Source organism: Mustela nivalis (genome assembly GCF_964662115.1).
Source record: "Mustela nivalis genome assembly, chromosome: 2".
Taxonomy (NCBI): domain Eukaryota; kingdom Metazoa; phylum Chordata; class Mammalia; order Carnivora; family Mustelidae; genus Mustela; species Mustela nivalis.
The window spans coordinates 78,381,402-78,669,759 of record NC_139021.1 but is presented as its reverse complement, the minus strand read 5'-3'; the positions used below and the strand labels follow the sequence as shown (position 1 = coordinate 78,669,759).

Genomic DNA, 288,358 nt, shown 5'->3' with positions numbered 1-288,358 from the left:
ATTAATTCATAATATGACAAAAGGTATTTTTTAACAGATAAAGAAACTAAAACTCAGAGAATTAAGTGGTTTAGCCATGACCCCACAGCTAACAAATGGAAGAATTAAAATCTGAACCAAGTCCAACCAGCTGTACAGCCAAAGCTTTTTCTATAACCCTCTCCCACCTCTCACTCAGAGCCAAGCTTTAGCCACTATTGTAGCAAAAAGCCCATTCAAAATCTCATTAGTTATTCATCCTTTCACGTTTGCAACCAGCTCTCAATGGGATATGAATTAAGTGCCTACTTAGCAACCTAAAATGCTACCCATCAAAGACAAAAAGCGTTCAAGATGTTTTACATTAAATATTTCTATTTCATAAAGAGTTTGTGTAATGAGGAGGAACCAGGGGCGCTAATGAAATACACAAAGCAATAAACATTTCTAATGCTAATGGAGCACAGCATGTTTACATTGTGATTGGAACCCCATTGATCAGACTTCACCGAATATTGTTTTTAGCATAATTATCAGTGGTGGAAGAGAAAGTGTAGCTTGGTTCTGAGTACATGTCAAGCACTAAACACTAAGCACTTGACTGGGCCTTAATTACTTAAGAGGCCGTAACATACAACATTGTAACTTGATATTCCTACCTTGACAAAGGAGATAACAGAAAAATAGACTAAAACTTCAAAGTAAGAGAGTTCGGTGAAACACAATGATTATCAAACAGTAAGAATTGCTGAAAGTTGTCCTCTCCAAAAGTCTGATGGAAACCTTTCTCTCATTAAACATATTATTATTATTAACATTTAATGTTGAAAGTATAATAGAGTAGATTGAGTATAATGGTTTTGTCACTAAGTTTTTATCTTGATCAGATTATTCAACCTCTCTTTGCCTCAGTCTCCTTATCAAAGAAATGGGAACACTAATTGTACCAAACCAAGAGGGTGATGGGATGATTAAGTTCATATAGATAATGTACTTAAACTAGAACAGTCAGCTCACCTAGAATGCTTGTTTTGGAAATGCAAATTTGTTCTAATGCAAGTGGTTTGTGAGGAACAATTTGAGCACGACAAGACTTTCCTGCTGCTTATGCAGTTTTGTCTGTGCGCAATACAAGACTAACACAGAAAACTACAACCGGTAAACTGAGCTGTACAGAGAATACACTAAATGCACACATGTGCACCCATCAGGCATCCACAGCTACATTAGTTTGCCACGCATCAGCAGCCAAGCCATCCTCATCTGATGTGACAACGGTCCATCAGATTTCAAGGAACCTTCCTCCCATCCCTTCACAGTAACTCACAAGCTGCAGCAAACATCAGACTTTTCCAAGTTAAGAATGCCACACTTATTTTAGCACTTCTTAATCTCTGAAATGTGTAAAACACCACCACCTTATTACATTCCTTTGTTTTTTTTTTTTTTTAATGTGTCCCTAATGAAGTTTTTGAGTGTTGTGCCCTGAAGCTCATTTTCTCCATGAGCCCTGTGAGGGTCACTGCCAATTTTGCACAGCACATTGGTCTTTAAGAACATGTGTGTCACCTTTATAGCAAAACTGACTTTACCTTGCATGTAATAAACTCTCAAATAATGTAATTATCATGGTGGTAATTATAAGAAACTGACATTTAGTGTGTATGACCTGGATATTTTTTTAGATCATTTTATGTTTGAGTTAATTTGATTATTATCATTAGTAGTTTGATTACTATTATATTATTAGTAGTAATAGTTATTATTATATTCCAGGAGTGGTCTTTATGTCTTGCACATTCGTGAGATTGCCCAAAGCATGTAAAACAATAAAAGAATAGTCCATCACTTAAGGATTTCAAATGTATTGCAAGTCTTAGGGAATTGACCATATCCCTTTGGGACCAAAGATAAAAATAAGACCTGCTGATAACCAGTAGGTGACTCTAGGTATTTGACTTCAGGGTAGTTTGGTTCTAGACAACTATATGTATTCTAGACTGGTTTTCAATAAGCCTCTTTAGCCAATGACCACATAGATGGGGTGGGGTGGGCGGGGGTGGAGGTTGATCATTTATATTTCAGATACAAGAGAAGTAGGGAAGTAATCATTAAGTATACCAGAGGAGCTGAGGTTATGGGAAGAAAACAAGAAGATCATTTGAGATTTGAATTTTTACACACTTTCTGTCCTACTTCTTAGGCACTTTCAAAACCCAAGTCACATGTGAGCAGCCTTCAAAGACACAAATACCAAGTACTGACTTTCTTTCAGGAGGTCCATTAGTACTGCAAGTATATCACTCTCCATAAGCTTTAATGACTTGAATGTGTCCTCTCATTCAACCATTCATTCATTGAGGCAGCATTTATTTTAAAGAATTTTTTTTAAAGATTTTATTTATTTATTTGACAGACAGAGATCACAAGTGGGCAGAGAGATAGTCAGAGAGAGAGGAGGAAGCAGGCTCCCCGCTGAGCAGAGAGCCCGATGTGGGACTCGATCCCAGGACCCTGAGATCATGACCTGAGCTGAAGGCAGAGGCTTAACCCACTGAGCCACTCAGGTGCCCTGAGGCAGCATTTATTGATTAACTATTCGATGGTAGATTCTGTCTAAAGGCTTGGGATACCCACACTCAGAATGCCTCTAGTAATGACCTTGAGAAACAGTCCTTACAAATCATGGTATGACCAGTGGGGAAGATCCCAGAGATGAGGAGCTTGTAGGTTTCCCACAGAGCCATCAGCAGAGAAAGACCAGTCTACAGAAGCTCCCACTGCAAATCAAAGGACAACTGTGTGTGCCCTCATTGTGAAAAGAACCAGCATACACACATATTATACATTGATGAAGTTGACAAGAGTAGCATTCCCCTCTATGAAAGACAAAAATATGATACTATAAAAATACCAACTCACAGGGGTGCCTGGGTGGCTCAGTGGGTTAAAGCCCCTGCCTTCAGCTCAGGTCATGATCTCAGGGTCCTGAGATTGAGCCCTGCATTGGGCTCTCTGCTCAGCAGGGAGCCTGCTTCCCCCTCTCTCTGCCTGCCTCTCTGCTTACTTGTGATCTCTCTCTCTCTCTGTTTCAAATGAATAAATAAAATCTTTTAAAAAAATCAACTCACAATTACAAAAAATATGAAGATTATTAAAAATTATAATTATGCAAATGTAAATTTGATCATTGTAAATTTGCTTCATGATCACGATTCTTAAGTTGCTTTTCAAATCCAGTCTGTAGCTAAAATCATTCCCATTTCACCCAACCTGTTACTTTTCTTATGTTCTTGACTACCAATAGGGAAGCTACCATCGGTACAATACAGAAAGCACATAATCAACCTGCATTACTTTCCTTCTTACAAATGCACTATTCCTCTCTAATTCAATCCTGTTAATCCCTTTTCCAAGCATGTCTGTCAATCCCTACTTTCCGTCTCATTCCCACAGCTACTGTCATGGTTCAAAGCTCTGCCAGCTTTCACCTGGACACTCCTGTCCTCTCTCTCTCCTCATTTGCTCATCTTCCGTATCAATGGTGAGGGTAACATCCTTAAAAATTCCCTCGGATGCCCTGCCACTTATAGTATATAATATCTCCTTTCTTTAGTATGGAGTACAAGGCCCTTAAAAGCTGGCCAAATCTTACCATCTAGCTTCATTTAAACTTAGCAATTAGTTCAAAAGTCTAACCACACAAAACTTATCATGAACTATAAATACTCGCAGTTGTTTTCAATAAAAGAACAGTCCATCACTTAAGGATACTATTTTGCATAATGTTTCTTCTTTGACTCCCTATTCTTGAATGGATTTGAGGATGGAAAAGCGGATAGGTACACAGGTAAAGGAAGACTCCCATCAGTGGGGATATGTGACTCTTTTCCTAGGCTAGGAACTGACTGCAAACCTATCTTATTTATCTGTCATTGCCTTGCTAGTGTCTAGAAGTTTCCCAGCCTATGGTTTCCCGGCAGCTCAATAAATTTATAAACTGATGACTTTAAGGCACAGCTTCTCTTGCTACAGAGTTACAAAGTAGAGCAAAGACAAAGACTTATGGCCCCAGAGAATCTAACTCTCCTGGGAAGGCTCCTCATTCGATGGCGAGATTTCCACTAAAAAAGACATCGAGAAATCTCTTTTGCCCATTTCAAACGTCTTTCATAATTTTTGACAGACAGAAGAGCCTTTGCAGATCCCTCCATTTTAAAGGCAGAGTTGAGGGGCACCTGGGTGGATCAGTCATTTAGGCGTCTGACTCTTGATTTTGGCTCAGGTCATGATCTCAGGGTCCCTGCTAGGCCGGGAGCCTGTTTAAAATTCTCTCTCCCTCTTCCCCTGCCCCTCCTCTCTCTCTCTCTCTATCTCTCTCTCTCTCAAAAAAAAAAAAAAAAAAAAAAAAAAAAATACTGCAAAAGACAAATTTAGAGAGGTCATAACATTTAACCCCTGCCCCAAGCTTACACCCTCAGTGTCTCAGGTCTCAGGTCTCTTGATAATGCTTGACTTTTTTTTTTTACCACAAAGTTGTATTTTATTCATATAACTTCTTACAAAGGACATTTTATACGCTTGGGAGGCCAAAAATTACAACTGCTTTTCCCACAAGACAACTGCCAAATTATCACACTCTTGGGTCTTAATGATATAGTAACATTACACCACTTTTAGAAAATAAAAGGCAATTTGGGGACACCTGAGTGGCTCAGTCAGTCAAGAATCCAACCCTTGATTTTGGCTCAGGTCAAAAGGCTTGACATTCGTTCCGCTTTCTGTAATAATGCCTTTTGGCATTTCTCTGTATCAGGAAACTCTCAACCTAGAACTCAAGCAAGCTTCTTTTCTTTTTTCCCACTGGTGCCCCCTAGGTTTCCAAGTTTCTCAGACAACACTTTCTTGGAATCTCTTTGCAAAGGCCGTAGAGGTAAGAATTCCTTTGTAATTCATGGAGTCATCCCAGATACTCAAAACACAATGAAAAATCCAAATACTTCCAGCAGCCTCTCTATTATTTTCACCATTGATTTTTCGGGATAGACTCATGTATCTCTAACAGCTGCAGAGCTGAGTATTATCATACTACAACGAAGTCTTCTTCTTAGAAGTACAGAAGTACTTTTGAGTACTTCTTAACACTCATCCCAAGTGAAAAAATTGTATGTTATTTCTGTCAGGAAAGAAAAAAAATCCTAGCTCATGTTGTGACCCAGAAAAGTAATCTCTCGTGGTAAAATGAACTTAGGAGAACAGTGCTAGGGAACAGTCATATGACGACTTAAATGCTATTCTAAATTATCAACATAATTCTGCAGATTGAATATGTATGATGCAAAATCCCATTCAGAATACCCAAAACAGTGACTGTAGTCTGCATGAAAAACTAAAATAATGGCCCCAGATCAGTTGTATCTTCGGAAGAATTCTTTTAAATGAATTAACAATGGTTTTAAACTACAGGAGAGGGTCAGCACCAAGAATCATCGTTTTTAAAAGCTCCACCAATTAATATCAATATACAGCTGGGATAAAAATCACCGGGCTAGAGCAAACCTTCACAAAACCAACCCACAAGTGTCTCCAGTTTCTCCAGAGATACCACGAAAATCTAAGAAGTTATTTAAATAAATTCGATGCTAAACCTATTAACAGACCTTAGAAAACCGTATCTTACACCAGAGTAGGGGAAGGGAAAGGGCTGGAGCAGCAATGAGCACATTCTGAGCACCAAGTATGAATCAAATTCTATGAGATTTATTGCTTCTTTAATCCTCATGACAACTTTGCGATGTATACAGATGAGGAAACTGAGGCTCAGAGAATTAATTTAACTTTGCCAACATGACAGAAGCAACTAGCAGTGAAATTAGAACATGGATGTACAGGGGCACCTGGGTGGCTCAGTAGGTTAGGTGTCTGCCTTCCGCTCAGGTCATGATCCCAGGGCCCTGAGGATCGAGTCCCACATGGGCTCCCTGCTCAGCAGAGAGCCTGCTTCTCCTCTGCCTGCCTCTCACCTTGCTTCTGTGTGCATGCTTTCTCTCTCTCTCTCTCTCTTTCTTTCTCTCTCTGATAAATAAATAAATAAATAAATCATTTTTTTAAATAAATAATATCTTTTTAAAAATATATGTGCTCACAATTTGCTAGCTTCAGAGATTGGTGTTGCTTTCTTACTCCAGTAATAGAATATTGTAACTCCAGAAATACATGGATAATTAATAAATAGCTGCTGCTTAATTGTTGAAAAGCTCAAATCTGTTTTTTCAAAAATGCATTTGACCTTCAAAATGCATCAGGTACTGATAGATACAGTTGAGTAGCTGGGTGCTAGCTAATTAGACCTTGTCATTTCCCCCTGCATCTACTGTGGTTGACTCTCTGCACCTTGAATGCCACTTACTCTCAAAACTCCCATGCACTCCATACGTGATCTATCTCCATTGGGTTGAATCAGCCACTTCTAGAACTCCTGCAACACCAAATAATTTCTGATCCCCAGATATAATGCCACCTGTTTCCTATTATGTGTACTGCATAGGGTGCTTCCTCCACCCACAGGGAGAGCACCTCTTGTTCCTTCTTCTGTTCCCCACCCTTCAACCCTCCTTATCCCCTCTCCCTGCAAAACTCTACTCAACATCTTTCTCCCTGCAAAGGCTTCCCAAACTCTCACACTTTGCAAAAGCAGGTGTCATCCCCAAAGCATTTGCACCATAATTATCACTTACATGCCTTTCTCTAGCACTTGAGTACAAGTTCTCAAAAGTCAGTGGTTACATTTTATTAGTCTTTGAATCTCGAAGACCTACTAAGAGGCTAGATCCTCACATTAAATGTTTGTTGACCAACACACATGACAAGATTTTAATTTTTTTTCAACCACCTATAGCATGCTTTGGAAACTCCACAATTTAAAATGAAAATTCTGGGTCTTAGCAAATACTTGGTTTCGTATGGTACATACTCTGAAAGTCAGTCTTATTTTCACATGGCATCTCTGAGCCACAATACACCTAAATGAATTCTTTTTTATGAAAAGCTTCATAAGTTTTTAATTTACATTTTAAAACTGTATATATTTTACATCTTATACCATTGATTTTGGTCCTCCTTGGGAATCGCCCCAACAGGAATAAGTTTCTCCTCTATAACAAAAACCTGATGCAAACCTGGCGTTCTTGACTCACTAGCACACCCAGACCCATCTATATTTGGATTTGATGGAAACCTTGTGCATTGTGAAGACCATGAGGAAATGGCCCCTGTCATACTACCAAACTTCCTAAGAAGAAGAAGAAACTTTTGTTTCTTGGCTACATGAAAATAGAGGTCTGTGTTTCTTGTATCTGCTGAGAAGAAACTTTTGTTTCCTTGGCTACCAAGAATATCCAGGCATGTCTCCTTTCCCAAAACACTGAAATGCAATTCCTCCTCTCTTGTTTATTGTTTGTTCGTTTTTGCCTTTTCAAAACCACTTTGGTGCTAACTGATCGTTTGAAGGGACCAAAGCAGCACACCTGAGCAAGAAACATGGATTTTGATAGCATACGTTGAAACGGAATTCCTTAATTCCATAAGGATATAGCCAATGGATGGGCATCATTGGATAAGACCCTAACTAAAGCTCCCAAGGAGATATCTAAACACATTGTAGTTGGGAATGATGTAGTATCAGTAAATTAGATATAGTTATCGATGTAATAGCCAAATCCTGGAATAAAAAATTTAAGAAAGCTTCTCTTAGAAATCAAAAGATACAATTATAAGAAAAATAACAAGAGGGCCTACTTTATATATTTACTAAGCTTCAAAAATCATGATATAAAATTATGATTATAAAATTTGATGCAGCTTAGCAAATTTATAGTTTCAAGAAAGATTTAGTTAAATTCAGTAGCTTGCAGATATGTTACAAAAGAAAAACAGAGATTTGTATCTCTGGGGACTCATGCATTGGGAAATCATGCCCCATCACTGAATTGCCCTTTATAAGAATACAAAAATCTTAAAATCCCTTTTTTTTACTTACTCTTATATTAATGTTTATATAGTCTCAGTGAATTTTGTGAAAGTACCTCTGTTGAAAATCAAATGTAAGTGAAACATTAGGAGCTCAAGATAATATAAGAGAGGAAACTTTCAACAAAGACTGAAAAAGTCAATCCGTTTAGAACCAACCCAGCACAAAGATCATCATTTAACAAAAAAATAAGTGACGGACGTCTGAAATGTATACCCATTGTCAAGAGAAGCATTTCTCACCTTATGTGTAAAGATCTTAGGTTTGTCGAAACAAAGGTTTTATTTTATTTTTTTTTTAAAGATTTTATTTATTTATTTGACAGACAGAGATGGTAAGTAGGCAGAGAGGCAGGCAGAGAGAGAGAGGAGGAAGCAGGCTCCCCGCTGAGCAGAGAGCCCGATGCGGGGCTCGATCCCAGGACCCTGGGATCATGACCCGAGCCGAAGGCAGCGGCTTAACCACTGAGCCACCCAGGGGCCCCGAAACAAAGGTTTTAATACATGGTCCCAGAACAGCAGTATCAGCTTTACCTGAGAAATAGTGAGAAGAGCAAATTTTGTGGGCTCCACACCAGACTGGGCAGGTGGGGATGTAGCCTAGCGATAATGTTTAACAAGTCCTCCAGGCTAGAGTTAGAGAACCAGCGATCCAGACCTGTGCTGTCCAATAAGATCGTTACTAGCTACATGTTGCTGTTGGATATTTGAGATGTGGCGATGGGCTGCCTTGAGGAAAATACTCACTGGATTTCAGAAACACCACAAAAAATGAACAAGAGGTTTCATTCATGGTTTCTATACTGATTATATGCTTAAATAATAATGATTTGGATATACCATGTTAAACAATGTATATTATTAAAATCAATGTAATCGGTATTTTTAAAAAAGAATCTGACTAAAAGAAAATTTAAAATTCCACAAGTTGCATTGTATTTCTAAGAGACAACACTGCTGGAGACCAAATTTCTAAAAAGTGTAACAATGGCTCCACAAAATTCCTATAAAAAATTCTATAATCTCTGCTTGAATGTTTCCAATGGCAAGGAACCCACAAATTAGCACTTTCATATCCAAATAGCACTTTCCTGTATTGAATCGACATCTGCTTTGCTGTAACTTCCTGGAGTTTTTTGGTTTGTTTTCCCTTTATCCTGGCTCTGACCTCTTAAACCACAGAGAAGAAGGATAACCCTTTCCTTCATGACATTTCTGTAATACTGTATAACTTGAATCATTGTCAACAATGTATCTTATCATTACCAGGTGGAAAATATCTCCAGTGCAATACACTCTGTCTTCCCCTGGGCTGAACATATCCCAAGCAGTCTCCCTCACCCCCAAACCCCACCATCATTTGTCCATATAATGCATGATTTCAAGTTTCTACTGTCCCCGTTACTCCACACTAAATATTCTTCTCCTTGGTAATATCTCTTATGTAGGAAAAATATGTCCCAAATCTTTGGAAATGGGCCAAACATATCTGGTATCCTTTCAGTAGAGCTCAGAGAGTTGTTAGCAGACCCTCTGGGGTTATCTAATTCTATAGGGGTGCGCTTTTCTGATTGCCTTCGATTGACAATTGATGCAGCTACTTTACAAATCCTTCAGGATAGACCTTAAGTTGTAGAAAATGGGTAACAATTAAAACGTCCGCCCATAGCAATGCAAATGATTTCTGTTCCTGCCAATGCAAATGGTTTTTGTCTGGCAGAGGACATAAATCTCTCATTTTAAGTAGATTTTAATTAATGAGTTAAATGAAGTACTTGACACCTGTTCATTTTATTTTTGTGATTTTACCTTTCAGAAAATGGATACTTTCACACTTCTGACATGGGCTTCCCAGAACACAGTAAATGTGTTGTGAGTACAGGGCACACCCCTATGCCTGTCAGGTTACCGCTCCAGAGCTCTCAAATAGCCTACTGACACCGAGTCTATGGTGAAACAGAACACTTAACTGCTTTTCTTCACAGATGATACTCCAGCCAAGTTTCCCCTCTTCTGTACATTTTGTTTTATAACTCAAATGCTAGACTTTTTTTTTTTTTACATTATGTCTTTTAAATTTAATGTTGAGAATTTGAGCACATTATCCCAGCCCAAGGATACCACCGTCACTTCATAGATCTCTTGACCAAGGTGCAAAACACATGTCAAAACCACTCAGAAATCAGGGAGGCTTTGGGTAATCAAGACAGAACTCCACGGTTAGGATGAGAGAGATGGAGGAAAAAGGTTTCTCTTTAGAAGCAAGTTTAAGCTGAGGCTGAGAGGCAGGTTCGGGGGTGCCTGAAGCTCATACGGTCTGGGAGGGTGGGTATCTTCCTCAGGAAAATATATAGTGCAAAATTGTCTACCTTTCTTTAAAATTACTGTCTTCAAAAACATATAAAATTAAGTCTAGAAGACTGTTGGAGCCTCTCCAAAGCAAGGAAACCCCAGAAAACTGAGGGACCCTGAGCCCAAGCTTCTTTTCTGAAGATCAGCTAGCTTGCTGGCCTAGAGAAAGTCCTCTGTACCTCGTGCTGATTTTATGCATTTGTCACAAGTTTTAGATCATTCATGTCTGTGGTTGCCTACCTCTTTTCAAAGATATGTATAAGACTCTGTGCACCTAATTTTTTCTTTTAAGAATCACTTAAAAATTATTCTGAACTTATTTTGTTTTCCCTTCTAAATGTCTCATAGATAGTGGTTCCCTAGTGCCTGATGTTTACTTGGGTTTTTCCTCCAGAGTAAAACCACAGGGAAATGCGTCTCAGATTGACAGGGAGGTGAAATTGAGGTGAAATATATCAAAACAAGATGTCTTACTATTATAATTAAAACAAAACAAAACAAAACACTCATTGGAATTTTCAAAAGGAAACATTCAGGGCTCTCCAAGGAGGCCAGTAGCAACATCCTAGTTCTCTTGGAAGTCAGTTCCCATGCAACTTTGCTGGTAGTGATGAGTCAGCAAACCCAAACTCCTCACCTGGTCCTATTTTCACCTTCCAATTCAACATTTATAAACACGTTTAAATAAACATCCAAGGAACCTGAAAGTAAAGACACAAAAAGGAGACCAGGAGGGCCCCTGGGTGGCTCAGTCAGTTAAGTATTTGACTCTGGATTTCAGCCCAGGTCATGATCTCAGCATCATGGTCTCTGGGTCATGAGATGAAGCCAGCATCAGGCCCATTCTGGACCTGGAGCCTGCTTGAGATCTTGAGATTCTTTCTCTCCCTCTGTGCACCGTCGCTCCTCCCCAGCTCACCCACTCATGGACTTTCTCTATCTCTTTCAAACAAAAAGGAAAAAGGCAGAAACCAGAGAGATTCGGTGAGGGTAAAAGATACCCACAGAAAAGAAGTTCTGTGTGCTTCAGTGCTCACTGAGTCCCATTTTTTCAGCAATAGGAGGGAAAATCTCCTCCCACAGCCCCTTTTCACCTGCTGCGGCCCCATCTCTTCTTCACCAACGTTCCCTTTTTATGGGTAGGTTGCTTCGTAAGAGCTAGAATGTGATGCTGCAGATCTCTCTCTTCCTGTTGTTTTCCCAGGGGTTGAAAGAAGAAAATAGTCTTACTGTTAGGCCTCTGTGTGCTGATGATGATTTGGGTAGGATGTTATCATTGCTGTAGGGTGAGTGAAAGGGCATGTGATCTCCCCATGCCTAAATCTGTGTTTCAGCTCAGCCCACTTCTGGAACATATCATGACTCAGATGAGCCCCAGTTCCAGTTCCGGTCCCCAGCCTCATACAAAGAAAGTGGCCGGTATAAGTCCACAGAATTATAATGCCATGAAGGTTTAATGATCAAAGCATGTGTTCACTAATAGTAGAATTTGGAAGGTCCTTCCCCTTTGCTCCCCCTGTACATGATAGCCTGGTAGCATTTAGAACCAAAGTCCACCTTCACCACTTGTTAGTTGTGTAATCTTGAAAGATAACTTAAACTTTCTAAGCCTCAGTTTCCCCATCTGTCAAATGCTGTAAAATAGGGATAATGGCAACATTTCCTTTATATTTGATTATGGAGATAATATGTTTAAAGAGTTTAGTGCACTATGCGGTATGCCCTGGGTGCTTAGGAAAAGGTTAAGGGTTCTCCTAACATTTGTCACTTGTCATTTTTTTTAAATAGTGGCTTTTTAACAGTTACATTGAAATATAATTTATGTAACATTAAACGTACTTGTTTAAACTGTGCAGCTCAATGGTATTTAGTATGCCTGTGCAAACATCACCATCATCTAAGTAGCAAACGTTCTTATCCTCTCGAAAAGAAATCTATTAGCAGTCTGTCCCATTTCCTTCTCCTGGAAGAACCTCCTGTAGAGTGTTGGATACAGGTGGAACCTCCTTGTCTTGTCCCCCGTCTTAAGGGGAAAGTATTCAGTCTTTCACCATTTCGTGTGATCCTGGTTGACCGTTTTTCGCAGCTTCTCTTTATCAGTGGGAGGAAGTTCCCTTCTATTCCTAGTGTACTGAGTGTCCGTCAGGAAATGGTAGGATTTTGTCACGTATCAATACAACATATTATTAATTGTATTGATTTTTCTGATGATAAACCAACCTTGCACTCCTGCAATAAATCCTACTTTCTCGTGGTCAAAATCATTTTTATACGTGGCTGGATTTGGTTTGCTGGGTTTTTGCTGAATATTCAAAGATAAGAATGTGTGTCTTAATTAGGTCCCAATAGCTGGGTGCATCACACATGTTGTAGTGTGTGTCCAGAGGAACACAAACTAGAAGTCACACCCTGCTGTTAGAAAAGGATACAAGGGCCAAGCTTACTTAGAGCAGAAATTCTCCCTGGAATAATTCCATGAGAGCAATCTGCATTATCAGAACTACCAGGCACCACTTTCAAACCTGATATAAATAATGCAAAAATGTATTTAGTAAATGAAAAAAATATATAGACAGCTATATACAGTGGGCTTTCTGTGAATATTAACTGATGGTATTAAATAATGTAAAGAGAAAATGCATAAGAAATAGAGATGTCTAGGCTTTAAGAAAGATTAAGAAATAGAAATAGTGGTGAATCAAACACCTATTCATTCATTTTAAAAGCATTTGTTGATCACCTGCTTGTGCCAGACTCTGAAGGGATAACAGAAAGACCAAGATGCAGACTTTGTTCCCAAGGGCCCATCATGTAGTATGGAAGACTGACTGAAAAACAAATAATGACATTGCAGAGTAGTTAAGTCCAGAGTTGAATATATGCAAGGCTCAGGGGCATCCCAGAAGAGAGTAAAGAAATACTGGGTGAGATCTGGAGAAATGAGTCAAGCATGCCTTGGTAATTAGTCCATAAGTTAATTATTTAAAGAAGCTCTAGAAGTTCTTGACTATGTGACACTGAGCTTTAGAAAAGCATACTTAAACAATGTTTATATGGCACTTAATTGCTAAGTGCCAGTTACTGTTACAAGCATTCTGCAATTATTAATTCAATTACAATCCAATGGGGTAGTAATAGTATCATTCCCATTTTACAGATGAGAAAGTTGAGTCTCTGAGAGGTTAAGAAAGTTGTATGATTCATATTGTTCAATGGTGAACCTAAGCATTCTAGCTTCAGTTTCCATGCTTTTACTGCTATGGTGTGCTGCTATAATAACTTGAGTTTTTAATCTAATATGTTTCCCAGGAAGTATTTCTAAAATTAGCTCCCTAGCAATCTTGTTAAAAAGCATACTCAGATTGAGTAGGTCCCAGTTTGCGGTCTGATATTCTGCATGTCTCACAAGCTCCCAGATGATACCTATGCTGGTCTTCCAAGAGAATAAGATCTGCTGTAGTTTTTGTTTTTGTTTTTAACATCTTATTTATTTATTTGACAGAGAGAGAGAGTGCTCGCACAAGCAGGGGGAGCAGTAGAGGGAGAGGGAGAATCAGGCTCTCCATGGAGTAGGGAGCCTGACTCGGAGCTTAATTCCAGGATCCTGGGGTCATGACCTGAGCCAAAAACAGGCAACACTTAACTGACTGAGCCACCGAGGCGCCACTGTAGTCGTTTTTTGTTTTTAATAGAATATATTCATTCATAAATTTGTTTCTCCATGTCCACTCCTATGCTTGTGGGAAAATTATGTGCCGACTTCACATCACCAGCAAGAATACCTTGGGCTCCAACAAACAGCCTGTAGCACGTGCATGTTATGTGTTCAAGTACGTGAATGGAGCAAGCTAGTCAACTGAAGGAAAGATCCCTGAGCCAGACAAAGTCAGGAGGTCAAGGACATAGGGGCAGAATCAGAAGAAGTAGGAAGAAGGAAAGAAGTCTGGGAGCAGATACCAAAGCTCTTGTGAAAGTTCTGATGTGTGGGTGTTTCTATATGCATGTCTATATCCCCTTCTGGGTTTTAATTCTAAAACAGATAAACCATGCCTAGCCCTTATAATCCAAGCATTCATTGTATACCCACATGCCCTAAGTCTACTGGCAACTATTGCTATTGATGACATCTGTGAGATGAGATCATGGTACCTGTGCATCACCACCGGGTACATATTCATCTCATCTACACAGATTACAGCGACTTCCATCACAAGTTCCTTTGACTAACAAAACTGACTTTTCCATGACACCTCATTTATTCTACAACAGCCATTCTTCCAAAGTTGCATAAATGATTCTACAGTACCCTCATGTCACCTAGTAAATAGGCAATTTCTCTTTTCTTGGAATAATTCAAATTTATCCCCAATCATGGACTACAGACGACTTCTGAAGGCTGTGCATGGGGGATGTCTTACTTCTTTTGAGGAATCTGAGTCATGGACCACTCTCTAAGAACCCAGTATATTCCCATGGGTTATTTTACAACTCATGGTAGGTTCCCAAAATTTAAATGAGAGAAAACAGTTCTAGCTAAAGAAATCATTTTGATTTGATTTGATTTATTTTTTAAAGATTTTATTTTTGTGTTTATTTGAGAGAGAGAGAGAGCGAGAGAGGACACAATTTGGGGGGAAGGGGAAAGGGAGAAGCAGGCTTCCCACTGAACAGGGAACCCAATTCAGGACTCAATCTCAAGACCCTGGGATCATGACCTGAACCAAAGGCAGATGCTTAACCAACTGAGCCACACAGGTGCCCCAAGAAATCATAAAAATGATTGCTTTACATTTCTGCCAAGTGATACCGCCATGCTGTTGGTGAGGTTCACAGAAAGCTCACAAAAACCAGGTGCTATTTTGCATATGTTAATTTCCTCATGCCCAAGCACCCGGTGGGACTGTGCTCCGGGTACTCCTGATTGTTTGGCACTCTTGAAACTGCCAACCAGCTCTAGTCCTTACAGATAAAGGACGCGTGCTCTCTGGTGCACAGTAACGGTTACTGCCATCCAGTTTGTGTTTGGGTAAGCAAAGACACAGAGGTGAAGCAAAGCGCCCGAGGTTGCACAGATGGTAACTGTGCGACCCGGAACCTCAGGCTAGGACGGTGAGATCCAGAGCCAAGCCCTAAGCCATCAAGTTTTGTTGACTCTCGAGAGTGAACAAAACCAGAGATGGGTCCTTATCAAAAAGAGAAATTGTGGCCTCACAGATAGGTAAACCGTGCCTTAAAGCCAACAAAGTAAAACGTGTAACGAGTCAGCCAAAGGTTTTACTATAAAGCTACAGGAAAGGGAGACTGTGCTTTTCAAATGCAGTAAGAGCAAGAGCACCACAGGCCTGGCCTCTGCCTCTGCCCCGAAGGAAGGGAATCGGAAGGGCTAGAGTCTCCCATGGAAAAAAGCACAAGGTGTCCCATTGCTGGAAAGCAGCTCCGGAAGGAATGGCAGGGGGTGTGTTGAGGAGTCCAGAGGCAGCCTTCCCACGGAAAGTAGGAGCTGTAGGAGTCTGAGGGCTCAGCCCCTGAGTAAGGCAAGGACTGCCCGGGAGGAATTCACCAGCATGAAGCACCCCCCTCCCTGTGGCCATTTCCCTCAAAAACTTGTTTAAACTCCTACCCTCCTTCGGAACTATAGGCGTCTGGTTACTTTGTTCGATGGCAGTCAGACGTAGGGTTTTTGCTTTAGTCAGCTTTGGTCAGCGGGAGGTCGGGAAGCCAATCCATGAACCCTGCAAGGGGACAAAAACGGCGCTTGTGTTAGCTATCGATTGCTGATTCATGGATTACTCTAAAATTCAGGAGCTTAAGAAAACTTCCCATCTCGTGGCTTCCACGGGTTAGGGATCTGGGCACAGCCTGGATGCCCCCTCTGGTTCTCGCAAGGCTGTGTCAGGGATGGCCCAAGGCTGCCGTCATCTCAGGGCTCCACAGGGGCAGGACCTGCTTCCAGCCTCCGTCCCTGCTCCCTGCTGGTCCTTGTCCGCATGGACCTCTTCACAGGGTAACTCACAACATGGCTGCTGGTTTCTCTGAGAGAAAGGGAGAGCCAAGATGAATCCAGAGTCTTTTTATGACTTAATCTCGTCAGAAGCATCCCATCAACCTCTGCCGCACTCTGTTTGCTAGAAAGGAGTCACCCACGTGCAGGGAGGGGATAACAAGGAGGTCATGAGTACCCCTGGGGCTGCGTTAGAGGCCAAAGCAGGACAGAGATTGTGAGAGATTTGATTAGGGAAGTGTCCTATCTAAGCATAAGATCATGATTTATAATACACTGTTCTCTGCCTATCTAAGGACAAGAAGCCGACCATATTATACAAATCTAGGAGAATGTAGTGGCCGCTGTCCTCCCTTTTGTCTGAGTTCTCCACATCCTCAGCAATTTCCTTCCTTGCTGTAGCACTTGACCTTCAGAGTCCCAGGACTGGTGACCCATCACTAGTTGGACTGCCAGTATTTGGGACACGCACGTATATAGGGTAGTCATTTATCTACCATATTGGGACACTTGGAGAGGAGAGGATACTGTTTCTAATTATATGGGGACAACAGGGAGATCAGAATGACTAGCCATCTCCTCTAAGACCAAGGAAGTGCTTTAGGGGGTGCCTCCCCCTTCCGCTCTCCTTACCCTGCCCCATCCTTCTCTCCTTCATTCACTCCTCACTGTATCTCTCCATACCACTGATTTTAAAGGTGAGCTGGGGTGTGCCTGGGTGGCTCAGTCTGTTAAACGTCTGCCTTCCCCTCCGGTTGTGATCCTGGGGTCCCCGCATCAGACTCCCTGCTCAGCGGGGAGTCTGTTTCTCCCTCTGCCTGCCACTCTGCCACTGTGCGCTCTCTGACTCTCTCTCAAGTAAGCAAAAAAGATTTATGTGTATGTGTATGTAAAATAAATAAATAAAAGTGAGCTGGAAACAGAAGCATCATCCACGAGCAGCACTGCTGACTGTTGTTCCTCTGGTTTGTAAGGCATGTGGCTCTCAGTGCTCCTGGAAATCTTTCTCTCCAGCTGCCTTTGAAGATGAGAGAGGAGCCCACACAGTGCTCCCTGCCAGGGGGGTTTCCAAGCACCACTCTGTCCTTTCACTGTTGTGTTTATCTGACACTTTGGCCACTTCTGGGCGTGTCCTCCTTCCCAGTGCCAGTACCTCAGGGAGCGTGTATGTGTGTGTGTCTACCTGTGGGTATGTACATGTGTAGAAGGGGTGCATCTCTATGTGTGGTGTGTGTGCATGACTGTGTGTATGATCTGTGTGCGAGCATGGGTGTGGTGTGTGCATGTGAGACTCTGTGTGTGTGTCTGTGTATGTATGTCTGTGTGTACATAGAGTGTTCCTGGTCAGAATATCAGAAATTGGAAAGTAAGAGTAATGCTGTCAGTATTGCTGAGTTGATTTTCTTTTTTTTTTTTTTTTAAGATTTTTTTTTTTTTTTTTTTTTTTTTTTTTAGAGGGAGAGAGAGTGAGGGCGAGGGGCAAAGGGAGAGGAGAGAGTCTTAAGCAAACTCCCCGCTGAATGCAGAGCCCCATACGGGACTCAATCCCAGGACCCTGAAATCACAACAGCCTGAGATCAGGACCTGAGCAGAAACTGAGAGTCGGGTGCTTAACCCATTGTGCCACCCAGGCTCCCCGATCTTCATTTTCATAAAGCATTTCTTAGACATCTTTTTGAACAGAGTATCTATTAGCTAATGTACCATCATTTTCTGATATTTTTTATTTTATCTTATTTTAAGATTTTATTCATTTATTTGACAGAGAGAGAGAGAGAGAAAGCAAGGGGAGTAGCAGGCAGAGGCAGGAAGCTCTCCATCTAGCAAGGAGTCCAACGAGGGACTAGATCCCAGGACCCCAGATCATGACCTGAGCTAAAGGCAGATGTTTAACCAACTGAGCCATGCAGGTGTCCCTCTGGTATTTTTTAAATGATGCAGTTAGAGGTTAATCTATTATTAAAAACACATACTCTGGTATTTACCCCTAACCTGGGAAAGGAACTTTGTTTCTAAAATTGAATATAAAAATGAGGAGCCATTGACATCACTTACCCAATATGACCAAGTCTTATCCCTCTTTAAGGAAACAATTTTTTCCAAATTCTTTAAACTATCACCAGTGGATAGACATTAGCCAGATTATTTTGGGAACTATATCCATCATATTTGAATTATTCATTAAAATAATATTAATTCCCATATATTGTTACTCTCCCATATTTCTTAATAAATATCCTTTAACTCATTCTAAGGAAGAATGTACATGAACAGAAGAATATTTTCTTAAAACTGAAAAAGAAATTTCTTATGATCCTAATAGCAATCATTTCTGGATCATTAACTCAAGAGCAATCCAAATTGAAATTAACAATTACAGTTTCTAATGATCTGGAGAAACCATATGTCTTTTTAACTGTTCAGTTGTTCAGGACAAATGAGCACAAAAGTGTTTTTTCCTTTTTCTCCACTCATCCAAATTGAATTGGCAACAAATATGAAATCATTTTCCAGAGCTATTACAGAGTGCACATACAGTATTATCAACCATAGTCTAGACTGCTATTAGTTTTGTAGCAAAGAAATATTTCTATCATATGGTCCTTATCAAGAAAATTAAACAGAAGGATTGATAACTGGTGGATAATATTCTCTCGTAAGCTAGCTTTTAAATGGGTCACATTGTTCTCCATTGCATCGGAAACAGAAAATAGATGCTCCATCAGCAATGTTTGTGAAAAATAGCACATTATCTGAAACTGACTGGTAGGGTAGGGGGACAATGTATTTCTTTATAAATTGAGCCTCCGGCAGAACCATAAAGTTTTTAAATCTGACAGGGGCTTTACAGCTCATCCATTCCAAGGCCCTCATTTTCTATCTAAGGAAAATGTCACCCAGAAATATTAAGGGACCAAAGTAAAATGACTATTTAGTATCAGAATTATCCCTGTTTCATCCTAATTCGTTGTATATAATTTTTTTTTTCTGAATGAAGACAGAATGGAGAAAAAGAGTTTTTCCTTGGATTATCTTCTGTCATAAACATCCTTTCAGATTCTATAGAGTTTACCCTGATGCTTCTTCACTGTAATGAAAGTTGAAACGGAAGAACAAAGCAGAGAAACCATTTTTCCTGTAAATAAAATGGAAGCAGCTCTTTCTCCCCCTCTTGGCTAACAGGACATGGCCTCTGCTATGGTATCGGGGCCTGTTCCCCGGCCCAACATGTGCTACCACAATTGTCCCTTCTACAAGAACCCAAGAGGAACACTGCCCTCCCCTTCAGCCACTTCAGTCTCCCTGCAGTCAGATGTTGAGGGATGGAGAAAGGAATCAGGAGAGGCTTTTGCTCTCCCTGCTCCAGAAGGGCCTGTTCCTCCGGAACTGCTGACCCCGGAACCAAGGGGACAGTCACGCCCAGTTTTAGACTGGCTTTAGGCCAGCTTACAAGAGCAGCTTTTGACCACGATCGAAGACTCCGGGTGCCAGACTGCCTCTGAACTTTTAGGCTGCGTCCCCGTTTACGAAATACATCACAGGTGATATTTCATGGATTTGGGGCCTGAAGGGGGCTGAGAAAGTGAAGCTTTGTGTCCCGAACACATGAAATCAGGTTCCAATTTAGAACAACCTTTTTCCTGTCTCTGGCTTGCTGCTAAGAGCCATTTTGAAAAACAAGAAAATGAACAGCTGGAAGGCTAAGCAATTATTATTTTTTTTTCTTTCCTACATACTTGGTCTCCTGCATCTCACTCAGCTCAAGGACATACAGGGAGACTCTGGGCTCTGCTAAATTAGTAGCTAGTGGAAGTCCCTTGATAAATTAAAAAGAAATGAATTAATATTAGTGCTTTGTAAGGTGAGGCTCGAAGCACCTCTTTGGCAGAGATAACTCGGGGTGACCCAGTTACGATTATAATGAAACCGCTGAACAGCATGCTATTCCCGACAGAATTTCAAAACTTCGAAGCCTGCGCAGTAACAGTAACCCATAAATAAACAATCGCTGGCATCCACGGGGCCCAAAATGTCTGGCACACTCTTTGCAAAGCTATTTACAAACAACATCTCTGTCATCCTCCGTACAGCCCTGAGAGAGGGGTTCGGTACCAGCCTCCTGTTTAGAGATGCTGAAGAGGAAGCTTGGGTAGGTGAACTTGACAGAGGTCACACAGCCTTGAAATCATGGCATCGGGCTTTAAATCTATGCCGTATGACTCCGAACCCACACTTTCAATGGTCACTCCAGAACTGTGATAAGGAAGACATTTCTCAAGTTGTGAGGTGTTTGAGCACTTTGAATGCCCACAAAATTACTTAAAGACCAGAGTCAAAAGACTTACAATGGTTTTTGCAAAAAGGCCCACTCCTAGGTAGGAGAGACAGTAGAAAATCCTATGCAGGCCCAGAGAGGATGATCTTGGGAAGGTCACTGAGGAGAGAAGGAAGCAAGTATAACACTCTGTTTTGTCGTTCACGGGGGAAAGCATGGCGTGAACTTTTCCTTCCCCCAACGAGCCTTGATGCCAAGTAAATAAGTAAAACAAAATAAACTCCCACAACAAGCTCTTATCCCATTTCAACATCATTATTCTTGTCCTTGAAAATGTAAGAAATGATGAAGAAAGAATTGCAAAGGGGAAGTCTCTGGGCCTCCCTCTCCAGAGTTCAGAATACGTGCCTGGGCATGGAAAATCTACACTCTGGCTTTGGATCTTTTCACTGGAGTGAAGAAGTCTGGGTCTTTCGCTCGGGAGAATGTTCCAAAGATATTATGCAGCTGGGAGAAGAGTGAACAAATGTTAGGAACAAATAGCAACCTTAAATTGAAATGAACCCAATTTTAACTTAGGGGGGGAAAAATCACCTTTTTTACTTGCCTGAAAAGTCCTGTTTTAAAGAAGAGTAACAGCCTTTTCTCCAGATTGTGTCATTCGTGTTGTTTAATCTTGGTTTTATGCATCTGAGTAATTCTAAGACTTAGTGTTATTTTATGTAAATAGTTTCTAAACTTGAATAAAATAGGGTTTCATTGTGGCCAAGAGGACAGAACTCCCCACAGGCCATTCATTTGAAGTATTCCCCAGTTCCATGTTCCTCCACAGAACGGCCGTTCAACATAAGCAGCAATGTTTGGGCTAAAACCTTTTGCCAGTTCTTGTACCAAATCCTGGCAGCTTATTACAAATTACAAAAACCAGAACACCACAGGTAGATATTTTACACGTTTCTAATTTATTGAATGTTGGATATGCCAGTTGTCAGTTTGCCACAATTTCTTATTTTTACTGAGAAGTTACAGCAGTACACACTGGATTACAGATTGCGTTCTGGTGATCCCTTTGTTAAAGGAAAAGCTACAACATCGGAAACGTACACTGTATTCATTGGTGTACCTTCTTTTCAACCATACGTTGTTGCTTTTGCTGGCTTAAGAGAGGCCAAATGCCTGCAGAGTTCAGTCTCAACTACATACACAGTCTGGTCATCGTCCAGAACGTTTAACTCATGAATAAACAGCGCCCGATCTGTGCTTTATAGGAACGGAGCTGGCCTTAGACAACAATAGTATTCTTTCATTTCCAAAAGCACTTGACAGATTGGAAAGGTTTATTAATAAATACAGTTTGACCCAAATGAAACAAAAGTTGTATCAACTTAAACCCATTACGGGAGAAATTGCAGAGGGATAAGGCAGCAAGTACACACTGAGCGCCTTCTGCGGGTCAGGTGCTCTTCAAATGATTGGGACTCTGGATACAGTGGCTTTCAAGACATTTCCGGAAAGATCACCCTTCCTGGAGTTTACAGTCTCGCTGAGGGCTGGTGGGGGATGGGGGTGGGGCTGGGGGATGATTAGGCCCTCAGTGACAGGGATCTGTGTTAAGTGTTATCATCCGAGAAGCACAGGCCCGCAGAAGCTGGGCGCCTCGCAGGGAAGGGGAGGAGAAGGGAAGAGGAGGGAAAGGCAGACCCTACCTCAGCTTGTCATGTGGAGAAGGACATACACATGTACTAAATAGGTTTTGGATGTAGGAGTGATCTTAGCAAGGAGAGACTGACCGCAGTTGTGGGGATCAAAGAAGCCTTCTTCAAGGAACTGATATTCGAATCCGGGATGACAGGGAAGGATTTCCAACAGAACAAAGACTTGGAAGCATTAAGACACAGAGAGCATTTAGGGACAGTGGGAGGCACACAGAGAGCAGAGAGCATGCTGAGAAGGAGAAACTGACAAGGCAGGTAGGTAAGATTTCACATGAGTATTGGAACCCCAGGAAATGCGAAGCTAATAAGTTTTCCCTTAAGCGAAGATGTAAGTTCCCAACACGACTTAACCTCAATTTTAAGCCATTAATTCGATATGAGAAAAATTGATTATTTTGCTCCTGAAATCTCTAACATCAGAGGTCTCCCAAAGGCACAATTAGTATTTGGAAAATGCCTGAAGCAATTCCCGTTCTCTTTAATGTTCTTTTTGCCGTTGGATTATTTATTAGGCATTCAGAGAGTTCATTTGTTCTCTTCCAGCTGCCTGAGGTAAAAGAATGTAGGCACCTCTTCTGCCATTAGCTTACAGTGTTACAAGACAACCATTTTCTAGCACAGAAAACAGGAAGACTTTGTCATGTGTTGTAGCAACGTCATACCCTAGGAGGTCAGTGTAAGATGTTATCTTTCTAAGGCAACAATGTAGAGACTTTTGGGGCTGTGGGTGATTTTAATAAATTCAAAATACACGGCAAGGCAAAGTTTGACAAATCTTAAAACCCACAGCAGGTTTATCCCAAATAAGCAGGCTTTATTCAGTTGCTGAAACTGTAGATAATTCCTTAACTGGTTCAAGGATTACTTTTCTCAGTTGAAGTGACTCTGCTGTCAAGAATAGATTTCTCAAAAGCTAGGCTTTTAGATATTCCCCATCTTGACAGATTATGGATGTTACAAATACATGTTCTTATGTTTTCCTAGTTACAGAATTGATCTTATATATTTGGCCAATGGCTTCTCTGAAAGATTACACTCTTTTTCTCTCTCTAAAACACATCGGTCTTTTAAAGTATATCCTATAAGATTTTAACCCATTATTATGAGATACTGTGAATTGATAATATCAATGCTTTTGAGTTTTCCCACAATAATTGAGTTAATTTGATTTAAAAGATGGGGGAAGTTAGTGTCTGGGTAGGTCCATCGGTTAAAAGCATCCGACTCTTGATTTCAGCTCAGGTCAAGACCTCACAGTCATGAGATTGAGCCCAGAGTCTGGCCCCATGCTGAGGACAGAGCCTTCTTGAGAGCCTCTCTATCCCTCTGCCCCACCCCTCCACCTCCCCGCCCTAGTGTGCATGTGTGTTCTCAATCTCTCTCTCTCTCTCTCTCTCTCACACACACACACACACAAAGATGGGGGTAGTGGAGTTTTAAAGAAAATCGCCTTCTCCTTCATTGCACTTTGTATGAGCCCTGTACTTTTCCTAATAGATTTCCTAAATACGAGATTTCTGTGATGTTGTTTTAGCATTATTAAAACTGACTTGAAAATAAGTGCATTATTCAGTCAACTTATCAACTGTCTAAAGACTAACCAAAAAAATTTTAAGTCATAATCATGTTTCTACTAGAACTGGAACTGGATTTGTCCAGTTTAGCAGCTCAACAGGGAAAAGCTTTAAGAGTTCTTTGTATTATGGCAATATGGCCAAGGTGAACAATCTCTCGGTCTTTTCAAGAGGCCATCATGAGAATGAATCTGCAACCCCCTTGACATAGACAGAAGCCAGCAGCTGGAAGGGCACCAAGGCAGGGCTCCGAAGAAGAAGGAAGTTCCTGGCGTTCTTCTCTGAAGCTGGGAGTTGACACGGGCTAAGAAGCATCACTGGTTTCCCGGGTCACGGTAGGGGGCAGTCTGTGCTGTCTGGCTCACGCCCACTCGACATGGTGACGGCATTCATGGGTTCACCATGTTAGCACCAGGGTGATTCATAATCGCGGTTGGCCGATAGAAACTTGCCGGATCATTCTGTCTGCTCTGGGGTTGAGTGATTTTTCTATGGCTCCTCTCACGTGGATAATAATATGGGGTACAAAGGTCTTCACATTCGGCCCCACTCCATACTTACATCTACCTGCATCTCCAATCATCCAGTCTTCTTCCTTCCACTGACCAGCCAGCCAAGCCATTCAGGATGTCCCATGATTCTCATTATTTCCTAACCATGGGCCGCTTCTCAGTCATTATCAAGTGGGTGACCAAGAGCACTATCCATTGGGAGGCTCTTCCCTCTCCACACTCTACCAAGGCCCCCTCTGAGGGAACCTGCAGCGTGGTTGTCATCCCTTTACAGTTTGCACCTATATAACAAGCTCACGCTGTATAAAGCAAGCTTAGGTCTTTTCTTCCAGCTGTGGATCCCCTAGAGAGCCATAAGATTAGCAGAGGACAAGAGCCATGGACATGTTGGGACCGGGACACCTGCTCACACCATTTGCTTATGTCCAGTAGTGCTATTCATGCTCATTTCTGGATGTACCCAATTCACCACCTGCTACAGTGTGTTGATGCTGGGCCAGTCTGACCTCATGATTTCTGAGGCCTGCCCGTGATGAACAGATCCAGCTCAATGGTCACTTGGGGCTCCTTGGTCATTCATTCTCTCTCTACCTAAACCTCAGCTGCAGCATCTTCTTCCTAGAAACATTGACAAAGGCAAGGGAAGCAAGGCAAAAATGAGCTCTTGGGACTTCATCAAGATTAAAATGTTTTGCACAGTGAAGGAAAAAGTCAACAAAACCAAAAGACAACAGACAGAATGGGAGAAGATATTTTTAAATGACATATCAGATAAAGGGTGAGTATCCAAAATCTATAAAGAACTTCTCAAACTCAACATCAAAAGAACAAATAATCCAGTCAAGATATGGGCAGAAGGCATGAACAGATATTTCTGCTAAGAAGACATCCAAATGGCCAATAGACACGTGAAAAAGTGCTCAACATCACTCAGGATCAAGGAAATACAAGTCAAAATCACATTCTGACATCAGTCAGAATGGCTAAAATTAACCAGTCAGGAATTGACAGGTTTTGGTGAGGATGCAGAGAAAGGGGAACCCTCCTACACGATTGGTGGGAATGCAAGCTGGTGCAGCCACTCTGGAAAACAGCATGAAGGTTCCTCAAAAAGTTAAAAATAGAGCTACCCTATGACCCAGCAATTGCACTACTGGGTATTTACCCTAAAGATAAAAATGTGGTGATCCAAAGGGGTACATGTACCCCAATGTTTATAGAGCAGTGTCCATAATAACCAAACTATGTTTGAAAAAGCCTAGATGTCCATCATTAGATGAATGGGTAAAGAAGATGTGGTATATATACACAACGGAATACTATACATTTATAAAAAAAAAAAAATTTGCCATTTGCAACGACGTGGATAGAACTAGAGGGTATTATGCTGAGCGAAATAAGTCAATCAGAGAAAGATAATTATCATATGATCTCATTGATATGAGGAATTTGAAAGACAAGACAGAGGATCATAGGGGAAGGAAGGGGGAAATGAGCCAAGATGAAACCAGATTGGGAGACAAACCATAAAATACTCTTAATCTCGGGAAACAAACTGAGGGTTGTTGGAGGGGAGGGGGGTTGAAGGGGTGGGGTGGCTGGATTATGGACATTGGGGAGGGTATGTGCTATGGTGAGTGCTATGAATTGTGTAAGACTGTAAGATGATTCACAGACCTGTACCCCTGAAAGAAAGAATACATTATATGTTAACTAAGGGGGAAAAAAACCATATCATTCTATGCTACAGACACAATGGCATTACTCCAGAACTCTGGGAACTACTTTATTATTATTTTTTTTTAATTTCTTTTTAGTGTAGCAGAATTCATTGTTTATGCACCACACCCAGTGCTCCATGCAATACGTGCCCTCCTTCATACCTACCACCAGGCTCACCCACCCACCCACCCACCACCCCTTCAAAACCCTCAGTTTGTTTCTCAGAAGCCACAGTTTCTTATGGTTCATCGCCTCCTCCAATTTCCCCCAACTCCCTTCTCCTCTCTATCTCCCCATGTCCTCCATGCTATTTGTTATGCTCCACAAATAAGTGAAGCCATATGATAATTGGCTCTCTCTGCTTGACTTATTTCACTCAGCATAATCTCCTCCAGTCCTGTCCCTGTTGCTACAAAAGTTGGGTATTCATCCTTTCTGATGGAGGCATAATACTCCATAGTGTATATGGACCACATCTTCCTTATCCATTCGTCCGTTGAAGGGCATCTTGGTTCTTTCCACAGTTTGGCAACTATGGCCATTGCTGCTATGAACACTGGGGTACAGATGGCCCTTCTTTTCACTACATCTGTATCTTTGGGGTAAATACCCAGTAGTGCAATTGTAGGGTCATAGGGTAACTCTATTTTTAATTTCTTAAGGAATGGCCACACTGTTTTCCAAAGTGACTGCACCAACTTGCATTCCCATCAACAGTGTAAGAGGGTGGGGAACTACTTTTTGATTCTCCCTTGAGGAGAAGGCCAATAGTCATCTTTACCCACTACCGATACCTCCAAAACCTACTGCAGAGGCCATTCCTACTCTAGCCTTATTCACAGCTGGTGGGTAATGTTTTGCTCCACTCAGTCTTAGAGTTGGAACAATATTCCCAGCTGTGGAATACACTACTTCTAGAACCCAAAGAAGCCCTATAGGTATTGGGATTCCTTCTTTGTGGTAGAAAGAGCAAGATGCAGTTCTTTGGAGAAGGAGTCCTGTCTCATCCCTAACCACCAGATCCCTAAGCATTTTACACATATGGCAATCACTCAGTCTGCTGTCTTCCTGGAAGTGCATGCCAGCATCTCTACATTCCCTTTTAGGACTGGCTGTTTTCAGGAAATATTCAGAAACTCTTGTCTTTCCTCCATGCCGATGGTTTTCAAATTGTAGAGTGCACCAGAATACGTTTGAATCCTTACCAAAATTTTCAAACCCTACCCATGAGTTTCTGATTCCAGATGTATCTGCATGAGCCCAGAAATCTGCATTTTGAGAAAATACCACCCCTATCCCCTCATGCTTCTGATAGACCTCGGGAAGCTCTGCTCCGTGCCTTTGAATGTGCAGTTCACTCTGCTGGGATGCTTCCCTCCTTTCTCCACCTGCTAACTCCCCCTCATTCTATAAGACTCAGCTCCAACAGAAGTCACCTCTTTTGTGAAGCTATTCCTAACTCTCCCCAGGTTGCAGTTAGTCCATGAAGGTAACACAGCAATTTTCATGCCTCTTTTAATTTCTGTAGTTATTTACGTGAAGTCTTGTGTTCTCACAAGGCTGTGCACTTCTTCAGCACAAAGATTTTCATGCACCTTTTATGTCCAACAGCTATCCCGATGCCAGGAACATGGTAGGCACACCCCACCTATTTCTTGGATTGATGAGTGTGTGAATTCTGGGGATGTAAGCAGGACAATTGTAACGGTGAGTTGGTTCATTTCCACATTATAAACAGTTGCCTATCAACATTCATCTCTAATTTCCTCAGTAAATGACTAATATATGTTTTCTCCAGAAACCTCATCATATGCTTTCCTTAATCCCTTTATGAAGCTGTAAGACAATGCCCTGATCCCTTAAGGACCAACATTTGGTGGGCACTCAAAGAGCTCTAAAGAGAGCGTAGCTTTTTCCTAGACAGTTCCAGGAAAATTTTCCTATGAGTTTCCAATCCATTTCATAGTGAATTCTGTTGCTAATTAATTGTGAAGTTGCTTGACCTGACCCATTTTTAAACTGCTGCAAGTTCAGTCCTCTGAGGATCCATGTTTTTAATAAACCACAGCATGACTGGGAAATACATCTCTGCTCCACCTTTGCCCTGTGCAATTCTGCAAAGATGAATTTCCTTCAGCCCAAGCCAGATCAAGTTATTGATGATGGTGGTGATGGTATGAATGCACTTTGCAAATGCCATAATCCATTTTAGAAAACAACACAATGCCAACATGTTAATGGAACTCTGCATGGTGAATGCTTTTGGTGTTGAAAGAATGAATCAAATAAAACAGAGCAACATTTGATACAACTTGAGAAATTAGATGAGTTCTTCTGGAGCAACCTAAGAAGCTAAGAACCTCTGACCAGAGTCTTGGTCCTGTGTGGTATTTACTACCTTCCTGGATCTTAGCTACTGCATTGTCCTAGGTTCACTCAGCAAACATTAAAAGGCACATTCTATTTTACGTCACTAAACTACTTTCTCTTATTGAAGAAGAACCCTGATAATTTAATCCATTTGAGAAGCCTTTAGTACATTGAAATAAAATAACAAAATCAAAATATATATACAACAAAATCAAAATATATATTGAGCTGTTTCTGTACAATATAACCAACTATCTTAAAAGAATAAAGCTAATTATTTTTAATTATCGAGTTTACCCCTCCAAAAGTACATTTGAATATATACTGCTTATTACCAAAAGGATAAAGTAAAATTTTCTTCTTAATAAAAAGACATTAAATAACTTAAAATGTAATACGTAATCTAAATTATTTAGATATGTAATCTAAAATCATACTAGAAAAGCTCCTCCTTATTTGAATAGTCTCGTCAAACTTTCCTTGCTTTTTATGAGTATAAACTTGTAACTAAAAAGAAATTTGGGGGCACCTGGGTAGCTCAGTGGGTTAAACCTCTGCCTTGGGCTCATGTCATGATCTCAGGGTCCTGGGATTGAGCCCCACATCGGGCTCTCTGCTCAGTGGGGAGCCTGCTTCCCCCTTTCTCTCTGCCTCTCTCTCTGCCTGCCTCTCTGCCTACTTGTGATCACTCTCTCTGTGTCAAATAAATAAAATATTTTTAAAAAATAAATAAATAAATAAAAATTAAAAAGAAATTTGAATTCTAAAAGAACAGGGACTGTTGTAATAGGACTAGAGGAACAGGTACATTTATTGTATTTATCAACTGCTGAACTTCTATATGTTCCAACAGTGAGTAGGATTGTAGCAAACTTATTCCTAGTTCAGAAAGAAAACAATCGGCTATGGAAACATTTCCAATATATTCAAGCAGAAATTTGCTGAAAGGAACCATGAAGGATTTTTTTAACAACACAAGAAAATAACCAGTGATTTTAATACTTACCAAATCTTTACAGTTTCTAAACTTTGCTCCTGTAATAGTAGGAGAATGGATGGAGTATATAAAACTATAAGTTTAGAAAGAATGAATCTTCCACTAACCACTTGGTGATTTACATTGGCAGTTTGTCAAATTAACCAATAATCCCTTGAGCTCAATAAAAACAACCCCATTACAGAGATAAATTCTTTGACTCATGGTTTTGACATTTTTCACCTTCTTACCACCAAAATGAGTATACCTCTTTAAAAACATAGACATAGACATAGCAATGGCAGTGAAGCACACATTAGAAATTAATTACTTTTTTGTTAAGGGCATCTGCTTTGTGGACCTACTTTATTTTTATTTTTTTTTAAAGATTTTATTTATTTATTTGACAGAGAACACAAGTAGGCAGAGAGGCAGGCAGAGAGAGAGAGGGGGAGAAGCAGGCTCTGCACTGAGCAGAGAGCCCGATGCGGGGCTCGATCCCAGGGTCCTGGGATCATGACCTGGGCCAAAGGCAAAGGCTTTAACCTTCTGAGCCACCCCGGCGCCCCTGTGGACCTACTTTAAAATTAAAATATTCCTAGGAGGAGTAACATACGTTGTTAATAACTTACTGAAAAATTGTCTATCCCATCCTTCTCTGTGACCCAGGTTGCAAGAAAGGAAGTGAGAAGGAGAGAAATGAAGTAAGTATACAAGAAGGGGAAGTAGTAGCCTTGAAGACAAACAGTCCTACCGTCCATTGTTGCCAGCTCCAACAACCAGCATTTGGGGTGCTTGCCAATGCTTAAGTGAGTTTCAGTTGCAAGCATAGTTCTAGAGTAAATACCATTCATTGCTATCATCAGCTACTCAGAAGACAAAGGAAGGACCAGATTCTTGCCTTTCTGACAAATTTGGGCATGATGCACTAATAGCAGACAATAAAAATTTGCTTTTTTTTTTTTTTAAGATTTTTAGTTATTTATTTATTTGACGGACAGAGATCACAAACAGGCAGAGAAGCAGGCAGAGAGAGAGGAAGGAAAGCAGGCTCCCTGCCAAGCAGAGAGCCCGATGTGGGGCTCAATCTCAGGATCCTGGGATTATGACCCGAGCTAAAGGCAGAGGCTTTAACCCACTTGGTGAAACGGAAGAACGCTCTTGCTCTCTGCCATCTGATTTGTTCATACCCCAAAAGGAAATTATTTATTGCTACATGTCAACAGCACATATCCTGTCCCAGGGATGGAGCAATAATTTCTCTCTAAGCAGAAAGATTGATGTAGTGATGATGGTGATGGTGGAGGTTTTCTTGAGGCACAAGGGTCACAAGTTAGTCCATGATATTGTACACTGATGACACAATAGTTATCTATGAAAATAGATCCGGACAGCTGCAGATACAGTCCTTCTGTTGTAAATGCTTTTATCGCATCACTGAGGAGAGTTTACCCAATGGAGCTCTGCCCTACAGCAATGACACCTGCAAAAGTTACTTTTCTAAAAAGTGTTCCAAGCTCTAGATGAGTATTTAGGGGGAGTTTTGCCAGCTAAAGGAGCAGTGGCAGGCTTTGAGTAGAAAATCAGTATAAAGTGTCCCAAAGTCACTATCCCATTTCAGGCCAAGTCAAGTACATACCTTAAGTCAAAATGGTCAGAAATTTGCTGTGGGAAAGCAACGGCCACCAGACAGAGTTCCCACATACACCATTTAATCTGGTTCTAACGTATCCTTGTTGTTCCTCCATTAATGCTTAGAAGATTCAGAAGGTAGTGATTTTTCTTTTAAAACACTGTCCTTGAAGTATATTTCTCTAAGCCTCACCCTTCCAGTCCCCCATACCACCAGTATGTTTGCTGGCATGGGGAAAATTCAGCTAAAGAGTAAAAGATGTTTGGATCTTAACCAGTATTTACACTGCCACGGAGGGTGAGTCTTTCAGAGGACCCAAAAATGTGCATGGTGTTGATCTATGAATTTCATTTCTAATAATTTCTCCAAAGAAAATAACGAGAGATTTGTGTGAGGATTTAGGTACAAAGATTCTTATTGTAGGTTGTTTTATAACATAAAAATAAGAAAAACCTGAATATTCAGCTACAGAAAATCTTTAAATAATCTGTCATGGACCCAAACACTAGAATATTTTGCTATCATTTAATAGCATGAACTATACCCAATCAGATGGAAAAATATTCGTAGTATGATATTACGTGAAAAAGCCTGGAAGAGCAACATTTTGAATTATATAATCTATAAGGGAGAAAACATTGGAAGCACTGAGTGGGATTATATGTGAATAATGGACTAACCAATACCTTTTAAAATCTTCTCTTTGCTTTTCTTTATTTTCCAAATAATCTACAAGTATGTGTGTAAATTTCTCTTTTGTGAATACACACACTTGTAGATTATTTGGAAAATATAGAAGAGCAAAGAGAGGATTATAAAAGACATATATATATATATATATATATATATAAAATTTTGTGAATATATATATATAATTTTTATGACTATATATATATATTCACAAAAGAGAAATTTCCAAAACAATGAAGTTACTTTAGAAGTGTAGATGCCAATGGTTGGTTAGAAGCTCAGAGCTTTGGGAGAGGGAAGCTGTGTGTGTCATAGATATGTTACAAATATGTGCGTATGTCAACTTTGTAACATAGTAGGTGGAAATGTGTGTGGTTCCTACTTCTATGTTAACAAATTACGATGCTTCAATTCTCTTCAGTGGTTGAGAACAGATTTTTTGGAGGAAAATGTTGGATGAGTACTTAATGTTACTCGTGGGTTGAAGCAAAAAGCTAAGGAATAAAATGTTGGCCCAGTAGTAAAATGTAGGCAATAACATAATATAATAGCATAATAAAACTTCCTGCAGGTGCTCTGCTCAGAATTTCTGGGAATAAGAACAAAGGTTGACAATTCCTTTAACCCTATATAGGGACTGACTTTTCCTCTGTCCCCAGCATCCTGTTGCCCACTCTTCCAGGAGCTAGAGGCACTCATGCCCTGTGGGCTCAGGAAAGTGGGTGACATGGCTTCTGAGAAGTTCAGAATACCAGTACTCCTCTTTTAGGAAGCGCCGGCCCAAAGTGCTTTGCGCCAGTGCAGGTAGGACTTGAAGCACTTCAAACTCAGAAGTGGAAGAAATGTTCCTCAGAATGCAAATGGCTGAAGTAGATAATATAAACAACAGGAGACAATGGGAAGGAGCCAAAAAATAATTTTAAACTAGGTTTGGGGAGCAGCAAAGCACTAAAGTCATTAAACTTCACAAAGGGAGTTGAGGGAAATTGGAAGGGGAGATGAACCGTGAGAGACTATGGACTCTGAAAAACAATCTGAGGGGTTTGAAGTGGTGGGGCGTGGGAGGTTGGGGGAACCAGGTAGTGGGTATTGGAGAGGGCACGATTGCATGGAGCACTGGGTGTGGTGCAAAAACAATGAATACTGTTATGCTGAAAATAAATTAAAAAAAAAAAAAAAACTTCACCAAGCTAGGGGCGCTTGGGGGATTCAGTCGATTAAGTGTTTGCCTTGGGGTCAGGTGATGATCTCAGGATCCTGGGATGGAGCCCTGAGTCAGCCTCCCTGCTCGGTGGGAGTCTGCTTCTTTCTCTCACCCTCCCTCTAGGGGACAGCTCCTGCTCTCTCTCTCTTATCAAATAAATAAATAAAATCTTTAAATAAACAAACTCCACTAGTCGAACCCCATCTATGTTACTTATATAAAGAAAGCCCTGAGGCATATGACCCAAGTCCTCAGCTTTCTCATTTGTGATACAGAGACATCAACTGATGTTCCTATTCACGGGAGTTATGCTCTCTTAAGTTGTTATACACAGTGAGTTCGTGAACACTGTCACTGAACCATTGTCCCCATAGGAAATACAGGGTTAGGTTCCTGTGAAATTCTGGTCACAGTATTTTTGTCCACTTGTCAACACATAGGCTTGTTTTATATGTGTTTGTTTAAAGACAGCTTGCTTAATATTGACTCATTAACATGGACTTCACAGCCTATAACCCACGCCTGAACAAAGCTTATCTAACACATCCATTTTCTCTGCAAGGCACGACATAGCCTTCTTCTTCTTAGGAATATTGGACAGCATGTCAGCACTTTGCGTGGGGGCCATTTTAAAACAAGGAAATGTCCATCATAAAACACAAAAATACAGGGAAAAAAAAAAAAACAGTGCTCACTAGACCGCAAAAAGGACATTTACAAATACCAGTTGTTTCAAAGCGATACTTAACTACAGTGTGAGAACTGAAACAAGAAAGGAGCGCCTCCCCTTGTCCAGCCTCACCTGGGAACGTGTGCATCAAGCAACTCAAATTTTTGTCTGCCCTGCACGTGTGCATGTCCATCAGTAGCAGCAAAAACAAATTTTAGCAAGTCGGTGAATTTCAAGCCCCACCCACTGAGGATCAATGGTAATAACAGTACCTACTTCGGCAAGTTATTGTAGAGGTAAATGAAATATTTCATGTCAGGCACTTAACACAACATTTGATACATGTATACGAAATATGTGCTGGAAAAAATGACTTTTTTGTGTGTGTATGTGAAATATTTGAAGCTGCTCTTATGGTATTAAGCATCTAACTGTGCATATTCCCATATACTGTAAGAGAATATTCTAGAAAGAAGACTACAAAACAACTTAATGTTAAAATTACCTAATAAACTGGTACTTTTTTTTGTCATGACTTTTCTCAAATGCACTTAAAAAAAAACCACTTAAAATAATACCATCTATATGTTTTCTGTAACAGGTTTGTTGTGTTATAATTAAGACCTCTAGGAGACCTGGAAGTGAAGAAATGGGGAACAAATTAATTGTTTTGCAAATAAAAAACTACCCTGATATAATTAACCCTTCCTCAGTAGTAAATAGCGCTATTTCCTCAATAAAACATTAATAAGGCTCGGTAAAGGATGCTCCAGTGTAATTTTTTTAAACTGGAAGAACCACCTTGTTTGGCATTTATTTCTACTTGTTTGTAATAATAAACACAAGGGATCCTTTTTATTTGGCATAGAATTTCCTTGCCGGAAAGTAAATATTTGATGATTATGTAAGGAGCTGTAAACAATTTCCTGAGAGATCTTCTAGGAAGTTTACCCGCTTAGCCGAATGGATTGAGAAGATTTAGAAGCTAACTCTGCAGGGCACCTGGGTGGCTCAGTCGGTTAAGTGTCTTCCTTTGGCTCAGGACTAGTTCCTGGGGTTCTGGGATTGAGCCACTCATCGGCGGGGGAGTGGGGGGGTGGGGGAGGGGCTACTCAGCAAGGAATCTGCTTCTCCCTCTCTCTCCCCCACTGCCCCTCCCCCCTTACACCTGCTCCTGCTCTCATGCTCTTTCCAAATAAATAAATAAAATCTTTTTTAAAAAAGTGAGAGAGCGAGAGAGAGACTTTAACCTTCCTTCCAAATGTGGCCAGGTGGGCATTTTCTTCAAATTAATTCCTCACGACTCTACAGCACTTGAACTTTTTTGTCCTTAGGGCCTGCAGCTCAAAACTTTGCCGAGCCTTTTCCTGCTGCTGTCATTACCTCTGGTATTGTACTGCCCTATCTCTCGTTTCCGGCACTTCTCCCTCAGTCGTCTCAACTTCCAGACCTGCTCCTCCCGCATACCTTACTCTGTTGATGGGATCCCCATTTTTGCAGTTGCCCAGGCTTGGATTCACCATTTCTTCTACTTCCTTGCCACATGCCAGGGCCATCCAGTGACTTCATCCCGAGGGGACCAGTTTGCCAATCCCATTGCCTTTTTCTTACTTGAGTCCCTCAATCTTATCACCTGAGCCAAGGCGATTGCTTTGAAACCACCCTTCTGTGGTCTCCTACCCCAAACCATTCTACCCACAGCTATCAAGTTCATGTTCATAAAGGACTATCTTATTATCACACCCCTTAGCACCCATAAGATAAAATGCTAACTCTCCTTTGCTTAGCAGAAAGAACCTTCAAGGCCTACTGTGACTCCCCCTTGCAGCCACAGTTCCCACGATTGCCTTCCAGGAAGCCTGGACCAGGCCCAGACTTCTCTTGCAGCAAGCTGTCCTTTCACCCAGAAATCCCACCTTTGGTCCTCTCCTGCTACGTACCTTCTTCTTACGGTTCCCTTCCCTGATCTCTTGGGTACTCTACGGCTGAAAGTTATGTCAGGCTACCTCAAATGCCACTTCTTCCCTGACACCTTGCTTAAGTCAGACCACACAGTCACCTGCCTCCTGAGGTCCCAGACCTGGCTCTAAACCACACTATAACCTTGCTTCGGTGTAATGCAGGTATTTGAGGGTAAGATTCTTCAGTGAGTGAATGGAGGTTTTTGTCTACATTTTGGGAGGGAAATGGAAACTGAAACATTCAAAAGGAATGACCAAATATATCCCAAGAGTGTTGTCAAGAGGGCTTTGTTTTGGAGTAATCACCTTCAAATTGTCCACAGACAATTTGAGGCACCAGAGGGGTGCCTCATCCTACAGACCAGCCAAGTCTCTTAGTTTGAGCAAAAAGTTTGTATTCCTTGCAGCACGTAAGGAAACAGAGAGTTCTTATAGTACTATCTCCTTTTGAGACTAGTGCAGGACAATTTTATTTAGTGGGCTGGCAGGCAGGGGCCAGGGGCTTGACACATTAAGAAACTGATACATATTTTGCTCCTTAGGCACTTCTGTTCCACTGGGCATGCCTAGCATATCAACAGGCTAGAGCATAGGTTGTACATTCCCCCAAAACGATGGAAAAACCCACCCATAGAAAGAAATCTTAGTGTTATCAGAGCTAAAGGTAACTTTATGGTGACTCAGGGGGCTTCTGCCCAGGTCCTCAGCTCTAGTTTAGCTCAAACAGGCTTGTGCAAGGGGACCTCCCATGGAATACCTGCCATGTGTCTCCTTGGTGGGTTCTGCTTGTTCTGCAGACACATTCTTCCCCCACTTCTGTCCCTTCCCCCTCTTTCCTTTGGTGATAGCTTTCAGCCCTCTGATCTGAGTAACTCCCCATTAATTAGGTCCTAGCTAACAAAACACAACCTTTATTATTTTTCTTCAAGCAATCATTTGGTGTAAGGGAACACAAGAACAATGCGCTCCCCCCCCTTTTGATATATTTTATTTATTGATTTGAGAGAGAGGGGGAGAGAGTGTGTGTGTGAGTGAGAGAGAGAACAAGCAGGGTGAAGGGCAGAGGGAGAAGCAGACTCCCCCTGAGTGGGACTCGATCCCTGGACTCCAGGATCATGACCTGAGCCAAAGGCAGTCGCTTAACCTACTGAGTCACAAAGGTGCCCTAACAAAGTCCCTTTTAGAGGGCATTTCTCTAATCCATAGGAGGGGGCTCCATCCTTATCTGATATTTTAGATAAAATAGAAGACTGTTTTGGCCCTGAAAACACAGTTACAAAGCTGCAGGATTTCTGATGAAAGGGCTCGTGGTTAAGTACTTGATGTGGTAAAGAGACCATCTCCGTTCCTGGAGGGAACCAATGACCTGGTGTACAGTGAGGTGGGCGTGTGATTACAGAAGAACTGAAACTCCCGTTGCTTTCTACAAGGAGACATTCTATTAAAAAAGGACAAGATGGGGAAAGAATTTAAATAGAAAGCAATGTGATTGCGAGGTTGCTGGGGTCAGAACGTTTGTGTCCTCATAAATTCGTATGTTAAAATCCTAACCCCCCAAGGCGATATAGTATTAGTAAGTGGAGACTTTCTGAGGTGCTTTTGAAGGGTGGAGCCCTGAGAATGGGATTAGCCCCCTGTAAAAGAGGCTCCAGAGAGACCCCTTAGCCCTTCCACCAGGTGAGGACACAGCCAGGAGACACCAGGTGTGGACCAGAAAGAGGGCCTTCACCAGAAAACGTGGGAGCTCTCAGACCTCCCGCCTCCAGAACTGTAAGAAATGGATGTTTGTTGTTTATAAGCCTCCTAGTCTATGCTATTTTGTTATAAGAGCCCACAGACCAAGACAGAGGTGTTTTTCCATTTTTAGCTATTGGCTTCTGGGAAAGAATCACGCTCGGATATAGAACAAGCTGTATAAGAGAAAGCTTTTACACGTACCAATTACTAGGCTGTGGAAATTAATTCTCCTCATTGTTTTAAATATACCTCTCAGATACAGATCTAGATATAAAGACCACAATGGCAGTGGTCCTTATCTGGGGGATAGTGGAATCACTGTTTTTGTCTGGCTGTGGTTTTTCACTCTTTCGTAATAAACGCTGTTAATCTCTAGAACAGTGGCTTCTTGATCTTGGCGGCATCACATAATCACCTCAGAAGCATTTCTTTAAAGGTCTAAGCCCCAGGGGCGCCTGGGTGGCTCAGTGGGTTAAGCCGCTGACTTCAGCTCAGGTCATGATCTCAGGGTCCTGGGATCGAGTCCTGCATCAGGCTCTCTGCTCAGTGGGGAGCCTGCTTCCTCCTCTCTCTGCCTGCCTCTCTGCCTACTTGTGATCTCTCTCTGTCAAATAAATAAATAAAATCTTAAAAAAAAAAAAAAAAGGTCTAAGCCCCATTCCCCAGGAATTCTGGTTAGTCTGTGGTGGGACCCAAGTGTCCGTGTCCTTTGAATGTCCTCTAATGAGGAGCCTGGTTGAAGACCCTGCCTAGGAGTCCTTTCCTCCTCCATCTCACCCCTTCACTCTATCAAATGAAGGAAGATGGGTCAGATGTTAGAGATAGAAACAAGGGGGGTAAAAGAGCAAATCTGAGCAAATCTGCTCTCCGCTCTCTTCTGGCAGGTGCAGTGGTTTCTTGTTCCACTGAAATGGAAATTCCCAGACTTACATGTGTACAGTGGGGCAAGTCAGGCTGCAAACTGTGCCTTCTTCCAGCCCAGTCGCAGTAACCCGCATTGGGGAAATCTGCCCTCCAAGGAATTTGACCCAGATCTTGCTGTTCTGCCTGCACATTTGGAGCTAAAGGCCAACGAGAAAGAATATAATTCTTTCCAGTTTGAGGTGTCTGTTATTCTCCAGAGGTAGGTTTTTCTCAGTAGCCTCAGGGGAAGATGAGACAGCCGGATCAACAAAGGATTCTGAAATTGGTGTTCCTTAACTGAAGATAGGTCTCCCCACTCTCCAAAAGGTTGCCTTATGCCACTTGGCTTTTATGAAGGACGCACATTCATACCTTCTCTCACTAACCCAGAGAACTTTGAAGATTTTCACTTTCACAAAGTGGTAGTTGCTTCTTCCCTTACGTCATTTTGGTTTATGAAAATTTCATAGGACCCTCATTTACAAATAGCTGGTGGTGGCGGGGGCAGTCCTGTACCATCTCGTATCAACCCAGCGAAACCTTGACTTTTCACACACGTGTTTTGCTTATGTAATAACAGATAATTTCAGGTAAAAGAAAATGACTTCTTATTTCAGTTACCAGCAAATAACCCAGGGGGAAATCAGCCATTCCCTGGCTACTGATGGTCCTAAAGTTATACTCATTTCACTGGGTAGTTTTTCTATTAGATAGAGTTCATGGAGATAGTATCTGAAGGAAAATGGTGGAGGAGATAAAGAGAAGTTTCAGTAATGTTGGTAGAATCTGGGCTAATGACGCGACAAGCGTGAAGGATGGAAGAAAACAAGGGTAGGAAACTGTGCTTTCTTCAAAAGAATTTTAAAATATGGAGAAAGGGACCCTCTGCAGAGTAATTATCACAGAGAAGAAAACTCCAGGCCCTTTGGTGGCAAATGACTCTATGGAATGTGAAGCCTGTTACCTAAACACTAAGCCAAAAATTGCCTAGTTCTCTTTCAATACTAAGGGCCAAATGTACTCTCCCAAAATCTAAAGGGTTATGTGAGGTTTGTTTGTTTAGAATTTTGAATCGCGAAAAATTGCTTAAAATAAGTGGACCATCAGCCTGAATTTGAGAATATTCCTATATTCCAAATGTCTAATGAATATCTTTGACTGGTATATATGTCACTTATGTGACTTCTTTCTACCATTTATAGTCTTCAGGTTAATCCATTTTCCTTCATATAATTTGTCAGAAATCCTTTGGATTTTTTTATGTTCAGTAAGAATAATGAAAGTAATGTTACCATTTATTAGACATTTATATACTTCTTAAATACTTTCCAGATACTATTTCATATGCTCTTAAAAGAGTTTTGTAAAGCAGGTGCTATTCTCTCCATTTTGAAGATGAAAGTCAAGTTAATCAGTGACATAACCAGACCTGTGTGTCTCTAATAAACAAATATGGATCTTGGGGCACCTGGGTGGCTCAGTCGGTTAACTCTCCGTCTTCAGTTCAGGTCCTAATCTCAGCGTCCTGGGATCAAGCCCCATGTCAGGCTTTCTTCTCAGTGGGGAGTCTGCTTCTCCCTCTCCTGCTGCCCTTCCCCCAGCTTGTGTGCTCTCTCTTTCTCTGAAATAAATAGTTAAAGTCTTTAAAAAAATATATGGATCTTATTAATTGCAGTAGCCAAAGTCTCTGGATTAAATTAATCAATATAATCTTTCCTAACATAATAGAATCAGAATCTACAGAAAAACTGGAAAGTAGCCCAGAATTTCCCCAATAAATAAAAAATTGATAGAATATTGGCAAAATCATTTTAATTGCTTTTGAAAAGACCACTGAGAACCCTGGAGAAAAAAATAATCTTCCCTAGTGTTGCACACAAAATAACGTATGTTAGATATAGACAACTTTTAGTTTTCCCAATGACCCTATGAGATAAATAGATCAGAGACTCCAGAGAGGTTGAATAAACTTGCCCAAAGTCACAGAGCTATTCACTGTGGGAGTTTGAATTCAAATCTACAACTATGGAACTCTCTTATTTGAGTCATTAACTTCTATAATGGCTCCCCAATAGTTAATGACAGAGCAAGTATTGGAATCAGGGGAAAGAGCATGTTACTATAAAATCGGGGTCTTCTTCATGGAAAAGATGAAATATTGAGGGAAACAACATTTCTCTTTTCTAAACCCAGTCACACAGAGTAGCCTTGTGGGTCTGGCAGAGTCATACTCTGAGATTCACCAAAGTCAACTGCCCTATAAAATACAGGACATCAAATGAATAAGATGGAAGGGAAGACGGAAGGGAAGAAACTCAATGCTCAGTAGATTTCATCATTTTCTTCCTAAACCTAAGACCCAAAGTTTAACATAGTAAACTCGTTAAAAAAAAAAAAAAAAAGGAGGCAGAAACTTCAGGCCTTCAAGGAAGGGCAGCCTTATCTCCACATGCATCCACAGTAGAAAAGAGTCAGAGAAGCTTAAAGAAAAGGGTGTTGTTGTAATTTGATATTGTTATTTTTGTTGGGTGGTTGTTGTTACTATTTTTAAAACACTCTATGCAATGAAAAAAGTAATGATTAACTATATAGACAAAATACAAGGCACTCTGTTTCTCATCAGTTTCTGTTTTAAAAATATAGGTTCCATCCCAAATGAGGCTTTTGTACAATTCTAGGTAGAATCATGTGAATGCACCCTGAGAAGCAAGGATCAGAGGAAGCAGACTTTGTTGTCAACCCCTGAACGTCTGAATTTTCACAGTGAACAACTTGGATGTGATTCAAAGGAAGTTCATGGTGTTGAGAGAACATAGTTCTGTAATAATGCAGGAGAGCCCTAAGAACCAGCTTCTCTAAGAGCTTATCTCCCTTTTGATGCAAGGTTAAATGAAGAGTTGATGAAATTCTGTGACTCAGGACACGGAAAAAAAAGAAAAAAATTCAGTCTTGGCAGTTCTTCCCGTTTCCTTCTAAACTAAATTAGCTGCTCTTCTGGGTGTAATCATTTTGTTTTAATCTTGGAATTTAAAAAAAAACCCTAATTGTATATAGTAAAAACAAAGACTTTAGACAGATGTCTGTGCTCTGTGCTTGGTGGGTGATTTTTATATGTATTTATTTTCAACCCACTGCTCTGAATTTAGGCATTCCATCTAACTTCACTATATTGCAAATGCTCTAAAACAGAAGAGCAGAGAAATAACACAAGCTGCCCCTGATTCAGAATCCTCTTCGAAAAGTGAAAGGAAGCATACAGAATCATTTGGTAAGTAGAGATGAAAAATGATGATTTCCTTTACCTGCAAGATGCGACGTATCCTCCAAAAATGGAAGTATAACTAACTTGACTAGCTTGAAAATGTTACAGATAGCCTCTACCAAATCTCCATTGCCCCAACTCCAAGGCTGAGTTAATGTCTTGACTTCAATACTAAGTACAAAAAAGTGGGGAGGACTTATTTATTTGGGTGTGTGGACAAAGGGTCAAAGAGAAATTACCCCTTCCCTAACCTCCTCATACTGGTCTTCCAAGTGAAGGAGTTTGATAGAGACTTAGTCCTCAGGATGGACTAACTGAAAACACATGGGAAGTTTGTTGGCTCGTTCTCTCCTCTTGAGCTGTGGTGCCTGACCAGGGAGACGTATTTAGTCAATTGGCTTGTTCCTTTTGGGGAAGTTTTGGTGTCTGATTGAATCACAGATAAAATGTGAGCAAGTCAGTTATGCAAGAATAAGCCCCTCTTCTGGTCTCCTTCATAACCTTTTTTTCAGTGCACGTTCCCAACTCCTGTCCATTAGGGCAAGACTAGCTTTCCACTGGTCTTTATTTCCAAGGAGGAAAGCTTTCCTGTATACTTGGGAGGAAAAGATTTGGCAATGGGGGAACTCAAAATATTCCTTAGCCACTGCAGCAGCATCTGTAATCCACTGTACCCTTTTCAGCCAAAGCGCACTTGCTTAATAAGACCTGTGCCTCTCTTTTTCATTGTCAGGGAGAAAATGTAACAGTAATATCTGCTGGAAATCTTTGTACACAGGCTGACAATTGCTGCAGCTTTTTCTTCTCAGCTCACGAGCTTAGATAACAATTAACAGAATTTTTACATCTGTTTGTCGAGAACTTTTGCCAAAACATCATGATTCCTTTTAGTGATCTTATTAATCAATTTATAACTCAGGCTGGAGCTTCATTGTGTCCAGTGTATTTTTTTTTTTAAGATTTTATTTATTTGTTTGATGGAGAGAGACACAGAGAGAGAGGGAACACAAGCCAGAGAAGAGGGAGAAGGAGAAGCAGTCTTCCCGATGAGCAGGGAACCCAACTCCCAGGACCCTGGGACCATGAACCAAACCAAAAACAGACATCTAAAGGCCGAATCACCCAGGTGCCCCTGAGTCCAATGTATTTTGCACTTATAACACAACATAAAGTATCTCTTAAGTCTGCCAGGTTCTGTTTGTCTCCAAACCAGTTATTTATTTTTGTTACGACCTGAGATCTAATAAACAATGGGATATAATAATCAGAATGTTTTGTTAGCCCCAGTGGAGAGGAAGATGTGTAGGTTTTCAGGACTATAAGAAAGCTGGACTAGCATAATGCTATGGTGAGAGATACTCATTTCATTTACGCCTGAGTTTTGTAAACAAAGAAACCCTCCTGAGTTGAGAACAACTTCTATCTATGATAGTTGGTGATTAAGAGTAAGGGAGGGGCGCCTGGGTGGCTCAGTGGGTTAAAGCCTCTGCCTTCAGCTCCCGTCATGATCTCAGGGTCCTGGGATCAAGCCCTGCATGGGGCTCTCTGCTCAGTGGGGAGCCTGCCTCTCTGCCTATTTATGATCTCTCTCTGTCAAATAAATAAATAAAATCTTAAAAAAAAAAAAAAAAAAGAGTAAGGAAGAGCTGAAGTAGGGATGAATTTCAGAGTAAAATGTGTTCCGGGAGTGTGGGAATGGGTTGGGAATACATGAGAGATGTCATCAATCACTAAGATGCTATCACAGTGGGCAAAAATCAAGGACATGATACTTTCTAAGTCACTCTGGGGTTTTAGAGACGTCTCAGTTTGATTGAGTGTGAATATGTCTTTCTGTACTCTCAATTTCTTTTTTTTTTTTTTAATTTATCTATTCATGAGAAACAGAGAGGCCGAGGCAGAGGGAGAAGTAGTCTCCCCACAGAGCAGGGAGTCTGATAGGGGACTCGATCACTCGATCAGAGGACCCTGGGATCATAGCGGGAGCTGAAGGGGACACTGAACCGACTGAGCCACCCAGGCACCCCTGCACTCTCAATTCTTAAAGAAAATTGAATGTCACATTCTTCTAACTATTGCTTCTTGGGAAATTATTGCTATTTTTCCCATTTAAGAACCAATAGATAATGCGTGTTGAAAAACCTGTACAAAATCTTGACCAACACTGTTCCAGGCCGCTCTTCATTTCCTCCCTTCTCTTATCTCTCCTCTGACAATCACTTCTCAAGTTCCTTTCATTGCTATGTTTGAGTCAATCATGAAGAAGGTTGTGTATTTTATGCTTTATTTTGATACGTTAATGCTATTTCTGAAACAGAAGTGACTCAGTGAAAGAGAAAAATTCACAGCCCAAACAACAGGAGTATCCAAACAAGTACAATAAGTGACAAAAACTATAGAGTTGATCTTAGGAATTTTCTTTTGCTGTCTAATCCTGAGAGGAAAATTAATCACCTTTAAAAAAAATTATTTGCTTATTTGAGAAAGAGTGAAAGAGAGAGAGCACAAGAGGTGAGAGGGTCAGAGAGAGAAGCAGCCTCCCCCACTGAGCAGGGAGTCTCACTCAGGGCTTGATCCTGGGACTCTGGGATCATTAACTGAGCTGAAAGCAGATTTTTAACCGACTGAGCCACCTAGGCACCCCATTTCACTTTTATGTGCCTCATTTGTCCATTTGTAAAAATCTTGTAGTATTTGTGTGTGTGTTTCTGTTTTTTTAAAGTCATACTAAACAGGATTATATATTTAGTATTTGCCATTTACAATGAACTTAATGGTGCAGAAACATCTGGCGAGGTTAGAGTACTTATTCTCCCAATAAAGACATGAGCAAACTGGGGTTATAAAGATCCATAATATAAATTTAAAGCAAATGTGTCTGGGGTGCCTGGGTGGTCAGTCGCTAGGTGTCTGCCTTTGGCTCAGGTCGTGATCCCAGGGTCCTGGGATCGAGACCCACATGGGGCTCCCTGCTCAGGGGAAGCCTGCTTCTCCCTCTCCCACTTCCCCTGCTTGTGTTCCCTCTCTCACTGTCTCTCTGTCAAACAAATAAATAAAATCTTCAAAAAATAAGTAAACAAAGCAAATGTGTCTGCATGCTAGATTACAGAATACAATAATTATTACAAGTATAGAATTATAAGCTAAACTTACATCCCCTGACAAATTTTTCTCTTTACAGAAGACAAATGGGGAAAAAAAATTAAGTGATCTGCCCAACTACCATCAACTTATCATTTGTATTTGGTTTTCTCCCATTTTCATGCTACAACTCATAGCTAAACTCATACCAAGGTGTACTCTCTATCTTCCCTCCCCATGAAGTCCCTCAGTTTCCAGTAACCTGACTTACACCTTCACCATTGTACTGGACTGCATGCTGAGTCAATCCCGTCCTTCAGAAAAGAACCTGCGAGACACTGATCTTTCCAGGGACTATTCCTTGAACCCCCAGACTGGTAGAACCAAGATCTCATTCTGAGGCTACCCACCTCTGAAGGGGAGATGAGCTCAAAGCCCCTGTGACAGATAATGGAAATTCCCTCTCCCACCTCAGGGATCCCTGCAAAGCCCCTGCAAAGTCCAGGAGTGTTTTTGTTCTAGTCAACTCCACTGTTAAGTTCTTGGAGCCACTACAGTGGCTCATCTTAGGGAATGCCTCAATGAGCTGTGCTGCTCAGAACTATGTTCTCCACTCAGACGTGGCACTGAGATTTCTTCCTCAATAGCCAAGAAATACCACCTCACTCAAAACATTTGTGTGATTGGCAGTTTGGAAAGACAGAGGGATTTATTGGCTACTTCTGACAACAGCTTAGTATCTGCTGTCGCACTGTCTCATGGCAAGGCCTCCTGTCTTCTTCCTTTCCTCCCTTCTCCAAGCCATCAGCTCAGCTAACAAGTGTGGCTAGCCACTCCCCCACTGGAAAATTCGACTTGCTTTTCTGTTTCCTTAGCTCCTTTCTCCACCGCCCCCACTCCCAAGATTTTATTTATATATTTTAGAAAGAGAGACAGACATCATGAGCAGGAAGGGCAGAGGGAGAGGGGGAGAGAGAATGCCAAGCAGACTCAAGCCCCATGCATGGCTCTATCCAAAGACCCTGAGATTAAGACCTGAGCTGACACCAAGAGTCAGATGTATAACTGACAACCATCCCGGGGTCCCTGTTTCCTTGGCTTCTGCTAAGACATGCCCTCTTCCCAAACCATCCCTCACCTTCCACTTAAAGACAGTTCTCTCCCTAAGAGAAACTCTAGCTCTTGTTATAAAGAAATATATGCTCCTCAACATTTCACCAGGTTAAATCTATGGGCTAAGAGCAAGCAGACGCTCTGACCCCAGCACAGCATTTCTGGCATCTGTACTTCGTTCAACGAGGGTCCTCGCCTTTTCAAACCTCGAACAGCCATCCCAGAAGAGCATTAAGAGCCTTCTGGGTCCCTTGCCAGGGTGCCGTTTACTGTGTCACCAGAGCGTCCCTATGGTGACAACCTCTCCCTTGCCTCGATTTCTCTTCTGACCCTTTGATTCAACAATCCCGGGATCTACTTCCAGGCAGACACTTCCGGTTCCTGCTAGTACCTGTTACTAGACACTGCTGCTCTTTGGGCAAATAATTCCTCACCTCCCGCAGCAGGACCTGAGCAACCATCGTCAGGATAGGCTGAGCTTCAACGCTAAATACTGACTGATGTCCAAGAGGGGAAGGTAGAGGCAATCTTAAGGAGGGTATGCATTGTTTTTAAAATGCCTGCCCCATTTAAGGCTTTTGCTGAGGAATGTGACTGGGTCTATCTCCCAACATGAGGCCGTGGGCAGGAAAGTTCAGGAGACTCTAGCCAGACACCCTGCCTCAGATTTCACAGGCTCATCCCTTCCCTATCAGCACCTTGACCTTGGTGTAGGCAACCTGTCTCAGCTGAGAATTAAGTCATTTGCAGTGCAATCCTGTGCCTGACCTTGAGCTTTCTCTGCCTGCGGATGAAGATAAATGAGACTAGGGCTTGGGTGTGGTGGCACAGAAGCTCCCTCATTCTCACATTTCCCTGTAAAAACTGAGATTAACCTGAGCCCGCCATTTTCTTTCTTCATGCATCAATAGTGTCCAGCAATAGCTACGCAACTCCATTGTCTTAAGAGCTCAAAAATCATTAGCTTATTCATTTCAAATTCAAAGTTTTCCTTGAAAGTTAGGGTTTCCAAAGCTTGATTCTTCTGTTGTTCTGTTGATATAATGCTGTATCATAGAAACAAAAATAAGAAAGAGAAATATAAGGTATGATATGGTATGCAAAAAAGAAAGTCCCCAAATCTCTGGGTGTAAACATAAATGATTCTTTAGCTCTTAATTTAATTTAATTTTTTTTTTAAGTAGGCCCCATTCACAGTGTGGAGCCCAGTGCAGGCCTGAACTCACAACCTGAGATCAAGACCTGAGCTGAGATCAAGATGCTTAACTGACTGAGCCACCCAGCCACTCTGATTTAACTTTTAATTTTAAATCAAGCCATTTTCTTTGAGTAAATTCATAGTCCAATTATAACTAATTATGGAATAGATCCTGTCTGAAATACCATGGGCAATTTCTTTTTCTTAAGGTTTTATTTTTTATTTTATTTTATTTATTTGACAGAGAGAGACAGAGACAGAGGGAACACAAACAGGGGGAGTGGGAGAGGGAGAAGCAGGCCTCCAGCTAAACAGGTAGCCGAATGTAGGCCTCGATCCCAGAACCCTGGGATCATGAACTGAGTCAAAGGCAGATGCTTAACAACAGCCACCAAGGCACCCCTCAGGGGCACGACTTCCTATATGTTTTGTTAGCAGTAAATGAACAGAATGATCTTAGTTAATATTCTTAGTTCTATATTTTAAATGGAACAATAGAGCCACGGAAAATATAAACCATTATATAAACCTACAGAAAAAAAGAATATTTTTTGTTAAATATTGACAGATTTGTGCCTGAATATTCCATTCCATATATTTAAAAGTATTTTGTTCTAGGGCATCTGGGTGGTTCAGTGAGTTAAAGCCTCTGCCTTTGACTCAGGTCATGATCTCGGGGTCCTGGGATCCAGCCCTGCATCAGGCTCTCTGCTCAGCGGGGAGCCTGCTTCCTCCTCTCTCTGCCTGCCTCTCTGCCTACTTGTGATCTTTGTCAAATGAATGAATAAAATCTTAAAAAAAAAAAAAAAATCAAATCCCAAAATGTGTGCAATGGGAATTCCAGAAAGAGAGACAAGAGAGAGGAGGAAAAGGAGTATTTGAAACAATAATGGTCAGATGTTTCCCAAATTTGATGAAAAACATGAATCTACACATCCAGCAAGCTCAGTGAACTCCAAGTAGAATGAAAATAACAATAACAGGGTGCCTGGGTGGCTCAGTGGGTTAAGCTGCTGCTGCTCAGGTCATGATCTCAGGGTCCTGGGATCGAGTCCCGCATCGGGCTCTCTGCTCAACAGGGAGCCTGCTTCCTCCTCTCTCTCTCTCTGCCTGCCTCTCTGCCTACTTGTAATCTCTCTCTGTCAAAAAAATAAATAAAATCTTAAAAAAAAGAAAAAGAAAAAGAAAATAACAATAACAAGGAATTAATTTTGTTGGGGATTTATTGTTTAACTTTGTAACTGTGTGAATAAATTTCAAACTTAAGATGATTTTCTTCTAAGAAATTCTTACTTGTTATTACGTGTTTAATCGAATTACTTGTTTATTTTTGTCTTTACTATGTCACTCCATGAGGAAAGATTATATTCTGGTAGTGTGCTGGGACGGGGAGGCTGCAGCAGATGAGATCAGTCTAATGTCTAAACTCCAACACCATGGTGTGGAGGGATGGGGCGAGGAATAGGAAAACAGGCCATTTGCAATATCCATGTTATTAAAAGTGCAAATGAAAATAAATGAAAGCATTAATGTGTGTGCATATGGAATAAAAATCTGAGTTAAATTCAGCCTAAAGTTGAATATTTAAAATATTCTGTAAGTAAGATCATGGACCACGTCTCATTTGCTTAGCAATGTTTTCTGTCAAGCTTCAAGTCACGGCCCAGAAGTCTAATATTTTATTAAAGTTTTAGAAGACCCTTTATTAGGGGAAGACCCAACATTAGGGGAAATAAATTTTAAAAAACACAAAATTAGGAATTTTTATATTGCAAAACTGTTTTGAAAAGGGTTCATAAATCTTACATGTTGTATGACACAAGCAGAAAGCAAAAAGTCATAAACTGCCTTGAAAAGTTGTGATTCAAAATGAGGATCATTCAAATCAAAAGTCGATATTCGCAAATTACAGAGAATATTTACAGAAACTGAGTAATTAACTTTTAGCTTTTGCTAATTTATCTGGACTTTTCTTTCACCAAAAAATTGAAAGATGTGGAGAATATTGTAGAAAATATTTTTTCCTTTTTTTTTTTTTACTTAAAAAAACATATCCAACTTATTAAAAACTTAAAAGAATAGTATAAAGACTCCTGTACACCCTCTCTTGGGCTTCCCCAATGGTGAATGTTTCTATATTTGTTTTCTCATTCTGTCTGTCTCTCTCTCTCTCATACACATATATATATTTTTTTGAACTGAGAAGAAATTGCAAATGTGACTCTAAATATTTTGGTGGATATTTCCTAAAATATAAAGACACTGTTCTACATAATCACAGCCCCACCATATATATAATGAAATTAACAATGATATATTTCAGGACCCATTCATATTTTGTCAAACTATACAATTCCATTTGTAGAAAAAAATTCTACAAGTTCAAGATCAAATCCAGGATCATGTGCTGCCTTTAACCGTGAACTCTTCAGAATCCTGCAGTTTAAAACAGTTCTTCCACCTTTTTTTTTTAAGATTTTATTTATTTATTTGAGAGAGAGAAAAAGAGAGAGCATGAGAGGAGAGAGGTCAGCAAGAAGAACAGACTCCCTGGTAAGCAGAGAGCCTGATGTGGGAATAAATCCTGGGATTCCAGGATCGTGACCTGAGCTGAAGTCAGTCGCTTAACCAACTGAGCCACCCAGGTACCCCTTCTTCTACCTTTCTTTGACTTCCTTGAACTTGACATAATTTGGTGATAACTTGACAGTTATTTTCTGTAATATTCCTTAATTTTGATTAATATAATGAAATACAATTTTTTCTAAAAATTAGCAGACAGAAATTTCAAACTATTATAAAAGAATCAGCACTGTATGCCCTGTATCTCACCTCAGCACTGCAGTTTAAACAAGAAAGAGAAGAATAAGGAAGGTGAAAGAAAATTAAATCAATAAGAAAATCTTCAGAACAAGAAAAATAGGGGCACCTAGGTGGCTTAAGCCTCTGCCTTCAGCTCAGGTCATGACCTTAGGTTCCTGGGATTGAGACCCACATGGGGGAGGGGGGTGTCTGTGCTCAGCAGGGAGCCTGCTTCCCCCTCTCTCTCTGCCTGCTACTCTGCCTACTTATGATCTGTCTCTCTCTGTCAAATAAATAAATAAAATGCTAAAAAAAAAAACAAACAAGAAAAATAACTTCTTATAGCTACATTTTATTTAAGCCATAATAATCTCATAAATGTTAAATCTTAGATCTAATCTGCTAAAAAATATAGTATTTATGCATAAATAGGGCACTCTAATAAATAGTTCAATGTAGCTAGGTATCCAATGTCTCTTTCTAGACTTGAAATTCTGGCTTCAGCTTTGTAATTTGTATAGCCTAAAACAATTGCAAAACCAAACTATGAATGTCTCTCACCCAATTTCCCCATAGCAAGGTTCTCACTTTATTAGAACCCATCCCTTTTACTTCCTTGTTGTCTGATTTTCAGCTGGTGTCTTAGCAGTTTAACCGTTGAGCATCTGTTTTTTCATGATTGTAGTGTCATTCTGTTATTTGTTTTGTCACTTATTTCTCAATAAACGTAATTTGGTCAACAAGTAAACTTCTCTCCCATGAGCATTCATCATCATAAAAATTATCTTCTGGGTGAAATTTTCCATTATGTATTTATAGCAACAGACTACAAATTGTTGAGAATTATATACATAAAATCTAGTAATGCCTTTGCATCAATGACATCATCACATTTCCCTCATATAGCCATTAACATTTTATTGTTTATTATACAGCGATTTGGGGCACCTGGGTGGCTCAGTTGGTTGAGCATCGGACTCAGTTTCGACTCAGGTCATGATCCCAGAGTTGTGCGATCAAGCTGCACAGTGCCCCATACTGAGCAAGAAGTCTGCCTGAGATTTTCTCTTCCCTCTCCCTCTGCCCCTGCTGTCTGTACTCTCTCTCTAAAATAAGTAATCAAATCAATAGTGCATTACTACTTTCAGCGATAGAGTTCAATGATTCATCAGTTGCATACAACACCCAGTGCCCATTCCATCATATGCCTTACTTAATGCTCATCACCCAATTACCCCATCCCCCAACCCACCTCGCCTCCAGCAACCCTCAATTTGTTTCCTATAGTTGGGAGTTTCTTATGATTTGTCTCCCTCTCTGATTTCATCTTATTTTATTTTTCCCTCCCTTGCCCTATGATCCTCTGTTTTGTTCCTTAAATTCTACATGAGTGAATTTACATGATAAATACCTTTCTCTGATTGACTTATTTCACTTAGCATAATACCCTCTAGTTCCATCGTTAGAAATAGTAAGATTTCATTTTTTTGATTGCTGAGTAATATTCCATTGTGTGTATAAATAAGTAAATATTTTAAAATGAGTAAATAAAGGGTGCTGGGTGGCTCATTTGGTTAATCATCTGCCTTCAGCTCAGGTCATGATCCCAGAGTCCTGAGATTGAGCCCCACATGAAGCTCCCTGCTCAGTGGGGAGCCTGCTTCTCACTCTCTGGCTCCCCCATGCCCCCTGCTTGTGCTCACTCTCTCTCTCTCTCAAATAAATAAATAAAATCTTTAAAATAAATATATGAAATAAGTAAATAAAAATAAAAGTATACAGTGATTTGATCAACCTTGCAAATGATTGATTAGGTTCTCATTTTTTTTTCATGAATCCTGTGGTTTCTGATCTATGACTCATTGATTCAACTCACCAAGATTTTGTAAAAATCTTTAAGGTATTAGCTCTGAATCACATGGAGTTTTTACAAATTGGAATAATATTTTAATTAACCTGAAGGATATAGGCTTAGTTCCTTGGAATTTCCCTTGTAACTGATACATATTCTTCTTTTTTTCTATACAAATTTATCATGCAGCTCCATATACCCAAAAGATGGAATAATAAAGCAGAAAATAATTTTTAAGGTAATTTTATCCAACACTCTTATTGTCTTATTTGGAAGGTAATTGGGAGGAGCACAGAGAAACTAAATGTCCAGCGTTCAGGTCTCCAAACTCACTAAACTACATGCAAAGGGACCTGCCTTCTTCATAAAGATGATGTCTTTTCCAAATACGAAACAAAACAAAACAAAAAGCTGGCACAGAATATGATCTGTATGAGTTTGACAGAACACGGAAGCACCCTCTATATGGGAAGGCTGAACTCTTCACTGTGAATACAGTTTAGAGAGGACTGAGATGATAGCCAATTGTAATAGACATCACAGCCGATCAGGCTCATACACAGATGAGCTGCCCATCTAACAACTTCAGTCTTCTATCACTAACAACCTTCTATCACCTCAGTCTTCAATATGTAAGAAATATTTCATGAACATCCATTTGAAAGGTTAGCAAATGATTACAGGACCCACATGTTTCCATCCAACCCTGTGGTATTTGAAAACATTTCTTGTACTAGGGGACAAAAATAGAAATGAGAAACAGTTTTCACTAGCCATTTTAAAAATTATTTTGTTTTATTATTTTATTTATTTATTTGAGAGAGAGAGAGCATGGGAATGGTGCAGAGGGAGAAAGAATCCCAAGCAGACTTCACCGATGTGGGGCTTGATCTCACTACACTGAGATCATGACCTGAGCTGAAACCAAGAGTTGGACATTTAACCAACTGCATCACCCAGGTGCCCTGCCATTTAAGAAATTCTAATCAAACCTTCCATAGTCCTTAACCAAATAAACAAATCCAATGTGAACTTTAAACTTGTCTGAGAATTTAAAACACAAGGAAACGAAATGGGAGACAGAACAGAATAGGGATATAAGTATAACATAGAATAACCAGAAAAGAAGTGGAAATCTTAACTAACTTGCTGCAACTGCAATTGGTTCCATTAACATTTACTAACAGATGAGACTTGCCTTTGTTAAACTGATATGAATAGACTGTTACAGGGCGCCTGGGTGGCTCAGTGGGTTAAGCCACTGCCTTCGGCTCAGGTCATGATCTCAGGGTCCTGGGATCGAGTCCCGCATCGGGCTCTCTGCTCAGCAGGGAGCCTGCTTCCTCCTCTCTCTCTCTCTGCCTGCCTCTCCATCTACTTGTGATCTCTCTCTGTCAAATAAATAAATAAAATTAAAAAAAAAAAAAGATTATTTATTTAAAAAAAAAAAAAAAGAATAGACTGTTACATTGTCACACATACATGATACACAGAGGAAGCAAAGTCATAATTTGCTTATATGAAGAGTTACATCAACATCATGGTGGAAAAAGGTGTCCTTCATTTTTGCCCCCCAAAACAACAAAAATTTGGCACCTGTGAAAAAAGTTGTCTTTGAGGTCATTATGGGATCCAGCACCATATGCTAAGGAATCAAGGAGAAGTCTTCCCAACCAGTGCATCAGTCAATAGGCAGACAGACATTGGTCCTAGCTGTGGGACCTAGAGCAGCATATGAACAAGTTTCAGCCCTCTTGGCTATGGTGCAGAAGCTCCTAGAAACCACTGACTTAGATAATTACCCATGTACAAGAGAGCCTTTGTGGAAGTCCAGGTTTATAGAGAAGTGTCAGCACACTGCTGCAGCAAAAAAATAAACAGTTCCTCTACCTTCAAGTTGACAGTGAAGACTGGAGGAGATGACTACTACTTCATAGGTGAAGATAACAATGCAAAATTTGAAGAAACAGGAAAAATCAAAGTAACATGCCACTATCAGATCACAATAAGCTTCCTATAACCAGATGCAAACCCATGAAGATCTCTGGCTTACCAGATAAATAATTCAAAATAGTTATTTTAAGGAAATTCAATAAGTTGCAAGAAAACAAACGCAATTCAGTAAAATCAGGAAAACAACAGAGTTGCAATGAGAAGCTTAACAAAGAGATAAAAATCACAAAAACAGAACCAAACAAATTCTGGAGCTGAAGAATACAATGCATGAAATGAAAAAATGGAATAGTAAGCATCAGCAGCTTGATTAAGCAGATAAAAGAACTCGTGAGCTTGAAGACAGGGACTTCAAAATTATCCAGGAAGAAAAGAACAAAGAAATAAGAATGAAGAAAGCCTCTGTGATCTATGGGAAACCATCAGAGATACCAATTTATAGATCATTGGAGTTCCAGAAAGAGAAGAGAGAAAGGGAGAGCAGAAAGTTTATTTAAAGATATAATGCCTGAAAACTTCCCAAATCTGGGGAGAAATTTGGATATCCAAGTTCATAAAGCTCAGAGGTCATCAAACAAAATCACATCAAAGTGATTCTCTCTAAAACACATAATAAAACCATCAAACATCAGGGGCAGCTGGTTGGTTTCAAGTCAGGTCATGATCTCAAGGTTGTGGGATCAAGCCTCACAGTGGGCTCTGTGCTCAATGCAGAATCTGAAGTAGAAACTTTGCAAACCAGAGAAAATGGGATGATATATTCGACTGCTGAAATGTCAACCAAGAATTCTCTCTGATTCTTCAGATTCTCTCTCCCTCTCCCTCTCACTCACTCTCTCTCTCACAAGTAAATAAATAAAATCTTTTAAAAAGTCCATCAGGGGTGCCTGGCTCAGGTCATGATCCCTAGGTGCTGGGATGAAACCCTGTGTCAGGCTCCCTGCTCAGTGGGGAGCCTACTTCTCCCTCTCCCACTCCCTCTGCTTGTGTTCCCTCCCCTTTTATCTCTGTCTCTGTCAGATGCATAAATAAAATCTTCTTTAAAAATCCATCAAAAATCAAAGACAAAGAGAATCTTAAAAGCTTTAGGAGAAAAAAAAAATGGAACCTCTTTACAAGGAGCCGCCAGAAGTCTATCAGTGAATTTCCCAGCAGAAACTTTGCAAACCCGAGAAAATGGGATGATATATTCAACTGCTGATATGTCAGCCAAGAATTCTTAACCTGGTAAAGCTGTCCTTCAGAAATTAAAGAGAGATGAAGACTTTCCCAGACAGATAAAAGCTGAGGAAATGTATCTCCTCTAGACCTGCCTTACCAGAAACTCTATAAAATGTTCTTCAAGTTAAATGAAAAGATACTAATTAGTAATGTGAAAACATATAAAAATATACAACATAAAGGATATAGTTAAAGGATATATTTAAATTTAAAATGTTCTAATACTATATTATGGTTAATGTTAATCACTGAACTCTAATAAAAAAGTGCACAATAATATTAAATATTAATATTTAATTATTAATAATAATGTTAAAAATAACTATAGGGGCACCTGGGTGGATCAGTCATTAGGCATCTGCCTTTGAATGGGTCGTGATCCTGGGGTCCTGGGATCAAGCCCCACGTTGGACTCCCTGCTTGGCAGGAAGCCTGCTTCTCCCTCTCCCTCCCCCTGCTTGTGTTACCTCTCTCTTGTGTCTCTCTCTGTCAAATAAACAAATAAATAATCTTAAATAAAAATAACTATAGCTGTGAGGTGCCTGGATGCCTCAGTCAGTTAAGTATCTGACTCTTGGTTTTGGCATGATCTCAAAGTCATGAGATTGAGCCTTGTGTCAGATTCTGAGCTGGCCATGGGGTCTGCTTGGGGTTATCTCTCTGCCCCTCCCTCACCTCCCCACCCTGGCTCACATGTTCTCTCCTTCTCTAAAAAACAAAAACAAAAACAAAAAAACTATAGGTGTAATAATTTGTCAGTGAGTACAGAGGCAAATTCTGACATCAAAAGCATAAAAGAGAGGCAATAAAAAGGTATAGTTTTGAGGCGTCTGGGTGGCTCAGTGGGTTAAGCCTCTGCCTTTGGCTCAGGTCTTGATCTCAGGGTCCTGGGATGGAGCCCCACACTGGGCTCTCTGCTAAGCAGGGAGCCTGCTTCCCCCACCCCCTGCCTGTTGCTCTGCCTACTTGTGACCTCTCTCTCTCTGTTAAATAAAATCTTTTTTTTTTTAAGTGTAGTTTTTGTATGCAATGAAAGTTATCACTATAAAATACACTGTTATCTGTTAGATGTTTCAAGTAAACTTTATGGTAAAAACAAAGCAGAAACCTATAGTAGATTCACAAAAAGGTGAAGAGAGGAAATCAAAGCATCCACTATGGAAACTCATCAATTAACAAAGGAAGGCAGCAAGGGAAAAGGAAAGGAACAACAGAACTACAAAACAGCCAGAAAACAGGGATATGGCACAAGCATGTACTTAACCTATCAATAGTTATTCTAAATGTGGATACATTGAACTCTTCAATCAAAAGAGTTAAGATTTTTTAGTTTATCCCATAAACTGGCTAGATTAAAGGGACAAAACCAAACTATATGCTACCATTTTCAGCTTTAAGGACACAGAGAACCCCCAAGTAAGAGAAGGAAGAAGATATTCCATGCAAACGAGAACCAAAAGAAAGCAGGGGTAGTTATATTTATATTGGACAAAGAGGCTTTAGGCCAAAACAGTGACAAGACAAAAATAAGGCCATTATATAACAACAAAGGAGTCAATTCATTAAGAGGATATTACAATCATAAGTATTTATGCACCTAATATTGGAACATCTAAATATATTAAGCAAATACTAACAAATGTAAAGGAAGAAAAAGACAACAAAACAATAATAGTAAGGGACTTTAATACCCACTTTCAGTAATGGATAGATCATTCAGACAAAATCAACAAAGAAAAATATATATCATATTTTTGACCAAATGGACCTAACATTTGACATATACAGAACATTCCTTCCAAAGTCAGTAGAATACACATGTTTCATAAGTTTACAAGGAACATTCTCCAGATAGATCATCTTATAGTTCACAAACAAGTCTTAGCAAATTTAAGAAGATTGAAATCATGCCAACTAACTTTTCCAGTCACAGTGGTATGAAACTGGAAATCAATAATGGGAAAAAAGCTGGAAAATTCACAAATAAGTTGAAAAACACACTACTCCTCAGCAAACGATGGGTCAAAGAAGAAATCAAAAGGGAAATTAAAAACAAACAAAAATTGTAACATAATATACCAAAACCTGTGGAACACTGCAAAAACAGTTCTAAGAGGGAAATCTGTAACAAAGCCTAAATTAAGAAAAAAGAAAGATCTCAAATAAGCAATCTACTCTTACACCTCAAGGAACTAGATGAAGAAGAACAAAGCCCAAAGTTAGCAGAAAGAAAGGAATAACGAAGATTAAAGCAGAAATAAATTAAATAGACTAGAAAAACAATAGAAAAGAGCAATAAAACTTTGAAAGCTCATTTTTGAAAAGATAAAATTGGGAGACCTTTAGCTAAAGAAAGAAGAGAGAGAACTCAAAAACAGAAATGAAAAAAGATACATTACAATTGTTACCACAGAAATATAAAGGATCATAGAGATTACTAGGAACAATTATATGCCAACGAACTGGACAACCTAGAAGAAATAGGTAAATATCTAGAAACATGGAACCTACAAAAACTGAATCATAAAGAAATAAAAAAAACTGAGAAGACCAATAATGAGTAAAAAGATTGAATGAATCATTGAAAACGTCCCAAAAAGAAACCCATGACCAGATGACTTCCTGGATGAATTCTACAAAATATTTAGAGAATAATTACTACCAGTCCTTCTCAAACTCTTCCAAAAAGTGGAAGAGGAGAGGACACAAGCTCATTTTATGAGGCAGCATTAGTCTGATACCAAAACCAGATAAGGAGACTACACAAAAAGGAAACTTTAGGCCAATATATTTGATGAATATATAAACATATAAATATATATATTTATAAATATAAATATAGAAATATAATATTAATATAAATATATAAATATTTATATATTCATCAAACATATTGGCCTAAAGAATATATATAAATATCTATTCAAAAACTATCAATAAAATATTAGCAAACTAAAACAGCACATTAAAAGAATCATGCACCATGATCAGGTGGAATTTATCCCTATGAACGAGAGTGGTTCAAAATATGCAAATCAATAAATAACATCTCAACAGATGCAAAAAAATAAATTGACAAAGTACAAGGTCCTCTCATGATAAAAACATGAGCAAATTGAGTATGGAATGAACACAACTCAACATAAAAAAAAGGTATATAAGACACACCCACAGCTAGCTTCATGCTTAATGGTGAAAGTTTAAATGCTTTTCCTCCAAGATCATGGACAAGACAAAGGTGCCTACTCTCTCCACTTCCATTCCCAGAGCAATTAAGATAAAAAGAAGAGAGAGAAAAAAAGACATCCAAATTGGAAAAAAAGAAGTAAAATTGTTTTTTATGGCAGATGATGTGATTATATATCTATATTCCTAAAGATTTCACCAAAAACTGTTAGAACTAATCAAGGAATTCAGTAAATCTGTAGGATACAAAACCTACATATAGAAATCAGTTTGTTTCTAATCACTAAGTACAAAATATCTGAAATAAAAGTAAAAAAAAGTCTCATTCACCACAACTTCAAAAACAATAACATACTTATGTATAAAGGAGGCAAAAGATCTGTACACTGAAAACTATAGGTCTTTGGTGCAACAAATTATAGAGGTCATAAACAAATGGAATTCTATCCCATGTTCTGTATTGGAAGAACTAATATTTTTAAATTGGTCATACCACCCAAAGCCATCTATAGATTCAACATGATTCCCATCAAAATTCCTATGGCATTTTTCACAAAAATAGAACAATCCAAAAATTTGCATATAACCACAAAAGACTCCAAATAGCCAAAACAGTCCTAAGCAAGAAGAATAAAAACCAGAGGCATCACATTTCTTGATTTCAAACTATACTACAAAGCTATAGAAATCAAAACCACATGGTAATGCCATTAAAATAGACATAGAGACTAATAGAACTGAATCAAGAGACATAAATCCACATACATACAGTCAACTAATATTTGACAAGACAGCCAAGAATACTCAGTGAAGAAAGGATAGTCTCCTCAAAAAAGGGTTTTGGGGAAATTGGATAATCACATGCAGAATGAAACTGGACCCCTGTCTTATAGCACTTTCAAAAATTAACTCAAAATGAATTAAAGACTTAAAACCTAAAATAGTAAGACTCCTAGAAGAAAACCCAGGGGGAAAGCTCCTTGACATTAGTCTTGGCAATGATTTTTTTGATTTCACACTAAAAGCAAATGGTCAAGGGGCACCTGGGTGGCTCAGTGGGTTAAGCCTCTGCCTTCGGCTCAGGTCATGATCTCAGGGTCCTGGGATTGATCCCCGCATCGGGCTCTCTGCTCAGCAGGGAGCCTGTTTTCCTTCCTCTCTCTCTGCCTGCCGCTCTGCCTACTTATGATCTCTCTCTGTCATACAAATAAATAAAATATTTTTTTAAATAAATAAATAAAAGCAAAGGGCCAAAAGCAAAAATAACCATGTGGGAGTACATCAAACTAAAAAGCTTCTGTATATCAACAAAATGAAAAAGTAACCTATGGAGTGATTTGTATATCATGTATCTGATGAGATATCAGTATTCAAAATACATAAGGAATTCATACAACTCAATAGCAAAAAAAAAAAAAAAAAAATCTGGTTTTTAAAATGGGCAGAAAACTGAACTGACATGTTTCCAAAGACATTATTCAGATGGCCAACAGGTACCTGAAAAGGTGCTTAACATCACTCATTATCAGGGAAATGCAAATCAAAACCAGGGTGAGATATCAGCACTCATCTGTTAGAATGGCTGTCATCAAAAAGACAAGAGATTACAAGGAAAGGTTGGCAAGGATGTAACCAAAAGGGAACCCTTGTACACTGTTGGTGGGAATGTAAATTGTACAGACACTGTGAAACAAAATGGAGTTTCCTCAAAAAATTTAAAAGTACTACCGTATGATTCTTCAGTCCCATTTCTACATATATATCCAAAGGAAATCAAAACAAGGTCTTGAAAAAATATCTTCACTCCCATGTTTAATTCAGCATTATTCATAATAGCCAAGATATGGAACAACCTAAGTGTCTCTCAACAGATGAATGGATAAAGAAGATGTGATTGTGATGTGTCACATTATGATATTATATTGTAATGTAATATATAATGGACTATATTATTCAGCTATGAGAAGGAAGGAAATCCTACCATTTGTGACATGGCTGGACCTTGATGATATTAGACAAAGTAAGATAAATCAGGGGAAGAAAAGACTCTACAATATCACTTACATGTAGAGTCTAAAAATACTGAACTCATGGAAACAGAAAGTAGAATGGTGGGTACCAGTGGTTGAGGGGTAGAAGAAATGGAGAGATGTTGGTCAAAGTGTACAAACCTTCATTTATAAGATGAACGAGTCCTAGGGATCTAATGTATAGCATGGTGCTTGTAGCTAATAATTATATATTGAAAGTTTTTAAAAGAGTAAATCTTGAAGAGTCTCACCTGCAAAAAAAAAAAATGTAATTATATGGTATGCTGGAGATGTTAGCTGATGCTATGGTAGTAACAGTTGTTTTGCAATATATAAGTTTATCAAATCAACACATACATCTTAAACTTACACAATGTTAAACTTACACAATGTTAATAAAGCTAGAAAATAAACAATTCATTTAGCAATTTCACATTCAGTTAATATTTCTTGATCACTTCGTATTACTGATCATTCTACTAGATGTTTTTGTGTGTGGTCTTATTTAATCCTCATAATCATTTAAAGAAATACGATTTCTTTTGTGTGTACAAACCATCATCCTGGTTGCTGCAGAAGTTAGGAGTCAGGAGTAGGAAAAGTGATGAAGATGAATAAACATTTCCACATGAACCCTCACGTACATTTGACTTGGTTAACCATTTATTGGTGCATAACTGAATTCACTTAAAAGTGACTTGAAAACAACAGTAGTCCCTTATTATCTCTCACAATGTCCATGCATCAGGAAATCAGGCAGGGCAAGGTGGATGTGTCTAGCCCTTCTCTACAATGCCTGTGGCCTCAGATGGAAAACTCAAAGTCTGGGGGCTGACATCATCTGAAGATTTATTCATATACACCTGGTAGTGGATGCTGGTCGTGGGTCACAGATCTAGCTGAGTCCTAGGCTTCCTTACATCACAGCTCTGGATTCTGAAGTAAGCATCAGGGAGGAGGCAGAAGAAGAGGAACTCTCTTCTTTCTGTGACCCAACCTCAGAAGTCACATGGGATCACGGTCACAAACCCCGCCCTGATTCAAGAAGAGGGACTATGACCCCCAGCAACCCCATCTCGGGGTGGGAGTGTCAATCCTTCCGTTAAGAAGAATCAGTGGGATGGGATAAATACATAGATGCAGCCACAAATGAGAAATGCAATTTCCCATAGCCTTAAACTTTGTTAAAGACTTTAGGGTAAGCTTTGGAGTTAATCAACACCAAGAAACAGACGCCATACAGGAACTCCATGGGTCGCCAGAGACAGGAAGTATCAGAGATGATTTCTGACCAACGATGAAGGCAGACTTCATAGAAGAAGCAACATTTGAATTTTATCTTGACTGGGCAGGATTTTGCTTTGTTTATTCACTGAGTGCCTACTTGGTGTATGGATGGTAACGTGCGAAGTGGAGAATGCAATGGAAAATTCTACTACCAAAAGCACAAAGCTGAAGGCAATCTCTAGAGAGGGGTTCAGGACTTCCACAGTGGTGAACTATTCACTTGCTTCTGTTCTCTCACTGCCATGTTCTTTTGATGAGGGAGCAGGAGGCTGGCTGAGGACAAAGCAAAACCTGGCACCTTGCACCCCCTCTCCAACCACTCCCTTCGGTTATATGTGTGACATTCCTCAGGCACCCCTGACTGCCCTAAAAGAAAAACAAATAGTTTACTTGTAGAGATCACAATCCTGCAAGACAAGAGTCTCCCTTGGTTTACCAATCTTAACAATAGCACAATTTCCAGAGCCAAATAACTCAGTTCCTCAAGCCCTAAATAAAGTTAAATTTCTCCTAAACCCAAATCTCACTAACAAGGACACTTGATAGGAGAAATGTGAAACTTTATCTCTAGATCTCCAAGATAGTGTCGAGAATCATTCCCAAGCATATGGCCCACTGATATTCATCTAAAGGGTCTTACAAGAAGATTTTTACTACTAGTAATAAATAACCTTTCTCCCAACAATAGCTAGCCCCTCAAGGTCCTGGAGACCTTGCTTCCAAAATTCCTTTGAGACTAACACCACCCGCTTTGTTCTCACCTACCCAACTCCTGTGTATATAACCAGCCACTCCTCAGTATAAGGGGGCAGCAGCAGCTCTTTCTGCCCCCGGGTCCTGTCCCCGTGCTTTAATAAACCACCATTTTGCACCAAAGATGTCTCAAGAATTCTTTCTTGGTTATCAGCTCCGGACCTCACCCCACTGAACCTGACCTAGGTTCTAGAACTTCATCACTTTCTGCTGTTGTTGGAAGCTCACAGCGGTACAGAGATCATAAATCCTACTTTTCTGGTTTCCCTTTAGTCTCCGCTCCAACAGAGAGCAGACCATGGAAGATATGGCACTAAGGAATTTGGGGACCAAGCTAGAAACTATTCCATATTTCTTTTTTTTTTTTAAGTTTCCTTTATTTAAGTAATCTCTATACCCAATGTAGGGCTCGAACTCACAACCCCAAGATCAAGAGTCTCACACTTTACCAGTTGAGCGAACCAGGCATCCCTGTTCTATATTTCTAAAGGAAAAAATTATATAAAACACTGAAAGGAATGAAATAACCTTTTTGTAGACATTGAGTTGCCAGCTTTTAAATCTTTAAGGAAATCAAGTTTCATGTGATGTGTGAACTCAACACTTTAAAATACATCCAAGCATGGGGCGCCTGGGTGGCTCAGTGGGTTAAAGCCTCTGCCTTCCGCTCAACTCATGATCCCAGGGTTCTGGGATCATGCCCGACATCGGGCTCTCTGCTCAGCGGGGATCCTGCTTCCTCCTCTCTCTCTGCCTGCCACTCTGCCTACTTGTGATCTCTGCCTGTCCAATAAATAAATAAAATCTTTAAAATAAAATAAAATATATCCAAGCAAATATCTTTATAATTTCCATTTTGTTTTATTTCGATCTCTCCTATTTCTTAGCTCTCCCTATCCATGTCCTATTTCTTAGCTCTCCCTATCCATGTGATGCAATAGTAATCAAAAGCTTTTACTTGTTGATGAAGAAATGCACAGAAAAATCTAAATGACATTTTTAGTAATTAACAGCTGGACCAAAGAAATTAGAAATGTCAAAGCCATGACTGCAATTTTTTAAATCCCGTGAATTATTCTGTCCCTCGGCAAGTGAAACTTTCAAACAATACTAGGACATTGCTTTTTAAAAATAGCTCCAAGTCTTGTATTTTACTACAGAACAACTTCCTAAAGTAGGATATGCCCCACATTTGTACCTCAGCAGTTCAGGAAAATACTCACTGTTTTTAAACCCATACATATAAAAAACTGACTTTGGAAACTCAGTGTATAATTCCAAGCCTCTCCTCTGACAATGAAACACTGACCATGAATCAACCATGATTTCTTTCCTCAGATACACAAAATAAGCTTCTAACTTTAGACTTATCTTGAAAGTAGATGATCCAATACCTTTACAGTGAAGAACTTTGAAGATTTTACTTCTAATAGAGGATCAAGGCGTGGTTATTTAAGAACATAGTGATTTCAAAAGGCTAGGAGTTTCACAGGGTAAGGACATTAATTTTCTAGGTTGGAGAATAATTTTTTAACGCAGAGTTGGAATGATCCTAAACTCCCACTTCTCCCTTCTGAAGCTCTTTAGAACTGGCTCAGAGATAAAGTCCAAATACAATAGTATTTAGATCAACAGACCATCAGGTTTAGGCAAATTCAGAGGCCGCCCCACTGTGCGCAAAACCTTAGATAGTCTGTCTGTTATCTCCCCTCTGCTTCTAAAGCTGCATTCTGTGATTCACAGCAAAGCTGCAAAGTACAGAATGATTACTAGGTGTGGTCTGAGAAGCCCAGGGAGCCACATATTTATTCATATGGTGATCTCTGGGGTAAAAACACACTCCCAAAGGAATAAGAACCTAAGAATATAAGGATATAGTATAAGGATATATCAAAATAGGGCACCTGGGTGGCTCAGTCAGTTAAGCATCTGACTCTTGATTTCAGCTCCGGTCATGATCTCAAGGTCGTGAGATGGAGCCCTGAGTTGGGCTCCATGCTCAGCTTAAAGTCTGCTTGAGATTCTCTCCTTCTGCCCCTCCCCCTGCTCACACTCTCTTTGTCTCTAAAATAAATAAAATCTAGGGTTGCCTGGGTGGCTCAGTTGGTTAAGCATCTGCCGTCAGCTCAGGTCAGGGTCCTGGAATCAAGCCTCAGGTAGGGTTCCCTGCAGCGGAAAACCTGCCTCTCCCTCTCCCTCTGCCCTTCACTTGTGCAGATGCACAGTCTCTCTCTCTCTCTCTGCCGCTCAAATAAATAAATAAAAACTCTAAATTTTTTTTTAATAAATAAAATATATCAAAATAATGTCAGGATCTACAATAAAACTGGCTCATAAGAACCCCAAAATATGAGAAGTAAGGATGAACCAGCAACAGTGATAAGACCTACTTCGTGTCTGCACTTATGTGGGAGGAAATAGAAAGAGGAAAATGGGGCGTCTGAGAGTCCTGAGAACAAGGGAATCCAAAATCACCAACAGTTCACGAATTCTCATGCGCAGGGGAGAGCAAGGTAACCTGTGGAAAGGTCAGCATGCGCTGACGTGCTCTCCATTCTTGGAATTCTCAAAACTTGAAATCCTGAGCTCACTTCTAGAGCAAACTTCTCACTAAGGAAAAACTGGCGACAATCTAGGTAGCAGGATATCAGAGCATGTTTCCGGGTAAACATGCGGAAAGAGCAGAGGAACTAGAGCTCAGAAAATAGGCCATGTTTTAATCATTTTATCAAAAAACAGCAGACAGAGGAGCTTCTGAGTTATGAAGTTAGAAAACATATTCTGGCCCACCCCTGCCCCTTAAAAGTAAGTATAAAACCTTCTCTCTGCCCACCCTTCTCTCTCTCTTGCTCTAAAAAAAATTTTTTTAATAAAAAATAAAAATAACTAAAATAAGTAACTTAACTGCAGAAAGTAATAAAGAAGAACATAAATCAGAATTAGGAAAACTTGGAAATAAAGTGACTGGAAAAAAGGAATATTTGAAAAAGGCGATGGAACTAAAAAAAACCACATTTATTTATTTGTTTACAAAAAATTTCAAAAGAAAGATAGATCATGCAAATATTTATTTTTAAGGATTCTATTTATTTATTTGTCACAGAGAGAGGGAGGGAGAGAGAGAGAGAGCAGCAGGCAGAGGGAGAAGCAGTCTCCCCGCTGAGCAAGCAGCCTGGTGAGGGACTCGATCCCAGAACCCAGGGATCATGACCTGAGTCAAAGGCAGACACTTAACTGAGTCACCCAGGCACCCCAAGAGCAAATATGTTTAAAACAAAAAATGTAATTTTTGAGGGCAAAAGTAAGACCCATTATACTTATAAGGAGTCCCCAAAGAAATAAGTAATGGATAATAACAAATACATATGAAGTTTAAATGAATTTTCCTGAATTAAAAAAGACTTCAGCCTGCCTTGGGTACTTGAGAAAATTGGCCCACAACTGTCAGTACTGACATATATTCCAGGAACACAGTCTTCAAAAGGGAAAAAAAAGAACCTTTGGGCATTCAGCAAAAATAATAAGTCACTAATAAAGTCAATTGTCATCTCACTTTTTAGAAGTAACACCATATGCCAGAAGACAGTTGAATGATAGTTTAAGATATGCAAAAAAAGAAAGTGCAAACCAAGGTTTTTTGTATTCCACTAAATTGATCTTCAGGGTTTGTTTGTTTTTTTTTAAGACTTATTGTTTGATTGATTGATTTAGTTGAGAGAGAGAGAGCCCGAACAGGGGGAGAAGGAGAGAAGCAGACTCCCCATTGAGCGCAGAGCCCAAGGCGGGGGCTCGATCTCACGATCCTGAGATCAGGTGCCTGCATGGCTCAGTGGGTTAAAGCCTCTGCCTTCAGCTCAGGTCATGATCTCAGGGCTCTGGGATCGAGCCCCACATTGGGCTCTCTGCTCAACAGGGAGTCTGCTTCCCTTCTTTTTCTCTGCCTGCCTCTCTGCCTACTTGTGATCTCTGTCAAATAAATAAATAAAATCTTAAAAAAAAAAAAAAAAAAAAAAAAGATCCTGAGATCATGACCAGAGCTGAAATCAAGAGTCAAACACTTGACCCATTGAGCCACCCAGGCACCCCCTGCCTCAAGTTCAAGAACCATATACTAATGGCTTTAAATTCCAGGAATATGGTTTAGAGAAATCCTCCTTAAGAATTTATTAAATGATGAGCTTCAGACAACCAAAATGGAAAAGATATACTGATGTAATACTCAACAATGGTGAGACAAAATAGAATTTATAATACAGTCTGATTATGATAGACTCCGGGATCACGACCTGAGCCGAAGGCAGATGCTTCACCAACTGAGCCACCAGGGTCCCACTAAGTGTTTTTATATTTAGGTTAAAGGCAACCATGAGAACAAAAAGTACAAATCTTCTAAAAAGCGTATTCATTTATACATTAAAAAAAGAACAACATTTTAGTGGTCCCCAAAGACTGAAGGATAAAACGGGGTAGAGGGATTATAAATTCTCTTTTGAAGATACCTTGTTTTGTAGATTTGACTTTGGAACCATATAAATATCTTATATACTCTTAAAGCAAAATTAAAATTCTAAAAAGCAGTTTCTGGAGTTCCATTTCTGTGATGAAAACATGAGGACCTCTCCATGGACCAAATTCTCAGTGAAACAAGAAAACGTCTTGAAAATTATTTTTTTAATTTTTAAATTTCTGTGAATTTCCTAAGGACATACTACAAGTGAATCATAATTTAGTCAAGAGAATCTACTAAAACTTGCAGGAAAAATAAGAATGTGCACTTGGGCTATAACCCACCCATCCCCAGCCCTCTGCCAGCTAAGTTTGACAGAAACTCCACTCTGAGCAGATGTGGCCAGGAAGATAGGTCTCCCTTCCTCTAAGACTCCCAACCAAGGCTTAGAGTGTCTCACCAGGAGAGGCAATCTGCCAGCATTTCTCATTCCTACCAACAATAGTATGAAGAAGCTACATTCGTGGTGAGAACAGCTAAGAAGTCAGGGCTCCCTGCATCCACCCAGTCCGCACCCATTGGGCAGAGGCTGACTCCCAGTCATAGCCTGCCAAGAATATTATAGCTCTGACCACCTTCACCCTAGCTCATTTGTAGGGAAGGATGCTTCGGGGAAATTCACAGCTGCAAAGGCATACATTAAAACCAGAAGAAAGATCTTCAATCCACAACTTCACCTTTCACCTCAAGTCACTAGCACAGGAAGAGAACACTGAGCACAAAGCAAGCAAAAGAAAGGGAAAAAGAGTTAGTGTGAAACTAACAAAACAGTTTAAGAACAAAAAATCAATAAAACCAAACGTTGGTTCTTTGAAAAGATCAAAAATACTGGCATTACTTTACCTAGATTTAGTAAGAAAGAAAGAAGTTTCAAACTATTAAAAACATAAAAAAGGAAATATCGCCTCCAATACATAAATAAAAAGAATTTAAAGGGATACTATGAACAACTGTAAGCCAACAAATCAGATAACATACACGAAATGAATATATTCTAGGAGAAATGCAGACTACTAAAACCGACTCGAAAGAAATAGAAAATCTGAATAGATCCATAATAAGTATAGAAATTGATTTAGTAATCAAAAAAACTTCTCATAATAAAAAGCCTAGGGCTAAATGGCTTCACTGATGAATTCTACCAAATATTTAAAGAACTTGTACGAATTCTTTGCAAACACCTCCAAAGAATAGAAGAGGGAAGAAACACTTGCCAGCACATTTTGCATAATCATATATCTGATAAAAGACTTGTTTCCAGAACACATAAAACTCAGTAAGTTTCCAGAAAACTTTAAGCTCAATTGAAAAAAAAAGGCAACCTAATTTAAAATTGGGCAAAGTGTCTGAAAAACATTTCTAAAAGAAGATATACACATGATCAATAAGCCCATAAAAAGATGCTCAACATTACTAGCCATCAGGGAAATGCAAATCAAAAACAAAATTAGACACCATTTCACACGTACTGGAATAGCTATAATGGAAAAGACAGACAAAGTGTTGGCAAGGATGTGGCGAAATTGAAACCCTCGTATGTTGCTGGTGAGAATGTGAAAGATGCAGACACTTTGGAAAACAATCAGACAGTTCCTCAAAATGTTAAGCATGGAGTTGTCACGTGACCTGGCAGTTCCACTCCTGGTATGTACTGGAGAGACATGAAAACATATGTCCACACAAAAACTTGCACACAGACGAAATAGACAATAAATAATTACCCAGCATAATTAAGTGAAACATACTTCAACATGCTGAACTATAATAGAAACTATAACTTGTAAGATTTGATCACTGGAAAACATCCACAGCCTGAACTCACTGCCAGAGTACCAGAGTATCAGTCTCTCTATCTAGATATATTTATGTATTTTTTACCGTCTCAAACTGAGGTTTGATTCAGGATCCATGAGTCAGTATTTTCAATACAGAAAACAGGTACAGCTTTGGCAAAATAGACAGTAAAAGGACTTGCAGCTTTGGTCTTCAGGGAAACTCGTGAGGGATCCTTTGACTAAAGTTAAGCCAGAACCAGTCATTTCCTGTCCAAAGTACAATAATCAGGAAGTCAAAAATCATAGTCTGTAATTAAACTTCTCAGTGGCTTCCTTACGATATTCATGTGCGCATGCACGGTGTGACCTTTTTGAGGTTCCAAGCAGAACTTCTTGAATATCTGACTAGCCAATGTGTAAAAAGCAATTCTGAAGATTTTAACCGGAGGAGCAGCTTCATATCCAGAAATAATGAGCAACACGGAGCTGCTGGCTTTGCAAGGGCGGAAGTATGAGGCTTGGCTGGCCGAGGTCAAGAGTCAGGTCCTGACCGGGCGCAGGGACAACCCGGCGGCACCCTCAGCCTCCAGCCCTCCAGCTAGCCGCCCCCCCCACCACACAGCAGCAGCAGCAACAGATCTCGAAATGAGGAGAGCAGAAGAGCCCCCTCAGGGAACATCAGGACACAGAACATCATCTACACAGAGTTTGGTGATGATTTTGAGAAGTTCTCATCCCCCCATCCCCAGCATAGGTCACTGTGTGGCAATCTACCACTTCGAAGGGGTCAGCAAGGTTACACTCCCCATAGCCTAGGACAAAGACCTCAGTCTCACTGAGGAGGACAAAGGAGGCACTGGACCCTGGGGCAGGCCGGACCAGGGAAGTGAGGGCTAGGTGCCCACCATCCTGTCTCCTTGTCTCACTCACCTGAACCCTCCAGAGGCAGGAAGAGAAGAGCTGTCGGCTGCTGCCTGTGGGTCATGGGGAGCCCCAGGACCTGTGCACCTTATTTCTGCCCCTGTGGCTTCAGCTGAGACCTGGGTTCCGCTTCCCCCCAAATGGACCTGCTGTGCCTCTACCATCTGTGTATGTAGTCAGGTTCCATATCTTTTCTTCCTGCCACTGGGCTAGGCTGTATAGTTTTATATTTTATATAAATATATATATAATATGTAATAATATGACTTGATAATACATAACAAAGTATTTAATATTAATTTTTAAATATAATAATAATAAACTTCATGGATATGTTTTCACTAATATCTGTATCTATTTAAATCATGCAGTGTTCCCAGAGTCATGATGTTTCAGAAGAGGCCTCAATTTGGAGGGACGCAGAAGGCAGGAAGCCAAGGGAGAAAGTGTTGGGATAAAGAGAGCACATTGCTCTGCATACCACCAATGGAAAAGCTCCATTGATGTCTACTTTGTGCATTAGGGTTCCGAGTAAGATTTCTTTTGAAGAAAACATTTCCTTGCTTTAAAAAGAGAAAGTCCAGGGCACCCAGGTGGCTCAGTCAGTTCAGCATCAGACTCTTGATCTCAGCTCAGGTCTTGATCTCAGGCCGTCTGTTGAGCTCCGTGCTGGGCTTGGAATCCACTTTAAAAAAGAAAGCAAGGAGATGGTCAACAGGCACATGAAAATGTGCTCCATATCACTCGGCATCAGGGAAATACAAATCAAAATCGTCACCAAACTCTGTGTAGATAATAAGCTACAATGAGATATTACCTCACACCAGTCAGAATGGCTAAAATGAACAAGTCAGGAAATGACAGATGCTGGCGAGGATGGGGAGAAAGGGGAACCCTCCTACACTGTTGGTGGGAATGCAAGCTGGTGCAACCACTCTGGAAAACAGCATGGAGGTTCCTCAAAATGTTGAAAATAGAACTACCCTATGACCCAGCAATAGCACTACTTGGTATTTACTTGAAAGATACAAACGTGGTGATCCCAAGAGGCACATGAACCCGAATGTTTATAGCAGCAATGTCCACAATAGCCAAACTATAGAAAGAACCTAGATGTCCATCAACAGATGAATGGATCAAGAAGATGTGGTATATATACACAATGGAATACTATGCAGCCATCAAAAGAAATGAAATCTTGCCATTTGTGACGACATGGAAGGAACTAGAGTGTATCATGCTTAGGGAAATAAGTCAAGCGGAGAAAGACAACTATCATATGATCTCCCTGATATGAGGAAGTGGAGATGCAACATGGGGGGTTAAGGGGGTAAGAGAAGAATCAATGAAACAAGATGGGATTGGGAAGGAGCCAAACCATAAGTGACTCTTTTTTTTTTTTTTTTAAGATTTTATTTATTTATTTGACAGAGAGAAATCACAAGTAGATGGAGAGGCAGGCAGAGAGAGAGGGAAGCAAGCTCCCTGCTGAGCAGAGAGCCCGATGTGGGACTCCATCCCAGGACCCTGAGATCATGACCCGAGCCGAAGGCAGCGGCTTAACCCACTGAGCCACCCAGGCGCCCCATAAGTGACTCTTAATCTCACAAAACAAACTGAGGGTTGCTGGGGGGAGGGGTTGGGAGAAGGGGGTGGGGTTATGGACACTGGGGAGGGTATGTGCTATGGTGAGTGCTGTAAAGTGTGTAAACCTGGCGATTCACAGACCTGTACCCCTGGGGATAAAAATATATGTTTATTAAAAAAAATAAAAATTAAAAATAAAGAAGAAAGAAAAGAAAGCAAGGAATAAAGTCCAGAAACCACTAGCCTAAAGAATGGATATATTTTCAGTATAGTAGAGATAATAAGAAATTTGTAGTTAGTGGTGTTGGAAAGGCAGCTCTAGAACTACTGCCTATACTTCCCTGTTGATTTAATTCTATTCTCTCAAAGCCATTCTGGTACCTATGGCTTAATAGAACACCCTCCTCGTCTTACATGATTCAGTAAGCACACAGAACGCAAACATAGAATCCTATGATTCCTATAGCAGATTTAGGATTCCGGTTTATGTAACTATTGTGTACTCCAGAAATACCTAAGATGCTATCTCCGTGTGTACTTTGTTCCTTTTGATTCTAGATTTAGGCGGTCCCTTTTAGTTTCCTATGCCTGTTAATAATAGAAAATGCAGTATGACAGGCTGTCTTCTTTTTTTTTTTTTAAGATTTTATTTATTTATTTGGCAGACAGAAATCACAAGTAGGCAGAGAGAGAGGAGGAAGCAGGCTCCCCGCTAAGCAGAGAGCCCGATACAGGGCTCGATTCCAGGACCCTGGGATCATGATCTGAGCCGAAGGCAGAGACTTTAACCCACTGAGCCACCCAGGCGCCCCCAGGCTGTCTTCTTGACTGTAGTATTATTGCATGGAGAAATGATCTCAGCTTCTCCCAGGTCCCTAATGGACCAAACACTAGAGTAACTCTATCTCTCCATCAACCCTCTGGCCTCCTCCATGGACCAAAGCTTCTGACTAGCTAATTTCAATCTAAAAGTTGTGTCTCCTAATTCTGGCCTTGAATGTGTCCTGGAATACGTGTCAGTCTTTCTGGGCCCCCATGGGCACATGCATGGTCTTCCACTGAGTCTTTCTCTGACCCCCTGCCACATCCCGTAACCATAACACCAGGTCTCCACATTTCGGCACCAGGTTCCATGTCCTGTTGGTGAGACAGGCCTCAATGCCTGATAGACCCCTACAGCATCTCTCACTTATTGCCAGCTTCATTTCTCAACTCTGTAGTCTTCACAAGTCTGAAAAAAATTGTACACAGGCTGAGAACTTTAGTCAGCCATAGAGACTTTTCTCAAGATTTCACAGGAGAAATGGAAGAGAAAGATCAGCCCCACACTGCCAAGAAAAAGACTTTAAAACTCTTCATTGAACAGGTCAGTCTCCAAGGTTCAGGCCTCCTCACCTCATCATCCTGGCTTCATTCCCCAACCTCAGCTGCCCCCCAACTTTGGACATAGAGAAAATCATCCTTGCCCAGTCTCCACTTTCTGCCTTCAGACATAATCTTCACAATTTTTAGCACGCAGAGGGCTTTCTGGAACCCAGGATCAACCTCCCCCCTTGTCTCCCCTAAACTGTGGGATTATAAATTCTTGTTTAAGTCAGCCTCTGGGATAGGATTTGGAATTGAATCCCAGCATTATATTTTGAGGGATGTCATTTGAATACTGATGCATCTAAACCCCATGTAGCAATAAGTTACAAATGCATTATAATTAATGGGTTTGTACTACATCAGGTCCATTAATGTTTTCTTTTTAAAGAAAGACTTACAATGGGTACCTGCAGAGAATTCCTGACAAATGCCAACTATAAAAGAAGTGTTAACTGTGCAGTTAACAGATGAAATTTTAGAGATAATACATTACTAACATCCCACTGATATGCTTTTTGTCTTTAAATAACACACAATAGTTTCCATTTTTTAAATAATAATGACACTCTAGAATACTTCCACTATTACAGTCAGAGGATTGAAATAAACCCACAAAGGTGCTAAATGACCATATCCCTTTACTTTCAGGTGGCTTATCACTTGAACTGATATCAGGTACATTCCAGAACCTTCCAAAGGTAAAAGTCCCACAGAGTCATCGCATTAGCTCTGTTGTCATTTGAGTAAAGACTCTTGTGGCCTTTCCAGAGAGAAAGCCTGGCTTCCCTGAACTCCCAGCAGTGTTGGCAACCTGAGGAGGAATGCCTCAGACTTTGAACACTCTACACTCTGTGTCAGAAGAATGAGTAACTGGACAAGACCACATCACCAGAGCTTTAGGTGTCAAGAGAGTAAAAATAAAACCATAAGCATTAAATACTAATGACAACTTAATTGCTTTCTCTGAAAAGGAGAACCATTTGAGACTATTAGGAAGCAAGTGAAATAATAATTCAGCAAGAACTTTCATTATGTTAGATTCATTAAGTTAGATGTTAAAAGTATCTAGCAGATGTGCCCAACCTCTGCCCATTGTCCTCTACAGCTAAAATATGCCAAAGTCCTTTACAGGACATCTGGGACTCATTCACAAATGATTATAAATAAACAGAGGCCTTTTCTGAACAGTCGGCCTTAAGGACTCTCAACAACTTGGGTATCACACTGGATAATAAATCGGCAAATTGGCTTACAAAAAATGAAAGCCGAAAATAGGACTGGCCACATATTGAGAAACATTGTGGTCAGTGTATTTGGCCAACATCAGCCCTATGCAGCAGGGCCAGAAGGACATCCCTCTTAGCGCTTGGGAACATGCAGCCCCATGTGGCTTTGATCTACGGTTCAGATCCATCCCCAGAGATGGGGTTATATCCCATAGTTAAAGCTTCAAAGGGAAACTCGAGTCTTCTGTCAGGGAGAACGGATAGAGGAGCTCAAGCTCTTACGTGCAGAGAGATCTATGTCTGTTCTGAGGTGGGTACTTGGTCAGACTTCTGGAATTATCTGAGTCTCAGGGGCAAGGGGCTGAAAGCAGAAAAGGCAAAAGGCAGTGTGGCCCCGGGTCTCCATGGTGCCTTGGGAGCATTCTTGTGGGACCAACCAACAAACATAAAGCTAAGTGTGTGGGCTTGGGATGGGGGTGTGGGGAGCCGCTCAGGGAATCCAGGCAGTGATACAGGTGACTTTAGGAAGTACCCAGGGAACCAAACGCACTGCAACGTGAGTAGGGAGGCCCTCCTCAGTCTCTCAGGCAGCGAGGCCTGGGGCTTGGGTTCCCATAGAGGTGGCCCGTTACAGAACAACCTAGGAAACAGTTACCTGCCACCAGGGCAGGTAAAGGATACTCTTAGGGGTGCCTGGGTGGCTCGGTCGGTTAAGCATCTGTCTTTGGATCAGGTCATGATCCCAGGGTCCTGGGATCAAGACCCTGCTCAGCAGGGAGTCTGCTTCTCCCTCTCCCACCACCCCCCCCCCCACTTCTCTTTTGGCCTCTCTCTCTTTCTTTTTCTCTCTCAAATAAATAAATAAAATCTTTTTTTTTTTTTTTTAATGAAACTCTTCTTCAGAAGAAGCACAGCTCAGAAGGAAAGGTGGGGCTCCGTACAGAGGCTGGAAAGACATCTTCATGCTTGGGCTACTGTTAGCGTTTGTGTGGGATCCTACAGCGTTGTCAGTAGGGGCAAAAAATAGTCATGAGGTCTCAGAAGCAAGAGGTCTCAGAAAAAGCAAGGAAAGTGAAGGAATGGGGAAGAAGGTAGGGAGTTGAGGGAGTGAGCATTATTATCAGTGAAATCGAGGTTGAGAATCATTAGCAGAAATAAGGCCAAATTGTGTCGCTCTCGCCAGCAAGAACGACCCGGTGACACGGAGTGACAAGCTTTATTGTTCTCCCCTTACCCGGATCTTTATCCCTATTTGTATCCCCTCTCCTCCCTTCAGCAGACTGTACACGTGAAAGGAAGCCTGATCAACGCTTAGCATGATAAAAAGCACGCAGTGTCCTCGGGCTACCTGTTCTGGGCACAGCCAATCATCTTTCAGGTGGTGCACGGGTCCTCTGTCTGGCCGCAGGCGCAAGCGTCATGTTGCCTATTATGTGCGGAGCTGCCCCGGACAAAATTGAGGACGACCTTCCGTGGCATACAACTTCTAGTCTCCTCAGGTCTAGGTTTTTAAACCAGATGGTAAAAATTCTGTTCTGTTCTCATGAGACATCTTCTCTCCTCCAGTGCCAGGCTGTCTCCCCCTCCCCTCCATTGGCCCATGTCCCACATGGGGAAAGAGGCACGCTTTCCTCTACATATTCTGTCATGGCCCCTCTTGGACATGAAACAGTCTGATGGGCCGGTTCGCCTGTGCTGATTCCCATAGCAAATCTCTGTTACCTCAGACCCACCTGATCTTTGACAAAGATCACCCGAAAATACAAGAGTTTAATTCTCAGGGATAAGTCCAAATTATGGCATTTCAGTCTCTGTAGCAGACTGGATTTCCCTCAAAGTTCATCGTGAATTACTTCATTGGCAACCTCACTTTTTTTCCCCTTGGGCCAGCTCAGTTTGGGGTTTAAAATAAATTTGTGCAAGGACACATGGGTGGCACAGTCGGTTGAGGGTCTGCCTTCTGAACAGGTCATGATCTCAGGGTCCTGGGATCGAGACCCTTGTCGAGCTCCCTGCTCAAAGGGGAACCTGCTCCTCTCTCCATCTGCTGCTCCCCTAGCTTGTGCTCTCTCTCTCTCTCTCTCTCTCTCTTTGACAAATAAATAAATAAAATCTTTAAAATAAATAAATAATTCTGTGCAAACAGCGAGTATGTGTCTACCCTTGACTCCTCCCATCTGCCATGATAGAAAGCCCGGACCCCACTTATTTCTAGAAGGTTGGGTTTTTTTGTTTGCTTTTGTTTTTGTTTTTTACTGAGGAGGAAGGGTCGCTCTTATGCTCTCTGCTCTCACCCACACCTGTCATTTTTTTTTTAATTTTTAATTTTTTATAAACATATATTTTTATCCCCAGGGGTCCAGGTCTGTGAATCACCAGGTTTACACACTTCACAGCACTCACCATAGCACATACCCTCCCCAATGTCCATAATCCCACCCCCTTCTCCCAAAACCCCTCCCCTCAGCAACCCTCAGTTTGTTTTGTGAGATTAAGAGTCACTTATGGTTTGTCTCCCTCCCAATTCCATCTTGTTTCATTGATTCTTCTTCTACCCACTTAAGCCCCCATGTTGCACACCTGTCATTTTATTGTGCTCCTACTCCTGTCCCTTTTTGTGAGGGTCCCAGTCTGCTCTGTGCCAAGCTGTTCAAGGTCCCACCCACTGCCAGGAACGGAGTCACCTCCTGCCACTGAGGTTACACCCTGTGCACATTTTAACTGGTTCTAAACAAACAAGGAAGAAAAGTAATTAGTTCTGTGTTATTTCTTTATTTGTACTGACTCTAGTTCCAAAGGATTTAAAGTCCAAAAATATATATAATGAAAAACGTAACAAGTAGAGACTAAGTTTATAGAAACATAATGATAAGAAGATAAAAAGAAAGCTACTGGTGGTGCCTGGGTGGCTTAGTCAGTTAAGCATGGGACTGTTGGTTTCAGTTCAGGTCATGACCTGGCCCAGATGCAGCCTGGCACCGGGCTCCCCGCTGAGCGTAGAGCCTGCTTGGGACTCTCTGCCTTCTTCTCCCTATGTCCCTCCCTCCCACTTGCACACGTGCACTTTCTCTCTCACTCTTTCTAAATAAATAAATTTTTAAAGAACTGTTTTTGAGATTAGTGGGTAAAACACATGCCATAAAATCATGTACGCACACTTGAGGTAGCCTGAAAATTTGACTCTGAACTTTCTAACAGCCACTAAAAAGGGAATCATACACAAAATCCTTTTAATTTTCAGTATCTGAAATCCAAGACAAATATCTCCTATCAAGAGATCTTTATAAGACCCTGTTTATCATTAATACCCTGGTACCGACTGAGCCACCCAGGCGCCCCCTTCATCAGTACTCTTCAAGCAAACACAAGAATACGCCTGACGTCATCTGTAGTATTCCTTCAAGGCGTATCTATGGCACGTTATACAAACTGGGTTCAGAAAAGTAATTTCAGTGTAGGAAAACTGAAACAATGTGGTTTAGGTTTGGTGCAGAAATAAAAGTGAGAGTACCTAGGAAGCAGACCAATTAAAAGCCAAACACATAGACTTCTAGAGTCAGCTGAGTGAAGGTTTTAATGAAAACTGAGTCACCCAAAGAAGGTTGTATGTGACATAGAAAACCACCAGTCCTGCACAGAGGCAAGGTGAGAACACAGGCAAGATTTTCTGCTTCAAGACGCAGAAAAACGAGCAGTTAAGTCTCAAAGCTCTGTTATTTAAAATGTGAAAACAATCATCTTTGTATGGAAAACTTCATGAATAATCTCAGTAAAAACAAACAAACATAACCCTGATTGAAACGCCAACCAAGTATCCAATTTCAAGCAGGGTATCTACTTATCAACCCCCTCCCCAAGATAATTTCCTGAATTGACCCTGACATAATTGCCTGGATTTACCTGTTTCATAGGGCTCTTCACTATCAGCGAGTTGCAGGCTGAGAGAGTCTAGTAAAAACTAAGAGACTATTGTTTCCGAAGTCCTTCTTTCTGAAAGTATTTGCAAAGGACAGCCAATTAAGGTCACTCTTTGTTCATTGAACTAAAACATGTGATCTGCTTCTAATAAAATGCTAATATTTATTTTCATACCCTCAGGATGGGAATTTTATTGAGTCCTTTTCAACTGGGGTATGCTCAACTGAAAAGTAAACATTTCCTCCTATGCAAACTTTGAAAAAAAAAAAATGTAAACCCCTTCCAAACCCAACGAAAAAAAAGTCTGTACTTTTTTTTTTTAAAGGGGCACATTGATCATTCAAATGTAGAATTTTCATATTAAAAATTATGATACTAAATCTCACTAAAAGGTGCTAGTCAGATACTGTGGTTTGACTTTGAATTTAAGGAAACAAAAGTACTGACCGGTTCCAGAGCAAAGGGCTATTTATTTATTTACAACAGCTTCAGCAAACAAGAATGTTTCTTTTTGGAAACATTGGAAGAGCATTTGGAAACAATGGAGGAGCTCAGGGTCATGACAATTAAACACATCTTCTCAATTTCATCTAATCAGTGATCCAAGGTCAGGGATGTGATGAGGACCTATGTGGGTTTTCACCTTTCGTCAAGGAACTTGCTCAACTGTCTGGGGAGAAACTATGACAGTTTTCTATTATTTGGCCTACTTACCATCGTCTATACCGATTCTGACATAACCCCATCAAACCAAAACCTCATTTTGTTGATAGAGATCGGAAGGAAAAACAAAAAGGTAGCGTCTACAGTAAAAATTGCACGGCGGGATTAACAGAGAACACTGGTGTGTGGGAATGCATAGGGAAAGTGGTTAAAATACCAAATAGAAGTTGGCAAGATGAAATTCATACTTCCAGCAGTTATTTAAGCAACAACAAGGAAAACAAACAAACAAACACAGTAAAATCTCACTATTAGGAAATCTTTGGTTCCTATCAGCAGCATATCTCAACCTGAGCTACCATATTTGTTAGTGGGAATACATAACCGAAAATACCTATTGCAAGCTAGGCCAGACAGCCGAGGTCTGCTGTTTCCGTGAAGACCTTCTTCCTCTTGGTGATTATGCAAAAGATGGTCTTCAAAATGGGGTAACATGAAGTTAAAAAGGATCGTGAACTTTATGAGTCATTTCGTAAACTAAATCATACTCCAGTTAATGGGCTCTTAGGTTTTCTTTTAAAAACATTTCAAGAATGTTCTAAAAACTTTCCATTTGGCAATAGTGGTACCTCAAAAGGAAAAGCACATTCTCTTATATACGGATTGCTCTTGTGGTCCTACTGAGTCCTGGAATCCATGTTGGAGTCGAGTTAACTAATTTTAGAGGTGACATCTTTTGGGATCTCTCATAGTTTGCATGATTCCTAAGTCATTAGTCAAAAAAAAAAAAAAGTAGTAGTCCAAGGTTTGTGGCAGGAAATCTGCATGTAACACCCAGCCAACTTGACTACACAGATATTATGGGTCAGGTCCTGGAGATCCAAAGATGAGTCCCCTGCCCTCAGATGCCTTCAGAGCTAGCTTGGAGACAGACACTAACCATATTTAGTGGCAATTATAAGACAGTGTTGCATGCTTCTTGTAATCAACCCAATCCTGTCTCTTGTGAACAACAGTTAGAGAACAAATGCAGTTAAATAGGGATGTCCTAGAAATGATGCACAGAAATAGACTTAACATGGTTTCCGTAAATAAAACTGAGGACATTGAGAGCAAGATGCTGAATCTGGAGTTTCCTAGAAAAAGGGTGAAAATTTGTGCTTTAGTCTTTGGCACAACCAGTTATCAATCAATTTCACACACGATCTAGAGATTGTGTTAAGGGGTTAGACCAACAATTTCCACCATAGGTTGAGTGCCAGGTACACTTGAAATGTGAGTGCTGACCAAATTAAGATGTCATTTAAATGTAAAATATATGCCAGTTTTCAAAAACAATATGAAACAAAGAATGTTTCTCATTATCAATTGCTTTTAGTAGATAACATGTTGAAATGATACCTTTTTGGGTATATTGGTTAAATACAATATATTGTTCAAATTAATTTCATTTACTTGTTGCTTTTTTTAACAAAGCCACTAAAAATGTATTAATTTAATATATGGTTCATCTTATATTTTTATTGGACCACACTAGCTTAGATTCTTGAACCAGAGAAAACGGAGTTCAAATTCACGCATTACTATCTGTGTTGCCTTCAGCAAGTTACTCAGTCTCTCTAGCCACTTGCCACATAACAGATACTGTTTGAATTAGTAGGGATATCTAAAATAATTTTTTTAATTAGTTAATTTTTTAAAGATTTTATTTATTTATTTGACAGACAGAGATCACAAGTAGAAAGAGAGGCAGGCAGAGAGAGGAGGAAGCAGGCTCCCTGCTGAACAAAGAGCCTGATGTGGGGCTCCATCTCAAGACCCTGAGATCATGACCCAAGCCGAAGGCAGAGGCTTTAACCCACTGAGCCACACAGGTGCCCCATAGCACTTACTTTTTAAAAATACTTATTAAGTCTTCCTTGCTTTGCGTATTGGTTAATGACTGTGTAGTATTATTAACTATGCCACCAAGTAGTATATTATTGTTGCATTTAAAATTTTTGTTTTCCTCAAGTTTTTTGGCTTTCTGCTCCTCCTTTTCCTCCTCGTTTCTCCTTTTTTTTTTTTTTAAGATTTTATTTATTTATTTGACAAAGAGACAAAGAAAGCACAAGCAGGGGGAATGGCAGACAGAGGGAGAAGGAGAAGCAGGCTCCCCACTGAGTAGGGAGTCCAACAAGGGACCTGATCCCAGAACCCTAGAATCATGACCTGAGCCGTAGGCAGACACTTTACTGTCCGAGCTACCTAGGTGCCCCCTCCTTGTTTTTCTGTTTCTCTTTCTTCTTTGCATTACTTGCTTTTATCAAATCCTTACTTCTCCAATATCTCAAGAATCCAGCAAATCTTTTTTAAGATCCCATTTTTCCAGATATCTTCCTCTTTGACCCTCAGTCTAAATTTAATGCTCTCCAGATCTGCTCCTTACGGCAACCGAGAACTACACTTTATTATTCCTTCCTTTTTAAAAAATATTTATTTAAATTCAATTTAATTAACATATTCTGTAATATTGGTTTCAGAGGTAATATTCAGTGATTCATCAGTTGCATACAACACCCAGTGCTCACTTCATCTCTTGCCCTCCTTAATGCCCATCACCATCACCTAGTTTCCCCATCTGTCCACCCACGTCCTCTCCAGCAACCTTCAGTTTGTTTCCTATGGTTAAGAGTCTCTCATGGTTTGTCTCCCTCTCTGTTTTCCTCTTATTTGATTTATAAATTTTTCCTTCCTATGCTTTTTTTCTTCCTGGTTTTTGCCCCGTTTGGTTAGACTATACCCTCTAAGTAACTTCCTTAAAAACTTTATGTAACAGACAGACTTTCAAAATCCTTTCATGTCTGAAAATGCATTCTACCCTCATTCTCAACTGATAGCTTTCCTAGGTATAAAGCATGAGATTGAAATTATTTATCTCATAATTTTGAAAGCATAGTCCATTATTTGCTGGTCATCCTGAGCTGCCGAAGGGACACTCAAATGACTGCCTGATTATTGTTCTTCTGTAACAAATCCTTTGTTTTTTTTCTGTCTCCTCTCTGTAAATTTTTAATGTTTGCTTTTGTGTATTTTCTGAAATTTTACAGGGCCAAGTTGAGATGAGCCTGTTACCTAGTCAGTGTTCTGAGCAACTGGAATCATTCGGCTCCGGGAACTCTTTTGTTTATTATTATTATTTTTTCTTGAATTAGTTCCTATCATTCTTTTTTTTTTTTTTTTTTTTTTTTCTGTTCTGTGTTCTGAAATTCCTGTTGGTCAAAATCTCAGATACCTTGGGTAGATCTTCTAGGTCTTTTTCCTTTTCATTCATATTTATCATCTCTTAACCTTTATGTTGTACTTCTTAAAAGAAAGAGTGAAAGGACAGAGAGCTGGTCTTAGTCTGGAGGACCACCAATGCCAGAACTGCTGTGGGGAAGAAATGCTTATTCTCTCTGCTCTGGCTTTGAATATGTTCAATTTGTTTACAATAACATGTTTTAGTTTGTTTAGATGTGAACTACTGACCATGAGGTGTTTTAAATACAGGTTTGAGTGGAGGTAGAATCTTTCTAAACAGATTTTCAATAAACCTTCTTGGTTTCAGCCCAGTGAATCATTCTTGCCTTCCATCAAAATTGATATACCTGAATCCCAAACTCACCCAGCATCCTACATATGCTAGAATGTCATTTACTCTACCCTGCAATCCCTCAGCCACTTTCTGCCATCCAGAAATTTGTTTAAATTTCTCCCTTCTGGGACGCCCGGGTGGCTCAGTTGGTTAAGCAGCTGCCTTTGGCTCAGGTGATGATCCCAGCATCCTGGGTTCGAGTCCCACATCAGGCTCCTTGCTCGGTGGGGAGCCTGCTTCTCCCTCTGCCTTTGCCTGCCATTCTGTCTGCCTGTGCTCTCTCTCTCCCCTTCTCTCTCTCTGATAAATAAATAAAATCTTAAAAAAAACCAAAAATTTCTCCCTTCTTTGCTCTTGATCAACTCCTGCTCTTTTTGATTTTGTAATTAATACCTTTAAGACTTTAACTATAATTTCAATAGGGTTCTTAAGAGGAGAAAAAATAAATGAGTATGACCAACCACTCATTTTGAACCAGAATTTTGCAACTCATTTTAGAATCAGACACATCTTATTTGTCTTGCACATCAGGCAATAGATTTCTTTTTTATTTACTGCTCTCAAAAAGCATCATCTTGGAGTTTGCTAAATCTCTTTGAAAAAAAAAATAATAAAGAGAAACTTCCTGAATGAATTTTTAGAAAAATAAAGATTAGTAGGCACTAATGGGTGACCAACAGCACCAGGAAGGCCAAAAGAATGGGAGTATAAAAATCCTGCTGATTTATTTTTCCATTTTAATTAATTAGTTTGTCCAATGAATAAACATTTATTAATTACTTAGTGTTTCGGTGTTCTTTAGGTATTGCTATAAATTAATACACACACACTGCCCTTTCATGAGCCAGAGTCTAATAAAAGGGTATAATGCCTAATTTTTTAAAAGATTTTAATTATTTATTTGATAGAGAGGGAGAGAGAGCACAAGCAGGGAAATGGCAGGCAGAGAAAGAGGGAGAACCAGACTCCCCACTAAGCAGGGAGCCCAAAGTAGGGCTCGATCCCAGGACCCTGGGATCATGACCTGAGCTGAAGGAAGATGCTTAACTGACTGGGCCACACGGGCGACCCCATGATGCCCATTCTTACATCATATGATGACTTACAGCTATAATAAAAGTTAAAGAATGACCCCTGTTTGCCAGAAAATCCTAAATAATTTATTAATTATTAAGTAGTTATTGTATTTTCCCACAACTGTGTAAGATATTGGCCATGATTTCTACCAGGAGGATTTACCATCCATCAGTGAAAGAGATTCATCTATTCAGATCTTTGGCTTTGGAGTCACACAGACCTGAATTTTCACCCAAAATTTTCCACTACTCACTAACTTTGTAAACTTACAGAAGTTGTTTTGCCTCTCTGAGACTCATTTTTCTCTTTTGTAATATGAGTAATGAAACTATAGTAAAAGTTCCCTCAACCAACTTCCATTTAAACAACTCTCCAGATTCATGAAGACCCTTCTTTCTCCTTAAGACGTATGGACTGTTGCTCAGTCACGCTGAAAAAACACAGTTCACAGGCTATGCAAAATGACGTCCCTCCAAGTTATACCTACCAAGATACACTTACTTTTTTAATATATTGATGCTGATTTTAGTTATTTTAGTCACAAAAAAATAAAAAATGTTGTTACTAGTGAAATATGAAGGCAACAAGGAAAAGCAGATAACTTTTAAAAACACTATCAAATTAATCAATTTTTCAAAATTTTATATATATATATATATGATGAAGTTGGAAAAAGTAGTATGGGGAAGTTGTAACAATGTAGAGAGATTCTATATTCAAGATGTTTTGCAGGTGCAGTTACACCCTGGACAATTTGGTTGTCATACATAAGGCTATAGGTGTAGTTTATGCCGAAAGCCTAAGGATGTTTTAATCAATGGACTTATAATCAAAGGTAAATCCTCGGCCTTATGGATGACAGGTAAATAAAGTGTTACATGTTTAGGATTAAAATAAAATTTTCTGGAGTGATGGGGTGGGTTAATTAGAGCAGGTACAGCATTTATTACCGTATCTGGCACATAGACATTCCATAAGCAGTAGGCATTATTGTTGGTAGCTAAGGACATGGGTTATTTTATTTGACAAAATATTCATTAAGAGTCCACTGTGTTCCAGACCTTGAGCATACAATGGTGAGCAAAACAAACACAAAACCAATAAGAAAGCCCTGGACACTGCCTTTATGAATCATAGAAGGAGAGCATCTATTTGATGGAATCATCACACAAAGCTGTAATCTCAGTGTAAGAGAAGGAAGAATGCAGCAGAGGACCTGGTCTGTGTTGAGGGTCACCAGGAAGTTTCTGCAGCATGAATCAGACCTAGCCAGATGAGGAAAGAGCAGAACTCCAGGCAGAGAGAACAACATGTTCAGATATGCTGAGGCAGGACAGAGCTTCGCCGAGTGAAGAAACTGAAGGGCCAATGTAGCCACTATTCAGAAAAAGAGAGCATGGCATTGGAATACGCTGAAGAGATCGGCAAGGTCAAATCTAGCAGGTCTTTGTGGGCCATGCTAAGAATTTGGGGCATTAGCATAATGCAGTGCCAATTCAGAGCTTACAATCTACTTGAAGATCAAATTGCATAAAACATCTCCATTCCCTTTGAAATCCTGTGTTAGTTAGCTGCTGCAAGAAATCAACATCAAAATTTCAGTAGTCTGATGCCAACTGAAATTGATCTCTTGCCGAGTAGTAGCCGTCGACAGACATTCCTGGCTGGGGGGAGGCGTTTCTCCACCCAGTGATTCAGGGACTCAAGCTCTTTCCATCTTAGGACTCGACAATCCCGCCGGAACTCATCAGCCTTTGTGTTCAGCCGACATAAAGGAGAGAAAAGCCAAGAATACGTACACCCATTTACTGAACAGCTGACTTACATCACTTCCACTGAAATTCCATTGTTGAGAGCTAGCCAATGAGCACATCAGGTAAACAGAGGAAAGAAGATCAGCCGCTCCCCAGGGATAGCTGCTTTCTGTGGTAGAGGAGGACCATCTGTAGTGCCCAATTCTGCCACAAACCACTTAACAGAAATTAACATGTTTGCCAAGTAAGTTTTCCCTTTTATCTTAGACAATCTCTCTTACCCTGGGTGCCTGGGTGGCTCAGTCAGTTAAGCATCTGCCTTCAGCTCAGTTCATGATCCTGGAGGCCCCAGATGGAGTTTCAGGTCAGGCTCCCTGCTCAGTCTGCTTCTCCCTCTGCCCTCACACCACTCTCATGCTCACCCTATCTCTCTCTCACTCTTTCTCTCTCTCAAATAAATAAATAAAATCTAAAAAAAAAGAAAAAAAGAAAACCTCCCTTTCCCCTATTTCAGTACAATATGAGTTAGTGTTCAGTAATTCGTGTGGCTATTTTAAAAGGCAAAACAAATATTAGATTATTCTTTTTAATGTGATGTACCATAATAAATGTTCATGTACTTGGAGGGTCTACTAAGTCTCAAAACATAGTAGCTATCATTTTTGCTAGACATATTTAGGTGGTCTGGTTTCTTCTAATTTTTTATATTCTACCACTAATGAAAATGTTTACTGTGTCCAACTAACATCACTCCTGGTTATTACCAAATGAGGGATGGTGTCCGTAGTACTTCTTCCTTCAGCTATACCAAGAATACTTTAAAAACTTCAACCAATGCTCAGCAAACCCCACATATATACACAACTACAATCTCTACTAAAAAAAAAAAAGTAAATTTTAAATCCGTTGTCATGTATCTTTTCCTCTATCAGTTTGTCACCTAATTTTGAATAGATAAGAGGAAAAAAACAAAAAGTGTCCATAAAATCTTTTTTAGATCCTCTCATCCTAAGCCCTCACCTGAAGAGGTTCAGATCTACAGTTTCTTTCTTCCTTCAAATAGGTTTTGCTGGGTTTGCATTGTATTTGGTTCATACTCATAGAAATAATTAAATCTAGCACATGCCATATTTTTCTTTTGTAGAATAAGATATGACTCTTGGATATAAAAAAAGTTTAGGCAACAAAAGAAAAAAATGGTAAGTTGGATTTAGTCAAATTAAAAACTTTTGTGCATCAGAATCGCTACCAACAGACTGAAAAAGCAGCATGCAATGGGAGAAAATACTTGCAAATCATATATGTCTGGTAAAGGGTTAATATCCAGAATATATGAAGAACTACAACTCAACAACAAAGCAAACCAATTAAAAAATGGGCCAAAGACTTAATAGACATTTCTCCAAGAAGATACACAAATGGCTTGTAAGTGCATGAAAAGGTGCTCAACATCCCTAATCATGAGGGAAATGCAAATCAAAATCACAAAATACCACTTTATTTACAGTAAGATGGCAGTTATCAAAACAAAACAAAACAGAAAACAGGTGTTGAGGGCGCCTGGGTGGCTCAGTGGGTTGAGCCGCTGCCTTCGGCTCAGGTCATGATCCCAGAGTCCTGGGATCGAGTCCCGCATCGAGCTCTCTGCTCAGCAGGGAGCCTGCTTCCTCCTCTCTCTCTCTGCCTGCCTCTCTGCCTACTTGTAACCTCTCTCTGTCAAATAAATAAATAAAAATCTTAAAAAAAAAAAAAAAAAAAAAAGAAAACAGGTGTTGATAAGATGGAGAAACTGGAAACCCCACACACTACTGATAGGAATGTAAAATGGTGCAACTATATGGAAAACAGTATGTGGTTGGTTCCTCAGAAAAGTAGAGGTAGAATTATCATGTGATCTAGCAATTCCACTTGTAAAAACACAAAAGAATGGAAATCAGCGGGGCTCAAACCGGTATTTGTATATGCGTGTTCATAGCATTATTCACAAGAGCCAAAAGGTAGAAGCCACCCAAGTGTCTACCAGTAGATGAATAGATAAAATGTGATATATACATACAACTGAATATTTTTAAAAGCTTTATTTATTTGAGAGAGAGAGCAAGTGGGGGAAGGGAGAGAGGGAGAGACTCCTCAAGCAGACTCCTTGCTGGGCACAGAGCCAGACTCAGGCTCCATCTCAGGACCCTGAGATAGTGACCTGAGCCAAAGCCAAGAGTCAGACGCTCAACTGACTGAGTCAACCAGGTGCCCCCCGCAATGGAATATTTAATCAGTCTTTAAAAGGGATGAAATGCTGATACCTACAATGACATGAATGAATCTTGAAGACATTATGATATGAAATTTCCCTGTCACGAAAGGAAAAATAGCAGATAGTTCCACCTATATGAGGTACCTAGAGTGGTCCAATTCATAAATACAGAACGTAGAATGGTAGTTACCAGGGGCGGACAGGAGGGGAAATGGGCACTTCCACCAAGTTCCTGTACGAGAACAGAATTTCAGTTTGGGAAGATAAAAAATTCTGGAAACGGATGGTGGTCATCAGGGTACTGCCATGTAACTGTAGTCATTGCATAAAACTTTTACTTAGAAGTGGTTAAATAGAGGGGGCACCTAGGTGGCGCAGTCATTTAAGTGTCCAACTCCTGGTTTCAGCTCAGGTTTTAATCTCAGCATCCTGGCATCAAGCCCCCCGTTGGGGTCTACACTCAGAGGGGGGTCTGCTTGAAATTCTTTCCCTCTCCCCCTCTGCTCCTCCCCCCACTTATGCACTCTCACTCTCTCAAATAAATATATAAAACTTTTTTTTTAAAGTGGTTAAAATGGGAGGGAAGGAAGGAAGAAAGAAGGGAGGGAGGAGTGAAAGGGGAGTGAAAGGAAAGACATGGTACCTGGGACAAGATTCAGTGAAAGCCATGGTCCCATACAGAACCTGACGTCCTAGATGATGATGTCCCCTTTGCTACAAAGGGCCAAAGCTTTCAGTGGAAGACCTTGGATCCCCTTATTCACCAATAACATGAACTTGTTTTGTTGTTCAAGCATTAGAGCTGAGCACAGGGTATCTGGAGAATTTCCTAACCACCCACCCACATGCTGAAGCTTGAGTTGGTTTGTAAAAACAGTTAAGTAGAGTTCACACCAGTGTCCTTTGTATGTTTTTTTATCTTTCCGTCCAAAAAAAGATAAATAGTATATAATATTTAATTTAGCATTTAAGTTAAGCTATATATATATATAGCTTATATATATATACACACACATTAAGGTAAAGGGTATATAGTACTATTTTGACTTAATATTCAAGTCTGGTCTATATTCTTATTCCCAGCACAGTTATTGAATCCAAGAAGAAGAAGGGAAAGGAGAAGAAGAAGAAAAGACAAAGCCATGGATATACCAGATGTTAAAGTGAGTCACAGTTCGCTGCACACCACGTAGAAAGAAGTCTGTAGCATTAACTGTCCGTGTGTGGCTTGCAGACCTAAGAAGTTTCCACTGTAATCCATTTCTTATTGACTTGAAGTCCAGCCCGCTTTGTACTCTTCCACAGTGGAATAATACTTGCGCCTCCCATGTATGTCCTTTCTGCTAGTTGCAGCTGTTTTTCTACTACTAATTTATTTGCGTCATTAATACACTGGTTTGTTCTGTCTTGACAGCCTGGGGCAGTGGTACTAAAGGTACACATTTTTAAGTCAAATACACAGGCCTTTTGAAAATGAATCATGTAAGATTCCTTTCTTTTCAGACTCTCTTGAAATCAGATAATAGAGAGTCTGGGGACCATCCACTTGAGCCCCCCCCAAAATGTTTTATAGCCAGCAGTGATCTATGTAAACTTTAATGCCCTTTAAGATCATCTGCCTCTATGTGGGTTAACTGAATTTAAATTAGAAAGGAAGGAAGGGAATGGAAGAGGGAAATAAATAAATAAATAAATAAATAACGGAAGAAGGGGGCGAAGAAAGAAAGAAAGATGTCTGTCTCGCAGTCAGCTGATTCTTCTTAGAATGCCTCTGAGTTGAATGTGTGTGTGCTCATGTTTCAGCAATAAAGGGTGTGACCCTCAAAAATACATTGACCAGGTAGAGCTATCTCTACTCTCTCTCTACTATCAGCTGTTCATAAAATGTCTTTGATCTTTGCTGAGACTATGTTGCTAAACCAGCCAGACTTCAGGATTAAGAACACCTAATCTGTGGAGCCAATCTAAAATTCACAATGATCCTGATTAAGCACCAGTGAGTTAAATTGGGTATGCAGAGGCCTTTTTTTTTTTTAAATAAAGTACATTTGCTCAGAGTGATGCTGCCAACAGGATTTTACGCGTTGTGCAGGTCTCCCTTTTGCAACTCTGCCAAGTAAACTGGCCAAATCCCTTCAGTCCATTCCAGAACCTCACTAGGAACACCAGTATGAATTAATAGAAAGTCTGAATTACATGATCATTTGTAAACAGCAAGTCCTTAATTACCATCAAGAATTTGAAAAACAAAAACAAAACAAACAAACAAAAAAACACCACTAATGGCGAACCAGGTATGGGCTAGGAAGAACATTGATCACTTGTCGTGGAAAAGTTGACACCCAGCATGTTCAAAGGGACACTCTTCGGGAACGAGGTGGCCTGAGTCCTCATCTCTATTCATTCTGTATGGGCTTGTACAGGTCAGTTGAACTTTTTACTCTACTCTTTTCTCATTTTTCTAAAGATTTTATTTATTTGGGAGAGTGAGAGAGTACACGAGCAGGGGTAGGTGAGCAGAGGGAGAAGGAGGAGCAGGTGCCTCGCTGAGCAGTGGGCTTTATGTGGGGTTTGATCCCAGGACCCTGAGATCATGACCTAAGATGAACTGTCCGGGCAACCCCCTCTCTTTTCTCATTTTTAAAATAAAGGGCATATGCTAATAATCTCTATATCCTTTTTGGCTCCCAAATTCTAATTTTACATCTCTAAATCATTTAAAGTAACACATTGTCTCTGCATAAACTAATCTTGCTAAACTGATTCCAACGTAATTTTGGTTGACTTAAGTAGGTTAAACATCCCCACGTTAGAAGGTCTGAATCATGGCCTCCCTATTAATTTTCTCATAAATAGCACAGAAGTAAGTTGCAACCCAGTTTTGCCAGCAAAATCTAAATTAGTTGAATTTAAATTGGTGAAGTGTGGGTATGTGTTAGATTAAAACCCAGTATCGACTAATCGTGCATGTTCTTTCTTGGGTCATTTCCTCTTTCTCAGCACGATCTGCCTGGGAAATGGTAAACCGCCCCCAGCTTCCACAGACATGCCCGACTCCTGATAGTCTGACTGCAGACAGTCTCTCTCTTGAGCTCCAAACTCATATTTAATAATAATCTTCGCCACTCACGGAGCTCCTGTTACAAGTCGTTTTAACAACATGGTTTCTGCCGTGGCAGTTCCTCTGTAGGACAGACCTTGTTACCTCCCTTCTCGATGAAGATATCAAGGCTCAGAGAGGCCTTGTAGCCGATCAGAGTCACACAGTTGGTCGCTTTCAAAGTCATGTTTCGAATCCACATCTTGTCACCTCCGAAATCCATGCCTCTAACTATTTTACTAGAATGAACAATCTAGATTGGAAATGCAAGATATTAAATGAAACGTTCTGGATGAAAATTTTCCATTTTCATAGAGAGGGGCAGGTTGGCAGGAAAGGCACTCGTGGCGAGTGGACAGCTCTGAAATCTGAGGTCGAGAGCAGAGGAAGGAGGAGCTGTAAAGGCAGGTCTGGGCCACACTGGGAAAGCTTCCGCAGTCCAGGAGAAGGACCTCAGGCGTCTACAGAGCAACATCGGTCAGCATAAGGATTCAGGACTGAGCAAGGAGTAGTGTCTATCATCAGTTCTATTTTAGCAGAAACATTCTGGAAACAACTTTAAGAATAGTGTAGAAAGAAATAGAGATGAGAGACAGAAAGGTGATTGAGGAAGCTCTTGTACTAGCCCAGAGAGAGAAGATCCGGCCTGAATTAGGAGAGAAACAGAAGGAAGGCATAAAAAGGGGTGCAGAACTTGGCACACCAGTAAATTGTGGAAGTGGACCCCAAAGCAACTCTGATTTGTGTTTACCTTGCTACCCAGCAGACTACGTGTGCCTTGATGGTACCCCTGTAGCAAAGCCTACTATCTCCACAGAGTCACTATCCTGGATCGTACCAGACCCAAAACACACTAAAATAGAATGTCTGGATCCTATTGAATTGTTTCTGGGTCTTTTCTCTTTTTTTAAGAAGAAAGACCCCATCATACATGACTTCCTGTCATCAAATGTCTGGGTCTAGGGGTAGGAAAGAAAAGGAGTACAGGAAACGGAACGACACCTTGGGAGGGTCCTGATGCGTATCTAAGTCCGTGACCCGTGGAAATGATGACATGGCCTAGGCTAGCGGGAGCTCAGGTCTCACTCACTCCAGAGCCTAACCTCAGCTCCTGGCTCCATGTGTAAGAACCAAATGTCGCCCAAATTCCGTATTTCTAAATTTCTCACAACCCAGTTCAGGCAACCTCTGCCTGTTACTTAAATTCTTAGAGACAACTCTTAACTGGTCTTTCCACATCCCCCCTGATCCCTGCCCCAGACCACTGTCAACACCACAACCCCAGACTTCCTAAAACCTAATAGGACCATCTCACTCTTCTGCCCCATGCCCAAAGACTCCATGGCCAAAGTCCTTCCAATGGCCTTAAGGCCCTGCTGACCCTGCTGACCGAGCAGCCCGCAGTCACTGACCTCAGCTCCTGTTCCTTCCCCTCCCTTGGCTCCAGCTTCACTGGCCTCCTTGTTCCTCAGACCCACCAGTCCCCCCCTAACGCAACCCCTTTGCGCTGTTTTCTTCCTTCTTCCCCCAGACATCTGTGAGCCCAGCTCCCGTATCTCACTTGGGGTTTTGTCCAAATGTAGCCTCCCTAGTGAGTCATACCCTGGGCCACCTTACGGAAAATTGCAAACCTCCCCACTACCCTGCCTCATGCCCATATGTCTCCGCAACACACTTACACTGTTTTATTTTACTCTGAGGCATTACTATAAGTTAACATGCTATTGTGGGTTGAATTATATCTCCCCAAAAGATGTTGAAGTTTTAATCCCCAGTATGTGGATTGTGGATGTAACTTTTTGGGAAAAGAGTCATTGCAGATGACTGAGTTAAGCTGAGGTCTTTAGGGTGGGCCCAACTCCAGGGCAGCTGGTGTCCTTATTCAAAGGGGAAATTTGGACCCAGACACACAGGGAGAATGCCATACGCAGACGAAGGCCGAGATTGGGATGCTACTGCTTGCTACAAGCCCTCCCAGCCCTAGAAACTGGGGAAGAGGCCTAGAACCAACTCTGCCAAAACCTTGGTGTTGAACTTCTGTCCTCTGGCGTGCTGAGACAAAACCTTTGTTGTCTAGACCACCCAGAGTGTGGTACATGGTTAAGGCAGGCCAGACAAACTAATACTACATAATCTCCTGCTTTTTTGTATTTATGACCTGTCTTCACCCCCAAAAGTAAACTTCCCAAGCAGGGATCTGTTGATGTATCTTCTCTATCCTGTCTCTAACAGTAAGTGAGTGAATTAACAAGTGTGCCCCTGTCCACGCTTCTAGAATTTTCTCCCACCTCTTTCCAAGATGAAATCCTTCTGACCTCCACCCCAAACACCGTAGACTTTGACACCGTCTTAACTCTGCTGATGCTGTTTTCCTCTCCCCAGGCTGCCCGACTGCCCCTTCTCCACCCCTTAACATCTCCTTATCAGTGAAGACATACCCCATGTCACCCTTTCAGTGACGGATGCCCTCTGCTCCTCTCTTCTGCTTTAATATTCACGTGGTTGTGCCTCTCTGCCTGTAAACTGTGACCCCTCTGAGTTCTGGAATCCTATCCTATTAATCTTCCCATCCCCAGAACCTGGCCCAGGGACGGGCACACCAGAGGTGCTTAAGAAATGTTTGCTAGATTGAATTAAATCTGTATCCCGCAGCTTTTGCTCTCGCTGCCCTTGCCTAGACTGCTAGCCACAGCAGGGTCCAAGAGGATTAGACAGGATTTTGCAGAGCAGAACTCAGATTAGAGCGGCGGAGCGCTACGGGGCTGCGGGTCTCCGCAGACCCTTTGTCTCCGCGCAATCTCGTGAGAGCCTCTTAAATTGGAACCGTCGGCGATGTTGTACCCGAACCACTCAGCGGAGCCCCGGGAGACGTTTGCCAGAATTCCCAGCAACACAAACAACTCAATCAAAGGAGAAGGTGTGCGAATCCTCTTCCTTTTTATAAACTAGAGCAAGCATCCTGTTGGGGGGGGGGGGGGAGACGGTTCTTTGAGACAGTACTTCCCAGGTAGGCAGGAAGATACGGGCTTTGATTGCAGGTAATGGGCTCGTCTGTTTTCCTGGCTGCCCCGAGGTCTTTCCAGCGGGCGGGCACTGTAAAGGCCACGCGTGTCCACTCGTCTTTGCGGAGAGGGTGAATGGGAGCCAGCTCCAGAAATGAAGGGTCTGTTTGGGGTGGCCATCGCTCATTTAACCTGTTTGTATACTCGGGGGAGGATAGTCCGAAAGGGCTAGGATAGGCTCCGCCCCGCCCCCCTTCAAACTCAGTGGATCTCAGATATCAAATACGCATTCTGAGGAATCACTGTTGCTTCTCAGAAGGTTCTCTGGCCGTCTGTTTTCTTAAAGGCGCTCGTTCTCATGGTCTTATGGTCGTTGCCGAAACGGCAGCATGGACCCCGGGAGATGTCGGAAACTTCAGAGAGCCTTGTTGAAGGCAGGTACCATTGTGGTTAGGATTACCTTCACATTCGTGAGAAGAGCTGATTTCCTCGCCCTAACGATGTGCATTTGACAGTAACACGTTTTCAAGTGTCCTGCTAATTGTGATCACGTGGGTCATTCCGCTGTGGGCCCAAGCTCCGTGCCTTTGCAGGGCCAAGCCCTGTGCTCCTCTCAAATGCCTCAAAACAAGGGAGCGCCTCTTTTTCACGTTCAGCATAAAGCTGGTTAAAGAACGACTTATTAAGCTTCTCCATTATTCCCAGCAAAGCATAATAAACTTTGTGATTATGACCAAAGAGTTGCACTCGTATTGTTAATAATTCAACTTAGCCCTGCCCTTTGTCCCCTTAAATTCATTAGGGGCAATGTCTTGATCATAGTTAGTACCCTGACCCCATAATACTGTGAGCCCTTGTTGTTGCTGTTATTATTACTGGCAATGGAGAAGCTCTCATCCAGTGAGACTAGTAGTTTTGTTTTGTTTTTTAAGGTTTTATTTATTTATTTGACAGAGAGGCACAGCAACAGAGGGAACACAAGCCACGGGAGTCGGAGAGGGAGATGCAGGCTTCCCGCTGAGCAGGGATCCCGATGCGGGGCTCCATCTCAGGACCCTGGGATCATGACCTGAGCCGAAGGCAGACGCCCAGTGACAGAGCCACACGGGTGCCCCAAGACTAGTAGTTTTTAACATTTTGGTGGTTACATTCACCTTTTAGGGTAAGGAATGTCACATGCCCTCTCTCCAGAAAAATTCACATTTCACACACTCCTTTATGTGTAATTTCAGGAGGTGTAAAAAGTAAATGGGCCCTCTAAAGCAGGAGTCAGTAGATTTTTTCTGTAAAGGCCAGAGAGTAAATATTTTGGACTTGTCAGATCGAGAGGCAAAATAAGGGATATTAGGTGGATATAGTTGTCCTCCCACCCCTGTCTGTGTGGCATAAGTTCCAAGACCCCAGTGGTTGCCTGAAATCACAGATAGGTTTGGTACTACCCTATATTATAGGGTACCAAACCCTATAATACTGTTTTTACCTATACTGACACATCTCTGATAGTTTAATTCATCAATTAGGCACAGACTATGGGAGGATTATAACAATGTAATAAAAGTCCTAGGAATGTGGTCTCTCTCTCTCTCTCTCACCACATATAAGTGTCCTGTACCCACCCTTCTCGTGGTGAAGAGAGATGATAAAATGTCTGCATGAGGAGATGAAGTCAGGGTAGTGATGTAAGTGTTGTGACACAGCATTCAGCCGCTCCAGACCTTCTGACCATATCTGGGATGGAGGGTCATCTGTTTCCTGACCACCGTTGGCTGTGGGTAACCAAAAACCATGGGAAAGCCAAACCACGGATAAGGAGTGGGACTACCTGTGCTTAGATTACGGAGAGAAAATAAATTCTTGCAGATTTTAATTGGTAAAATCCAAACTAATAATTGAGTGTGGTTTTGTGTTTTTTGTAATGCAAGTCCCTTAATGAGAAGAAAGGCACTTAGCAAGGGACAGGAGAAAAATCTATCACTTAATCGTGGCTCAAAGTTAGCATTCCCTATCATCAGAACAATCGAAAATGTTCATCTGTAAAAACCATCCTTAGGGTCGCCTGGGTGGCTCAGTCGGTTAAGCGTCTGCGTTTGGCTCTGGTCATGATCCTGGAGGCCCCAGACGGAGCCACACATCAGGCTCCCTGCTCCGTGGGGAGCCTGCTTCTCAACGTCTCCCTTTGCCTCTCCCCCTGCTTATGTGCACTCTAAATTTCTCTCGCAAATAAATAAATAACATTTAAAAAAAAAAAAAGTCCTTATTTTGAGGACGGTAAAAACTCAGACAGTGGGCTGAATATGACCTGGGCCATAGTTTGCTAACCCCTGCTTTAACGTTCACCCAAATTAAGAGACCCAGGTCCAGACTATTTCCAGGAAGCGCTGCTGGGGGTGCACATAGGCAGGGCCGGGACCAGCAAGCCTATTCGTGGTTCTCATCCGTCCGTGGTAGCAAGAGACAAGCTTACCCGGTGGTCTCACCTGGAGCCAGCAAGGATTCCCCGCGCAGAGCTCCCATGGCTGGGCTGGCTGGCAGCTGAACTGGGGTCGCAATCCTACTTCCCAGAGCTGCAACCAAGACGGTGTGGCATAATAAATTCTATTAACCTACATTCTGTGACCTCGATAAAACTTTCTCAACAATCAGCAAGAATAACAATGCCGATGAAAAGAAATTCCTTTGCCCAGTGTTTGAAAATTGAAATGTAAAAAAGCACATCAGTGGATAAGGCTTTTTAATGAATAAAATTATTTTCTTAATCTACAGTTATCTTTCAATCAATACTCACTCCCAGAAACTCGGAAAAAACACCATCCTGCCAATTTAAAAGAGCTCAGAATAAATCATAATAAACTAATCAAGAGGCAGTGTTCAACCAAACTGATTATGCAGAAATTTTAGCCTTGAACTCGCACAGTTAATCTTTTTCTACGAAAAACATTGCGTAGTAACAGTCAATCACAAGAGAAATGTAATTCTATATAATGTTTCCAGGCCTATAATGTCTGGAAAGCTTAGGCCACTAAGAAGAGCCATAAATGCATTTCATTGTCGGGTTAGAACCCATCGTTTCCTTTCAATAATGGTTAAATAAATAAATAAATCCATAGATAAATGCAGCTCCCTTGGCTGGCTCCTGCCCAGGGGCCTGAGCTGAGCTGCAAACTTGATGCAAGTTCTCCACCTAGTGGATGCTTCAAGATATGCGATAAAATAAAAACCGCCTGTACTTGGGTATATTATCCTAACAGGCACAGAGACTCGATATGCGGAGAGAAGTGGAGAGCTTCTGTATAGCATCTGAGACGTTCCTCTTCCTTGGGTTATATTTTTCCTCTTCCTTTTGTGTCTGTCTCTTCCCATCTCGGGCCGGGTTCCCCAGGGATGACTCACAGATACTTGAATGCGGGAACTTACCTGGGGAGGACTCTCGGGGACGACACTCATACAGGAATGAAGGGAGCAGAACGGGACGGTGGGGGCAGTTGGTCTGCGACTCTGGTGCCACAGAGTCCGACATGCCCCACCTGCCCCAGGAGGCCGTTGGAGGGCTGGTGACATGCCTGAGCTCAGCCCGGCAGCCTTGGCATGTGGGAACCACACACTGGACCAACACATTGCTTCCAGTCCTGCTATTCTAGGTACTCCATCTGCAAGTCCCTGTGGCCAGCCCTGGGTGACCAGGGATGAAACTGGTTGACTCCAGCTAAGTGAGCCATTCCCTGTGTGTTTAGTGTCCCGTGGATCGTGGGGAGTGTAAAGGAGTTGGTCCAAAGGAAGAAGTAATGGCATTAGAGGTTACATCTGGGAGATGGCAGAACCAGCTGAGAATCAAAAGACCTTTTTCACTTGGCTTCCATGCTTTGTGCTGTCTGATTTTCCACCTACCTCTACTCCTTCCTTTGGTCCCTCCTGTCCTGGACCTCTAAGTGTTGGGGTGACCCAGAACCCCGTCCCAGAACCAATTCTCTTTCCTTTCCACACAGATGTCACTCAGTCTCAGGGCTTTAGGGATCTTCTCTGTGTTCCAAGTCCCAGATTTGAATCTCCAGCCCAGACCTCCCTGTCCTAACTTCTTCCCCAGCTGCTTGTTCATTGCCGGACTCTGAGTGACTGAAAGGCATTTCAGGCTCAACGGCTGGACCCCCTCACTTGGTTGCCCCCAGCTGAGCTCCTGCCAATCCCAGTCTTCCACATCTCAGAAATGTCAGCTTCAGGTTTTCAAGTTGCTCTAGCCAAAAATCTGTGGGGTCATCCTGGACGTGTCTTTTCCTCTCAACCCCTCGATCAATCCATATACAAATCCTGTCAGGAATATTCCTGTAACACGTCCAGAATCCAACCACTTTCAGTGCTTCTGCCACAACCACTGTGGCTCAAACCTGTCTTCCCGTCACGTCTGAACACATCTTGTCTGTCTCTGCCTTTGTTCCTTCCCTTTATTCTTCACACACCAGCCAGCAGCAGGATGTTGGACAGAAGTCGAGCCGTGTGGCTTCTCTGCTTTAAGCCCTTCGTCGGTTCCCCCTCATGCTCAGGGTAAAAACTAAGGTCATCATCTGGACCTTTGATGCTCTGCACAACCTGGCCTCTTTGCTCTTTGAACACTTGCCCTTCCTCCTTCCTGGAATTCTCCTTCCCAGGAGTCTGCATGGCTCCCACTTCCCCCTTCCTAAAGTTCTTTTTCCCAGAACTCCACATGGTTCCCACTTCCCCCTTCCCCCTTCCTGGCGTTCTCCTTCCCAGAATTCTATGGTTCCCACTTCCCCCTTCCCCCTTCCTGGTGTTCTTCCCAGAACTCCACATGGTTCCTCCTTCCCCCTTCCCCCTTCCTGGCATTCTCCTTCCCAGAATTCTACGTGGTTCCCACTTCCCCCTTCCCCCTTCCTAGAGTTCTCCTTCCCAGAAGTTTGCACTGTTCCCTCCCTGCCTCTTCCAGGTCTTTATTCAAACGTCACCTTTTCAGAAACATCTTCCCTATAACTTCTAATTTAAAACGGAAAAACCAATTCCACTTGTTCTTGTCTCTAGTGGGTTCAGGGGTGGCTCCCCAAAAGATACAGGTACCCCCTAACTGCCAGAGTCTGTGATTGTGCCCTTATTTGGAAGAGAGTCTTTGCAGATGTAATCAAATTATGGATCTTGAAATGAGATCATCTTGGATCCCCTGGGTGGACTCTAAACCCAATATAAGCTTCCATATAAGAGACAAAAGACCCAGAAGAGGGGAAAGCCATGGGAAGCTCTATCGCTACCCTATATAAAATTCATTGATCGTATTTATTGGCTTTCTATCCTAGTAATCTAGAAGCTATGAGAAGGCAGAAGGTTTTACTCAGTTGTGTTCACTGCTGTATTATTTGAGTCTAAGACAGTGCCTGGTTCCAGTGCCTGGTTCCAGTGCCTGGTTAGTGGTTAGTGTTCCATGAATATTCGTAATTTGGAAAACAAAGAGATTAATAAATTAATGAGTGATGTCATTCTTGATCATTGTGCCTGACTGAAAAGAATGATGGATCTATTGATAAAAACAGGAGTCAAAGAAAGAAATCATAATTAGAACTGAGAGGGGGTTAGCTAGACAAGTTCAGTGTAGGATGTGTTTGGTTTGACGTGACAAACTACAGGTAGAAACGTGATGTACACACGGTCCCAACTTACGGTGGCGCAGCTTATGAGTTTTAGACTTTATAATGGTGTAGAAGTGAAATGCATTCAGTAGAAATCGTACTTGTAATGTTGAATTAGGAACATTTCCCCAGCTAGCAATACACGGGACGATTTCTCTCGTGATGCTGAGTGGTGACAGCGTCAGCAGCTCCCAGTCAGCTGCGTGATCACAGGGTCAACAAGCAATGCACCGTCAGCCACTCCATATCCCTACACCCATTCCGGTTCTCACTGGTAGTACAGTATTCAACACACTATGTGAGGTAGACAATGCTACGAGAAAATGGGCTTTGTGTTGGGTGATTTCGCCTGATTGTAGGCTAATGGAAGTGGTCTGAGCATGTTTCAGGTAGGCCGGGCTAAGGTATGAGGTTTGAGATATTATATGTATTAAAAGCATTTTCAATTTAATGAAATTTTCAACTTATGATGGGTTTCTCGGGACATAGCTCCCCATTGTGAGTGGAAGAAGATCTGTATATGTTTTCATTAATTTAGAACTTACTTATTCAGCCAGTTCCAAAAGAATTTTGGAAGACTTTTTCTATTTAATAATTAATGGGACTCCTGGGGGGCTCAGTTGGTTATGTGTCTGCCGTCAGCTCAGGTCAGGATCCCCGGTCCTGGGATCGAGGCCCGTGTGTGTCTCTCTGCTCAGTGAGCAGTCTTTTTCTCCCTCTCCCTTGGCACCTCCCCTGCTACTTGTGCTCTCTTTCTCTCTCAAAAAATAAAATAAAATCTTGAGACACCTGGGTGGCTCAGTCATTAAGGATCTGCCTCCAGCTCAGGTCATGATCCCAGGGTCCTGGGATCAAGTCCCACGTCGGGCTCCCTGGTTGGGGCAAGCCTACTTCTCCCTCTCCCTTTGCCTGCCATTCCCCCTGCTGTGCTCTTTCTCTCTGTCAAATAAATAAATAAAATCTTTAAAAAAAAAAAACAATAAAAATTTTAAAAATAAGTAAATAAAATCTTTTTTATTTTTTATTTTTATTTTTATTTTTTTTTAAGATTTTATTTATTTATTTGACAGAGAGAGATCACAAGTAGGCAGAGAGTCAGGCAGAGAGAGGGGGAAGCAGGATCCCCGTGGAGCAGAGAGCCCGATGCGGGGCTCGATCCCAGGACCCTAGATCATGACCTGAGCCAAAGGCAGCAGCTCAACCCACTGAGCCACCCAGGCGCCCCAGTAAATAAAATCTTTAAATAAAAACAATGAGATAGCTACTAAGACATAATAAAACAAAACCAGAAGAAAATGGATAATCATTTGGGACGCAGAACTGATATGTGGTTGAAATGTCATTGGTGAAGACAGGTAGATTAGTGATTCAATGTCAAATATGAGCACTTCCAATCCTATTTTAGCTAGCCTCTCTTGCACCAGATGTTTTATTATATAAATTCATATAATATATTCATATTATATATTCACATAATGATGGGTTGATTTTACCTCTCCTATTTTCCCCTTTCTGTATATGGAGGCAATATTAGCGGTCAGGAAAGCAGCCAAGATTCAAATGGTTTTTAAGAAGGATAAGGGAAGAGCAGTGGCTCCAGAAAATGCCAGAGATTCAGAGTAGAAGCTGAAGTTGCTTGGCCGCAGTGAGCACCAGCGTCAGGGCTCACGTAACTCCCTAAAGAGCTGAAGGAGGCTCTCTGAGGAGCCAGAGCACATTCTGGAAAACACCGGACCCTGTGTGGGGAAGACGTGCTGTTCCAATCCCAGCCAGCTTTCCTTCCCCACGCTTCCCTGCTCTCCATTGAATGAGGCCTTTCCCCTGGTGGAGATATTTTCCAAATGTTCTTCCCTGCTCCCTTTGCTTGGTGGAAAGAAAGAAAGAGAGAAAGAAAGGAAGGAAGGAAGGGAGGAAGGAAGGGGGAGAGAGGGAGGCAGGAAGAAAGAAAGGAGAATGGGGTGCCTGGGGGGCTCAGTGGGTTAAAGCTACTCTGCCTTTGGCTCAGGTCATGGTCTCAGGGTCCTGGGATCAAGCCCCGCATCGAGCTCTCTGCTCCGTGGAGAGCCTGCTTCCTCCTCTCTCTGCCTGCCTCTCTGCCTGCTTGTGATCTCTCTCTGTCAAATAAATAAATAAAATCTTAAAAAAAAAAAAGAAAGAAAGAAAGAAAGGAGAAGCTCCTTATAATTGTTCATAGACATATTAAAAGTAGAATAGATGTCTTATCTCTACACCTCCCTTTGAAATGTTTAGGACATCTTTGTCCTTTCAAAGGACAAAATGTCAAATACATATTGGAGTCAGATTTCTTTGTTTATTTTGCAAAGTTTCCAGAGGCTTGGGAATAGCCTTGCCGAGGCCAAAGGGCTCAAGCTGTTCAGCATTTGGTCCTTAGGCTTTTAGAGAGGCGGGTCCTGTGGCCTCGTAGGAGGCACTGCAGGCAGGGCGGGGGGAGAGGGGGACACCTTGGTCCCCTCACACCGATCTTGCCCATCTCACCACCCAGCAGGAGGCCGGCTGGGCGCCCACCGCCCTCCCTCCGTGTCATTAGGCAGCTCCCAGCGGAGCCCCAGTGTACTTTCGAACACATCAAAGTTGAAAAAATGCTCATGAAATCTGAGAAAATATTAGCTTCATGGATGAAATCTGCATTTAATGGACCTTGAGTGACGAGATGAAGCGTATATACAAGTATATATATTTATTTATTTCTGTTTGCCAGTTTATTAAAGGGTCTGAATCAGCAGTCAGATGAAAAGGTAAGGTTCTGAACAGAGGAACTCTGGTCCTCATGGAGGTTGGGGCTTGGATCCGTGGCACGCGGGAGAGGTCTGGCTCTTCAAGCATAGAAGCTCTTTTAAAAAAAAAAAAAGGGAAAAAGAAGAAGAAGAAGCAAGATGAAGTATATTTTCTGGCTATAGTTGGACTATATTTATTTCCCAATGCTTTAACATTTTGAAGTCTTTTTCTTTTTCTTTTCTACTTTTTTTTTAAAAGATTTTTTTAAAATTTATTTGACAGAGAGAGAGTGAGACAGCACAAGCAGGGGGAGCAGCAGGCAGAGGGAGAGGGAGACGCAGGCTCTATACCAGGACCCTGGGATCATGACCTGAGCCAAAGGCAGAGGCTTAACCACCTGAGCCACTCAGGCGCCCCTCTTTTCTACTTTTGAGTTCATTTTAATTCCAAAGGTAAAACAAACGAGCAAACCTGAATTATTCTAAAATGTTGTATTTTTCACCGTGAGTGCTAGATGAGATGTGCACATGTCACATGGCCTTAGGCTGGTTTGCTGTTGCTAACATCTCCTTTATGTCAAGGACCCTTAAATTATTTACATAAAATATCTGGGACCTGTTGTGGAAGAAAGGTGACTTTTTTTTTAAATTTTAAGATTTTTATTTATTTATTTGACAGACAGATGTAGGCAAAGAGTAGGCAAAGAGGCAGGCAGAGAGAGAGGAGGAAGCAGGCTCCCGACTGAGCAGAGAGCCCAATGCGGGGCTCAATCCCAGGACCCTGGGATCATGACCTGAGCCGAAGGCAGAGGCTTCAACTCACTGAGCTACCCAGGTGCCCCAGAAAGGTGACTTTTGACGTCACAAAATGTTTATAGCTTAAAGTACTCAGTGTAGACTGCTGCTCAATCTGTGCCCCCTGGAAAAATAGGAGGCATTATTTTGTTATATAAGGAGCCACAGACCAGGTGAGAAGTAAGATGATCTTGGGATTGAATTGTAGGGACAGTTTTTCCACCAGAAGGTGATAAAAAGAAATGAATATAGATCTCCCTATATAATACAGATAGAGGTATTTCTTTTTTCTAAGGAAAAAAAAAAAAAAAAAATATATATATATATATATATATATATATATACACACATATGTGAGTGTGTGTGTGTGTGTGTGTGCATATAAAGCCTGATTTCTCAGACCATATTTTTAAAAATAAATTGTAGTTTTATTATGATATATGTTCTCCCTGCACACAGGTCAGAGTTTGGGGCGTTCTTTCTGGTAAGCATTAAGCTTTCAGTCCAGTAGAAAACAGAACTGTGAATTGATTTCAGCAAATCTTTTTTGAATAAGAGTTACATGCAAGGCAGGGAGAAAAGCATCCTCAGAGCTCTCCCCTACAACCCCACAGTCTAGTGGCCATACTGGGGTGCTCACGTTGTCATTAATCTGGACCTTCAGGCTCTGAGTTTCTTCCTTCTGCGCATTTGCTAGACTATACCACTTCACACAGTGGTATTAATGGGTGATAGTGAATGTGTTGTCTCTTCAAGGGCATTTGCCCTTTTGATAATTAGTTGAACTCAACTGGCAGCAGCATAGGAATCCCCCGGCCGTCTGGTAAGCATGCGCTGGGACATTGCTAGCCCCTGTTCGAGGCCTTCCTCCCTAACTCCAGTACTGAATCTGAAAGAATGTTGTGATTTTGAGTAAGGATATAGACTCCTCCGGAATCAATTTCCAGGGGACGGTCACTTACTAAACCTTCAATCTGTGCCATCAGACAAGATTTAAACCTCTCTAAACCCCTATTTTTCATTTGTAAAATATGGATAATATTGTAAAATATGGATAATATTGGGAGGGAATCATTCAGAGAATGATACTCAGGTATCCACACAAAGCCGACACAGAAAGTACTCAATAAATAGTAGTTAACATCATTTCATTTTAAGAGTCGAGGCTGATTAGCTCCGGAGTCACAGCATCTCTGACTCAAAGCGACCTTCAAGTCCAACCCAAGCGTGACTCTCCAGCTCCCGGCCAAGCATTCTCGTCTGCACAGAACATCTTCCAAGATACTCAGCATTTTGACATCGAAACTTTCCATGAAGGTTACTGCCAGTCAACGGGAGGTGATGGGAAAGTGGCGTAGAGACATCCTGGCTACAATGAGTTGTAAGAAGATAGCTGATTTTTCTCGCAGGCTTGGTTTTCTGAGCATAGGACTGTTGCGAGTCATTCTACCGGAACGGAGTTTCCACTCCCACCGACGGTGAGACTTTCTGAAAGGCACTTTGAAAATACTCCCCCTCCCAAATCTCTTATAAACCACAGCTGTTAAAATCCAGAGGTACCCAGTTAGGTATTAGAGATTTCTTTCCAACACAACTAATAAATGAGAGGCCGTATGAAAACCTCGGCACGCATCGCTTAAGCCTGGGAGTTGCGCTGTGACACTCAGTGGGTGCCTGGCGCCGACAGAGATGATCACTGAAGCATTGTCGGTTCGGCCAGGAATCACAACATCGCCACCTGCATTCCGGCTAGGAAGAACCAGCCTGCCAGGAAAAGTCGACGTGAGCCTTGCATGTCCTTCCTCGGTGCCAGAGGCTGGAGGACACAATGAGCTGTCAACTCCACCTCCCACCTGCCATTCGACCTTGGTCATGAGTCCCCCGTTCTCCCTGAGCCTCAGCATTTCACCCGCCACATGGTGACAACCGTGATTGCCTGTCTTCCTCACTCGATGATTAAGGGCTTGGATGGATTTCATTTTCACCGAGTGTTTGCGTACCCTTGACAGGATGTTGCTCCATGGCATAAGGAAAAAGCCATTATCGTTACTGACCTCAGAGCCCAGAGAAAGTTAGTTTCTCGGGCTTCCCTGCTGATAAAGTCTTAAGATCAAGGCGTATCAAGCTTTTCATTCCATCTGACAACAAGCATCCCAGAGTTTGCGATTTGGAAATATGAATTAGCTGTTGCCATTTCTTCCTGTGAAAGGGAAGATGCTTTCGCACGTGCAGCCAGTGACAGCGAATGCTCGCTCCAGAGATCCTCGGGACAGATGGCCAGAGCTGGCCTCTGGTGCGCAGTTCATTAAACAGTCTCCCTTTGACCAACAGGCCTCATTGTGAGGCAGCCTGGGCCTCTGCTGATGTCAAAAGCCCCATTCTGCCCGGCGTGGATTATTCTCACAAAGCATGCCAACACGCATCCTGCGGCAGACAGGGACAGGGCTGGCTCTGCAAATGTCACCGCCACCACCACCACTGTCCCTTTTCCCCCCCGTCACACGATCTTGGGGATCTTTCCAGAGACCCTCACAAAGCCCGATTCAGAGTTTGCCTTTGACCGATGCACACTTGGCCGCAGATGGACGGGGAAGAAGAAAAAGGCGTCCTGGTGTTTCTCCACACTCGCCTGGGAAAGCTTGGGAATTCCTGGCTTCTTTACCAGCGTCGACTCAGCCTGAAAAACAAATCAGAAAGTTGCCAAGGGTTTCATTCAGCCTAGGGAACTGGGTTAATGCGACTCTGTGAGGGAAACCGTCAATGCACAAAAGTCAGGAAATCCAAGAGGACCATTCCCACAGCCCGCGGAGGCCTTCCACACACAGGTGACTCTGTGCGCCCGCCGAGGCCCTCCACCGCGTCCTTGCCAAAGGATGGAAGCCGTCCCGGGGGTTCGCCAGCCGCAGAGGGGAGAAACGGTCCCTGCATTCATGACCTACAGTTGCGGCTCTGAAATTATTTATGTATTTGTAAGTCAACGGCACCACCTTGTAATTACCAGTCCCCACCGGGTGGACAGAGCCCTTCCCCTTTCCACCTCGGCATCCCCAGAATGGATGCTGGGACCTGCTGAACACAGAGCTAATGGGTGGTTGCCTGGATGGGTGGGTACTCGCAAGATTTCTGCAAGGTGCAAACTGTTCTATTTCCATTCGTTCTGTGACTATCACACACAGAAAGCTGTCTGGACTCTGACCCCTCCCCTTTACCCTGAACTCGCATCCTTCTTACCTTCCTAACAGGGAGCCAGTTCTCTGCCATTCCCAAGGCAAATAGAAACTGCACCTTCACCATGTAATTTAGCAAAATTTCTCTTTTTTAAGCATTGTTATTCTCTCAGATTCACCTCCTGAGTCTACCATCCCAGTGACCCTCTGCCCCATCTCTCTCTCTTGCCCCCAAAATCAAACATAGAGCAAAGAGAGCCCTTGGAAATAATGTCTAGAAAGTGTTGCCTGAGTGGGGGCGCCTTGGTGGCGCAGTCAGTTGAGCATCCCACTCTTGGTTTCAGCTCAGGTCATGATCTCAGGGTTGTGGGATCGAGCCCTGCATCAGGCTCCATACTCGGCGTGGAGTCTGCTTGAGATTCTGGAAAAGAAAAGAACGTGTGCCTGAGACCTACCAACCAGGGAATAATTGCATTCAGTTCAACCCGTTGTCGACATGGTCATTCAGCAGCACCCAGTTCCTGGCAGGGGTGTGTACACAGCAATTATTTCTTGAGAAGTAAACACAACGACCAATCTAAGTAGTGACGGCGAGTGGGGAGACTCAGCACCAGCTCCTGAGGAGCCGGTAGTGTCCTTGATGGAGGAAAGGTGTTGGACACAGTCTTAGCTCACGAGGGATGACCTATATCCCAAGAACACTCACATGGCAGAAGCAGCGTCCAACCAAGGCGTATGATATGAGAGGAAATGTGGAGTGAACATTGCAGAGGTTGGTGAAGGAGAGAATTGAACAACTGGAGATGACTGGTTACTAACCAGGACACTCCTTACTGGGGGAACACCTGAAGTGTGTGGGGAGCAACCTTATGTGTCAGAATTCCATCATGTTCGAAGAATCTAGAACTAGACAGAATAGTAGAGACCATGGAAATCAAACGTAATTGTGTATATGAAGCAACTGACCTATCAGAGTAACAGTGAACAACTTTCATGTCAGGGTCAACCCTGACATCCTCTAACACAGTCCTTGTTTAAGTGTATTTGGAAGACCCATTTTGCCTCAAAATAGTGCCCTCAGTGTCTGTTAGGATAGTTCATATATTCCTGTCATTTTTTTTTTTTTTTGTCATTGCTTTGGGTAAAGTTACTGTTGTTTCCAGAAAGTGCACATTAAAAAAAAAAAAAAATCTGTTTTCAGATTGAAACAGAAAAGAGCAGTCTACAAAATGAAGACCTGTACTCTAAAAGCATAAAGGTCATGAAAGGCAAAATAAATAAATAAACAAACAAACAAACAAACGCTAGAAAATTGTTCCACATGAAGAAAGACAAAGGAAGCACAGCAACTAAATGGCATGTGGAACCCGAGACTGGACCTCGAACCAGAAGGGAATTATTCTATTTTTGCTTTCCTATATGTAAGTGAGACAGCTGGCAACATGTGAATAAGTTCTAGATATTGGATATTAGCATACCAACGCCGGTTTCCGGATTTTGATCATTTTGCTGCGGTTCTGAAAGAGAACCTCCTTGTTTTTAAGTAACACATGCTGAAGTATTTTGGGGTCAGGGAACATACCTCATGCATCTTAAAATCATTCTCTCCCATCTTAGTGGGAGGAAGGTCCCAAGAACCTGCAAGGGACGGTATGACCAACAGGAGGCACTGGAGAGACTGAATAATGCAGGGATCCCACATGCCCGCCTGGACACTTTCTTCAGAAGGGTCGCGGCGGTGTTGAGGAAGTTGCTTAACATCTCTCCTGTCCTTTGTTACCTCATGGAAGGATGTTGGGAAAAATACCAGCAGCCTCCAGTTAGTGAGACTTTTGTATGTGCCAGGCACCGTGTCAAGCACTTGAAGTATATTGACAACAACCTTTGACAAAGGAGAAGACAGTCATGGAGAGCAACGTCATTTGCTCACAATCACACAAATAACCAAAACTGCTACCTTCCGCCACGTCCAATCTACCAGTGCTCCCATGAGGCTCAAGTGAAATCTGTCAAGTGCTAATCTAGTGCCTGTGCTCCCAGGAGATACTCAGTAAAGGTTAGCTGGTCACCCTCATGGCCACCACCAATGACACCCTGGGCATAACCACCTTAGCTGGATTCTAAGTCCTCAGCGCGTGGGTCCCTCTTCTTATTAAATCTTCCGTAGTTTCATCAAAGAAAGTAATCTATAAGTTAAACACCTGATATCTCAGAAGAGCGAAAGAAAAATTAGAGGTAACATTAAGTGAATATATATTTCTTGTAACAATCGTAACTTCGTAGCTTGGTTCCATGAACTTGGCTGGTATGATGCATTTGAAAGTGAGAACATTTTTCATACGATTTGGATTCCTTCCATAGAATGCCGTAGAGCCGGGGGAGGGGGGAGATTTACATTCGACCATTACCATGGTGTACATATTTTGCACATGTATTTAGGCTTTTCTCCAGAAATCATGCTAATGGGTCTTATCTAGGAAATGACACTGGGTGCCATTCAAACCAGAGGTTATTGCATGGGTCACTTTCCTGGGCTCATGGGGTTTTGTCGTTTCTTGTTTTTAGATTTTGTTTAGCTCCTTACAGAATAGCCTTTGATGGTTTTCACTTAGTAGGTGCCAATGGATGGCCATTCCGGCATGTTCTTTAAACCCAAAAGGAGACTGCAGGCACCTAGTACGGTTGCTATAGCAAATTACCACAGACTGGGTAGCTTATACAGAAATCTATTTCCTCGCAGTTTTTGAGGCTCAAAGACTGAGTTCTAGGTGTCAGTCAGCCAGGCTGCTTTCTCCTAAAGTCTTCTCCTTGGCTTGCAGATGGCTGTCTACTCCTCGTGTCCTCACACGGTCCTCCCTCTATGTGTGTCCTAATTTCCTCTTCTCTTAAGGACTCCAGTCAGACTGGATTAAGGTCCACCCTAGCGACCTCATTTTAACTTAAATAGCTCGTCAAGGTCCCTGTCTCTAAATACAGTCATATTTCCAGATACCAGGGGTCAGGACTTCAACATATAACTTTTGAAGGGACATAATGCAGCCCATAATAGAGACTTACAAGAAGAGGAAGAGAAAATCCATATAGAGATGAAATAATCCTTGGAGCCCACTGTTTGGAAAACACTACGAGTTTAGCTTCCGATGCTTCTGTCTCACCTGTAACGGCTTTTGGGAACTAGTCAGGAGGAGGTTCCATCCTAGCAAAGTTTCCAGAACCTGCCCTTACATATCTACAGACTCCTTCTTGAATCCTGCTGACCATCCCTTGATACCCGGCTCAGCCGACTCTGTGCCACCACATTCAGTGTAATTCTCAGTGCCCAGGAATATAAAACTCTTGTGCATAATATGTTGGCACCATTGCTGAACTCAACACTCAGCCAATATGGCTAAGCAACTTGGAAATAATCCATCCTCTTAATAGCTGATATAATTTTAGTACTTTATTTACTACAAACATTGAATTTTGCCTTCAGGCCTCATAGAGAACAGCACTGACGACTCCCAGAAACATATTTGAAATGCCTCACGTAGCAGACACAGCTGACTAGAAGCGTTCCTAGCACGCTGTGACAGGGATGGGGAAGAGGGTGTGAAACCGCTAATCCAGAGCGAAAAGCTCTCTGGGTCTCCCCCAGAATCCCTGACCCACGTGACTTCTGCTTCCAGGCCCAGAGACCTGGAATCCTCAGTCTGCTAGAGACCCTGCACAGGATTTAGACTCCTGTATCTGTTTCCGTGGTTGCAAAACCCGGATCAAAAATATAGTGTTCTCTTCCCCCTCCAAACTGTTGTAAGATGGTAAAAAATGAGATGGGACTCTATAATAAACTTGGTAAAAGTCAAAATCAATGAAGTTGTAATTCTTACCTGTGAGAGCCAATTTAAATCCATCAAATTTGTTGTGTTTATTCTGGCAATGTCTACCAGTTTGTGCTCATTACCAGATAAAGACCAAGTGGCTCCCGGAGGAGAACTTTGCTTTCAATCCCACGAGAAGATTCAGATCAATGCTTTCATTGTTCCAGATGTATCTTCACTGATTCCTCACAGCTCGAGATTTCCATACTGTACAGTATAAGACACAAGCGTAATTGTAAATCCTTGAAACTAATAGAATGTTATATATTGATTATATCTCAATTAAGAAAAAAACCCACATGATATTTACCATCAGGTTGCCAATGTGGAATTACTTATTGTCCCAAAACTACATATTTTGAAATGGTTAAGCTGGTACATTTTCTGTGATGTGTGTTTTGCCACAGATTTTAAAAAATATTTGTCATCCAAAAAAAAAAAAGTTCGATACTGTAATTGGGATTTTACAGTCAAGGAGCTGACTGTAGTATAACCTGTAGTATAACATATGACCACCAGGGGACAGCATAGGCCTGATTCTGCTTTCACCTTCAACTAGGATTTGGAAGTGGGTTTTCTCTTGTCACAAAGTCCCCACCTTTCCCCCAGGAAAACTTCTCTGAGCTGCAGGATCTGGAAGTGCCCCTAGGGCAGCGGTGTAGAGCGCCTGGTAGCAGGCCTTGCCCTGAAGAGGATTCTAGCCCCTGCTTCTGTCCTATGCCTTGCTGTGGGGGGGGACGCTGGGCTGCTGTCAAGGCTGGTCCCAGGTAACAGGTGTGAGTGAAGATGCCAGGCACCTACCTGTCTCAGTTATACAACATACAAGCCATCAGAACCGACTGTTTCCCAGGCCCTGGCTCCTTCCAAAGTATCAGGGAGTGGGTACCAGCTGGGGGGGTGGGGAAGGGACGAGGCATCCTGGAGCAGGTACATCAAGACGGTTCCCAAACCTGTTCAGGAGAGAACACAAGATCAGACAGGCCTTGGGAAAGATTGTTAGTAAAGAGCAAACAAGTATTTCATGTTCACATTATTTTGTATTTCCAAAGTGTTTTGTCCTCATTCCTCATTAGCTCTTAATCCTGACCCATCACCCTCACATTATAAATGCAAGACTATAACTCCAGAAATCGGCACTTTCAGCAGAAAGCAGCACAGACACGAGCAGATCCCCAGCCTCCCCTGGACCATTTGTGGTTAAACACGCCCAGCCTTGGGAAGGCACGTAAGCTATAAGGGGAAAAAGAAAACCCCAATCCCGGAACCAAACCAAGCCGGGACTGGAACCAAGGTGGAAAGATCGTGTTACAACAGAAGCAGAAACGTCGCATGCCTCCTGACTCTGAATGTGTGTGGCAACCAGCATAACCTGTTCCATCAAGCAAAGGGGAGGGCAGGCATGGGGGGGTGGGGAGTGAGGGACCAGGGAGCATTGCAGGGACAGATACGTGGTGACAAGGTCAGAGGGGCCACAGGGCACTCAGCGCAGCTCCTCCACTGTTCCCACACATGGGCTCCCCATTCATGCCCCTGATTGATGCTCCTGGAAATTCTGTCTGTGAGCTCATTCTGGGGGATGACCTGCGTCGGCTGGGCAGGAGTGGGTGACAGGATCGGTAGGTGAGGGTGGGCTATTCACAAGAGGGCAGCCTTTGATGGAGCGGAGCGGAGAGTTTGGCTGAAACTCAACACCTCTCAGAAGTACAGATTAGTCAAGAGGAAGAAAGGAGAACGCATTGTGGAAGTTTTCAAGAAGGAGACAAAGATGCCTGTGTTTTGTGTCGCTCAGCTGCCTCGAGAAAATGTCCATTTGTTTTCTTTACACTCCTTTTACATTTTAAGTGGAATCTACTGAATGTGTCTTTTCAGGGTTCCCAATTTCACCGTTTTCACTACACCTCATGTCGCCATTTTAATGAAGCATCATTTCTCCAGAGGGTGTGGGAACAAAACTTATTTAATGACCTCTCAGAGCAAACACTGAGTTCTTCAAATATTTCTCTGAATTAAACCCCCCGCCCCACAGTTCACTTCCTTTTTCAAATACTGGTTTGCCAGTTTACTGCAAACCAATAAACAGGGCTTTTCTTTAGGCTCGAGCCACAGAGTTCCTGTCGGGTCTCCCCGCCTGCGAAGTCCATGAGAAACCCCAGACTCCGGGGCCTTGGCCCCACCCTGGGAGGGCTCCATGGCCCTGCAGTGGTGTCTGCCCCCAACCCCCCTCCCCAGAACCGGTGCCACGTGCCCTGCACTCCTGTAGCACACAGCTTTAGGGGACTCGGCAGAACTGGGATGATTTTACCTCGCAGATTGTCTAGTCCCACCCCTCCCTTTACAGAGGAGGAAACTGAGGCTGGCGGTGGGGGGGCATGCAGAGTCCACCTGGGGCATCACGGATAGAAGTGAGGTTGCCCCGTGTAAGTCCCACGCCTTCTGCTTCAGCACCGCTTTAGGACAGTCATACAAATGCATATTTCTGAGCCCCCTTCCAAACCTACTGAACTGGCATTTTGGGGGCTGGGGTGGGGGGGGTCCTGGAAATGTACACCTTAATGACGCCCCACCCTTGTGGTTGTGATGCACACTGACTCTGGGGAAGCACTCACAGTAGCAGAAAAAACAGGGTTAGATCAGACAGATCCAGGTTCGAATCCCATCTCCGCTACTTAACGCTAAACATTTAACAAACGAATGCCTCTGAACTCGGTTGCCTGATCAGTACTTGGGGATGCGCTGTGGGGACTGGGCGGGGTGCACTCAAGCCTCAGGGTCTGGCCCCAGGATGCACTCAATCAGTGTCACCTGTCCCCTCGAGATGGCTGGATTTGAGTCCCCAAGACTCGTTCACCAACTGTAGGCGCATAGGCACATCATCTGTGTCCCCTCAGCCTTGACTTCCTCTTCTGTAAGGCAGAGATAATCATATGATCTCCTCCTCCCAGGAACATCACGAAGGTTCACTGTAGGACGTTGTAGCAGCGTGGACCAGCCATGGAACAAAACCACTTTAGTCTTTAAGATAAAATTAATTCCAGGCAGGGATGTGGTTCCACGGAAGGTGGAGGAACTAGGGAGCCTGACCGGATAAAGAAGCCATCTAGACCTTGGTGGTTCAAAGGTGGCTGGGAGTAAGGCAGGCCAGCGGGAGCTGGGACCATGGTGGGCGGCAGAGCTAACACCGCCAACAACAATTAACTGCTGCTGGGTGTGGGGAGAGCACACGAGGCAGAGGGGAAGGGGGAGAAAAGCCTTGGATTCTCCCCCGAACACACACCCTGCAGACCCTACCATCCCCTGCCAGTACCTCTCCTTGCCCAGAAGAGGTATTAAGTCCAAAGACAGGGGAGCCCGGGAGCATGTTTCCTGGAGATACACAGCAGAGAGAAAGTGGACACTGGCCCTGGGAACAAACAAGCAAATGCTGGACACACACACATTGAAGACATTTACACCGCCCACCGCCCCCTAGACATAGAGGAGCTGCTGTGTCAGTGCTTAGTATCATAACTGCTATCAAGGAAATAAAACAGCCTGATGAAAAGCCTGTGGGCAGGAAAGGCCCTCATGGGTGGGAAAGCCTGCCTTTCACTCATCACCTGCAGGCATCCTTTCTCCGGGGCTGGTCGCCATGTGGAGGACAAGTCCGAAAACGTGAGTCCCAGGAAACGAGCCTCCGCTTCTTCGTGTGGGAAAGCATGAATCATATGCTCTTTCACAAAGTAGCCTCAGTATGCCATGAGGTCAGAGACGTGCAAGTACTTTATGCCCTTAGAGTCCTGTGCAAATACAGGATGTATTTGTGTTCTCGGAGTAGGAGACGCTTGCAAAACACAGCAGTCCGATTCACCATGACCTATATTTCTGTGTACTTTTTTTTCCCAAAAGATTTTTCAAGTTTGTCCTTTTCTTTTCAGGAATGGGGATAGAACACAAGTGGAGCAAATACTATTAAATAGTGGGTTCAGTGCTACCAAAGTAATGTTCCAACCGAAGGGTCCCCTGAGAACCTCTTAACCAATGGGATGGCACCTTGTTCTGTGAAAAGAAGATTCACACGGATCCTCCCAAGCTTGACTGTCCAGTTTTGGTAAAACAAGGGCTACATAATAATATAATAAAATATATTGTAACAATAACTATTATTTTGCTACTCTTCTTGCATACTTTACATGTATTATCATTTAATTTATTATATAACAATAATTCTCATTATGATTACTATTCCCATTTCTCAGCTAGAAATCGCCGATGCTTAGAGTGGCCGGTTATTTTGCTCAGTGTCCCTCAGCTTGTCACCGGCAAAGGCAGGATTTGGCCCCAAGTCTGACTGAGTTTGAAAGGGAGTGCTCTCTGCCTCCCTCCACCGTTTGTTTTTTGGGGTGCTGGTCACTGAAGGACATGATTCTGTGCCATCAGTTATAGTGGAAAGAGCCCCAAACTGAGAACAAGAATATGCAAATTCTAGATGGTCTGGCTGTGGCTGGTCCTGTGTTCTCACCCACAAAATGATAGTTAACCCTCAAAATGGGTCAGGACGTAAACTTCATAGCCTTAACATTTGAAAAGTTTCATCAATTCCCGATTCCTTACCAGCATTTGGGTGATGAAAATGTTACCATTTGGGCTTGGGGTCTACGCACAGTTCCTGACATTTGGTTACTGTGAAATTCTATTCACTCCTGCTTTTTTGTTTCTTATGCATCGTGGGTTGATTAGTGTGAACCATTGTGCTAGGCGTTGTGATACTCTGACATTGAGTCTTGATTCACTTTTTAGAAATCTTATAATTTTCTGCCCAAAGTCTTACATTGTATATTGAGGCCCATTTTATTTTGTTGGTTTTTAAAAGTCTGCACTGGGACAGGGCCAGACTGCCAGTGTGCTCTCGGGTGCCGTCAGTCCCGTAGGAGCTGGCAGAGCTTCTTCAGGGTCAGTGAGCCAGGCAGGAGGCCAGGACCTAGCATCCAGTGAGCACAGCAGCCAGGGTGACCTGTGAGCAGAGGGAAGAGAAGGGAGACTGAGGCCGGTCTGGAAACACAGCCGAGGAGAAGCGATTGGAGGCTTGAGTGGCACCACCGGTCAGTGTGGACCCTCTGCACCAGCTCGGGAGGGCTCCCGTGCAAACTCTGAAGAAGGAAAATCAAACCCCAAAAGTAAGTGGCTTGACATTGGCCAAGAAAGGTGAAGGTCAACTGTCTGGCAGGGAAAATGACCAAGAGGGGCCAAGGAGAGATGCCAGGCATGAAGGTATTTGGAATTGGAGAGAATGACAAAAAAACCCTCATTTTCCCTGGGCCACAATGTAGAGTGCCCAAAGGGTAATACTGAGGGACGATCCCCAAGAACATGGAAAAAGTTTGTCCCTAAAGAGCTATACCGGCAAGTCTACACATAAGAAGTTAGTTATCTGGTAGGGGTGGGGGTGGGGGGGTGTCTGGGTGACTGAGTCGGTTAAGCATCTGCCTTCGGCTCAGGTCATGATCTTATGGTCCTGGAATCGAGTCCCAAGTCAGGCTCTCTGCTCAATGGGGAGCCTGCTTCTCCCTCTCCCTGCCCCTGCACATGCTCTCTCTCACTACTTCTCTCTCTCAGATAAATAAAATCTTAAAAAAAAAAAAAAAAAAAAAAAAAAAGGCTTGTTATCTGGTTACTCCAAGAGACGCTGAAATGTGTTCAGAAACACCCAAAGCACCAATGAGGAGGACCCAAGAATTACCACAAGGAGGCCAGCTTGGAGTGTGATAGCAGTTGGGTGAGCAGGAGCTTAGTGCACTATATTGAACCCCACCGGGAGAAAGACACAACCTGAAAACTCACACACTGACTGGGTAACCTCAAAGATCCAGAAGAGTGTTGTACCCACACCAGCTCTCCTGAAGTGAGGGGCAGAGTGGGCCACACAGCCCAGCACTACAGCCCTGAACATAAAAGGCTGCCGAAGCCCCACGAGCTTAATTCTCAAAGTCAAACAACTCCTTCTCTTTGCTCTGATTCACTAGGAAATCTCCTGTTTTAATTTTTCTCTCCAAGGAGAGATGCCGAGAGATAATATGCTCATAGTACTGACCTAAGTATTTCACTCAAAGGGATGCTCAGAGTTCTCACTGCAAAATAATACCAGCCCCTCGATTTATATATCAGTCTCTTGTCACTTGGCTTAATGAGAGTCTGTCCCTAAGAGCTGGATCCACACCATGTGTGCTTAAAATTCTAGATGTTGGAAGCTCCAAAGCTGAGGACCTGACCTGGGGTAGTATAGCAGCTAGAGAAGGTAAATGTCAATTTAGGTGTCATGCGGGCTTTGACAATAGCCAACATCCCTTAACAGCATCCCAATCCTGCCGCATACCAGTGTCCAAATTTAAACAAGTAACTGTACTGAGTGTATATGTGCCAGTTTACCTCAAATGCTCCACAGTGTAAGGCAGTTTTCCTCTAAAACTGAAAGAGTTATTGTCATGGACCAGATCTGTGTTGCCTGTAAGGGTTCAAGGTCTTCGAACATAAATAAATTCAGTGACACTAGGCTTTACACTGTGAATGGAGAGCAGGTAGTTTAGACACGATGAGTCATGGAACAATCAGCAGTTTTCTGTGTCACTTCAACTACACGTCCTTCAGAGCCTCACTTATACACACGCCTGGGGTTTCTACCGTGTCTTTGCAGTTGGAACTGTGAATGCCCAAAAAATCAAATAGCACGCTGACCGTAAGCAGAAAATGGATAATATCTGTTTTGAAATGGTGATGTTCTAAAACTTGAGAAAGGGGAGGCATTATCACTAGAGACAAATTAATCGGACCCATAAAAAAGTTTTAAGTTTCTCTGAAGGTGACTATCAAAATTAAAGTTGTAAAGGCAAACAGATTTGAAAAATATTTGTAGTGAGTATAGCAATAAAAGAGAAATGAAACATTTTGTTAAAAAAAAAAATTCAAACTTCCGGGGTGCCTGAGTGGCTCAGTCAGTGAAGCATCTGCCTTTGGGTCAGGTCGTGATTGTGGGATTCTGGGCTTGAGTCTTGCGTCAAGCTCCCTACTCAGCGGGCAGTCTGCTTCTCCCTCTCCCTTTGCCCTTCCTCACTGCTCTTGTGCTCTCTCTCTCTGAAATAAATAAAATCTTTAAAAAATTTCAAACTTCCTGATAGTAAGTGAAAGTATGAAAGTGAAAAAAGAGAAATTCTATTCTATATGTATTTAAAAGTAAGCAAGAATACCTAGCAAAGGGACTCCTGCATGGCTCAGTCCATTAAGCATCTGCCTTCGCCTCTGGTCATGAGTCCAGTGTCCTGGGATCAAGTCCCGCATCGGGCTCCTTTCTCAGCAGGGAGTCTGCTTCTGCCTCTGCCTGCCACTCTCCCTGCTTGTGCGCTCGCTGTCTCTCTTAGAGAGAGAGAGAGAAAAGGAATGCCTAACAAAAATTAAGTTGAGAAGAAAATAAAATTCTCACATGCTGCTGCTAACAACGCATATTTACACAACTCTTTTCGACTTCATTACACATCAAGAGTAACGGCATCATTTACATTCCTTCACAACAAGCTTGACTTCAAGGTTTTTAGCATAAAGAAAAAAATTTAAAGGAGAAAAAAGCTACATGCATTAACATAATAAGGTTAGTATTATGTGTAGTGGAAAAAACTGAAAACAACCTAAATTTTCAACAAGTGAGAAACAGCCAAGCTGTTTATGATGCACAGCTCAGTAGAATGTGATAGTCATTTAAAATTGTAATGTTTAGGTCTGTGTAATATTTTGACAAAATGTTTAGAGTATGCTAAACAAAAGTCTGAAGATCTGATTTGAAGTATGTTACAACTACAGTTATGAAAATATGTGAGTGTGTGAACAAAGTCTGGGAGAGAAGAGGAAACAAGAAAGCTCTTGGGATGTACTTCAACCCCACTTACCGGCTGCAAGGCATTGGGCATGTTACTTAATGTCTCTGTGCCTCAGTTTTCCAGCCTGTAAAATGGGAATAATGATAATAATACCTAACTAGTAAAGTTGGCATACAGATTAGGTGAGTTAATGTAGTAAAAATGCTTTGAAAACTTTGTATTATTGGACAGTCTAAAATAAATGTTACACAAATATGTATTACTGGTCATTAGATTATTATTATATTATTATATATACATATATAATATATAATATTCTTACATACATCATATTATAATACATCATATTATCATATATACATCATATTATTACCATGGCCTTTATAATACATAAAAATTAGAAAAGATAATTTTTTAAAAGAGCCTTCCCTAATGCTCATACATGGTTGTCAAAACTTATTTTTATTTCTCTTAAGAATATCTCAAAAAAAAAAAAAGTCTATCCCATAATACCCTTAGTAACATTTCAGTTCAATGATCACATGTTATGCAACTGCTGTGGGTCCGGCGTTACATGGCCCCGCCCTCACAGAGCTTCCATCATGGCGTCATGTGGCCCCGCCCTCACAGAGCTTCCATCATGGCGTCATGTGGCCCCGCCCTCACAGAGCTTCCATCATGGCGTCATGTGGCCCCGCCCTCACAGAGCTTCCATCATAGCGTCATCTGGCCCCGCCCTCACAGAGCTTCCATCAGTGAAAGCGTAAAGAGCCACACGGGCCAGTCATGGTATCCTCAGGTTTGCACACGACCCTCCCACCCCATTCCATCATTTCATCCTTTTTTGTCACTATTAATGCACTCTGAACATTTTCTTTATATTTTAGAATTCTCTAACTAGGCTTAAGGTTTATAAGGTCTGACTCTATATTAAATGGACTTTTAATTCTTACCAGATTGTAACAAGTATAGTGGTTTTAATGCCCTGTCAATATTTAACAATTGTCATTTCACCCACGTATCATTGAGGCGTTAACACGTTAAAAAAAAGTAGGGTATGGCAAAATATGTTTAAATCCCAGTATTTTTTGTATCTTGTCCTTTGAAATCAACACAGACACTTGATTCTGTAAAGATAGAGGGTGTTTCCATTCCCCTTCAACACGGTAAAAATATTTTTCCATGTTTCTAATCATTCAGTAAAGGTTTCTTGAGTATGTATTACGTACCCCACACGTGCACACAAAACTAGACTCTGCGGATAAGAAGATCGTTTTTGTCAGGGGGAGAAACCCTAAGCACAATGCAAAGAGTGAGACATAATATTGTGTCCAGGGGCTGTGGCGCAAGGAGTAGGAAAGCCTTCCAACTCATTCTGAGAAGATACAAGGCTCATAGAGAAGAGTTCCAAAGAAGAAGTCATCGGAAGTCAATCTTGAAGGATACAGGGTGATAACTAGGCAGATAAAGCTAGAAGAACCTTCCAAGAGAAGAGCACAGACTATGCAAAGGTAAGAAGGCTTACGAGAGCACGGCATGTCCCCAAAACGCTTAGGTTGGATGGAGCAAAGCATGGATGGAAGGTGTTAAGTGAGAGATGAAACCAAAAAGTCCCTACAAATCCTACCAAAGATATTGAGGTATATCCTTCTGGGGAGGAAAGCCATTAAAAAAAATACACACCAGGGAATGAAATCTTTGGATATGCATCACAAAAAAAATCTACCTAATGATTCTACAGAAGAAGAGAGAAACCCTGCAGAAAGAGACCAGCCAAGGGGCGTGCAAAGAAGTAAAAACTAAGGAGGCCTGAACTAAGACAATGGAGAGGATGGGATCGTGCATATTTTCAAGACAATGTGGAAGACCATGCTTAACAAGAAAAGCCACAACCTAAACACTGCACAAAACAAAAAACACTTACTGAAATGCATGAACAAGGTCACAAGAAAGCCAAGGACAACACTCAGTAAAAGCAGAGTAGAAGACCTGGCCACTAACAGTCTTGGTCAAAACTGGGCAACAAAATACTTTTCTGAGAACGTGAAATGATGGGTCTCCCCTGAGTCTGGGGCTGAAATTTACACAATGCAAGAGTTCTGGAACACCAAACCTAAGGAAATAGCATGCACCTGGAGCACTATGGAACTTAAGCTCTATATGAATAAAAGCAAAACAAAAAAAGGAAGCTAAAAATAGTATAGATGACAGGATACCACTAATATAGAAATTAGTACTACCTCTTGTAATACATATTATTGTATTTGTAGAGACCGTCTCTGAATTGGATGGATGTGTCCCAGGCTCAGTCTTTGGTCTCCATCTCGCTGGTGATCTCACCGGGTCTCAAGCCTTGAAGGATCACCTATGAACCCATTCCCTCCCAAATTTGTATCTCCAGCTCACGTCTCTCCTCAATTCCACATGTGACTATTTAATAGCCAACTCAAAATCTCTACATCAATGCCTAAGAAACATCAAAAACCCCAAGCTTTGCTTACATCCCCTCACACCTACTTCTCTCCGTTCTTCCCCATTTTTACTGACAGTAAATCTATCCTTCTCATTGTTCAGTCCTAAAACCTTGGTTTCATACTTGACTCCACTCTCGTTCTCACATTTGTTCATCAGGAAAACCTACTGGATGGGTCTTGGAGATATATCCAGAACCCCACTTCTTTATACCTCCTTCACACCCACCCACAGGCAAAGCCATCACCGTGAAAGTGTCTGAATTGCTGCCCCAACTCCAGCTGCCCCAACTTTAAATTTAGAATCTAGAGTAATCCTTAAAAATGTAAATAAGGCCCCCTGGGTGGCTCAGTCATTAAGCCTCTGCCTTCATTCAGGTGGGGTCATGGTCTCAGGGTCCTGGGATCAAGCCCCCGCATTGGGCTCCCTGCTTAACAGGAAGCCTGCTTCTCCCTCTCCCACTGCCCCCCCCCATCTCCCGCTTGTGTTTGATCTCTCACTGTGTCTCTTTGTCAAATAAATAAATAAAATATTTTTAAATAGATAAAAATATAAATAAACACCTAAAACCCTGCAGTGTTGCAGTGTCAGCCAAAGTCCTTAGAATGGCTTACAAGCACCTGATGTGTGCCCTGAGCCTTTGTGATGTCTTGTGACTCCAGGTTCCTTCACTTTGCACCAGCACACGAGGCTCTTCGCTAGTCCCTGATCATGCTAGGTGTGTTCCTACCTTACCCCCTTTGGTGTAAGCATTCCCATGACCTCGGACTTGCACCGAGCTAACTCCCTCAGCTTCTTAAATCGAATCTTGATCGAATCTCACCAAGTCAAGGGGATGTATCATTTAGCCCATCATTTAATACTGTGGCCTACACCCTGCCCCAGCACTCCTGATCCTTCTAATGCTGCTTTTTTTGCCCCATTTCCCAAATCCCACACACTCTCTCTCTCTCTATATATATATATGCATGTGTGTATATATCTCCATTGTATAATATATATAATACATATACTTACATGAAGAATTGAAAACATAAAAAGAAAATAAAACATTCAGAATATTTTAAAAGTTAAAAATGGAAAACTAGAACTGGGAGATAGTGAAGTTTATTGAAATTTCAAACTCTCAATGCATGTGTTAAACAGCAGATCTGTCCTTCTTTCCAGATACCCTGGAAAATTCTGAGAAATAATCCACAATGCAACATAGAGTAACAAAGAGGTAGAAGTAGGAAAATTTTTAAAGGAGAGAATAGAAAACATGGAGGGGAAAAGATTATTCAAATAGATAAGGGTTGATAATTGTCCAAAATGAATGAAAGGAAATGATTCAGATTTTAAGATACAATTCCAAACTAAGCAAGATATGTAAAATCAACCCATATCCATACATGTCAGAGTTAAACTGCGGAACCGCCATTAGAAATTTTAAAAACAGAGGCGCCTGTGTGGCTCAGTCAGTTCAGCTTCTGACTCTTGATTTCGGCTCAGGTCATGATGATAGGGTCATGAGATCAAGCTTTCTGTCAGGCTCCGCACTTGGCGGGGAGTCTGCATGGGATTCTCTCTCTCCCTCTCCCTCTGCCCCCACCTTTCTCAAAATAAATAAATAAAATCTTTAAAACAAAAATTTTTAAAGCAAACAGTAAATAAATACAGCTTACCAGAAAAGGAATAACAAGGTAACCAACAACAGATTTCTCTTCAGCAATAAAGAAGATGGAAGACTGTTGAAAACTAGCCCCAAACGGCTGAGAAAAAACCAATTTTGTACCCAAATTTCATTCAAGGATCAGGACAGAAGTAAAGACATATTTGGAATAGAAAAGTAAGCGTCTTAGCTCTGGCTGCTATCACAGAACACCACAGTCTGGGAGCCTTAAACAGCAGACATTTATTTCTCACAGTCTGGAGACTGGGAAGTCCAAGATCAAGGTGCCAGCCAATTCAGTTCCTGGTGAGGGTCCTCGGCTTGGCTTGCAGAAGGCTGCCTTCTCCCTATGTTCATATTCTGGAAAGAAAAAAAGAAAGAAAGAGAGGAAGGAAGAAAGGAAGGAAGAAAAGAAGGAAGGAAGGAAGGTGGAAAGAAAGAAAGAAAAAAGAAAGAGTTCTGTTCTCTCTTCTTATAAAGATACCAAGCTGTCATGGGAGTCACATGATCATGGGGGTCTCATGATCTCATCTAAACCTAATCACTTCCCAAGACCACCCCCCCCCCCCGCCCACTGAACATTATCACACTGGAGGTTAGGACTTCAAAATAGTGAATTTGGGGGAAGCGCACTCAGTCCCTAACACGAAGATAAAAAGTTTACCACTCCTAGATCATTTAAGAAAGCATTAACAGATATACTCAGGAAAGAAAGAAATTGAAAGCAAAATAAATTAAAAGTAATAAAGAAATCACAAGAAAGTAATAAACACAGAAGTGAATCTAAAGCAAACATTGTCTCATACACTGATAAATACAGATAATAAGAGCTATTAAAATAGAATGTGGGGTGCCTGTGTGGCTCAGTCGACTAAGCATCTGATTCTTGATTTTTGGCTCAGGTTATAATCTCAGGGTTTTGAGATCGAGCCCCATGGTAGGCTCTGTGCTGGGTGTGGAGCCTGCTTAGGATTCCCTCTCTCCTCTGACCCTGCCTGCCTCCAAAAAAGAAAATAATAATAACTTGTGAAACTGTGGAGTAGTGATTGGAGTTAAAGCCCTCCTAGAACCTTGTATTGTTTAGCAGGAAGGTATGGACAGATGTTAAGAGTCTAGTAAGTATGCATGTTAAATTATGAACTAGTGAAAGACCAAAATTAAAACCAGTCGACAGGGGAGAAATGGAACAAAGAAACCACTATTAGAAAAAAGGAAAACCCAGCACACCTGGTTGTCTCAGCTGGAGGAGCATGTGATTCTTGATCCCAGGGTTGTGGTTTCGAGCCCCATGCTGGGTGTAGAGAGTACTTAAAAATAATATCTTAAAAAGAAAGAAAGAAAAGAGGGAAGTGACAAAATAGAGTAGAATAGAAAAAGGAACAACATGTCTTTTAAATTTATTTTTAGTTAAAGCTTATATGATGTACTAAAAAATGTATTTCTAACATGCTTTTAAAAAATGTATTTAAATTTGATTTAATTAACAGATACTGTATTATTAGTTTCAGGGGTAGAATCCAGTAATTCATCAGTTGCATACAACACCCAGCCTTCAACATGCTGTTTTAAAGAGAGAAGGATAAAATGGATTCACGTGTACTATTTCCCAGCTTCCACAATGGCCACATTTTCCAATATTCTTTTTCTTTTTTAAAGATTTTATTTACTTATTTGTCAGAGAGAGAGAGAGAGAAAGCACGCGTACACACCAGGGGGAGCAGCAGCAGGAGAGGGAGAAGCAAGCTCCCTGCTGAGCAAGGAGCCCGATGTGGGGCTCCATCCCAGGACCCTCAGATTATGACCTGAGCCGAAGGCAAACACTTGATGAACAGAGCTACCCAGGCACCTCTCAAATTTGCCAAATCATTTTAGGACAAACACAGACATCATGAGGCTCCCGGGTGGCTCAGTCAGTTAAGCATCTGTCCTTGGCTCAAGTCATGATCCCAGGGTCCTGGGATTAAGTCTCACATCGGGCTCCCTGCTCAGTGGGGAGTCTGCTTCTTCGTTGACCCTGTGCCCTCTCATGTTTTCTCACTCTCTCTCTTAAATAAATAAATAAAGTCTTTTTTAAAAAGTGAACCACAATATCATTATCTCAAATAACAAAGTAAACATTAATGCCTCAGTACCATTTAAAACTCAGTCTATGTTCAATTTTCCCTAAACGTCTCAAAACTTTTTTCAACCACTTGATTTGTTCAAATCAGGATCCAAAAGAAGATGTGCACAATGCATTCAATTGATGCCTTTCATATCTCTTTATACCTGTCACAGTTTCTCCACTCTTTTCGCTTCTTTCTATTTTAATTGCTATCTAAGATTTGTTGGAGAAACCTATAGAATTCCTCATTTTCTGGATTCAGATGATTGTTTTCATGTAGTATCAGCTGACTTGTTTCTCTGCCTCCTGAATCTCTTGTAAGCTCTAGCTATTTCTAAAGATTTAATCAGATTTAGTTTAAATGTTTTCTTTGTCTATTTTCCTTTCCTTTTCTTTTGCTTTTTTTTCTCCAAGGATATTTCTAATACTGGATATTTCCTCTTCCATCTCATGAAAAGCCCTTAATGTCTAATTTCCTACTTCTAAAGACGTGGAAGTTGTCATTTGGTTCAGGTGATGTGGGTCTGATCTGTCCTATATAAAGTTTCCAAGCAAGTGTATACAGGATAGGGTGAATAGCATTGATGACCAGTGCCTAGATTCATTATTTCATTAGAGGTCAAAAAACGGTGTTTTTAAAATTATATCATTTCCCCCATACTGATAGCTAGAGTTCTTCCGTAGAAAGTTCTCCCTCAACCATGTGCTTATTCTGAAACCCATGTAAGAAACCCATATTCTGAAACCCGTATAAGAAAAACAATGTAAATGCTAAATTCCTTCTTTCTCTTTATCAGTTTTCAGAATAATAAATTAGTGTCATGGCAAGTTTAAAAATGATAAATAAATTTTTACTTTCAATTTATATTAAACTCATGGATTTATATATTTGATGCATATCAAGTCATTGGAGGCATTAGTATTTTTATTCTCTGTTTATTTAATTCTCTGTTTATAATGTAATTATTTAGCCATCTTTGGCTAAATTTTTGCAGCAATTAAGAAAAGGAAAGAGCTTTACAGGGAGGCCCGAAGGAGCCTCAGAGATCTTGAGGTAGACTTTGAACTTCGGCAGAATGTGTGGTGGGTGGGCATCGAAGTCCATCCTAACTGGATCTTAGCAGAAGGGAGACACAGCTGATATCTGTCAGACATTTACTACCTGAATTCTTTTGACTTTCCGTTCATCACCATCTCTTCCAAATGCAAATTTCCCTTGTTAATTCCTATTCACTGTTCAGATCTCAATTTTTAAATCCCGAAGGTCTTTCCTAACCCTTCCATGTCCAACTTAGATATACCTACCGCTCTCTGATAGCACCATATACATTCCTTCCCACACTTTTCACAGTTATAATACACGATTCACTGACTTCTAAACTCTATGAAGACAGGAACAGTGTGTCTACTAGTCTATTTCTAACACAGAGCATTGCCCTCAACACATAATAGGAACTCAGTAAAACTTCTTTAAAAGAGAAAGCAGAGGCACCCAGCCGGCTCAGTCAATAGAGCATGTGACCCCTGAGTTTAGGGTTGTGAGTTCAAGTCCCACATTAGGTGTAGCGCTTCCTTTAAAAAAATAAAATAAAATGATAAGAGAGAAAACATATTGAAAAGGGGACAGGGCAGGGAAGAAAAAAAAAGGAAGAAGACTATGCCCGAAGCATGACATACTCCCCCTTTTTCAATAGGACAGCGCAGTTTGGTGGGCCAAGGTAGAAGAGAAATTGAAGTCCAAATACCGACCCAAACCAGAGTTTGTTCAAGACACTCATTTCCCAGGGCGCCTGGGTGGCTCAGTCGTTAAGTGTCTGCCTTTAGCTCAGGTCGTGATGTCAGGGTCCTAGGATTGAGTCCTGCATCGGGGCTCCCTGCTCAGCAGGGAGTCTGCTTCTCCCTCTCCCACTCCCCCTGTTTGTGTGTTCTCTCTCTCTCTCTGTCTGTCTCTGTCAAATAAATAAATAAAATCTTAAAAAAAAAAAAAAAAAAAGACCCTCATTTCCCATCCGGGACTGATCTTTCGAAGAGTCATGACTATTGGGATGAAAAGCTGCAGAGGACTTTCCACTCTTCTAAGGAATGTCCTGCTTTCCAACTTTGCCCTCCAGATTATTCAGTTGCTTAGAGAACAAAGACACTAGAAAATTTAGAGACAAAGAAGGCAAAGAAATTTCTCCCTCATCTGTGTTTTCCCTCCCCCTGTGAAGGCTGGCCTGGCCTGGTGATAGTCAGAGTATCTTGGGTTCAAGGCTAGAGTGAGCTCAAAGGTCACCGGGGGGAGGCGGAGTCCCAAGATTGGAGCAGGGACAGATAGGAAAACCATAGTAGTGTCACAGTTCGAATTGCCAAGAAGGGAACCCAAGGGCTGCAGGGAAACAGTTATATATCTTGAATATGAGGCCAAGAGTTCAGTCCAGATGTCTTAGAAAGTGAGTGTGAGCAGGGTTTTGAGGAGAAGAAAGAAATACATGATATAAATGTTATTAAATAATATTTAATAGTGGACATTGTTTAAAATATGCGGCTATTTCACCCAATAGCATGCATGACTTGCTTTTGAGAGTCAGCCCAAGTGTGGTGTGTGGGCAGATCTGCCACGTTTCAAGCACTGAGGAGTGGAATGAGTCCTCACTGCTTTTTGTTCAACTCTTAATTTCTGAGATCTCGCTAGGCTCTCCTGAAGACAGCCAGGTCTGAAGGATTCCCACTGAACTGTCTCATGGCACACAAAAGTGACGATGCTTGCCATGGAGCATGGGACAACATTCCAGGAAGGATTAAGAAGAAAACCCACCTCTCCAGTTGAAAGCCAGGGGCAAGGGAGTGGGAATCCAGCCCTAGTGCTAAGAAACAGAAACAGGGAATTTCTGGCAATGGTTATTAGCAATTAAACTAATGATCCCAGCAATTAAACTAATGACTGAAGACAGTTGCATGGCCAGAAAAAGAAAAGGAAAAAACTAAAAAACCAAAAACAGGCCTAGAGAAGAAGGCCCCACCATTCCTCAGTTCCGAAACTGTCCCAAGGCCCAAGTATTTGTACTAACAGAAAGTGAACTTCTTTGAACGCACTGCACATCATCCACTGCCCCCTTCTGATGGTCCTAAAAGGCACTGGACAAGGGCAGTCCACCAGGGAGAACCCAAGAAAGCCAGATGGGCTAACCAGGGAACTCGTTCCACTGCCACCAAGGACATCACGGATGGATGCACGTGAGAACCCGGGGTCCCGTAATTTACCAACACCAGAAGGCATGAGCTCTGGACTGATCACCAATGATGGCTCTTCTTTTATTTTTGAGTGGGAGGTTTCTACTGTGGCCATTCCACTTGTCCTGCCACCATTCTGTACTAGAAGTATAAGCAGTGTTTGTCTTTAAAGAGTCCAGAGGTTGCAAGACGGTGAGCGATCAAAGGTAGACAAGAGCAAGGCTGAACTGGAAGAGGCATGGAATTCACCCTGAAGTCGTGTGCTCTGATCCTGAATCATAATCTCCATTAAAAACTCTTTGAGATACAGAACATGATTTTAGGGTCTTCTGTGTAGGAAAGGGGCATATACCACATAGAAATGATATCTACAAAGTTTAGGTAGGTTATCTGAGGTAGGGGATCTTTAAATGTATGAGAGAGAGAGAGAAAGAAAAAAAAAAAGGTGTCTGTGTATGGCAGGGAGAGGGTCTCATAGTTTGCCCCACACAGACACATTGCCCAGCACTGGGAATTGCCCTATCTGCATACTAATCCCACTGCCATCCATAAGGCCGGAGCAACAGGGCTCCTGAAAGCCATACTTGGACAAGTTGACCACTCCCTCAAACCATACCTGATGGGACCTAGCATATACACCTGTTCCAAATTGAGCCAAAGAAGTTGGAAATGCATTCAAAAGATCCCAACTTCCATGTGGGTCCCTCCTGAACGGAGGAAACCAAGCCCCAGGATTTGACTGTGGCCATGCTTTCCAATGTGACGAATGAGAAGTGTGGAAACCATGCTACAGAGAGAGGAATGTTCAAGCATGAAAGAGCAGCAGAGGCCAGCAAAGAAAGACATGGGACAGGCTTCTATGTTCAAGCCACAGGCTATATCCCTGCCCTTGGATTTCAGGAGACAGTCCCTTACTTTTAAAACGAAGCCCCCCTCTTGGCAGAAGCTAGCTCAAATCAGTTTCTGTCATTTGCAACCAGTGGAGTCCTAAGGAATTAAGAGATTCATTCCCTTTTTTGGGGGGGGTATGGAAAACCTTTGTTTCGAGACTTTTCTGTGTACAGGAGCAATCTAGTGATTGTAAACACAGTCTACGTGAAGAGATCAAATGAACCATTAATTAGATCCTCCCATTTCAACCATCTTTATCCAATCTATTTCCATCCTGCAATTAGAATTTCCTCATACAGTTACCCACTGTAGAAGCAGTTCTTAGTTTTCCCTCCAACTGTCTCTGATGTGGGACTCACATCAGGAGAGGGTGGGATTCAAGTGACCGGGAGTAGACAGCCCCAATCCCAAGCGGCCCTGCGCTTCCTTCAGGTCTTGATCAGTGTCCTGAAAAGCCCAGGTTCACTGGCTTCTGAGTCCGATCACAGGAGCTACACTTCTCACAGGAAGCAGCCGCAGGGAAGGCAGTAATGCTTCCATCCACAGGAAGGATTCAGTCTCTTGGAGGCTTATCCCAAGCAGTCTTTGGAGGGAAATACGTTCAAGAGCGTTAAGGTGTGATTCTTCCCCGAGCCCCTCCCCATCCTTAGAGTTCAGAGACCAATTCAAACAAGAAAAATGTGCGGAATTCCTGCACCTTGTCTGATGAGGTCTGCATTCATTCCCTTTATTGCTCCGCGTGGCAGAATACCTGCTTGGCTTTCCTCAAGTGATGGGATAAACCTTTGTCCACAATCTGTTTGTTCCTTTTAAAAAATCATCTTAAGGGGCACCTGGGTGGCTCAGTCAGTTGAGCGTCTGCCTTCAGCTCAGGTCATGATCTCTCCAGGTCCTGGGATCAAGCCCCATGTGTATGGGGGCATGGGGAGGGGTATCCCTGCTAAGTCCGGAGTCTGCTTCTCTTTCTCTCTCTCCCTCTCTGCCCCTCCCCCCAACTTGTTTTCTCTCTCTCTCAAATAAATAAAATCTTTTAAAATAAATAAAAATCATCTTGATTTAGTAATTGTGCATTTAAGGAATTAGTGAAGTTTAATTGCTGAAGAAGAGAGAATTTTCTCCGCAATCGTTTTGATTTGGTTATCATGAATTTGAGGAATTGATGGAGTATCAATGCTGACATGGTAAGGAATGACCTTCCCTTGGTCCAAAGTAGAGATGAGTTAAATAAATATGAGTCAAAATTAATCTAGGGAATAAATATGAGATATTTTTAAACATTGTCTATAAATATTATGATGCGGAGATTTAAGTACAAATGTGTACGAACCTTCAAAATTATTGCCATCTATTTACTTGATAAATACTGACTCAAGAAATTGCTGTGCTGAATTCAATCAATTATCTCTAGGTTATCCGGTGACAGTTTAATTATCCTTGTGTGGCTGTGGCTTTTAAGTGCAAACATTATAGTCCTTCTCCCATACCTGGTCTGCTACTCCAAGCATATGGTACAATGTATGATTTACTAGAAAGCTGCTCGCAAGGAGGTTTGTAGAACGAAAATCTCTTCTGCTCCTGCTGCTAAAACATATTTTGTAGATTTAAAATATATTCATGGAACCAAGTCTTCTGAGTTTTCGTCTTCTATGACGGGATTTCGCAATGTGCCAGGGATTTTTTTTTATGTTGCTCATTTTAGTCAACCTTTTTATGTCTCCTAAGTTCTCAATGGAATGACACCCTGCCCATCTGTTCTTCTGTCTAGCTCCTCTGTAAGTCCCCTGCTATGTTGCCAAGGCAACACTACCTGCTATGACATCAATCATAACAAATGGTTATCCCTTCACAAGACTTCAGATATCAAATGTAACACTTGGCTTTCTAAACCATGGCTTCTTATCTGTAGGGTTAAGGTTTCTTTGATAGGGGATACCAAGAGTCATCTTCCCAGAATTTCCTTAGCCAGGAGCTTCCTTCCATAGTTAAGAAAATCATAGCTCTAAGCCTGTACTCGTCTATCTTTTGCCCTGGCTGATTCAGCGTCTCACAGAAGCATCTAGAATTGCTGCAGGTAGGAAACCCCACTGACTTATTCCAGTGGTTTTCAAACTTCACTGTGACTCAGAATGCCCCGGGCAGCATGAGAACAACGCCATGGCTGGACTCCACCTTTCCTTGATTCTGATTCCATAACTATGGAGTGGAATCTAGGCTTCTTTTCTACAAGCCTCTGGGTAGATGTACAACAGAGTTGGAGAAACAATGACCTACATTTTCTTATTTAGGCACCGCAGGAACAGCCAGTTCTTGTTTTTAGACTCACGGGACTTGGGTTACCTACGTCAGGATTGCTGGGATATTTTAAAATTCAGATTCCCGGGCCCCGCTTCCTAAATCCGAATCTGAGCGTGAGATCCAGATATCCGTGTACCAAGCATGCCAGGGCAATTGTAATGACACTAGAGAGACCAGCCAGATCTGGATCCCAATCCCAGCTCCGCCCCCTAAGTGACCTTTTTAAAAAAAAAAAAAAAGATTTTATTTATTTATCAGAGAGAGAGAGGGATAGAGAGCAAGCACAAGCAGACAGAATGGCAGGCAGAGGCAGAGGGAGAAGCAGGCTCCCTGCTGAGAAAGGAGCCCGATGTGGGACTCGATCCCAGGACACTGGGATCATGACCTGAGCCGAAGGCAGCTGCTTAACCAACTGAGCCACCCAGGTGTCCCAGTGACCATTTTTAAAGAACATCTCCGTATCTGTTTTATCTGTGAAAATGAGGAGGATAATATCTCTCTCATAATGGACAACCAGGGGTTTATTCTTCCCATCAAAAAAGTCAGGCTGCAAAATTCCAACACAGTTCAAGAGACAGGAACAACACCGAGAGCCACAGAAGTGAAAATGTAATTTCGATCATTTCAAGAATCTATTGGCCCCAAAAGCGTTTCTGTATCTCATTAAAATCTAGATGCTGGAGAATGTAATAATTCCAGAAGGGAAAGAGGTAAAGAACGTCTGCCTTGGAGAAAAGTGCTTGGACAAATTTTCTTCCTCTCTGGGTCACTCTACCAGCAGGGTGTTTCTCAGACTTGAGAGGAAGAACAGTCTCTACCAGACTCTTGTTGCTTGAGCTTAGTTAACTTAGAATCTTTCTCCAGCTGTCACAGAGCTTCCAGGATTCCAAGACCCTTTCAAAATGGCATTGTAATGATGCATCCATGATCAAGAATGACACCTACTCCTTGGAGATTTGCACTGACCATCCCAAAGATCTGGGATACAAAAGTCAAGGCTACGGCCCAGTTTCTCTGGAGTGAGGGTAGAAGCGAAGCATAATATTCTGAGTTCCCTGTTTCCTATTTCAGCCTGATAGAAGGCTGCTATTCATTTCTAAATGACCCTCTGAAAATAACAACTCGGAGGAAAAAAAGACTCTTTCAAAGCGGCAGGGGTGACCTTAACCCACAACCCTTCACACAGATCCACTTCCTCGACTTGAGGTGTATGAGGAACAGAGAGCCTGGTGTTGAGAGTAACGCTAGGAAGACAATTAAATAATTGGAAAATAAAACCTTTGGGGAAGGGCTAAAGGAAATAAGATATTTAGCCTGGAGAAGAGAAGGCTGAGGAATGACCTAATTATAGGCTTCAAGTACATGAAGAATTAATCTACAGCAGATGGTGACCAGCTGTTTTCAATTCCCATTGAATACAGTACAACAGAAAATTGGCTTAGAGGGTAATATAAAGGATTTAGGATAGATAAAAGAAGGAATTTACTGGTTTTCGAGGGTCATGGAGGTTAAGAGGAGATAGGCTCTGTTACTTAGGGAGATGACAGCCACTCCTTCTCTGAGGTTTCCTCGTTTGGATTGGTTTGTTGCAGTGCACTGAGGGGGAAGGAAAGCTTTCTTCTGTGGTGCTGAGGGCCAGCCCTGTGCAATGGCTGTTCGTCGCACCTGTACGCTCTATTCATACAGCTTCTCACGGCTGTCTTGGTGTTTTCCAGAACTCATCGTGATCACACCCAGTGGCATTCCTCAAGTACCACGTGTTTGCCAGGCTTGGTGGAAGAAAACGACACGGTTTCCCCTTTGTCCTCTTCCAAGCTTTCTTTGCCATTTGATGAGTCTCAATTTATTGAGGAACATCTGAGGGCCAGGCGCTGTCTCAGACATGGGGGGAATAGCCAGACGAACACAACAGGGTGGTTCTCAGCAATGGGGGAGACTGCATGTGTCCGTGTGCGTGAGAGTGTGGGGGTGGGGGTGGGAAGGAGCAAGGGTGGTGTATCATAATCAGTTGAGGAACTTAAAAAACACACACACCTGACCCTTTCCTCCAGAGACTCTGGTATGTCTTTGATGGCATATCATTCTGACACATTCGGCCAAATCATAATGATCACCTGCAAGTGAAGAAACTCTGTTTCTTTTACCTCAAAATGTAATATGAAATATATTTTTATTTTAAAAATTTTAACTCCAGTATTGTTAATATACAGTGTGATATTAGTTGCAGGGGTACAACATAGTGATTCAGCAGTTTCATTTTTTAAGGTTTTATTTATTTGAGACAGAGAGAGAGTGAGCGAGAGAGCATGAGCAGGGGGAGGGGCAGAGGAGGAGGGAGAAGCAGGCTCTCCACTGAGCAGGGAGCCTGATGCAGGGCTCTATCCCAAGACCTGGAGATAATGACCTGAGCTAAAGGCAGGCGCTTAACCCACTGAGCCACCAAGGTGGGTCATGATTTTAAAGCAAAGGCTCCCCAGGTAGTAGGAGAGTGTCATTGCTGCAGGTCAGGTGACCGCAGCTCAGGTCAGGTGAGTGCTCAGTGCTCACTCATCATGATAAATGTAATCCGAATCCCCTTCACCTGTGTTACCATCCCCCCACCTCCTCTCTGGTAACTACCAGTTTCTTTTCTATAATTATGAGTCTGTTTTTTAATTTGTCTATCTGTTTGTTTGTTTGTTTTTTAAGATTTTATTTATTTGACAGACAGAGATTACAAGTAGACAGGCAGGCAGAGAGAGAGAGAGGAGGAAGCAGGCTCCCTGCCGAGCAGACAGCCCGATGCGGGGCTCGATTCTAGGACCCTGGAATCATGACCTGAGCCGAAGGCAGAGGCTTTAACCTACTGAGCCACCCAGGCGCCCCTGTCTCTTTTCATCTTTATTCGTTTTGGTTCTTAAATTTCACACAGGAGTGAAATCACACAGTGTTTGCCTTTCTCTAACTTATTTCACTTAGCGTTATAGTCTCTGGATCCATCCATGTTGTTGAAAATGGCAAGATTGCCTTCTTTTCTACGGCTGAGTAATATTCCATTGTGTATATAGGCCACATCTTCTTCATCCGTCTATTGATGGACATTTGGGCTGCTTCCCTAGTTTGGCTATTGTAATTAATGCTGCAATAAACAGAATTAGTGTTTTCATAAGGAAATACATTTGAAACTGATCTGGGGTACACTTACATACACACACACTCCCACAATGTATTCATACGCATGGACATCACTGAAAAAGGATTTCATGGAACAGTAATTTACTACTACAACTCTGTTCTATTCTATTCTATTCTATTCTATTCTATTCTATTCTATTCATTTTTTTTTAAATATTGGTCAACTCCAACAAATTGATTTTACAACTCCCTAATAGGTCATGATCCAAAGTTTGAAAAACATTGCTGTGGGGAAAGAGGGTAGCTCTGCTCCAGGGCTGAGAGATAAGAATTCATATTTTTATGCTTCAATCAGAGGACAAAAAATAGCGTGTGGGTCTAGGCTAGGAGAAATAGGCCAAGGGTCCCTCAATTTCTCTAAGCCTTAAACAAGAAGAGTTCATATGTGTTCTAGCCCAAATCACCAAAGTAGAAGAGTGTGGGGACAAAAGTCCCAATGTGCAGTAAAGCACCAGGAAAAAGTTTGCTGGGATTGTCTTCTGTGCTCCATGGATCTTTTTGGGGTGCTTGGCTAACGAAGGTTATGAAGACTTGAGGTCCTACAGATAGGGCTGTTTGACGTCAAGAGGACACCAATGTAGCTGAACCCTAGTGGCCGGAAGAAGGGAATATTTGTTTCTGGTCCCAGCTGGGTCTCTAATCATCATCAGTTCAGTCGGTCCCAGAAGGTCACTTTGAGGCAAAGCAGCAGAGTTCATGGTAACGATCACAGGCACAGTCAGCACAGCCGGCTGCTGCTCTTCACGGGGCATGTCCCTCAGTGTGGAGGGAGGGGGCCGCTGCGGGTCCAGCAGTCATCTGACCTGCAGCAATGACACTGTCCTACTACCTGGGGAGTCTTCGCTTTAAAATCATAACCCACCTCAGTGGCTCAGTGGGCTAAATATGCACCTTCAACTCAGGTCATGATCCTAGGGTCCTGGGCTCGAGCCGGGTGTCCAGCTCCCTGCTCAGTGGAGAGCCTGCTTCTCCTTCTCCCTTTGCCTCTTCCCCGCTCATGCTCTCTCATTCACTCTATCTCAAATAAATAAAGTCTTAAAAAAATAAAATAAAATCACGACCTAAGTCTGAGCATAGAGCTTTTTAAGATGGTTATTGATTGGTTACCATTCAATGAGTTACAAATGAAGAATACGAGTGTCAATTTCTTTATTTATACAATGGAGATAATCTTACCTATAGTAACAGGAGAATATTCTGGCTCAGGGCTGGGCCAGGCAGTCACACAATGGTCAGCATGTGTGATGTCATGAGTCCCAGCTTTGGCTCACTCTACCTGCCTGGGTGACACCAGGTGGGTCAGAGGTGGGTAGGTCAGAAAAGAATATGGCTGTGGAGGCTGGGCAGTACAATAGGGGAAAGATATAAATATTTATATAAATATTTATATAAATATTTATAAAGATATAAATACATACATACATACATACATACATGTTCATGTATTCAGATGGGCTCATACATTTGGACAAATCTCTTCAGGGAGCTCACAGGTTAGTAAAGGGAGACCGAGGTGGAATGAATAGCTGAAACACAGCATCTTGCAGGCCATGATGGAAATATGAGCATCTGACTCTCTACTTACCTCCCTCCCATAGGCCCTCTCACTTCCTCTAATGCTGATTTTCTATCCAGGGCCACAATGTACCTTCCCTCCATGGGGACATAGAAATGTGTTGCATAATTTTGGTTATCAGATGTCTTAGCTTATTAGGGCTGCTATAACGAAATACCACAGATTGGGTAATAGAAAATGGTAACAATGGAAATTCTTCTCTTGCAGTTCTGGAAATGGGAAGTCCAGGATTTGGGTGCCAGCGTGGTCCGTTCCTTTCTTGGTTGCAGAATTCTTTCTGCATTCCCAAATGGTGAAAGGAGCTAGGGAACTCTGTAGCATTACATTCTGGGTGAGGAGGTAGAAAACAGACCAATAAACAAATAGGTAAACAATGTAACAGCAGATGGTGGGAAGTACCACAAGAAAAATAAAGTAGAGAGAGGGGTGACTATTTTAGATGGGATGGTCAGAGGAAACATCTCTGCAAACACTTAAATAAAGACACATTAAGTAAGAGGGTGAACCATGCACAAATCTGTGCAGGCAAAAGGAATGACAAGTGCAAAGTCACTGAGTGTAGAATGTGCTTGGCAACTTGCAGAACAAGGAGGAGGCTGGAACAGGAGGCACAAGAAGAGGGACAGGCAGTGAACATGAAATGTTAGCAGTGGTTGATGATGTAGGACCTTGTAGGTCACAATAAAGACCTTGAGTTTTATATTAAATATGATGAAAAGTCATTAGAAGACTTTGAGCTGAGAATGATATGACCTGACATTTTTTTAAGCTTTTATTTATTTATTTGACAGACAGAGATCACAAGGTGGCAGAGAGGCAGGCAGAGGGAGAGAGGAGGAAACAGGCTCCCTGCCGAGCAGAAAGCCCGATGTGGGGCTCAATCCTAGGACCCCAGGATCATGACCTGAGCTGAAGGCAGAGGCTTTAACCCACTGAGCCACCCAGGCACCCCCCCAGTACATTTTCAATAACATTTACAGTGGTAGTAACACTATCTTACACTTATAAATACCTCCTCCAATGAAAACTGAATCTCAACCGACCACCACTATGTTGTTTAACTACTTCATGACCACCAGGGCTAGGTTACACCTGCAGAGTGGGAAATCGGAGGTACTAAGTCTACCTTAACTTGGGCAGGTGATTATGGAAACTAGAACATCTAAATAAACAGAACCCATACAGTGCCTATAGCCCATGAGTCAATTCCGTATATAAAGAATACACAGTTTTCTGTGAATTTTGATGTGGTTATTTTGGTAGATATCAAGCTTTAACTTCTAGAGTGTCTTTATTGCCAAGAATTGTACCTAATGGATATCTGCTTCCTGGAGGTAGAATGAGAGCATGAAAGTCAGTGATATTTGTTCCAAATGTTACTTGCTAAAAAAAAAAAAAAAAAAAAGTCATACTCACATTTTGATGCATACAGATGTTCCCCCATTTCAAAACTTCTGCATTAAAATATTCATGTTTTCATTCTGATCTCCTACTCTTGAGGTACTGATGAGCTCTAATGGATTTTTTTTTTTTTTTTGACAAAGAAAGAGAGATCAAAAGTAGGCAGAGAGAGGGGGAAGCAGGTTCCCTGCTGAGCAGAGAGCCTGCAGGGCTCAATCCCAGGATTGATCCTGAGATCATGACCTGAGCAGAAGGCAGATGCTTAACCCACTGAGACACCCAGGCGCCCTGAGCTCTAATGGATTCTATAAAGATAAGCAAGCTTGGTCCCTGCCACCAAGATGCCTAAGCAAGAATGTATAGGCGGATACATAACTACTCTCCCTGAGAATGAAACTCAGAGGACCAATTACCACATACAATCCCAGAGAGCCCCATCAGCTCAATACATCTCAAGTTCACCATGCACACATGCAAGTTTCCCGGGACCACTGCAAAGGGGAAAAGTCACTATCCTGCCTTGTCCCAGAAGTCCTTGATGTCACCAACAAGGCGAATAGTGCAATTTCTAAAAGATTCTTTCAAAAACCCCAGAGGTTTCAAAGAATCTATGAGCTCCCTGAAGCTGTATGGAAAAGAATTTTTTATATCTTTAGGTGCACTTTGCAGGGAAGGAAATCTAGAACTTTCATTAGACTGTCATATGGCTCTGGGACTTGAAACAGATTTCCTGTAAATTTGTTCTAATTATAATTTCGGTTTATCTATGACCTCCCATTACTGACTTAATTGAGAGTTGCCCGTAACATTAAAGGCAAAAATTGTTAAACTCACAGAGATGAACAAGCTATGTTAAGCAGCTGACATGGTTCCATCAGCTGCAGACTATGGCTTCAGGATTCCTTGAAGTCTCTGAGTGCCTCAACAGAGTCTTGACGGATCAGTTTGAAATTGAGCTGGCAATGCCAAGTTTAATTGGCTTTACTCCTAATTAAGCATCTTAACAGTCATAATTAGATTTTACCTTACTTAGTAAAGGGCCTAAACCGTTTCTTAACCATGTGCTTTGAGCTATTCAACTCTGTGCCTCAATTTCCTCACTTATAGAATAGGAACAGTAATCAAATCCACCACCAAAGATAATTGAATGAATTAATATTCGTACAACACTTAAGACTCACGCCTGGCACAAAGGACATGACATCATGAATAAATAAGTACTTTGGCTTTATTTTGGGGGCCTGTGGATTTATTCTAGTCTGCATTGTTAAATATGTGTTGTTGAAGTTCTGGACAAACCCTTAGCAGATGACTTCATATTAAAGCTTAGATGTGGGGTGCCTGGGTGGCTCAGTTGGTTAAGCGACTGCCTTGCGCTCAGATCATGATCCCAGGGTCCTGGGATTGAGCCCCATATCGGGATCCTTGCTCAGTGGGGAGCCTGCTTCTCCCTCTCTCTGTTATTCTACCTGCTTGTGCTCTCTCTCTCTCTGTGTCAAATAAATAAAAATTATTTTAAAAAAGACTTTTGTTGGGCGCCTGGGTGGCTCAGTGGGTTAAGCCGCTGCCTTCAGCTCAGGTCATGATCTCAGGGTCCTGGGATCGAGTCCTGCATCGGGCTCTCTGTTCAGCAGGGAGCCTGCTTCCTTCTCTCTCTCTCTGCCTGCCTCTCAGTGTACTTGTAATTTCTCTCTGTCAAATAAATAAATAAATAAATAATCTTTAAAAAAAAAAAAAAAAGAAAAGAAAAAAAGCTTAGATGTTAAAGATTTCCTGTCCAAAGAATCTTCTATACAAAGTAAGTGGTCCAGGGGTGCCTGAGTGGCTAAGTTGTTAAGTGTCTGCCTTCAGTTCAGGTCACGGTCTCAGGGTCCTGGGATCGAGTCCCGCATCTGGATTCCTGCTCAGTGGGAAGCCTGTTTCTCTCTCTCCCACTCCCCCTGCTTGTGTTCCTCCTCCCGCTGTCTCTCTCTCTCTGTCCCATAAATAAATAAAATCTTTAAAAAAAAAAAAAAGTAAGCAGTCTATCCACTTCTTAGATAGTCTAAATTATGTCCCTGAGCCAGATTCAGCTTCCACTGAGATTTACACTTTGTCACGCTGTCTTGACATTTAATAGAAGTTCTTTTACTGAATTCTGCTTGTCCTATGTTCCTACCTCGCCTCGCCAGGGACCCTTTAAGAAACAGTTATTCAGATTCTCCCTATGTGTTGATTAGGGACATTAGTGGGTTGTTGTTTGCCCTTGGAGACAGTGTTGACACCCACCACCACCACACCCCACCCCCAGCCCTTCACCAGCCTGGTGCGTCTTCCAGTGCCTTCCATCCCCAGCTGCTGTGCTTGGCCACACCCTTCTCCAGAAAACTGCTCGCAGCTAACAGGAGCCTTTTCACCTGGGACTGTCTGGGAGCTGGCCCTTGGGGACCATGAAGAGGTCTGGAATCAAAGTGGCCCTTCAGAGTAGTCTCAAGGAGGACTGATAAAACGTGCCCTCATGCCCTGCTATCCAGCAGTCACCAGATCCATACCGCCCCAGCAAAGAACAAGCTATTAGGGAAGGTAGTTCTCAGCTGGGGAGGTTCCTGAAGGGGCTGACAGCACAGGGCTGGCCCAGGACAGCACAATATTCCTTCTTCCTGAAAGGGGACTAGAGCAGCAAGCACAGGGACACACAAGCAGTTGGTGGGGTGGGGGAAGGGGGAGGGCGGTGTGGAGGGGGAGCGTGTTGTGTGACACAGCTTTGTCCCAGGCCCCACAAATTGAATCATCATGTCATAAACGTTAGCATCTATAAGTAAGAATGACTAGTTAAAATTACAAAGTTGACTGGAAGAAAGTTTTATCCTCTTGGTTCCAAGTATCCTCTTGGCTCCAAGTGCTAGCTGGGCTCTGCTTGGGGACGATTTTTGTGGTTGTATTCTGTGCAAATTCTGAGTCAGTCAGGGATGGCAGCAGTCTGGAACGTGGCTAGCAATTTCAAGGAGATAAAGATGAGTCAAGAGTGTCTGCCACTTGGAGGTAAGAGCTGGCCCTTAGGGTGTGCGCGTCCCGCCAAGTCCTTTTAGCTGCAATGTCTCTACCAAAACCAATGCAGTGTTTCCACATAAAATGAGCTCAATATTTTTCTGTAACTCACAGACCTTTTGATTTCAAGAGAAGACAATCAGATAGCATCACAGTATGGGGGTGAAGGTGAAAGGGATGATACCATAAGTCAGTGTTGGAACAGCCACACCAAGGTAAAAAATAAGAATGTCTTTCCTTCACCTTCCAGACTTGTCATTACCTATGAATCACAACAGTGAACAGTGAAAGATTATTAATCACAAGAAAAAATTTTAATAGAGGCAGCTGGTAGGAGACAGGACTCAGAAAAGTTGAACTTGTATGAGTAGGGAATGAACAACATTATCATTGGAAATATAATATATTTGAAGCAGGGTATGGTCAGAACCATAAGTGGAGAAAGTATTTAGTTGACGAGCAGGCAAAGACATATAGTGGATTATTATGAAGACTTTCGGAGTTCATGCATGAATCTCTAACTGAGGACGTGTTTGGGACTGGATTGCACATTAGAGGGAAAAAATGATTCACTACGTGACTTACAAATCTGTAAACCTGTGACTTTGCCAATATTCAGAATGCATTTATGTTAAAGACAAAGTTTCTAATATCAGAAGATTTTTGTTTGAATGGTTGGTTTGGGTTTTGTTCTTCTTTTTCTTTAATCAGAAAAAACCTAGGATCAGGGATCTGGGTGGCTCAGTCGGTTAAACATCTGCCTTGGGCTCAGGTCATGGTCCTAGAGTCCTGGGATCGAGTCTCATGCTGAGCAAGGAACCTGCTTCTCCTTTCCCTCTGCTGCTCCCCCTGCATGTGCTCTCTTCCTGTCAAATAAAATAATAAAAAGAAAGAAAGAGAAAAGAAAAATCCTAAGATCTTTATTTTCAAGTTGTCCTAAATTCTCTTCTAATTATCCATGACTATGCATATAACTTTGCTCAATCAATTAGTTTCAAGTTGTCCTAAATTCTCTTCTAATTATCCATGACTATGCATGTAACTTTGCTCAATCAATTCAAAGGTTTAAATTCAAGGAATGGAAAATCCTTAATATCAATTTTTGAGTGTATGCTGTAGAATCAGGATAGTTCAGAAGTAGAGAAGACTCTGTAGTTCAGAGGAATTTGGAGTCAGGCAGACCTACAGTCAATTCTCAGCTCTGCCACTTACCAGTTGTGTGGCTTTAGATATTTCCTTAATCTGAGGTTATTTACCCATTGGTAAAGTGGACACAACAAGAGTACCGATCACATAGGGTTATCACGGATATTCAGTGAGGCAATGTCAGACAAATGGCTAGCATAGAGCCCGGAAACCAGTATCCGTCCACCAAAGAGGGGCTGCCAGTACCATTCTGCTGTCATCATTGTTGTTACGTTGGTGTTATTCTGGTACTAAGTCTACAATTGGGGACCTCTGGAAGGAAAGGAGCATTCTGACCCATGCTTCAAGAAGAACATGTGTTTTAACCTTTCAGAGAAATCGTACTATCAAGGAAAAGGAATTAAAACAAGGTTAGTTAAGAATCCTCCTTTTCCTGGGGTGCCTTCGTGGCACAGTTGGCCAAGCATCCAACTCGTGGTTTCAGTGCAGGTTCTGATCTCGGGGCTGTGGGATAGAACCCTTCAGCATGGAATCTGCTTGAGATTCCCTCTTCCTCTGACCTTCCTGCTTGTGCTCATGTTCTCTCTCTCTCTCAAAATAAATGATCTCTTAAAAAAAAAAAGAACCCTGCTTTTTCTTTTCTTGACTTTTTTACATTAGTAAAAGGCAACTTGAGTGCAGGATTCTTCCTTAAAGCCCAGGATAGGTTCAAAAAATGCAACTGCCACCCAGGGTTTCTGATTAAATGTCAGTAATGGGACAGCCTGGTTCTCATGTAGCATGTGTGGGAGGCAAAGGGAGTTCATTCTGTCTCAGTTGCCGAATTGTGTGGTGTAGAGGCACACGGTAGCATCATCACCGGCTGGACACTACCCCCTGACTCCTGTTAACCCACAGTTTCTCCTTTCATGCTGTCTGGACTGATGAGGGAGATCTGTGTTACTTTTACAGGCTGATGCTCTTCCCCTCCATTCTTTTAGGACTTCAAACCTTTTGACATCAGCACAAGATGGATTATTGGTACTAAAATGAGAGTATGGGGGATGCCTGGGTGACTCAGCTGGTTAAGCATCTGCTTTTGGCTCAGGTCATAATCACAAGGTCCTGGAATCAAGTCCTGCATCAGGCTCCCTGCTCAGCAGGGACTCTGCTTCCTCCTCTGTCTGCTGTTCCCCCTGCTTATAGTCTCTCTCTCTGATAAATAAATAAATAAATAACAATAGATAAATGACAATAAACAAATAAAATCTTAAAATAAATAAATAAAATGTGTATTGGTAGCAAATAATTTTTAGAGGCGCTCATGACAGTCCCAGTATGATCTGCATGCCAATCTGTCATCAGTTGTTATTTTTACCATTTCTTTTCAGCAAATCCCGAAGCTGCCTGTACTCCAAGATGGTTAATGTGACTTGTCCAAGGTAAATTAATAAGTAAGTGGTTGAGCCAGTAAACTCATGTAATTGAACTCCTCAAACAATGTTCTTTTTTCTCTCCAGCTTTTTTTTTTAAGATTTTATTTATTTATTTGACAGACATAGATCACAAGTAGGCAGAGAGGCAGGCAGAGAGAGAGGAAGAAACAGGCTCCCTGCTGAGCGGAGAGCCAGATGCGGTGCTGGATCCCAGGACCCTGGGATCATGACCTGAGCCGAAGGCAGAGGCTTAACCCACTGAGCCACCCAGGCACCCCTCCCTCCAGCTTTATTGAGGCATAAATAACAAATAAAGTTGTAAGATATTTGAAGTGTACATCGTGATGATTTGATATAGTATCCATTGTGAAAAGATTCTGCCCATCTAGTTAATATATCCATCACAATATATCTGAGTATATATATATATATGTATATATATATTTGTGTGTGTAAGAACATTGAATTCTACTTTCTTAGCAAATTCCAATTAAACAATACGGTGCTATCAATTGCAGCCACCATGTTGTACAACAGATCCTCAGACCCTATGTAGAGCAATGTTCTCTTTACCATAATTAATGCATTTGTTTATTTATTCAACAAGCACAAACATACCTCCATACTATACTCCAGGCTCTAGGCTGGGTACTCAGAATATAAAATTGAAAAATTAGTTCCCAATATAGTAAGAAATTATTTGCCATTTATTTACATGTGCTGCACATGTAAATATTTCAGGTGCTAGGATCAAAGTAAGACTGGGAAAAATTTCTTTTACCTGGGAATATATTAGTTAAACATACCATAAATACTAAAAACAAAAACAAAAACCCAACCCAATGTACCGATGTAGCTACAAACAGCTGAGTAACACTCAAGCCTATCTTCAAAGGGAGGTATTGCATTAAAGTAGAGTGGCAATACACAGGGAGGGCTTTTATATCATCCTGAAAATTTATACTTTACTTTGTAGGGGTAGTAGAAGAAATTAAAAAGACTAATCATCATCAGCTTTGCATCTCAGAAAATGGATCTGGAAAGTAGTGGAGGTTAGATCAGTTGGGTGGGGCGGGGGGGTTGGGGCCGGGGGAGAGACAATGGGTGGAATTGATTCCAACTACTGAGGCTCCAGAGGATGTGGTGGTCGAGATCATGGAGCTGGCAGTCGGGTGAGAAGGTAGAGAAGATGTGAACGATGGTAAGGTAGTGGAGAAGTGGGAGGAAGGGGATCGGTAAGGCACCCACCTCTCTTCTTTGAAGGAATGGATAGATGTTGTTATCTTTCGCTGAAAGAAGAACTGAAGATATTAGAGGAGAAACGGTGAGATCAGTTGCCTAAGGAACAAGCAAGGTGAAAAGTTTCTCACTAACCTTCACAGGTGGGAAGGGAAGGGAAGGACAGGGAAGGGAGTCAGGGAAAAAACCCTCATGGGCAACAACACAAAGAGCCAGGAAGAGCAAATAAGATCCAAGGCAGAGAAGGATGAGACAGCTGGCCACAGAGATGCCCGGAGAACTGTAGGAATGGTGCCACAGAAGACTAAAAAAAAAAAAAAAAATGCTGAAATGGTCAACAATGTTAAATGACACAGAGAAATCAAGAAGATACAAGGAAATAAAAAGTGAAAAGAACTGGCTAGATTTGAGAAACAAGATCTTTACTGACGTAACATTTTTGTTGATACAGAGGAGGCACTTGATCACAGTTAAATGGGGAAAGGAATCATTAAACAGCAAAAGCAAAGATCCAGCCAGAATTGGTAGAGGGGATGTTAATATAATTAGAAGTATAAATAATATCAAAATTTTTTTAAAGATTTTATTTATTTATTTGACAGAGAGAGATCACAGTAGACAGAGAGGCAGGCAGAGAGAGAGGGAAGCAGGCTTCCTGCTGAGCAAAGAGCCCGATGCGGGACTCGATCGCAGGACTCCGAGATCATGACCCGAGCTGAAGGCAGTGGCTTAACCCACTGAGCCACCCAGGCGCCCCAATAATATCAATTTTTATGTCAAAAGTTTTCAGTATGATCACACCATTTCATCAAGCTATCCTACTTCTTTGAAATTATACAGAGGAGACAACCTATGAAATGGGAGAAGATATTTTCAAATGACATATCAGATAATGGCTTAGTATCCAAAATCTATAAAGAACTTATCAAACTCAACACCCAAAAAACCAAGAAATCCAGTCAAGAAATGGGCAGAATGAACAGACATTTCTCCAAAGAATACATACAAATGGTCAACAGACATAAGAAAAAATGCTCCACATCACTTGGCATCAGAGAATTATAAATTAAAACCACAATGAGATATCACCTCACACCAGTCAGAATGACTATAATTAACAAATCAGGCAATAACAAAAGTTGGCAAGAATGCGGAGAAAGAGGAATCCTCTTACACTGCTGGTGAGAGTGCAAGCTGGAGCAGCCACTCTGGAAAACAATATGGAAATTTCTCAAAAAGTTAAAAATAGAGCTACCCTATGACCCAGCAATTAGACTACTAAGTATTTGTCCAAAGGATACAAATATAGTGATTCAAAGGGGTACATGCACCTCAATGTTTATAGCAGCAATGTCTACAACAGCCAAACTGTGGAAAGAGTCCAGATGTCTGCTGACAGACGAATGGATAAAGAAGATGTGGTGTATAGTATATATATATATATAATGGAATATTACTGGGCCATCAAAAAGAAGGAAATCTTGTCATTTGCAATGACATGGATGGAATTAAGGGTATTATGCTAAGCAAAATAAGTCAGTCAGAGAAAGACAAATATCATATGATTTCACTCATATATGGAGTTCAAGAAACAAAGCAGATGAACCTAAGGGAAAGAAAAATAAAATAAGTTGAAAACAGAGTGGGAGGCAAACCATAAAAGACTTTTAACTCTAGGAAGCAAACTGAGGGTTAATGGAGAGGAGGTGGATGAGGGACGGGGTAACTGGGTGATGGGCATTAAGGAGGGCACTGATGTAATGAGCAGTGGGGATTATATGCAACTGATGAATCCCTAAATTCTACCCCTGAGGGGTGTCTGGGAGGTTCAGTTGTTAAGCGTCTGCCTTTGATTCAGGTCATGATCCCAGGGTTCTGGGATGGAGCCTTATATCAGGCTGCCCACTCAGGGGGAAGCCTGCTTCTACCTCTCGCTCTTCTGCTCCCTCTGCTTTTGTTCCCTCTCTTCCTGTCTCTCTCTGTCAAACAAATAAAATCTTTTAAAATAACAAATAAATAAATAAATAAATTTTATCAATTTAAATATAAAAAATTTTAATTATATGGAAGAAATGAAAATTTATCTATGTTAAGATTCAGCTGTAAGGTATTCATCTGAATGTGGTTTTCAATTTTTTTTTTTTTAAGAAATTGAATGTATAATAATAGGGCATTGAGTAACGTATGCCCTATCTAGGTCAGATTTACAGTGAAGATGATAGTGAAGCTTTAGGACCCTCAAATAATGAATATTTGAATAATTTTATAGCTTTACATAGGGCCCTTCAAATTGTATGCTTTAAGCTCTTCCAAACCCAGATCTCCTCTGAGTCTATTCATATACTTATAAAAATAAACTTTCATTCAACAATTACCCACCCCACCCCCAAAATGGGCAAATGATTTGAATGGGCATTCCATCAAAATTGGTTGTCAAGTAAATGCAAAATCCAACCACAACAAGATACCACTTCTCACCTACTAGAATAGCTGAAAATTCTTTTTAATGCTGATGAGGATGCAGAGGAAATAGATCCCTCCTACCTCCCTGGGGGGAATGCAAAATGGTAGCAGTACTTGGTAAAAACAATTTGACAACTTTTTACACAATTAAATATATACTTACCATACAACGACTCAATAACTTCACTCCTCAGAATTATCTAAAATGAATGAAGATGTGGGTTCACACAAAGACCTGTACAAGAATGTTTATAGGTAGAAGTTTTATGAACAATCACCTAAAACTAGAAACAACTCAAATGTCCATCCCCTGGTGAACAGATAAATAATCTGTCCTCTACCCATACAGTGGAATACTACTCAACAATAAATAGGAACTAGTGATGCATTCAACAGCATAAAAGAATCTCAAAGGCCTAACTGTAAGTGAAAGAAGCCACAAACATAAAAGGCAATGTACTGTATGACTCTATTCCAGAAGACATTTTGGAAAAGATCAAACTATAGGAATAGAAATTAGATCTATAGTTGTCAGGGACTGGGGCTGGGAAAGGAAATTTGGGGATGACAGAAATGTTCTGTTTCTTGGTTTTGTGGGGTTTACATGACTGTATATAATTTTCAAAATCATCAAAATAAGCACTTAAAAAGGGTAAGTTTTACTGCATGTAAATGATACCTCAATAAATCTGACCTAAAAGATTGAAGTTGTAGGAGAATATTTAATGACATGGAATGGTAATCATGTAGTATTAATAAGCAAAGAAACAAGATTATAAAATAAGCTGTGTACATTTTTATAAATCAAACATTTTATGCATAGAGAGATAATACATAATACATTGAACAGAAGAACATGTACCAACATTTCAACTATAGTTGCTTTTGAGGTATTGATTAATGCGTGAATTTTAATTTTATATTTTTAGTCACATGTATTTTCTAAATTTCCTTTAGTAAGTACATATCTCATGTCATTTTTTAAAAAGTGGATTTTTGTTGATGGTGATAGGTTGAAGGTTTTTAAGAAAAATATTAGGAGGGGGCATTCAGACACCTATTGAGGGAGAAAGTTATCAGAAAGGACTGTAGTTCAAGGATAGGATTTTTTGTTTTGTTTTGTTTTGCTTTTTCTGTTAAGGTGAGTCTTTTCCTATCAGGGAAGAGTGAGAACAAGTCTAGACACCTGTGCCATCAAGCACTGACGTGAGTCTCCCTGAGAGACACGGTCATGGAATAGTGTTGGGAGCAAAGCCCGATTATGCTCAAAAGCCTTGATGACTCACGTCTTTCTCTGAATAAAACCACTTTAATATTTCATTCAGTCTTTTTCCCTGGTACCCATCTGTACATACCTTGTGCCCTAGCAAAGGGTTTACCCACCATTCCCACCCACAGCCTGAAGTTTCCTGATTCATGCTTCTGCTCTGTTCCTTCTGTCTGGAATGCTTACCCCTTTTTTCCCTCCAGTGGAAAGCAATAGTTAATTGCCTGCTCGCTACAACAAGCCTATTCCTCATTGACATTCTCCCCTATGTATACTATCTTGTCAATTGTCTGTGATTCCTGTCTCCCTCATTGATCTTAACTCCTCAGGCTCTATATCCTCCACAGCATGGAACACAGTGCTTTATGTATTTTTTAAAAATATTTTATTTAGGGGCACCTGGGTGGCTCAGTGGTTTGAGGCTCTGCCTTGGGCTCAGGTCATGGTCTCAGGATCCTGGGACTGAGCCCCGCATCAGGGGCAGGAGTGGGTGTCTCTGCTCAGCAGGGAGCCTGCTTCCCAGCCCCCCCCCCGCCTACTTGTGAGCTCTGTCTGTCAAATAAATAAATAAAATCTTTAAAAAATATTTTTTATTTACTTATTTGAGAGAAAGGGAGAGATCACAAACAGAGGGGCAGGGTAGAGGGAGAAGAAGACTCCCCGTTGACTGCTGAGCAGGGAGCCACATTGATGACACATATCAGAGCAAAAGTCCTTACACCTTGAATCTAATAAGTGATATATGATACAGAAAAGGTTTTCTAACATAAAACTCAAGTATAAATATAAAAAGTTAACACAAATTGTTATGCAAATAAAACAAAATTAGGATTTATTGAAACAATGTATGTAGTCAATTCCTTTTTCTTTTTTTAAACAAACAGATCTCTAAGATCTTTATCTATTTTCAACTATGTTTTTAGGAGCAATTATGAACTTGTTTTTATGATGGAGTCATAATGCTCTGCACACGCTCTGTCCACTCTGCTCAGTCCACATGCTCTGCAAGAGAGGATCCAGCTGGACATTGTTTTTATAGGAATGGGTGCTATGGATCATGAGTTGGTCAATTAGGTGGTTCATTTCTTAACGGTAAAAGTGAAATTATGACAAAATGCAGTTAATAGAAATATGCCAATCATATCTATACTTCTTATAGTTGAATGAGTGACCTGGAAGTCACTGAATTCATATTCTACAGGGAGATATTTTAAAGACTCATGGAAACCATTCTTGTTCATACACTTAGTCAGCCTTCCGCTATCTTTTGGACATTTGGGGGTTCGACTACCTGGGTCATTCGGAAATGTAGAAGTTGTCATAAATGTGTTACAGTTGGCTAGAAGCAGGAGACTCTCTCAGGAAAGCAAAACATGGAAGGCCCAACTAGTTTTAGGATAAAACCCATGGGTGGGTAGGAGCCCTACTAAGGTCACAAAGCCTGTTCAGACCACAGGTGTTGTAAAGGTTTCTTACAATATGAGTCAGAGTATTTATAGGTTTGGGGGATCACCAGTCTGAAGGTGGTGATTGAAGTCATAAGAGTAGATATGATCATCAGTGGTAAATGAGTAGAGAAAGAAAGGGGAACAGGATGTTCAAGTGATAGTAGGGGAAAGAAGACTGCATTGGAAAAGGTCAGAGAAAACTAGTCAGAGAGCGAAGAAAAACCAGGGGGCATGTCATATCTTTCTGAACCCATGAAGGATAGTTGGAAGAAAGGTAGGCAGGGAAATGGGGCTTGGCCCAAAGAGAAAACCACCCTTAAATGAATTTTACACCACCATGGAAGGAGACCCACCCACCCTTTCCCATGTGGTAGATAGATGACAAAAACCTGATTGGATGATAGGCACTTGGAGGGTTAATCATATAAAAACAACCCACCAACAAGCCCATAAAAACCCCTAGACATAGAAACTCTGGTGGCAACCTTCTTGGGTCCCCTCACTCCTTGGGACCTTTGCACTATCCCTCAATAAACTTGGCTTTGCTGCCCATCACTCTTTATCTGGTCTACCTCTTTATTCTTTGAAGTGGTGTGACCAAGAACCAGAGGCACCCAAAGAAAAGAAATCCTGTAACATAACCAAGATGCAAGAAGTCTGACTTTCCTGAGATCACCACACTGTGAGAAAGCCCAAGCTAGCCAAAGAGAAAAATGCCCAGCCAGCCCCATCCAGACCCCATCTGCCCAAGCCACAGCTGCCTTCTCACTGCACCCGCATGGGAGATCTTGGGTGAGAACCCAATCAGCTGAGCTCAGTCAACTTGCAAAACTCAAGATTATAATTTTTATTTTGTTTTTAAAGATCTATTTATTGATTTAGGAGAGAGAAACAGAGAGAGTACACGAGGGAGAGGGAGAAACAGACTCCTGGCTGAGCAAAGATCCCAATGTGGTGCTTGATTCCAGGACCCTGGGATCATGACCTGACCCAAAGGTAGATGCTTAACTGACTGAGACCCCTAGGTGCCTCAATTTTGAAATTATTTTAAATAATGGGGTAGTATGATGGTTCATTATACAGTGTTTCATTTCAACTCCATCTGGGTGTACTGCAATTCAACTCCAGTACCATCCATCCAGAGGTAGCACAGATCCCACAGGTTGAGGACAAAGTCCCCAACAAGAAAACCCTCACTTTAGATGCCAGTTGCAAAGCTTAAGAGGTCCCCAGGCCACGATCACTTCTAAGTGTATACAAATTCACAGGTTCTCATGACCCCCTCAGGTCCACTAGTCCACGAGAGTGACTCAGGAAAGTGCTCTATTCATTATTACAGTTTTATTAACATGGAGATACATAGGACTAGGTCTGGAAGGGCCCCAAATGCACAGCTTGTATGCCCTGGCCCCATGGGATGAAGGTCCATCACCCTCCTGGTACATCAATATGTCTGTCAACCAGTAAACGCCTCCAAACCTCTGTGTGCAGAGGTTTTGGGGGGGTTTCATTACATAGGTATGGCTGATTAAATCATTGGTCACATGCCTGAACTCAATCTCCAGCCCCCTCCCTAGAGGTGACTGAAGGTCCTAACCCTCTAATCCTTCGTTTGCCTTTCTGGTGACAAGCCTCTCATCCAGAAGCTCTCTAGGGCACCCACCAGGACTCATTTCTTTAGCAGAACAAAGACACTCCTGTCACACGGAAATTCCAAGGATATGTGAAGCCCTACATCTGGTACCTGAGACAAGACCCACATTGGTTATTATATGACACACGGCCAGAGATCACTAGAGCTGAAGTCAAGCAAATTAAGAACTGAAACATAGCCACTGGATTTGGCAATGTCCACCCACATTAAACAGAATTACAGGCTAAAGGGATGGAGCCGATAGAGAGGCAAGACCTAGCTTTTAATTACCTGCAGCCCAAGCTGTCCTACACAATGTAGTGATGAAACCTGCATGTATAACCAAATCATACACATGCGTGTATATATGAACCAAGAATATTTTAGAAGCTACAGAATGGGAAAACACAGGGACACAAGAAAAAATTGCCAGGAGAGTCAGAGTCTGAAGGCTCAGGAGGATTTCGTCAGATAGAGAAGTCAGGGAAGCATGATGTGGATAATCTGGGAAGTGTAAAAATACTGAGTAGTTATAGAAGATGGAATATTCTGGAATCAGTGAGAAGTTCAGTGTTGTTGAAGCATTGTCCGGAAGCGAGGGAGTCAGAGATGGGATGCTGAGAGTGGGAGAGGAGTGACCAATAGCAGAAGCTTGTAAAGGTAGTTTAAGACCTGATTCTGACAGGTTTAGTAGACCATGATAAGGGATTTAGACTCTCACACAGGTAACACATAGCAGTCATAGACTCTTTTTCTTGTGATAAAATGTACCCACCATAAAATTTCCCATTTTTAACCTGGTGTCAGATTTTAAACACAGGAGTCACATACTCAAATCTGGTAAGCTATCAAATGTATCTCAAGATAATAATATTATTAAAACAAATAATAATAGAGTTTAATTTTTGAATAAATGCACTGAAGGAAAACTTAAAATGAACAGCTCAGAGGTGTGTGTGGTAGACATGGGAGGGTATACTGACAAGAGCCCCTCAAGGAAGGATGGGCTGCCCAGCTTTGGGTTGTAGAGACATCAGAGAGCCTCCAGTTGGCAGCCATTTTGGGGCTGGCCTCAGCTGCCCAGAGCCACCGTACCTGGGAACATGCCCTTCCTGGGTATATTATTCTTCAGAGAAAAACAACCAATAGAAGAGCTATATATCCCTCTTTTTTGTTCTGAGGGATGATGCCCACTCACACTGAGGAGGGCAGTCTGCTTTATTCATTCTACCAATTCAAATACTAATCTCATTCGGAACCACTCCCACAGATACACCCAGAAATAGTGTTTAAACAAACACCGGGGCACGCCATGTCCCAGTCAAGTTAACACACCAGGGCCAGCTGCTTCCCATGCCTGTGTGAGGCAGAATGCAAGGCCCTGCCTTCTGCCTAAAGGGGACCTGTCATGGAGGTTTGTTCCAGGGCTCCTGTGGGGGATCCTGGAAGCCCGCAATCCAGCACAACCTCTCTATTTGCCTAATACCGCTTCCCCCCTTCCTTTCATGAGCATTGATCCCTAATAAATATCTTGTACCCCAAACAAAGGTCTCTGTGTCTTCCCCCAAATACATATCTTCTCCGTGTCTGCCTGACCTGTGGCAGTGGGGCTCTGGTGAAAACACAAGAAGTTTTCTTTAAATATGTTATTTATTTGATAGATGATAGAGCACACAAGCAGGGGGAGGGGCAGAGGGAGAAGAGAAGCAGACTCCCGACTGAGCAGGGAGCCCAATGAGGGGCTCGATTCTAGGACCCTGGGGTCATTACCCGAGCTGAAGGCAGACGCTTAACCAACTGAGCCACCCAGGCATCCCTGAAAATGTATGAATTTTGGCGACAGACCCAACTGGGTTCAAAGATAGCTCTCCTACCTATTAGCTGTGTGATTTTGGAAAGTGATTCAACCTCAGTGTTCCCATCTGGAAATGTGGATGAAACCTACCCACGTTGCAGGGTTGTCATACAGATTAGAAATCACCGATGTGATGTCTGTGGTACATGGAAGGAGCTCAGTAAAGGGAGCTCATGTTGTTTAGCAGAAGACATCATTGGGTGTCTGTCAGGGACCTGTAGGGATTTCCCTTGGAGCCATTCTTCCCTTCAGAAGAAAAACCCAGCAAGAGTTTCCTGAGATAATCCCCCAGTGGAATCCGATGCCCAAGAACAAGGCTGGTGCTTGCCAACAATGAGATGTTAGTAGGGACGGTGCATCAGAATCCAAGGATCCCATATTGAGTTCTCCAGATAGCTTTTAAAATCCCTCCCACTGGACTAGAGGTGAGAGAGGATCACTCCTGTCCCCTCAGCCATGATGGGGAAGAAGCACAAGGATACCTGCCTTTCTCCAGAATGGTGTGGAGGTGGGTGATCAACTAGCAATGGTCAGGTTGCTTTTGGACCCGTCTCCTTGGCAAGTCCTGCATGGTGACACTATGGTTAAGTTCTCAGTCACCTGAGCTTTTCAAAACCTTTCAAGTGCAAAAATAGAACATAAAATTAAATGAAGAGATAAAAATTAAAGTGCTTTTAAGGGCCTGTTTCATGACGGTTAGCAAAAATAAAATAAAATAAAATAAAATAAAATAAATCCCTGTTTTCCTGGTGTTGGAATTTGTTGAGAGAGGAAAACAAGAACACATACAAATATATCATCATAAACGAAGATGGGTGCTCTGAAGGAGAGGTTCACTGGATGGGGTAGCCCCCGAGGAATCATGCCTTCTGGTATTTTTCCCGTGTGCAGTATCCCCTTACATACTGACATGATTTGGCCTTGTGACTGACTTTGACTGTTGTAACATTACAGATTTTATTTATTTATTTGTCAGAGAGAGAGAAAGAGACAGTGCACAAAGCAGGGGAAGCAGAGGCAGAGGGAGAAGCAGGCTCCCCACTGAGCAGGGAGCCCAATGCAGGACCCGATCCCAGGACCCTGGGATCATGACCTGAGCTGAAGACAGACACTTAACCCATTGACTGTGCAGGCGTCCCAGACTACTGGGACATTACAAACACAGAGCCAGCAGAGGCTTGATGCGCCTGCATAATGGGACTAGACCCCTTGGAATGCACTTTTTTAGAAGCCAGTTGCCATTCTGTGAGGAAGCTCCCTAACTAGTCGCTTTCTCCACCTGGGGCATCCCCCAAGGTCCCAGCGGACAACCCCAGTGGAACTCTCAGTTAGGGGCCAACATGATACGCCTGTCTCCTGACCATTCAGCTGTCTCGTCACCTCAGTCAAGACCACGTGAATCAGAAGACCCACCTGAACCCAAGAATCATGGAAAAGAATACTGTTAGTAATTACACCATTGAATTTCGAGGCAGTTGGTAACCCAACAGTCGACAACAAAAACAAAGGTTCTGAAAACAAAAACAAAAGGTCCTATCTAGTCTGCAAAATTGGGAGGCCGCCCAGAAAAACTGATGCTTTACATGGACTCTGAAAGAGAAGTATTATCCACCAGACAGAGAGAACAGAATGTACCTGTGTTTGAAAGGCAAGAAGATGCGCTAGAATGAGGGGCATTACACATCTTTACCTAATTATGGAACATATAGAAAGGCAAACATATGTGTGCATACATATTTTATTTATTATATATAGCAATAGTATATTTAAGAGGGAAATGAAAGCCCAAAGCTAAAACTGATATGTCTATTCCAGCTTATTAATACAGATTTGCTATTATGAACCATCTGTGACACGAGCACATCGTACAGGGACCATCTGTAATGTTCCTGATCTAATGGTTTCAATGACAGCTCATGCTTTCATTAGCAGATATTAGCACTTCAAAAAAAAAATTTGTTGGAAACAGCAAAGTGCTGATCCCTTCAGATACTATCAAGTGGGTATACTATAAACTAATGCACGAAAGTCCAGGAAGAAAGGAAACATGCTTTGAATCCCTTCTGTGGCCCAGGACATTTGAGACTCTTTGCATCCATTCTCACATTAATCCACTCAGTAGTCTAAGGGATAGCTATTATTCTATTTTTTTTTTCTTATTCAAGAAAATAAGGCTTTTGGGGCACCTGGGTGGCTCAGTGGGTTAAAACCTCTGCCTTCGGCTCAGTTCATGATCCCGGGGTCCTGGGATCGAGCCCCACATCGGGCTCTCTGCTCAGCGGGGGACCTGCTTCCTCCTCTCTCTCTGCCTGCCGCTCTGCCTACTTGTAATCACTGTCTGTCAAATAAATAAATAAATAAATCTTTAAAAAAAGAAAAGAAAAGAAGGCTTTTTTTTTTAAAGATTGTATTTATTTATTTGACAGAGATCACAAGTAGGCAGAGTGGCAGGTAGAGAGAGAGGAAGGGAAACAGGCTCCCTGCCTGATTGAGCGAGCTCGATCCCAGGATCCCGTGACCCCACGCCGAAGGCAGAGGCTTTAACCCACTGAGCCACCCAGGCAACTCAAAAATAAAGCTTTTAAAGACTCATTAACTTGCCCAAGATCTTATAGCAACAAAGAGGTAGAGTCAGGATTTGAACCCCAGGCCCTCTGCTTCTGAGATCTGTGATACTTAGAGTAGTTGTTCTTGGCTGACCACGTTGCACCTGCTTATCCCCTCCTTCCAGATTATTGTTCAGATAGCCATATCCTTTTGGGGTGTTTTCCAGCCCCACCAAGGTGTTCTGCAATGCCTAGCAGACATCAACGGGATGTCCTAAAAATTTCACTTGATTTGGTTACTATCTACTCAGAGATGCCATCAGATCTTACAGTTTGAGGACTCAGACCCACCAGACTGCCCCCACTTTAGACGCCAATTGCAAGATCCAGGATGACCTTCCTCCAGAAACTCAACTGCCTCCAGGTTAATGCTAGAAGCAAAAGGCAACCTTAGCTTGACATTAGCCCAAACTCCAGGATCCTGTAAGTCTTCTTTAACATATAAAAAATCCCTTTGAGGGGCACCTGGGTGGCTCAGTGGGTTAAAGCCTCTGCCTTTGGCTCAGGTCATGATCCCAGGGTCTTGGGATTGAGCCCCGCATCAGGCTCTCTGCTCAGCAGGGAGCCTGCTTCCTCCTCTCTCTCTGCCTGCCTCCCTGCCTACTTGTGATCTCTGTCAAATAAATAAATAAAATCTTTAAAAACATTTTTTTAAATGCCTTTCGAAACTTCCTTTATCTCTATCCTCCCCCATCCCCTGCAAGATACATATTAGCAATCCTCCTCCAAACACATGGTCCACTGATAGACATCTGAAGGGTAGCCTAAGGGTTTTTTTTTGTTTGTTTTGTTTTCTTATGTTTTTACTAGACAGTAGTAAATGACCCCTCAAGGCCCTAGAAACCTTGCTTCCAAATTCCTTAGAGATTTATGCTATCCCTAACCCCCTCCGAACGTGAAAATATATATTCAGTTACTCCTGACAACCCCAGTGCATCTCTTTCTGCCCATGGGTCCTGCTCTGTGCTTTAACAAAACCACCTTTTTTGTACCAAAGATGTCCCAAGAATTCTTTCTTGACCGTTGGCTCCTGGATCCCAACCTTTCACATCAGTTAGCATTATAAGGTGTGATAAAGGGGGCTCCTTATTGGGGAAAAAAAAAAAAAAGACACTCCTATTGCTCAGGGACTTCCAAGGGTTGTAGGAGCTCTAGGTCAGGAAGCAGGGACAAGACCAAACACATGTTTTATTGTACTGCACCTACTCATGAAGCCAGTGAAATTCAAGGGCGGACCTCTTTGTCTATAGCAGTATTTCTATAGCAGTATTTCTATTTCAGGCTGATCAGTTCTTTACTCTGCAAAACCTTGCCATACATCTTAGCATGTTTTTCATCTCGGCTTCCACTGGAAATCATTCTAACAACTCAAAATAAGCAACACGCACCTGCGTGTCAGTGTTCTTACTTGAGAATGTCTCTGTCATGGCAAGTGCAGTGCCTTCTGCCGGTGATGGTTCAGGAACTTACTTACCCTGCAGTTGGTAAACCGAGCATGGGACAGAATTTCCCCCCACAGGGCAATGTCCAGGAATGGGAATGCAATTTGGGCCAGTGGGATGCAGGGGGAGGATTGCTAGCGAGTCCTCGGAAAAGAGCCCACCCGGAGGAAACAGCTTGTTTGCCGGGGAACCTTCCAGGTACGGTAGTACACCCCAGCCTTCCTCAGCCACCGGGCCACCAGCCTGTAGATGAAACCAAATCCTGGAGGCGAGTGGAGCTGAAAAGCTCTTAGAAAGTCAGCGGGTCTACGACTGACTGCTCACTCATCTCTGGACTTTCTCAGTTGAGCGAACCAATAAGTCACCTTGATTCCTAAAGCTAAGGAAGTTAAATAATAAATCCCAAATGCTGGGCTTTCTGTTGCTTACAGAGGTCAACCTCCTGCCTGATATATCCTTTTGAGGCTTTGAGTTCCTACTCTTCTACCTAAAGTAGAGAACACGTCCCTGCAGGCTAGCGACAGCAAAGGTCAGGACAAAGGTGTAGATTTCAGTTTGGAAACTTTCCTTTCTGGTTGCGACTCCAGCTTTCTTTCTGCTCTGGCTTCCCCGTCGCTCCGTCCTCCACAGAAGCAGTGTTCCAGTTTCGGTCTAGGGTGGATTCCTCTGCTTGCCCTCTGGGTCTCCATGCCTCCTGCTTCCTCACATGTAGGTCTCCATCATGTGATTTTCCTCCCTTGACTGTCCAGCTTCTCCCTTTCTACGGCTCTTTTCGCAAAGCACTCTCTCTGTGCCCAGACCTCTTTCCTAGTAACCCAGCCCTCCCTCAGACTAGCATTAGTCTTTTTACACGCGGCCTCGTATTTGCACTCCCGTCCCCCACTCATCCTTAAACTACTGTTATCTGATTTATGCCCCCAACTGCTCTAATGAAACTGCACTATTTGCTGATGACCTCCTAAATGATAAACCCAATAAACATTTCCATCTTTATAATTTCTAACCTTTCCTCAAGGGGTATTAATCAGTTTCTCTTTCAAAAATTCTGTCTTCTTTTGGTGTCTTCCTACCATCCTCTGATACATAGTTTCCTAATGTGGGTCCCTGAGCCATGTGGATATGGAGAAACTGCATCTTTATTTGTATTAACTCTAGTTGAAATGTACCTTTCGTCCATTATGATTGTTGTTAACAAACCATGGTGGTCTTGGTATCCCTTGCAGCTTTTCACCAATAGAAATACAGATGTTTTCATTATACAATATAATTGGCACAAATGTCTTGTTATATTATTTATGCTCATCCCCGCTGCCACACTATGGGCATTATTAGACCATAAAAAGATGTTAGATCTTTTCAATTAATGTATTAATAAGGAAACTCATAGATTCTCTAACACAGGTTTGGGGAATATTTGGGTAATAATTCCAATATCATTTAATTTTTTATAATCCACTTTATTTTATTTTGTACCTTTATTTTTTTAAGATTTATTTCTTTATTTTAGAGAGAGAGAGAAAGAGAGAGAATGAGTGGGGGAGAGGCAGAGAGAGGGAGAGAGAGAGAGAGAGAGAAGCAGACTTCCCACTGAATGTGAAGCCCCACGCAGAGTTCAGTCTCACAATCCTGAGAATCATGACCTGAGCTGAAATCAAGAGTCAGATGCTCAATGTACTGAGGCACCCAGGGGCCCCTATTTTGTACCTTTAAAATCATTATTTTCAAATGGCATCCATGAGATTTACCAAACTGCTAAAAGGGGGCAATTACAAAAACGAAGGAGGAGGAGAAGGAGGAGAGGAGGAAAAAGAAAAAGAAGAAAGAGGAGGAGGTGGAGGAGGAGGAAGAAGGAAAAGAAAAAGAGGGAGAAGAAGAGAGAGAAGGAGGCAGGAGGAGGAGGAGCAGAAGCAGTAGAAGGAGGAGGAGGAGGAAGAGGGAAGAATGAGGAGGAGGAGGAGAGGAAGAAGAAAAGGAAGAAGAAAAAGAAGAAGAAGGTAAAGACGAAGGGGAAAGGGAAGAAAAGGAAAGAAAACACTGTATGTTGCCTGCCTAATTTTAAAACATTTCTTTAACTGTTTCTCTATTCAATTTTGAAGCTCATGTACAAAGCCACTGTCCCATTTTTTTTAGGCTCAAAACCATCTGGGACTGCCATCATAGTGAATGGATTTTAAGAAACGGAAGTGTAGATGGAATCGAAGACTTGGCTACATCACATGGTTGGTAATTAAGGAGGCCGAGGGCTTAATATACTGCAAAATAAAGTTATGGGAGTGACCTAAAAATCCAGATTGGATCCCAGGGCCATGGCCTGATTATAATTATACTGACTCTGTTAAAGTGTCTGAAGTCACTATATCAGAAGGAAGATGGTCAGCCTCTAAGGCTCAAAAAGGAAGACCTTAGAGATAAAAATTGGCCTTCTTTATTGAAATACTACTCAGAGGAGTTTTCACTCATCAGAGTGTTTGATACTTGGTTAAGTCCATTGGGCCAAGGTCATAAATGCCATCAAAGGCCAAACAGATATGTCATGCAGGTTCAAAGGAGACACAATCAGAAGATGAAATGAGAGAGTGAATGAACTGAGAAGCCAGATGTTCTTCCATGGAAAGCTGATCCCAAAAGTGAGATGCATAGCTCATATCCTCTTAGCTTAAAGGTTTTAAATATTTCCATACACTTTATTCATTGTCTTAAAGGTATTAAATATTTCCATACACTTTATTCATTGGATAAGCAAAAACTAATTGTGTGGATTTTACATAGTTGTGTTTCTGGGACAGTGATTTTTCATTGCAATTTGACTTTCTGCAGTTTAAAACCAGACTCATAAACTAGGTTAATGGGAGTCCATTCCTGAAAGATGGATTCACTCTTGATATGCAGAGAAATCAGGCTTCTAATCCTGATTTACTACATATACCATCCTGTGAGTTCTCTTGGGAGACCCAATATATCCCTTCTTCGTGAGCAGAAAGCATCCATCACTTCCTTGTGGAGGACAAATCCGTTTCTTAGGTGTTACGTGCTGATGACTTCTAAATTTGTGAGTGGAGGTCAGATCTCTCCTTAGATCCATATATCCAGCTTCCAGCCCTGCCACTTACAAGCTGCCATGACATGAGAAATTACTTAATCTCTTTAAGCCTCCACCTCTTTCTCTTTAAAATAACAACAACAACAACAACAACAAAAAACTGTATCAGATTTGTTGTGAAGATTGGGTGACTTGGCATGGTTTGCCACACATTTTCAATGGTATTAAGCTGATAGGGAATTTTTAACTTGTCAGAGACTTGGTAAATAAGTAGATGATACAAATACATAATCTGCAATAGAGGAACTCCAAATATCTGTCGAGCACTTGAACAAACATTTGTCCCCAGCGATCGTACCAGCTGTTTGGTATTTCTCTCTCTGGCTCAGACCACGCCTCACAAGCTCCAGGCTCAGATGTCCAGTTGCTTATCAGACAAGTCCACGTGGATGCCTGTTGGTATTTCAATTCTATATGCCCCAAACAGAAGTCTGATTCTGTCCCCTCTTTCCCACACACCAGGTCTTCTACCTCAACTCGTTGTATCACCCTGTTCATTGGGCAAGATACCTTGGAACTGTGCTTAATTTTTCTCCTGCCATGTCCTTCCATATACACTGTGTTGGCAAGCTGGGGCTAGCTAGACTTGGCCTCTTTGGTGGTGCCTGGATCTACCTGAATGCCAGAGAAGAGTCACCTGGTCAAGTTCCTCAGGGAGCTAGGATGGGCATCTGTCTTTTCTCCTTCCTCACAAAAATCCATTCCCTTCAGAAGTTCACCTCTCAAAGCTACACCACCGGGGCAGAAGAGAGGAGGAAAAGAGCAAGTTCTAGGGACACTGATCTGCCTGGAAGCCTACCTAGTAACTTGGGGTGACCAACTGGAAGCAGCCCCCCTTTCCATGGGCTGGGTTGCAGCTTTCCTCCTAATCCAAACCCTCTCTTCTGCTTTCAGTCACTCTACTCTGGCCTTGGGAACAGGCTTCTTATGCATCTTCTTCTCATAGTGTCTGGTCCTCTGCTGGTTAGCAAACTTTCCTATGAGGTCAAAAAGAACGTTCTTTTTGATGATCTCTGCGCTTCAGTATTTGGGGTTTTGTTTGTTGGTTGGTTTTTTAAAAGATTTTATTTCTTTATCTGAGAGAGAGAGAGAGAGAGAGAGAGGTGGGGGGAGGGGCAGAGGGAGAAGCAGACACCCTGCTGAGCAGGGCTCCATCCCAGGACCCTGAGATCCTGGCCTGAGCTGCAGGCAGACTTTAACCAACTGAGCCATCCAAGGGTCCCTGTGCTTCAGGATTTGTAATGTGCAAGGTGCTCTCAGGTAGAGGGATCAGGGCAGGGCCCCTCTCCTCTGAATCCAAGACAGGTACTGAGACTACTTATTACCTCTTTTCCAAAATTTACTTCTTCTTTGTAATAAACAACTGGTATGTTCTGTAAGACTCTTTCTTATAATTTAATTCTCCATGACAGGATACTTTTGATTAATTCTATCATTCATCTTTATTACTTTTATTGTATAATATGTTAATTTTTCATGAATGCTTTGTTTTTAATATTTTAAAACCTGTAGGTTTCTAATAAATAAATTAGGAGTCCGTAATTTTGTGTTAGTTGTAATCAAAACATCGCAGTTAAATAGTATATCAGAGCTGTGTCAAATTTTTGAATAAATTTTCATTTTATTTATGCTGGAATTTTTCTTTTAGGTCTTTGAAGAGATTCTGAGTTGAAAATGTGGGATGTCTGGACTCTTGATCTCAGGGATGTGAATTCAAGCCCTGCCTTGGGCTCTACATTGGGTGTGAAGCCTACTTTAATTAATTTAATCAATCAATTAATTTTTTAAAAAAGCTTTATAAGATGTATACCTTCCACTATCCCACATATGTCCAGTACTAGGCATAATAAGTATGGTAGGCAGAAATAAGATAGCCCCCAACGCCTCCACTCCATTCTATACACAAACCTTCTCTCAGTTCTTCATTCGAATATATTTTTTTAAAGATTTTATTTATTTATTTGACAGATAGAGAGCACAAGTAGGCAGAGAGGCAGGCAGAGAGAGAGGAAGGGAAGCAGTCTCCCTGCTGAGCAGAGAGCCCAATGCAGGGCTCCATCCCAGGACCCTGGTATCATGACCTGAGCCGAAGGCAGAGGCTTTAACCCACTGAGCCACCCAGGCGCCCCTCTTCATTAATGTCCCAAGTCAGTTGCCTTCAAGATAGGACAATTATCCTGGGTGGGTCAGACCCAATCATTTGAGTCCTTAAAAGGAACTGGCCCTTCCTGACAAAAATAAATTCAAAACAAGAGGAACTAAAAACGAAAAGCAGGGACGCTTGGGTAGCTCAGTTGGCTAAGTGCCTGCTTTCAGCTCAGGTCATGATCTCAAGAGTCCTGGAATTGAGCCCATATTGAGCACAGACCACATAGGGCTCCCTGCTCAGCAGGGAGTCTGCTTCTCCTTCTCCCTCTACTCCTCCCTGCTGCTTGTGCTCTATCAAATAAATAAATAATCTTTAAAAAGAAACAAAAAGAAAGAAAGAAAAGCAGATTCTCTATTATTGGCTTGGATGATGGAGTCAGCCTTGTGGCAAGGGACATAGGCAGCCTCTAGGTATTAAGAGCAGTGCCTGGATAAGAGCCAGCAAGGAAATAGGGATGTCAATCCTACAACAGTAAGAAACTTAATTCTGCCCTACCATGTAATCTGGAAAAGGGACACCAGATGAGAATGCAACTAAGCTGACATCTTGATTTTAGCCTTATGAGACCTTGAGTAGAGAACACATCCACACCATGTTCAGACTTCTGCCCTGCACAACTATAACATAATTAATAGGTATATTTTTTTGCCATTAAGATTTATCTGTTTGTTTGCTTATTATTCAGTAATATAAAACGAATCCAGTAGAACTTGCTTATATTGAGGTCTGACCTTCACACCATTTGATGTGGTATGAATCAGCCCAGTAGGGATAGCAATGTTCCTGGAAACCGTTTCTACAATGGATATCTTAGAATAATTCGGCTATACACACAAGTGATTGAATAAGTACATTCCATGAGGCCAAATGTGTCCCATTTCAACTCTCCCTTAATCAGAGCCAAAAAATAATAATAATTGTAGATACTCTAGTGCCCCCAACACAAAGGCAAATGTGATAAATAGGAACTGAGTGGACAGCTGACAACCTCATTTATAGAATAAGGTTTAAATGTCTTACTTTTGCTAACTTTTCTCCCCCCTCCCCCACAAAAGAAATTTATCCTGGGGACATATTTGCCTTGGAAAGTTTTCACACAAGTAAGGGACCCTGAATTTCAGTTTCATCAGCTTCATGGTAAATCTCTTTCTTTTTCTTAGTACCTGGCATAAGAATGGCAGGTCTCAAATAATTCTTTTTCATGTAGCCATATTAAATTAATCACTAAATACTTGCCTACTTCAGTGACTTCCCAATTTTTAAGTCACTAAATGTTAATTGAGGAATGCCTGTCTATGGAGTCCACTTCCTATTTCTTGTATCCTGGGTCACTCATAATGAGACATATTATGTATATTGACTTCCTCATCTCTGCTTGTTTCCAAGAAAGAAAAGGTAAGTAATTCAGTTTGGGAGTTTCAATTGTAATTAGTTATCAGCCTGTTCTATAGATAAGCAAAATGGCTTATCTCTGGGTTCTGAGGAGACAATCTTATACTTCATGTTGGGATTTAATGTCCTTCGGGGTGAAGTGAAAGGATAACCTTCCAGAATTGCAGTCACTTGATTGATGGAGAGGACCCCTCTGGTTACAAAGTTCTGATTATAATCAATTTTTCAAAGGAAAAAGTTAAGGAAAGTATAGTGTAACAATGCCAAATAATCTGTTCTTGCTAGAAGACACTTTTGTGTAATTTGTGTCAAATGTGGTTTCAAGAAAATGTAAGTATCTATTTACAAGGAGTAAAAAAATACTCTCCATTAAGTTTAGTAATGAAAACTTCAAAATATGATTTCAAAATTGATTGAAGCTTGTAGTTCTTCTAATGAAGATTACTAACCGATAGTATCAGAAAAGACTACTTTCAGGGAATAAGATGATGGTCAAATTTCTACTTGTCTGTATCTCAAACTTGCTAAACTAAAGGCTTTCCCTTCCCCCACTTAATCTAGATTTTTTTAAACTTGAAACTTAAAATGAATAATCAACTGCTGTAATATTTGGATACAAGAGGTTTTGTAGGTAAAAAATATTGAGCTCCCATAAAATTATTCAAAGAAGTTAATGAGAAGTTGAAAATAATTTATGCGGTTGAAACACATGAATCATTAAGGATTTGGGATAGGAAGCAAAGAGCAACTTTAAAAAATCCTATTTGGGAACTACTTTGTCATCATATTGTGTCCTCAAAACAACTGCTCTGAAATGCAATTTTTTTACTTTTTTTAAAAGATTTTATTATGTATTCGAGAGAGAGTACATGAGGCAGGGAGGGTAGGAGGGAGAAGCAACTCCCCACTCAGCGGGGAGCCCAATGTGGGACTCAATCTCTGAACTCTGGGATCATGACTTGACCAAAAGGCAGACACTTAATGACTGAGCCACCCAAGCACCCCCTCATTTCAATTTTAAAGAACATATCTATTCTTTGAATCACTTTTATTTTGAAAAATTAGGAAGTATGGAAAGTATACTTATGTGTTCTCCAGATTACAAGTGAAATAAAGATTCTGTGGTGGTCATTTTCCCCTCTTTCACTCTGTATGTTAAAAATTCTGATAGTGAGATTATTCAAAGCGGAGATAAAGAGCGCATTGGAGGGAGGAGGGATAACTGAGGGGTGAAATGTGATCTCACAATGCCCTGTACCACTTATTTTCTAAGATCCCTTCTCATTCAAAAGACATCCGCGACAGAAGGTTTTCTGTGTCTATATCTCCCACTGGGACACAGCCTGCTTATCATTTCCTCAAAAATGGAGAGAAAATGGATTTCTCTTTATCAAAATTTGAAGACCTTCAGGGATCGAGATTAAAAGAAATTGAGTCACTCATGGGACAGAAAGTGGTTTTGTCTTCAGCCATTGCTCATGCATCGCCATTCTCTTTCCAGCTCCAACTTGGCCAAAACAAGGAATGCCTACCAGTTAACACAAGGCCTATAACATATTAGAGGTAAATGGATAGCAGGGTCAGAAGCAATTGCATGTTCCAGTTTCGGCTGACAAAAAAGACTAATGCTGCAGATAATAAAATACTGCTGATGTTCTACTATGCTGCAGGAGTTAGTCTTTTATTTACTTAGATACATTTGCAAAAAATCATTCACCTGCAATTTGGCATCCACACTTGCTCCTGGTAATGACATGCTTTTCAGAGTGCTCTCATGTCCACCTCCCAGGAATTTTATTATGTAAGCAACCAGAATTATTATCTCTATAGAACAGATGTGACAAAAAGTTTCAAAAGAATTTTCTTGAAATCAGCTAGATAGTGGCAGGGAAGACTGTAATGCGGGCTTCCTGGAATTCAACACTAGGCCTTTCTCTAGACCACTTTCCCTGCTGAAAACACTGGGCAAACGTGAAGGACTTACAAAAGCAGTTAATTAGAGCTCCTGGGTGGCTCAGTTGGTTAAGCTCAGGTCGTGATCCTGTGGTCTTGGCATAGAGCCCTGCTCAGCGGGGAGCCTGCTTCTCTCTCCTTTTGCCCCTCCCCCTGCTTGGGATCTCTCTTGCTCGCTCGCTCTCTCTCAAATAAATAAATTAATAAATAAAATCTTGAAAAAAATAAAAAGGAAAAGTAGTTAATTAAGACCACTATGCTGGGTTTTAAGTCACTTTAAAAGTGTTTAAAATTAATTATTAATTCAAGGTATTTTATGTAATTACAATTTTTAATCTATTATTTTATAACATGAGCTTATTGTTCCAATATTCATTGTTTCATCTGTGCACTTATGTAGGTCTCTTATTACAGATCATCAGTCCATTGGTAAAAATAATAGCCTACATATAAAGCAAAGTTTCTTCAGACACCTACATGCACATTGACTAAGGTTATAAATTTGTAATCATTGAATTTATACTCTTTAAGTAAGCTTTGGAAGGATAAGCAGAATGAAGTAGAAGAGAGAAAACAGTAATTTCTGACTTTGACAAGTGGTCAAAAATGGGCCACAAACAGAAAATACAATGGAATATTAAGTGTGTTACCCAGCCAGAATATAAGTAGCCAATGAGGTGGATAAGGTGAGCAAAAGAACAAACGAAAGGGCTGTTGGAACGCCTGAAGGGAATCGGTTAAAGCAATAACTATGAAAGATGATGCCCTTTAAGGCCCAACTTCAATGGCTCTCCCTCTGTAAAAATCTACTCTCATTTTCCAGAACAAAATTCTATCCTTTAAAATGACACATAACCTCTTCTGTGGACTTCATCAGACCAAAGCTACCCATGACTGAGCATAAAGAGACTCTACTTTAAGACACCTGGGTGGCTCTGTGGGTTAAGCCTCTGCCTTCAGCTTGGGCCATGATCCCAGGGTTCTGGGATCGAGCCCCGAGCCTCGCATCCTGCTCTCTGCTCGGCAGGGAGCCTTCTTCCCCCCTCCCTCTCTCTGCCTGCCTCTCTACTTGTGATCTCTCTCTGTTAAATAAATAAAATCTTTACAAAAAAAAAGACACGGTCTCTCTTGGGCTCATTCTTAGTGGCAGGTTGGAGGTGGAGAACAGGGAAAGGATGAAAGGAAGGAGGAAATAATTTTGATGTTTATGTAATGTCTACTATGAGATTAACATTTTGCTGGACACTTTGTGTCATCTCCTGAGACAACTAAGGTTTAGAGCGTTTAGTAATTTATCCATCAAATTATCAATTGCTGGGCGCCTGGGTGGCTCAGTGGGTTGGGCCGCTGCCTTCGGCTCAGGTCATGATCTCAGAGTCCTGGGATCGAGTCCTGCATCGGGCTCTCTGCTCAGCGGGGAGCCTGCTTCCCTCTCTCTCTCTCTGCCTGCCTCTCTATCTACTTGTGATTTCTCTCTGTCAAATAAATAAATAAATCTTAAAAAAAAATTATCAATTGCTAAGTACTAAAGTCAAGATTTGAACCTAGTTCTTTCTTTCTCTAACACTGGTACTGAGCTGGTCAAGTATTTGCTGGAAAATTAGTTTCATTGTGGCATTTACAAACGGCTGAAAGAAAACATTTCACAGTGGTTCTTAATGATTTCTGGGTCACAGCTCTATGCAAGAATCTCTCCCATAAAATTACATATATGCAAACACACACAACATTTTCCATACTATTTCAGGAGGATCCCAGAGCCCCCAGAGTGCATTCAAGGACTAGCTAAGGAACCACGGAAACTAAAAAACCTGTGGATTACACTATTACCTCTCCCACCCCTCTCCTATCCCATCCACCTCACTGCTTCCCTCTTCCCACAGTCTGAGAGCAGTCAAAACCTAAGAAAACGTAAACACATGAAACGTCTGATTGGGAACAGTAAATGCAAAACTCCAGTTTAATGCTGTATTTTAAAATGTCGCGGGGAACTTCAATGTGGAGACCTTAGAGAATGTATTCTAACAATCTTTAAACTTCACAGTTTTGACCTTCAGACCAAATATGATGTAAGACTGAGAGATGAGGTTATCAGAATTCATCCCCAAGGGAATGAAATAGCCGAAAATCAAACTGAATGGAAAATCCCAGGAAGTATACTACCATTTAGGGGAAAAGAGGTTTATTTCTGTCATTTTGCCTGAGGAATTTTTCTTGAAAAAATGTTCTTGGATTTTGAGGGCTAAATCAAATGCTTCAAATGAAGTTTGTATGGTTTTTATTTATGCACTGAATTGTTTCAAAGAGGGTTTGAGATGGTATACAGGCACAGAAAAAAATAGCAAATATTATGAATTAAATGTAGGAAGAAAGTAAAGGTAGAGACATAAACCCAGGAATGGAGCTGATTTTCAAACATGAACTCTTGGGGCGCCTGGGTGGCTCAGTGGGTTAAGCATCCGCCTTTGGCTCAGGTCATGATCCTGGGGTTCTAGGATGGAGCTCCATGTCAGGCTCCCTCTCAGCAGGGAGTCTGCTTCTCCCCTTGCCCCTCTCCTGCTTGTGCTCTCTTTCTCTCTCAAACAAGTAAATAAAATCTTTTAAAAATAAAATATGAACTCAAAGTAATTTTAAATAATTATTCAGTACTAAGAGTTATATATTAAGTATATATTTTTCATAGTTATAAAATATCTTCACATACAATATCTTAATTGATCCTAAATTGACTTTGTCACAGAGGCAGTTATTATCTACACTTTCCAGACAAGGAAAATGAGGCTCAAATGACGTAACATGGAGTCTTTGCTCTTTTCATTAGATTACACTGGTAGGTAGCAAGCGATCATCACAACACCTCTGCATCTCAGGAATGGAGGGATGCCACACAGTTCTGTGCAAGAACAACAAGCATTTGACTCCTGGGACCCAGTATTGTTGTGAGAAGATTTCTGATACTCTACAGGTAGCTTCAGATCTGGAGGTTGGAGACACATAGAATTATACTTCAGACTTGGGAATAGACCTTTAAGGTAACACTTAACTCCCTTCAGGTTACAGAGGAGTACACTGAAGCTCTGAGAGGCCAAATGATTCGGCACAATCATCTGATCAGTTAATGGTAGTGCCACTACCAGGGGCCAGCCCTCCTAAGGTTTTGTTTTGTTTTACTCCATAGTTCCACATCCATTTCTATGATTTTTTTTTTTTTACATGCCCAATTCTGATTTTCTTTCTCTTCAGTTTCCACTGTATCCACCTGGCTAAGTACTATATGCGTACTGACATGGCTACAAGACCCTGCAGGACCTGGCACTACTGACTTCTCCAGCCACTCACCCCCTCTAACAGTCTGGGAACACTCCTGACTCAAAAGGGTGCTCAGCTTGTGTGTGTGACCCAAGAGAGCTCTCCTCCTGAGACTATGAGCAAAGGCCATACCTCTGAGAGTAGAAAACAACTGAGGGGACGCTGTAGATGTCCATCACTCACGAAAGACCTGAGTGAAGGCACTTGGATGGGAGTGACAAAATGGCCTCTGGAACCTGGAGGCCATGGGCAGGGACCTCCCTTCGCCCAAAGTAAAGATGAGTGAATGCAATTCCAGGTAACTTCTCACGTCAAATCCCTGTGTGCTATCCCTGAAACCTTAGTAAAATCCCCCCACCCCACCCCGAACACACACATACAAAATACTCCAGAAACAACCAGTGAGTTCATACTTGGCAAGGCCATTCAAACTATGTACTAACCAACAGTAGCCAGCTTGGCATCAAGGTGTCAGTATAATTACATAATGAGAGACATCAAAAGGGAAAGAATATTGGGCCAGAGGAACCAGGGTCACTAAATCCCAGTGACTCTTCCCCTGCAAAGACTGTCCTTCCATTGCCAACGCTAGAGGATATGGGTTAGTAAATGAGCTTCCTCAAGCAACTTGAAATTCCATCAGCAGAGCCACGAACTTTGCACACTCTGCTGCTTTGCCTGAACTTCACTTCCCATTCCCAAACTTTTGTCCTTTCAACAAACTCTGACTCATCATTCATACTCCTGGTTCAAACATCATTTTTCTCCAGATAACCTATCCTAAAACTTTAACAAACTCTACTACCTCCTCTTCCAAAACTGCGTTCCTTTAGAACAGGTTCTGCCTTCAGTTGCAATGCCTAGCAATGCAGAAACATAGTAGGTACTTAATAAATGTTAGTAGAATGAAAAAAAAGAGTTACTTCGTTTTTCCTTTAAACATATTTTTTCAATAGGTAATTCATAAACACTGCAAAAAAAAAAAAAAGTTCAAACTGCACATGTAAAATTCTGGGAAAAGTAGATCTTTCCTCCATTCCTATCCACTCTCCCCTTGGTTCCTGTCGTGTTTCCTTTCAGGCTGACTACACACATAAGGGTATTTCGGTGCACCGCTGTCATTTTTTGAAAATAAAACTGTAAAATATACATATTACCTATATAACAATAAAATACGATTTACAAATACATGAATATATTTCGCATCATATAATTAATCACAGTAGTATATTGAGCATAACAACATAATTGTCATATATCTTATATATAAGTAATACATGTGATATAAATATGTATGTCTGCATCGATTTCTGTGCCTTGTTTTTGTTTGTCAGGCTTTTTTTTAAACAGCCGTGTAATATTCCACCATAGAGCATACCATTAATTTACTTCACATCGTCTGATTTACGGTTTGCAATTTACAGGTAAATCCATTTTCCCTCTCAAAACCCCGTCCCCAAACACAGAAATACCACCGCCCTTCAACCCCCCGCCGAGCGGCTCCTGCATTTTCAAACACCTTTTCATAAGCCCAGGGCGGGGCCCTGCACCGAACGCGACGTCCGCCTTCCCACACGTGCCCCGCGCCTCCACTGCAAGGCGGAAAGACGCGGCGCCCATGCGCGTCGCGGCGACGGAACCGAACCTTCCACTTCCCTCCCCTCCCCCAGCGTCTCCCGGCCGCCGGCGTCGCCCGCTCAAACGTGCCGGAACAACCGGCGCCCGGCCTCGCCCGGCTCACGGTGGACGGGGCGCGGCCGGGGCGCGGCCGGCTCGGCGCTGGGCGGAGCTCCGGCGGGGCGGGGCGGGGCTCTGGCTGGGCGGGGCTCCGGCCGGCGTGCGGAGCTCCTCCCCTTTCCTCCGGAGGCGCCGGCTGCCGCAGCACTTCCGGGTCGGCGCGGAGGCGGGGCGGAGGCGCCGCGGCGGCTGTTATTGTTCGACTGGGCTCGGCCGGGAGCTGTCTCCATCGGCTCTGCGGGTGTCAGTTTGTCCGGCTTCCTCTCGGCCCCTCACTCCCGGCGGCTGACGGCGACGGCTGCGGCGGGCGGGGCCTGGCGTTTCGAGGCCGAGCGGCGCCGGGGTGAGGGGCGCGGAGGAGGAGCAGTAGCGGGAGGAGGAGCCGTGTGCCCTGGCACCGAGCGGCCGCGGCCATGGCGTACGCCTATCTCTTCAAGTACATCATCATCGGCGACACAGGTGAGGGCCCGGGGTGCGGCCAGGCGGGCGTCGGCGGCCTCCCGGCCCGGGCTGAGCGGCAAACGGCGTCTGGCAGGGGCGCGGGCGCCAACGCCGCCCGGCGCCTCCCTCCCGGCCGCGCCGCTCCATTTCCGCAGTGCTGGAGCTGGTGACGTGGGCACTGCGAGCGGCCGCGGCCTGGCCAGGCCCTGTCCGCGGCCCCCGCCCTGGGCAGCCCTGCAGCTGGGGGCCTCGGCAGCCGTTTGCGACTTAAGATCTAGGAACTGTGTGACAGGAGGAGCGGCCCAGCCGAGGGCCGTCAGGGTCTGACTTAGATGACTGCACCCCTTCTCCGGGGCCCCTCACCTTGGGCCTCTTCGCAGCCGTCGAGAAGGAAAAAGGCAGGCAGAGGAGAGCAGAAGGTGATGGGAGAAGGGTCTTGCGTTTCCTGATCAGTCGCTCCCACCTTTTCCATCCTACACGCATCTGTCAGAAGCCGGGCAAGGTGCTCCTGGTGTGGGACGGCCAGCTGAGGAGGAGAGAAGGGAACCTTAAAAAAAAAAAAAAAAAAAAAAAAAGATGTTTTTTTTAACACCCTCAAATCCCGGGTCAGAATAAGTCCTGTCCCGTCGCTCGGCGGCTGGGGAGTCCCTTTCCAGGTCACTAGAGCGTGAAAGGTCTGTCGATTTTGCCACGTGTAAACTGGGGTTATTTGGTAGTAATGGGAGTGCTCTTGGGTGTGTGCTTGCGTATGTGTGCCTGTGCGTGTTGGAGGCACTGTGATTTCTTGGATATATCAGAGTCAGGGTCGCAACTGCCCATTTTTAGGCGACCTCATGTACTTCTGAAGCAGAAAGAAATTCAGCTGTTCTCGCTTGAAGTAACATCTGAGTGTATTTCGCTGATAAGTAAACAAACTTGTAAAATATACTTAATACCTGTGATTTTGGCATTATTTTGAATCTAATAATAAAACTAAGGCTTGTTCAGGTGTTACAACTATTTATATACCAGAGTCTGATTTCAGTGAGGACTCTTGCACAACTTTGGGCCCTTTGCACAACTTTGGAAACATAAGCAGCAGCTTGTGGTTGCACTAGTGATGTAGCAAATTCAGTAAGTAGTACAAGAAGCATGTTGATTGCAGCCTAAAAAACTGTCCCAAACCTGTCTTTTTAGCAAGGTTTTTTTTGATGTGTGACTGTACAGAATGAATGATTTTCTGTGTAATGTCTTGGGTAGAGGAATGCTTTGCAAATGTTTAGTAGCAAATTTTTACACCTTTTACAAAAAGCTGCAGCATGTTTTGAAGGAGAAAGAATTGGTGAAAGCCTATTGGAAAATTTTTATTTAGGCTGTAAACCTGAGCTGGAGAGGAAATTTATGTTAATTATGATATGAATGTGTTTGAGAATTAAAAAGAGGAGTGAATATAGACATATAGAAGTGGTGAAGGTGCAAAATTATCCTTTGCAGGTTGCCTTCTTTCAGCTTACTAATTGAGCATCTACTGTGGGTAGAGTAGTGGAACTACAAATAGTAGAAAGCTGGTGCTGGTGCTTTTGGAACTTGCCCTCATTCAGAAACAACTCCCAGGCAATTTAAAGGGAACACTTTCCCCACTCTAGCCAACCTAGTTTTGCTGTCAGATTAGTCTTTCTGAAACCTGGCTGTTAGGAGACTAACAGCCTCTGCTCACATTCTTTAGTTTGACCTTCTAGGAACTCCAGTATTTTAGCCTCTGTTTGCTTTGGTAGCCTTCTTTCCCACTACTCCCTGCCTTCTGGCAGTGAGGCCTGGTGGCTGATTTCTGTGCTTTTTCCTGGTTCCTACTCTTCCCTCTGCCTCAAGTGCCTTCTCAGTGGAAAGTCTACCAATCTTTCAAAGTCTAACCCAGGTCTTCCATAATGCTCTCAGAGTCAACATATATTAAGCTCTTTTGATGTGTCGGGCTTTTTCTGGTATCCTGGCTGGCAGTGACTACTATTCCTTTATCTGGGTGCATCACACTTTGTATTTTTCTGTTATTAATGCCAGACTGTTTCATAGGTACTTGCGTAGGCATCTGTATTTGATTATGTGCCTCTGGAGGGCAGAAAAGCTGTTTAGTATTGCTTTGTATTTCAGGAAGAGCCTAGTAGAAGGTCTTGTACATTTAGTTAAATTAATGAAAGAATAGCCAAACAAGCCACTATGTGCATGTTAATATACATTAATAACTTGACTGTAGGAGGTTTTTAGCCTGCTTCTGCCTCTTTTTTTTTTTTTAAGATTTTATTTATTTATTTGACAGAGAGAGACACAGAGAGAGAGGGAACACAAGCAGGAGGAGTGGGAGAGGAAGAAGCAGGCTTCCCGCCGAGCAGGGAGCCCAGTGTGGGCCTTGATCCCAGGACGCTGGGATTATGACCTTAGCTGACGGCAGATGCTTAACAACTGAGCCACCCAGGCGCCCTGGATTCTGCCACTTTTTTAACTGACTTTGGTCAAAATCATTTACCATGTCTCCTTAATTAAAAATATATGCACAGTTGTAAGTTACACTTAATGTGGCCCTCCCCACAAAAAGATATTAAATCAGTAGTGTGATATCCATCCTGGATGTCTTCAAAATTTTCATAGTATGAAAAACATATATCCTTAGAATGAAGGAAATTGCTACTTTTCCCATTTCTCTTTCCCTATTTTATAATGTTTTCATTTTTAATTTTTACGTTTCTCTCAATAATGAGATAAAATGGAGACAGATGTGGAAGTACCATGCACATCTTGTTTTTTGGAGTTTCCACTTCATAGAAGAGATTTTTAAAAACTTTCCATGATCATGATGATACCGTTGAAATGCTTGTTTTCTTAACTCTGGAGCCAAGTGCAGTTAAAATGTAGCTTTAATATTTTTCATTGATAGTGTCTTGTTCCTGAAAACTCATTTAGGTAAATGTGTCATTTAAATCTAGATATAGATGGAAATTGGTTTTTAACTAGCCTGGCCTAATAGCATAACCAGATAATTATCAAATAGGGAAAGAGAAAAATTATAATAAGCCTATAATTGTTGCTCCTAAAATTCTAGCAACTGCCTACCATTTTAACCTGATCACTAACCATCCTTGCCCTTTTTGCCACTCAGGTAGGCAAACAGATGCTCAAACCCAGTTGTATTCTATCTGAAGTGACCCTCTTGCCTTGCCCCCCACCCGAAAGGTTAGGTCAAAACTTTTTCACCTGACCAACTCTTGCTTATCCATTTTTTAAGATTGTTAATAAACCCCACTACTCCCTATTGCATCGTTCTCATCCCCTCCACTGTTCCTTCACTCTTTGTTCCCCCTTCTCCCCACTCGCACATGCTTTTTTTTTTCTTTTTCTTAAAATCTTTTGAGGACAAGTGCTATGTAAGAAAATAAAAAATAATAAAATAATAAAAAATAATAGCTAAGTAGCTGGGCCCTTGGAAGACGTGCTGCAAGACTTTATTTGGAAGGTGGTAGTTGAGCTGAAATTAGAAGGATGCACAGGGATTTGCCAGGTGGGCATGGGGGAAATGTCTGGTAGGTAGTTGGGAGTACATGTTTGCTGCTTGATCAATCTCACATATACTTCTTACTGGTTTTAGAAAATTAAAAATAGAGCCATAGTGTGAGCCATTTTATTGAGGACTGTGAAAGAGAGGGAAAGGTTGAGAAGTGAAGAGCTGACTGCAAGATCAGGTTGGCAGGAATATGAGGGGCTGGAGTGTGTATGTGTGTGAAGGTAGGGGAGACTTGAAGTTGAAAGGTCAAAAACATGTGACATAGAGGCAAAATCCTAGAGGACTTGGGGAACGATGGCATTAGATTTTGTAGAGCTTTAGAGCTGTGACAGAAGGAAGACCTATCCTGTGGGAGACTCAAACTTGAGTTTCTTTAGATTCTCATGAGTCACCTAGAGTGGCTTTTCTTTTTTTAAAATAAAGATTCAGTGGTCCGAACCCCAGCGATTTTGATTCGCTAGGTCTGAGGTGGAGCTCCTTGTCCTTCTGAGGCCAGAAACACCAACCATTTTATTTCATTATATGAACAAGTTTGTTAGATTATCTTCAGAAAACAAACGGGAAAAACAACTAAGAAATTTGGAGGTAGAAGAATGCCACTTATTTTATGATGAAATATAGCATGCATATAAAAAGCATATGTATGTATATATTATGTATGTACAGTTTAATAGTTTTAAAGAACAGTAATGACTTATTATACACCCATGCTAAAGAAACACAGATCCTCATCACCTACGTCTTCCTTTCCCAGGGTTCCACAGGCTTGAATTCTGTATTAATCCTTCCATTGCTTTTCTTCGTAGTTGTGGAACTTTTTCATCTCTGTATTGTTTTATTTTGTCTGTTTTTATATGTCTTAGTTTTATTCAGTGAGAGAGCTAAAACATGTCTGAAATATACCTTTTAACATCATCTAGAATTTAGACAGTTTATTCTTTTTTTATTTTTAAAGATTGTATTTATTTATTTATTTAGTAGAGAGAAAGAGAGAGAGAATATGAATATCTTATGCTCAGTCCCAGGACCCTGAGATCATGACTTGAGCCAAAATCAAGAGTCAAGACGCTTAACCAGCTGTGTCACCCAGGTGCTGTAGACAGTTATTCTGGTCTACTTAAATTGTTGCTTTCAAGATTTTTGAGTATCCCTTTCCTTTTTTCTTTCTCTCTTAACCAGTTTGCTTGCTGCTTGCTTCCCCTAACATTTATAATGCTACTGGGACTTCCGTTGAATCCCAGAGGTCATGGTGCTGTTGTTCTCGTCCTTTTTCCTTTCATCTCCTGGTGACCCTGCCTCCTCCTTATCTCAAATAATGCCCCTCTCTTCTTCCTCAGTGCTCTTGTCTCTTTTGTTTTCATTCTGTTCCTGCTCCACCATGAAATGAATTTTCTCTTCTCTCTGATCCTTCTCCCCCACTCTATCTCGACAGCTCACGGCCTTTTGCAGTAGCCAGTAATTTTGCTGGTTTTTTGAGCAGATTCTAATTTTGCCAGCTTAGCTGTTTTTCCCTCTCATTTTGGCCCAGCTGTGCTTGCTCCATTTTGTTATTCTTTGCTTATCCTGAACTGCAAGGCTGTGTCCTTTGCTGTAAAAGATAGAGCCAAATACTGACCTACCTTGTCCTCTTTTCTAACTTTGCTTTCTATGTGAAAATTTCCTATTTGGTTCATCAACCTCATTTCTTTGCAAGTTTTAGAATACATTCTAGCTGCTGTTCTTCACTTGAGAATAAAAGACACCTGGCAAAAAGATACTGGATTCCCTTTGCTATCATTCACTTGTAGTCATCTCCCTTTTAATTCCTACTGAACTTCTCAATACAAGCAACTTGGGTCTTATCCTGAAGATGCTGTTTAAGAAGACCTGCAGTGAGTCCTGGACTTCTATATTTTTTAAAAGCACTATTATTTACTTTTGAAGATTTTATTTATTAGAGAGAGCACAAGCAGGAGGAGAGGGAGAGGGAGAAGCAGGCTTCCTACTGAGCAGGGAACCCGATGTCCAGCTCTGTCCTAGGACCCTGGGATCATGATCTAAGGCGGATGCTTAACCGACTGAGCCACCCAGCGCCCTTAAAAGCACTATTTTTTAGGGGTAGTACTGTGGCATTCCTCTGCAGGTCTGTCATGGGCCTTTTTTGTATATTTTTCTAGAATTTATCTTTTTTTTTTTTCCTGTTGTCAGATTTTCTGCTTTCTGAAATTTAAGTTAATCCATAAAGTATATCCAGGCTGAAGTTATGTGGAACTCTTCATCACATGAGTTTTGGGCACCATCTGTGTAGTAGATCCTTAGGAACCATCCTTCACACTTCTTATAGTTTGTATACAATATCAAAAGGTTTTCACTTTTCATTGCTTCAAAAGATATGTGAGGTTACCATTTTATAGATAAAGAAACTGAGCATCATTTGGGGTGTTACTTTTCTCTTCTCTTGTAAGTTTTTACTCTTCACAGCTATGATGTAGCTCTCTAAATTTCTCCTAGTTTGCTCTTCAAAATGTACCTATTTTCAGGTGTAGCCGACAGTTAGTGTGTGTCTGGTCAAATCTGAGAGAGAAAGGAAGGACATGAGTATTGATGGGTGCATGCCACAGTGAAGCTCTTGGAGCAGGAGAGAGCCTGGTGCAGAGTTTGTGCTTCAGAACATGGGAATGCGTGCTAGGTAGCCTCCACTGGGTGGGCTACCTGCATTGGCCAGTTTGGTTCTTTTTGTTTCAAAAAGGATTTAAGGACATTTATATAAAATTTTGTGATCGTTTTATTCAGATGGGAGAAAGAAGGTACATTAGTTTTGTGTTGCTGTCCTAACAAACCACTGTACTCTAAAGCAGCTAAGAGAACACAAATTTATTATCTTACAGTGTGAAAGAAAGTTCTGTATAAGTTGATAGTACATAACAGCGTATGTCAGAAGTCTGCCATGTTTCGTAGTGGGCTAACATCCAGGTTTTAGTGGGACCAGGTTCCCTTTTTGAGGCATTCAGGTTGCTTTTTCAGGTTGTTGGTAGAATATACTTTCTTGCAACCGTGCAGCTAAGCTCTTCATTTTCTTGTTGTCATCTGAGGGCTGCTCTCAGCTTGTAGAACCCACTACATACCCAGTTCCTTGGCTTCTGGTCTCCTTCCTCCATTTTCAAGGACAGCAGCAGCCAGCCAAGTCCTCTTCCTGGGTCATCCCATTTCTCTGACCAAAGCTGGGAAATGTTCTCTGTGTGTAAAGACTTGTGTGATTAAATTGGACTTATCTGGATAATCTAGGATAATCTCATCTCAAAGTCTGTAATTTTAATCACATCTGCAAAGTGCCTTTTGCCGTGTAGAGTAACATAGTCACAGGTTCTAGGGAATTAGGGTATAATTGATTGAGTGGCATCCTTCTGCCTGCCACTGAGGGTAAAGGAGAAACAGTAAGTTGAAGTCAGAAGCAGCATTAATACTTGATTTTTTGTGTGCACGTTTTTGAAGAGGGCATTGTATTAAGCTATGCAAAGAGAAAACTCTGCTTATTTACTTTAATTATAGTACGCATTATTTTTTTAAAAGCATGTATGCGTATACTTAATTATTCCTGATCATGGGTCTTGAAAGGCATTTTCCCTCTGATTTCCTCTTTAAAAGACTATAGTGTGGTGTAGTGAAGAATGTAAATATACAGCTAGTATATTTATATATTTATAGGGCCTTTTCTGCTGGTACAGGTCTTCGAATCTGAACAGTAATATCCATGATGAAGGCTCCATTTTACAGGTGAGGAAAGAGAAGCTGTCATATCCCAGAGCTAGGAACTGACTAAACTGGAGTTTGGAATTTGAACCCAGGTCTTTCTGACTCCAAAGTCCATACTCTCCTGTATCATAGGTATTTCTGGATTCCCACAAATTCCATTCAGACCTCTTTTGTTGGCCTCAGTCCCCTTTCCTAAAAGATACCACATCCACTTAGACAAAATGGGGATAAAGGATAAAATAACAGTGAAGTCCTCTATAAAACAAGAATAAAGTCCTTTCTCTGCTCCTTACCAGCTATATGAGCTTAGGCAGCATCTTTCATCTGCCTTGTTGTCCTCATCTATAAAACGGAATGAATAAATGAGATAAGATAAGTAGTAGTGACTTGAATGAGAAATGGTTACTGTTTCATCTTAACTTTATGTGCTGCTTCTTGAAATGTTACCATAATTTCCTGATGTCCATTGAAAGAGTAACACAAACTTGACCAGTGCTATGTAGGTTTGAGTGATGCTGTTCATAGCAAAAATAGTCTTTTGTCCCCTGTGAATCCTAACATGTTCCTCTTCCCCCCCCACCATCCCTGGTTAGCTTACTAGTTGGTGGCCAGCTGATACTTTGAGACATCTACTATCCTTGATCTAATTGTTTCTTTCTAACTGTATTGTGTTTTCTTGCACTTACTATATTTTCCCTGTATTTGTTTGCATGTAGGAGAAACTTTTTATGGAAGGCTCCTTATCGTATCAACATTGTTTTAACAGGATCCAAAGTTGTTCAAGATACATTCTATTCCAGGTGTATTTATATATATTTAGCACCTTTGCTTAATCTAGTCTACATGATCATTCAAGTCCACTCATGATTCAGAAGGACTCCGTAGGGTTTTGTTCTAGAAGGACCTGTTTGATAATAAAAGAACAGAAACCTACTCCTACAAATCTGCTAGCTCAGGAAAAGAAGTTTTGATAATGATTTAAAGAGTGCCCATAGGAAACTAAGAAAAATTGTAAACAAATGTTAGGGATCTGGTTACTCTGAAATGTTTTCCTCTCATGGCTTCTCTTTCAACCCTTGAGATAATTAGGGATATGTGTTTTTTGGTTTTTTGGGTTTTGTTTACAAAGATTTTATTTATTTTAGAGAGCATGTGCGTGCATTTGCACACAGGAGAGCACAAGCAGGGGAGAGGGGGAGAGGATGAAGGAGAAGCCAACTCCCTGCTGAGCAGGAAGCCAGATCCTGTGGCGCTCTGTTCCTCTATTCCTGGGGCCTGGGATCATGACCTGAGCTGAAAGCAGACGCTTAACTGACAGAGCCACCCAGGTGCTTCATGTGGTTTTTTGTTTGTTTGTTTTTTAAGATTTTATTTTATACCAGTGTGGGGCTCAAACTCACAACCCTGAGATCAGAAGTTATATGCTCTACCAACTGGGACTGCCAGGCACCCCTTGTGTTTTTTGTTTTAAACATGGTTTTTTTTTTCCTTTTGAACAATGTTTTTATTATTGATTTCTGACTTTATTCACATAGGTAAGAGCATGTAGACTATGTTGATTATTTAGTTTTTTAAGCTAATTTTGTAGCCAGTTACTTGGTTAGCGAGTGTACATATTCTGTGTGTGCTTGAAAAGTGTACTGTTTGGTTCATGGTTGGTTCTGGTTTCCGTACATCTTCATGAGATGAGACTTACTATCTGTATATTCTTGATAGTCCCTTGAGTTTTGGGGTAAGATGTTAGTATCTATTATGACATGGTTTTGTTTTGTTTTTAGTTTTGTCAGAGTGGTTTTTTTCCCTCCAGTAAATTTGAGGGCTGATTTGTAAGGTATTTATGGGGCTCAGGTCTTCACAGCTTACTGAAGAGTTACTCTTTGTCATTAAGTTACTCTTGACTTTTTACATACTGCAGAGTTGTTTGTTTTTTACATACATATATATATATATATATATATATTTTTTTTTTTTTTTTTTTTTTTTTTTTTTTGGTAGTGCAGTTTTGGGTACTGAAGTGTTTGATATTAATTTTGAATCTTATTTTTTGGTTTATATTTGCCTAGTATAGACTTTTTCATCATTCTCTTTTCTTTGGAAAAGAAAGAAGGGTTTATTTTGTTGTGCTTTGTTTAGGAAACAAATATTACAGATACAGTTGAAGCTCTTTGTATATACTCTTCACTGTTCTTTGTCGTTAGAGGTAACCACTCTCCTGAATTTGGTGTTTATTATTTCTATGAAAGTTTCCAAATGATTACTACTTATGTTTGTGAGTATTTGTAAACAGTGTATAATCATTTATGTATCTTTTCAACTTTATATTAATGAAATTTTACTGTACATGCTCTCAAACTTTTTTGTTCGATATTATTTTGGGAAATTTATTGGTATTAATATATTTTGTTCTATTTTATTGGTATTAATTGCTAGGTTAGTTTAATTTTAACTACATTCTGTTGGTTTAATTTAATTATATCCTATTGTTTGACTATACCACAATTTTCCCACTCTTTTCCCCTAAGGAAATTTTAGGCTGAGCTGTGTGTCATCTTATAAAAGACAGTATGGGGCACCTGTGTGGCTCAGCAGCTATCTTCGGCTCAGGTCATGATCCCAGGGTCCTGGGATGGAGCCCTGCATCTGCTTCCTGCTCAGCCTGCTTCTCCCTTTGGGGTTCACCCTACTTGTATTCTTTCTGTCAAAGAAATAAAATTAAAAAAAAAAGAAAGAAAAAATAGTATACTATGTGGATTTTTTGGTGTGTGCCTCCTTGAACATATATGCTGAGTTCTGGAGCCACACCTTGAAGTGGAATTGTGGGTGCAAGGTGTGCACATCTTTTGCTTTATCTGTGAATCTGTGAATCGAAATCATTCTTTAATCAGTTAAATCTCACTCTTGTTCTTTCAGCCCTTTTTTTTTTAAAGCTTGTGTTTTTTATAAAGCCCATTGCTGTATTATTAAAAGATTCAGTCTTAGAGGCTTTTACTAGGAGAATTTAATCATTTATGTATGTATATATGTTTTTTTAAGTGGAGCCTATCACAGGGCTTGAACTCAGGACCCTAAGATCAAGAGCTGAGCCAAGATCAGGAGTTGGACACTTAACCTCCTGAGCCACCCAGGCACCCCAATCTTTGATGAATTTGAATTAATTTATACTATCAGGTCCCACACTTGTTCAGTCACATGGGCAGGGATCAAGACATAGATCATAAGCATGTCCCTTTGCCATGATCTTTTGGATAAGGCGGGCACTGTGTCTTGTTAATGTCCTAACTATGTCCTACATAGGAGGCAATATGGTGGTCAGATTTCCCAAGCATATATAATGTCATCTATTATATTCCTATATATGTAATGTCACCTATATATTCTTTTTAGGACAATGTAGAAAGAGTCTAATGGAAAGAGGATACCTGTCACTAATTCCTATTCGTGCAAATGAACAATGAACTCAAATTCCCGAGTTTCCTGTTTGTGAAATGAATAAAGTACCTGCCAGGTGCACCCTGTAGGCTTGTTCATCAGTGCTATGGGGTTTTGGTTTTTCGTTCTTTGTTTTTTTCCCCAAACTTTACAGCTGTCTTTGAAATTCAAGTGTCAGTAATTTGTCTCCCTTCATTTATTTACAGTTGATATGTCAGTGTAAGTGGTATGTTCACGCTTGTTCTGTGGGCCCCGGTGTTGCTAATGCCGATGAATAATTCCTTTAGCATTTGTCCCCCTTAGCAATAATTTTGTGCATCTAGGAGGGAAATAGAGTTGATCCTTGAATAGTGTGGAGACTAGGGGCACCAACCCCCACACAGTCAAATCCACATATGACTTTGACTCCTCTAAAATGTAACTACTAATTTGTACTGTTGATCAGAAGTCTTACCAATAATATAAACAGCCAATTCACAAATATTTTTTATGTTGTATGTATGATATGCTGTATTCTTTTTTTTTTTTAAAGATTTTATTTATTTATCTATTTATTTATTTGTCAGAGAGAGAGAGAGAGCGAGCGAGCACACAAGCAGGCAGAGGTGGCAGGCAGAGGTAGAGAGAGAAGCAGACTCCCTGCGGAGCAAGGAGCCCGAGACAGGACTTGATCCCAGGACCCTGGGATCCTGACCTAGGCTCAAGGCAGCCGCTAAACCAACTGAGCTACCCAGGTGTCCCTATATACTGTATTCTTAAGATAAAGTCAACTAAAAATAAAATGTTATTAAGAAAACCATAGGAAAGAGAAAATACATTTACAGTACTCTCTTTATTGAAAAAAATCCATGTATGGACTTAAGCAGTTCAAACCCATTTTGTTCAAAGGTAGACTGTAGTAGGTTATTCTAAGTCCTCTGTGGTCATTTTAGCCTAGACAGTACTCTTGAAAATTTTCCAAGAGCCTAGTATTTGTAATTCCAATATCTTGATTACTTCAGGGGCTCCTCTGCTTGTTACCTTGGTGAAGTTCAAACATCTTCAGCTTCAGTTTTCTCATCTAGAAAAAGACAGCAGGAATGCCTGCTGTATCTACAGGATTTTTGTTATTTGAAGTAAAAAAAGGTGTGCAGGTCCCTTTTAAGCTGCAAAGTACTTTATTAATAGTAATATCTTAGAGATAATTTTTCTAATTGGTTGAGCATCCTAAAATTAATTAAGTGGGGGAGGTCTCGTCTATAGAAAAAGCGATTCATTGTGCTGACTTCAAACTGTAATTACTTGAGTTGAAGGAAATAAGATCACGTGTTAATATGCAAAATGGCGATTCTTTGATCCTGAAATTTTCTTTGGACTCCCTAAAGGAAAGTCATTTCCTATCTCATACCCTCACAGGCCTCTTGAGATTAAGAATAGTATCAAGTAGGAGGTACTCTTTTTCAGTAGTCTTCAGGAAAAAGATGTTAAGATCAATAGTTGTTTCCTCAATTTTTTCCATACCCACTCTTGGTACCTTGAGATACCTTGAGGTACCTTGATTTTGAACTCCTTTGGAAAGAGGCAGTTTTTTTTAGGTTTACAGAAGTCTTCAGTGTAATGAATCGATTGATCAAAGGTTATCTTTTTATCTCCTTGGACAAAGTATTATTAGTTTAGTTTAGTCTTAACCATTTCAAAGGTCAAAGTAAAAGTACACGTTTCCAAAATTACTTATGCTCAAAGCTTTACTTAACTGGATATAAAAATTAATAAATATGGAAATGAGTTATTAATTATAAATTAAAGCAGTAATCGTATACTTGGTGAATTGATTCACCTGTCTTTAAAGTAAAAGTATGTATTAACACTTTTTTAGTAATACAACCTTTGGTATAAGGTGAAGAAGTTCTACTGGTTTCACTGCTAAGTGGATTATTAAGTGGCTGAATAAATGGATCCATGAAGGGCTGCCCTTGTAGGCAAGCTGGAAGGAGCATGCTGCTGCATTCAGTCCTGGTTTTTTTAAATTTTATATTTGTAACAACTTGGATAAAATCCAATTTGGTTGAAAGAGCTAATGTGTGGATTAGAATCCAAAACGACCTTGACAGGCAGAACGATTGACTAAAGTTAGCAAAATGGAAATTAATGAAATTAAAGCCTTGTATTTACTGTAAAAACAACCATACAGGGGCACCTGAGTGTCTCAGTCAGTTGAGCATGTGACTCTTGATTTTTGGCCCAGGTCACCATCTCATGGTCATGGGATCGGGGCCTGCATTGGGCTAAGTGTGAATTCTGCTTGGGATGCTCTCTCCTGAAATAAATATATAAAATCTTAAAAAAAAAAAAAAAAAACCATACAAATACAAGATGGAGGTCACCTGGTAAATAGCACACGTCTAAACACTTAAACTTTTACATGACTTGGTTCAGTATGAGTCACAGAATTGATAAAGCCAACAAAGGAATAAATGTGATGCTGGATTAGTAAAAGTATAATGTACAGACAAGGCAGATTATAATTCTGCTGTACAACTTAATTATGAAAATTTGTTTTAGAGGGATACTACACATTGGAGCTTGCTCAGAAGACCATTCAAGATAGTATGAAAGCTATATCAACCATGATATTATAGGAACAACTAACGGAAACATTTTTTTAAGATTTTTATTTATTTGAGAGAGCCGGGGTTGGGGAGGAGAAGGTGCACAGGAGCAGGAGGGAGGGACAGAGGGAGAGGGAAAAGTGGACTCTCCACTGAACAGGGAGCCCCATTCGAGACTCTGTCCCTGGACCCTGGGATCATGAACTGAGCCAAAGGCAGATACTTAACCAACTGAGTCACCCAGGCTCGGGAAACATTTTTGTTTGTAACTGCCCCCCCTCCACACAAATAATAGAAACATTTTAATCTAAAATAGAGAAGATCTAAAGGAGCACATAATAATGACTTTTAACACTTGGGTATTTAAATAAAAGAGACTTAAGCCTACCCTTTGTGGCTTTTCATGGGCAGAACCAGGACCATGAGTAAAGGAGATAGATTTGGACTCCCTATGAAATGGAAAGAGGTAGGGAGCACCTGGCTGGCTCAGCTGGAAGAGCATGCAATTCATGGTCTCGGAGTTATGAGTTCAAGGCCCATACTGGGTATAGAGATTACTTAAAAATAAAAACAAATTTTTTTTTTTTTTTAAAGATGGAAAGAGCTTGTTAAGTGGTGAGTTGGTTTGTTACTGGAGTTGTTCAGATAGAGGTTTGAGTGACACATATTAGGGCTTGGAGGATGGCATTTATGTGAAGATTAGAGGATTGGATTCATTTTAATTCTTTTGGTTTTGTTTTTTGGGTTTTTTAGAGAGAGTGTGGTTGCACACACATATGTGTTAGGGGATGAGGAGGAGAGGGAGAGAGAAAATCCCAAGTAGGCTCCGTGCCCAGTGTGGGGCATGGTGCAGGGCTCAATCCCACAATCCTAAGATCACTACCTGAGCGGAAATCAAGAGTTAGACACTCAGCCGAGCCTTCCAGGTGTCTCTCATTTGTTTTTATTTTTTTTAATTAATTATTTATTTGATGGAGATCACAAGTAGGCAGAGCGGCAGGCAGAGAGAGAGGAAGGGAAGCAGGCTCCCTGCTGAGCAGAGAGCCAGATGCAGGGGCTCTATCCCAGGACCCTGGGATCATGACTTTAGCCAAAGGCAGAGGCTTTAACTTACTAAGCCACCAGGCGCCCCTGTTTTTATTTATTTTTTATTAAAGATTTATTATTTGAGAAAGAGTGCGAGAGCACAGCAGGAGGGGCAGAAGGAGGGGGAAAGAGAATCCCAAGCACACCCCATGCTGAGCACAGAGCCCCCACTCAATGCTCGATCCCATGACTCTGAGATCAAGCCAAAACCCAAGAGTCAGACAGTGAACCACCTGTGCCACCCAGGTCTCCCCAACCTCGTTTTTGTTTTTAAGGACATTTAAGATACTATGTGGGCAGTCCTTGAGCTAGAGTTAGAAAAATGAATAGAACTATCTTATCCTACTGGGAAGACGAATTTGCCACAGTAATTACAAGACAATGTAATGCACTAGGCACAGAGTACTGAAGGAACATGGAGAGGATTCATTCTAATTGCAGTGAATGGCTCATAACATACTTAGATTTTCAGCAAACATTTATTGAGCACCAATGTGTGCTGAGTGCTGTGCTTTGGCTTTCATATATGTTCTCACAATAATCTTAGGTACCTACTGGCTCCATTTTACAAATTATACATCAGGTATGATATCATCAGACATGGTCTCATTTGTTTGAATAATTCCCTCACCTAACAACCCTCTAGAATCAGTTTTTATTTTTGCCCCCATTTTTTGTATTTGTTATGTGGAAAACAGAGAATTGAACTGAGCTCCTCGCAGTCAGGTTGAACAGAGTGTAGCAGGATAGGGTTTTTGTCAGCATTCTGTGGCAACTTAAGACTAAAGGAGATCTGGGGACTGTACTGTGAAGAGCACTGTGTGGCACTGAGTTGGTTTGCTTATCCTCTGGATAGCTTCACAGAAGCCTTATTCCCCATCTCTCAGTGGTGTAAATCTCTACCCTTCACTCAGATTTCTGGCGGGAATTAGTGATCCCTTTCCACCTTGTAGTCTTGTTTTCTTTTTTGGCCTTTTCCCCCCCCCCATTCTTTCCGGCTTCAGAAAGAATTTACCTTAGGAATGGAAAAACTATGTTGGGTTTGAGCATGGATATGTGAATTTTTGGCCTTAGCTATGAGTAAATCTTGTTAAAAAGTACTACTGATTAGTATTCTTGAGCGGCTCTTAGGAGTTTTAAAAAAAGGAAATAAATCTTCTCATAGCACATTATTTTACTCACAGGCTCTCATAATTTTCTCTGCAGACTGAAATTTAATATAACTATTTTTGGTCACACAAGAAATTTGCTAATTATTTAAAAGCCACATCAATATGGAGGTTGTTAGACAAGGCCCATTAAAATATTGCTTATGTAGTGTTTGATGCAAAAATAGGTACTTCTCTATGTATTTTTTAAATGGTCTAAGTAATAAATGCTTATGATAAAAGATGAAAATATTCAATCACTTTAAGTATGGTGAACAGTGGTTTTCTGTATCCTTCCAGAAATTTTCTATCCATCTGTAAGCTTGTGTGTATGGGTGTGTCCCAGTTTTAGCAGTAGGATTATACATTTAGTACTGTTCTACGCCTTTATTTTTTTTTTTCTCCTGAGGGTACATCTTAGGTGTCTTAACATATCACATATATAAATCTATCATTCTTTCTAAACACCTGCATAGCTCAATCATAATTTATTCAGTTCCTGATTCTGTTATTCCTGGTCTGTGGTAGGTAGCAAACAGCAGAAACCTACTGTGGTTAATCTAAGCAGATTTCAGGGGCACCTGGGTGGCTCAGTGGGTTGATCCTCTGCCTTCGGCTCAGGTCATGATCTCAGGGTCCTGGGATCGAGCCCCACATCGGGCTCTCTGCTCGGCAGGGGGCCTGCTTCCTCCTCTCTGCCTACTTGTGATCTCTTTCTGTCAAGTAAATAAATTTAAAAAAAAAATTTAAAAAAATCTAAGCAGATTTCATTAGAAAGATTGAATGTTCATAGATTGATAGGAAAGCAGTATAATCCGGCCTGAAAAATGGCAAAGCCAAGGAAGGCAAGGCACAGTCAAATTCCTGCTGTCGGTATATCCTGCTGAAGAAGATACTGGGGACATATCAGTGGTCTCATCTCCACTGTAGCCACCATGGATTCTCTATGGTCCCTGATACTGGAGCATTCTTTCAAGATTCCAGATTCTGGACAAGAACATCTGATTGGCTGAGTCTAGATTACATGTTATGTCCTAGCTGCCGGGGAGTTCAAAGAAAAGTGCTCTGATGCTGGGTTGCCAGAAATAACAAATGTTCATCTAGACCTGTTGATGAATATTGTTATACACAGTATAACACAGTTCTTGCAGGCTTGTGTAAGAAGTAAAATCTGTGGCCGACTAGGATTTATATTTGTATTTTGATAGATACTGCCAAATCACCTTTTATTAAAAATAGTGGACTGAGAAAGAATATCTGATTTTGAGTGTGGTATATATTTTGTGTACTTAATTCAGCAGGCTAATCTCAACATTGTCTGTGTTGACTGATGCCTAGTCTGTGTTTAGGAATTTAGCAGTTCTATTTAGTTGCTATTATCATGTGCTTTCTTGGGCTCTTGCCGGTTTCATGTAGCAGCTGCATGAAATAGTTCTTTTTGCTTATAGTCTTTAACTTTGATATCATTTATATCATGGTATACTACTTAGAGATCATGTAAAGTAAACTTATTTTATAAGTATCATGTACATTCACATCACAAAGTACCTTCTTCCATAACATCATGGAAAAATATCCTCAACAAGCTACTTCATTGAAATGTGATTTTGAGATGCTGCAGTTCTTATTTGGAATCTTTGCTTATGAAAGGATTAGGAAAATGATCAAATTAAAGTGTAATATACCTGATCTGTTAACTGAAACTTGTTGGGATAAAGTTAGTGTCAAGGAAACTATGTTTATTTTTTTAAACCTTTTTTCCTTATTACATTTCTGCCCTGTCAGTCATTTAGTTACAGAGTATTCCCTTCTTTCTCTTAGTATTACTACTAGTAATACCTGGAAAGTGAGATAACATTATTTTTAGTTAGGAAAGATATTGGTTGCAGTCTGTCAGAAAGAATAAATTAAGGAGGTTGGGTGGTAGAGTGGAAAAATATGATTTATGGGGCACCTGGGTGGCTCAGTCAGTTGGGCACCAGACTCTTGATTTTGGCTTAGGGTGTAATCTGAGGGTTGTGAAATTGAGCCTCAGGTTGGTCTCTGTGCTTAGCACAGCTCTTCCCCTCTTCCCCTCTGCCCCTCCCCTCACTTTTTTTTTTCCTCTCTCTCTCTCAAATAAATAAATATTATTTATTTATCATTCCTGCTTTACTAACCTCACAGGCTTAGTATCATGGTTTGATAAGATTGCATGCAAGGAAGGAGCATAGTTAGACCTGCAGACTGTCAAAAGCCACGCAGATATTTTAAATAAGACAAAAGTATATTAGCATAAAGCATAACTTGATTACAGGAGTCCTTAGATGCAATAAAAAAGAAAGGAAGACTGTCTGTATTGAAGTGAGTCCTTTGGGTATTTGGCAGGTGGCATGTAGCCCATCTGTTCCAAGCCAGGTAATTGCCGAAGGTGCTAAGTGGAAACCAGGATAACAATGTTTTGGACTTTGCTGTGGGGAACCTATCTTTAGTGTTTTCAGTTATTTATGTTAATACCAACTGTGCAGGGGCTTCACATTAGTTATAACTGAAAAAGTAAACTGAAGAGGATTTGCCACTGAAACCAGCATTTTTTTTTTTTTTTTTTTTGGCTATATGTAAGGGCACTGGTTATTGAACTTCACCCATCAGCAACATCTGGACAACTTGGTGAAACACAGATTGCAGGGCTTCACCCCAGTTTCTGATTCAATAAGATGGGGCTTATCATTTGCATTCTAATAAGTTTCCAGGTAATACGTAAGCTTCTGGTGTGAGAACCATATTTTGAGAATCTGTTTTTTAGGGAAACCATATAATTTATCATATTAGCTGATCCATAATTTATTAGGGAAACATGAGTTACTGAGCCTTCCCTGGCAAACCAGGGTATAGGGTTTTTCCCAGTTTTACTGGGAGAATCTTTTTACAGAGAGGTTTCTGTAATAGAATTATCACCTGCTGGTTGACTCATGATACCTAAGTTGTATTTATTTATTTGTGTCGGTAGGTACATTAAATTCCCAAAAGATGATTCAGTCAGATTTTCCCCTTGATCTCTGTCCTTTTAAATGGTAGTTAAAAGAGAATATAAGTATTCTGGATTCTTCAGCTGACTTATTTTGCCGTGAATGATAGCAAAAGTATTGTAGATGAGTTCTTTCAATGGATGTGTGGTTGGATTAGACTCTAGAGAGTAATTTCCAAGTTTGTTTTTGTCAGTCATGGTAAGAAGTATTTGATTGCTCAGGGTTCAGATATGTGTGTAAGTGCATATATCTCTTTAAAATAGAAGTTTCTAAATAGTATTTATGCTTGTATAGTATATACAGTCTCATATATGCTGTTTTCTAGGTCTTTTTTTATGCTGGTTGTGATCCACTAAATTGATTCCATGATGTAACTGGTTACAGTCTACTGGTTAAAAAACACAGCACAGAGGACCTCTATGGTTCCAGCAAATTGTGGTACTCTTAAAATTCTGAGAGGTAATTGTACTTCAGCGTTCTTCATTCTGATGTTTCTCAAACACTCCAGCCATTTATCAACATTAAAATAGGTGGTGGTGGGGGGAAGCCCCATGAGTTGGGAAGAAGAAAGGAAAGGTATGTTATTTTTAGCACATGGTGCTGCCTTACTTCCTGTTAGATCTAGTATTTGATCATTTATTCCCTATGGAAAGTAGCAAATGCTTCATTTTATTTTACAATTTTTAAAAATTTAAATTGTATCTGGCTTTGTAGTTTTTGAACATATTGCACTAAAAAGCAAAAACAAACAAAAAAACACCTAGGCCTTCTCTGAGAAAATCTAACCTTGGCTCATATTCAGAATCCCTCCACTTTACCAACTTAAATTTGGTTTGTCTTAATGAAGGATCTGTTAACCATACTGGTTGGATCAGTCAGAGTTGAGCTAGGAGACTGAAACCACACAGAAATTTGCATAGGGAAAGTCTAATGTAAAGAAACATTAACTATATCATGGGATTAGAGTAACAGGGAATTGGCTTAGCGGTAAGGAGAACTCTAAAGAGTACAATAACAGCAGATAGAAGACCCAGGCAGAGCATGGAAGGAAGGAGCCAATCTGGCATCCAGACCTTCTTGGAGGGGCATGGCTGAGGCCCACTGAGGGGCTGTGATGGATTGGAAAGCTGCCGTCTGTGTGCTGTGGGAAGCCTTCCATGGGGAGGAGCTGTGTTGGGACCTTCATGGGAAGCAGCCTGAAGGAGTGCTGGGGGAAGTTGGCTGCGGAGAGGTGCGGAGTGCTGCCTTCTGCTGATGACACTTGCTGTCACGCCAGCTGGCATGGGAGAAATGTTCTAGTGTCTCCAGCAGGGCAGTGAAGGTTTGGAGCTAGGAGGCGCTTGATTGATAACTCATGTACACACTAAAAAGCTGAACTTTTCAGAGGAAAATTACACTTAAGTTAGGGGCTGATGATAGAGATGGAATTCTGATTCAGCACAGTCAGGTTTTCATTCTCTAAATATCTGAAAAATTCACTGTTGAGTGAAAAAATTTTGACTTATTATTTTTTGAGAAATTGATTTTTTTAAACGTAGATTAGAGTTTGTCGCATCATAGAAATGACTAGTCTCACTTTGTGACCTTTTCAGAGAGCATGCGGTATATTAATCTAGTATTCACTGAGCATCTGTCTTCTAAACTGGGCCACAGTGCAGGTGGTTTTCAAAACACAAAAAGGTGAATATTACTGCCCCTGAAGGAGGAAGGTGGATGCGTAAACTGATAATAAAAGTATAACATGATAAGTGGTTAATGAAGTATGTATAGAGTACTGTGGTCTTAACATGGGATAAAGTGTCAGCCTGCCTTTCAGTGCCGGGGAAGGAAAAAGAAGCACAGACATGTGATCTGCATGCTATCTCCTGTATTCCTCAAAATAGCCTTATGAATAAAGTGGGTGGTATGATTACCATTATACAAAGAAGCAAACAAGGTCTGGAGACCTGAAACAGCTGTCCTTCCCGTGTCACACACAGGATCTTAATCTAGTCCAGAAGATTTGTTATCTCTTAAATTAGTGGTGTACTTTGAAATGCAGAAGGCTTCACAATTTAAGTTTCTAAATGTAAAGCACGGGACTACTACTGTGAAGGATTTAAAAAGTGAAGTAAATATGCCCCTGCCTTTAAGGGGTATATAGTCTAGCACTGCTGATTAAATGTGATAAAGGCTCTGATGGAGGTACTGAAGAAAGCTTGGAATTTCATGAGAAGTTGCAGAATGCAGAATGCCTGTCCTCCTCCATGGAAACCTTAGGTAGGGTAAGATGACATTTGAAAGAAAAAAATTTGAGCATTGAAAGAAAAGAGAAAAAAAAAAGATGGCATTTGAGCTGGTCCTTGAAAAATGGGTAGAGTTTAGACAAGTAGAAATGGTAAATAAACAAAATGTAAAAATAGGAGGGAAAAAGCTGTCATTTATCATGTATCTTTCAAGTGCCACACCTTGTAGTTCCTCAGTATAAACCTTCCAATTTATAGTATAGTTTCCTATCAGACAATTACTAATATAAGACTGGAAAGATAAATTCATTAAACATATTGGACTTAGGCTGTGATACAGTGTGGTTGAATTTGAACTTTAATCTGTAGGCAGTAGAAAAGGTAGACTTTTTTAAAAGAAAAGAGTACCAGACTGGAGTTATGATTACATTAGGAACTAAATATACATGTGTATATATTCAGATTATCATACAGTGGCAGAGACATTCTGGACGTTACATGTAATTCTTTCTTTCTGTCTTTTCTCATCCATCCCTGGTGCAGCCATATGTAGGACAGATTCGGAAGCCGGAGCATATATAGTTAGGTGGTTATTATAGCGGTCCAGGTAGGAGGTAATAAAGGTCTTACGTAGGGCAGTGGTAGTGAAAATGATGAGGTGGTTACTGGTGAGAATTGGAATTAACAGAGATTAGAGAAGGACATTGTAGGGAGTGAAAAAATTAAAGATGAAGGTAATTTTTCCTTTTCAGAAGACTACTTCAGATACAGGCTATTTTCCATTTATTTTTAAATATAAAGTAGTAAGTACACATAACAATGTTAAAGCACTGTGAAGGGCAGAAGATTGGCTATGGGCAACAGGACATGGTGGTGAAAGATGACGACAGAAAAAAGAAATGGGTCAGTGGTTAAAATTTTGGTAAGGTCCACTCCGCAAAGCAGTGGACTATGCATAGTGGTGTCCTTTGGAAGAGTGTAGTGTGGAAACAGAAGGAGATGGTTACTTTGCAGTGGAGAAACCTATCAAACTACCTCAGGCAAGTGACCAAGGTTAATGTCAACAGTAATCAGTCATGTGGTTGGTATGTACTCATGTAATGATAGTGGGTACCTTTGTAGAGGTGAGATAATGTATCTCTGTGATCTTCCTTGCAAACTTCAGTAACTCCAGTCAGCCATGGGGGAAAAGTGTGACAGATCCCAATTTGAGGGTACACTCTGCAATGCCTTCACCATACTCCTCAAAGCTGTTATGGTCTTCAAAACAGGGAAAATCTTGAGAAACTATCATAGCATAGAAGAGCCTAAGGAGACAACATCACCAGATGTTGTATGAGTCTTCTCTGGGATCCTGGGACAGAAAAAGGACAGTAGGTGAAACACAAGGGAAAAAACTCAAAACTTGGGGAGAGGTAAAAGCAAAGAAAAAGGACAGTAGGTGAAACACAAGGGAAAAAACTCAAAACTTGGGGAGAGGTAAAAGCATAGAGTGCAGGGTAAAGATTGGCTATGAAGATAAGGCTTCTTCACTCACTATTATGTGTCCATCATAGGTCCTCAGCAAATAGTGTCTGCATAAATAGTAGGGTTGGAGCTCTTCCTAGCCGGTTTTTAGAATGAATTGTGCTCCTCAGTGAAGCCTGACTTCATCTTCTGGTCTTGAGCTCAGCCATACCCAGGGCAGGTGAGGTCGTCATAGGTCATCAGTGTTCTTCCTCCCCAGCATTTACGGCAGAGGATATTGTTTTTTTCCCCTGAAACCCGGCAGTTATATTGTTTATTTTATACACACAGCGAGAAAGTCTTCATATTTTAAAATCAGAAGAATACCTAACTCACTTTGTGAAGGTAGGTATGTATTACAGAAGCTTCCGAGTGGTTATGGCACTTGAGTTAAGTTGCAAAGATGAGTAGCTGTTAGCTAAGTGGAACAAAGTCACCGAGTATTGGGGAAAGAACATTTAAAGTATGCTAGATGAATGTGTGCAAACAGCCAGTTGTGTAAGAAATACTGGCATTATCTGCTTTAGTCATTTTCATTTTTGGTCTCATCCCAGAAGTGTTTAAAGTATTTAAGGTACTTTAATATTGTAAAACCAAAGATACAGAAATGGGAGTAGATGATTTGCTTCAAGAGAAGTATGGCTGTATCCCAATAACGTCCTATTTCCTTTCACTTTATCAATTCTTTTCTTTCTTTAAAGCTTTATTTATTTATTTGAGAGAGAGAAAGCACACACGAGCATGAGCATGAGCACAGGCGAGCATGTGTGCTGTGCGCATGCTAGTGGAGGGAGGGGCAGCAGGGAAGAAGAGATGCAGACTCCCTGCTGAGCACGGATTTCCCCATGCAGGGCTTGATCCTGCCACCCTAAGATCATGATGAGAGCTGAAATCAAGAGTCCGACACTCAGCCAACTGAGCCATCCAGCTGTCCCTCACTTTATTGATTCTTTAGCAACTCTTTCAGCCTTGTCAGCATAATTGTTTCCATACCTTCCATTTTCAGGGAAAAGAGATCTTGCATTTTGAAAGCTACATCTTCTTGGAAACTTTCTTTAATTTCTTTGTTTTTATTACTAATTTATTTATACTAGTGTCTGGTCTATAGGAAGTACTCCATAAATATTTAAAAAAAATTTTTTTTTTTTTTTTTAAGATTTCACCTATTCATTTGACAGAGATCACAAGTAGGCAGAGAGGCAGCCAGAGAGGGGAGGGGAAGCAGGCTCCCTGCTGAGCAGAGAGCCCGAAGTGGGGCTCGATCCCAGGACCCTGAGATCATCACCTGAGCCCAAGGCAGACGCTTAACCCACTGAGCCACCCAGGCGCCCCTCCGTAAATATTTTTTTGAGTGACTGTCTCTTAACCTTTCCACCTAGCCTTCACTGACAGATTTCTCAAATAAATGTTCTATATCCCCTGTTTTCTCTTCCCTTACTGCTCTTAATATTTCTGGTGTTTGAGGCACTTACAGATTATAGTAGGAATTATTACAGATGATGTCAACAAGCCTGGAAGACTAACAACAGGAAAGTCCCAGGAGGAGGAATGAAAAATGACTCTTCATACGTGTATTGGTTTCCTAGGGCTGCTGTAACAGATCATCACAAACTTGTTTTAGGGCTTGAAACAATGGAAATCTCTTCTCTTGTAGCTCTGGAGGCCAGAAGTCCAGAATCTGGGTATCTGTGAGGGCCGCTGTCCCTCTGAAGCCTCCAGGGAAAATCCTTCCTTGCCTCTTGTAGCTTTTGGTGGCGGCCTAACTCAGTCTCTGCCTCTGTCTTTGCATAGCCTGTCACCTGTATCTGTCTTTGTCTCCCCCTGTCTTTCTCTTATGAGTACATTTGTCATGGGATTTAGGCCCCAGACAAAATCCAGACTGAAATTATCTCAGAATATATATCCTAATTATATCTGCAAAGATCCTTTTCCTATATAAGGTCCCTGATTTTAGGGGTTAGTACTTGGACATACCTCTTCAGGGGCCACTCTTCCGCCTACTACAATAAGGGACCAGATCAGTATCTAATTGAATTAGTTGAGAGGATTGCTGTCTTAGGAAGGACAATGTATGGAGGGTCAGTAGGATAAGAACAACTCTGAAATCATTTTATTTGAAAGAATATCATAGATTTGTGAATATTTTCTTCAGTTAATTTTAGAAGATAATGTGTTTAAAATTTTGAACTCAAGATTGGATGAGTTTGGTGGGAGAGTTGTTCCTTAGCTGTAGTTATCTTGAAGAATCCTCAATATTTTTATTAAAACTTTTTGAATTTGTAAGACTTGAAAATTTTGAGCCTTATGATAGAACTTTGAAGTAGGAATACTATATATTCTTTTTCCCATTTTACACATGGAGAAATGGAGCATAGTTTCTATATCTAATTTGTCCAGGTTCACAGGTTATGAAATGATACAGATGGACTTGAACACTGGTGTTTCAACTGTAAAGCTTGTGTTCTAATATACCATGCTGAGTTTATTAATTTCCTGTTTAAAAAGAGCAGACTTTATTGTTTTTTCTTTACATGTCTTTCAATTTGGAATGTTAGTGCAAAGGAGAGTAAGATTTTCTATGTTGGCTAAATAAGCTACTGATATTTCAGCCAGCTCACCACATCTCTGAATGATCTGTGTTAGAGGTCTGTCATTTTTTTGGTATGACTTTAAAACATACAGTTCTGAAAAAAAACCAAAAAAAACACACACACACACAAAAAAACCCAACAACAAAAACAAAAAATAGTAGGCAGATCAGTAAAACAAGCTAGTTCTTTGAAAAGTTCAGCGAAATTGATAAACCTTTGCCAGACTCCTCAGAAGAGAGGCCTCAAATAAACAAAATCATAAAAATAAAATACACAGTTCTTCAGCGGGTTACTTTTAGTCATGAGATAGGCCATCCATTCATGGAACTTTTGTTACATTTTGTTTTTGAGAGCCAAGTGTGGTAGATGAAAATGCAGCCATGATTTCAGAATGGTAGTTGGACAAAACTTATCTTCAGTGGTTAGGAATTGGCTCTGGTACTTTTCATACCCTTGCTTTTTTAAATTTTAAATCCATGTGTGTTAATGATTTTTAAAAGTAGAGCCATTACCAGTTTTTAAAAATGACGTTGAAATTGGCGGAAGTCAATTTAGGCGTAAGCAAATGAACCACCGTAGAATATTTGGCACTAGGCCATTGTTTCATATGGAGAAGGACACACTGCCTAAAAACCACTGGAGGTCTTATTAATTTAATTTTTGTGTCCAAGCAAAGAGTTCCTGAATTAGAAGCTCTGGGGTGGGCTGTAGGAATTCAGTTTAATGAATATTACTTGTAATTGTTTGGCACTGACCTGGTACTTAGGTACTCACTTCTCACCACAGTACAGTCCTACTGAGTAGATGGCAATGTGGACCCAAAGTAAAAGGAAAAGTTAAGGTGACATCATCGTAGGAACTCTAACAGTGGTATTATTAAGTATATTAATTTGTATTGAAGAATTAATAGCCAAAGCAGTCTTGAGAAAGAAAAAAGCTAGAGGTTTTACCATGTTTCCTGATTTCAAATTATATTACAAAGCCATAGTAATCTAAACAGTATAGTATTGGCATAAAAACAGAGACGAGGATCAATAGAACAGGATAGAGAGCCCAGATAAACCATGCATATATGGTAAATTCACCCACAGCAAAGGAGCCAAGCATATTCCGTGGGGAAAGGGCAGTCTCTTTAATAAATGTCGTTAGGAAAACTAGACAGCCACATACAAAAGCATGAAACTGGACCGCTAACTTACATCATACATAAAAATTAACTCAGAATGTATTAAAGACCTCATTGTAAGACCCAAAACCATAAAACTTCTAGAAGGAAACATGGGCAATAACTTCCTGGACATTGGTCTTGGTGATGATTTTTGAATCTGACACCAAAAGCAAAGCAGCGAAAGCAAAAATAAATGAGTGGGACTGCATCAAACTCAAAAGCTTCTACATGGCAGGGGCACCTGGGTGGCTCAGTGGGTTAAGGCCTCTGGCCTCTGCCTTCAGCTCAGGTCGTGATCCCAGGATTCTGGGATTGGCCCCTGCATCAGGCTCTCTGCTTGGTAGCAAGCCTGCTTCCCTCCCTCTCGCTCTGCCTGCCTCTCTGCCTACTTGTTATCTCTGTCTGTCAAATAAATAATAAATAAAACCTTTAAAAAAACAAAACAAAAAAACCCACAAAAGCTTCTACATAGCAGAAAACCCATGGAGGTCAGTGGTTCATCCAAGCCCACCCAGGTAGTGCTTTTAACCACTACATAATGCTGACAATTCAGTCAGAACCTCTGGGGTTGAGACCTGATAACAGATTTGGTGATTTTTTTGGTAAAGATAAAAAACTTCTAGTGGGTAGAAAGTGGGAGCTACTTTACACAGAATGGTCAGGGAAGGAAGGCATCTGTGGTGGTGAGAAACCAGCCATGGGAGTCTGTCTGCATGGAAAGAGGGAAGAGAGGATCCTTGAAGGCCTTGCAGGTTCCAGATATAGAATGAAAACCAGTGATAGGATTGGGAGAGGCCACTTTTATGTTTTTTGTTTGTTTGTTTGTTTGTTTTTCTGTTTAATTCTGCTATTACATAAAACAAATGTGTTTTTTAAAACCTTTTTTGCTGGTTCCTCTCTTTCTGTGGCTCTAAGTACTGTCTTATGCTGACAGTTCTAAGTTACATCTCCAACCCCAGTATCCTTCCTGAAGTCTAAACTCATATATTCTGTTGCCTATCCAGCCTTACCACTGGGATGTCTAATAAATATCTCAAAATAACTAAACTGGAATTGATAGTCCTTCCTACTCCACTTATAATTTTCCCCCGTCATCATTGATTCTTCCATTTGATCTGGCAAAAATATTGGAGCCATTCTTAATGCAGTTCTCCCTCTCCCAAAACCCACATCCACACTATCAACAAATTCTCTTGGCTGTGCTTCAGAATGTATATAGAATTTAGTCACTTCAGACCCCCTCCATTGCTCCTGCCCTTGTCCAAGACACCATTTCTTGCCTCATTGAGAAAGCCTCCTTAACCAGCCCCTGCTTCTCTTATCTGCTATACTTAACAGGTCGATCCCAATGTTGCAGCCACAATGATTGTTTTAGGATTTAGGTGAAATTATATGACTCTGCTCATCAAAACGCTGCAGTGAATTGCCCATTTTATCACAAGTAAATTTTAAAATTCATGGAGTCAGCGTGATCAGACCCTATGATGCCTGCCACCTCATTTCTTAGGGGCAGGGCCCTTCCTTGGTTTCTGAGCAGTAGCCATATTTGGCTTCACGACAGTTTCTCTAACACATCCCATTTACATCTTTTCCTCTAGCCATTTCCTTAGCCCAGAGTGCTCTTCTCTCAGTAAGCCACTTGTCTGTTTCCTCACCTCCTCAAGGCTTGACTTAAATCTCACCTTCCGAGTGAGAGAGCACCTCATTTAAGCACCACTCTCTTTCCTTCCCTCCAGTATTCCAGGGCCCATATATTAGCTCAGCTTTTTCTCTGTGCCATAACACATAACGCTCTGCACTGCCACGTCCTCTTCAACCCTCCATCCATCCACGTTCCCCACCTCCCCAGTATATACACACACATACAAACATGCTCACAGACATTTAAAAAAAAAAAAGGTTTTTTCATAGTCTCTCTCACTCCAGAAGGACAGAGGCCTTTATCTTATTATTTACTGATATCCAAGTTATTTAGCCTTAGAACACAGTACATGCTCAAATATTTCTAGAGAGTTTGAGTTTGGGCATGCATTAGAAGTACATGTGGTTTAAAAAAAAAAAAGAAGTACATGTGGTTAAACTAAAAATGAATAAAATGTGCTTCCTGCCTTTAGTGAGCCTGAATTACATATAGACATAGTAATAAGTGATAGTAATATTAATAGTAATAAACATTTGTTGAATTCTTTACTGAATTTTATTATGTGCCAGATACTGTTTTAAGCACTTAATGTGTGAACTCATTTAATAATCCCAATAACATATGAGGTAGGTATTATTAGACTACTTTTTACAGATTAGGAAGATGAGGCCCTGAGAAGATAGCTAATTTGAGGTTCTGTTGATAGTGATTGGCAAGGTTGGGGTTGGAACCCAAGGAGTATGGTGTGGCTTTGGAGTCAGAAATTATAACCACTGTGTTATGCTGTTCTTAAGCATTAAATGAGCTGACATGTAAATCGCTTAAAACAATATCTGGCATGAGAGAAGCTTTATATAAGTTTATCTGTTGGGAATCATAAATTTTAAATATTTCAAGGTTCTTGACTATATAATACAGTTACAAAAACATGAAAATATTCATTGGCCACTTTAAGTATTCTTCATTCAATTATCTTTTCTAAGTGTCTCCCCTCAGGTGACTATCATTCTCTATGAAAATGAAGGATGAATCCATTCCGATTCCCACAAAATATATAGGGTTTCATCAACTATGTAAAAATGTTAGAGCACTGCTTGGATTCCATATAATGCCACTGATGAATGGGGATCTGATATTTACACTAATAAATAGCTGAACAAGAGGAAAGATATGGAGCATGCTTTTAAAGAACTATCTGAATATTAAGAATTAAGAGAGGTTCTTGGGAAAATTGTGAAAAAAATCTTGGAGATTTTTGCAAAATTTATACTATAAAAAAGACAAGTATTAAATTAAGGATTTGGAAAGGATGCAAATTACCCAGAACCTCTAACTTGAAAGATACTTTGATTACCTGAAGGTAATCAAATCTTCTTAAAATGAAGAACCAAACAGCACACCTTTTCTATACGCAACTAGCAGAATAAATGGTATTAATTTATCAGAATAAATGGTATTAATATCACTAAAGCAATAAATATTCTGTTGTGAGGTAAGGAAGTTTTTTAGGCTCTTATATCACTTACATGATTGCCAGTCTTTTAGATGATTCTTGAGGTTTCTCCATAATAAAAATCTGTGATTTCTAATTAATCATAATTTTTTCTAAAAATAAAAATGAAGAAAAGAGAGAAATCTTAAATGCATCTTACTGAGTGAAAGAACCCAATCTGAAAAGGCTATATACTGTTGACTCCAGCTAAATGACGTTCTGGAAAAGGCAAAACTATGGAGACAGTAAAAAGATTAGCATTTGCCAGGGACTGAGGGTGAGAGAGGGACTAATAATCAGAGCATTGGGGATATTTAAATAAGTGGAACTCTTCTATAAGATACCATAGTAGTAGGGGCACCTGGGTGGCTCAGAGGGTTAAGCCTCTGCCTTCGGCTCAGGTCATGATCCCAGGGTCCTGGGATCGAGCCCCATATTGGGATCTATGCTCAGCAGGGAGCCTGCTTCCTCCTCTCTCTCTGCTTGCCTCTCTGCCTGCTTGTGATCCCTGTCTGTCAAATAAATAAATAAATAAAATCTTAAAAAAAAAAAAAAAGACACCATAGTAGTAAATACATTATACATTTGTCAAAACAATAGAATAGACAACACCAAGAGTGAGCCCTTACGTAAACTATGGACTTTGAGAGTGATAATTATGTGTAGGTTCATGAATTATAGCGAGTCTTATGGCTCTGGTGTAGATAGTGGTGGTGGAAGAGGCTGTGTTCCCGTGCAGCAGGACGTATATGGGAACTTTTACTTTCTGCTCATGCTCAGTTTTCCTGTGAAACCGAAAACTGCTCTTGAAAATAGAAAGGGGGGGATGTACTTACTGCCTGGGTGGCTCAGTCAGTTAAGTGTCTGCCTCTTGATTTCAGCTCAGGTCATGATCTCAGGGTTGGGGAGCCTGCTGAAGATTGTCTCTTCTTCTCCTTCTGCCCTCCCCTCTCCCCCGCCCCAACTCTGGAAAAAACAACAACAAACCCTTGGGGCTGACTGTCAGTAGAGCCTATGGCTCTTGATCTTGGGGTCATGAGTTCAAACCCCACATTGAGGGGTAGATTGTACTTTAAAAAATTTTTTTTAATCTTATAACCTAAAGGTTCATATCTCAGATGTTTGCTAATTTTACTTTCACACTTAAAAAATAATAATTTTTCTTTCTAGCCTACATCTGAAAGGCTATTCAGAGGAGCTAGAAATCTGATAAAATGAGTTTGGCTTTACACCTTTTGTAATGTAAAAGAAGAAATTATGGATAAAAGAAAAGAGAAGAAAACTAAGATAAAATGTTTTGAAATTCCAGTTTATTTTTAGTTAAAACATTTAGAAAACTTTGAACAAATAAAGTATTTCCGAAAGCATAACCACACACACACATATTTCTTTGATTTGTTTACTGAGCATTTTGACAGTCTTTGTAACATTTGATACTAGGGTTAGTCATTCAGTGAAATCATTAATTGCCTTATCTCTGCCATAAGATAGCAAGATAGTCCTCATCTTCTCTCATGGAGGTTATAATCTAGAAGACCTTGAACAGCTTAGTTTAAGTGTCACTTCAGAAAGACCTTCTCCAGCCCTTCAGTCTAAATTAATCTTGTCACTCGTCCTCATAGTGCTCTCTTCTTTCAAATGGCAGTTATTATAATTATTTCAAATTACATTTCATATAGATTGTCACTAGTAATGTTTAATTTTTCTACCTATACCCGACTATAAGGAAGGAAGCATTCCACATGATTGTATCCTCAAGTCCCAATTGCGGAGCACCATTAGCATTCAGTAAAGCCTTTTGAGTGCAAGAGTAGACGAAGTGCAGGATGCTCTTGAGTAAGCAGACTTGGTCTAGTGTGAAAATAAGGGCCTGAGAATGAGTAGGAAGATGATAGGGAGTTCAGTAACCAGTTCTCACATGGTGAGTAGGGTGAGCACAGAAAATCTATCTTTAATTAGGACTGTGGAAGTTATTCATGACCTTAATGAAGTGAAATTTGGTGATAGAGTGAAGGGATGCAGTTCAGATTAGAGTTGATCCTGGGGACGCCTGGGTGGCTCAGTGGGTTAAGCATCTGCCTTTGGCTCGGGTCATGATTCTGGGGTCCTGGGATCAGGCTCCCTGCTCAGTGGGAAGTGTGCTCCTCCTTCTGCCCCTCCCCTTTCCCCTCTGTCTGCTCAAGCTCTCTCTCTCAAATAAATAAATAAACCTTAAGAAAAAAAAAATATTAGAGTTGATCCTGAAATGAATTAGCCAGAAGATAGAGAAAGTAGATCACACACATTAACTGCCAGTTTGTTTGTAGGAAAAGTAAGATGAATTACAAAAAGAGATAACTTTGTTTTTAATATTTTCACTACTACACAAAAAACAAAGTGCATGAACTTAACCTTAATTGCTAGAGTACTATAGTACTCTATAGTAGCTAGTAGCTACTACTCTATAGTAGCTAGTAGTACTAGCTACTAAGGGGACCTGCTTGGTTGTCTCCTAAGAGTACCTGCTAATTCTGTCTTTCAGATTAAAATGTCAAATGAATAACAAAGGATGAAAAGCTGTTTTGGATTGGTTAAGACCTTCCACTTAAATCATCGATCCCATAATTTCCTATGAAATCAGAGCTCTGAGATTTTGTGGTAGATTGTTTATAGAGCACCAAAAACCCTAGCTGCATCTTTTCTGTGTGCTTTTGTTAAGTGTTTCTTAATTTGGGGGAGTTTTGTCTCATAATTTTTTTTTTTTTTTAACTTTCAGGTGTTGGTAAATCATGCTTATTGCTACAGTTTACAGACAAGAGATTTCAGCCAGTGCATGACCTGACTATCGGTAAGTTTTATGCAAGAGATGAGAAACGTTCAGAAGTTTTGGGCAGTAGAAATAGAATGTGCTAAAGGGGGTTCATTCTATTAATGATGAATCAAAAAGAATCTGTGAAACTAGATTTGTTGCTGCACAGTTTCATCCCATTACTTTTTGAAAATGTATAGGTATGGTAAAAATATTATCCAACTTTGTAAAAGTGGTCAGAAGACAACAGGAAGATATAAATATTTAAGATTGTGATTGTATTTAATAATGAAACAAATAATTGCAAGACAGTATAAAATATGGGTATGATCAGAGACTGGACCAGCTTGCCAGAGTTCAAATCAAGACTGTGCCACTAACTAGCTGCCAGCAGTCATTTTTAGTGTCCTGTGTATTTTTAGAATACCAAATCAAACACAGAGTTTGTTAATCAAGTTATTTAGATGACTTAATAGTTTTTAGCCAAGCCACATGTACTTTGTGGAGGTATAGAAATCTTTTTCCAAGTGGCTGCTATCCATGAGAAAATTCAGATTCCATTTTAATTTTGCTAGTTGTAAGGATATACAATAACGAAGGGTAGAACAGGTACTGTTGTTTCATGCCGGCCCTTATTTCATTTCATAGTTTACCTTCAGTGAGCCCAGTTTTGTGTAGGATCTGGTCTAAACCTGGGTAGCTCTCTCTTAAGCCTGACTCGGGCCTGACACAACTAGCCACACAGTTGCTTTTAGTATAGGGGACTAACCAAAAGTATGTCCCCTTCCATGAAGCTTTCATATACATTTCTGAGGGTTGTGGTACACCTGATGGAGAGGATGGCCCCAAGCCTGCTGTCAGAAATCAGCAAGGCCTGTGCCTGTGGAGAGAGAGAAGGAGATGGACCAAAGGGAGTTGTTTGCAACTGTAACTCCCACAGGTGTACCAGATGGGTCCCCTCTGGGTTTACTGGTGTGTGGTTGTGGGAGGTCAGAGGTTAAAAGCAAAGTGAAGCCAAGCATCTTCTCTCCTCTGTCTGCCTGGGTTAACTATGTGTCCTCCAAGACTCTAGCCCCAGCCTCTGATGGTGACAGGCCCACTGATGATCTGGCATATAAGGTCTGCCAACCCCAGTTTCTCTGTTCCCCCAGCCTCCGGATGGTAGCACTTCCCCGCAGGTGCTAATCTCTCGGCTTCTTCACCATTCCTTCGTTGAGCTTCTTAGCTCTTTCTTTCCTGTAACTAACTCCCTACATTAAATTCCCTTGATTTTAAAACTTTAATATGGTTTGTGTTTTTCTTGTTGGACCTTGGCTGCTACACCTTATGACACCATCACGGCAATTTATTTTTCAGGTTATTAACATGTATTTATTTTAAAGGAACATTGGAAAGTTTGCCGTAATAGGTGTAAGACATTATCTTGATTCTGCTGCATACTTTCCTTTGCCTGAGGAGTAGAAGAGGGTGAAAAAGCTAAGGTCAGGTCCTGACTAAGAAGTATTAAACAGTCAAACAGAGGAAGTAAAAGACAAGGATGAGTCGATGAAATACTCCTCGCCCTTTGACTACTCTCTCAGTGAGAATTGTTAATGTAGGAATCAAAGAAGCAGTGAAGCAGTTTCCTGAGAGCTTCCTGGATCCAGTTACACTGAAGCTCAGGACTAGAGCCTTGCTACTCAGGTGTGTTCACGCACTATTACACTGACCAGCAGCATCAGTATTCTCTGTGAGCTTGTTCAAGAGTCTACAGAGTCAGATTCTGCATTTGAACAGGATCTCCAAGTGATACATCTGAAAAGTTGGAGAAGCATTGGAGCAGTGGCTTTTAGATACTGATTACCCAGCTAGGAATTTGTTTTGTATTGTTGACTTATGTATGCATACATGTGAGCCCACCCTCCCGCACACATCCTAGCCTCTCAGTTGCTTTACTTCCTGTGATCTTATCTCCCCCTCTCCCTCAGCTACTCACTCCCATAGTCACACCCAGGACCTGGTCATTACCAGTGCCTGGAAGCACTCCAGAATCTCAGTTTCATGCATCTGGCCTTTTGACTCTTCTCCTGTCCTTCTAACTTACACCCTCTAGTTGCTCTCCCTAATGATTTATTTGCCCCATCGGTCCTATAATCCATTGATCCTGCTATCTTTCTACTCTGACCCCTCTGGGAGTCCTGCTTCCCTCCTTACCCAGCTTTAATTCTAGCCATTGTAATTATGTCATTATAATCACTCCCACATGTACCCTCAATCCCCCACCCACTCCTTTGCTCCATCACATGCTTGTGGCTAACCCATAGGTTAAATCCGGCTACTTATTCTATCCTGCTTGGAGAAAAACACAGAGCCATGCTAACTAATCTCATAGTAATTTCTTAGACACTAACTTCTAACTGCTTGACAATTACACCTTATTTCCAGTCCACTCATTTTCCACTGTCCTGTACAACTGTGTTATACCGTCTTGCTCTTTAAGAATGCACTACCTTCCCTATCTTCACTCTCAGATAATAACCTTCATCTATTTCAGAAAATAGAGTCAAGCAGAAGAGCTATTTTTACAGGTCTCCATCACCACATAGACTCAACAACCCTCACCACCACCTACCATGAACTCATAAACTCCTCCTTTTCCTTGCTACCTGGATGAACCAGGAGTCGCTAGCCAAGGCCTGCTCAAGAACACGGCTTGGCAGTTCTTCGTTCTCCCAGGTGTCATTCATTTATCCCTTTTTGATTGTCATTTTTCATGACTGTTATCTTTTTCAGCTTTTAATCCTTTTGTTTCCTTTTAGCAAAAGTCCTCAGAAAGAATTGTTTGTATTTTCTGTCTCTGGTTTTTCTCCTCCCCTCATTGTTTTTTGAATTTACTCCAACTAAGCTCTCTCCTCCCCATGTGCACATATCCAGCTGCTTCTTCAACATCTCCTTTCTCTTAGATGCCTAATAGGCATCTTCAAATTTAAAGTGATCCAAATTGCTCTTGATTTTTTTCCTCCTAGATCTTCACAAGTGTACCTGTATGCACACACACACACACACCCTCATACCCATCCTCTTGCCTAGATTTGTTTTTCTCCTTAACTTTTATACAAGTGATTATAAATGAATATTGTCTGCCACTACTATAGAAGTAAAGTTCATGATAACAGATCTGTTTTGTTCATTGCTGTATCTCCGGGGCCTGGTACATATAAAGGGCCTATAAATGTTTTCTAAATTTAGAATATACTATCTGGGGAGAAAGCTTCAGAAAATAACATTTAACATTACAGTGCTTGATATATGCATTTGTCTAATGCTGTTTAATTATATTGTGTAGAAATAATGCTTATTACAACCCACTAATTCCCACTGTGTTTATTTGGCTACCTAGTAATAGACAACTTGACAAACACTGATCTAGGGGTCAGACCATTTATATGTTGATGCCACCTTCCTGCCTATCTCCCCCAAGTCTTTAAACTAGTCATCCTATAAGAAGTGACTGCAAGGAGTCATGGGGGGAAGAGGTGGTAGAATCAAAGCATTATTTCTTGTACCTGACTTCCCACAAATCAGTTGAAAACACACCTCTCTTATTTGGGACTCAGTTTTCAGAGATAATTCGAGTTACCTAAAATAACATTGCCAAGAACTAGGAAGGTAGCTTAGAGGACCTGTGAATATCTAATTTAGATCTCACAAAGTCTGTGTTATCTGAATAATAAAATGTAAATGTATTTTCTTGAGAGGGTGTGGTTATTATGAAAACATTGTTAAAAATCCAGAGAAAGTTAAATTTCCCTTATGACTTGTCTTTGGCCTTCATCATCCACTGTTGTGTATGTCACCTTCTAGAGTTTTAAAATGTATCCATAAACACATGGAGCTGTTCTGATTTGCACTCCCTCTGTGGGAGTACTGAACAGAGTACCTGGTTCTGCTCATCCTTGCCCTTCACTGCTGCTTCTGAGTTTTTGCTCTTTGTGAAATAGAGAAAAGTGTTTTTTTTTACTTTCCAGTTCCTGAATTTTTCGTGAGGTTGAGCATTTTTCTGTATGTTTTAGAACTGCTTCTATATCTTTTCTCTTTGAATTAACCTGTTTTTATCTTTGCCTCTTCTAATATTAGTTTGTGTTTTGTTTTATCGCTCAGATCCTTTGATGTTTTTCTTATGACTTTCAGGCCTCACTAAGGAAGACTCCCCAATACAAAACTTATATAATATTCTCTTAATTATTCTTCAAATACTATAAATTTGTACCCTATCTGGTATATGGCCATGTATATGATTTTCTTTAATCTGTGTGTCCCCACACCATTAATTAAATAAGCCATCTTTCTTTCTCGTTTGAACAGGAACCTTTATCATATGCTAAATCTCCATATGTAAGCAAGCCTGTTCAGGGCCTCTCAAATCTATTCCATTTATGTTTTGGGGGGTTTTTTGTTTGGGTTTTTTTTCCTCCTCTATTTCATGAGAAAATATCACATGGGTATTGTAGTCTACTTCATAAGTGGTTGGCATTTTTTCCTATTCTAAGTTTTCTTGATCATTCTTGTGAATTCATTCTTCCAAATGAAGTGTAGTCTCAGTTTGCCAAATGCAAAATTTTTAGTGAAGTTCTTAAAGTTTGAGAAGAATTTTATTAAATTTATTGGTTAACTTGGAGACAATTTATGTTTTTAGTATATTAAAATCACCTATTTATATACACATGTGTTTGCATTTTTTCCAAACTTTTAAGTGCCCTTCAGTAAAGTTTAACGAATTTCTTCATACAGACCTTGTGCTTTCTTTAAGTTTATTTTGGCATATTATATATTTTGTTACTGTTGTGGATAAGGTTTTTTTTTCACCATTATTTTTTTTACTTAGTTTGCATGCTCTGGATAGACTGGTCTTATCTGTAAGTCATAATTTTTTCTTTGGCTACAATTTGTACCTTTTAGTTTAGTTTTTGTAATTTGTGACCTAAATCTCTAGAATAATTTACAAGTTGAGGACGTTATAATCGTTTTCTCTGTAATTTGAATTCCTCTAGTGGTTTACCTTTGAGTATGGCATATGCTGTTCACTTTTCATAGAAAATTAGGGAAATCGCTCTTTAATATCTAGTTTTCCCCTTGTTTCTCGAATTAGGGGAATAGAGCCTTCTTCCTACAAGTCTCTGTTTTGAACATCCATAACATCTACATCCCAGAACACGTCCCTGTGTTCTCTCTGCTTTGGCACCCAGTGATCACCTGGCTCTAATAGGTGGCCCTTTCTCGACAGGCTGTCATCATTAGTTTATATGTGAATGGTGGTTTAGAAATTTTGGTGTATAGTATAGAATAATAATAATAATAGCTCATATATACTGAATACTTACAGTATGCCAGACACTGTTGTATTTTGTGTATAACCCTTTTAATCTTGAAAAAAATCTTAGGAGATGGGTATCATTAATATCATTTTACAGGTAAGAAAACTATGACACAGAAGCAATTTAACAGTTTGCCCAAGGTTCCACAGTTAGTAGGTATCGATCACTGAATGCTCAATAAATTGTTACTCTGCAAAGTTTCAAGTTCTTACGATGTAAGGATGATAATGATCTAGAGAGAGTTAAAAAGTGTATGTATTTACATTCAGAGTATTTTGTTCTGGAAGGTTTCAAGTGAATAACCTTTCTGAAAAAATCAGAATCTCTCCCTAACAATGTCAGGTAAATGAGGCCTTCTTGCATTTGGCTCCACAGACAATTTCTCTGGCAGCCAAATTGGCTGTTAATTGAAAATGTATCTGGAAAGAGAGCCTCAAGGGCATAGGGGATGATGGTTTATCCCTTGGAAAAAAGATAGGGAAAATGGGATTTTCAAGCATATGTACATACTTAAGGAAAAAGATTAAAAAATTTTAATAATGCAGAAGAGAAATTGGTTTTCAGTTTTTTGTGTTACCGAATCTTACAGGACTTTCAGGTTTCAGTATTTTCTTTTGCTGCATCGACTAGAAAGGTAAAACCCATGTTGAGCCCAGTTACAAGTAGGTAAATGAGAAAGAATTATGGTTCTGAAGCTGAAATCAGATTCTGTTTCTGTTTCATTTCAAACAACCTTTATTACTTTGAATAAAGAGATAAATGTACCGAAATGCAGTTGTGGCTAGTAAGTTAAACAAAAGGGGATCTATATTAGAATACCTCTGGTTTTATATAGAACCTGCAGAAGAGGGAAGCCTTGGACTTGGGCAGGAATGAAGCATCTGAGGGTCCAGGAAGCAGGGGCCGTAGCTGCTGTCTTGCAGCAGTAAAGCTGTCGGGAGCCTTTCATCTGCTGGGAAAAAATGCATGCCGGTCACTTGTCATATCTGCGTCCCTCTGCTCAAGATGTCAGTTCCCGAGAAGGAGCATCTGCTTGCCCTTGTTTGCCTTGCCTGTCCAACCTTGGTATCCATCCAAGGGTCTATTTCTAGTTTTTTTGGTTTTGTTGTTGTTGTTGATTGTCAAATTTGACATTATATATTGGGTTGAAGAAATCTTTAATCCCAGTGAACAGTGCAGCATTTTTAGATTATGGTTAAAAGCTCACCTCTGACAATGACAGGAAAAACAGGATTTCTATCTCTAGTTTATGGCTAGAAACAATAGAGTCATGAAAAGACTCCCTTTTTAGTTGGTTAAATATCTAGCTGTGTAGAATTTTGTACATTAGTACGTTCCTTTTAAATATTAACACCTCAAAGAACATTTGTGTGGTATTTAGCCACTGGTTTCCTCCCCTCAGCTCATTCCATTTTCATGTCATTAATGGTAAGCTGGTGGATGGTTGTTTTGGGTGTCTCCCACCCTGTGACACAGAATACATGTGAAAATATGTATGTATATATTTATATGCATTTGTAATGAGTCTTTAGATAGGTAGATAAAAAATGTTTTTATATGGAATAAATTTGGAATTTTGCATTTTTCATTCTAGTACCTCATGACTCCTGGGGCCTCTTCTTTATTTCTGAGTCTGAGAAACGGACCATTAGTTTTTTGATATTGACTATGTCTCTCAGATGGAATCAGTATTAAAATGCAGACTGAAACCTTCAAGTTACATATCCTGAAAGAACAAATTACCTGTCTGTCCCATCCTCCTGATCGCGGTTGGGGGAATTACAGGAAATGCTGAAATGGAATTCTGACACTGGGCAGTGTGCCCTTCTCTGGGCAACTAGAAGCTGTTTTTCTGCCAGGATGACATCTGGTTTCTGAGGACCATGTGTGTCTTCCCTTCACCCTGACTCTGATCTAAATACTGATAGAGCACACTCCAAGCAGTAATGACTTGGTGTAATATAAGTGATAGACTTCTTTCAGCATCTCCTTCACAGCTGTGTGCTGTTCCGAAATTATCCCCTTTTTTCCTCCTCCTCCTGTTTTGATGATTGCCTGAGTGCTTTCAAAAAAGATGACAAATGAAGGAAAAGAGCCAAAGTAGTTAACTTACAAGTGTAAAGTCTGTACTCCCTTTGACCTGCAATTCTATTTCCTATACTTTGCCTAAAATCATAATCATGGGCTGAAAAATGTATGCAGAAAATTCATTTTGGTTTTAACTACTTAGTGAAAATTTGGGAATGACCTGAACTTGTAGCAGTAGAATACCAACTCAGTAAAGTTGGCTTATTATGCAGCTATCAAAAATAATGACATAGCTTTATAGATTTATTGATTTGTAGTGAGATTTGTGATATGGAATAATATTTATGTTATTGACTGAAAAGCAAATTAGAGAACAGCATTTCTGTGCTCCCTTTTATATAAATTGTACACTTCTGTGTATATACACAGAATATGCTACTTCTGGAGCAATGTCTGGAAGTATGTTTAAACAGTGGTTCTCTCTAGCTGGTAGATTTAGAGGTTTCTTTTCTCGTTAATAACCCACACTAGGAATCAGAACTGTGATGCTGAAATCCATATATCCCTTTCAGTAATTTTTATACCACATTAATAGTTCTTAAGAAGTTTTAGTATTTGTTAACTAATAGTGATGGTTCTTGAATCTCATTTCTAGTTTTTATATTATTGATCCTCTGAAACAGGAAGACCACAGTTTGTTTTCTAACTATGCTAGACTTGAATTTCTTAGTATTTTAATTGTGTCTTTAGCTTACGCCTTTTAGCACGTCTGCCTTAGATTATATGTTTTCTGAGGGAAGGAGTGGTATTTGATAAAGTTCATCTGTGTATCACCTGGCTTAGTATGTCCTGGAAATAGACATCCTTTTTAAAAAATCCTTAAATGTGAAATACAGTCCCTCATTTGTGTAACAAATCGTTTTTTGTCTGTTCAGGTGTAGAGTTTGGTGCTCGAATGATAACTATTGACGGGAAACAGATAAAACTTCAGATATGGGATACGGTAAGTATAGTAAATACCTTGTATGCCCTAAATAAAGTTGTTTTTTGAAAGTACAGTATATGTTTTGTTTTGTTTTACTGTCCTTTTTATGCCTGTTATGGTTCATTGGTACCAACACCCCTGCAACCGTGAGATGAAATGTGGTAAAAGGTTAGGTTTTCTTATGCAGTGTTTTCAACAGGTGTACTGCAGATGTTGAGTGTTAGTGAACATATCTGAACAAATGCTTGGGCTATGGGGTCCAAACGGAAATGCTCTGGAAACTGTGCTTTTAAGAAAATAAAGCGCCATCGCATGGAGCGCCTAGGTGACTCAGTGGGTTAAGCCTCTGCTTTCGGCTCAGGTCATGATCTCAGGGTCCTGGGATGGAAACCTGCATTGGGCTCTCTGCTCAGCAGGGAGCCTGCTTCCTCCTCTCTCTCTGCTTGCTGTTCTGCCTACTTGTGATCTCTCTCTGTCAAATAAATAGATAAAAATCTTAAAAAAAAAGTGCCATAGCAAAGGACATGTATGAGATAAAATATAAATGTAAACACTATAGAGTCACTTGATCTGACAGTTTGTTAATTTTAAAAGTTTGATATAAAAGTTTGAGGGACTCCTGGGTGGCTCAGTTGGTGAAGCATCTGCCTTCGGCTCAGATCATGATCCCAGGGTCCTCAGATTGAGCCCCACATCAGGCTCTCTGCTTGGCTGGGATCCTGCTTCTCCCTCTCTCTCTGCCACAATCTCTCACTCCCTTTCTTTGTCAAATAAATTTTTTTTAAGAAAAAATATAAAGTTTGATTTAGTCCCAGCCACTTGAAGCCACCTTGCTTCTCTTACTTAATATTCGTTGAGTGCCTGTTCCGTGTCATGCCGTATAGCTTTTAGTAAGTTTGTCATCTGACCACAGAACAGGATTTGAGTGACTATTTTCTTTCTTTTTTTTTTTTTTTTAAAGATTTTATTTATTTATTTGATAGAGATCACAAGTAGGCAGAGAGGCAGGCAGAGAGAGAAAGGGAAGCAGGCTCCCCGCTGAGCAGAGAGCCCGATGCGGGACTCGATCCCAGGATCCTGAGATCATGACCTGAGCCGAAGGCAGTGGCTTAACCCACTGAGCCACCCAGGTGCCCGAGTGACTATTTTCTTTATCCTCCCAACTTATACCTTACTGTATACAATGGATGCTGTAAGGTAGTGGTTCTCAAACTTTTTGGTCTCAGAATCCCTTTCTTTTTCCTTTTAAAAATTAATGAGGACCCAAAGAGCCTTTGCTTATGAGCCTTATAGCTATCAGTATTTACCATGTTAGAACAAAACTGAAAAACTTATTTTAGAGAGGGGGAGGGGGGCAGGGGAAAAGGGAGAGTAAATCTCAAGTAGGCCCCTTTGCCCAGTGCAGATGTTTAAAGATGAGTGTAATAGGGGAGCCTGGCTGGCTTATTAGGGAAGCATCTGCCTTTGGCTCAGATCATGCATGACCCCAGGGTCCTGGGATCCAGTCCCTTGTCAAGCTCCCTGCTGAGCAGAGAGTCTGCCTTTCCCTCCCCCCTTTTCGTGCGCGCACATGTTCGCCCGTTCTCTCTCTCTCTCTCTCAAATGAAATCTTTTAAAAAAATAAGCATAATAAACTCATTATATGTTGGGATAAGCAAAGCAGTTTTTATGGGAATTGACTATGTTTTTCCAAAACAAAAAAATTGACTGTGTTTCCAAAACAAAACTTTAGTTTTCTAGTGAGAAGAATGTCGTTTTGTTACATTTTGAAAAAATCTCTTCATTGTCTGCTTGATAGAAAACAGCTTGGATTCTCATATCTGCTTCTGCATTGAGTCTTTTTTTTTTTTTTTAAGATTTTATTTATTTATTTGACAGAGAGAGACACAGCAAGAGAGGGAACACAAGCTGGGGGAGTGGGAGAGGGAGAAGCAGGCTCCCTGCTGAGCAAGCAGGCCGATGTGAGTTGATCCCAGGACCCTGGGATCATGACCTGAGCTGATGGCAGATGTTTAACGAATGAGCTACCCAGGTGTCCTGCTTCTGCATTGAGTCTTATGTGTGTTGTTTAGTTGGAGTATATGAAGAAAATGCAATTCCACATAACTAGGTAGTTGGGAAACAGAAGACCTCATCTACCCTTAAGGAGACAGGGACCCCGGGGGTCCTGGGGAATCACACTTTGAGAACCACTGCCATAGGTCAATAAGACTTAATTCTTCACAGATCCCCAGTTGAGAAAGATCAAACAAGGTCACCTGTTATGACAAAGAGCATGTTCTCTAAACTAGTAAATGAAATATAAAATATGAGGAATTTTATCATTATATACCCATGTTTTATTCTGTTTTTTTTTTCCTCTTGTCACTCAGTCTTGGTTTCTTACCTGTCACCCATAATAGTTACTAAGGGAAGCAGCCTTGGAGAATACAGTCTCACAGACTGGATTCTCAGGAAAACCAAGCAAGTTTCTTCAGGCTGTCATGAGACCTAGGTTTCCTGATACATATCCCATAATTGTCCCCCAAATGGAAAACCCTGAATCTCTATTTTGCGCTGTTCCAGAGTTATACAGTGTTCTTAGGTTCTTGTGGTTTCTTAGCTCTGCTTTTGAAGTGGAGACTTAGGCTTTTACTGTTTCTTAGGCCCCTCCCACACCCACCCCAAGCGTGTAGTGTCTCATTACCTTTTTTGATATATATTCTCTTAGGCAACATGATTTCAGAACTGCATGGAAAAGAGAAAAATGAAATATGCAAAGTCCCTTCCTTCCTAGAGATTTAAAAATTAAAGCTCTCCAGCCAAAAAAAAAAAAAAGTATTTTCTACTTTTGTATTAAGAGAGTTTATTCCTTTTTCAGAACTGATCGTTGTGCATAAGCTAGGTTGCTTTCTTAGCCAGGGAACTCATGCAGCACAGTGTGCTGTGAACCAGCCTACCTGCTATTCTGTAATAAACATGTTTATCATACCTTATACTGTGCATGAATACTTGTTTTGCTTGAAGTACTTTACCCCCTTTTTGCATTGAAGACCAACTCAGATGTCACCTGTTGTGGAGCCTTTCTGACACCCATGGGATAACTGATTGCCCCCATAGTATTTTATGCATATTTCTGTTAAGAGCTCTTATCCTATTGTTACAGTAGTTGTTTGCCCTTCTCCGAATAATCATGAGGGAAAGTACCATATGTATCCTACTCAGCTTTGTGCATTGACTGACACAATGTTTGGTGAATTTTCTTGAATGAATGAGTAAAGCGTCTCATTCTAAGCAGCTTGTAGGATCATTGGATTTGTTCAGGAGATAGCATTACTAAAGTACATAGTTCCAAAGGGAAGGTTGATACTGTAATGAAAATTATGTGAAATTAGAGGCACAAACCACTTCCTTGTAGTTTATTCTAGTGTATTCAGTCGTTCTTCTGTCCTTAAGGTATTTTCTTAAATAATCCCCTGCCCTCCAATTTTTTTTTTTTAAATTTCTTTTCAGCGTAACAGTATTCATTGTTTTTGCACCACACCCAGTGCTCCATGCAATACGTGCCCTCCATAATAACGACCACCTGGATCCCCCCCCGCCCTCCAATTTTTGAAACTTGAACGAGTCATTCATTTCCCAGTTGTTTAGTTTGTGGGTTAACTAGTCCTGCCTTTTTTTTTCCCCTTAGCTTATGGGTTGATTATTTGGTACTGTGGTGATCTTTCAGAAGAGATCTGTAGTAATTACTTATTTTGTACTTGTTTATGAAAGGGAAATAGAAACAAGCAAACAAAACCCTTGTTCATACTTCCTCTGTAGAGGCAGAGGAACAGCTTCTCTGTATCTAAATGAGAGAGACTGGTACCTTTGAAGACATCATGACCCCCAAAAAAGAATTCTGGGGCTTCCACATGAAGGGTGCTAGGAACACAATAGCCTCTTTCAGATGAAAGAATGGAAAAGGAAAGAATGTTCAAGCAACTCTGTTAACTTACTACTTTTGACAGTTGCTTCTTTAGTCTCGCCTTAGAGGTTTGCCTCTTCTGGTCGTTGGTTTTCTTCTTATTTTCACCTAACTTCTAAAAGTCTTTAATAGATGTTATCACACACATAAAGGTTCATTCCACACTTAGTTTTATATTCGAATGGAACATTGTTTCCTGTATCATCAAATGTCTATACTTTTGGATAGGAAACTACATTTTTAGTAGCACGGATCATGTCTGTTCCTGGCCCAGGACATTTACAAAACCATCCTAGTATCCTTTAGGCAAAAATTTGCCAAATATTAGTATTTGTTTTATCAGCCTTAAATGATTTTTCCCCCATTGACTAAATCCAGTATCTTAGGATATTTGTCATCCTTTGCATATCCACTTCTGTTCACAAAAAATAAAAATAAGGAATTTTCCTTGCGAAATTTCCATATCCTCCATTCAACATCTTTGCTTTGAAAATAGTTGCCAGAGATCTCCCTTAGAGGCTTTGTTGCAAGCAGAGGTAACTGTATCCTTTGGCTCTCTGTAACTTTCTTTTGTCAGAAGTCAGATGAGTGATATTCTTAGTCTCTATGTGAGTCAAAGAAGAAAACCAGTTGCACCCAGTTCTTACTCCTTGGCTAATGGAAGGAGGGTGTAAAAAGTCCATTCTCACTCTTAGACTCTTAGACTCTCATCCAGCCTTTACCCACCAGTTTTTCTTACTCCTCTTACTCCTTACTCCTCTTACTTCTTACTCCTCTTTTTGTTTTGTTTGTTTGTTTTTGTCAAATTTTCAGTTACCTTCCCAGTATATCCAAATAAATTTTACTCTCTCCCCCTATATATTTATACTATGAATGTTCTACGTCCCATGTTTCTGCCCAACTTCCCTCAGAACATTTTAGATTTACCAGTATTTTCCCTCTCAAATATGACATTGGAACTGCATTAAAAAAAAAAAAACCACTCATGTGCTTCCTACATGCTCAAAGTACCTTTTCAGCCAATCACAGGCATTTTTTTTGGCCCTTTATAAAATGTGTCCATTTATACCCAACTTCTTACCCCAAAGAATGGGTGTTTTTATGTCAGTGGGGTGGTAAGGATGGATGACCAGAATTCAGTGGGACCAGGGAAAGGGACTAGAACCAACACCAGGCCACAGTTCTACCTCTTCCACTCCTCTCCGCCCCCATCCCCACAAGCCAAGGAGTAGAGAAGCTTTGTCTTCTGTGGCAGCTGTTCGTCATCCCTCTCTTAAACAACTACAGGGACAGGAATCTCTCAAACATTCCATTCTACGCTATTATTTACTTCCCACCTGTGTATAAGATGGGAAGTAAATATAAGCCATTTCTTACATGGCTTAAAAGAATCTGAAATCCTCTTTTTCATGGTAAATATGCTTAGTTTTTTAAAAAAAATTTACATCTTTGTTCTTTCTAGATATTTACAATCCTGTTTCTCTTCACAGAAGGATCTACTTTTGTTCCTTTGGAGACTCCCTTAGAAAGCCTAGACTTAAGTAGTTCAGGTTGACTTTTTCTCTGTGCTTGCTGTGGTGGACACAGGCTAAAAATCAATCTGATTTTTACTAATGTTCTTGTCCTCCAAACCAAAATCTTGTTCATATGTGTAGATTTCAGTATCTTTTTTCTGAATCTTTATATTGTGAGGGCCAGGAAGAACAGTCATGGGGATTTTTTTTTTTAAGTTGAATCTTGAGTAAAGTACCTGAGATTTCATCCTTGGGCACTGGACAACTTATTTGGCTACGTAGAAATCCTTTTCTCCTTTTGGTTCTTGGCTGGGTTCTTTATAGCTGGAATTGTTAGATAAATCATTAGCAGTGAAAGTAGAGGTATTACCATAATACTGATTCTCACAGATCTTAATTTTCTAACTTTATTGGCCCTTTGGGATCAGTCATGATAACATAATGTGAGTACCTACTGTGTATACTTCAGTGGCTATTTAACAGTTTGAGTATAGTTAAAGAAGCCATAGTTCAAAACTGAACTGGGCACGATTTGTTTCCAGACTATCAATACCATTAACAGAGAGACTAGGCCAATGTGTGGGGTATCTTTCTTACCAGGCAGGTCTCAAGAATTCAAAACTATTCTGAATATTGATCTTTGCTTATTACAAAGTAATCATAGATTTTAGGATGTATGGTTATGTTCATAGACCTCACTTGGAATGTTTGGATTTTTTTTAGCTTGAGTTTTTAATTTGTAACGGTAGGCAAAAGCAGATTGAATGGATTCAGTATAAAGTGATCCATTATAGACAGCATTTCCATATTATAACATGTTCCTGGTAAAACAATACAAGAGGAATGAGAGTGGTGTGTAGGCATATGCTATTTTCCTTTTAAAAAATCTGTTCTCCCGGGATGCCTGGGTAGCTCAGTCGGTTAAGCATCTGCCTTCAGCTCAGGTCATGATTCCAGGGTCCTGGAATTGAGTCCCGCATCTGTCTCCTTGCTCAGCAGAGAGCCCACTTCTCCCTCTGTTTGCTGCTCCCCCTGCTTGTGCTCACTCGTTAATAATGTCTCTCTCTGACAAATAAAATATTAAAATTAATTAATTAATAATAGACTGTTTTTCACTGTTTTTTTATCTGAGCTATAAAAACTATAGTTTTAACTCTTATAGTGGTCTTTTTCTGCACAGTATTCATTTTAACTCCTCCCATAGAATGCCCCTGCAAGATTGTTTTAAAGGACTTTTGCCTTTTCTCAATATTTAGAGCAATAAACCTGATTACAAACTAAAGAAAAAATTACCTTTTTTGTATTATTACCCAGACTCCTTCATTGGTGTATATATAATTCACAGTGAAATAAATCTCTTAAAAATGTAGTCCTACTTTGGGGGCGTGGGTGTGCTGTGAAGTATGTAAACCTGGCGATTCACAGGCCTGTACCCCTGGGGCTAAAAATACCTTATATGTTTATTAAAAAAATTAAAAAATTTTTAAAAATGTATTCCTAAGTTTTCATGTGCTAAGCAGTTGAAAAATAAATTCTCATAATGCATAATGCTTATGTTTTGAACTTGGATTTATTCAAAAACTTTTTTGGAAAGCTACATCTCAGTAATTTATGGTAAAATAATTTTAGTGAAATTTCATGCTTCTAACTAGTATCATCTAATGTTTTAACCTCACACTATGAAATGAGTTGGTTATTTGTATAGTTCTTTTATGTGATGGCTTTCTCAGTAATTTAGTTTAGCATTAGGCACTATTTGAAGTGGCAGAATTATTTGCAGGGTACCAAAAGAGGGCCTAATCTTTAGTTTCCACATAAGAAAAGTTATTTTTACTGACTCTTAGCATGTTAGGATTTACTGATATCCACTTATTTAGGTGGGATGGAGTAATGACCCATTTTGTGCGCTTGATTAGGACATTAGGATTCATTCTTTCATTGGAAAGGCTTTCTCTGCATGCCTGCTGTGTGCCAGGCCCAGTGCTAGGTGCTGGGGATGGGGGATATGGGAGGGAGGGAGTATATTGTGAGGGCCAGGAAGAACAAGAAGTTAATGTGGAGTGTTAGAAGAAGGTGGAACTTGAGTTATCTTTGTGAATTCTGAGGGTTGGAAGGGCTTAGTAGTTAACTGAAAGGTCAAAGCTCAGCATAAAAACATGAATATTTTCCAGGTTAGTAGATTTTGAATGCAAAAATTGTGAAAACTGGCTTTGTGTTTATTTAATTTACATACTTTTTTTTAAATTTTATTTATTGGGGTGCCCCCGTGGCTCAGTTGTTAAGCATCTGCCTTCAGCTCAGGTTGTGATCCCAGAGACCTGGGATCGAGTCCCACATCGGGCTCTCTGCTCAGTGGGAATCCTCCCTCTTCCACTCCCTCTGCTTGTATTCCCTCTCTCACTGTCTCCCTCTCTGTCAAATAAATAAAATCTTTAAAAGAAAAAAAAAGATTTTATTTATCTGAGAGAGTAAGAGAAAAAGAGAGAAGGAGTAGGGGGAGGGGCAGAAGCAGGACCCCTCCCCCCCACTGAACAGGGAACCCCATGTGGGACTCGATCCCATGACCCTGAGATCATGACCTGAGCCGAAGGCAGATGCTTAGCCTGCTGAGCCACCCAGATGCCCCCCCCCATACTTATTTTTTCTCAAAAGTAAAAAAGTGAGTAAAAATGCAGAAATGTTTTTGGTAAGAACCGTCTCAATTTTAAACTCAGAGGCAATATGTATATCCTTCACCAGCCTTCTTAAAAAACAGAACATTAGTGCCACTAGTAAAAGAAAGAAATTAACTAATTTTGCATAATCTCTGAAGTCTGTTTTCACAAGTGGATATAAAGATGATTTCTACATCCTGTTGCTGTTTGACCAGCATTATATATCACATACAGAGGAAGTTGATTAAGTGTGCAGAAAAAATTATATAAATTAAATTCAGAGCCATTTTCTGTTTTTCATAATAAAATGATTGCTCAAAGAATTCCATCTGATGACTGTTGAAAGCTCACTGCAGTTTATGATATAACTGATAAAATCTGCATCCTTGGCCTTCCAACAACCTTTACACCAGCAGATGGTGGGCGTAAAGATGTCATTCATCATTTATTTACAATGGACTTTATTTATTCTAGTGTCAACAGCTGCCCCAGGGAGTGGGTTATTGAATTCAAATGTGAGGCTCTGGGTTATTTGCTTCCTTTCAAATTTGTCTTCAGAGCTTAGTTGCTAGGAGTCCATTCTGTGTTCTAATAATGATTCATGTATTGTGAAGCCATTCAGTAAATTGGGTTGTCAGGGATTGCCAAAAAAGGTTTAGAGGTCTTGTTGTTTGGGGGGGGGGGGCTCATGTGTGTCTGGTTGACTTTGAGCAATAGTGGTATTTTGTGACTTTTTCCTGAGAAGTTAACTTTTCTTTTACACGCTTATTCCCTACCTGCCCATATTCTGTATATGAATAAAAAGAAAATATAGATGACAGTTTATTAAAGAAAGCTCCCAACCTTTTCTTTCCTGACAGGCGGGGCAAGAATCCTTTCGTTCCATCACAAGGTCATACTACAGAGGTGCTGCAGGGGCTTTGCTAGTGTACGATATTACAAGGTGAGAACTTGGAAATGTATCTGTTCATTTGGTCAGTGCAGAGACTTTCTCTAAATAAACATGATTGCCAGTTATAAAAGTATGGTTTTGCCTTTATTCCCTGGCTGTTTGACTTTAAAACTTGTGTCTTTAATTAAATTTAAATTTACTACAGAGATCTACAATGAAATTATTTTCTTATATAAATAAGCACCCCCAAGTTCATCAATTTGATAATATAGTTTATACATTGGAATTTTCCAAAGTGAAGTTACATTTAATTTCCAGATATTGTACTTGAGATCTGTTTCTCATTACATAAGTGGATATGGCTAAAAATAGTTACCTTATGGAATGTATACAGTTCATTGTACAGTACTAGGGGAAACACTTTGAAAATAGTAATCAAATTTTCTTCTATATTTAGGAGAGATACATTCAACCACTTGACAACCTGGTTAGAGGATGCCCGCCAGCATTCCAATTCCAACATGGTCATTATGCTTATTGGAAATAAAAGGTAAAAAGACTAATTTAAATCTTTTTTGCATTAATCATGAAAACTATGGATAGCTGTTTATGCAATAATTGATTTTCCTACATATTTGTCCAAATGTACATTATTGGTTTCTTAAATTATAAAATTTTGAAAATCCCAGGATGTTTCTTTTGGTTTTTAAAATATAGTTAATAAGCTTTAGCATTGGAAATCATTATCGTCATCATCATCATTATTATTAAAAGAAATAGTTTGTGTTGGAAGGTAAACGTGAAAGAATAATTTGAAGGAAGTTTATCTAGTAGTTGAAAGAAAACCCACTGATGTATTTGGGGGATGAGTCACTGTTAAATATTATCCAAATTATTTTAAATACTTCACAGTAGAAATAGGTGTGCAGAACTCAAAGGAATATTTTTTCTCTTTTATGACTTAATGTGCATTACGAATTTGTGCAATACATCTCTTGGGTTTATTTACACTTAAAGTTCTGAAACACTTTTAATATTGTTCAGTAGATACCATATTAGTACTTTTAAGCTTATTTCTAAGCTTTTGTATTAGTGTCATCCTAATTTTTTTTTTTTAATCTTATTTCATTTTGTAACTCTAGGGAGCATTATTTGCAATGAATGCCCTTGTACTCTACATTTAAAATAATAGTACATGAGAAAACAGTTTTTTGGACATAGTTTCTCTAAAGTTTGAAGTAAGAAAGTTTTCACAATTTTGTTTGAAAATTACAGTGGCAACAAATAAAATGTTCATACTTTCAAATGTTCATACTTACATCTTACCAGTGTCGTCTTTTTGTCTGAAAGATGGTGAGTAGGTTCTTGCTAATGACTTAAAATTGGTTGTTGCCCATGAGAAACTTCTAATCCCTGTATGAAAAAGAAAAACATAGTATTTACAAAGGTGTTTTCTACTACAGAATGAAGTGATAATTACATGATGTGATAGAGGTCCTAGCCAAGGCCTGTGGTTGTAGTCATATTGTGTTATATAAATGTTTCAAATCAACCCATTGTACACCTTAAACTTAAGTGTTATGTGTCAGTTATATCGCAATAAAAAATAATCCCTTGGGCACTGGGTGGTTCGTTTGTTTAAGCTTCTACCTTCGGTTCAGATCATGATCCCAGGGTCCTAGGATCGAGTGCTGCATTGGGTTCCCTGCTCGGTGGAGAACCCACTTCTCCGTCCCCTTCCCCTCCTCCCCCTAGCTCATGGTCGCTCACTTGCTCTCGCTCTCTCTCCCCCTCAAATAAATAAATAAAATATTTAAAAAAAAAATAATTCCTCAATAATTTTTAAGGAAGTATTTTTTTCACAGCTAGTTTATCCCCCAACTCTAAGCTGTAGTTACTTACCATGGTCTTCCTAAACTTCCTATGTGAGATGACAACTTTCTTAACTGTAGAGTCCTTTAGTGAAAAAAAAAAAAAAACAAAACCCTAAATAAATGGAGGGATATACTATATCACTGATTGGAAAACTAAGTATTTTTAAGATGGCAGGTCTTCCCAAATTGACCTAAAGATTCATTGTGACCCCAGTCAAAATTCTTTAGGCTTATTTCAAGATTTATTATAAGGTTTATCAGTTTTGTCTGGTTTTGGCATAGATAGATGTAAATCAGTGGAACAGAGCAAGATGCCCAGAAGAATATTCATACACACATACACACGTCAAGTTAATTTTTTGACAAAGGTGCCAAGGCAGTTCAGTTGGGAAAGGATAATATTTCTTCAAATGGTGCTAGAACAGTTGAGTAGCCATGTATCCAAAAATGAATCTTGACCCTTACCTCACACCATATACAAAAGTTAACTTGAAGTGGATCATAGACCTAAATGTAAGAGATAAAAATGTTTAAAAATTCTAGAAGAAAACAATTTTAGTGACTGTGGTTTTGTCAAACATTTTTTCTTTTTTTCTTTCCTTTCAGATTTTATTTAAATTCAAGTTAGTTAACGTACAGTGTAGAATTAGTTACAGTGGTAGAATTTAGTGATTCATCTCTTGCATATAACGTGCAGTGCTCATTACAGGTGTTCTTAATGCCCATCACCCAGTTACCCCATCCCCCTACCCACCTCCTGTCCCAGCTCCCTCAGTTCCTTATATTTAAGAGTCCCTTCTGGCTTGCCTCCCTCCCTGTTTTTATCTTAACTTTATTTTTTCTTTCCTTCCTGTATGTTCATCTGTTTCGTTTTCTTAAATTCCACATGAGTGAAATCAAATGGTATTTGTCTTTGACTTATTTCACTTAGCATAATGCTCTAATTCCATCCATGTTGTTGCAAATGGCAAGATTTCATTCTTTTTGATGGCTGAGAAATATTTTAATATATATTTTTATATATTTATAGAATTTTTGTAATTTTTATTTTTCTATGATTTATATAGTTTTGTATTATAAAATTATAATATATAATTATATATATATATATATATATATATATATATATATATATTCTTTATCCATTCATCCATCTATGGACGTCTGGTCTCTTTCCATATTTTGGCTTATTGTGGACCTTGCTGCTATAAACATTTGAGTGCATGTGCCCCTTTGAATCACTGTTTGTATCCTTTGGATAAATATCTAGTAGTATAATTGCTGGATAATAGGGTAGTTCTGTTTTTAACTTTTTGAGGAACCTCCATACTGTTTTCCAGAGTGACTGCATCACTTTGCATTCCCACTAACATTGTGAGAGGGTTCCTCCTTCTCTGCATCCTCGCCAACGTCCATTATTTCCTGAGTTGTTAATTTTAGCCATTCTGACCAGTGTGAGGTAGTATTTCACTGTGGGGTTTTGTTTTTCTTTTTTTTTTTTTTAGATTCTTTTTATTTATTTGAGATAGAGAGGACACGGGAAAGGGCAGAGGGAGAGGGAGAAGCAGACCGCCTGCTGAGTAGGGAGCCGGACTCTGGGCTTGATCCTAGGACCCTGAGACCATGACCTGAGCCAAAGACAGACAATTAACTGACTGAGCCACCTAGGCACCCCCTCATTGTGGTTTTAATTTGTATTTCCCTGATGATGAGTGATGTTGAGCATTATTTCATGTCTGTTAGCCATTTTTGTATGTCTTCCTTTCAGAATGTCTGTTCATGTCTTTCCCCATTTTGTAACTGGATTATGTATTTTCTGAGTATTAAGTGGTTAATTTCTTCATAGATTGTAGATACTAGCCCTTTATCTGATACATTACAAATATCTCCTTTCATTCCATTGGTCGCCTTTTAGTTTTGTTGATTTGTCAAACATTTTTTAAATGGGACAGAAAAAAGGCATAAAAGGGATAAAACCAACTATATATTTGACTCTTGAACAACACACAGTCCAAAATTTGCATTTGATTACCAAAAACTTAACTGCTAATAGGCTACTGTTGACTAGAAGCCTTACTGAGAGCAAATAGTTGATTAACACATATTTTGTATTTATATGTCTTATATATTGTACTCTTACCATAAAGTAAGCTAGGGAAAAGAAAATGTTATTCAGAACATCATAAGGGAGAAAAATACATTTGCAGTACCATACAGTAATGGGGGCAAAGCAAAGTGAGAGAGTGAGTCTCAAGCAGGCTCCACACCCAGTATGGAACCTTATGCAGGGCTCAGTCTCATGACTTGAGCCAAAATCAAAGAGTCAGACACTTAACCAACTGGCCATAAAGGCACTCCCCTTTACAATACTGTATTTATTGAAAAAAATTCACATGTAAATGGACCCTTGCAGTTAAAATCTATGTTGTTTAAGGTTCAAATTCAACCAAATTAAAAACTTTTGCTTTAAAAAAAAAAAAAGTTTCAAAAATGAAAGGGAAGCTACAGACTAGGAGAAAATATTACAACATAAAACCTATATCCAACAAAATGTTTGTTTCTAGAAATATATGAAGAATTGTTACAATTCATTAATAAAAAGATAACCCAGTTTTTTTTTAATGTGCAAAAGAATAAGTGTGCAGCACTTTACTAAAGAAGATATGTATTGTTGGCAAGTAAACACATAAAAAATACTTAACACCACTAATCATGAAGGAAATGCAGATTAAAACCTCAATGATGGGGCTTCTGGGTGGCTCATTTGGTTACACATCTGCCTTTGCCTCAGGTCATGATCCTGGAGTCCCTGGATGGAGCACCTCATCCCTCATCGGTCTCCCTGCTCAGCAGGGTGTCTGCTTCTCCTTCTCCTGCCTGTCCCCCACTCATGTTCTCTCTCTCTCTCCCCCAAATAAATAAAAATCTTAAAAAAAAAATAAAATCCCTATGATGTACATACAATTATGTACTCCTTAAAATAGCTAAAATTAAAAAGATTAACATACTGAGTGTTGGCAAGGATGTAGAACTGAAATCCTTATACTGCTTTTGGGAGTGTAAAATGATAACAACCAGACTGCAAGATGTAAACATACATCTAACATACTGCCTGCACATTCCATTCCTAGATATTTATCCATAGGGCCACACAAAGAATTATACACACACACACTACCAGCTTTATTTGTAATAGCCCCAAAGTGGGAAACAACCCATATTACAAATAATAAGCGAAAGGGTAAGTTGTGATGTAGTTATGCAGTGGAATACCACTCAGCAATAAAGAATGAGCTATTGGTATGTGCAACAAAGTAGATGAATCTCAAAATAATTATGCAGAGTGCAAAAACCCAGACAAAAATGAAGACATAACATGTGATTCCATTTATATAAAATCCTGGAAAATTCAAAAAGCAGATCGTTAGTTGCCTGGGGTAAAGTAGGAGGAAAGGATGGATTATAGTGTGGGGTGTGAGGAAACCTATGGGTGGTGAATGGCTTCATAGATAAACATGTCAAACTCATCATTTTATATTAAATGTGCAGTTTCTTTTATGTCAATTATACTACAGTAAAGCTGGAAAAATAGTAAGATAGCAAATAGCATTTTACTGTATAGATTTAATTTTAGAAAGTTATTTTAATAGAAATCAAGGTTTGCTGTTTAAGAGAAGATATTTACTTACATGATATTTCAATTAGAAAAGGCCAATTATTGATTACTTCTTTGTAACTGGAAATATCTTTCATCTTGGCCTTTGCTCAAGGCTTTTCATGGTTATTCTTTCCTCATTTAAATTATTTCAACCTTTCAAGATTAAAGCTATTGTAGGGAAACTTTAGTCTTTGTGATATAGAAGCATTCATACACACAATGGAATACTATGCAGCCATCAAAAGAAATGAAATCTTGCCATTTGTGATGACATGGAAGGAACTAGAGGGTATCATGCTTAGCGAAATAAGTCAATCGGAGAAAGACAACTATCATATGATCTTCCTGATATGAGGAAGTTGAGATGCAACATGGGGGGTTAAAGGAGTAGGAGAAGAATAAATGAAACAAGATGGGATTGGGAGGGAGACAAACCATAAGTGGCTCTTAATCTCACAAAACAAACAGGGTTGCTTGGGAGGGTTAGGGGGGGGTGTTGTGGACATTGGGGAGGGTATGTGCTATGGTGAGTGCTGTGAAGTGTGTAAACCTGGCAATTCACAGACCTGTACCCCTGGGGATAAAAATACATTATATGTTTATAAAAAATTAAAAAAAAAAAAGAAGCATTCATACTACCATTCAGTAGTGATGTGTGAAATAATAAGAGGAGAATATTTGGAGAATAAAGAGAATTTTCATACTTTTAATTTTACTAGTGTTTTCTTTGGGTCTCAGACATGGTAGATGGCAACTTACTGATGGTTTAAAATTTTGTTCCTGCCCATGAGGAACTTATAGTCTAAATGTAAAAGGAAAAATCACATTATATACAAGAGGTGTTTCTAATGATTGTAGGTTGGTGGCCCTTATAATTAAGAGTATAATAGCTATGGAAAGACATTTTAAAGGAAAACTAGGAGACGGGAACAAAGAACGTATGACATACAGAGAGTGAATGGGAATGAACAGAGATAAATGAGGTGATTATTATTAGATGAGGTGAATTGGGGTAGACATGGAAACGGGGAATAGGCGATTTTTGAATTAGATGCATTAAGCAGTAGGGAGCCAGTGAAGGGATTTGAGAAGGGCAGTGACCTAGTCAGAGTGACAGATGACACAGATTTTTCTTAACTATGGCATTTTAAATTGCTTATACAAGAAATAGGAAGCAGGGTCCACAAAGATGAAAAATTCTTAATAGTCAAGGGTTATACTGCAAACCCTCAACAAAAAGGGTGTGAATTAAGAGAATGATTTAGGAAAGAAGAGTAATTAACGAAAACAGTTTAAATGTTTTATGATGTTTATGCCTGGAAGACTGAGGAAACAACCAAAGTAAGGAAGGGTGTGATGAAAAAAAGATCATGCATCCTAAATTGGCATTTTTTTTTTTTTGAACAGTCCCTCAAAAGTACATGTCTTTAACCCTCTTTGCTAAGATAACATTTGCAAATGCAAATGTAATCAGAGATAATGGTGTGGAAAACAGAGTAATTTTATCCCCAAATAAGGTATTGTTTAAATAAGATCTAGCATATGCTTAAAATAGGATAAAGGGTACTTAAGGGAAGAGGTTTTTCTTGAATATTTTGCGCAATTGAAAGCTAATTTTCCCTTAAGAATGACTGTCAGATAAGGGGGATGAATTCCAGGAGCTTGTTACCACATCACTGTTGCTAGGGTCCCCCCCCCCTCCATTTTTTTATTCCTACTAGAATATAAGCTCCTTGCGGCCTGTGGGGGTTTGGGATTTTTGTCTATTTTGCGAGTAGTCTGTCCCCAGATGTAGGAAAGGGCTTGGCACCTAGGAGGCCCTCGGATTATAGTTGGGTATATTACCCTGCCTGTGCTATAATATTTGTAAACTTAGTTTGCCCTCCTTTTTGTTCTCATCTTAAACCACTAATATTTCATAGCATGGACATCTAAACAGCATGTCACATTCTTGTGGTTCCCTTTGTAATATTTTATATCAAACTTTCTAACGTTTCACATTTTTAGGAGTGTTTTTTGAGCACTTGCACTAAATGCTTAGATGGCTTTTTATGAATTGCAAATTATTTTTAAAATGTAACAACTGAAAGTTACAAAATCACTCAGAAGTTTCAATTACTTAAACAATGGTTACTGAGGGGTGCCTGGGTGGCTCAGTGGGTTAAAGCCCCTGCCTTTGGCTCAGGTCATGATCCCAGGGTCCTAGGATCAATCCCTGCATAGCATCAGGCTCTGCTCAATAGGAAGCCTGCTTCCCTTTCTCTCTCTTTGCTTGCCTCTCTGCCTACTTGTGATCTCTGTCAAATAAATAAATAAAATCTTTAAAAAAAAAAAATAACAACGGTTACTGATAATGAGCTAAGTGACAACTTTGTAAACATAATTGACAGCTTATCTTATAAAATCTTTTTAAAAGATTTTATTTATGTATTTGAGAGGCAGATATCACAAGTAGGCAGAGAGAGAAAGAGAGAGAGAGGTGGAAGCAGGCTCCCCGCTCAGCAGAGAGCCTGATGCAGAGCTCGATCCCGGGACCCTGGGATCATGACCTGAGCGGAAAGCAGAGGCTTTAACCCACTGAGCCACCCAGGTGCCCCTGGTCAGCCAGCTTTTTAAAGGCATTCAATTCCTGGTGAATTTTGTAACGTTGAAACAGTGATGTAACTTAATATTAGATGGATGAGACTTTAACATCTTTGTTTTGCTTTATCCCTAGTTTGTGTGATATAAATTTGCATAAAAAACCACCATTCTTTACACTCAGTAAAAATTATACTGTAAAGGACTCCAAATGGGAAAATGATAAAAAACGCAAAATACAGTAATGGGTATGAGCATCTTCCAGTAGGAAGAAAGAGACAAAGGAGCAGTATGGGATTGTATTCAAGATGTTAATTACCTTTGGAAATTGATATTATGGGTCTTTTTTTTCTTTGTATTTTTCCATATTTGACAAAAACTTCTTCAGTTTTTATCAGAAAAAGTAATCCCTATATGACACAGTCATCTGGGTCGTGATTCCATCTCCTCCATCAGCTCTTCCTAGACTGTGAACTTGGTTGTTTTAACCTGCCCTCTTTTTTCCTCCATTTCCTCATCTGTCAGGTACATTAAATGAAATAATCCATGTAAAACACTTCACAGTACTAGGTTTATACTGTGTTACTCATCATCCAAGGAAATGGTTAAATGAACTGTGATGCGATATTAATTAATCACTAAAAATAGTGTTTGTGAAAAAGATATAATGATATAGATTCTAATATTAAATGAAAAAATTAGGACATGGAGTTACAGATACAGCATGGTTATGCACATATGTGAAAAAGGTCACTTTTCGGTAGAAAAACAGTACCAAGAACAATGATTAAGTAAGTCAATTTTAGGATGACTACACTATTTATAGAGTAACCTCCCTCCTCTCCCTGGCACTCCTGATTCTGCTTACTCTGCTTTTCCACATTTACCACTTTCTAACATACTATATTCTTTACTCAGTATTATTGTCTGTCCTCTACTGGAATGTACACTTTTTTGTTGACTTCTTCATTAATACATCTCAAGGGCTTACCAAAATTCCTGGCTTATAAAAGGCATTCAGTAGATATTTGTTGAATGAAGGAATGATTTACTTTTCTTAGAATTTTCTGTATTTCTAATTTAATAATGATGATAATGGATATTTGTGAAACTGATAACCAAATTAAAAGAAAAACTAACATTAATGTGCAGTACCTTTCACAGTCATCAGAGTGACATATATTAACAAGTGTGATCTTACCACATGTTGGTGAGGAGGTGATACAATGGGAAGGAACTTTCAAACATTGCCACTAAGAGTATCAATTATGCAGCTGTTTTGGAAGACACCTTTGTACCAAGTATATTCAAGTGCAGTGGCTTTTGAGCTTTCTCATTTGACTTAAATACATTTTCTATCATGTCTTAGTGCACAAATTTTATGTATACATACATAAAAAACAAAATTCCGTATAACAGTGGGTGATACAGTCTGATATTTTCTCTTCTTTTCCATACTAATTCACTGAGTCATGGCACATGTATACCAGATACTGTACTTGGAAAATACAGTACTTTCTAACATTTTACTACCTTGGAAAAGTTTTGGCACATGTACACAAAAAATGTATAACTTTTTATTGTAACGCTGTTTTTAATAATGAAAAATTATAAATAACTTTTTCAAATGGAAATTAAAAATAAATTGTGTTGCATTCATTCACTAGACTACATAATATGGCAATAAAACATTAAGAAACTAGATCTACATAGAGTATGTCAGTAACCCCAAAAAAATCATGTTGACCAAAACTAACAAGTTGGAGAATGTTAGCTATATCTGAATTTTTCTTAATATGCAAAAACCCTTTTTTGTATGGCTATAAACATGAGTATACATATAAAAAACATGCATGAGAGTGGAAACACTAAATACAGAGAAGTGGTTACCTTTGAGGTGAAAGGAAAGAATGAGATCAGGAGCAGACAGGTACAGAAGTGGTGAATCAACTATAACTTGATTTTGTTTCTCAATAGTGAAGAAATCTGATATAAATGTGTCTGAATAATCAGGGCTAGATGGAAGTACATGGGTATTCTATTCTCCATCCTTTTCTATGTGCTTTAAATATTTTATAGTAATAAAAACTGTAAGTTTTTATAATAAGACACTTTTTTAAAGATTTTATTTATTTATTTGACAGATCACAAGTAGAGAGGCAGGTAGAGAAAGATGAGGAAGCAGGCTCCCTGCTGAGCAGAGAGCCCGATCTGGGGCTCGATTCTAGGACCCTGGGATCGTGACCTGAGCTGAAGGCAGAGGCTTGAACCCACTGAGCCACCCAGGCACCCATAAAACACACTTTAAAGAGACCACTGCTTCCCCCCACCTTCCTAATACAGTTCCTGTACAAAAAAAATGAGTACTGCTCTTCCCCCCCGAAACTTCTAGATTAGACTTTTGTTTCTCTCTCCCTTTTTCTATGAACAGTTTTACTGTTAATAGTAACTTGGTTTAACTGAGAGTTAAACCAAGTAAGATTAATAATCTAATTAATGTGTCTTTAGTACTTTGGATTTTATTAATCAATTTCCTAGAGCTTCTGGAAATTAAGTGATTTGTTTTTAAATCACATTCATAGAAACTCAGTCTGGCTCAAAGTTTAGACTAGTGTTCTCTCTTGAATTGTTATTTTGAGTAAGAGATTTCCCTTCTTTGGGAACCCACTATACTCTAGAGCTGGGTGTTGATAGATGTTTCATTTAGGTTTCTCTTACTTACAGTGTTCTAGGATTCTAACTCCGGATCTTCTGTTGGATAATTTATTCCTTGAAACTAAGCACATTCTAGCCATTTGACCTTCATAATACCCAGAATAAGTCAGTTGTTATTATTATGTGTTAAAAATTAATCAAAAGAATAGTCAGCACAACTTTGAATCTTTTTTTACACTTTTCACAGATACCTCTATTTATACTGTGCTGGTTAATAACATGGCCTTTTATTTCCTATATTTAGTGATTTAGAATCTAGAAGAGAAGTAAAAAAGGAAGAAGGTGAAGCTTTTGCACGAGAACATGGACTTATCTTCATGGAAACTTCTGCCAAGACTGCTTCCAATGTAGAAGAGGTAAATAAGAGACCCTTTTAAATGTTCATCTTTTCACTTAATTGAAATGTATTGTATACTTTAATATTACTTTATTGGTATATCTCCGGTAAGCTTTTTAGTCTTTGAATATTGTAGAGTAGGAAAATTTCTTGTGTTTGAAATGTTTTGCCTTGTAACATTCATCTTAAACTCTTAAATCATATTCTGAGCCTTCTCTTGACACCGAAATGCTTTAACACATCTTTGCATGTATTTATCCTGAGAGAAAAAAGGAACACTAATGAAATTTGGAAATATATCGAGATATGTTTGTAGCTATTTGTATCTACTTTTGCTTCAATAGGGAAGGTATTTTTTTATTTTTCTGTAACATTATACAAAGCATAAAGTTATCTCAATTATTTCCATTGATCAGGCTGAACTGCTACAAGCTTTCTGAACACATCATAAAAAGAACATGTGTTCTTTTTATGCTTTCTGTATTTGGATATGGTATTTATATACTATATGTAGATGAGTAGATAGTTAATTCTCCCTAAGAATAAGAATCACCTCCCTAAGGTGAAAGTATTGCTACACTCTATTTTATAAAAGTCAGGAAAGAGGCTAAAGAAGTAAGTAGTTTGCCTAGAGTAATGCTGTACTTTCTACCTCTGGGTAAGACTCTCAGCAGCAGTTACGAAAAGGGATTTGAGAAAATAAATTATTTTAAAATGTCATTTTTCTAAGGATAGCAGAGAATAAGATGCTAGGCAGCAGCTTAACAGTATGCCTTTAACATAATAAGCAGTGAGTAAATATTTATTAAGAATGTACTTGGGGCTCTTCTAATTAACTTCTGAACCCAGAAATTGACTATAGTAATTCAACAGCATTGGTATTTTCACTGAAAAATTCTTCCTAAAGTATGACATTATACCTATCTATACTTGATGAAGTGCTCTGTGACTGTTCTTTAATGCATTTCCTATAGCTACCAATTAATGCTTTACTTCTTGTTGCCAGTAATTACAATTTAATTACATACAAGAGTAATATTGCACTTTGCACAGTGAACCCAGAGAGAAATTTGTTCGGCCCCTTTGTTCAGCTTAAAATAGACAGGTAAAGCTGCCTGTTTCAGAGAGGCACTCCTTTATTAGAGGTGTTGTATTTAGAAACAATAATAGCCAATGTATTGTGAGGGTTTCAGGACCTCTGAAACATATCCTATGGATTATTATTGATTTTCTTATTGATTTTAAGAAACTCTAAGGCCAAAGTTGAATACATTTTGGTTTAAAAAAAACCTTATACTATGGGGCTCCTGGCCAGCTCAGTCAGAAGAGCATACAAGTCTTGATCTCTGGGTTGTGAGTTTGAGGCCAAGGGTGTAGAGATTACTTAAATAAATAAAATTAAAAAAGAAAAGAAAATACTGTAAAGTTAGATGATAAAGCATCAAGTACTAGAAAATAATCCTAGATTTCTAGTTCTGTTTCTGATGCCTTTGTGTTCATTTTCTTTATTCTTAACTAGTAACAGTAGGTATATATTTGTAAACAGCAAATTACTGTTGTCATTTGGCTGAACACTAAAGTAAATTCCATTAATGTTTTAGCAGCACTTATTACAGAAATTTTGTGTTAATAATAAAAATAATTGTTTAAATTTGATCTGGGCAGGAATTTCCTACATTCATGAGGGAACTTTACTTAGTTATGTAAATTAACTTGCTTCTCAGAAACCAAGGATATTAAGAAATAATCTTTTCTAATTCCATTTTGAAAAGATTTATAGACAAGCACTACATAATATCATCATCCATCAGATTTTACCTGAAAGCTAAAAATATTTCATGATCAGGTGTTTTGAGGAGGTAGAGTACCATTCTGTGATCCACAAAGAGCAAAATCGAATCTTAATCTCTACAGGATTTAGGAACTAATTAAACATGAACGCAACAACCAAAGGGCTTCAGCATCTAGAAGAATGCTCTCCTATCTGCCAAGTACATCTAAAACTTTGAATATTATATGTAAAACAATTACAAGAAGACTGAAAGTTAGAGTGAAGAAGGCTGACCAGCTTAGAGGCCTTGGGATCTGAGGAAAGTGACATATCAGTGATTTCCCTTGATTTTCTTCAGATTGGGTTCTAAAGAAACTGGCAATCCAGAAAGGCCAGCAGGTGCAGCGGGAAAAAAGAAGCCTACTTTCTAGCCAAAGGACCAGGAAAGCAAACCATTCTATTATACCCAAACATGGCAGAAAAAATTATGGTTCTCCTTCTACCGTTAGCTTACTTTAATGAGGTTTCCCATACTCATTTTTCTGTGGGATTGGTATCAGGGAAAGCCAGCAAAAGTGCAGGTTTAAATTAGATCCAGAATCTCATAACACAGTGCCCCAAATGTCCAGATATCATTAGAAAATCACTCTTCATACCCAGAACCAGGAAGATCTCAAACTGAATTTGGGGGGTGGGGCGGGAATCAATAGATACTAATAGCAAGATGACAGAGGTGTTAGAACTGATTAAAAAAATGTTTAAGCAACCATCATAAAAATGCCTCAGCAAACAATTAACATGCTTAAAACAAGTGAAAAAAAAGTCTCAGCAAAGGTAGTATAAGTAAGAAGAACCAGATAGAAATTTTAGAATATAATTAATATAAAAATTATAATTAATTTAAAAAAGGTATAATTAATATAATTAATATAAAAAAGGTTCAGTGGATGGGGTCAACAGCAGAATAAAGGGACAGAGTAAAGAAATAGTGAACTGGATGATAGAAAAATAGAAATTACTCAGTCTATACTAGAGAGAGAAGACAGACTGGAAAAAAAAAATGAGCAGTGCCTCAGGGACCTGTGAAACCATAACACAAACTCTAACATTGTGTTATCAGATTCCTAGAAGGAAAGCAGAAGGAAGATGGCTCTGAAAGTACTCAAATAATGACCAAAAATTTGCCAAATGTGGCGGAAGACATAAACCTAGATTTAAGAGGATAGGATAAATCCAGACAAATCCACACCATCCCAAATTTGTCAATGGTCAAATCTCTGAAAGCTAAAGACAAAGAAAAATTACAACAGCAGCAAGAAGCAACTTACTAATTCAAATGACAGCAGATTTCTCATCAGAAACAGTGGAGGTCAAAGAAATACATAGTAGTTTCAGGAACTGAAAGAGAATAATTTTCAGGATGCTAAAACTAGCAAAAATACTTTCAAGAATGAAGAAAAAGACATTATCAGGGTGAAAGAAAGCTAAGAACTTATTAATAGCAGATCTACAAAACAGTGGCTAATGGAAGTTATCTAACAAATGAAATGATAAAGAATCTTTGAAGGAACACTGGTAACATAAAGTATGGATAATTACGATAGACTTCTCTTAAAACGTAGAAGTTTTACAAATTATGTTTGACAAATGAAGCAGAACAATAATGTCTAGTGTGTTCTTGGTGTATATATAGGAAATACCATAAACCATGGTGAAGAAAGGGCCATCAGGGGAGCTAAGGGTACTATACTTCACCTGATTTGGTAAAAGGACAACACTAGTAGACTGTGATTATATATATATACAATACCTGGAGTAACTACCAAAGAATATACAAAGAGATAGACTAATAAACAATAGGTAAATCAGTATTGAATTTTTAAAAAGGTTCAAATTAACCCTCAGAAAGGTAGGAAAAATAAAACCAAAATCAGCCATAGAAAACAGAATGACAGACTTAAGCCCTCACATTGCAAAAATGACATGAAATGTACATGATCTAAATATATGAATAAAAAAAAATGGCAGAGAGGATTAAAGAACATGACCCAACTATATGGGTATCTGTAAGAAATTCACTTCAAATATAATGATACAGGCAAGTTGAAAATAAAATTATTGGGAAAGTTACATCATATAAACATTAATCAGAAGCAAGAGTGACTTTATTTATATAAAATAGAATAGAGATGCAAAATATGTGAAGCAAAAACCAGTAGAAAACTGGAAATAAACTATAAACAGTGGAATTAAACTAGAAATCAGTAATAGCCTCCAATTATGATTATGGATTTGTTTATTTCTCCTTTGAGTTTTGTTAATCTGGTTATCAGTAAGCAATAACTGGAAAAAAAAATGTCCAAAAGACTTGGAAACTAAACAACACACTTCTAAATAATCTGTGTCTAGTGGACGTCTTAAAGGAAACTTAAAAATACATTGAACTGAATGAAAATGAAACTATAACATATCAGAAATTATAGGTAACAGTTACTTCAGTACAGATAGGGAAGTGTATAGCTTTAAAGGCATATAATAGAATAAAAGTTGTCTCGTCTCAAGTTAAGAATCTTAGCTTCCACCTCAGGAACCCAAAGCAAATAGAAGAAAGGAATAATAAAGATAAGAGCAGAAACCAGTGAAATTGAAAACAGGTAAATTATGATAGAGAAAATGAATGAAAAACTTCTTTTCAAGGATATTAAGACTGACAGACCTCTGTCAAGATTGATCAGTGCAGAAAAAGGATTTGACAAAATTCAATACCCATATGTTTTAAAACTTAAAAAAAAAAAAAGGAATTAAAGAATACTTCCTCAGCTCATTAAAAAGCATCTACAAAACCACAGCTAACATTATACATATGATAAAGGCTAAATCTTTTAGCCCTTAGATCAGGAACAAGGCAAGGATGTCTGCTCTCACTATTATTGAAGATATTGGTGGAAGTTCTAATTAGTGCAATAAAGCAGGAAAGGGAAATAAAGGCAGACAGCTCAGAAAGGAAGAAATAAAACTTTTTATTTGTGGCTGACATGGCTGACATGATTGTCTCTGGGAAAACCTATGGAATTTACACACATACACACACACACACATACACACACAAACAAACTAGTTAATGAGTGAGTTCAAGAAAATTACAGGATACAAGACAAATGTATAAAAAATCTCTTACATTTATGGTGCCCAGTTGGTAGAGCATGTGACTCGTGAACTCAGGGTTGTGAGTTGAAGCCCCATGTTGGGCATAGAGCTTACTTTTTAAAAGAAAACTATTGTATTTCTATATATAGCAAAGAACACCAAAATTTAAAATACAGTACCATCTATAATCACACAAAAATAAAAATACCTAGGTTTAAATCTAAAAATAACATGTACAGAACAGGACATATATGCTAAAAACTGCAAAATGCTGATGAAAAAAAATACAAATAAATGAGGAAACATACTATGTTCATTGTTTGGAGTACTCAACCTAGTAAAGATGTCACTTCACAGATTGATCCAGAGGTTTAATCCAATACCTATCAAAGTTCCAGTAATATTTTTTGATAGATATTTGACAATATTATTTTAAAATATAGATAGAGGGGCAAAGGGCCTAGAACAACTAAAGCCATTTTGAAAAAGAATTTAAAAAGTAGGGAAATCGTTCTTTGATTTCAAACCTTCACGTAGACTGTGTGATGCTGGTAAAGGAATAGATACATACAGCAGTGGGACAGAATAGAGAAACAATAAATAGACCCATACAGATATGCCCTAATGATTTAACAGAGGTATAGAAGTAGCTCACAGAGGAAGATAGCCATTTCAGTAAATGCTCTAGCAATTGGATGTTCCTAGACAAGTAAAGGCACCCGAGTCTCACACCTTATACAAAAACTAACCCAAAACAGATCCTGTAGTTAAAAGTAAAACATTTAGCTATTTGTATTTTAGCAGGGGAAAGGGAGAAAATCTTCAGGCTGTCGTGATAGACATGCTTTTCAATAAAAGCATTTATGCTTATGGATCATGATTCATAAAAGGAAAAATTGATGTTTGCCTTTTATAACTTGTGCTCTGTGAATGATCCTGGTAAAAAGATGAAAGACTGCAGACTGGAAGAAAATACTTGTAAGCCAAATACCAGCAAAGGACTAGTATCTAGAATAAAAAACTCTCAAAACTCAATAGTTTAAAGAAGAAATCAACCCATCTAGGAAACAGGCAAAAGACATGACCAGAGATTTCATCAAAAAGGATTTATAAGCAAATAAGCACTTGAAAAGATACTCAACATCAACCAGCTGTTAGGGAAATACAAACTTAAGACTTCCATGAATTATCACTATACATCCATCAGAGTCGCCAAAATTTGACAACACCAAATGCTGACAAGGATATGGAGAAACTAGATCACTCACACATTGCTGGTGGGAATGTAAAATGAAAGGGCCACTCTAAAAAGTTTGACAGTTTCTTTAAAAACTGTACATTTCAGGGATGCCTGACTGGCTCAGTCAGTAGAGCATGCAACTCTTGACCTCAGGCCCATGAGTTCAAGCCCCACATTGGGGGTAGAGTTTACATAGTAAAAATAAATAAAATGTGGAAGGAAGGAAGGGAGGAAGTGAGGGAGGGAAAAGGGAGAAAAGAAAAGAAACTAGACATTCAACTACCATGCTCTCTAGCAGTTGCTCCTCTGAGCATTTATCTCCAAAAAATGAAGATTTCCAGAAACCAGTACATAGATGTTCATTGCATCTTTATTTACAATATGGCCAAACACTGAAAACAACCTGGATGTCCTTCAACAGATGAATGATTAGACGGAGTAATAATAGTACATCCACAGTACAGAATACTACTCAACAGTAAAAAGGAATGAACTAGGGGACCCTGGGTGGCTCAGATGGTTAAGCATTTGCCTTTGGCTCAGGTCATGACCCCAGGGTACTAGGATCAAGTCCTACATTGGATACTCTGCTCAGCTGGGTGCCTGTTTCTGCCTCTCCCACTCCCCCTGCTTGTGCTTGCTCTGTCAGATAAAATCTTAAAAGAAAAAAAAAAGGATGAACTATTGATATATGCACAACCTAGATGAGTCTCCAGAAATCTATGCTAAGTGAATTAAGTTAATCCCAAAAGATTGCATATCGTATTGTTCTATTTATATTACTTCCTTTAAATGACAGAATTAGAGAAATGGAGAACAGCTTAGTCACAGCCAGGTTTAAGAGGGGGTGTCAGGGTGGAAAGAGGATATGTTTACAAAGAAGACCAACACGAAGGATCCTTATAATAATGGAAATGTTCTGTATCATATATCAACATTTTGATTATATCAGTGTCCTAACAGTGTCCAATACGTTTCCAAGATTCTACCATTAGAGGAAACCAGGTAAAGGTTACATAAGATCTCTTTGTATTATCTCTTAAACATGCATGTAAATCTATGATTACTTCAGAAAGTTTTATCAAAACACAATAATAGTAACCACATACAAACAACTTTAATTAAAGTTAACCTGTTCTTAAAGATCACAGTGACAATTTTTTTTTTTTTAAATAAAGATTTAGGGGTGCCTGGGTGGCTCAGTGGGTTAAAGCCTCCGCCTTTGGCTCAGGTCATGATCCCAAGGTCCTGGGATGGAGCCCCACATCAGCCTCTCTGCTCCACCGGGAGCCTGCTTCCTCCTCTCTCACTCTTTGCCTGCCTCTCTGCCTGCTTGTGATCTCTGTCTGTCAAATAAATAAATAAAATCTTTTAAAAAATAAAAAATAAAAAAAGATAAAGAAGCCTCACGATTGTATTACCAAAAAATACAAATGTGAGAATATGGAGGAGCATAGTTACAAAAGCTTAAGTGATATTTTTTGAATTTATTAAAAACACAATTTCTTTTTCAAATTATTAAGTTAATAATTTATTTTAAGGGGGCACCTGGGTGGTTCAGATGATTAAGCATCTGCCTTGAGCTCAGGTCATGATCCCAGGGTCCTGAGAATTGAGCCCTGCTTTGGGCTCCCTGCCTGGTGGGAAGCATGCTTTCCCTCTCCCACTCCCCCTGCTGTGTCCTGCTCTCGCTCTGTCTCTCACTCTGTCAAATAAATAAATAAAATCTTTATATATTTTTTTAAGATTTTATTTATTTATTTGTCCGACAGAGTGAGCACAGGCAGACAGAGTGGCAGGCAGAGGCAAAGGGAGAAGCAGGCTCCCTGCTGAGCAAGGAGCCTGATGTGGGACTTGATCCCAGGATGCTGGGATCATGACCTGATCCAAAGGCAGCCGCTTAATTAACTGAACCACCCAGGCGTCCCTAAATAAAATCTTAAAAAAAAAAAAAATCTTTTAAGTATGGCTCTTCGGGAACTCTCACATTTTTGCATAGAGCAATTTTTTTTTTTACAACAACCAAGTTCTTCTATGCTGTATATTATGTATTTTAGCTTATGCCTAACAATAAAGTTACTGTTCAGATTTTCATTATGCATACATAGACTTTCTTAGTAAGATTGTTCAGAAGTAAGAAGAAATTATACTAGTATTCATGAAAGAGACCCCTGAGCTATATAGAATAAGGAAGACCTGGTCAGAAGATAATAATGAGTTTCACATGGGGCAAAGTAACTGAGGGAAGAACTCCAAAATTGGGCTAAACATTAAGATGTCTTGCACTTTAATAAATAACCGAGTATTTTTAAAACAAACAAGTTCATTTATGACCCTTTGTGCATGTCAGACTTTAAAACACAATTAAGTACGTCATTAAATAATGAGTATTTCAGGGACAATATACTTTTCTCCATTAGTTTATTTTTCTACATCACCTGTATTAAAGCATTTTGCTCAGCTCACAGTGAGGTTGATGGCACTATTTTAAATCAATTTAAACAGTTGTCACCACTTAAAAAAGTAAACCCGTATACCCATCATCTGGCTTCAGAAGTTACCACCATTTTGACATTTTGATGTTTTTTTTTTATTATGTCCTCTGTTTTTTTTTTTAAGGAAATTCCAGAAATATTTTACCGATAAATATTTCAGTGACAATAATTTAAAAAACATATAACCATGATACCATTATTATACATAGCAAACTTAGCAGTAATTCCTTTATAATATCTGATAATCAAGTATGAATGGCATCCTTTTTATTTCATTCAATTGATGTTGAAAAACAAGTACTTGTTTCTTTCTTTGAGGTCAGAAAACACTAATAGGTGTTGTTTCTGCTTTGAGGAGAGGGAAGGAGGAGAGCTAAGCATTCATCAGGCATCTGCCTTGGGATAGGTACTCTTTTGCACCAGTGCCTGTGGCAGGAGTGCCAATACCTCAGTGGGAAAGTATACAGCTCATAAAATTGCAATATACGATCTCCAGGATTTCAGAAAAAAATTAGCCTGCTAGAATTAAATCCAAAGAGGAATCATGATGAAACACGGGAGATAAATATGCTAGTTTTACAGGGTCTAGAGGTTCTTAGTGACTTAGACTTGGCATTGGAGCACACAGAAATGAATTTCAGGGAAATTTGTTCTAAGTACTGTGTCTTATCATTGCCTTCCTCTGCGAGAGAGGCAGTTCAGGACAGTGGGTAGAACCTTAGGCTCTGAGCTCAGACAGGAAATTATTGTCAGCTTACCGCTTAACCTTGGAGGACCCATTTCTGGAAGAGTGGATCATGTTAGGAGATAAAAGAGTAAGATAGCTATCCTAATAACACATCCTACTCACCCAGTGAGAGTGGTAGTTGATTTTTGGGCAGCTCACAGAAGGTCATTATCTCCCCTCTTACTTTGTTTAAATTTATTTGAGAGAGAGTGCGTGCGCTAGTAGGAGGGACAGAAGGGGGAGGAGAGGGAATCTCGGGCGAACTGAGCACAGAGCCCAGCATAGGTGTTGATCCCATGCCCCTGAGATCATGACCTGACATGAAATGAAAATTTGGACACTCAACAGACTGAGCCACCCCCATTATCCCCTTTTTGTAATCTATGAGAGTTACTCAATTCCTAGCCAGTCTTGAATTGTAATACATAGAGAAGAACTTGGGAAACCCCTGCATTGAAAGACTATCACATAGTCTCTTAAAGGCCATTTTTTAAAATATAAAATAAAAGAGAATTACAGTCGTTTCTCCTTATCTATGGGGGGATATGTTCCAGGACCCACGGTAGATGTCTGAAACTGCAGGTGGCACCAAACCCTATATGGAACTATATATAAAACACTATATATATAATACATATATAACATATCTGTTTCTATACATATATACCAGTGAAAGTTTAATTCATAAATTAGGCATAGTAAGAGATTAATAACAATAACTTAATTGATAGCAATTATAATAATATACCACAATAAAAGTTTTGTGAATATGGTTTCTGAAAATGTCGTCCTATACTATACTCACCTTGGTGATGATGCAATCTGGTACGTTGTCTGTGATATAAGATGACGTGCGGGGCGTGACATAGGCATTGTGATATAGCGTTAAGCTGCTCTTGACCTGATTGTACATCAAAAGGAGGATCATCTATTTCTGGAATATGGTTGACCGAGGATAATAGAAACCATGGAAAGCGGAACCGCGGATAAGGGGGACTACTGTATGTTAAAAGATAGAAAGATTTATAGAGAGCCAGTGTCCTAATCATGGACCATTTGACTAAAAGTTCTTTTAGAAATTTAAACCCAGGGGTATCTGGGTGGCCAGGTCAGTTAAGCGTTCGCATTCGGCTTAGATAATGATCCCAGGATGCTGACATCGAGCTCCACATCAGGCTCCCTTTTCAGTAAGGATCCTGCTTTTCCCTCTCCCACTCCCCGTGCTTATGTTCCCTGTCTCACTGTGTGTGTCCGTCTCTCTGTCAAATAAATAAATAAAATCTTTTAGAAAAATTAAGAAGAAAAGTTTTTTTTTAAATTTAAAACTACATCGTTGTTTATTAAGGTTAAACCTGGTAGTATGATGATTCCTTTCTGTTTATAACCAGACCTGTTGACTTTTGCTGTTATGCTGTAATCTATTTTTATATTTTAGTCAAGATCTAATTACTGTCATGCAAGTAGAGACCATGACATTTTTAACTCTTGTACTTCCCTGGAAGAGGTTGGTTAATTTGCAGCATAAGATGACAGCATTTTTCTGACCTTAGTTGAGTTGTTGCTGAAAGTAAGTTTACTATTAATCTGTGGATCTGTTGATTTACTATTCTGTTTAATGATTTCATCCATGAGAGATCTTTTGAGGGGAAGAACAGCCAAACTGGTGTTAGAGAAAAATGCATAGGATAGCCCACAACAAAGAATTACGTGATATAAATATCAGTAGTATTGAGGTTGCAAAACACTGAGCCAGAGTAATAGGATACAGTTAAAATCAGTGAAGTGAAGCACCAACAGCTCTGTGTCATACACGTGTCCTCTTTATTCATTTAGAAGTGCGTGGGATGGTGTATGATGATCTTAAAAATGCTTTATATAGGGGCGCCTGGGTGCCTCCGTCGGTTAAGCATCTGCCTTCAGCTCAGGTCATGATCCCAGGACCCTGGAATCAAGCCCCAAAGTGGGCTACCAGCTTGGGGATTCTGCTTGTTCTTCTGCCCATCCCTCTCCCTAACACATGCTTCTTCTCACTCACTTGTGTTCTCTCTCTCTCTCTTTCTCTCTCAAATAAATAAAATTGTTTTTTAAAAATGCTTTATTTCAGAGCCACCTGCATGGCTCAGTTGATTTGAGCATCTGACTCTCGATTTCAACTCAGATCATGATCTCAGGGTGGTAAGATCAAGCCATCAGGCTTCAAGCTCAGTGCAGACTCTGCTGAGATTCTCTCTCTCCCTTTCCCTCAACTCCCCATCCCCCCATAAACATGCTCGCTCACTCTAAAATAAGTAAATAAAATCTTTTTTAAAAAGTGTTTTAGTTCAATGACAATCAGGAAGAAAGTGAGGACAGAGTGCTCTTAGGAAGTGACACCACTCCTGCTTCTGTTTGGTGGGCTGTCTCTGACCTGTGAGTTCTGCAGTGAGTATCCTCAGGTGTTTTCAGCATCTTCCTGATGATTTGATACCTGGATCCAGGTTCATTCTATCCCTAATCACTCCTGACCTCCTTCCACGGCAGCCACTATTAACACCATCATTCAATGCTCTACTTCAATACCTTGAACTTTTTATTTTCCTTAACTCTGCCCTCTCCCATTCCAGTTGTTTTCCTCTTGCCCAAATTTATGCTGCTGTTCTTCAACTGGGATCTTAAATCTAAAATGACACCAAGACTGTACTTTCCAGTATTTTGGGGGGGGGGGGGCCTGGCTGACTCAGTCAGTTAAGCATCTGACTTGATTTTGGCTCTGGACACGATCTCAGGGTCGTGAGATTTGAGTGTCACATCAGGCTCCATTCCTGGCATGAGTCTGCTTGGGGTTCTCTCTCCCTTTCCCTCTGCCCTTCCCCTGCTCAAAAAAGATTATTTTTCAGAATATTTTTTAGAGAGTATAAAAATAAAATACCTTAGTCTGCCTAAACAAGAAATGACTTACAAAGGTAAGAATTCCTCAGACTAAGATCTACTGTTTATAAAGTCATATAAGATTATTACCACACACGTAAACATTAGCTATACACAAATATAGAACGCTTTTCCATGTAAAACCTCTATTAGCAAACTGCTATAGTATACAGATATTATGTTTAAGTATTTTGATTTCTAAACTTTAAGTTATAATTTCTGAGTTACAGATTATAATAAGGGAATTCATTCTTCCCATGAAGTGGATTTTAGTCACTCTTACACAACTTGGAATAGTTCTAGATGTGCTATTATCATTTATCCTTTTTGTTATTCACTGAGGAAGTACACCCATATCTGTGATAGTAGAAATACACCCCAGAGTTCATCTCCTAAATGTCAATTAAATCAGAAAGCCAAATTCAACCAAAATAGTCTTGTCTATATGGTATTTTCCATAGTAATAGGAGACCAGAGCCTAACTCTGAATTTTCAGTTTCTAGTACTGATTTTTTAAAATATGATATTTGGATACTATACTCCTACATCTGAGTTCCTAGCATATGGAGGGGAAAACCCATTTAGTTGCCTGTCATTTATTCAAGTAATATTTATGCTGAGTATACAGAGCATTTATAGTGAAATGAGGAAAATGATATTTTTTAGGAAATGGATTTTTAGGAAATCCATTGTAGCTTTTTTTTTTTTTTTTTTTTTAGGAAAATGAGTTTAATCTCTATTTCTGACAAAAAAAAGTCCCCTTGACTTCCATTTTACTAAAGATTTTGCTGATAAGAAAATAAGAATCAGCTATGTGACCAGCAGTAAATATTTTTGAATATTAGTTTTGGCTTCTCTTGTCAACTGAGACCTGAAGGTCATTGAGGACACTCAAGATACTGTGTGTACCTGGTAACTGTCTGGCTCCTCAGGGAAACACCTCGTAAGATGCTACCGGCTGGTAGTGCATTCTAGAACCACAGCTTTGTTGAGTGTCCTACTCTGCAGTGTCCCAGGAAAATCTGGCCTCTGTCGTCTAACCTGTGACAAACTGAGGAGTTGGTATGAAGATTACAGGAAACTCCTTCTGTGACTGGAATCCAGTGATGTTGGCTCCACACTTGTGGTGTCAGCATTTAAAAGAGTGTCTCGGGCGCCTGGGTGGCTCAGTGGGTTAAGCCGCTGCCTTCGGCTCAGGTCATGATCTCAGGGTCCTGGGATTGAGTCCCACATCGGGCTTTCTGCTCAGCGGGGAGCCTGCTTCCTCCTTTCTCTCTCTGCCTGCCTCTCTGCCTACTTGTCATCTCTCTCTGTCAAATAAATAAATAAAATCTTAAAAAAAAAATAAAAGAGTGTCTCATAAGTGGAAAATGTATTTCAGAAGAATTTTCAGGTGATTAAAACATGCCAGGTACCTGAAACAATGCAGTTGTATATTTGTATGGCATGTTGTCAGAGTTCTTTCACGTACGTTATCCCCTTTCCGTTGCACCACACAGTAGAGAATAGCAGTAGTAAAGACTATGATCTCAGGGTCCTGGGATCGAGCCCCACATCGGGCTCTCTGCTCAGCGGGGAGCCTGCTTCCCCCTCTCTCTCTGCCTGCCTCTCTGCCTACTTGTGATCTCTCTCTGTCTATCAAGTAAATAAATAAAAATCTTTATAAAAAAAAAGGAGCATTAATTAAAATGATCACCTCTAGAGGTGCCTGGGTGGCTCAGTTGGTTAAGTGTCTGCCTTCAGCTGGGGTCTTGATCCCCAGGGTCCTGGGATCGGGTGCTTCATTAGGCTCCCTGCTCAGCAGAGAGTCTGCTTCTCCTTCTCCCTCTGTCGCTCCCCCTGCTTGTGCTCTCTCTCTCTCAAATAAAATCTTTTTAAAAAATTAAAAAATAGAGGGGTTGCCTGGGTGGCTCAGTGGGTTGAGCCTCTGCCTTCAGCTCAGGTCATGATCCCAGGGTCCTGGGATTGAGCCCTGCATCAGGCTCTCTGCTTGGCAGGGAGCCTGCTTCCTCCTCTCTGCCTGCCTCTCTGCCTACTTGTGATCTCTCTCTCTCTCTCTCTCTCTCTCTCTCTGTCAAATAAATAAATAAATAAATATTTAAAATAAAATAATAGAATAAAATTGTCACCTCTGCATAAGGTTTCATGAAAAACGTGTTTAGGAGGAGCTGGTATGTATCCCCCTTTGTAGGAAAACCAGAATTCCCAGTAGTTTATTAGTTTCTGAGGAACTCCTGTTAAGAAGCTTGTTCACTTTTTATTTAACCCAGAGATTTCCCAGTGTGATTTAACCATTCTCCTTCCAAAAATGGAATTGGGGTAGGGGATATTTAATATTTGAAAAATGAATGGACCTGTCTGGCTCTTTCAATGGAGAATATGACTCTTGATCTTGGGGTCATGAGTTCCAGCCCCACATTGGATGGAGAGCTTACTTTAAAAATAAATAATAGGAACAATCCCTCCCCCCCAAAATCAGTTGTATTTAGAGCTGTGCTTCTCAAACATTAATGTGTGCTCAGATCACCTAGGAATCCTGTTAAAAATGCAGATTCTGATTTCGTAGGTCAGGGGTGTGGCCTGAAAGCTTGCATTTGGAACCTGCTGTCTAGTGTTGCAGATGCTGCTGCTCCTAGGGCTGGGCTCTGAGGAGGGCACAGACTGTGGAGTTCCTTCAGCTCTGTTAACTAACGGAAGAAACTGGAAGGCTACTCTCTTTTTCTGTTCCATAGAAACATTCCTTCAAACGAATTCATCCTCTCCTTCTCTAGTGATTCTTGGCTCTCAGCATATAATTAAATAATCAAGTTTCAATCATTTTAAAAACAAAAACCTGTCATTCCCAGTTCTGGATATGTTCTCTTCTATCTTCTTGTAAACTCCCATCTCCATTTCCTCATTCTTTTTCACACCTCAGTTCACAGGTCAACTTCCTCTGCCATGGCCAAAGTTACCCTGGACCTCCTAATTGCCTGTTCTAACAAATACTTCTCTGTTCTTGCCTGAACCAGTTCCTTTGGGTATTTGAATCTTCAGTAGCCTATGTCTTGAAGTGTTTCTTTTTCCCTGACCCTACATATAGTCATTTATTCAGTGAATATATATTGCTTTCCACTTGTGTCTTGTTATTTCTACCTGTGAAATATCTTCCCAAGTTGCTCTCTTCTCTCATTGCTATTGGATTACCTGTCTTAATTTTTCAATCCTCTACATTGTTGCCTCTGAGATGTTTAGAATGAAAATTGAATGTCACTCCCCAGTTTTACTAACCCGATGTGTAGTGGGCTCCCCACAGCTTCAGAATCAAGCTCATTAGCTTGGAAGACAAGTCCCTTTATTGGTCAGCTCCATACAGTGTGCTCTCTGTATTCTACTAAGAGCTTACCAGCTGGGTGGTACTCTCTCAGCCTGCTTCCACAGAAAGTGTTCTTTACCCTTGAGATGCCCTTCCTACCTGATCGTTCAAGGATATAACAAAGTCTCATACCTCCTCTTGGAATGCCATGACATACAACACACCTTCCCTGCCCCCTCCACCACCAGCACCAGGCACATGCCCACATAGTCAGCAATTATGTGCTCTTTTCTTTGTGTTCATTCTTGTATCTTCCTGAGCATGAATTTATCTTAGCACTCTATCATGATTGTTGTTTTTCATGTTGGTTCAACGTAAGGGCAACATTCCTTGAAAACACAGACTATCTTTTCATCTCTGCATTCCCAGCACCTAGCACAGTTTCTCCCCTGTATAGTAGATAATAAATGTTTGGATGGTGAAGTATTTATTTAATTACTTCAATCTTGTCCTTTTTCCTTCAGTCTTAATCTTTCATGCTTTGGTCTCACTTGTTAATATGTAGATGGAATTCTGTCTTAAACCTTCTTTGCTCTAAGCATTCTAAAACCCAGGAGATTTTTGAAATCCCAGAACAAATTGCCTTCTCCTTTGATAGGAACTTCTTTCAGTAGCTACCTAGGGTCTTGGTAGTTTGAAAAGATTTTTTTTTTTAGACCCAGGAATAAATAAATGTCACAGAGATTATAGCAGGCTAGGAAAAATACCCCTTCCCAAAAGCCTCATGCTAACTTCATGAAGATTTCAAAATGCCTCAGAAGTGATGTATTATTGTATTATAATTATATATGTAACTGTGTGTATAGTTTTATTTATATATATTTATAAATATATATAAATGTATATATAAATATGTTTAATGTATATAAATATATATTTATGTATAAATATATATTTAAATATATATTTTTTAGTTTATATATAAATATATAAATAGATATATAAAGGAAGTGTGTCTGTGTCTATGTCCTTCCCTATCTTTCTTCCTAAGAAAATTCAGTTTTCTCAGAGTTGTACATTACCAAAACCCATAGTATTATATTCTCTCTAGGGACTAAAGATGATTGTGGTGTGAATTGCGATTAAACTTGCCATTTGTTTAACAGTTGTCTCCTTATCAGATATTCTCACTCTCTCAGCCATTTGATGGGTTATTTTGCTCTGTGTGCATCAATTTTACTTATAGGAAACCAGAAAAATATATAAACATCAAACAATGTTGAGGCAAAAGTCTAGTAATTTAAAATAGCTTTTAAAAAGTCTTAAACTCTTTGGGTTCGTGGCTGGCTCAGTCAGTGGAGCACTCGATTCTTGAACTCAGGGCTGTGAATTTGAGCTCCATGCTGGGTGTAGAGATTGCTTAAAATCTTGAGGGGCACCTGACTGGCTCAATTGGAAGAGCATGTGACTGAGTCTTCATCTTGGAGTCATGTGTTCGAGCCCCATGTTGGCTGTAGAGATGACTTGAATAAATAAAGAAATTTTTAAAAAATCTTTAAAATATCTCAAACTGTTGAAAAAATCTATTGAAAAAAGTTCCTGGCTTAGCTGCTGAAGTACTGAAAGATAGAACCAAGGGCACCTGGTTGACATAGTTAATCGTCTGCCTTCAGCTCAGCTCATGATTCTGGGGTCCTGGGATCACGTCCCGCATCGGGCTCCCTGCTTGGTGGAGAGTCTGTTTCTCCTTCCACACGTCTCCCTTGTGTGCTCATGCGTGTGCCTCTCTCTCATGCTCTCTCTGTCTCAAAATCTAAGCATAAATAAATAAATGATAGATACAGCCAAGATAATAGCAGAAAGCATAGTCAACTAACTAGCCCTAAGACAGATTGCAGTAGCTTGCCAAGCCATCTGACAGGGTTGGTGAATTTCTATGTCTAGGGAAAGCACATGACTTGGTAACCAAAAACACCCAATTTCAAGGCCCCTTGTTAATGTTTGTGTCCTGTCCCAGTACCTCCAAATTTAATTTGTGTTGAGAGGACATCTTACTTGCCTTGGGCTGTATTATAAGTGGTGGAACAGATATTTCTGTAAAACTGAAATGTGGTATAAACTGAAGCGTTCTTGTCCCTTAACCCTATTCTCAGTGTCAAGGGTACCACACGACTTTTTCACTGGAAATTTGACCTGTCTCTATCAGGTTTCCAGCATCCTTGGAGGAGTGTTTAATAAATACATAGATCCTAATAGGAAGATTTGGCTGACCATCATCTGTTTCTCTACCCCTTACTTGGCCATCACCCAGCAGAACTTGGATCATACAAGCCAAACTAACTTTGAAATTTGCATCCGCTTTCTTTACTGAACTAAGGGAGCTAAACATTCTTGGAGAAAGTCCTGCTAATGTGTGCATATCATACACTGACATACTCATGCACTTATAGTGCATAGTCCTATAAGCACACAATTATCTAGATCACCAGCTGCCAAGACTTTCCACCTGTATCTGATATAAGCATTAGAATTCTGTGTGTCTAAAATAAACTCTTCATTCTCTCCTTGAAACCTGATTTTTTTCCTTTTTATTTTTCTTAAAGATTTATTGGTTTGTTTTAGAGAGCGAGTATTAGCAGAGGGAGGGGGAGAGGAAGAGAGAGAGTCATACTCCCCAATGACCATGGGGCCCAACACAGGGCTCGATCTCACAACCCTGAGATCATGGCCTGAGCCTAAAGCAAAGAGTTGGACGCTTAACTGACTGAGCCACCCACGTGTCCCCTCCTATTTTATTTATCTCAATTCATAGCATACCCTTCCATGTCAGGCATTTTAGCCAAAAGTAGAGTCACCCTTAAATACCTCACCATTCTTTCCCTGTTATTTACCAAGTCCTGTTAATTTTTCCAAAGTAGATACTAAGTTTGATCTTGCTTTCCATTCTTGTTGCCACAGTTAATTTGTCGGGCCTTCATTTCTTATCTGGATTATTGTTTTAGACTCTCTACTGGTCTCTGTGTTGCCACCCTTGCATCCTTATAAATTCATTATAGAATAAAATGAACACATAAAATAAAAGAAAATTCCTTTAAGCTGTGTTAAAGATAAGTGATCCTGATAAAGGGAAGGTAAATGTGGCAGAGTGTCTTGCTTCTGCTGCAGCTATGTGTGGTCTGGGACAGATCATTTCTTCTTCTGCAGCTCAGTCCTGTCTATAAAGTGAGAGTTACTATAGACCAGATTTAGCAGTGGACCTCTTTCTTCTAATGAAACACAGGAAGCCGTGTGAAAGAAAAGCAGAGTGGGATGCCATGAAGATGAGGGGAAAGAGCAGTTTCATTCTCCTTTCACTGGGCTCTCCCTCCTTCTCCATCATGCCCTACAAGGTGTCCATGAAATACAATTTGAAAGCTATTTATTGTATTGGATGTTGTATGTATCTTTAGTTTCTTACTGAAACTAAATGAGATAGACTCAGAACGTTTTAAAGCCACAGAATTTGAAGGAGTTTGTGTTTAAACTGCCTAATCTTGAGTTCTAGTCTGATGTTCCTTTCACATGACCTCCCTGTCTTTGCATAACATTTAAGCCTTATCTTACTGTATTTTCAGGGCTCACTGTACATGTTGTATGTTGTTAATTTATCTTTTTAATGTTCATTTTTTAAAAATCAAGATGCTTTAATTCACTGAAGAATGGAGATAACCATTTTTTTACCTTTCTTTTTTTAAAGATTTTATTTATTTGAGAGGGAGAGTGAGAGACAGCACAAGCGGGATGAGGAGCAGAGGGAGAAGCAGACTCCCTGCTGAGCAGGGAGCCTAGTGTGGGGTTCTATCCCGGGACTCAGGATTCATGACCTAAGCTGAAGGCAGACACTTAACCAGCTGAGCCTCCCAGATATCCCTTGATCTTGATCACCATTTCTCTCCTTTACTCTGCTGTGTTTCAGGACACATTCGCATTTCACATGTGTACGTTCTTCTCTGTTGCTCCCCACACATCATCGCACTCACACATTTATGATGCTGAAGGCTAACAAGCCATGAGTGCTTACTACTTGCCAAGCACCATTCTCAGTGCTCTACACGTTCATCCTCCCAACGATTCTGTGAAGTAGGCATTAATATCATCAGTATCCTCATGCTACAGAGACAGTAAGCAGTGCGTCCAAAGCAACACATCTAGTAAGAGGTGGTGCTAGAGTTAGAACCTAGACAGTCTGGTTCTAGAGCTCTACCCTTGGCCATTCTGCTAATAGTATAGGGAGAATGTCATCCCACAGATCTTCTTGGAAGCAGATGAAAGCAAATTAAAGTTAATTTCCTTAGTTTTACATGTATTTTGAATTTCTTTCAGAAATCATGAAAACCTGTGCAAATTACTTAGCATGGTAAATATTGGTTATTATTAGCATCATCACATGGACACCTGTAATGTTCATAGCATTGATTAGGAATTGAGAAGAAAATTAAACATTTTAGTTACCTCACATTCCCTAGTTCTAAGAAAAAAACTGAAGAATCAACTGATTGCACAGCATATTTTGCTGTCATTTAAGATGTTTATTTATTTAAAGACTTACTTTTATGCAGTCTCTTCACCCAGCATGGGGTTTGAACTCACAACCTTTTGATCAGGAGCCACATGCTCTACCAACTGAGCCATCCGGGCATACCCTTGTTCAGGATGTTTCAGTGAAACTAAGATACTTTGATTTGTTTTGAATTCTTACCTATCAGATGGTATAGTTTTTCTCTTGCCACCAGGTGGCAGCATGTGACATAAAGAAATAACAAATCTTTTTACTTTATTGTCGACAGTCTTCAGTATTTTGCTTTAAAAACTGTTAAACTATAATAAAAATGAAACTTTGTTCTGTGTTTGCCTCCGCCTCTGTTCTCTCTCATTGGCTGTGAAGGAATGCCCCTGAAGCATTTGATGTCCTTGGCCTACATCTAGACCTGCCTCAGTCCTGCCCTGCACACATTCTCCCTCTGTCAGTGCAGAAAGTGTCATTTTCCTGCATCTTCAACGGAGATTTAAGCCCTTGTTCTTAGATTCTCCCAACTGAATTGTTTCAGTTCAGCAACAATAGGAACTATCCTCCTCTTCCCTATTATCTTCCATAGGACCAGGGAAGTACTGAGTCTAAGGTAACAATTTAACAGCTGCCACTGGGTGAATGACACCTGGCAAGATCGGCGTCAGCTAGTGTGTTGAATATTTCTTAGAATTATGATGCATTTTGTGGTTATGTTTATTTTAATTTTTGCTAGGGAAGTCACTGAAAATGGACTTAAATTTAGGTATTATTAATGCCAGGGGCTGAAAGATTAGTGTCTGAGATAGAGGGCAATTAATGGCTAATGAAGGTAAAGAACTGACCGTGACAGTTCATCAAAGTAGGGCAAAGGGGAGAGCTAATGGTAAAATGAAGAGAGTCAGGCCTCTCTGATCCTGGAGTGCAGTCCTGCATGGGAAAGCAAGAGGCTCACAAATTAAGTTGGCTACACAGACATCTATTTCTACTTCATAATTGTGGATCTGCCTAGATACTGTTTGTTCCACAGTGTGAATAATGAAATCTTCTGACATCGGTTTCTCAGCAAATGTTTTTTCCTATTCTGTAACCTATTAATATTCAGATTTGATTGTATTGGTGGAATATAGAAGTGTACAGTGTTCTTGCTTACAGTTCTGATTTATGTGGCAAAAAAGAGGGATCTTTAGGTTGTCATGCTTTGACAGTATTTAACTAATGCTAAAAATTTTCTGTAGGTGTGCCATCAACTTGCTTCATTTTTCTGATAATAAATAAGTGTTCAAGGTAGATTAATTTACTGGGTTGCAGCCTCTCTCCTTAATGACATGGACCATCGTCATTAGCACTTGTACTCTTCCATGAGGAGCTCTGAGATGTCCCCAAGTTTGCTGTCCCCACACCTGCTGCCGTATGCAGGCTCCCCCATTGCCTCTGCCCCTAATACTGCTTGGGTTCATCCCCGCCTACCACTCACAGACATGCCCTCATGCATGCTTCCCTTTTCTTTTTTTTTTTTCCCCCCCTAAGATTTTATTTATTTATTTGTCAGAGAGAAAGAGCACCAGTGGGGGGGATGGCAGGCAGAGGGAGAAGCAGGCTCCCCTGCTGAGCAGAGAGAGAGCCCGATGCAGGACTCAGTCTCAGGACTCTGGGATCATGACCTGAGCCGAAGGCAGATGCTTTAACCATAAGAGCCACCCAGGTGTGCTTCCTCTTTTCTTTATCCTACCCCCTCCTCAAAAATTGTTTCTATAGCCTGGAAAATAGAAGAAGTGAAACTGGTTTAAATTACATTTAGAACTGGAAGGAATTTCAAGTTCAGACTGTCCTATGAAAACAGGAGAGCTTTAGTGTAAGGCTTTGTGGTATCTAGTTAAATTGTTGCTCATTTCTTCATTGTTGTCTGTGTGTTCTAGAGGTGTTTCATGTCGTTATATTGCAACCTTGAAAAATATATGTGGGGATTGCTTTTTAGTGACTTGAGTGAAATGAGCAATTAAAATTCTAGCCAGTTATTGTAAGAGGTATCTCTTACCCTTCTGAGTTCTTGAAATGCTTGCAGCTCTGAGGGACAGATACTGTTTCTAACACCCAAGACTCTTCTCTTAGAAGTTTCATCTCATCTCTAATAAGCCTTAACAATATTTGTTTAATGTTCATTGTATTTGGGGATTCAACAGTTTCAGTCGATAGCCACAGGCTTTTAAAACATGTGAAATAATTTCTGCATTTGTCACATCGGCCTTTAAACTAAGGCCTCATTAAGATTGATAATAAGTCACTTAATAATACATTTTAAATATAATTAATCTTGCCATCATGTAAACAAAACAACCTGTTTATATACTATTATCTTTTTAATATGCCCAATGGAGTAGAAGATATTTTATTTCAGTATTTTCAGTATATAATCATTAGTTGGAAGGCAAGTAAATGTAGCATTGTCCAAAGACTATTTCATGGGGCACCTGGGTGGCTCAGTAGGTTGGGCCTCTGCCTTCGGCTCGGGTCATGATCTTAGGGTCCTGGGATCGAGCCCCGTGTCAGGCTCCTTGCTCAGCGGGGAGCCTACTTCTCCCTCTGCCTCTGCCTGCCTCTCTGTCTGCCTGTGTGCTCTCTCTCTCTGACAAATAAACAAATTTAAAAAAAAAAAAGACTATTTCATTGAGATGATGAGAATTATGAAAGGAAATATAACTATTTATATATTTCAATTTGTAATGAAATTAATCACATGTCATTCTGATATAAAATACATCCTTTTTTTTTTTTGTAAGATTTTAAAATTTATTTATATGACAGAGAGACAGCGAGAGAGGGAACACAAACAGGGGGAGTGGGAGAGGGAGAAACAGGCTTCCCTTGGAGTAGGGAGCCTGATATGGGCCTTGATCCCAGGACCCTGGGATCATGACCTGAGCCAAAGGCAGATGCTTAGCGACTGAGCCACCCAGGCACCCCAGATATAAAATACATCTTAAGTCCATTGAGTACAACTGTTCTTAAAGGTACTTAAATATTAAGTACTATTCAGGACTACAAAATTAGTAGTGACTTAAAAATCTTAATATCGCATAGCTTTCTTGAGCCAGTTTTTAAAATGATTCATCAACAGTTCCGCAAAAATGTCCATTTTTGTACATAAATTGGCACATTTAGTGTCTTTTATAATACAGACTCTTGTTTAGGGACGCCTGGGTGGCTCAGTCATTAAGCGTCTACCTTCAGCTCAGGTCATGATCCTGGAGTCCCTGGACTGAGCTCCACATCAGCTCCCTGCTCAGTGGGGAGCCTGCTTTTCCCTCTCTGCCTGCCTGCCTGCCGCTCCCCCTGCTTATGCTCTCTGTCTTTCTCACTGTCAAATAAATAAAAATTAAAAAAAAAAAATGCTTGTTTATATGAAGTTGTAACTCCTTTATGGGATCTTGTAGTTCTGTCTGATGTTCTAGGGAGATGTATACATGCAGGGGCCCCTTTAAGGATTTCGAGCCCTGTGAATCTATGAATCTGTTGACTTCAATATTTAGTTAGTCCGGGTTCTGAGACCATCAACCGTAATTGACATATTATTGGAAATAAAGTTAAGTTTCCCTTTATTTATAAGGGTAACTTCAATTTTGAGGAATGTGAATCAATTCGGAGTTGGCTGGAAGCCAGTTTTTCCTTCACTGTAACTCCAGTGCACACGAAAAGCGCACTCGCTTCCTAAGTGCCTTGTGAATCTGCAGTGATTAATTCTTCTCATTATTTTGCTGCAAATTCTCATGACCCTCTCTGATGATTCGATCAGCCACTTAGAGTTTATGCATATTCATATCTCTGCGCCCCTGCCGTAGTCACTCACGTCTCCACTGCCGACTGGTGTGTTCTTGGTGCAGTAATTGAGCTGCGGTAGATTGATTACTCTGGGGAGCTGTAAGGCCTTTAAAGGTGAAAACATATCAGTCCTGTTAATTAGGAAACAAAAGCTCCGGTGGCAAGTTCAGCCAAGAAATGTTTCCAGTGTGGAAAAGATGAAAAGTAGGATTGGTTCCTTTCCATGAACCTGTTTACTTTATAAATTTGGACTTAAATCTGTGGTCATGCTAGCAGAGAATTGCCTTCTTTTATGAATTTTCAGAGAACGCTTGCTGAAGGGGCCCAACTTAGAAAATGAATGCTGTTATCTGTGCTTTCTCAGATGAGATAGTTTAGAACATGAATTTATGAACACCTTCGGTAACACTGGCACTATTCGTATAAAACATCTCAAAATTTATTTGTATTTGTTTGTGTTTTTTTTAATTTAATTTTATTTTATTTTATTTATTTGACAGACGGAGATCACAAGTAGGCAGAGAGGCAGGCAGAGAGAGAAAGAGAGAGAGAGGGAAGCAGGCTTCCTGCGGAGCAGGGAGCCCGATGTGGGGCTCGATCCCAGGACCCTGAGATCACGACCCGAGCTGAAGGCAGCGGCCCAAACCACTGAGCCACCCAGGCGCCCCTGTTTGTGTTTTTAGTAATCTTTACCGTCACCGTGGGGCTAGACCTCACAAACCCAAGATCAAGAGTCACATGCTCTCCTGACTGAGCCAGGTGCCCCCTAATAGCTTACTGTTTTACGTAGAGAATCCTTGTGGATTCATTTGGTGTTTAGAGGCTTAATTTGATCAGTGTTTTAACACTGATTTTTTTTTTTTTTTTTGGGTCAGTTTAGTAGTATGCTACATGGGAAAAGGGTGAAACTTCATTCAACACAGCATAAAAATTGAGCTGCTTTTTATCTCTTTATCATAAGCATCCTTTGATTCTTTAAACTGTATATTAAGTAATACATTGCCCTGGTGAAAAGGATCGTGTATGGAACAGTGGTCTCTAAGAGTAACCTCGTTTCAGCATGGAAGTTCATGCACTGTATCAAACTGACATCTTTTTTTCTTATGTCTGGTATCCCTGCCTGCCCCCTCCACTGATGAATTTTTCTTTTGGGATATAGTTCATATGCCATAAAATTTACCGTTATTTTAAAGAATACACATCAGTAGGTTTTAGTATATTCACAGAGTTGTTCAACCATCACCAATATCTGACTCAGGAACCTTTTTATCACCCCAAAAGAAACCCCATACTGCATTATCAGTCACTCCCCGTTTCCCTAATCCTTGGCAACCGATAATCTCTTTCTATGGATTGACCTTTTCTGGACATTTCAATAAATGGAATCATGCTATGTTGGTTTTTTTTTACATCTGGTTTCTTTTAGCGTAATGTTTTCAAGATTCATCCACATTATAGTATGAATGAGTACTTCACTTTTTTTTTATGGCTGAGTAATAATTGCATTGTAAGGTTATACCACCTTTTGCTTTTTACTCATCAGTAGATTAACATTTATGTTGTTTCCACTTTTTGGCTTTTGCTGCTGATAATGAACATTCGTATACATCCTTGCCTTGTTCTTGATCTTTAAGGAAGCTTTCGGTCTTCACCACTTGGTATGATGATAGCTGTAAGTTTTTCATAGATGCTGTTGAGGAAGTTCCCTCCTAATCCTATCTTGTTGAGTGTTTTTATCATGAAAGGTTATTGGATTTTGTTAAATGCTTCTTCTGCCTCTGTTGAAGTGATCACATGGTTTTTGTCCTTTATTAATTAACATGCTGTATTATATTGGTTGATTTTCTTACATGGAACATAATGAAATTCTACAGAGTTTTTACATAATGTTCTTTTACTGTTGTGATTTTAAATAATTTGAATCAATTTCTTTACTTTATATTTCAGGCATTTATTAATACAGCAAAAGAAATTTATGAGAAAATCCAAGAAGGAGTCTTTGACATTAATAACGAGGTATATATACATATATATATGTACAAATAAATATTATTGGCTAATATTAATTTAGAGTTGAATTTTAATTATAACATGGATTTAGAAGTTTGGATTTTTTGAAATTCTTAAAAATGGGCCTGTGATGTCCGTTAACACATTGTTAGTTTATAACACTCTAACTGAAGATTTGTTCAGTGTTCTATAGTAGGTAAATGTTTATGTTCTAGTAGGGCATCACTTTGTGAAAATGGATTAAAATAAGTGACCATTTATTGCACACACTGCAAAAAAAAAGATAAACCCTCCAAAAAGAGAAGAAAATCCACTTTCATCCATGCATCCATATGGTGTCCTCTGCTTTGGGGAATAATCTTCTAGTGTGTAAATGCACATACTATGTTACTAATGCACGAGGCTCTCTCTATTGTCTAGCTTGAAAGAGGGAAATACCCAATTTAGAAATGACTCCCAGTATAGCATAGCATGTTTTCAGGAGACTAATATATGTACTTGGCAATTGGCATTGTTTTTGGTTTTGTTTTTTTTTGTAAAATTATTTGACGAATATGATTAGGATGAAATGTAAAGCTTTGAAGCATATAATTCAGTGTTTACCAAAAGTTATCCTTCTGACCTAACTCCCCACTATGCACTTATTTATTTCAGAATGTTTATGTGTATATTTGGTAGATTATTTACTTTGACATAAATATCTTTGCCATTCCATATTGAGACTTGGTGCTCCCAAGAGAAAAACCCTTATCCCTCCCACAGTTGCAATTAGGAAAGCACAGTGTTAAGAATCCTTTATTGTGTGTGTGGCTCCTGGCCTGTACATACATGAGGCTCTTCCCTATAGGTCTCAGTATTCCTTGCTAAAACAGACAGCAGTCTACCTAAGGTTTCCAGAATGTACTTGATTTTCTTGTTTCTTTTAATTTGGAGGTACTATATTTCCTAAATCCTATCTACTAGGCTTCTGTGCGGCAGATTTGGAGTTACTTTAAAGACAGCAGTCAGAGACTAATGCCAGATAACTGGAACAGTAATTGGGCCTTCGTTTAAAAGGGAACACTCACTGTGTCTGTCTGGTTTCATATAGTAGCTGACTGCTTTGCTGTGTGCGGGGCCTCTTCGAGTGTAATGTGCTGTCAGGAGCCAACAGGCCGTGCGATTTATTTGGCCCAGTGCCAAGTCTGACTCCTTGATTCCTCAAGAAGTTGCTACCAGCCCAGAGGGGGCAAAACCAATGAGCCATAGGGCATGCTTTTTATTAAAGAGGAGTCAAAAGAGCGAGAAGAAACCACATCAGCTGCTGTCAATACTGAGCGAGTGCCAGAAACCCCCAGGCTACTACCGGGGCAGAGCAACTGCCAAGCACTATAAAGCTGAGATTTACTGTGACGGAAAGTTTCCTTCAGAGCTTAATTTCTGAAGCTACTGTATTACTTTTCTCCAAGTGTTGTGTTTGTAGGTAAAAATCCACTTGAGGGAGTGAGGGCTGAGACAGAAGTGTGAGTTTGATGAATGAAAGAACTACTCTGTGTGTGGGTTCTTGGCGAGCTGCCATGTCTTTGGGGATCATAGAAATTATTGATGACACAGAACACTCATATGCCCTTAGCCCGCGCAGCTGATTCAACATGGGGCAGAAACGCCGTCTAGAGAAAAGCTTGGACGTCATCTTAGAGCAGTACAGGGCTGTGCGTATTTTTACCCTTTAAAGATGACTTGCAGTAATCGTTTTAAACAGCGTCTCCATTCTGGGAACACCCCGCCAAGCGGCACTTCGGGTTCTGTCTACTCACAAGTACCTGGGAGGATAAAGGATTCTTTTCAGAAAGATTTCCACAGTATTATTTTCAAAAGGAAGGAACATCCCCCTCAGAGATACTGTTGTAATGGCGGCAAAAATCCACTTAATGTCTTTTTTTCCCCCCCAGTCATTTGTGGAGAAATTATGTCATTAAGAATTCAATAGAGTTCTTTAAATTTAGTTAAACTCTACTATCTGGTTGGGGCCCGTTGACATTTTTTATCCCTTTACCCTTTCTCTTTCAGGCAAACGGCATTAAAATTGGCCCTCAGCACGCTGCTACTAACGCCACACACGCAGGCAATCAGGGAGGACAGCAGGCCGGGGGAGGCTGCTGTTGAGTCCGTTTTTACTGTCTCGCTGCCCAAATGTGGCTCCTCACTTCCTCTTTCACTCTCTCCTCCTGCTCAGCTGAGACATGAAGCTATTTGAAATGGCTTTATGTCACAGGAGACTTTAATCCTTCAAATTCTTGTATAACTTTGAATAAATGGTTAATGTTCACTTAAAAAAGACAGATTTTGGAGATTGTATTCATATCTATTTGCATTTGATTTCTAGGTCAATTGATGTGATTATTTTTGTTAAATGTTGTCTTGTGCCCTTACCTACGAACTGAACTGTATTAAACACTACAAAGTCATCTTGAGTATTTTAAATCAGTTTGTGTGGTTAGGTTTCACACCTGTGGTGACCTAATGTTTAATATTCTAGAACTGTCCTCAAAAAGTTTGTCAATTTTCAAGGCTGTAAGGAAAACCAGAAGGACTCTTTTAATTCTGTATTTATCATTTACTTTCTGTATATACAGTTTAACCTGCTTGGGTGTACTTTGCCAAGCTTGAATTCTTTAATGCATTTGCATAAATTCTATACTGTTTAGAGCTTAAAGCTACAGAAGCATTGTTAGGAATTGCTTGGACACTGAATTTTAAACTTTTTGACATTGTTAACAAGCATGTTCATCTTTTCTTGTCACTAGTCCAAGAAAATATGCTTAATGTACATTACTAAAGGCTATGTATGTGTTAACCTGTTTTAATGCCAAAAGTTTGCTATATGTCCACAGTTTCTTTAAGACCTCTTCAGAAAAGGATTTGTTTGCCTTAATGAATACTGTTGGGTACAAACACAGTATAATGAGTGAAATGGGCAGAAGCAAGAACTCCCTACACCTAAGCGACTCCAAGAAGAATGAATGTCCACATTTAGATGGCACATTATGAGGACTTTAATCTTTCCTTAAACACAATAATGTTTTCTTTTGCTTTTATTCACATGATTTCTAAGTATATTTTTCATGCAGGACAGTTTTTCAACCTTGATGTACAGTGACTGTGTAAAATTTTTCTTTCAGTGGCAACCTATAATCTTTAAAATATGGTAAGCATCTTGTCTGTTTTGAAGGGGATATGACAATAAATCTACCAGATGGAAAATCCTGTCAAAAGTAGAAAAGCTTTAGTAATTTACTCAGTGTGGTGGTTTTATCCTTTTTTTTTTCCCCTCCCTTGGTCTATAATGAAATTGTTACAGCAGTGCAAAATAAAATCCTATGTATAAAAGTGTTCCTTTTTTTATTATGACCACATCATTTAAAAAAAAAAATTTTTAGTACATCCACATGTATTTATTTGAGCATATTTTTAAAGGGTCAGCATGTTTTAACACCTTTTTAAAAATTTTTGCTTAAATGTGATCGGACTTAACAATATTGAAATCCTTTTTGTGACGGATGATGTAAGCAAGTATTTCCTGCCTTTCAGCCAGCATAAAAGTGCATTCCAACTAGAAGAAGGGTTTGTAAAGAAGTTCTAAGTATGAAACTGCTTTCAGTTCACTCACTGACTTCAACCTTCTGCGGGTCTTCCTTGAAGATTCAGCAATACTCTCGTCAGAGCCCTGCCATTACTCTTGTGGGAAAACACCTAATGTCATCTTAGGTTTGTTTTAATGAACCCCCTGTGGCAAGAGGGAAAGGTGAGAGGAAACCAAGTTTCTTGAGGATTGTTATTATAAACTTGTCTCTCCTTAAAGTGGTCATATAAAATTCACTGTCATTAATGATGAGTAAAAAATGTTGAGACAACCAAGACTTGTTCTGCTCTGTACTGGGAAAAGGGTGCTTTTTTGGAAATTGTTATTTTGAAACCACTGTTAACTTTACCCAAAGTTCAGTGTGTTTCTTTTCCATCCATCTCCCTTAATTCTTCTATAAATCAAGTATAGGAGGAGAAACAAATGGTAAACACAAACAGTAGCGGACTAGCACATGTATTTAATACCCTGAGAAAAGACGGAGCCCTCCTACAGGCCTTACCACAGGACCCTTAATCTGCTTCCAACTTGGGCAGCAGGGTGAGTAGTAGACTTCTCTATAATTCATTACCACTTCTTCCACAAAGCTCATCTACTATTAAAGAATATGTATAATGAACCCTTTACATTGGTTGACAAAGAAAACAGTATTGGCTTCTACTCTTTGTGCATTTTATTCCTATATTCCTATCATAAATACTATAATATTGGCACCGTAATTGAATCTTTAATACTATAATTGAGTCTTTAATTGAACTTTGATCAATATCTGCAGCATCTGTGGACACACTTAAGAGGAAAAATCAGTCACTAAAAACTAAATACAACTTTTAATGTCTTAACATGTAGCATTCCAAAGTTGTAATCTTCATAAAGACAGTGTTAATATTTGTCTTCTGAATTGAAGACAACTGAATCGGGAGCAAATTTTTGAAAGAGTAGCATATAATTTGGTATATAATTCAAACAACATGGGAGCTAAACCAACACTTCATACACAGTTTGTTTTTCATTTTAAAATAGCCTGTTAACAGGAAAATAGCCCCTATTTGTCCTCATAGTCAAGAGGGATAGAAATGTAAATGATACCAAAATGTGTTTAATCACTCAAGCAGTGACTTATGTCTGGCTTTGGCACACATTAAATATTCTTTCATAGGTAGTTGAACCCTTTCAAAGCTCAGTACTAAGATTGACAGGATAGGGTTTGACTATATAAGCTAAAAAAATAATGAAAAGAAAATCTTGTTTCATAATAAACAAGAATTGACTACAAAGAAACTGAAATACTGACCTGTATATCTTAGAAAAAAGAGTTTACGTGTGTTTTGGTGTTCAAATGAAAATGGAACCTAGCCCCATGGTAGAGCATTTGATAATTACATTGATATTTACTAGATAATAGTACTTACTTGGTTGAAGTCATGATGGGAAGCTTTAAAGGGCCAGTATGTTTATTTCAGTATTCAAAAGGTTTTTAATATCATGAGGCCAACTCTTAAAATTGAAGGATGAAGGATGAAAGTCCTGATGAGGGGACAAAAAAAAAAAACCAGTTCACCCTTAAGATTCTTAAGTATCCCTAAAATATAAAAATTCAAGCATACAGAAATAAAACAGGAAATATTTCTCACCTGTGAGACTGGAAGACGTTTAAAGTATGACAGCACATTCTGTTGGTCAAACACTCTCAGATGTTGCCAGTGGAAGTGCAAATGTAATGTGTTGCTGGAGAGGAACTCAGTCATACCTAAGATTGTTGTTTGTTTTTTCTTTTTAAGATTTTTATTTATTCATTTGCCAGAGAGAGAGTGCTGTTGATCCAGCGATCTCACTTCTAGGAAAATACCCTGATGATAACCTTGCAACAATGCAAAAGCACATAGGCATGAAGTTGCTCATTGCAACATTGGTTGTAATTGCAAAATAATTGGAGATGACCTAAATGTGCATAGAATGATTGAATAAACCATGGGACATCCACCCAAGGGAGCCCTACACAGCTGTACAAAGCATGAAGAAGAGCTCTATGAACTGATGTCATTTCCAAGATATATGAAGGGAGAAAAGTGAAGTTCAAGGGTGTCTACAGGTTACCATAATGGAATCAAGAAGGTAATATAAGAAAGTATGCATGTATCTGCTCATTTGTGCAAAAGAAACAAGCAAGAATAAACTAAAAAGACTGGTTACCTACAGAGGGTGAGTAGGATTGGTATAGAAAGTAAGGAGGATTGGGAATGGGGTATTTGGGCTAAGTGACCTCTCTTTCAGTAAACATTTTTCTTTAGTCTGACTCAGAACCATAGTAGTGTTTTCAGTACTCCAAAAATAATTAAAACCAACCATGATGTTCAGGGAACTTGGAATGAATGACCCTGCCTATATTACAAATGAGCGACATTACCACACTGAAGGGGACAGGAAAGAAAACTAGCATACAAGCAGCAACTTTGGGAAACAGGTTATGACTCTATAAGGCTAAAGATAATTGCTATACACAATTATGTTGTAGGTAGTAGAGATGTATGGATTAGCAATTCTAAAAACACCTTTAGCATATTTAGATTGAGCCAAATAAATATATTGTGGATAATGAAAGGTCCATAATGAAAGCAGGTTTTCATTATTGAATAAAGTCACAAATAAAAGTTGGGAAAGACTAGAATGGACCCTGTGGTGTTGGATTGAAATTGGAGGTGTTAGGAACTCAACGGTTTTTCTGTGTATGGATGCACAGAGAAATACAGGTAGATGAGTGAGAATATACACCTTTCCTAGTTTTGTCTACTCTGAGAAGGGCCCAAAAGTAAAGACACCCCAGCAGCTGTGAGCACACCTAGTACGCAGATACTGGTTTCTAAATATCTTCTATTAAGGGAACTAGGACACCCTGGAGAAATGGTTGATTCCAGGGCTGGGGCAGGAAAGTCATAAAATAAGTCCAGAATATCTTGATGCCAGAAAAATAAGGGAGTGCTCATAAAATGACAGGAATGGAAAGGGGGGCATTACTAGGGACTCAGGCGCCAACTTAATGCTTCTGATGGCCAAATCGGGAATGCTTGAAAAAAGTAACTCGTGTTAGTAGTAAGATCGTAAACCATGGGACCAAACATCCATGATACAAATGAATAATGGCATAAATAAATGAGGGAAAGAGGCAGCTTTTCCTTACAGTAGAATACCAATCAGTGGAGCTAGAAAGCATGATGCAAACAAAATCCTCAAAAACACAGTAACTGTTAAAGATAGGCATCATTGATGAATGTTGAATGCAATGGGCAAAAGAATGACAAGAAATAAGATATGTACGTAGGCTCAGTGTATCCCCATAAGATATTGTTACAGAAGGAAAAATACTAACTTGATGGTTAGCCAACTTGGCACCACCTTAATCAAATGATCAAGATGTGAGGACATCATGTACCATTGATGGGATGTGCTGAGAAGGGCAGGGTTCTGTGGGATTCTCACCAAAAAATGTACAACCTTAACAAAATCATTAGGAAACCTCAGAAAAACCCACACTGAGGAACATTGTTAAAATAAGTGACTAGTGGGGTGCCTGGGTGGCTCAGTCAGTTGAGCTGCTGACTCGTTTTAGGCTTCAGGTCATGGGATTGAGCCCCATGTTGGGCTCTGCTCTGCTTGTCCCTCTTCCTCTGCTCCTCTCGCCACACCTGTTCTTTCTCCAGTAAGATCTTTAAAAAAAAAAAAAAAAGACTAGTACTCTTCAAAAATATCAAGGTCATGGAAGATAAAGAATGAAAAACTGGCACAGATTCAAGGAGACGTGACAACTAAATTCAGTGTGGGATGCTGGGTGGACCCTGGAGGAGGGTTCTGATGAAGGAAGGGTGTGCAGGGGGCTTCTCTGGTACTAGCAAGATTCTTTTCTTTTCTTTTCTTTTTTTTAAAGATTTTATTTATTCATTTGCCAGAGAGAGAGAGCACAAGCAAGGGTAGCGACAGAGGGAGAAGCAGTTTTCCTGCTGAGCAAGGAGCCTGATGTGGGACTCGATCCCAGGACCCTGGAATCCCAACCCGGCCAAAGGCAGACACTGAACCAAGCGAGCCACTCAAGCACCCCAAGATTCTGTTTCTTGACCCAAGTTGGGGGTTACATAGATATTTGCCTTACGATTTTTAAACTATGCTTATGTGTTTTACGCACGTTCTGATAAGATTTTGTCTCATTAAATGAAATCGCTGCCATATGAGCTGTCCTCAAAACAGAAATATGTGAAGTTTATCTTATCCCTTGGTAATGGGTTGAATTGCACCGTCCCACCCCCAAAAGAATATACTGAAGTCCTAACGCCCAGTATGTTAGAATTTGTCTTTATTTGGAAATAGGTTTATTACCTATGTTAATTAGAATGAAGTCAGTGTGACTGGGGTCCTAGAAGAAGATAGTCATGTGAGGACACGGAGACCCAGGAGAAGGTCACGTGACGGTGAGGGCAGAGGCTGGAGTTCTGCAGCCTCAAACCAAGGAATGCCGCAGATGACCCCCAAGCCAGCAGAAGCCAGGATGAGGCAAGGAAGGGCACCCCTCCAGCCAGCATCAGAGGGAGTGCAGCCCTGCTGACATCCTGACTTGGAGCTTAGTCTAGCCTTCTGAACTGTAAAAGAGTGCGTTTCCATTTTCAGCCATGCCCTCTGTGGCCCTTTGTTACAGCCCCCCTAGGAAATTGACACATCCCTTATATCCTGTGAATGGGGACATATTTTGAAGTCTGAAGGTCTGCGTGCCTTCAGTAAAAGGTAGCATTGCATCTGGCGGCTGATGGGAGGGTAAGAGCTGCTTCACCACCCAGCCTGTGGGGAGTTCGCCCCCGGAGAAACATTCATCTCCAGGGGCTATTACATCTCCCTGCCTCACATTAACTTAATCTGCACATCAAGATGCTATTCGGAACATGAAAGATTTGTACACATTAGACTTTCTTTTTTTTTTTTTAATATTTTATTTATTTATTTGACAGAGATCACAGGTAGGTAGAGAGGCTGGCAGAGAGAGAGAGAGAGGGAAGCAGGCTCCCCACGGAGCAGAGAGCCCGATGTGGGACTCGATCCCAGGACCCTGAGATCATGACCCGAGCCGAAGGCAGCAGCTTAACCCACTGAGCCACCCAGGCACCCCCACATTAGACTTTCTTGATAGGACATTGGAGATAGAATATTTATCATTCCTTTCGCCAGAAATTTAGCTCCAAATCCCAACAGGTGTCAGAGGTATACAGCTCTGATCTTCGGATGGGGACTGAGGACAGAAGGCTGGCACCTAGCTAGAGGCTGAGCTGGCCACCAGAGAGCAGGCCTGCCGCAGTCTTATACATGACAATTTTGCATTAAAATAGCCACATTCCAGTCCCCAGGAGCTGCAGCTGCACGGAATTCACATTTACAGGAACTTGGTAAGTGGCCACAAAGTCAACCCTACACCACGTCTTTTAACATATGCCTGTGCGTGACTTGGGAGCTGCTGGTGTACAAGTTAGCCAGACCCCGCATCCTCTTTCCAATTAGTATAATAAAAGTACTTACCGAGGACTGTCATCATAGATCGCTCGGTCAGAGACTGTGGTCCCAGAGTCACCTATTCCTAGGACCTGTCCAAAACTCACGACCTTTTTTTTTAATGTAATGTTGTCCAAAACCTTTTTTTTTAAATGTTGTCCAAAACCTTTTTTAAATGTTATGTTGTCCAAAACTCATGACCTTTTTTTTCAATGTTATGTTGTCACCATACAGTACCTCATTAGTTTTTGATGCAGTGTTGCAGGAGTCATTGGAAACAACAACCGTAAAGGACAGTGAGCTTATTCTTCTGACCAGCCACAGCACAATGGGCAAAAGTATTTATGCAGAAAATGGACATGTTAGGGATGAAAAGCAAGGATTATTATATAATTTATTAATAGTTGGCTAGGGTGTCATAACAAAGTATTAAAGACTGTGTGCTTTAGGGGCACCTGGCTAGCCCAGTCAGTGGAGTGTGCAACCCTTGATCTCAGAGGTTGTGAGTTTATACCCCATGTTGGGTGTAGAGCCTACTATGAAACAAAACAAAACAAACACCCAACAACAACTGTGTGGTGGTGGCTAGAAGTCTGAATTCAAGATGAGAGCAGGGTCGGTCCCTTCTGAGGGCTGCGACGGGGGGATCTGCTCCCAGCCCTTCTCCTTGGCTTGGAGAAGCCCCTCTGTCCCTGTGCCTCTTCCCATCATCCTCCCTTTGTGTGTGTCTTTGTATCCGCATTGTCCCTTCTTATAAGGACACCAGTCATGTTGGATCAGGGCCCACCCCTAAGACCTCGACCTCAAATTAACTGGATTACTGCTGTAAAGATTCTATCTCCAGATAAGGTCACATTTTGCCATACTGGGATTTAGGATTTCAACCTACAAGTTTGGGAGGTAGGAGAATTTAAGTCAGAGCATAACAAAGGTGGTGGTGGAGTATGGATTTAGAGAGTAAGAGAAGCACTTAGCTCTTTAATCAGCCCAGTATGTGCTGATGATTAAGCTGGGATTTGGGGAACACCACACGGGACATGAACAAGCCTGCTATAAAGAGACTGTAAAGAATGCACCCTCCATGTTTCTTATGTTTGTCTGTGTCTACTAAATCTAGGGAAAACCTCAGTGCGTGGAATTCTCTTCCTGATTCCAAATACCTCACTACATAATCAAGACCCACTGGGTTCCAGTGGGTCTTGGAGTCATGGAGTCCAGCCTCCATGACTCCTCGGAGCTGGCGTGTGTATGTCTCTGTTGGGGTCGGCTGCTCCGAGGGCCTCGTGTCATCTGGTCAGGCAGCATGGCCCATCTGCGTAACGAAATTCAGCACACGACATGCAGTGGTGCTGTGCTTTCCAATTCTTGCTTCCCACTCCTTTCTTAGCCTCAATACTGTTTCCTTCCTTCCTTTCTCTTTCTTTTCTTTTTTTTTCTTCCTTCCTTCCTTCCTTCCTTCCTTCCTTCCTTCCTTCCTTCCTTCCTTCCTTCCTTCCTTCCTTCCTTCTTTTTCTCTTTCTCTCTCTCTCTTTCTTTCTTTCTTTTTCTTTATTTCTATTTGTTTTATTTTAGGGGTGCCTGGGTGGCTCAGTTGGTTAAGCACCTACCTTTGGCTCAGCTATGATCCCAGGGTCCTGGGATGGAGCCCCATAATGGGCTCCTTGCTCAGCGGGGAGCCTGCTTTTCCCTCTGCTGGCCTCTCCCCCTGCTTGTGCTCTCTCTCTCTCTGACAAGTAGGTGAATAAAATTTTTAATTTTTTTAATTACTAAAATTATATATGTACATCGCTACCAAAAAGTTGAATAGTACTAGAAGACTTAGAGTAAAAGGAACCATCTGTTGTCCGGCCTGTCCCGAATTCATAAGCAACTCTCTGGAATTCTCAGCCCTGCCTTCAACTCCTCCTTGGTGCCCATATCCACGATCAACCTCCAGCTCCTGTGTGAGAAGCCATGGAGTTTGGACCCTCGGCTGTGCCGTGCTGAGAAGGGACATGGAGCCGCCTTCCATGGTGACTGTGGCTCGCTGTTCACGGACATTTCCCTCTACCAAGTTCCCATGGTGTTGGCATCTCCTCTCCTCCTTGTCTTTGTGTATTTGTATATTATATTCCTGTAATGGCATTTATTGAGGTCTTGGGAGGGAGATAAGGTCATGTGCTCAAACCACCTTGCTGAACTAGAAGTCCAGGAAGTTTCTTTAAAACAACAGCACTGTCTTCTTTTATAACTTGTTAAAACACAGAGTTTGCTGCAGAAAACATTAAAAAAACAAACAAAAGGCGGAAAATTAAAATTAGTCTCCACGTTCGGATTCCCCCCAAGCCAATTCTGAGACAAGATTGAGGTGCAAGGAATTTGGAGAGGTAGTGCTCCCAGGAGCACAGTGAAGGTGTGCAGAAATGAGATTGCGAGAGGACGAGAGACAGTCAGCAGGGGCGCCTGGCTAAGCGTCTGACTTCAGCTCGGGTCATGATCTCCAAAGGAGCCCCCAACCAGTGTTGGGCCCCACGCTCAGAAGGGAATCTGCTTGTCTCTTTCCCTCTCCCTTTCCCTCAGCCTCTCTGCTCACGCTCTCTTTCCCTCTCTCTCAAATCAATAAATAAAACCTTTAAAAAAGAAAAAAATCTAAGGTGCACTATTGGATGCATTACTTCTATGGACTGCTATGGGTAACCCAGGACTCATTCCCATCGAGGACCCTCTAGGAAACTGACAAGAACCCACCTCAGCAAAGGGTGACTTCCGTCATTGGTGGGAGTTGCTCTGGGGACATCAGCTCCCTAGCACTCCCTCCTGCCCCGCACAAGGCCAGACATGCCCTTAAGCAGCGAGACTAGGAAACTTAGGGCCCGAGATAAAGGAGTGCAAATGAGGACTTGCGTGTGGAGACCAGGGCACCAACAGCCTTTGTTCAAATGACCTAGAATCCCAGCCCCCAGAGAAAACAACTTAACATCTTGCTGTGTTTCTCTCCAGTTTCTTTCTGTGAGTATACATACGTATGTTCTTTTATGAAAATAGAATCATATAGCGCATACCACTCTTTTCACCTATTCTGTCGTATGAATTTTCCATTGTTACTAACTAAGCTCCTCAGTTGTAATGATTAGGAATGTGAGCTCAGGAGCCCCACCGTCTAGTTCCGATACAGGCTCTACCACTTACTAGCAAGGCTTCGGACACCCTCATTCAGGTTCTTCATCTGTAAAATGGAAGTGGTAAGCGCCCTACCTCATGGGGGTGGGGTGGGGAGGTGAAATGCTCTATTACCTGGAAAGTTCTTAGAGATGGACTTGGCACATGGTGAGTACTCAATACATGTTACCTCATTGATTTTATACGTATTTTTGATGACTGTATAGTACTTCATTGTGCAAGTGTGCTATAATTTATCTATCCTCTCCTTCTGCTGACTAGGTTTATAAATAATTTAGACAAAATAATCATGATTCTGTTAACGTTCTTATAGCTAAATCTTTAAACACACAAACAGTTATTTTTTTTAAGTACATTCTTAGGAGAGGTACTGGTTCATAAAGTATAGATATATTTTTTTAAGATTTTATTTGTTTATTTGTCAGAGAGAGAAGAGAGAGAATGAACACCAGCAGGGGGAGTGGCAGGCAGAAGGAGAAGCAGGCTTCCCTCTGAGCAGGGAGCCTGATGTGGGACTTGATCCCAGGTCCCTGGGATCATGACCTAAGCTGAAGGCAGACGCTTAAACCAACTGAGCCACCCAGGCATCCCAAAGTATACATATTCTTAAAGATTCTATATATGTAATTTCTCTCCAGAAATGTATCAGTTTAGGGGCACCTGGTTGGCTCAGTCCACAGAGCATGTGACACCTGATCTCAAGGTTGTGAGTTCAAGCCCCGAGTTAGGTGTTGCCACTGCTTAAAAACAAAATCTTTTATTTATATAAATAACAACTTATTTATGTAAATAAAAAAATAAAATCTTTTATTTATATAAATTGATACATAAAAGTGTATCAATTTATATTCCACCTAGACCTCAAGAGTGTCCTGTTTTCTGTACTGTATTACCAGCAATGGAAATTTTTATTTAAAAAAATTTTTTTGCAACTTGATGGGGCACCCCCAAATTTTTGGTTCGTGTCATTTATTGAGCAATTCATCTTTCCCCCATTACATCTAAATGCTTTAATTTCAGATGGCAAAAATTTTGTATGCATGTTTGGACTTGTTTCTGACATTTTTATTGTGTCACAGATTTCTACATTTCTGTTACCACTACCTCTCAAACCCCTCCAATTGTTTTTTTTAAGATTTATTTTTTTATTTGAGAGAGAGAGAGAAAGTGCATAGGGGAGGGGCAAAAGGAGAAGAATCTTAAGCAGACTTTGCATAGAGTCCAGAGCTCATGAGGAGACTCGAACTCACCACCCTGGGATCATGACCTGGGCAGAAACAAAAGGCGGGTCGCTTAACCGAATGTACCATCCAGGCACCCCAAAACCCTCCAAACTCTATTGGAATTTTTTTATAAATTACACTTAATGTATAGTTTAATTTGGGGGAAAGTTGATCCTGTTCTGATATTAAATGTTCCCATCCAGAAACAAGTTATGTCTATTTGTGCAACAAGGACTTTTAAGATAACGATGTTCATTCTAAAAATATAATTTTGAGGAGCTCAATTTTTTCAAGATCTAAAATTAATCTCACCTCCACATTTTCAAATTCAGTGCAACTTAAGGGAGGAAATTTCTGCCCATTTTGTTCTTTGTTTGGCCAATCTAAGACATTTCACAATTTCTACTAATTTTTACCATTTCTCATCTACTTTTCTTTTTCAACTGCTAGTTTTCTCTTCTATACATCTCCTAGTTCTGTATCCTAAAAAACAGCCTTTCTCTTCTTTTAGCTGTAAAATATCATCCCAAAAGAAACAGCAAATGTTCACTCTGTATGCATTTCATTCAATTCAATATGAGTGAACATTCTGCAAATACTGAGTATTTGCCAAGGAAACAGAGTAAAACCATATTAATATGCTACTTGATAACAATGTGATATGCTTTCATATTTAGCATCCAAATTATTGAAAAATAATGACTATCAGGTCTTCGCCTGTGGCCTAATACTCAAGTTTACCACATGGTAGCTTGCCCAGCAGCCTAGCTCTTGTTGACCTTGTCCTCAAGACAAATTGCACTTGATGGGCTCCACGGTCTACTCCTTCCTTAGAAAAGCTGTAAAGATGTGTTCTTTCTGTAGACTGCCCATGGACATACCAGGTCCCCTTAGCCCTTCTTTCTCCTGCCTGTTTTGGCACCTCCTTCCAACCTTCTCAACCCTTGTGGACCTGACTTCCTGCCACTCCCTTCCTCAAGCTTCTCACTGGGTCCCGTGGGCGTTTCTTGCAGCACTACACAAAAGAGCAAAAAGTTGGAAACAACTTAAGCCTATTAATATGGGAATTTTCAAGTCAAAAAATTTTTAAAGATTTTATTTATTTATTTGACAGACAGAGATCACAAGTAGGCAGAGAGGCAGGTGGGGTGGTGGGGGGTGGGGAAAGCAGGCTCCCTGCTGAGCAGAGATCCCATTGTGGGGCTCCATCCTAGCACCCTGAGATTATGACCTGAACTGAAGGCAGAGGCTTAACCCACTCAGCCACCCAGGTGCCCCTCAAGTCACATTTTAATCTATTCTGCAAATGACCAGCAGTGTGATCTCGATCAAGCAAGTACTTAACCTTTTTGTAACTTAGTTTCCTTGATAAAAATGGGGATCCCAGTAATGTCTACTTCATGGAATAGTTGTGATGATGAAATGGTCTAATTTTTATCAAGCACTGGAAGATTACCTCATGCACAGTAAGCAGGATATATTTGTTCATTCAATAGGAATGAAAAAAAGAAGAAAAATTATGGAATACGAAATAATGGTTAAAAAATCAAGATTCTACATAGATGTATATGGCATATTATTAAATAAAACCATTTATATAATATATAAATCTATACAAAGTATATTGTTGAGTTAAAAATGTGATGGAGACTAATATATGTATTGTGATCACGTACACATATATACATTGTATATGTATGTATCCCTCATACAGAGGAAATTAGCTAGAGAAATACATCTCAACTTTTGACTATAACTAATTTCTGGATGGAGAATTTTTTTTCTTTAATTCTTTACACTTCTACACTGTTTGAATTTTTAAATCATAATATTACATTAATGTATGACTTATGCAAAAGAAAATTACATTAAGAGAAAATACAAGCAAATAGTCTGGACAGACATTTCACAGAAGAAGAAGTACAAATAGCTTCCAAACTTATGAAAATACATTCAAGATCAAAAAACTTAAGTTGAAACAAAGAGATACCCATTTTTTGTCTTTCAAATTGGCAAAAAATTAAAAGGCTTAATAACATCCAGGATTAAGGATTTACTTGTTCACGAAATGCTGATGGAATTTAAATAGGGGAAATTGTGTATATGAGTGTGTGTATGTGTGTGTGTGTGTGTGTGTGTGTGTAAAAAATGACCAGATGATAACAATTTTATTCTTCCTAATTTACAGAAGTTTTAGCACAAATGCGTAAAGATGATATATGAATATATAGAATGTTTATATAAACATAACTTCTAATGCAAAACTGTTTAAATTTCCACACTAGGAAAAGGGCTCAACTAAGGAATACAATCCAGCCTTTAAAAAAATAAGGTTTAGGGACACCTGGCTGGTTTAGTTGGTAGAGCATGTGACTCTTGATCTCAGGGTTGGGAGTTTGAGCCCACGCTGGGTGTGGAGATACCTTAAAATTAAAATCTTTTTTGAAAATAGTTTTTAGGGGCACCTGGGTGACTCATTGGGTTAAAGCCTCTGCCTTCGGCTCAGGTCATGATCGCAGGGTCCTGGGATCGAGCCCCGCATCGGGCTCTCTGCTCAGCAGGGAGCCTGCTTCCCAGCCCCCGCCCCCCCCCCACCTACTTGTGAACTCTGTCAAATGAATAAATAAAATCTTTTTAAAAAATAAATAAATAAGTTTTTATGCACTAAGCTGAAAGTTCATAATAAAAAGAAAACACATCATGCTAGCAGGACAATAATTATAGGATTCCCATTTCTGTGAAAATAATGACAAAAGAAAACCCTACTTCTGTGTAGATATGTTTGCATGTTTGCAAAGCATGAACAAATGCTGTCAAGCTTACACACAGACTGAGTGATGGCCGAGGCAGGGAGTGGGAGCAGGAGAAATGCTGCTTATGTCACCCAGGTGCGCTTCGAGTACTCTTGTGTCTGTGAGCTGCTATTGTTCTTGAATTTTAGAAGTTGTAGGGGCTTTTTTAATCAACATTTCCCTTAATCAATCTATGTGTAGCTATATTTTTATAAATAACAGTGTTAAAAGGGATGCCTGGATGGCTCAGTCGGTTAAGCGTCTACCTTCAGTTCATGATCCTAGGGCCCTGGGATGGAGTCCCACATCGGGCTCCTTACTCATTGGGGAGCCTGTTTCTCCCTCTGCTGCTCCCCCTACTTGTGCTCTCTCTCTCGCCTTCTCTCTCTCTGACAAGTAAATAAATAAAATCTTTTTTAAAATGACAGCATTAAAGGTGCCTGGGTGGCTCAGTCCTTAAGTGTCTGCCTTTGGCTCAGGTTAACCCACATCAGACTCACTGCTTGGCAGGAAGCCGGCTTCTCCCTTTCCCATTCCCTCTGCTTGTGTTCTCTCTCACGCTGTGTTTCTCTCTGTCAAACAAATAAAATCTTTAAGAAAAAAAAAATTTTAAATGACAGCATTAAAAAGCAAATGTGGGGAGGAATATATGAGAATCTCAATTTTTTTGTGAACGTAAATGTGTTCTAAAAAATAGTCTATTTTTAAAGCCAAACGACCAAAAGTTGTGCTAAAAACATTTTTTTAGCTTTGTGTTGCGATGTGAAATGCAGTTTCCTAAACTGGCGAGCTGATATCAAGAAAAAAATTACACGTAATATAGTATTTTATGACAAAATGTTGTGCTGTATTTTTTTTCTGGATTCAATTTTGACATAAAGGGAAGAGTTTCTTGAAGGAAAAGTATAAATGTTAAACATTTGCTTATCATGTGCTCCTTAGCATTTACCCATATAAGTTGAACATTTATCTTCACACAGAACCTGCATAGAAAAGGTTATAACAGCTTTGTTCATGATTGCCGAAACTTAGAAGCAACCAAAGCGTCCTTTAATAGATGAAAGGAAACACAAATATGGTCCGTCCAGATGATGGAATAATATATAGTCCGAGAAAAAAATTGAGCTTTTAAACACAAAAAGACATGATATCCACATATAACATAGCATATACATTAAATGTATATCACTAAGTGAAAGAGAACAATCTGAAAAGGCCACATACTGTATGGTTCCAGCTATGTGACATCCTGAAAAAGGCAAAAGCTATAGAGTTGGTAGAAAGATCAGTGGTTACCCAGGTTCAGCAGGAGGGAGGGATGAATAGGCAGAGCACAGGGGGTTTAGGGCAGTGAAATCATTCCATAGGATACTACCATGGTGGATACACGTCATTCTACATTTGTCAAAACCCACATTCTTGATCTCGGTTGTGAGTGAGCCCCACGTTGGCTGTAGAGATGATTTAAAAATACAATCTCACGGTCCTGGGATACATTCCCACATCGGGCTCTGCTCTCCCTCTACCACTCCCCCTGCTTGTGTTCCCTCTCTCGTCGTCTCTCTCTGCCAAATAAAGTACAATCTTTTTTAAAAAATAAAAATAAATAAAATCTCGAAAAAAAAAAACCTCACAGAAGGTACACCACAAAGAGGGAAGCCTAATGTAAACTATTGACTTTACTTAGTAATTATGTATCAATATGCATTCATCGGTTGAAAGAAATCATCACATTAACACAAGATGGTAATAATAGGAGAAATTGGGATGGATGAAGACATATACAAAAGCTTTTCTATAAATCTAGAACTAGGGACCCCTGGGTGGCTCAGTGGGTTAAGCCTCTGCCTTCAGCTCAGGTCATGATCTCAGGGTCCAGGGATTGAGCCCTGCATCGGCCTCCCTGCTCAGTGGGGAGCCCATTTCTCCCTCTGCCTCTGCTCTTACTCAGTCTCTCTTGAATAAATACATAAAATATTTTTTTAAAATACACTTAAAACTACTTTTTATTTTTTTTTCTAAAACTGCTTTCTTAAAAATGTCTATTAATTTCAAAAAAGTATAAAGATTGAGATCAACGCTTCCCACCCCATGTCCTGGTTGGAGAGCCATCGACAGAGAGCCAGTAATTCATCACAGCTCAGCCGCCAACTCGGTTGAGGGACATGCCCAGATACTGGAAGCATGAAGAAGGAAGCATGCAAATGGCAAACAGATTGAACTGGTTTCTTTGCATGAACAGAAATCCTATCAAAGAATTACAATCACTCTCCTCTCTGCTCCTTAAGGCTGCTTGCATCTCACCAGTCATCTCTCGCACTTGTAGTCAAATCTGGACCAAATTCTATTGTCAGGATCTGCTTCTCACCAGACATGAAGTCCTTCATCTGGTCTGGCTGGCGTAGCCTCTGAACAGTCCTGGTGTGGCTGGGCAGTTTCTAAGGGTATGCCCACCTTGGACCCCTTGTGCCTGGAGGACACCGGGGTCCTCTGGGATGGCTGGGACATCCTCTTCCTTTAGCTTCTGTTGGCTTCTCCCTGTTCAAACGGCTTGGATTTCCGTGTCCCAATTCCAGATTCAGTTCAGTTCCCACAGGAATGTAAGTCCAAGAAAGCAGGGAATGGTGTTTTCATTGTTTTGTTCTCTGATGTACTCCTCATATCTGGAACAATGCCTCATTCATGAAAGGAGTGTGGAAATACTTGGAAAAAAGCAAGAGATGAATAAAAAAAAAAAAAAAAGGAAAAACATACACACATTTTTTTTTTTCTTAACTGTTCCCTTTTGGGAAAAGCTCTCTTTTTCCCGAAGATTATGTCCTTCTTACTTCTTTGGTGTTAAAAATGGTTTTTCTCAAGTAACAGCAGTCGCCTCTGTGGGAGAGATATTCACCTTGCACTGTCATCCTCCATAACTTTCGGTTTTACCTATTCAGAAATAAATACATACAAATTAAAAATAAAATCACTGATGGCAATTTTTGCACATCCATAATTGGCAGAATAAAAATGTATTAATTGCAATCTTATATTAATTTCCTAAACTTATTTAACTTTTTAAAAATTAAGAGCAATCCACCCCAAATACCAAAGCACTGAGCACAACTTGGCTCTGAGTATTTGATGAATGAATGAACCATCTCAATTTTGAAATGGTCGAGGTTAGTGTGTAGTTGTCACGACAATAAAACTTTCTGTCATGACACTGTGAAGGGCTCTTGTCACCTGTCACTATACTCTAACAACCAGTTCCTGATTGCTTTCTCCACAACGAGGGTCTCCTGCTCAGATTCATTCTTACACACGCGTGCACACACACACACACACACACACACACACTCGTGTGCTCACACACATACCATCGTCTGTCTGTAAGCATTCTTAGGGTCCACTCTGGGCAAGTTGGGCAGCATGGGGATCTCTGTTAGATCCTGATGCCTCTGGAGGTAGGTTGCAAGAGAGGCTGTCTACCTCAGAATCGCTTGGGATTTGTTACACTTCCAAGTTCCAGAGCCGCAGAATCAATGCGGGAGTTGGGCATAGCCTGAAGTCTGGCTGGAAAGATACCCTAGGAGCCCCTCCTGCTGCTCTGCTGTCCCTGCCACCCCAGACTTGGACTTCCTCCAAAGGCCACGTCTTCCTCATCACAGGATCCCCAGGTCTGGCGGAATATGGCACTACTTGGAAAGCACATCATTGCCGGTGATACTGGAGCTGGGGCTTAATCCATGATCACCGGTTTCCACAGAGGGGGAAGAGAGCCCCAGTAAGAAGCAAGGCAGTGGAGCGTCATGTACCGAGGCAGGCACAGGGCTGAGTGGGGCGGCTGCAGGCCAAGGGCGGCCAGGAGCCGCAGAGCTCGGAGAGGAAAGGCTGTCCCCAGAGACTCAGAGGAAGCATGAGGGTCAGATTTCCAGCCTCCAGACCCAGACGATGCTCTGTCACTGAAGTCAGCCAGCCTGTGGCACTTTGTCACAGTAACCCTAGGAAACCAACAAAGATTCGAAATGTAACCCTTCTCCGTGGAATGATGCCTGTACCCATTGCAGTGTTTCCTTTTGTTTACCATGAAGGTGGTCATTGAATTTGAACTTCATGTATTGATCAGGCTCGTAAGGTAAGTACTCTTTGTTTACCCCCCTACCTCCCCAAGTCTTTCCCTTCCCTAGAAACATAGGCTAAAATAGGCAATGGTGTATAATACACCAGGGGCTAAAATATATGATATATAAGGGGGTTCCCACTCCCCCGGGGGTGGCAGTCTCTGTTTATCTTCATTTGGGGTGCTCTAAGCCAGGCTTCTCACAGAGGGGTTGCCCTGGGTCTCCCGAAAACCTTGTTAAGATGCTGATTCAGATTCCAAAGATCAGGTTCAGCCTGGGCTTCTTCGGTTCCAAAGCAGTCATTGGTCCTATGGATGCAGCTGGACCCCAGACGGACGTGGAATAGCAAGACCTTTTGCTGGAGGTCTGTCCAGGTCCTGTGGGAAAGAGCAGGCTCCTTCAGAAGAGGAAAGTGGATCTGGGGAAAGGACAGAATGTGTTTCCCAAACACGAGTATGAGTCAGGGATAGATCCCACCGGCTTTGAGATGCTCAGTCTAACAGTGATGCAGGGGGCAATATCCCCTTGCCAGGGTTATTTTTACTGCGCTGGGCTTATCTTTTGGGTTTTAAAACTTTTTAAAATTTAAATTCAATTAACTAACATATAATATATTACTGGTTTTGGAGGTAGAGGTCAGTGATTCATCGATCTTATATAATAGCCAGTGGTTAAGAGTCTCAGGGTTCACCTCCTCTGATTTAGTCTTGTATTCTTTTTTATTCTCGTCTCCTATGCTTCTCCATTTTTTTTTTAAAGATTTTATTTATCCATTTGACAGAGAGAGATCACAAGTAGGCAAAGAGGCAGGCAGAGAGAGAGGGGAGGAAGCAGGCTCCCTACTGAGCAGAGAGCCCGATGCGGGATTCGATCCCAGGACCCTGAGATCACGACCTGAGCTGAAGGCAGTGGCTTAACCCACCGAGCCACCCAGGCACCCTCCATTTTGTTTTTTTAAACAAAAACATGACTGAGATCAGATGATAATTGTCTTTCTCTGATTTATTTTGCTTTGAATAATACCCTCTAGTTCCTTCCACATCATTACAAATGGCAAGATTTTGGTTTTTGATGACTGAGTAGTATTCCATTGTGTATATATACCACATCTTCTTTATCCATCCATCTGTCAGTGGACATCTGGGCTCTCTCCATAGTTTGGCTATTGTGGACATTGCTGTTAGAAACATTCAGGTTTCATTGCTTTTTTTTTCGGATTCTGACTCACTCATGAGGAAAAGGTTAAAATGCCTTGCACATAATCATAAGGATTGTGTTGTCAACTCCCCTGCTACCTGCTTGCCAGTGCCTCTGATTTCTCTCTGGGATTTTAAACCTCTTCCAAAGTCCAGATGCCCTCAACGCTTTAAGGTACTTCATTCATAATGACAGTGGTGGTAATCATCATATTGACTACAACACCAGTAAATTAAGTAACAATTTTAAAGGAAATCTACATTTTTTTCAATTGTCCAATATCTAATTATTGAAACAGAGAAAGTTACTTCGGGACACTTTAACCACCTCCTAGAAGTAATTGCGGGGGTGGATAAAATATAAGGTCGTGTTGCTTTTTTATATTAACATTTCACAACATGATAAATAAATTTCATCAGATTAAAAATAGCCTTCCCAATATATCGGAAGCATGTGCCTCGAAAACGCTTTTGTTCTTTCTGAGGATACAACATTAAATTTAACCAGAATGTCCCACTTCCAACACAGCATGAAGAGCTGGACACTGAGGGGCCACACTGTCCTGGGGTGGCGCTGGCAGGTAACTCTTGCCCTATGCACAAGTCATTAATTCTAGATCTATAGTGGGTTTTATTACTGTGAAGAAAACCTTTTCATTTCTACCACATGATTTGACACTAAAAAATTATTAAAAGGAACTTAACAAACCAAAGCCATGACAAAAAAACAATGTGTTGTGTATGGATCATTTTTATGCTTGGGACCCGCTTTATTATTTTTGGAACTATTACAAGACTTCTGTTAAACATGTTGAATGTTAAGAGGAAACAGACTCTTGGCAAATGTGGAAAACCAATTACAGAAAATGTCTCTGCTAGAGCTAGAGAAGCACGGGTAAGGGACAGGGGAGAAGCTGGCCCGCCCCCTGCTCTCACTGCCGAAAACACACAGACGGTGGTGTTGTCTTGAAAAGAACAGAACTGTTAAATTGTTCTTGTTATTTTTTCATTTACAGGCAAAAATAGCAAAAATGATACTTCTCAGTTAAATCTACTTATGTAGGTAAGTAGGGGAAGGGGCCCCTCAGAATTCCTTTTCTTAAGGCAAATCTGATACAAAGAAAGCAGCATTTCCCAAATAAATAACCTAGAAAGTTACTTTTATGCAGAAGAAAAAGCTTAGGGCGCCTGGGTGGCTCAGTCATTTAAGCAGCTGCCTTTGGCTCAGGTCATGATCCCAAGGTCTTGGGATGCAGCCCCACATCGGGCTCCCTGCTTGGCAGAAAGCCTGCTTCTCCTTCTCCCACTCCCCCTGCTTGTGTTTCCTCTCTCGCTGTCAAATAAATAAATAAAATCTTAAAAAAAAAAAAAAGAAAGAAAGAAAGAAAGAAAAGAAAAAGCTTCACCACTAATAAAGAAATCAGATTACCTTAAATTGTAAACACTTGAATTAGAAATATTAATTTACCCACGTTTTGAGAGCATATCTGGTGTATCCAGCATAGTAAAAGCTCGCTATTGTGTAAATGTTAATTAAAGGGTATCATTTTGTCTACATCAATATTGACAAGATTGAAATAAATATAACTTCAATTTCGAATTGATTAAATTTTGAAAAAGCCAGACAGCTGATCTGGAAAAAGAATCCATAGAGGAAATGAAACATTTTCTATTTGTCTTTAGCTGTTCCTTCAACATGTTCTTGCATGTGTACGGTACAGTGCGAAGCATCAAGATGTCAGATGAAGACACGAGCTCTGACCTCCAGGAACTTCCATTTTGGGACGGGGCCAAGCAGCAATTCCAATATAATGTGGTCAAGGTTGTAAGAGATGCGGCCCATGTGGAAGGAGGCCAAGGAAGTCTTCACAGAGTTTTCCCCACAGAAAGAACAGCATCCTCGAGGGGCAGAGTGTGTGGGGGATAGGAGTAGTTTGCGGTGTGAAGGGGGGGCAAGGCCACAAAGGAAACTGGAGGTGTCAGTACTAGGGCCAGCTCATGATGGATGTCCGAGGCAGACCCCATCCAAGGAGGGAAGGAAAGGCACAGTCACTTGGACTTTTGGAAAAGACTAGTAAGAAGTGTGGGCTCAGCGAAAGGAATCAGCAAGGTGAGGCATCGGGGGTGGTAACCTTTGGAAGCCATCCCCACACCAGGCTGAAGGGTTAAAGAAAGAAGATGGCGCACTAGAATCTGGTTGTGTGCGGGATCCCAGGAAGAGAGGGTGGCCACCTGTTGAGTGCGAAGTATGAGTACAAAGGTACACGAGTAGGTGTTTGCTATTAGATTTAAAATAGTTTTACACATTCATAAGATGTTTAAATATTTGAATTTGTGGGACGACTGGGTGGCTCAGTTGGTTAAGCAGCTGCCTTCGGCTCAGGTCATGATCCCGGCGTCCTGGGATCGAGTCTCACATCAGGATCCTTGCTCAGCAGGGAGCCTGCTTCTCCCTCTGCCTCTGCCTGCCATTCTGTCTGCCTGTGCTCGCTCCCTCTCTCTCTCTGATAAATAAATAAAATCTTAAAAAAAAATTTTGTAAAAAAAAAAATAAAAATAAAAATAAAATAAATAAATATTTGAATTTGAATTTGAAAACTATCATATGGTAAGAGCTTAGTTATAGAACACTGTAGAACTATAATAAATAAAAAGACAGCCCCTGGCTAATGAGGTCAGTCTTCAGTTAGACCTGCCCCGCTAGGCGCCTTAGGACCAAGAGACCGATTGTGGCTGTGCCTGTGACCCACTGATGGCAGGAGGACTTGTGGATCGGGTTGCCCAGTGCTGGCCTGTCCTCCGTGTTGGACTGTCCGCCCCCGTCAGGGTTTTACAGGAGATGGAGAAGCACTTTTGGCCAAGGACAAAGAGCACTGGGTGCGGAGTGGTGGGGGTGGAAGACGGCTGAGCACAATCCTTTCCTCCTCTCTGTCCCCAGAACCTCAAATCCTAATGCTGATCCTTAATCACAAAAGTTAAACAGACTTAGGCAACTCAATTCTCAGTGATAATGAACATCAGAAATCACATGGATTAATGAGTCGCAAGTGATCCCGTTCAGAATAATTTTATTTCTAATTTCTTAACCCTCTGGATGCATGCCCGGTGAACAAGCACTGACAGGGAATGGTTTGAGCCTGACTGCGCCCTTTCCCCGCTCGGTGGCAGAGCTACACTGTAAAATGAGGCCTAAGGAGGCCAAGGTCAATGCAAGGGGCAGCAGCCTTTACTCTTGTCATGAAGCACATGCCACTTCTCTGCCAAAGGTTCAGACTGAGGAAGAAAGGGGGGAAACCGTCTGGAAGGCGCCACCCCTTTTCTCTCAGCTTTATGCTACTGAATCCCCAAATTCCAGTCATGCATTCTTGTTGCCTCCTCCCTTCTCTGTCTTCTGAGAACTGAGTGACTTGACAGCCTTCGGCTGATACTGGCTAAGGACATCAGCACCTGTGCGGGGAAGGACACCAGCTCGAGGCACCCCAAATGGCCAGCTGGTCTTCTGTTCTCGGGGTCCCATGAAGCCACGGGCCTAAAAGAAGAAAAAGAATGAAAAGAAAGAAAAGGGAGCGGACTTTCCCATGTGCTGCTGCCCACGTCCATGTCTGCTTAAAAGAGAAGAGAGATACAGGGGCGTTTTTCTTCAAAGGTGACAGGCCTGCTTGTCTTTCTCTAGCAAACTAAGCACAAATGACACTCCGGTAGCCACAGGCTCACCTGAAATATAAATGGATGAAAGCGCAAAATATTTAAATGTGTAACTGTTGAAACAATCTGATCAAAAGTGCATTAATGATCACATCCATAGAAATAACTAAGTCAGCTCAGTGAGGAATTGAGAACACTTAGCCACATGGCTTTGAGCAGAGTCAGGATTCTAGGCCTGATTCCCAGCTCTGTCCCCCCAGCTGTCTGACCTCAGGCAAGCTACCCAACCTTTCTGCATCTTTAAAATGGGGAGAATACAGGGAGGGGACAGCCCTCTGGGACAGACCTGCACCCGGAAGAGGAGGAGGTGTGGGAAACTGCAGGGACCTGTGAGCCGAGAAAATGATAGAAACCAGTGGAAAGAATAATATACTGGATATACAGTTGGAAAAAACTATTCATTAAAAGTAATGCAAACAAAGGAGATCTCAATTAAAGAAGAATGTGCTGCTCTTCGTAATATGATAAAAGGGCTACAACAGACCATTAAATCTCAACATGATTTGAAAAGTGAAAATGAACAACTAAAAAGAAATGTTGATCTTATGAAAGAAAATTTAAAATCTCATGAACAGGAATATAAGAATACTATCGCCAAACTTATGAGTGAAATGAAAATCAAAGAGGAGGGACATAAGATAGAAATAAGGAAACTTCGTCAGGATATGCGGGAAAAAATTGAGTCAAAAGAAGAAAAGCATAAAGACCTGATAGAGAAAAAGGAGGTAGAAATTTCAGAGTTAAATGCAAAGTTAAGAACTCAAAGGAGAAACAAAGTGAAATTATCAAATTACAATTAGAGTTTGATGCCAAACCAGCAAGACTTCAAACTAAATCAAACCCATACCCATATTCTACTGTTTTGCCACAGAGCATCTACAGAAGGAAGCTTCAACATCTTCAAGAAGGAAAAAACAAGGAGATCGCAGTTCTTCGTAATACCATTCATGATTCAGAGCAACGTCTCTCCCTTGACAAAGATTCTCAACTTAAACCTACTGGCAAAGGTTCTTACCTTAAGTGTAGACGTTTTTGAGTAGAACAGTAAATTCATTAGTCGCTACCTAATTTCTTTAAAAGCAGTTGAAAATACACTTCAATTATTAATATAACCTACTGCCTAAATAATAACAAAGAAAGAGGAGAGCTTCAGACTTTTTAAATTGAGTTTATTTAAACAAATCCATATTTGGCCAATCATGTACTACATTCTTGCTGAACAGTATTACCCGTAAAGGAGTTCAGGTTTATAGGCCTTAGTTTACCTATTGAACCATAACTGACTATGGAAATACTTTCTAAACAATCAAGACATAGCATTCTTTTATCTTTTCTATTACAACTCTCAAGACAGACTATCTCAAATTCAAGAGTATGATATAATGCTAGATAAAGAAAATAAGATACAAGGCCTTCATTCATATGTGATAGTGAAAATTAAGATAGGACTCTTAGATATACAAAGTATAAGTGGATATTTAAAATGTAGTCCTATCAAAATAGTCATGTCAGTATTTCTGGAACTTAAAAGACAAAGTCACTAAGTTCTTTAAAGATTTAGTCAATTAAAAATGTAAGATTAAAAAGACTAAGATTTTTTTGAGAAATAAGTAAAGAAAAAATGGGAAAAAAAAAACCAAAAATAAAATAAAATGGGGATAATAGGGGACCTGGGTGGCTCAGTCAATTGAGCATCTGCCTTCAGCTCAGGTCGTGACCCCAGGGTTCTGGGACGGAGCCCCGCATTGGGCTCCCTGCTTGGCAGGGAATCTGCTTCTCCCTCTCCTGTTCCCCTTCTTGTGTGCTCTGTCAAATAAATGAAATCTGAAAGAAGAAGGAGGAGGAGGAGGAAGAGGTGGAGAAGGATGAGGGGAAGAATAGAAGGAGGGGGAGAAGGAGAAGAAGAAGATACTTAAAACAGTGTTTGGTATATACTAAGTGTTGGGTAAACGTTATGATTGTATACAGATTATTCTATAGTTATATGTGGAATACCAAACCAAAAGTCCTGAGGAAAAGACTTGCTGGAAAAATCCCACTTACTTGGCTAGTCATTTCATGCTTTATAGATTATATCATATAACCTGCTGCTTGTGTTTATTATAAACAGCTTATTTCACTCAGCTTAATCCCTAACTTTTAATCACTTCTTCAATAACTTTTAAGTAAAATTAGCTTAATTCTAGAAATCAACAATTTAAATTCTATAAGTTTAAGTGATCAAAACTAAACTTGCATTATTCACAGACATCCAGACAACTATTCGTGCTTCACTTCTGGGGACAACTAGAATCTTTATGCTGATGATTTCTGCTTTTTTATTCCTATATTATGACGGGTGAGGTAAAGGAGATTGGAACAACTGTTATTTAAGGAAACTGCAACAGGGGCACCTGGGTGGCTCAGTGGGTTAAGCCGCTGCCTTCAGCTCAGGTCATGATCTCAGGGTTCTGGGATAGAGCCCCACATCGGGCTCTCTGCTCAGCAGGGAGCCTGCTTCCTCCTCTCTCTCTCTCTCTGCCTGCCGCTCTGCCTACTTGTGATCTCTGTCAAATAAATAAAATCTTAAAAAAAAAAAAGGAAACTGCAACAATGTTTTAAATTTTTCATTGTATCTCTTTTCTTTTCCCTTTTTTCCATTCCACAAAACGACAACAATAAAAAAATATTAAATTAGTATAATTTTGAGGAAAGTCTGTAAAATAAATTTATTTAACATCAAATCTGGTTTAGTGGAAATCCCACTAATAAGGAATGAGGTCATGTCTCTTACAATGAATCATGTCCATTAAATTTATCTTGTTTTCTGGATGTTTTCCGTCCTTCATTTGTCATTTCCAAGTCTCTAATTCTTGTTGATTTTTCAATTAAATGAAATTATTATTTTTTTAAATTCTGAAGACAGCATTAAACTGAAGCTATACTATAATATAATCTATATTGGTGATGCCTGAAGTTGTCGAATCACTATTTTGTTCACCTGAAACTAATGCAACACTCTATGTTAACTATACTGGAATTAAAATAAAATCCTTTAAAAAGTTAAACAGATTTAAAAAAAAAAATATATATATATATATACACACACATACACATACATAAATACATAAACACACAGATAATCTGTATTAACACAAGTCTGCTTTTAACTCTACAATAATTTTTCCTATCCAGCTTTTTCAAAAGAAATACAACTTAGTTTTATTCAAAACTCTCCAAACATTTTATTTGTGTATCTCTTATTTCATATGTGTCTTCTTTCTTTTGCCATCTTTCTACCCCTTTGATACTGGGAACAAAATAGGAAAGATGACTATTCTTTATTATAATACTCCATTACCTAGAAAACTTCTTTAGGATGAAAGAAAACCCTGCTCTTGATCTCCATACATTTCTCTACTGCTCTCATTTCCCTTTACTCCAAAATTACACAGGGAAAGATTACAACTCCACTTAAATAACTCCCACATATATTCAAAGATGATCTGAGAACTGACATCTCGAGGGCTCTTTAAGAGATCTCATTTATTTCAAGACCTTGTGATGTGATCCAACACATAGGACGTATCATGATTTTAAGTCTAGAGTCAGAATCGGAGTTATTTTAACAATAGAAACGAACTTGGAAAGCTACCAGTCCAGTCTTTTTTACAATATGGAAACTAAGACCCAGAGAGGATGTCCTGAACAAGGTGATTTCATATCCGTATGACTGTATGCATGAATATTATACAGCTTAAAATTTTATGAAGGATATTCAGATGAATTATCATAGGTCTTAGAGAACTCTTGCAGACCAAACTAATCCGCTTTTATGGCGGCCCTTTTCAATTACCTTAGTATTTTTAATCTTAAAGGAAACCTTTCTATCAAACACCGATTTTATTTCCTTGTTGAGAAGGATTTTGTGTTTTGAAACAGCACCTTTTGCCATTTTCAGAACCCACGATCTCGTAAAAGTTACGTTTTCCCCACGGTGGTGTTCCCACCATTGAAGGCGCTCCCTGGCCGGGGGCACCTTGGCGACCAGAGCCCTCGCTCCGCACCCATCTTGGTCTGTGGAAGGGCGGCGGGCAGGGACGGAGACGGCCGCGACCAGACAATGTCCTGCATTCACGGCGGCCTCGGCCAATCACAGCCCGGCGCCTCCCGGCCCCGCGCGGCGCCACCGGCCACGGCTCGGGCCCGAGAAAACCCGGCCTCTGGGCGGCCATCTGCGGCCATCCCGGGGCAGGGCGCGCGGAGCTTCAACTGCACCCCGCCCGGAAGAGGGGGCCCGTGGTGCGGGCGCCGCGGCACCCCCTCGGGACATGGGTCGCGCACGGAGGGCAGGATGCGCCGCCCATTCCGGACGAACACGGCGCGGTCCCTTTAAGACGAGCCTCCTCCCGGGGCCGAGAGGAGCGTCTGCGGCCCCGCCGCGGGGGGCAGCGACATCCGGGCTACCGGGCTGGCGACGACGACGGCCCCTCGGGCAGCTCCCAGTCCCTGCGGGACGCCCGACTGGCCGCGGCTAGGGAGCGCGGCCGGGGCAAGGTGGGGGGAGCTTCGGGGCCATGTGAGTCCCCAGGCCGGGTACACCCCCGCCGCCGCCGCCGCCGCCCGCCCCCACCTCGCGGACGCCGGGTCCCGGACGCGGAGGCCGGCACGCGGGTCACGGACGCTCCGCCCGCGGGACCGCGCCGCGCGCGCCCGCTTCGGGGCCCGCCCCACCTCCTGCGCGTGCACGGGGGGGCGGGGCGCCGGGGAGATAGCCAATCAGCGCCGGCCGGCCAGGGACCGCCTCTGAAGTCCTCGCGGGGGGCGGTGCGGGAGGGAGAACTTCGTGGGGGGCGCGGCGCCCGAGGGCGGGCGGGGAAAAGCAGGAGTGCGGGAGGGGCTGGGAAGCTAGGCTCGCAGCGGTCCTGCTCGGGTCCTGAGGCACCGAGGAGGTGAAAGGGGCGGGAGCGGCGGGGAGGGCCGCGGGCCGCGCGTGAGAACCGGCGCGGGCGTGCAAACGGGAGGAGAGGGGGAGGCGCCGGGAGCAGGTGGTGCGGCCGGAGGGGGGGCGGGGGAGAGAGGGAGAGGGACGGGGAGGGGTGAGCGATTAGGCAAGTCCTCGAGATAGGAGGACGGGGGATGGACGTGCCGAGTTAATAAGCGTAAAGCCAGAGTCTGTCAAGGTTTATTTATGCAGCTCAGAGAACTTGAAGAAGTTGTGAGCTTACTGGTGGAGATAGGTTCTAAAATTTTCCTCTATCTGATTTTTTTTTTTTACATATATTTGATGTCTGGTAATATTTATTAAAACTGAAAGTTGATCACAGTATTTCACGAGGATTGGGAGAAAAGGAACAAAAGGCATTTTAAAAGTAAAAAGTCCTATTTCTGTGATCCACTCTGCCGAAATGTTGAGAAATAATATGTTTCAGCAATCCGATCCACTGAGTTAATTTTTAGGGTAGAGGAGGGGCTCTGTTGGCTGGGTGACGGAAAGTACAGACTCTCCGTCAGGTGATCATGAACAAACCCTCCCTAAAGTCTCATTTTTCTCACCTGAAGAAATGAGAGCAATGAACTCCCCTACGGTCTCGCAGCGTGTTTTGTGATTCGGCGTATATTTGAAGAAGTGTAGTTTAGAAGCCTTGTCCAGTTGCATGGGTGGTGTTCCCCGGGGAGCCGTCCAGGGCTGTCTCCTCCACCGTGCGCACTCTGGGTGGTGTCTGGTCCACCCGCAGAGGGTCGTCCTGCTTCCAGACCGCCCTGCTGAGAGCTCGCATATCTAACTTGGGTGTCACAGAAATCTGACAATCTGTGTGTCCTAAGTGGAGCTCCGCACCTTTCTTCCCAACTGCCCGAGTCTCCCATCTCAGCAACTGCTTCACTACAGTTCGGTCATCAGCCCCCAACCCCGTGCCGCAGCCATGAAGCCCCGGGATCTGTTTTACTTTCGTCCTTCAGGTCGTCAGGTTGTCGCTCCTGCCACGCTCTGACTTCCTCTGTACAGGCCACCAGCGTCCTCCACTGGACTGTCGTGGTTTTGTGCTCACTAGTCTTTCGGCCTCGGGATTTGCCCCTCCCCCATCCCGACATTGCCACCGGAGAGGTATACTTTATTGCAAAGTAAATCCGGTCGTGTTCACGTTTAAAACCTTTTAGAAAATCTCCGTTGCCCTCAGGATAAGTCCTATCTCCTTAAATTCGCTTTGTAAGGCCCTCCTAATTCCGTTTCCATCGGCGTCTCCAGCGGGATCTTTGCCACCGGCCACTCCTCCCACCGTTCCCCGAGGTCCAGCCTACTTGAATTGCTTTCAGTTCTCCGAGGTAGGAGAATCCACCTAGCTTCTGCAATACTTCCAGGTCTCCTGCTTTCTGAAGACGTGGCTTCTTCCCTCCCTTCCCTCACCTAGCTCAAAGTGAAGGACCAGTTTGCATCCCTACGTCCACAGTGCACCCAGAAACCTACGCTGCCGTTGCCTGTTGTGCCGCCGGAGTGTTACATCCCACAGCAGCTCTTCCTGCCTCCTGCTCACCATTGTTCCCAATTCCCAGGATGGTCCTGGGCAGTACTGGTCGGAGCCCAGTAACCCTTTAAATTCTTAAATACACAGTGATCGGCTCAGGAAAACAAAAATCAGGGTAGCCTTAGGTATAAATTTATTTTATATTGCTGTGTTTTTCAGTTTTGAATGCCCCTCTCTCAGTAAGTTTCTCTATTAAGCATAACTTTTTTTAAAAAAATGATATAATAAATTTTACTTAAACCATCCGGATGTTTTTGTCACAATTAACATCTAAAACTCTTTTAGCAGCAATAGTGTGTGTGGTTTTGAAGTGAAATTCTAGAACAGTGATTTCCTGTTTAAGGCTAATGGGCAGAAATACTCATTTTAAACCAGAGATCTGTAACTTTAAAATTGAGCTGAAACTAATGCACCAGTAATGATAGTGGAAGAAAAGAGTATTATGGTGAGAGTTCAGATCCTTGATTATTAGTACTAGTTTTTAGAAGAGCAATTATCAATATATTAAGGAATTGTCCTGATACTGACTTAAAAAAAATCCTGTACTCTTAATATTTTTTCTTTTGTTTAGGAGATGTCATGGTAACAAATTGAAATTCTCATTTTCCTTGTGCTCACTCTGAGTTAGCAATGCTATGTATGTACATTTAGATCTGTAGTATTTCTAAACACCACCCTGCTACACACTTTCAATAAGGCTAAACAAGAATTCTCTGTTGAGAGTTGTAATATTTGGAGGGGAGGATAAGGGAATAAATCTTTACTACAAATTGTTTCCCTTCAGCCTTACTCTGAAGGAGATCCTTGTTGGTTTTCTCATTACTGTACAAGTAGCCTGTTGACTTTGTTACACTTTGGTGGAAGGGAGTATAA

General features: G+C 40.6%; 2 protein-coding genes, 2 long non-coding RNA genes and 1 pseudogene across 5 annotated transcripts; 3 read left to right on the top strand and 2 right to left on the bottom strand.

Annotated features, from left to right (window-relative positions):
- Positions 1-69,731: 69,731 nt before the first annotated feature.
- LOC309858810 lies at positions 69,732-77,402 on the bottom strand. The gene is made up of 2 exons (XR_014308346.1): positions 77,326-77,402; positions 69,732-69,929 (listed from the first exon to the last, which is right to left on the bottom strand). It is a non-coding gene; the product is annotated as an uncharacterized lncRNA (long non-coding RNA).
- An 88,996-nt stretch (positions 77,403-166,398) lies between these two features.
- LOC309858992 lies at positions 166,399-168,775 on the bottom strand. The gene is made up of 2 exons (XR_014308480.1): positions 168,572-168,775; positions 166,399-166,720 (listed from the first exon to the last, which is right to left on the bottom strand). It is a non-coding gene; the product is annotated as an uncharacterized lncRNA (long non-coding RNA).
- A 134-nt stretch (positions 168,776-168,909) lies between these two features.
- RAB2A (RAB2A, member RAS oncogene family) lies at positions 168,910-259,025 on the top strand. Its single transcript, XM_082719377.1, has 8 exons — positions 168,910-169,248; positions 201,130-201,201; positions 209,480-209,547; positions 218,504-218,586; positions 218,993-219,085; positions 229,607-229,718; positions 255,594-255,662; positions 257,706-259,025. The coding sequence occupies exons 1-8, from the start codon at positions 169,203-169,205 to the stop codon at positions 257,799-257,801; spliced, it is 639 nt and encodes a 212-aa protein (XP_082575503.1). The 5' UTR covers positions 168,910-169,202; the 3' UTR covers positions 257,802-259,025.
- Positions 259,026-281,324: 22,299 nt separating this feature from the next.
- LOC309859301 (coiled-coil domain-containing protein 152 pseudogene) lies at positions 281,325-282,018 on the top strand (annotated as a pseudogene). Its single transcript has one exon. The product of its transcript is annotated as a coiled-coil domain-containing protein 152 pseudogene (transcript).
- Positions 282,019-283,313: 1,295 nt separating this feature from the next.
- Positions 283,314-287,728, top strand: LOC309859300 (uncharacterized protein; the record flags this gene model as incomplete). The annotated part of the gene is made up of 4 exons (XM_082719969.1): positions 283,314-283,325; positions 284,943-285,518; positions 286,923-287,067; positions 287,209-287,728. The coding sequence occupies 4 exons, from the start codon at positions 283,314-283,316 to the stop codon at positions 287,301-287,303; spliced, it is 828 nt and encodes a 275-aa protein (XP_082576095.1). The 3' UTR covers positions 287,304-287,728.
- Positions 287,729-288,358: the final 630 nt, after the last annotated feature.

Bases quoted from the DNA above. Each gene is read 5' to 3' on its own strand.
- RAB2A (XM_082719377.1), top strand. From the start codon at position 169,203: ATGGCGTACGCCTATCTCTTCAAGTACATCATCATCGGCGACACAG. The intron at 169,249-201,129 runs GTGAGGGCCCGG...TTTAACTTTCAG, and splicing joins CATCATCATCGGCGACACAG to GTGTTGGTAAATCATGCTTA. The intron at 229,719-255,593 runs GTAAATAAGAGA...TTTATATTTCAG, and splicing joins CTGCTTCCAATGTAGAAGAG to GCATTTATTAATACAGCAAA.